The following is a 288,358-nucleotide window of genomic DNA, read 5'->3' on the forward strand; positions in this document are numbered from 1 at the left end:
CAAGGAGTAGTTGCCCTGATTGTAATAATCAAGTCAGAAGAGAGAAATTGTTTTATTTCTATTTATTAGATCTTGTACCCTGTCTTATCCTGGAACTTAACATATTAGCATAGTTAAATTAAAATGATTCCAGATATACTTTCAGCACCATCCCATGCATGCCTTCTCAGAAGTAAGTCCCATGGAGTTCAACAGGGCTTACTCCCAGGTCAGTGGATTCTTCATCTTTAAATAAACAGAACTATTTCCAGTTCTTACTATCCTATATTTGTCTGTCATATTAGTTGTGAAAAACACACATGACATAGAAAATTAAAGCATATCTCAGCAGAATAGTGCTGAGCTGATCATTTCCAAAATGCTATTCCCATATATTTTGCTGAGAAAAGTGGTGTCACATGTGAGCCATTCATAACTATTAGGCATGTGTTCTGCATGGATACCTGTACCAAAATACGAACAGTGTCATAAGCAGCAGCCCATAGAAAAAGGAGACTAGAGATCCTCTAAGGGAGAACCACCTGACTCCCTGACTGTATGCAAGTGAAGGCACTAAATTTGAGGGAGAAGTAAGTATAATATCCTTGGTCCCTCACAGCAATTAGCGGTGATGAATGCAGAAAGTCAGAACTCAATTTGAAGATGAATGTGCTTGTGGGGGGGGGGAAGGGAAAACAACATGGAACATGTATTGGAAAATGCAGACAAGTTCAATACCTACATTTACATACGATGTCGATATAATTTTAAAAATTTGTCCACAAGGTCATAATTTAGCAAAGGATAGTAATAAACATTTTCAGCACCAAACCACTAAACTGAACTTGACATTAATGAACATAACTATTTAATAAGAAACTATATAATGCAGTTCAACACTGTTTTGATGGGCATTTTAATTGGCTATACAGAAGAGAAAACCTGCTGACAACATCAGAAAGGCATGGCCTGCAGTGCAAGGCTTCCTAAGACGATAGTGCTGCACACTCTGCATGTATAGTTAATGAGTTGGGTCTCTCAGCGTGTCCCGCTTCCAGGCCGGTAATTTGCTTCAGCCCTTGGATAACCTCATGGGGATTCATTATCAAGCCTGTGGCCACCATTCTAACCAGTCTTTTCCCCTGTTGGGAAAACATGGTAGAATATAAATTACGTTAGCTGCAATTATTGTATATGAGGTCACTGGATTATACAGCCACAAGAGAGAGCCAGCATGGACTTTCACATTCCGCCATGTTAAATTGAAAATACCCCACATGCCATTGTGCTGCTTTCAAAACAAAATCTAAGCTAATTTCAAAACAAAATATTACAAAACGTATAGTCCAGAACAGGGGTGTAGTTGTCCAGGGTCTTGGGGGGTCTTAGTCCCTCTACTTTTTTGGGAGCAGGGTCTCAGCAGGGTCCCTATGACTCCAGCATTCTACAAACCAATCAGCATGAAAAGAGAGTGTGTTAGTCACTGAGAAGAGTCTTCTAACATGCTTCCTTGTCCTTGCCTGTTGATTGGAGCCGATCAGAGTGAAAGGAGGTGAATCAGCCACTGAGAAGACAATTTTCAGCAGCTAACACTGCCCCCCTTTCATGCTGATTGTCTCCTAGAGATGACTGTTGTTGTGGGAGAAGGCATTAGCAAGAATCTCATTCTCAACCCAGAAGCAAAAAAGGGTGTGTGTGGCTATGACTATCATGAAGGGACCCCACACTTCTGAATTTACCACTACACTACTGGTTGTGAACTCAGAAATGCTTGCTTAACAACGTTCTAACTTTTCATGGCGAAACACAAAACACATAGAATCCAGACTTTAAACTCTGAAACACAAGTAAAAATATCCAGACCCCTGTAGAAAATTTTCTGACAGTGGTCTCATAATTTGTTGAAATTAATTAAAAACAGCCATGTTCACAGAGTACATGTAATCCTATTACTGACCTTGCCCCATATTCTGTGCATAAGATAATAATAATATTAAATTTTATTTGTTGGTCGCCTATCTGTCCAGGTTAGTGGACACTCTAGGCGACTTACAATAATAGAGAGCAGTACATAATACAAAATAAAATACAAGCAAACACAATCATAATCAATTTAAAACCAATTTCTATTTAAAACCTTATAAAATTAATCCTCCCCAATCCCATAGGTCCGCCTGAATAGCCAGGTTTTTAAGGCTTGGCGAAAACCCATCAGGGAGGGAGCATGTCGGAGATCAAAAGGAAGGGAATTCCAGAGGGTGGGGGCCACAATCGAAAATGCCCTCTCTCTGGTCCGCACCAGCCTAGCTGTTTGAACCGGTGGGACCGAGAGAAGGTCTTGTGAGGCTGATCTTGTTTGGTGGCATAATTGGTGATTCTGTAGGCGCTCCTTCAGATAGACTGGGCTGAAACCGTATAGGGTTTTAAAGGTCAGCACCAACACCTTGAATTGGACCCGGTAAACAACTGGTAACCAGTGAAGATCTATTAACACTGGCGTGATATGGTCACGGCGACGGCTGTGCTTAATCAAGTGTGCCGCCGCATTCTGTACCAGCTGTAACTTCCGGACCGTGTTCAAGGGTAACCCCACGTAGAGCGCATTACAGTAGTCTAAGCGAGAGGAGACCAGGGCATGTATCACCTGTGGGAGCAGATGAACAGGAAGGTAGGGTCGCAGCCTCCGTATCAGATGTAACTGATACCAAGCTGCCCGACTCACCGCCGAGACCTGAGCCTCCATGGACAGCCTGGAGTCAAGAATGACCGAGGCTGCAGACCTGGTCCTTCAGGGGTAATCTCACCCCATTAAGCATCAGGTCCGTAATACCCAGCCTTCCTCTGTCTCCCACAAGCAACACCTCAGTCTTGTCGGGATTCAGCTTCAGCCTGTTCTCTCCCATCCATCCACTTACGGATTCCAGGCACTTGGACATGGTATCCACAGCCAACTCTGGTGAGGACTTAAATGAGAGATAGAGCTGAGTGTCATCCACAAATTGGTGACACTTCAGCCCTAAACTCCTGATGATGGCCCCCAGCGGTTTCACATAGATGTTAAACAGCATGGGAGAGAGGATAGAGCCCTGTGGCACCCCACAATTAAGAGGCCAAGGGTCTGATACCTCATCTCCCAAAGCTACCCGTTGGTGCCTATCTGAGAGATAGGAATGGAACCACTGTAAAACAGTGCCCCCTATTCCTAATCCCCCTAGGCGATCCAACAGGATACTGTGGTCAACGGTATCGAAAGCCGCTGAGAGATCTAGGAGGATGAGGAAGGTATATTCTCCCCTATCCAACGCCCTCCTCATATCATCCACCAGAGCAACCAAGGCTGTTTCAGTTCCATGTCCAGTCCTGAAACCCAATTGGAATGGATCTAAATAATCCGTTTCCTCCAAGTGTGTCTGTAACTGTCTGGCCACCACTCGCTCAATTACCTTGCCTAAGAATGGTAAATTAGAAACTGGGCGGAAGTTATTCAGCTCTTGGGGATCCAAGGAGGGTTTTTTTAAGATGGGCTTTATCACCGCCTCCTTGAGGGCTGATGGCATTGCACCCTCTTTCAAGGATGCATTTACCACTGCCTTGATCCCTTCCCTCAGACTCTCTTTGCAACTCGTGATGTATACCAGGTTGCTGTCTGAGTTCTATTCAGAGGGAGAGGACGTTTCGGAGCCACCCTATCCAAAGCCCCAGTGATCTCCCTGTTCCACTCCATCACCAGGGCTTCGGCCGGGCGTCCTTCAGTCAGCTCCAAATCACCCAGCGCATTCAGGAATCCCTGCGGTTCCATCAGGCGTCTGGGGCGGACCATCCTAATAGGTCCTTGTCCCCTGCGGAGGGTGTGCGGCATCGAGAGATCTATATTCATGATGAATATATTAGTGAAAATAACATTAAAATACATTATATTAGGATAGATTGCTTGCCAAAATGTATACATTAGTCAAAACTGTGTACAAAAATAAGTTTATTGGGAGAAATTCACACTAAAATGTTGAAGAATTTTCATGAGGATTTTTTTAAAAAAAGAATGCAAGGCAAAACTGTTTTAAAGCCTTCTGAGTACTTGCAACATTGCAAAGCTCTTTTGCTTGCCAGCAGCACTTCCTGGGATGTTCATGTGTATGGCACAATGTCATATAGCTTCATTGGCATCCCAGGAGCTAGAAGCTAGCATGAGAACTCTGCTCTGCAGGGAATGAGTGTTACAGTTTTACTAAAGTTCTTATGGAGGAAAAAGACCCCTCGGTCACCTGTGAAACTGCTGGAGTGTTTGGAAAGGGTTTGGCCTTTGCAGGGCCCTAGATCTACGCCCACCGATCTGGCCTTACTCGGTCCCTGTTTCTGAATAGAGTGACATTAACAGCATAAGGCTGCCGATGTGAGCTAAGCAGAAATGATGTAAGTAAATAATCTGAGTAAGGTCTTAATCTTTGTGCTCTATATAACAAAAACAACTCGCACACATGAGCCCAAAATATTTAGCTGTTTTCTTTGCCCAGTTCCACACCTGGTGCCTCTATTTCTGCTTTAATGCAATAAACACAAATAATGTTGCTAAAGGAGGATGTAACTGGATGAGATTAGTTTGATTATTTAATTTCACAGGTAAAGTTTTTGATCTAAAACAACTCACAGGGTGGCCCTGGGTTAGCCAGTGGATACCATAAAAATTAGAGAGATACGGTTTGCACAAGATCAAAGTGGCTGGTATAACTAATCAATATCAATCATCCAGGAACACTTGGGTAAACAGAAAGGTTTTTTTAGTATGCACTGAAAACTTTAAATAGATGGTGCATACCTTCCTAGAGGAAGTCTGTTCCACGTGACAGATGCTACCACACTAAAGACCCTTCTCCAGATGGCTGCAAGGTGGATATCAGGATATCACGTTATGAGTTTCCTACCCAGAGAGTTCCATGTGGGAAACCTGGCTGTATATCATCACATATGAAAGCTAAGTAGTTTAGCTTCAATCTATTTTTTTAATTATACGGAAGAGCAAATATTAATAATTTACTTATTTTACTTGCTTATATACATCTCTTTGTACAGACATGTAACAAAAACCAAGTCTCATTCTATTTCCACCATAGAACTACTTTCTAGGTAGGAAATGTGCAGTCATAGTTGTCATCATTTATTAGTCGGTTTGTATAATTAAAAAAGTTTCAGAGCATTTTCAAAGTTTCAAAGCAAACCATAGGCACAACTGAAAGCTGAGCAAAGTTCATGATGAACATGGACAGAACACTTCACCAGGGCCTGAATAAAAAATGAGCCATTTATAATATGCTAAAGGGTTTTGTAAAGGAGGTGATGAAGTCCTGCAGTTAAGGTGAGCTGCCCTGCCTTCAGAAAGAAAATGAGTTGGCATTCCTTAAATGAGGGATTGGAGACATGTGGACTACATAATCATTGACCATTGGCTGTATTGGCTGGAAATGATGGGAGTTGGTGTTCAACAACATCTAGAGTGTCACAGGTTCTCCATCCTGGCCTTAAGCTATCCTGCATATCTTGGCCTAACATTTTCAGTCCCCAGCACCTCCTTTCCTAGGCTAGGGCCATGCTTCTTCTATTCTTCCTTTCCTATGGCCTCTCTTTGGGATCAGGGCTGCAAAGCCAATAGCAGCTTGAGCTTTGTAGGAGGAGATTACCTGGAGTGATGCAGGAGTATGATGAGGTAAAGAGAGAATGAGCAAAGAGAAGAGAGAGACATGGCCAAGAGCTGTAGAAATGACAAATATGACATATTGACTTGAAATTAGGTAGACAACCCTTGGATTGCAAGCCTTTGGTTGTAATGATTTTGATACAAGTTGAAATGGAGAACAGAAGACTGTAGAGGTGGGGATGGTGTTATTGGGACCTGAATGCAAAGAATGAGAACAACATACTGTGAAGCACATTGCTGAGAATCTATGTCATCAGGACAGAATATCAGATGTGGCTTCAAATGCCAGTTGAATCACAGACCCAGTGTGTTGTCTTCTGCAGATACAATCTTATCAGGAGGTTCCGCACAACAAAGGAAGCAGACCTTTAGTGTTGTGGCACTGACACTTTGGAATTCTGTCCCCTTAAATGTTAGACAGGCATCATCTCTGTTATCTTTTTGGTACTTACTGAAGACCTTCCTCTTTCAACAAGCCTTTTAAGTAGAGACCTTATCCCAGTCTGCGTCTGGGCTTGAATTGTTTTTTAATATGTTTGTAATGTTGTTTTTTAAAAAATGTTTTAAGATGTTTTGTTTTAATACGTTTTAAAGTCTTTTGTCTTTTAATTTGTTTTAAAGTGCTTTTAGTGTTTTTGTTTGCCACCCTGGGCTGCTTCTGGGAGGAAGGCCAGGATATAAATTTAATAAATTAATAATAATAAATCTGATGAGCTACTGCACTACCATAGTGTCTCACTGGACAAAGCAGTGGAATCTCTGGAATGGCACAAGAGACCACTGACCTCGTATTTTTCTTTCCCTTGAGTACTCAAGGTTCTCTTGCCTTTGCAAAACCTTGCTGCTCCTGAACAAGTTTTCTGAAGAACAACTGGCACCCAAATGCAGAGGTGCAATCTAACTTGTACTCTGACAAGCCTGCACACCAAATTGTTGCAGTTCAACAGTGGGAATAACATTTACTCTGCTGAAGACATTTAACTTAATTGGGCTAACTAAGGATTTGCAATGAATTACGCAAAGTACTTGTCTATAGCAAAGTCTCATCTATTTGCATAACTAAGAACTATTGTCAGGAACTAAATACCTTTGGTGTAAGCCATGCAGAGCCTATATAATTTTGGCATATTTTAGTGAGGTTAGTTTGTCACTTTGACATAATGAGGGCAAGCTATTAAAAAAACCTATACGAAAAGGGTGTACTTGCTCTAAATCTCGCAAACACATGCAAAATATTAGTAAACCATAGGCTTTCTGGTAATTATAGTGCATTATGAATATTTCAAAAGTGGGAAGTGCAATGCAGGCTTAAAGTGCTGTCTTATAATTTGCACTAAACGGAGTCTTTTCAGTCTTTTCCTGGAATCAAATAATATATTCATTTGAATAACTGCAACACACAAGATGTTAATAGTATGAGTGGAAGAGCAAAACATGGGCATGCTATGGGTTATATCCAATGCAACCCACTGAATTATTAGACCTATGTCACACATGTCCAGTTATTACAATGGGTCTACTCTGTGTAGAACTTAGTTGGATAAAACCTTTTGTTTGTTTCTTGCATCTATACAATGGTTTATATGAATTCCCTTTCCTTAACCTTACAAAATCTGTTCTGTTGAGCTTTAAGAAGAGGACAAAATAGCCTGTGCAAGGGAGTGGCCTGGGCAGAGTCACAAGACCCAGACAGAGGGCGAGGGCCACGTTTGGACCCTGAACTCACTCCTGTTCTACAATTTGCTTACTCAGAGCAGTACTCTGTGCAATGCAGCCAGAACCTACTCTTTTTTCTATTCAATAGCTGCTAGCCCTTTTGCCATAAAGGTTACATTAACACACCAAGAATATGTGGGTCCAGATGCCTGAGGAGGCATCACAATTCCATGAATGAGGATACATTTCTCAGAAAATTTCCATTACAATGGCAGTAAATTGCCACTGGCTTATTGCTGTGCCACATTGTGTGGGAGCGTTGGTGTAGTGTGTTCATGTTTTATTATGGGACAAACACTACTGATAGTTCTTAGGTCACTTGGGAGAAGATTTTAATCTGAGTTGATAGAATAATAACTAAGCAGCAAATAATTCATAAGGTGAATTTTAGCCCTTTTCTTGTTCATGTATCATTAACCAGTATTTTCTGATTTTCCCCAAATATATTGAAAAATCCGCATATCTGTTATCATTTCAAGAGGTTTTCTCCCCAAGTAGCTGAGACATAAAAAATGCTGGATTCCATATAAAATAATGCATGACCACTCTAATATACAGTACAATCCATAGCTCATTCCTAAAAAAAAAAATAACTTAAAAAAAATCAAACCACCACCACCCAAAGAAATCAGATTTACCACATAGCACTGTGAGATCAACAAACCATCTCCTCCAGTCAATTAGCCAAATGCTTGCATAAAAAAAGTCTGAAACCCATCAGGTATGGCATCAACCAAACCTGTGAGTGGAGGGGTATTCCACAATCAGGGTGATACTACAGAGAACACCCTCTCTCATGTTGCCACCTATCACACTGTTGGCGAGTATGGCATGGTTAAAAGGGTGTCTCCACTTGACCTCAGAGATCAAGCTTGTGTATAGGAGTGTAGGCGATCCAGCAAATACCTACATCTTAAGCTGTTTAGGGTTTCATATGTATGTATCAAATAGGAATGGACAAATCTGTCGATTTTGGTATGTCTCATTTTCCCAGTCTAGTTCTCCACATCAGTTTGCAATTTTTTAAAAAAGTTGTCATGACATTTCAGTTGATTTTCTCCTCATACACATTTTTATGTAATTTTGCCTAATAAACATATTTTGCAAATCATTTTTTCTTAATATGATGCATTTTTGAATGTTATTTTCATCAATATATGCATTTTAATGCACATTTTACACGAACGTATGCATTTTTGTACACATTCCTAGGCTGGAGAATGGCAGTGCAAACTTCAGAGAAGTGCAAACTTCAAAGGATGGCTGTATTTCAGTTCACGTATTGTTTCAGAAAGTACAGCTTTGGTAGGTTTACCTTTAAGTACAAACTGGATCAAATTTCTCCACCATCTCTAATATCAGCACAAGCACCTTGAATTTGGCCCAGTAACTGGCAGATAGTACCACTTTAGAACTGGTGTTATATGTTCACAACTTGCCACCCCACTCACCAACCTTGCTGCCTCATTCTGCACCAGCTGCAGCTTCCGAGCTAACTTGCATTTATGGGAACATCTGTACTGTGCCTACACATGTGAATCCTCCATGTAGTTGGGAACCCTGCTTTTTCAGGGATCCCAGTCATTGCTTATACATGCACAAGTGTATACATAGCCATGCATGGCAGATCTGCCTATGAATGTGAGAGGGGCTGCTGCTGGATATGTGTTTGAAAGCAATGCAGTGATTACTAGGAGCCAACATGGATTTATGAAGAACAAATCCTGCCAAACTAATCTCATCTCATTTTTTGATCGGGTAACCTCCCTTGTAGACTGTGGGAATGTTGTGGACATAATATATCTCAACTTCAGCAAAGGAAGACCTCTTGGTTGCCAAGCCCAGCCTCCAAGAGGTCTTTTGTATCTTTAAAAGTTGTGCAGGGGGGAGGGAGAATTCCACCTTGTGGTTTTTCCCATTACAGGGTTGCAAGAACACCTGCATTTGGCTGACTTTCTCTTCTCCTAAAGATACGGGATCAGTCTCAGGCCCTGAACCTGGCAACCCTAATAATTATACAGTTGTAAAACATCTATAGTGGGGGACAACCTCCTGTCTCCCCTCTTGCCACCCCAGATGAAAGACAGAGAGCTAAGCTGTACGTCCAAATGAGAGTGAAAAAGGAAGAAAGGCAAGATGAGGGGAGGGAAGGCCTTCTTGCTATCCTAAAACAGGAGCATACACATTATGGGAGAGGGGAGGTAGAAAACACACCAGGGGCTCCTCAGCTTCCTTGCCTCACTTCACTGCCCCTCTACCCCTGACCTCTTCTTCCATCTTCTTCTATAGTTTTCCTTTCCCCAGTAGCTTAGTACTGTGGCTTTCTCCATGCAATCCACTGGAATAAATACCTACTGATTGGCATGTATGAACAAAGGAATATAATCCATAATCATGAAAACCAATGAGTGAGAGAGGCATACTTGTCTACTGCCCCAGGGTCCACACAAGTGTGGATTCTTACAGGCTGTGAAAAAAAATGTCTGGTGGCTGGTTTTTATTAAATATGATCCAGTAAAGGGGCAACCACTCTGATACACTCCAGATATTGCTAGGCTTTCATTCCTGGCCATTGCTATGCTGGCTAGAGCTGATGGGAGTTGGAGCCAAATGACATCAGGAGGGCACCACGTTGGCTATCCCTCATCTAGTAGGTGGGTGGTTCTGACCAGGAAAATACATTTCATTTGCATCTGTACATGTAAATCCAATGTATTTCATCAACAACCAAGATCTACCATAGAATAGTAATCACCGTGCCAGTGTTTTAAATACAAGTAATCTATTAATGCTCAGACACAATGTTCTCAAATATGCATTTGATAGCTGTAAGGCTAAGCCAATAAAAACTCCCAGTGTAGCTAATCATGAAAGAGATTAAATAGCATGGGGAGTTTTTAAAGAATATTTTGGTGTAAAGTCATGGGGAAAACTATCCTTGATGCAACAAAGTAATTATGAATCAAGTCATTTCCTAACAAGAATATATATATGTGAAGCAAATACCTGGTAGCCATCAACTCAAAACTATTTATAATCTTAGCTTGTACATAAATGGAACACATTACATTTTATATTATGTATTATTGAAAGGCTCAGATCAGTTTTGGTATTGCAAACATTTTTAGCCACAAGACATCCTTGTCAATTATTCATTTCTTCATTCACAATGCTTGAAATTACACCAGTGAGCCCTGTATTTCTCAATTTATTATTTTTTTAAAAGAATAAGGAAAATATACATATGTAGGTGTCCAAATATGCAGCTCTATCCTAATTAATGCTAACCCTCAGCAAGTCCCTTTAGCTGTGGCAATAACACTAATGCGTTTCATTAGCAAGTCTGCATCCATTCTCATTTGCAATACATTCCAGCCTCAAAAACACCACTAGAGTAAATAGATGTGAAATTGACTTCCTGTGTACACTTGGGAATGTTTTCAGGTCTAAACTGCATTCTATTCCTGTTCTATTGTAACCCACCCTGGGACCTCTGGGTGATGAGTGGGTAATACATTTTAATAGATAAATAAATATTTTGTTCTAAGGATTGCTGCCCTGGGGTCATTCTGGAAGGAAATGAAACAAATAAATAAATGAATAAAACTGCAAAATAATTTGGTTCCCACGCCCGTTTGGGCTTGTACACAAGGCTGGGTTCTGCTAATGGTTGTTCCCATGCAGCAGAAACCTTAATTTATGGAGACTGCAGCAGAATGAGGTTCATGACATTTCAGTGCAGGAAAAATCAAGTGGCAGGATCACAGATTAAGAAGCCAGTGTGCGATTTGGGGTTCTTGGCAACATATATTTTACTTGGTAGTTATAAATTGCCGTCAAATCATCCTGTGTTTTTCCAGCAATACCAGCAAGGGATTTTCTAATGTGCAATTCTACACAAAATTAAGAATCTGATTTGTACTGTGATAATGGGAAATGGGGCTTAGGTGACAGGAATGAAGCAGGAGAAAGACTTATTGAATTCTGTGAAGCCAATGATTTATTTCTTGCCAACACATTTTTTGAGCAACCAAAAAGACTGTACACGTGGACATCACCAGATCGTCAATATAGGAATCAAATTGATTGTATAATTGGAAACAGAAGATGGAGAAGTTCCATACTTTCTGCAAAAACAAGACCAGGAGCAGATTGCGGTACAGATCATGAACTGATCGTATCGAAAATCAAAGTAAAGCTAAAGAAGAAGAACAAAGCAATCATCATGCCAAAATACAATTTAAATAACATCCCAGAAGAATATAAAGATCAAATAAGGAACAGGTTTGAGGCTTTAAACTTAGTTGACAGAGAACCAGAAGAACTATGGACTGAAGTCAGAGACATTATCAGGGAAAAATGCAAAACAACAATACCTCTAGTTAAAAAGAGAGAAAGACCTCAATGGATGATTGAAGAAACTCTTAAAATGGTTAAAGAGAGAAGGAAAGCAAAAGCAAAAGGAGATAGAAACACAGTCAGAACCCTAAATGCAACTATACAACGACTAGTACATAGGGACAAAGAAAACTATTACAATAGTTATTGTATAGAAATAGAAAAGGACAACAAAATGGGAAGAACAAGAGCCCTATTCCAAAAGATTAGAGAAAATGAAAGGGAAATTTAAACCACAAGTAGGGATGTTGAATAATCAACAGGGGAACACACTGACTGACCGAGATGAAATAAAAGGAAGATGGAAGCAATACACTGAAGAACTCTATAAAAGAGATGCCAGGATGACAGATTCATTCACGGAAGAACCATATGATAAAGAACCAGAAATTTTAGAATGTGAGGTGAAAGCTGCTCTTAAAATTCTTGGAAGAAACAAATCACCAGGAATAGACGGCATACCAATAGAGTTGCTACAAGCTACTGAGACTGAATCTGTCCAAATTTTGATAAAAATTTGTCAAGAAATATGGAAAACTAAACAATGGCCCACAGACTGGAAGCGTTCAATATATATCCCACTTCAAAAGAAAGGGGATCCCAGAGAATGCAGTAATTACCGAACTATTGCCTTAATATCCCATGCAAGTAAAGTAATGCTCAAGATTCTACAACAAAGGCTCTTACCATATATGGAGTGAGAAATCCCAGACGTCCAAGCTGGATTTAGAAAGGGAAGAGGCACCAGAGATCATATGGCAAACATACGTTGGATAATGGAATGGAGCAAGGAATTTCAGAAGAAAGTCACCCTGTGCTTTATAGATTACAGCAAAGCCTTTGACTGTGTAGATCATGAAAAACTATGGAATGCTTTAAAAGAAATGGGGGTGCCACAGCATCTGATTGTCCTGATGCTCAACCTATACTCTGCACAAGAGGCTACTGTAAGGACAGAATATGGAGAAACCGATTAGTTCCCCATCGGAAATGGGTGAGACAGGGTTGTATTTTATCACCCTATTTGTTTAATCTGTATGCAGAAGATATCATACGGAAAGCGGGATTGGACCAAGATGAAGGAGGTGTGAAAATGGGAGGGAGAAACATCAATTATTTTAGATATGTAGACGATACCATACTCTTAGCAGAAACCAGTAATGATTTGAAACAAATGCTGATGAAAGTTAAAGAGGATAGCACAAAAGCAGGACTACAGCTGAACGTCAAGAAGACTAAAGTAATGACAACAGAAGATTTGTGTAACTTTACAGTTGACAATGAGGACATTGAACTTGTCAAGGATTATCAATACCTCGGCACAGTCATTAACCAAAATGGAGACAATAGTCAAGAAATCAGAAGAAGGCTAGGACTGGGTAGGGCAGCTGTGAGAGAACTAGAAAAGGTCCTCAAATGCAAAGATGTATCACTGAACACTAAAGTCAGGATCATTCAGACCATGGTATTCCCGATCTCTATGTATGGATGTGAAAGTTGGACAGTGAAAAAGGCGGATAAGAGAAAAATCAACTCATTTGAAATGTGGTGCTGGAGGAGAGCTTTGCGCATACCATGGACTGCAAAAAAGACCAATAATTGGGTGTTAGAACAAATTAAACCAGAACTGTCACTAGAAGCTAAAATGATGAAACTGAGGTTATCATACTTTGGACACGAGAAACATGATTCACTAGAAAAGACAATAATGCTGGGAAAAACAGAAGGGAGTAGAAAAAGAGGAAGGCCAAACCAGAGATGGATTGATTCCATAAAGGGAGCCACAGACCTCAACGTACAAGATCTGAACAGGGTGGTTCATGACAGATGCTCTTGGAGGTTGCTTATTCATAGGGTCGCCATAAGTCGTAATCGACTTGAAGGCACATAACAACAACAATGGAAAATTGTGATGTTATTTTATTTTATCCTATGCTGTACACCGCCCTGAGAGCCTTCGGGCTGTGGGCGGTATATAAATTGAACAAAATAAATAAATAAATAAAAATTGCAATACTGAGCCAGTAGTCAAAGAAAGAGAGGAGAAAGTAAGAAACATATTTCTTTATTCAACAAACATTTGTTGTTTGTTCTTGTGTGATTGACAAAATGAGCTCGAACTCTTTTTGAACTCTTTGCGTTTCTTGGTTTTTGCTGTCTGCTCTGGGCTGCAGAAACAGTGGCATTACCACACTAGTTCATAGAGGGAGGCTGGACCTGACTTGGGGGCTCACAAATTGTGCATAGCACAAGTACATCTTTGATGTTAAGGATAAATGTGTGTGTTGTTTGCACAATCAGTGGAAAACAAAGACAGGAGGGGGAAATGGGTAGTTACTTGTTTTTGCTTTTTATGCACAGGTATGATAGATAATGTAAGTGAAAATCATCTTTATGGATGAGGTGAGGATACTTCAGCTATTAGCTCCATCAATGCTGACAGCACTGGCCATCTGTTTTGGGATGTCTGTGAATTCGCCCTTCTGCTATATGCAAAAATCCATGGACCAGAGCCCTGATAACCCAGCCCTACTCAGTGTTTTAGAATGGCATTAAATTAATAGTGTCAGGATTCATGGGGGAAATATTGTATGTGCTTTTATGATAACAGTAGTATAATTATGGATGTTTATTTTTTAACATCTATGCAGCATACTTGGTAAACTATTCAGAAGACTGTTTTGGCATTAAGCAGTGTATTTATGTATGTATGAATAAATAAATAAAGCAAGTAAGCAAGCAAGCAAGCCAGGGCAGAGTAAGAGCCAAGCAATGTGTTCAGCAGATGCAATTGATGTTTCTGTGCTGGATTGTACCACTTCAGATTTCAAGATCAATTGTTTGACTTTTTTAAAAAAAAAATAACACAGAACTCATCGGCACATACAAAAAAATGCCAGGGAGAAAATATAGAAAGAGTAAGAACTGCAAAGAAAAAAAAATAGCATGCAACAAAAAATTGCAGATGAAGAAAGATGGAAATAATTAAAACCAGCAGGGAGGGAAAACACAAATTAATTATTAAACAGCAAAACAAAAAGCAACTGAGAATGACAAAATAAAGAGTAGAATGCAGATTGCAACATATCCCATCAGACTGGTGAAGAGAAAAAAGGCAAGGAAACTAAGCCATGATAAGAACAAAAGGATTAAAAACCAAGGATCCCGTAGATTCAGAAAGATGAGGAGTCTAACAACAGCAGAAAAGACCTGTTGGTACTGAGATGATTATATATTCTCAGGAGAGGAACACAGGTGGATATATAATGCAGACACACATAACCAGCTATTTTTAAACCTTTTGAAGAACTACAAAGTGAGTTCCATTTCATTAAGTAGAATTTATTTTTCAGAGATCTGACATTTCTGCTTACAAGTTTGACATTTTCTGACAACAGGTAGTGCCATGAATACAGTTAAGTCTGCTAGAAAAGAAATAACAGCAATGCACAATGCATTTCTTAACAAGTATGGTAGCAAGAAATGATGTGATGGAACAAAATTTAACCACAGGGGATTTATCTATGAGGCTTATTAAACTGGGGGGGGAGTGCACAAAAGTCTCATTACCATAGCTTGTGCTAATGATGTGATGTTATTATTTTGATACTAGAAAAATGCCAGTCACTGGAACAGGTGGTTGGCATGTGCAAAGGCCTGTGTATGTCAAGGACCTCTGAGGTGTACAATATACCTTTGTGCAGTCAAGACAGAAAGACATATGACACCCACTGTGGGATCCAAGTATTGAGAATGGAGGGCAGCTTTTCCCTGCTAGTGCAGCACTTGGCCCCAAAGGGCAGGACACCACTGGGGAGGTGGCTCATTTGCCTCCTGTTTCTAAAAGCAAGGTTCAGGTTCAGGAATTTTCCAGATAGCGATTTAACTTAAAAGGAGCCACTGCAAATTAAGCCTGTTCTTATCTTGCTATCTAGAGCAGAGATGTCGAACTTCAGACTCTTTTGCAGTTCTCAATATAGCGTGCAGTATCTCACCACACTTCACACAGATTACTGAACTGCCTTCAGGGATAAAAAGCCTGCAATATTCACCAGTAGGTGCTAGTGCATTCCACAGCAGCAGTCTCTTCTCTCCATTCCCTCTACCTTAATTGATCATGTTTCAATAAGCATGGTAAGAAAAGTGCTAGATGTGGTTTAAAAACTGTGGTTAGTGGAAAGTGGGATTGATGGTTTGGAATGGGATGTAAAGCACCATGCATGATATTCCACTTGTACAACAGAACTTTTCAGCTGTCTTTTCCCAGTCACTTCCCCAAAATTTCTCCCTTAAGATAAGGGAGAAACCTTCTGGAGTAACACAATATAATTCATTGGAGACTAGTAGAAGAAAAAGGTGGCCACCTCCATACACATGTGTAGAAGCATAATTAGCCACCAAACCAAATATATCCGCCAAACAAATATGTCGGGATTCCGAGTTTGGTGGTTAATTCAAACAGGAATAGATATTTTTGTGAAAACTACAGGCATGCTCCTGAGCACCTGCTGAGTGGGATATTTAATACCTCTGTCCTAGAATATGAAAGAATTCAGGAACATTTATATGTATGGGCCAAAACTGTTTAAAGCAAGATTTAGGCAATGAACAACACATAAGAACATAAAAAGAGCCCTGCTATGTCATCCAGTATCCTTTTCTCACAGTGGACAAACAGATCTCTATGGGAAGCCCACAAGCAGGACCTGAGCACAAGAGCACTCTCCTCTCCTGTAGTTGCCTGCGACTGGTATTCAGAAGCATACTGCATCCGACAGTAGTGGTAGAACATCACTAACCGGAGCTAGCAGCTAATGATAGGCTGAGAGATGAATCATTGGCAATAATCTCAGCAATGGCCCCAATCCAGAGAAAGCTATAGTCTGGAACATGCAAGTGACAAAGCCTTCCAGCACTGGTTTCATCACCAACACCACTAATCACCCACTTTCAGGTTTTGTCCTTGCAGACTTTTATTTTTCCCCTATTGGGCTTACTTTCCCCCACCCTAATTTCCTTGCCTTCTTTAATTTTTTCGTCTTTTCATTATAACAGAGCTGTGATCCCATTTGTAAAGCTCACCTTTCAAGACATGTTTTAACAGACCCCTGAAGTTCATTTCTTAGCCTGGCTCAAGAGACATTCACTGGGATCTCTAGATGTCAGTGGGCTGAAACCAACTTAAATCTGGACAATCCATATGAAGTAGTTGTGGACTGGGTTTTTTGTCTGGAAAAAGAATTATGTAGATATGAACTTAATAGTAGCTGTTGCAAATCAACCTGGCAGACCTGATTTGAATGGAATTATACCCATTTATAACCTCTAAAAAAAACCCTTTTAATCAGTGTGACCCAGTGCGGAAGACGGGGTCATTGTTTTGAAGAAGGTGATGCTTTTATTAGTTCCTTTGATGAAACCTTTAGCAGTTAATGCCTAGATGGGGAGATTATAAAGCTATTACCTGTACAGTGCTTCCCTGTACACATTTACATACTCAGTTTCTGTTGGGAAGATAATGCTACATGTAATCTTCCTAGAATAAAAGGAGAAGTTTTGAAACGCCTCCTGGGAGTATAGGTCATGATGCTATTGTGGATGTTAGGGAAATTAAAGTAATTACTTTTTTCTATAAAAAGGAGTACCACAAAGAGTTTTACACTGATCGCATTTAGATGTTTAACACAAAGCTATACTGAAGTTGGAAAACTATTTCAGGGAAAAACAGCATACAGCTACCTTGTTCCATTGGGACTCGAGGCTTATGGGAGAAATGGACGCAGTCCAGCTGGGTGTCTTCTAGGTAGTTCAAGTCAGATGGTGTCAGGCACCATCAGCAGGCTAACAGAGCAATCCTAATCCCAGATGGGCCACCTTGGGGTATGTTGGAGTGGTGCAGCCATTGCTGCATCTGCAGTTCCATGCCACTTGGGGCAGAAATCTGCTCATGCCACTTGGGGCAGAAATCCTGCTCTGTACTATGGAAGCTGGGGTTTGGTATGGTGATCAGATTGGCCCTGATGCTGCCAGGTGATCCTGGCCCTGATGCTCCCAGGTGATCCTGGGCCACTTCAACCCCTTCCCAACTCTGCTCCTGGAATTCCCCATTTCGGGGCTTTTTGTGAGCTACATTCTTTCACCTGCCTGCACTTTTGATGGGTGTGATGAGGGGCTTCATATTGAAGATGTGACACTGGCATCACTTGGCAGACCCTGGCAGAGCTCTTCTGGGTTGTGCAGAGGGAGACCTCCATCTCAGAAGTCCAACCCAAACCAGAAGTCAGGACCATGGACAGCTTCCAGTTGGCCCTGAAATCTGGAGCTCTTCCCCTGTTGCAGCTATAGAGAAGAGTTACCCGGTCAGACAGATGAAGCCTTATGTAAGCTGACAATTGTACTGCAATTGGACCCACCTCCCTAGAGAAGCTAGCTGTGGGTTTTTTAAACAGCTCTTGCCTGAATTTCAATCTATTGGTGTCTGCAGATTAGGCAGATAGAATCACTGTACACGGCTCATTTTCTGAGTTCAAGAATAATGGTTAGGCCATGTCCTCCAAAATAGAGGGCATGGGAGAAAGTAATTAAGGTTCTCTCCTGTGTGGAGAAGACTGCACTTTGTCATCCTTGGAGTCTTCCTCAGAGTATTGCAAGATCCTGGAACTGGGGGCCATGACTATAGTAAAGGGAACAGAGCTTATACTTAGTATGAAGTAGTATCAAATTCAGAATAGGGCAATGTTTATGGATCAAAGAACTTAGATACATTTCCCTGGGGTTGACATTTTTTCCTGATATAATGTTAGCACCCATATTGTAACCACCCTGGGAAAATAGTGTATCTCTAGAAGTCTCCAAAATGATTGTTGACCTGCAGTCCTGGATTCAAATAAGGACAACTCCATATGATCACTATTCAAATTAGCACATGAAAAGGAAAATAATGTATGTATCAGAAGTGTTGCTTCCATTTTCAGGGAACTGAAGTTTGGATAATGGTGCATTATATTCTAACCTAGGTAAGATATAAAAAATATGCCAGTCAAAGGTTTAATGTAAGGCATGGTTATAACCAAACTATTGAAGTACCAATGTTTAAATTCAGGGTAAAAAAAGTATTATCTTTATAACAGCAAAGCTACTAGTCATGATATATCATAATAGGCGGTGTCTCTTTGCTTGCATGATCAGAATTCAGTGCATCTCTCCCTCAGTGCTGTTTAATGGAAAATCTGTTTGGCTCCTATGTTTTGCTAAAAGATTCCCATCCGGTGTAAATAGTAGTCTCAATTATAACAGCTAATAATCATTCTATCATTGTCTCTTACAAGCTGCTGTTTTCAGTCCCTCAAAGCTCAGTGCTTGAGCACATGTTTTGCATACAGAAGGTCCCACATTCAGTCCCCGGAATCTCCTGTTACAAGCAGAGCTTGGAAAAGTTACTTTTTTGAACTACAACTCCCATCAGCCCCAGCCAGCATGGCCACTGGATTGGGCTGATGGGAGCTGTAGTTCAAAAAAGTAACTTTTCCAAGCTCTGAAGGCATAGCGAATGTGAAAGATCCCTGCCTGAGACCCTGGAGAATTACTGCCAATCAGAGTACATAGTACTGGGCTACATTGCTTAGCAGACTGACCTGTGACAAGGCCATTTCCTGGTCGTGTAAGCAAAATGAGTGGCATTGACTTTAATAGGTTTTCGGCTCCAGTTAAAGACCTACCTGTCTCAACAGGCCTTTAGGAGAACATAATGAGATGGCCTGTGTTTGATGCTGTTGGCCTGGTGGTTGTTTTATGTGTTCTTTTCTTGTGTTCTAAAAGAATGTTGTCATTGCCCTTCTACCACATTGTGATGAAACTTCTGCTTATTACTAAACTAGCTGGTTTTTAAATGAGCAGCAATGATAATTTATCCAACTGGTAAGCACAACTCCTTGGCTGTACAAGAGATTTGATATTTGACCTCACTTTATTTGAAAGGGGTTGCTTTCCCATTCTTAACTCATCAAATGATCACAACGCCATTATAGGGTAAGATTGGCTAAAACCACCCTAATTAGCTTTATTCTAAGGAGGACCTTCAACCAGGCTTTCCAACATCTAACACCATCCACTTACTATACTTGCCACTATAGATGTCTTCCTCAACATTTCTCTGTCTGTCTGTCTGTCTGTCTCTCTGTGTGTGTGTCCCCTACCTCGTATGGAGTAATGAATGGGGGGGGGTTAGAACATTATTCTAGTAATCATCACCATGGAAATAGGCCTTGAGATCTCAGTGTAAGAAGTATAATTGTGTATAATAGAATTGATGTGATAAAATGCTTTAAAATAATCCTAATAGGCAGCAATTATGGATTGTGGGACACTGCAAATGGCCCATGGTAAAATATTATATCAACATGAGCTGCTTAGTTGCCATTTTAACTATATACAATTGCCCACAATAATTCTTACAGGAACAATAGCTAGTTTAGGCAATTTAAGTGAGAAACTCATATAATGGAGCTTATAATGTATAGAACAAGTACGGAACATAAATTTGATTATTGGCTCTTTGGTGTCAGTGAAACAAGGACAGTAATATTTAGTAATTATTTTTGTTCTTTAAAAGAGCTTGTTAACTTTCTGTCATTTGGTAAGGTCTGTTACTTTGTACATGCTAACTTAATGTCTGGGGAAAGTGATATAAAATGAGGACAAAAAGGTCACTCTGCTTTATTTAATTTATTATAGATAGTATACTTGGTATTGAGGACAGTGAGCAGAGGAAGAAATGAAATGTCACAAAGTCAAACCAAAATAGTCCTAATAATTCATCATAGTGTGACATTTTTACAAAGGCCTTTGTAGACAAATCCAATAGGCTGTTTAATAAAGCAGGTGATGGTGAAAGAGAGCCACATGCAAAGTATTGCTGCGTGCCACCCCAATCTCCAAGTGGTGAGAGAGTGGCTTTTTAAAAAACCAATAGATGCCCTCCTCCCACTCAGGCTAGGCAGGCCCATGGTGTAGGAGAATGGGAGCTTAATCCTTTGCCCCTGCCATGATCCTGATTGAAATAGTGCCCCCCCCAAAAAAAACACTTGATATTCTCAATTGGAGGAAAACGTCCATTGCCACCAAGCTGTGCAGGACCAAACTACAGGACAAATGTTTATGTCTCATTTGCCCATTAAACCAAGTCAATATCTGAGCAGAAGAGAGGCTTCTCAACTCTTTTCGCCAATTAATTGTCTGACTAGTTTAAAAGCAGGTGGCTACTCAACGAAAATGTTATTTATGTGTTTCTTTTAACCACCTTTCATATGGCATCCCTAGGTGGCATACCAAATTAAACCATTTAAAACAGTTTGGTTCTCCATAGTTTGGAGCCAATGGTGCTGATTTGGTGGAACAAAGACCCATCAGTAGAGTGACACTATTAGATATAACCTGATATACTGATAATTATCCTTCATAAGAAAGAAAAGATAATTGAATTACCTAATGTTAATGACACCTAAAATGAGCTATTTGCTCCAACATTTGGAGTGATCAAATATGACTATGAAATGCTTAAAATGGGATGAACATTCCAGGTCTTCAAGGATGCATGAGTTTGTCCAGTACTTTTGGAAACTCTGCACTGAAATATTCAGCCCAACTGTTTTCTGCCATTCATTGCAGCTGGGTGGGATAAAGAAGCTCCCCAAAATGGGAGAAATTTCCTGGGTAGGGATGTGGGCATTTGGGCCATACAGTAGGGCCCTGCTCATACAGCGGGTTACATTCCGGACCCCCGCTGTAAAGCAAAAACCGCTGTAAAGCAGATCTCATTGACTTACATTGACCAAAATGGCACCCGGCGGCAAAAAAACGCCGTAAAAGCGGAACAAGTGCTGTCAAGTGGGGCCTTTCTACAATTCACAACTGCTGTATTAGTGGAACGCTGTAAAGCGAAGCACTGTAAAGCGAAGCACTGTAAAGCGGGGCCCTACTGTATGTAACTTTTCAAGGGTCTTCTACCTTGTTCTTGAAACTTTTTTAAAAAAAATTTAAATTTCAAAACCAAAAATTTCAGGGAAATTTCTCCCACCCCTGAAAGCAATTGAGACACTCCCGATATTTGGGGGGAGGGAGGCTACAAAGAGGGGAAGAGAATGTTAGCTCACCATTACTTTGAGCTGATTATCTTGCATTGTCCTTCTCCATTACTGTTAAACTAGAGATGTGCTCATAAAGATCTCATTATTCTCTGTCCTATGCTAAGTGAGCAATGAACTATGGGTCAGAAGAATTGGTCTCCTCAGCTGGGGATTTACTGGATGACAGGAGCACTAGAAGTAAGAACAGGAGACTGTGCTACATCTTAGCTTTTTTGCCTTCCCTGTTCTTTGACCTTTTATCTGAAGTTTGCATTTCCTATATTCCAAATTTGGTGTGTATGTGTGTGTGTGTGTGTGTGTGTGCACGTGCGTGCGTGCGTGCATGTGTGCATGTGTGTTCATGTGGCCATCTCTAAAGGAAGCTCTCAGTGGCGTCACCAGGGTTGGTGTCACCCGGTGCGGTAACTCATGGTGTCACCCCCATGGACCTCCTCCTGTACTAGACCATACAGAATCCTTAGTACTGTTTTTTGTACTAATGTTACTCGTAAATCGTAATTCCCGTATATCACTGAATGTAATGGCAATAGTAGTGACATAAACAACTAGCAAAATTAAAATTACACCTTTAAATTACAATATCATACGCACAGCTCAAATTCTTGCTCTTATTACTAATGGGAGTTAATTATCTTGCATATGCCCATAGTAAATTTTCAGATACTTTCAGACCCTCAGCAATTTTCAAGTGGTCTATGTAAAAGAAAGGTTTGGGAACCCCTGGAATAAGACATCTGCTTATGTCCCTATGCTGCTCCCACCCTCATTTAGGTGCCTAGGATGCATGTGTGTGGACACACCTCCTTACAGTTATGGAAAGTGATTCTTAATAAGTCTCCAGACACAAAGTTACATAGGTATTTATCAGTTGTTTAGTAGAAAATTCAGAGCTGCAGGGTCCCTTCATGATAGTTACAGCCACGTACACCCTTTTTTGCTCCTGGATTAAGAATGAGATCTTTGTTAATGCATTCTCTCACAACAACAAACATCTCTAGGAGCCAATCAGCATGAAAGTGGAGAGTGTTAGCAACTGAGAAGACTCTTCTCAGTGGCTGACTCACCTCCTTTCACTCTGATTGGCTCCAATCTGCAGAAAAGGCAAGGAAGCCTATTAGAAGACTCTTCTCAGTGACTAACACACTCCCTTTTCATGCTGACTGTAGGATGCTTGGAGACATAGGGACCCTGCTCCCAAAAAAGTAGAGGGACTAAGATCCCCTGGGCGACTACCCTCCTGGTGCTTATGGACATGACTGTAATATATTTTGTGACGTGCAAGTTCGATATTATTTATTAAGTGTGTTTAGGATTACACTGATGGCATTCCCAAATATGTACTTTCACACAGACTTTAGGTTTTCCATAACACAATGTTTGTCCAAGCCTCCACACTTGCGGGGGCACTACTTGCACACCCCTTCCATAAGTACATCAAAGTTGGATACACACCTGAACCAAGACCCAAACAAAAGGGCACTCAAAACAAAAAGGTAATTACAGTGGCTGAGTAGATCTTGTACAGTGGTCATACTGACTGGGCAGCCACTGTCCTTCATATTTTACAAAATACTTTTTCCTATACAAAGATTAAATTTCTGTGTATGAAAAAGTAATATATGAAGTGGTCTCAATAGTGAGAAAAGTAAACAAGTGAATGGTGATCCAAATGTTTTTCATTCTCACGTTATGAAGCTAGCTGACCGATGATGTATCACCTTCCCTACGCATGCAGCATAGACTGAAAAAACAGCACCCAAGCTACCATTCAATACATGCATGTGTTCTTTCCAACATGAATCTACAGGTCTCAAAAAGTAATGTGTGACAAAGTCCTCAAACACCTTATAACATGCCTCAAACATGGTCTCTTGTTCTACCAGCATGCCTTCACACCATCACTTTGCCAAAACATAAGGATAGGTAAATTGCTTTTAGGGAGGTTCACAACTATGATTTCCTATTTATTTAATCTAAAAATATTTAAAATACATAAAAACAGCCAGGGGAAGATATTGGAGAAATATAAAATAAATACAAATTAAAAAGGGGGGAGGTGAAGAGACCTTAAATGTGCTACTCACCATCTCTCAGCCTATCCTCCCCTCAGGATGAAAACAATGGAGAACCATGACCACCCCCAGGAAGAAGGGCACACTTAAAATGTAGAGGGAAAAATCATCTACAACCATAGTGTGAAATCAAATATTTATTGGGACACAGTATGAAGAAATATTTATATAAACATGACTATCAAATATGTTTATGAATTACTCAATCTGTAAATATATTTATAGTGCAATCCGATATTTGTTTACTCAGAAGCAAATCACAATGTATTCAATGGGGCTTACTGAAACTGGGAAGTGTGCAGAGAACTGCAGCCTCAAGTGATAAGGAACTTGTTCTTTCAACTTGTGCTTTTAAGTTGAGACCTTATCCAAGTCTGAGTCTGTGTTGGAATTGCTTTTTAATATGTTTTTAAGCCTTTTCTTTTTTTAAAAAAATGTTTTTTTAAAACTTTTAAAAAATATTTTCAAAGATGTTTAAATATATTTTAAAGTCTGTTTTTATGATGTTTTAAAGTGCTTTTAGTGCTTTTGTTTGCCGCCCTGGGCTCCTACTGGGAGGAAGGGCGGGATATAAATCAAATAATAAATAAATAAACTTCATTCACCCAACCCAAAATTCAGAATCATGCCTCTTTAGGCTGTTTTCCAACTGTTTATTCTTGCTTTATGGTTATTGGATTATAAATGGCTTTATTTCTTGTTGTGAGCTGCCTTGGTTTCCAGCCCTACCTCACAGGGTTGTTGGAAAGACTACACACACACACTGCAGATGTATAAATACATACAGCCCATATAATCATTTATTGTCAAACCAGTTGGTCATTGCAGAAAAATCAGTATTAGTTTTTAAAAAATCAGTATTAGTTTCCTACAGAATAAAAACTGTAATACCTAAGTAAGCCCTGCCTACTTGCTTTAAAATAGGACTGGAGGAGGGGGGAGAGAAAGACAACACAAACACAATTCTTTTTTACATTCACTCCGAAGTCCCATTGATTTTCAGCACATTCATAACCATGTCTACTCAAAAGTAAATCCTACTGAATTCAATGGGATTTACTCTGGAGATATGGGATTAGCAATGCTTTTACCCCCACAAAAGCAAGTATTGGGAAGGTTTTGAAAACACTGCCCAGGATCTGACTCCTACACACAAGAGGGGAAAAAACTGAAATGTATATACTTACCCAATTTATGAGATTTTCAGATAAACGGGGGGGGGGAAACCACCATTTTCTGGCCTTGCAATGAGGTTTACTAGACACTGCCACAGGTCAAACAAACACTTCACTGATTGGCTGCAATCCTGAACGGGCGGGGTTAAAGCTACAAAGTGCTATACAGTAGTTTAAAAAAAGTTTTAACGGGGCGGCTGATGTTTTTATGTATATCTCGAGAACCGGACCACCTAGAAACTTAATTTTTTTAAAATCAAAGCTGAGAATCACCCCCCTCTGATGGTGTCACCTGGTGTGGTTTGCACCCCCGCACCCCCCTAGTGAAGCAACTGGGGTGCAGCTGACGTTTTTATGCATATCTCGAGAACCGGACCACCTAGAAACTTATTTTTTTAAAAAAATTAAAGCTGAGAGTCACCCCCCTCTGATGGTGTCACCTGGTGTGGTCCGCACCTCCTACACACCCCTAGTGATGCCTCTGGAAGCTCTGTGTATGAACAAGCTGCTCATGTATAAGGGTTCCATTTGATTGGTACAGGAGTTCTGTTACAGAAGTCCATGCTCAATGCCCAGTTGCTGGGTGTGTGTGGAACCGGCAATGAGTGCCCTACACAAGTTGAAAGTATGAATAGGATTTCACAGTTGTGCCACAGTTGTGTAATTATGCATTTTTAATGTTTATAAAATCTTACTCAGTGCTGAGATAACGTGTGAATTTAAAGATAATGGAACGTACCAGTATTTAATATCTTAGTCTAATTAGGCATGTATAACATTTTAAAGAAAAAATGGCATAATGTATAATGATGGAACAACCTGCAAAGCATAGAATTTGCAGCACATTTCTGTTCATGTTTACTCAGACATGAGCCCCACTGTGTTGAAAAGGTCTTACTCCTAGGTAAGTGAAAGTGTGCAGGGACTGCAGCCTTAACCAAGGACTTTGTTATACTCTGTTATCAATCTTTCTACATATGCTCCATTGATTTCCTTGAACATTATTCCTTTTTAGTGTGCATCTTTGGTCCTGAACCTTAACTCTAATTGAATCCTGTTATATGAATCAGTCTTTATTGCATTTAATTTTAGATGGAGAATTGTGTTTTGCCTGATTACTTTGGGAATATGAGATTCAAACAGTATAGATCATTTTTTAAAAATCTATTTTTATGTTATGTATATTACCAAAGATTATAGGCCTGAACACCAGATAACAGCAAATTGAAATGGTTTCTATGCTTCGCAGAAGATGAGATGTTGAGACGGAGAGACAATTTGCCAAACCACAAGCAAGCTGGAGGAATGTTTCTTTTGTTGCTGACCAGAAGGAACAGTTTTTCATCAAGGCACAGAATGGAACTATTGATTGAATTATTTTTAGTCTAAATTATCAGCAAATCAGATGCAATCATTTGAAGGGTTACTATGGACTAATATTGGCACCAGTCTGGAAATTCTGGTGTTTCATTTCTAGCAAAAATGAAATTTAAATAAATTCAATTTTATAAATATATGCAGCTACCTTTTTAATCTTTAGATTATCCAACGCAATCATTGGGATGCTTCACACTGACAGACAGTAAAAGTAGGATAGAAGGAAAGGGAAGACTCAAGCTGTTTATAGACTCAGGAAGCAGAATGCCTAATGAAAAAGTCTGAGATTTTGCATGACTGTTAGGAAGATCTGTATTTAGTTCAGTCTTCTGTCACCTTTGCCTTCAGACCATTCAACAAGACAGTAGCAATTGGAACAATCTAACAACAAGGTTATTTTCTGTTTAAGGCAAATAGTATTAAAGATTAAAGCTTGGCATCTTCTTTGCCTATTTATTTATACCTCACCTTCTAGGGTAACTCCTTACATACAAGGCAGCTTACAAAACTGAAAAGCATTAACAATAAAAGCTGACATAACAAAATAATATAAAACAACAGGGTTGGACAATCTAAAAATCATGCTAGCACATCCAGATTACTGGTAATAATAAAAGGAGACTCCTTGGGTGTTTTCAAGGTGTGTTTAAACTTGTAGCAAGAGGGGGATTGCTGAATTTCCCCAGGGGGAGAGTTCCATAATCTACTGATTATCATCTGCTGCATAGCTTGGAAAAGTTACTTTTTTTGAACTACAATTCCCATCAGCCCAATCCAGTGGCCATGCTTGCTGGGGCTGATGGGAGTTGTAGTTCAAAAAAGTAACTTTTCCAAGCTCTCTGGGAAATTCATTTTGATTAGGGAGTATTCTCCCATGGGTGAACAGTTATTACAAGTTCTGCCCATGGCTTACTGCCATGAGTGGTCCTAGGATTTACATCAAAGTCTGGTGTGGCTGGGAGTCAGTAGCTGTTTGTTCTGTGGATGGGAGACAAAGACAAAGTCCAAGACACAGATGACCTGTGGAGGCATAGATTCAAAGAGTCTCCAGCCAATACATCTGTACAGGATGGGGAGCAGGGACACAAGCCAAAAATGTACCAAGGTGGATGGGGGAACTCCAAAGATGTAAATACAAGGTTCAGACAAGGAATCAAGAAAATTTGAGTCACAGCTTGAATAACCTGTTGCTCAGGAAAGGGGTTCCAGGCTTACCTGGAAATATGTATATCTAGCAAAGGTCAGCAAGAATCAATTGGTAGTCACATGGAGAAGCCATACAAAATAGTGATAATTACATCAGAACTCCCTGCTCTGTGGTCTTCAAAATAGGAGTTGAACAAAGGTAATGTCTGCTTTCAATTAGTCTGAATAGTTTATTCTATCTAAATGATAGTAAGGAAATGTTGAGTGACTGAAAAACTGTAGCAAAATGGGAACCAAGTGTGGGATGCTGTGTTAATGTGTATATTTTGTGGGGAAAGTTTTCTCCAGTGACTAAACAATTGAAAATTAATCAGATTGTTTTAACTCACATACAATGTATTGGCTAAGAACTGATCAATGAATATGAAACTGAATGAGCATATAGCTGCTGCTTGGCACTTAAATGGTACAAAAGCAAAGATGACAGGCAACAAATATTTTAGACAGTCTGATATAATTTTATCAACACAGAACTGAACTGGAGGTCAGGAAGCAAGACCAATGGAATGTATTTGTCAGAGTGAAAGAGATTTATCAGTCAATAGAGAAACAAGTTCTCCATTTTCTAGATCATACTGACAAAAATATTAGATTGTAGAATTATTGGGTGATGCTTTGTGCCCAACAATATGCAGAAGGCCAAAAATAATGTGATAAGAGCTACAGCTGTGTACTGGGGATTAGACTGAAGAGTCCTGCTCAAATACTGGTATAGACAAATTGAATAATATAACAAAGAAGTCTGAAAAGTCTTTTCTAGCATAGTAATTCCATGTTTCAAGATCTTTGTCCCACAATTCCCTATGCTGCAATAAAATGTTTAAGATGGATTCAAATAAGAATTTTATATGGTAATCATCCTGTGACAAGCATCTCAGTTGTGACATTTCCTGCACATTGACCAATATTGTTTATATGCAATAAAACTGTTCTGTCATAGCTACTACATTAAGGGCCTTCCAAATGACCAAGCTATTATGTGATAGCTGTAGTAAATGGAGATTTTTTAGGCTGCCATAACAAATCATTCCTTGTTCACTCTACACCTGGAAAAAATGATTAGATGCTATGTAGTTGAAAGCTTGTAGCTTTCTTTGTCAGTTGAAACAAGGGAAATTGTTGTAGAAGCACTACATGAAAGGAATGCAACTTCTTATATTGCTGTTGACCAGGTTAAAGCTGGGGGAGAAAGCATTTTGAAAGTGTATGATAAATTTTCAAAGTATTAATTTAATCAATGAGGGACAGAAGGCTGAGCCTGAAACTGATTTTATTCCCCCCCTTTAGTTTTACCTCTTTAGTCCCCTTTTAATACCACTCCCCTAGATTTCTTAACTGTATTTTATGTATGTTTATCTATTTTAATTTTTTGTGTTTTTTGTGAATAATAATAATAATAAATATTTTGCTTTCTCCAATGTGTGCTTGAGCATTTTAAGTTTGGACACTCTGTGAGCATAGAGGGAGAATGTGGTCATCGGATGTTGTAAGGGAGAGACTGAGTTTCCCAAAGGTTGATAAATCCATAGATAAAGAACTGGGCCAGTACTGTGCTAGATGGACCAATGGTGTGATTCAGGATAAGGCCATTTATGTTGAGATACAGACGATGCATTAAACTAGGGCCACAGATTAAGCAAAAAATAAATGTTTTTTTGCTGGCTAATTGGGGGAAAATGTTCAAAAATTCCTTCTCAGTCAAATAGCGATCAGCAGTCTTGCAGTTGTAGATAAGCTGCCACAGCTGATACAAACGTTGCCAATGATGAGGTGGGAGAGCTGTAAATAGGAAAACCCCAGTCCAAGGCCACTGTCAACACCCAGGATCATCAGGCAGCTGCTGGGGCTGCCGCTCTCCAAGGGAACCCATTGCTAACACCTGCTCTTTACAGCCTTTATCCCCCCCAGCCTGTTGCTCTAAGCTGCACCTTGTCGCTATGTCATTTAAATTTCCCACAATGCCCTCAGCATGGCACTGCTCCTGCTCAGTGCTTTTTTGGTAAAAAATGAGGTGCTGTTACTGATAACTTGATAAACGTGTGTGAGTGCCAATGGGGGCAGCAAAAAAAAAGAGGTGCCAATACTCCGTTCCAGTAAGTACCATCACAAAAAAGCCCTGCTCCCACAGCCATCATCAGAAAAGCCTGCCAGGGCCCACTAATGAGGGAGGGGGTCCTCCATAAGACCCTTTGCCCAACTTAAGTCCATTGATTTCACTTGGTCTACTCTGAGTGTGACTTAGCTGGATATCATCCGATGTAGCTATTTCTTGCGTGCTCACATGGCCTATAAAATTCAACAATACCAGAAGTATCAGTGAGGAAAATGTTACTCCAACACAAAATATCAATACATTTTGTATATGGGTATTGGTATTTTGTAGCACAGCTATTGGTATTGGAATGTGTATTTTTAGATGAGACCTGTGTTAGATTACATTTGGAAATATGTACTGCAAACCCATGAATTTTCAATACTTCCCATCTGTGCTCTTCCATGATATTTAGAGCTTATTTATATTGCTCCCTGTCTGCACTCCAGTGTGCAGGCTGTACATGTAGTGGGGTGCAGAAGCTCATGCCTTCCCTATATAGAAAATCAGATGTGATGTGGCATGTGTACATGCATGTACACATTTGTATCATGACAACTCATATATATATAGAGAGAACCAAGATTCACCAATGTCTATGGCATGTAGAAGAATCAGCCTCAACCCACAAAAGCCACACAAAGCTTTTATTGTGATAGTCATGTGTATCACCCAACATCAGCACAGGTCCTCATTACAACAGGGCAGCAGAAGTCAGATCCATTCATTTCTTTTCACCACAGCTACACCAGTTATTACTGTTTGTGTTTAAAAAGTCCTCTTTAATTTCTGTTACTAATATAATAAGTGGGTCACTTCTGCAAAAAGCTGATAGTTCTACCTCACTTGGAAGTTATCACTAATGAGAAACATCATCACCCCAGCACATCTCTCCACAAAGTCCATCCTACAGGCATCAACATTACAATCAACCTTTCTGCTCTCAATTTAAACTCCATGCCCTTGCGACTAACGTTGCGATCAAACAACTAAGTACTGATATGAGCCCCATTGCACTTCTGTCTAATCATGGCTGCCGTCATTTTATGTAAAAAACCTTTCTGGGTGCTGAGCTTCTATTGAACTATTGAAGTCTTAACATGAATAAGACTTAAAGTAACCAGGGCCGGTTCCAAAGGGCGGCCAGGTTGGGCACTGGCCCGAGGGCCCCACAGCTACAGGAGCCCCTGGGGACCCCTGAGGGGCCCTCCGCTCCCCTTCCATGATCCGTGGCAAGAGCCGCGCCGCGGATAGCAAGACAAGAGCTTCCGAGCCACCTGCCACCCGCCACCCGCCACCATCTCCCTGCTTCACCTACCTTTCTCTGCTGTTCTTTGCATCTGCATGCATTGCGCGCTCAGGGTTGCCGTCAATCAAGATGGCGGCCAAGGTTTCTGTAAGGGACTGAAGCCTCTGCCGCCATCTTGGTTGATGGCAGCAATGCATGCGCTGCGTGCCATCAATCAAGATGGTGGCAGAGGCTTCAGTCCCCTATGGAAACCTCCGCCGCCATCTTGATTGATGGCAACCCTGCGGGCGCAGTGCACGCAGCTGCAATGAACAGCAGAAAAAGGTAGGTGAAGCGGGGGATGGTGGCGGCAGCAGTCGGTGGCTCAGAAGCTCTTGTCTTGTGATCCACGGTGCAGCTCATGCCACGGATCGCAGAAGGAGAGCGGAGTGGCCCGGGGCAGGCTGATGCCCAAGGACCCCGGCATTCCTGGAGCCAGCCCTGAAAGTAACCATTCAGAAAGCTTGTGGGATAGCTTGGAGAAATAGTAGAATGATACTCTTTTCTTTTTTTGCATGTCCTTCTGAAGAAGACTGCTCTGGGCAAAGACCTTTGAACTAGACATATGTGAAGATTAATTGGACTTGGCGCCAATTTGAAAATGACCCCTTTCTACTGAAGTTGATTTCCATGTTCTAATGCTATTTTATTAGCTTTTCTATTGTGCTTTTGGGTACCGAACGTTTTTCATAGGGCTAAACTACACATAAAACAAAACAGAAAAACGATGAATCAGCTTTAAATCCCTACATGCCTTGAGACCAAGAGACTTAAAAGATCTCCTTATGCATTATTGAGCACAACCACTGAGGTCAGCAAGACAGGCCTGCTTGTGTATCCCACCCCCTTCTGGGGTTCAGTTGGTGAGAAAACAGAAAAGAGCCTGTTCAGTTGTGGCACCCAGAATGTGGAACTCCTTGCTTGCCCTGGAAGAACTATTTACCCTCTTTCTGTCATTCTTAAGGACATAAGAAGAGCCCTGCTGAATCAGACGAACGGCCTATATAGTCCAGTATCCTGTTCTCACAATGGCTAACCAGATGCCTGTGGAAAGCCCACAAGCAGAACATGAGCACAACAGCAATCTTCCTCTACAGCCCGAAGATCTTTCTGTTGTAGGTAGCCTTGAACGATCCCTCTAATCATTGGAGTCTAATGTATTGATCTGTTAAATGCCTCTCTTTTGTTTGTTTATTTATTTATTTATTTATTTATTAAATTTATATACCGCCCGACTAGCAATAGCTCTCTGGGCGGTGAACATAAAATAGCATAAAAATACAATGAATAACAAAATAATACTAAAATACAATCATCAATCCAATAAACATTTTAAAAAGTAAATCAGTGTAACTTAAAATGCTTCAGAGAATAGGAAGGTTTTGATCTGGCGCCGGAAGGAGAGCAGAGTCGGCGCCAGGCGTACTTCCTCGGGGAGACTGTTCCATAGTTCGGGGGCCACCACTGAGAAGGCCCTAGATCTTGTCATCACCCTCCGGGCCTCCCTGTGAGTTGGAACCCGGAGGAGGGCCTTCGTAGCAGAACGTAGTGCACGGGCCGGTTCATATCGGAAGAGGCGTTCCGCAAGGTATCGTGGTCCCGCACCGTATAAGGCTTTATAGGTTAATACCAACACTTTGAATCTAGCCCGGAAACATATTGGCAACCAGTGCAAGCTGGCCAGAACAGGTGTTATATGCTCGGACCGCTTGGTCCTTGTCAGCAATCTGGGCGCCACATTTTGCACTAGTTGTAGCTTCTGAACTGTCTTCAAAGGTAGCCCTACGTAAAGCGCATTACAGTAATCCAAACGTGAGGTTACCAGAGCATGTACCACTGATGTAAGGTCCTCTTTACTCAAATAGGGACGTAGCTGGGCTACCAACCGAAGTTGGTAAAACGCATTCCTAACCACCGAGCCTACTTGAGCCTCAAGTGAGAGGGAAGAGTCTAAAAAGACTCCCAGACTACGAACCCGTTGGTTCTGTGCTTGTTTGGTTTCTCTTATTATAGTGTGTATATTGCTGCTGTTAATGTTATTCATTGAAGTTAGCCACCTTGTGTGCTCTGTGTTCAGAGAGGAAAGACGGGACAAAAATTTCGTAAGTAAATATTTTTTTAAAAAATCAAAAGAACACCAAGACATTAAGTGTTTTAAAGATTTAGCGAAGAGGTGAAAGGGGATCCTAAACCATTACACTGAAAGTTTAGTGAGCAAAAGCATATTTAAAGTTGTGCTTTCGTGCCTTCTTGAACAGAAAAGAACATAAATGGTGTAAAATGTTTCATCTGTGCTTTCTTTCTCTCATATCTAATGCAATGCCATGAAACTCTGATTTGAGAAGTAGATTCCAATCCATGGCAAGAGGTCTGAACTGCAATAAGCCGTAATAACCTCTTGCACCTCATATAAAAATAATGAAAGGAGTGTGGTTTATGCTAATGAAGTATGTGGTTCTATAGAAAACATTGGCACTGGGCTGGCTTCAAACCCATACAACAGGCAGCTATAGCAAAGGAAGTAATTTAGGAGCCAGATAGCATCTATGGGAGGGAATTTATATTTGACTTCTGGGGGTAAGGGAAAGAATTTCAAAACAAAGTAGAAAAGTCATATGATGTCATTGCTGGATGTGATCTAAAGACTGTCTAGTTAAATTAAAAGCAGTGAAGGAGGTAACCAACGTGGTGCTCTCCAAATGCTGGTGAACTACAACCCCCATGAACATAGCTAATGGTCAGGGATTATGGGAGTTAGATCCCAGCAACTTCTGGAGGGCAGCACATTGGCTCCCTCTGCATAATATACTGTACCCCAACATATTTTTGAGCTGTACTTAGACTAAAGTTCGAGCTTGTTCCAATTTCACTAGTCTTATTTGGAGATGCATCTGGTTGCTTCTGGCTAGAGAAGGGCATCAACTTTTAAGAAATTTAATGTTGGCAGGATAGAGGTATCACCACAGTCTATATACCCACTCATTTCTTTTGTCCCACTGTTGTCTCTGGTCAAAAAAGTGATCTACTACTCAAACTTGCCAAAAACTGTGAACGTGAAAAGAAGTGGGCAACAAAGCCACCATTAACTATTCGCTCCCACAAGAGGCAGCAATGGCCACCACCTTGGATGGATTAGACAAATTCATGGAGGAAAAGGCTATCAATGGCTACTAGCCATGATGGTTATGTTCTGCCTACACAGGCAGAGGTGGTATGCTTCCAAATACCAGTTGCTGGAAACCGCAAGAGGCGAGAGTGCTCTTTGCACTCAGGTCCTGCTTGCAGGTTTCCCATGGGCAACTGGTTGACTACTGTGGGAACAGGATGCTGGACTAGATGGGCCATTGACCTGATCCAGCAGGCCCTTCTTATGTTCTTATCTGTAGTCCTGGTGGCCTAACTTCCCTTTACTTTCTGCATGCAATAAGATGATGCATTCAAGGCATAATCCTGTGAGGTGTTGAAGTCTAGGGAAACAATCATAATTCCAACTAAACTCCAGCACTTCATCAGACAGAAAGTAGGAGACAATTAGAGGTAGTTCCAACATATCAAAATTGTCCTCACAAAAGTAAGGCTTATTTCATGTTTTCCTCTTCCTATCTTTCCTCTCACTTCCTCTGCTATCTGCCTACTACATAGCAGGCAAAAACATATCAGAGGAACAGCATGAAATTTCAGAGCCTATGACATAAGAAACAGCCTTCCTCATGCTTGTGTGTCATTTTTACTTCCTATAGCACCTTTTCAGACATCTGAGTTACAGTTTGGGTTAACCTAACTCAAGTCATCACAGCCCGACATGAAAACCCCCAGGAAGCTACTTACACAGAAACACCAAGTTTATTATGTTTAATAGCAGTGGTTGACAACAAATGTAACTAATTCTTCTTTTAGAGAGCTTTCGTGGTACGTGCTAGCCAAGCTGCGTAGCACTCTTCAAATGTAGTTTTAGTGCATTGTGCGATAGCATTCAAAACATTTCCAGCTGCTGAGCCAGTGCATCCCAATACATAACTGGCAGAGTGCTATGTTGTCACCTCATTCCTCTAATACAAACATGATTTTGCTAGAGTGCTTTCAACAAAGGGGTTAGAACAGGCCCAGTTCCCTTGCCTTTTATGACTGCCCCTTTATGAAAGGCTATGAGCCAAAGGCTATGTTTTTGGAGCCATTATTTGGTTAAAAATTGATGATGTCAAAAATCGGGATTCTGCACATTTTGTTAAGAACTGCCTCTCTTTTCTGCCAAAATTCAAACACGGCTCAGATGGATTAGAGAACCTAGCAATGGCATTGGGCACTGGAGGACAATTGGGTGCCTGTCTTGATTGACAAACTGTGCTTTTGACAATAACCATGAAAGAGCTTAAGGGAGGGAAAGTGTTTGTTTTCTTTTCTTGATTTTTTATTTTGGTATCCAAATTCACAAGTGTTTATTTTCACAAGAAGTTAAGTCCTGTCAAAGAGGTAACCACACAGCCAAGCATATTTAGTTTCCTGTTTGGAACTGCCTGCCTTCATGTTTATTGTATGCTTGGCAGCAGTTTGTGCTCTACAGCTTCCCTACGCAGACTGCACCTCTACTAGTTCAGTAACAATCAGCAATCTGACTGCAAAACACCTGGGGACTCTCTCATTAAGATTTATTGGGAATCATTTTCAGTGCATTTTATTGCCAGGATTCATCCTTATTGCGCCTTTATGGTATTTCCAAATAGACCTCTTTCCCCTTGTTCCTTCCATTAGGTTTTTTGTTGTTTTTGTAGAGCAAGGCCCTTTTCTATTTCCCCCTGCTGGTTAAATAGGAGGTGACCGACACAGGAGAGAAAGGCACCTGTTCTCTCTGAGCAATAAAATAAGCGTGTATTTTTGGTGTGCTTTTTGGGGAACTGCATGGTATAACTGTAAGGCTGATAGAGGAAATTAAGGGATAGGAACAAAAGGATAACAAATGAATATTTTCTTTGGCAAACACCGAAAAATATTCAGTGACAAAGAAAAAGGGTTGACCATTTGTTTTCCAGAAGGGCTACTGTCCCTCTAAACCAGTAGAGAACCTGTAGCCCTTTAGATGTTGTTCTTCCAATTCCCATAAGCCTCAGCCACCAGAGCCAATGGTCAAGGATGATAGGAATTTCCCTCTGCTCTATCAGTTGTGTGTCAGACTCTAGGGGAAATGCAAAGGACTAAGCTTTTTCCAGCATGGTGGTGAAGTGTTGGAGGTGTGCTGAATGTTGGCCAGTGAGGTATCTGGTAAAGCCAGACAAAAATGCTGGGTGTGCAGGAAAAAGAATAAGATATTAGGATCACATCAAACACTGCTTGGTGAAGAAAAGAGTACAATTGAAAGAAAATAATAGATATTTTGGATGCTTAACTTTTTCAAAAGCAATTGGTTAGTCTTTGTCTCCATATTTTTCTGTAGGTGTATTTCCAGAGTTCTGCAAAGTTAGGTTTGCACTGGGGGTGCCTGGGAATGACTTTCCAGTAACTGTGTTTGTGGAGCATGATGAGAAAGACCCCTAAATTCTCCTCATCACTGAGGGACCACAGAGGAGGTGGAGGGTTCTCTTGCTGTCTTGCATGAAGTCAGGCAGGAGAGACAAAGCCCACCCTTTCTTGCCAGTCCCAAGTCTTCTCTGGCATGTGCAGAGCACTCAAGAGCAGGGAAGGGGTCAGCTTCTTACCAAATGCTAGTCTGAAAGATACTGAAAAGAAGCACAAATCTCTCTCTGTAAGTCCAACTATAAAAAAATGGTTCAGAAAAGCAGAGCTTGGAAGTAACTCGTTATTTTTAATGAGTTACTTGTAATTCGTTACAATTTTAAATAACGAGTGGGTAATTCCATTACATTTGGCAAGTAATGGAACGACTAGTAATTTCCCTACTTTTCAGCTGCAACTTTAACGTTTCCACGTTAGGTTGCACGTTACTTGGGGGCGGGAACAAGGGGAAGACAGCTCCTGGCTGTGATTGGTTAACACAAGACATGTGCCTCACACTGATTGGACCTCTGCGCAGACTCTCTCTTCCCTCGTGATCTGTGTTAGGATGCACGAGGGAAGAGGTGAATAGGCAAGGCCTGCTAGCGTCTGAGAGGACAAAATGGACGCTGGAGGAAAAAGCCAGGGCAAGGACAAAGGAGGAGAAGGCAACAGCAGAATGGCGAAGAGCTGTGGAGGTGAGTGATGATTATTTGTGTGTGTGTGTGTGTGTGTGTGTGTGTGTGTGTGGGTGGGTGTGGGTGTGGGTGTGTGTGCCCCCCCACTGCCTCTCCTTGCCTCTGCCGCCCCCTCCATCAATCACAAGGCACTTCCGAAACTTCGGCCTACTCAGAGCTTGGAAAAGTTACTTTTTTGAACTACAACTCCCATCAGCCCTAGGCAACATGGCCACTGGATTAGGCTGATGGGAGCTATAGTTCAAAAAAGTAACTTTTCCAAGCTCTGGCCTACTTCTCTTCCTTCCCCCCCTTTTTGAACTCTCCCCCTTGTTCCCCTGTATACCTGTGTGCTGTATTTATCCAGACAGAGCACTCCTGCCTTTTAAAATGCCAGCTAGCTTTTTATTGTATATTTATTTGAACTCCATCTTTCTTTTTATTTGTATTTTTGTCCTGTTTAATCACAAGACTGAATTGTATGTGGGACAAAAACTGTCTCAGTAATAATAATAATAATAAAAAAATAAAAAATCATTAGGCGTATAATAAATGGCTTAAGGCTGATTTTTTTGTTCTTGGCAGAGATGAGGTGAGAAGTAGGGTCCTTGCAGCTCCTCCTCTCAGTCCCCCAGCTCTCAAACTCATGTTCTGTGAGAAAGAGAGAGATTCCCAGTCCCAGAGAGAGATAGACTGTTGACAATCTCTGCTAATATCTATACAAATGTACATAACATGCATCACCTGAACTCACATGATCTAGAGTTATCTTAGATCTTGCAAGATTTGCAAATGAGAAGCAATAGGGTTTTATATTAGTTCTGATTGTCTATTGGGCTATCATAGGTTATATTTTTTTTCATTTTCTATGGCAAAAACTCCAACTTCAGTGGAATTTATGTGATGTGTTCTAATCATTTGAATTTGGCTAATGAATGCTTTATTCTTTCATCAGAACTTTAGCAGTAGTACTAAAATATTAATAAAAAAGAAAAGGGAAAGAAAAAATACTTTACATACATCATTCAGCTGTATTGCTAATTATAGATATAGATATAAAAGATAAACGGCATTTTGTCCAAAGTATTTTTGTCTACATTTTATACCTCCTCCTTGGTTTTCCAAGCTTGGCATGGAATGCTTCTCATACAGAATTAATTTGAAATGCTGCATATTTATTATCATAATCATCATATTCAAAATAAAAAATATGTGTACCGCCTTCAAGTTGATTCCAACTTATGGTGACCCTATGAATAGGGTTTTCATGAGGCTGAGAGGCAGTGACTGGCCCAAGGTCACCCAGTGAGCTTCATGGCTATGTGGGGATTTGAACCCTAGTCTCATTTTGTTCTCACAACAACCCTGTGAGATAGTAGGTTAGACTGGCCCAGGCAGGGTTATTCAGTGAGCAAAAATGATGCAAATAGGATCTCTTTTAATTGTGCTATCGACCTGCTTACTTCCACTCTGACTGGGGGATCTTGCAGCATGGGGAAGAGATGGGGGCACATCACAGCTGAAGTTCACCCATATAGGAGCATTATCTCTTGTTTATTACAGAGACGCCTGTTGCAGGTTTTGCTGCTGAGAGCAGCAGTCAGTTAGTGCGGCCACTTGAGTCACAGCTTGTTGATCCTGAGGAGGCAAAACTAGAAAGTGAGGTTCAGAAAGGAGGCCCTGTGCACGAGGAGGAGAAGGGCATGAAGCAGTGCCAGTTGCCCACAGCCACATCTGCAGAACAGCAAGTACCATGGTTTGGCTTTGAGAAAGCTTGTACATTTGTGAGCCAGAGTGGGAAAAATGTTGTTGTATGATGCAATTACTGCCTTCCAAGGATCAAAAATCTGAGATCAGCTGTTTCCTCCTCATCCAATGTGAAGAAACATTTTGAGGTAAGCCTTTGTCATGCTGGTCCTCAAAGAGTGTCCATTGTCTATGTTTAAATTGTGAAGTTCCTCTTCCATTTTTTCTTGGATTCATGCTTTGTTCTTCTTCCTCAGAGGGCACACCCTGAGAAGCTGAGAGCAATTGAAGAAGCAATAAAGGCAAGGAGACGTGGCCTTCCTGAACCAATGCATGACACCCCTCCTCCCAAAATGCTGAAGCAGCAGCAGACAACACTTGAGAGGTGGGGATCTGGCAGGGAGCCTGTCACCCAGAGCAATCTTGACAGGAGAATCATTTATTTCATTGTAGAGGAGACATTACCACTTCAGACTGTGGACAAACCATCATTCATTAATCTGGTTCGCATTGGACTCCCCAAAGATCTCACCATCATATGTGCCAAGACTCTGAGAGACAGAATTGAGAAGAGAGCATGCCACATGAGAGAAACTCTTGCAAACTGAATGGGTGCTGTGGCATATTCAGAAAATGGAAGTCTTGTCCGAATGAAGAAAATAAAAAAGAACACAAACTCTGGCAAAAGAAATGCAAGAAGACAATAAGGGATGCTAAAAAAGAATTTGAGGAGCACATTGCTAAGAACATAAAAACCAACAACAAAAAATTCTATAAATACATTCAAAGCAGGAGACCATCTAGGGAGACGATTGGACCCTTGGATGATAAGGGAGTCAAAGGTGTACTAAAGAACGATAAGGAGATTGCAGAGAAGCTAAATGAATTCTTTGCATCTGTCTTCACAGTGGAAGATATAGGGCAGATCCCTGAACCTGAACTAACATTTGCAGGAAGGGATTCTGAGGAACTAAGACAAATAGTGGTAACGAGAGAGGAAGTTCTAAGCTTAATGGACAATATAAAAACTGACAAATCACCGGGCCCGGATGGCATCCACCCGAGAGTTCTCAAAGAACTCAAAGGTGAAATTGCTGATCTGCTAACTAAAATATGTAACTTGTCCCTCGGGTCCTTCTCCGTGCCTGAGGACTGGAAAGTGGCAAATGTAACGCCAATCTTCAAAAAGGGATCCAGAGGGGATCCCGGAAATTACAGGCCAGTTAGCTTAACTTCTGTCCCTGGAAAACTGGTAGAAAGTATTATTAAAGCTAGATTAACTAAGCACATAGAAGAACAAGCCTTGCTGAAGCAGAGCCAGCATGGCTTCTGCAAGGGAAAGTCCTGTCTCAGTAACCTATTAGAATTCTTTGAGAGTGTCAACAAGCATATAGATAGAGGTGATCCAGTGGACATAGTGTACTTAGACTTTCAAAAAGCGTTTGACAAGGTACCTCACCAAAGGCTTCTGAGGAAGCTTAGCAGTCATGGAATAAGAGGAGAGGTCCTCTTGTGGATAAGGAATTGGTTAAGAAGCAGAAAGCAGAGAGTAGGAATAAACGGACAGTTCTTCCAATGGAGGGCTGCAGAAAGTGGAGTCCCTCAAGGATCGGTATTGGGACCTGTACTATTCAACTTGTTCATTAATGACCTAGAATTAGGAGTGAGCAGTGAGGTGGCCAAGTTTGCTGACGACACTAAATTGTTCAGGGTTGTTAAAACAAAAAGGGATTGCGAAGAGCTCCAAAAAGACCTCTCCAAACTGAGTGAATGGGCGGAAAAATGGCAAATGCAATTCAATATAAACAAGTGTAAAATTATGCATATTGGAGCAAAAAATCTGAATTTCACATATACGCTCATGGGGTCTGAACTGGCGGTGACCGACCAGAAGAGAGACCTCGGGGTTGTAGTGGACAGCACGATGAAAATGTCGACCCAGTGTGCGGCAGCTGTGAAAAAGGCTAATTCCATGCTAGCGATAATTAGGAAAGGTATTGAAAATAAAACAGCTGATATCATAATGCCGTTGTATAAATCTATGGTGCGGCCGCATTTGGAATACTGTGTACAGTTCTGGTCGCCTCATCTCAAAAAGGATATTCTAGAGTTGGAAAAGGTTCAGAAGAGGGCAACCAGAATGATCAAGGGGATGGAGCGACTCCCTTACGAGGAAAGGTTGCAGCATTTGGGGCTTTTTAGTTTAGAGAAAAGGCGGGTCAAAGGAGACATGATAGAAGTGTATAAAATTATGCATGGCATTGAGAAAGTGGATAGAGAAAAGTTCTTCTCCCTCTCTCATAATACTAGAACTCGTGGACATTCAAAGAAGCTGAATGTTGGAAGATTCAGGACAGACAAAAGGAAGTACTTCTTTACTCAGCGCATAGTTAAACTATGGAATTTGCTCCCACAAGATGCAGTAATGGCCACCAGCTTGGATGGCTTTAAAAGAAGATTAGACAAATTCATGGAGGACAGGGCTATCAATGGCTACTAGCCATGATGGCTGTGCTCTGCCACCCTAGTCAGAGGCAGCATGCTTCTGAAAACCAGTTGCTGGAAGCCTCAGGAGGGGAGAGTGTTCTTGCACTCGGGTCCTGCTTGCGGGCTTCCCCCAGGCACCTGGTTGGCCACTGTGAGAACAGGATGCTGGACTAGATGGACCACTGGCCTGATCCAGCAGGCTCTTCTTATGTTCTTATGTTCTTATATATAGCAACCACTGCAGATTGTTGGACCAATGGCAAGAAGAGTTACTTTGGGGTAACAGCCCACTGGATCAACCCAACTAACCTGAAACATGAGGTCGGGGCCTTGGCTTGTAAGCGTCTGAAGGGGCGCCATATATATGATGTCCTTTCAAAAGCACTGCATGATGTACATGTGCAGTACAGGATCCACAACAAAGTTATGTGCACTACTACAGACAATGGCTCCAACTTTGTGAAAGCGTTCAGAGTTTTCATGGCCAAAGAACCAGTGGAAGCTGCAGGCACCAGTGACGATGATGGTGATAACCAGGAGGAGGAGGAGGCTGAGGTGGAGTTTGTGCCTATCTGTGAGATCCTGGACACAGGACCTGAGGCAGAGGAAGAAGCTGCAGACTCAGGAGAGGATTTTGTTTTACCCCCACACCAGAGATGTGCTAGCCACACCCTCAACCTTGTGGCAACACAAGACATAGAGGCCATGCTTTCTGACTCCTCCAAAAGTAGTCTTCTTGGTCCTTTCAAGAAACAGTTTCGTTCCTTGATGGGAAAGTGCAGCAAGTTGTGGTCCAAGCAGAACCAGTCAGCACAGATTGCTGAGTATATCCATGCGCAATATGGTGTGTATCTGAAGGTACCGAATAAGACCAGGTGGAATTCCACCTTTGATGCGTTGAAGCAACTACATGAGCTCCTGTCAACTGTGCCACTAAAAATGCATGCCATAATGGACCGCTGCTCCTTGTCCAGGATCACAGCTGCTAAGATTGAAGTGGTACAGGAATACACAGAGATTATGGAGCCACTAGCCCAGTCCCTAGATATCCTGCAACGGGAGAATGGCATGTTCATGGGGTATTTGCTACCAACGCTCTGCAATCTGGACCGCAAGTTAGAAGGACTGGAAAACAAACTTGAGAGGTACACATACTGTTTTCAGCTGCTGAGAGGTGTGCGCGAAGCCCTAAGAAAGCGGTTTGCAGCTATCTGGGAGGACAAGAGGCTTCTTCTGGCAGCCTGCCTACACCCTCGCTTCAAACTAGATTGGCTGGAATCGTGTCAGGCCGCCACCCATACCAACAAGTAAGAACATTAGGGAAGCCCTTTGGGTGGATTACTCCAAGGGAAATGTTGTCTCAAGGGAGGCATCAGAGGGCTTAAGGTGGTAGGCAGTGGCTGGGCCTTTTCTTCCTGGGGCTCCTCATCACAACCTTGGGTTGCTGCAGGTAATCCTTAAGGGTCTGCTGTGCTGCCCCATGAGTGTGGTGACTTGGTCACCTTCCTACCTTCCATGTCATCATCCACAGGCTCAGGCTGGACCCTGAACCAGGGGACATGACAAGCATCAGGAAATGAAGAGCAGATGATGGTTTCCTAACATATATGTGTTAACATATCCTCTCTCTTTCTTAGATACACAATGGAAGCCTTGTTGAAAGCTGAAATAAAGATGGGTGTACTTAATGAGGACAGTGATCAGTCTTCAGATAAAGACCAGGAAGGAGATGACTTAGAAGATGACTTCTTTAACCTTCTGCCCCAGGGCAAGAAGTCAGCAGTGGACACTGCTGAGGAGGAACTGGTGAGGTACCTGAGGTCTCCCAGCAGGGAAGTGTCATCACTCCATGGCTTTCCACGTGTGCTGCGGTGTTTTTTGCAGCACAACACAGGCATGCCTTCAAGCGCCACAGTAGAACGCCTGTTCAGTACTGGTGGCAACGTAATGACTGTAAAAAGACATTCCTTGTCTGACATGCTCTTTGAGCATCTTGTTCTTTTGAGACATAACAGAAACATATTATAAAAGCATTTCAAGTGTAAAATTTGATTTCAAGAGTTGGGGTATCTTCATTGCTTGGGGGGATGTGAGATTCTATTATGCCATTATGTTAATCTTATGGATAAAATTTTTTATTCTACTACCCCCTGTGTGTGTGTGTTTATTTTTAATATTGTTTTGGGCTTCTTAGATGTGCAGCAGCCAAGGCCAGCACCTTGTAGGAGTTTTTAAAAAAAAGTAACTGAAATGTAATTGTAGTGATTACTTTTGAGAAAAAGTAAAGTAATCAGTTACTTTCAGAGCAATTGTAACGGTAACGGTAATTACTACTTTTTTGGGCCAAGTAATTGTAACTGTAATTTATTACTTTTTAAAAGTAATCTTCCAAGCTCTGCAGAAAAGTATAGGGACTTGTTCTTTTGAACACATTTACAAATTATATTCATGCAAAGGAAAGAAGGCTAAGGCTGCAATCCTGTATATTCTTACCAGGGAGAAAGTCTCTCTGGCTGAATTCAGACATACGGTTTATTGCATTTGTTTTACTGATTATAATGGCAGCACTTCTGTCCTGATTTCTAACATTCCTTTCATACTGCAGTACCTGTTGCATTCTGTCACTTTACTCCCCAAATCGTCTGGGTTAATAGGGTTGCAAACATATTTTTTCTGGAGGCAATTAACATGGAAACGAGCACTAAACTTCCACTAGAGTCTGCTAGATGTCCAGAAGTAGCTTTTACATCATATGAAAGATCAAATAAAATGCAAAAATTATCAAGTAAGGGAACATCTGGAAAACAGATTAAACTGCTGCCTGAATTTAGCCATTGAATTTCATAAGACTTCTAAATACACATGTATAGGATGAAACCGTGAGGCTGGAATCCTATGCCTACTTACCTATAGGTGACCCATTGAACACAGTCAACTTACTTCTGAGTAAACCTGCATAAGATTTCACTGAAAACTGGGATACGTTTATTGATAACTATATGTCTTTTATTAACTTCAGTGATTGGGATGTGGGGAATCAACTACTTGCAAATGAACAAACATGTTTTATGATGTTGCAGCTTTTACTAGTTGCATTGCATGCCTTGTCTTCATTTTTATTATTAGAACTTCCTCTGTTTATTTTTATTTTAGGTATTTTTTGTATTTGCATTTATGAGGATAACAACAATAGCAACAACAGCAGCAACCCTCTCTTTGCCATTTTGAGTGTCTCCAAAGCATGACTCAAGATGATTGAATAACATTGCCTTTTTGTGAGTTCCAAAAACTCAGGGTAACAAAAACTTGTGGACTCCTTCAGTTCACAGTGGGGTTTGTGGGCAGACAGAAGCAGTTGTCTCCCTTACACAAACGACCAAAGACCATGCCGACTGACACAACTAGGCTTCTTTTGAAGGTCTGTGACTTGAAGGATGGGTCCTTTGCCAGATATTGATATCATTGTTGATGCTGTCCTTAACAATACAGCTAAAAAAAGAGAGAGAGAGCTTCTTTTAATAAATGTATTTATTTATTCTATTTGTACGCTGCTTTTCCACACAAATGTGCCCAAAGTGGTTCAGAACACAAAAGAAAAAATGCATATCAATATAATATTACAATAACAGTCCAATGACTATTCAAACACAATATAACATTCCAAACAAAGAATTTATTTTGATAACATAAATATTATAACATTTAAAATACATTATAAAATACACTATCAGAACATATGAAGCAGAGTCAGACATGAAAAACATTTTGGGTACGGTGAAATATCAACACAAATATAAGCAGCAGTCAGTTCTCCAAAAATGCCAAATGCTGGACACTGCAAGCAGATTTCTTCAAGCCTGAAGTTAAATGTTTTCCCTCCTCCCTTGGTGTAAAAGCCGGTGTTATCAGGCAGAGGGGGGGGGTTTCCTGGAAACAGTTCACCTGCCCAGCTGAGTGGTTCCAGCTGCTGCTTCCTGTCCAACAAGCCTGACTTTTATAAAGAGAATGATGTTAACATGTTAAATGACCTGGAAAACCATTGATTATTTCATATGAAGTCTGAACAAAGGCTTCTTTCCCTATCAAATAAATGGCAACTGTGATATATTGGATCCTGTGCATTTGCCATAAATATTACTTAACTGAGTGCTGCTGCCCCTGCTTGCTTCACTTGCCAAACCTGCCTACCATCACCAAAGCTCCCCTGCCCCCCTGGAGTCACCAGAGCCCATCCCCTTCCCCCCATAGGGGTCACCAGAACCCTCCCCACCTTCCCACCACAGAGGTTGCCAGAGCCCTCCCCCTTCCTCACCACAGGGGCTCCGCCTGCCACCCCACAGGGGTTGGTGAAGCTCTCTCTTTTGTAAGTGTAATGCTTACAAACATATAATATAGGAAGATATGGTATAATTAGAGGTGGCATTCTGTAATTGAGGCCTAAATTGAGTCAAACCTAGAGCAGAGTGACTTTGGGCATTCTGATCCTAAACAAATCACTTTGAGTTGAGTTCCACTGATTTCAACAGAGCTTGTCTCCATGTAATAGAGAACACAAAAACGTCTTGTCTATTGCAATGTTAGGGACAGCCCTCCATGGACATCCTAGTCACGTATGTGCAGTTATCCTTAACATGTGGGTATGGGAGCATCTCATTGTCTTTGGAAGCCATTTAGAGTATGGCACTATTGAAGTAGGGAAGTGCATCAAGTGCTAAAACTAAACTATGTAGACATGCCATTTTGTCATATTGATAATATTTTTTTATTTAGCTAATATTAATCTGCGCCATGGAACTCAATGGATGCATTTGATAGAGATAAAGATACATATTCTAACAAGGTGCAACTGGAGTTGATTCAGGGCCAATATCTCTCTACCTCTATCTCTATACAATATAGGGCATCCTGATATATATAAGAGTAAAAAATGGCACATGGTATGATTTTCTTTCATTGCCTTTTTAGCTGTTCTAAATTATCTATTCACAGGTTGAATGTCCTAGATTCTGAAAATTAGGCATCCTTGGGGGCTGCCTGAGCCCTTTTATTCCAGCCAGATCACTGAGATCATCCGAAGGAATGCTGTTACTTGATCCCTTTATTACAGGGGCCCAAGTGGCCTCAACAGGAAATCAGGCATTTAGTGTTGCCAATCCTGTGATGTGGAACACTCCTCCAGCAGTGATTTGGCAGGTATCCTTGCTTTTGACTTTCAGGTGTCTTTTGAATATTTTTTGTGCTGATAGACCTATGCAGCTGTTTTTAAAAAAATATCCAGTCATTTGAATGATTGTTTTGTATTGATTCTAAGTGTTTTTATGTTGCTGTACACCACCTTGATGCTTTGTGAGATGGCAGTGATTTTTTAAATAAATAAATATTCACAGGTTCAAGATTTCATAGGAGAGAATACCCTTTATTTACAATTTGAGCTCTGATGTCCCTTTGTACTCAGCTCTTCAATTTCAAAGTTGGCATATCTTATTGTTTAACAGCATTCAACATCACCCTATCAGCTCATGGGCTTGAGCGACGGATCAGCCAATTTGGTGTTGGTGCTGGTGACTTTGAACAGGCCTTGGGAAGCAGATGTGCACTGTTCTCTGTAATTACTTTCAGCTCTCATCTTGCCCTTTGCTGTCTGTTTGAAATTTAACCTTAATAGAATCAGAATGGCATTTACCCAGGGATCATCTCCAGAATGTCTGGAAGTCACAGAAATAAAGGTTAGACACTCAACCAACTCTTCCAACCTAATGTTTTTATGGCTGAAATTGTTTAAACTTTTTTTAAAAATAGAAAGAATTAGGAGAGCTGTGTATCTGCTGCAAGTGAACGAGGAAGAAGGTTTTTAAAGTGGATAGAACAACACACTGCATTCTTTTCTTTTCTTTAGCATACTGCTGGTTTCATGCAGCAGGTTTCTCCTGAAGTTTTGGTGATTATGTTTGCAGTTGAAAAGGAAGATGATTGTAGAGGACTGTCCCTATTCTGCCTCCATGCACACATTTAAGAAAAAAATATTTGTGGACTGGCATGCATTAAACATGCCCATTTGTCATGCTCTTAGCAACAGATAATCTTATTATCACTAGATGAGCAGAGCAATCCTACTGGGTCAGTGGAGGGAGATCAAAATGGATGAGTCATCAAATCCAAAGCTCTCTTAGACTCATGGGCAGAATGTGTTGCAGGGCAAAATGTGTTGTGTGAGAGTACATTCCATTTCCAACCCATTCCATCAGTGCTTTTTTAAACATAAAAAATCCCCTCCCATTGGTCTCAATAGGATGGAAAATAGATACATGAGCCCCAGAGCCAGAATATTCCCTCCTCCAATTCTAAGGGTTGTCAGCAGAACAAGAGGGCTTTGGATTCACTAGATCCAAAGCCATTCTTGACCTGTCCCTGTAATGTCCCTCTCTCCACCATCTGAGTGGACCAATGGTGGCATTCTTTCCATGTAGTCCCTAAGGGCAAACTTCTTCAATCCATGGACAGGGAGAGCTGTAAAATCCTACAGTCCTGAAATGCCCTTCCATAGACCAGAAGACTGTGCCTCAAAGTATTTCTCAACAGTTGCTGGGCTAGACAGACCTATGCTCTGTTTCAGAAGAGTCCTTCTTATGCTCTTCTCAGAGTATTCTGGATTTTTTAATTTTATTTTTTTTCTTTTAATTTACAAACTTCTATAACTTCTGCCTACCTTGGGAGCTCCCCAAGTATATATATTTATTATTTGTTTGGACATTTTATACATTGCTTATATTTAAAGAAAAATCTTTAGGTAAAAATAAATTAAAACATCTTAAATAAACAGCAATACAAAAAAACTAGCAAATTTCTACATTCTATAAAACACAATTACCTGATTAGAGTATCTTCTTAGTATCAAAATAAACATTACACATAAAAATCAGCTATAAAAATACAAGGACATTTCATAATATAGGAAAAAAACTAAACAAAATATCATCTGGACACTGAAGTAAAATTACAAATAAAAACCAAGTAAAAAAATATAAATCCAATCTTTTAAAATAACATGATAGACAATCATGAAAAAAATCACTTGCAACCACCATACATCAATCAATCAATCATACAATTAACCAAACCAATACAGTTAAACTCCCAGCCCTTTACATAACAATAATCACACCTTAATATAACTGCAGCTGGAAATACCTATCAATCAAACACATCAATACTCTCTAAACCAATATACTCAAACTTACTATTCTAGCACACCCTCAAATCATACTCTACAAGTACTCATATACTGTAATTCAATTTTGTATCCTCAGTCAATGACCCACTCACATGTCCAAACTATGAGGACCAACTAAATTAAAACAAATGCCACATGTAAACAAGCAACAATACACAAACACCTCCTAAATAAAACATTCATACTGAGGACTCCTCATCTCTCACGGAGGACAGGGAGCATTATCTATTCCCAATAACAGATTCTCACACTAGAGGGTAATAGAATCCACTATATCCAACTTTCCAACTTACTGGGCAATGACACTTCCCTCATCTCTCACCCAAGGGACCAAAAACTATCCAAATATCAGGCTCTCACCCTAAGGTAGGAATCAGTACCTCAAAATGCATATACAACCTGGCATTAGATCCTCACATATTTATCTCTACAAAAGGAACAAAAGAAAGATAAAATGATAGTAAGACCCCCCAAAAATACAATATTAGGGGTAAAAACACCCTTACACTTGTGGTGGACCTGAACAACAGCAGCAACAGCAGCCTGTTGCCTAGCTGAAGATAATGAGCCAGATAACAAAGGCTCTCAGTCACACAGCGTGTTGGTTTGCCCACCTGTGTCTAGCACCTGTAAGGTGTAGTGAGAGTTCTCCTGAATGGGTTGGGCAAAATGTTCTTCAACATTCTTTTGGATCCAGGGAAGCATTCCTTCCTCCAGCAGACTTTGCATACACTCACCCAGTCTCGTCCAGAGTCTTTGAGGGGGACCACAGCAGGTCTGACTAAAGAGCCCCAATTCCAGAAGTGGCAGCAATGGTTTGGCCTGTTCACTAGCTGAAGATAAAGAGGAAGATAATGAGGCTGTCAATCACACAGCCTGTTGGTTTGCCCCCCTTTCTCCAGCATCTGCAAGGTGTAGTGATTTTTTCTAGAGAGGGATGGGCAAATAGTTCTTCAATGTGCCTTCTGTTCCAGGGAGATCTTCCAGCACACTATATAGACAGAAACTACTCTCTTATCTTTTGGTGGCCCAGTTTGGCTCCCAAACTGATGAGCATCGCCTGAATTTGTTATTAGACGGAATGATAAATAGATAGTAGTTGTTCTGATTGGCCTGGTAGACCTTGGGGATCAAGAATAGGCCATTTCTAGAGTAACAGGACACTAATTATTGCACAGCAAGATCTGATACATAATTATTGCACAGCAAGGGTTGATAGAATTTGAACACTAATTTTAAAAATCTATAGAACACATCTACTAATTTCCAAGCAGGCTAAAATACTAGAATGTCACTATTTTAAAACAATGAAATTTTTTTTAAATGGCCTTTTTTTTTTTACCCTGTACTAAACCTAGCAATAAACCCTCTCCATTTGCTTTATCAGAAAAGAATAATCTGAGCATTCCAAAGAGAAAAAGTACTGGTGTTAAAATTCATTTGAGATTATTTGTATTGCCTTGAGAGAAAACAAACTGCCCATGTGGTACATCCATTTTAGCATGAGACAGAAAATACTCATTTGTGGTCATCAGCATCTGGCAGGTTGGACAGCTTGTCTCATTAAAATTTTATGCACAGGTGGTGTTCCGGTGTGCACATTATGATATGCAAACACATCTCCTGGACTCGTACTGCTCATTTTTCAGGGCTTCCTCTAGTATAATAGTTTACCTTATAAACCAAGCAATGTATCACTAAAAAAAAGAGCTTCAGACAGTATGCTTTTGGCTTCACTCAGGGATATAATGAGTTAGAGAATGGTTTCTCAGATAAACATTCATAGAGAAATTCATTATTATTATTATTATTAATTATTGTTATTAATTTTATTCATGGATTGCTTCATGTGAAGCATCTTGAAGCGATTTTACAATAAAAACATATATAACCAATTGCAAATATAAAAAGCTAAAACAATTATATATATAAAATAAAATATAATAAATAATAAATCATATAACAAGTATAACAAAACCTGAAAACGGGAACATGGCGGCCGTGGAGGACTCAGCATTTCGAGCTTCCTCTTACAAAGCGAAGGTCAGCGCTGGCAGCAGCCTGGGCGACAAGAGCAGGAGACATTACTTACCTCGTTGCTGATATGTGTTTAAGATGAGCGGGATTGGTGAAAATTCCTCTGACCCAGCCCGGGCAGAGTCAAGGAAACGTAAGGAATGTCCTGATCAACTTGGACCCAGTCCTAAAAGAAGCACTGAAAAACGTAATCGTGAGCAAGAGAATAAATACATAGAAGAGCTTACAGAGCTGATCTTTGCTAATTTTAATGATATTGACAACTTTAACTTCAAACCTGACAAATGTGCAATCTTGAAAGAAACTGTGAAGCAGATTCGTCAAATCAAAGAACAAGAAAAAGCAGCGGCACCCAATGAAGATGAAGTGCAGAAAGCTGATGTATCATCTACAGGTCAGAGTGTCATTGACAAGGATGCACTTGGACCAATGCTGCTTGAGGCCCTCGATGGGTTCTTCTTCGTTGTGAACCTGGAAGGTAATGTGGTGTTTGTGTCAGAGAATGTGACACAGTACTTAAGGTACAACCAAGAAGAGCTGATGAACACAAGTGTGTACAGCATCCTACATGTAGGGGACCACAATGAATTTGTCAGAAATCTGCTGCCAAAATCTTTAGTGAATGGGGGACCTTGGTCTGGTGAAGCTCCTAGGTGCAACAGCCATACCTTTAACTGTCGGATGTTGGTAAAACCTTTAACTGATTCTGAAGAAGAAGGCAGTGATAACCAGGAAGCACATCAGAAATATGAAACTATGCAGTGCTTTGCTGTTTCTCAACCAAAGTCCATCAAAGAAGATGGTGACAATCTACAGTCTTGTTTGATTTGTGTGGCAAGAAGAGTTCCAATGAAGGAAAGACCACTTCTGCCCTCATCAGAGAAATTTAGCACTCGTCAAAATCTTCATGGCAAGATAACTTCACTGGACACTAGTACCATGCGAGCAGCTATGAAACCTGGCTGGGAAGACGTGGTGAGAAGATGCATCCAGAGATTCTATGCACAGCATGAGGGAGTTATGTCTTTTGCTAAGAGGCATCATCAGGAGGTGCTGAGGCAAGGACTAGCATTCACTTCTGTCTATCGATTTTCCTTGTCTGATGGCACGATAGTCACTGCCCAAACAAAGAGCAAACTTATCCATTCTCAGACTACTAGTGAACCTCAGCTTGTAATATATGCTTCACAGGGAACAGAATGTTTGTGGAATGAACCAGTATTTAACTGGACAAGCAATGGGAAAGCATTGAACCCAATTAGCTCTAGTAGTCCTGCCCATCAGGCCATGTGCAGCAGAAATCCAGGTCAGGATATGACTATCAGTATAACAAAACCAGATATATTTTCCCCTCAGAGATCTTTATTGCTCATTGTCAGTGGTTTGTCATTGCAAGTATGAAATTAGTGACAAAAATATTTCCCAGCAATCAGGTCTCTGTGGGGAAAAAATAAAACACCCTTTTTATTTTATGTTCATTCTTGTTGATTGTCAGGTAGACGGTAATTACTAAGATTTAGCCACAATGTTGAATGTTTTAGGGGTCCAGGTGGCATGCTTGTAGTCACCCCCATGTAGAAGGAAAAGATCCAAGAGAGATCAAATGTATCTCAAAAGTTAACAGATGGTAAAAACAGTGGCTTTGGCTCTGAGGGTCAAAGCATGATGTTTCAAGAAGTCAAACTATTGAAAAGGGAATAAACATCAAAAAGTTACTGCTTTGTGAAAGTACTTTGGGTTATTATTAATAGAGTAACAAAGTGAGGAAAGCTTTAAACAAGTTTATAGAGGAACAGAGAATGATAGCACTGATTGAGAAAAAAACAATCTTAGCAGTTCATCTGAGCATGAATAGAAGTGTCAGTCATAGGAGTAGGCTGCAAATGGGCACTGCCATCTTGGATTATTCCAAATATATACGTACAGGAACTGTTCTGTACATAATCAGAAAAAAATGCAAGATGGTTGCCCTCCCTTAAAACAAATAACCAGGGATGGAATTCTAACTCAACAAGAGTGAAACCTCCCACAGCTGATAATAGATAACCAAAATATTGAATCAAATTTTGACTCTTATCATTCAGTGTTAAGCACCCAGGCCAGGAGGACATAAGAAAACCCCTGGTGGATCAGACCAAAGGTCCATCTAGTGCAGAATTATGTTCCCTCATTGGTCAACCAGGTGCCAAAGGGAAGCTCCCAAGCAGGACATGTGTGCAGTAGCACTCATCCACTCATGTACTTCAGGAGCCCGCTGCCTCTGATACTGGAGGAAATAAATAGCTGTAATGACTAGTAGTTATTGATAGCTTTACCCTCCATAAAAAGGTGAGCCAAATCAGATGTGTGACACGCACATAAATGCAGCATAGTGATATGTGTGTGTGTATTATTTTGATTAAATTAAAATAAAAAATAAACTGAATTAAAATAAATAAACTGAAAGTTAAATTTCTAAATGCTTCTATTGCATTGTTTTAACCTACCACAAGTCAAAGGTTACATATTGAGACCCCAAGTTAATAATTACATGGGCTGGGCTAGGCCCAACTCCCTCCCCCAACCCATCAGTTGTGCTGCACATTCTTTGAAGAATCTAATACATGCTTATCTACCAACCTTCCAGCTGGAAAGCAGAATGTGAACATGGAGAAATCTGAGGCCCCCACATTACATTCAAACATTTCTCTGCTTGTGAGTATACTCACATATCTACTAACTTTATAGTGTACGAAGCCTCCAAGGTATCTTCAGAATCAATTTCATTCTACATCCACAACCTACAACAAGCAGAGGGGGAAATTGTGAGCAAGGAAAGAACATTTACAAATTCTGTTTTGGACGACAATGTACATTGACAGAATAAAATGGTTCACGTTGACCACATTCACACCACACTTATTCCACTACTATTCCACTTTAAACAGTCATGGCTTCTCCCAAAGAATCCTGGGAAGTGTAGTTTGTGAAGGTTGCTAAGAGTTGTTAGGAAACCTTTATTCCCCTCACAAAGCCATAATTTCCAGAATTCTCTGGGAAGAGAGAGTGACTGTTAAACCACTGTGAAAACTGTAGCTCTGTGAAATAGGAAATGTAGTTTGTGAAGGGTGCTGGGGGGGGGAATCCAACACCTGTTGGACTTTTTTCTGTCAGTGGTCTCATAATTTGTTGAAATTATTTAAAAATTACCCATGTTCACAGAGTACCTGTAATCCTATTACTGACCTTGCCCCATACTTTGACCTTCATCTTCTGTAGTTTAAAAAATGAATGGCTGATTTTTAATTAATTTAAGAAATTTAACGCTGGCCTGTATGATAGTGCAGGGCATCCTCAGTAAGAACCAACTGTCAGTGTTCTAAAAGCCAGACTCACCGCTGTTTGGCTTGGCTAATCAGGTGTCCACATCCAAGCCAGACATTTACTTTAAACAGTTATGGTTTCTCCCAAATAATTCTGTGAAATGTAGTTTGTGAAGGTTGCTGAGAGTTGTTAGGAGACTCGTATTCCCCTGACAGAGCTCCAGTGGCCAGAGTGGTTTAACAGTCAGCCCTTCTTCTAGGGATTATAGCTCTGGGAGGGGAATAGGGCATCTCCTAGCCACTCTCAGCACCCTTCACAAACCACACTTCCCAGGATTCTTTGGGTGATGCCATGACTGTTTAAAGTGGAGTAAAGGTTTGCTGTGGATGTGGCCAGTGACATCTTTCATTTAAATTTGGGTGGGAGACTAAATGTGCCTGCTGTAGAATAAAAAAGTGGGGGAAACCCTGAAAAACAATGATACTGTTTACAATATTTTCCTTTTGGAAAGGAAAGGAAAGGAGCCTTCCCTCTGCCCAGTGCCCATCTATCCAATCTCCTGCCTTCTCACCCGCTCCTCCTCCCCTCTTACTTCCTCTCTACCCCTACCCTTTCTCCCCTTCTCTCCCCTTCCTCCTCCTCCCAGCCCTTTCCTCAGGCCAGTTTCACCAGTTTCAGTTTCTGAACTCAAAAAGCATACAAATAATCAAACCTGCCCTCCCCTCCTCCTCCCTCCTATCCCCTCCCTTTTGCCCATTTCCTCCCTCCTATCCCCCCTCTTGCCTCTTCCCTTTCATTTGCCCCTCCCACCTCCTTCCCCTCCCCTTCCTCTGTCCCCTCTCTTCCTCCTTCCATTTCCTCTCCCCTCCCCCCTGGTTCTCCTTCCCCATGGTCAGTTTCACCTATCCTAAGCATGATTGCACAGGACTAAATCCCATTGAACTCAATTAGCATGTAAATGATCAATCCATTCTCAGAAAACTTGCGCAGGATCCCATTTTGTACCTCCTGAATTAAAAAGCAGAGAAATTACCAAATTGGCAAAAAAAAAACCCTTACTGTTTAAGAATGTACCTATAGCCAACAGACATTTCTATCAAACCTTAAAAAGCAGGGAAACTGGGTAACTATAGTGAATACACCAGGGAAGCATGAGACCTGACCTCCTCTCTGAGATATTGTACTGCCCTACAAATTTGTAAAAATGCAAACACAATTTGGGTTGCTCTTTCACAGTCCAATCTACTTCCTGTGTAGCTTGGAAGAATTTGGTAACATGCCTCTGAGCATATGGTGAGCTACAATCACCATAAGAGGTGCTGACTGTTAAACCACTCTGGCCACTGGAGCTCTGTCAGTGGAATCAATGTCTGGCATGGGTTTGGCCCCCTGATTAGCCAAGCCAAACAGCTGTTATTCTGACTTTTAGAACACTGACAGTTGGTTCTTACTGAGCATACCTGCGCAGTCCTGTACATGCTTTCCTGTCTGAGTAAGCCCCATTGAATACACTGGGACTTGCTTCTCAGTAAACATGCACAGGATTGCACTATAAATATATTTACAGGTTGTGCAAATAATAAACATCTTTGACATTCATGCTTATATAAATACTATGTCTTGATATGTAGCTGATCTCACACTATGGTTGTAAATTATTATTTACAAATGATTATTTCCTCTACATTCTAAGTATGCTAAGGGTGGTCATGGTTCCCCTCTGTTGTTTTCACCCTGGGGGCAAATTAGGTTGAGAGATGGTGCATAGTCCATGGTCACCCTGTACACTTTGCAGCTTATTTCCATTTTAAAATTCAATTAAAATGATTTATACGTAGGCAAAGTTTATGAAGAAATGCAAATCCACATGATACATTTAAAGCACATCCAACTCACATTTAAAGTGCATGACTTCCCCTGAAGAATCCTGGGAAGTGAAGTTTACCCCTCACAGTTACAATTCCCACCACCCTTAATAAACTACAGTTCCCAGGATTCTGTAGTGGGATTCCTGTGCTTCAAATGTATGTTGAATGTGCTTTAAATACATGATGTCGATCTGCCATAGTATACTGTGCATTCATTAGTGAATTAAAGAAAACAATTTTAAAAGATACATTTTTAAACAGGGCTGTAGCTCAGTGGTAGGGCACATGCTTTGCATGCAAAGGTCCAAAATTCAATCTCTGGAGGAGACTATTGCCTGGAATCCTGGAGGGCCAATGCTAGTCCATGTCATCAGTCCTGAGCTAGATGGTATCAAATGGCCTGACTCAGTACAAAAGAGGAAAGAGACTCAAGGGCCACAGTCACTGTGAAATTTATTTATTTACAACATTTATATACTGCTTTATTGTAAAAAACCTCAAAGCAGTTTATAGAACAAATTAAAACAATAAAATGATTGGCTAAAACAGTTAAAGACAGGTATATAAAAATATTCAAAATAATAAAACCAACAATGAGTTAAAAACAGATATAAAAAACAATAGCTTCTACATTCCTGGGTAGGCTTGCCTAAACAAAAATGTTCTTAGCAGGTGCCAAAATGAGTACGATGAAGTGCCTGCCTAATGTAAATAGGCAGGGAGTTCTAAAGCATAGGTACTAAAGGATTGATTTCTTTAAAAAGCAGAACAAGTACTATGTGGCAACCGTAACATGGAAAGCACACCTTGAACGTGACCTGGTAGCAAATGGGCAACCAGTGCAGATTTCAGAGCAGAAGTATTATGTGCTGATAGGGCCTTACTCATGTCAGCAATTGTGCCGCAGCATTCTGCACTAACTGCAGCCCCTGGGTGAGGTTGTGCTGCATGGGGATTTCTGTGACCTTGGCTGACTGGATGCCAGGATTTTTTTCAGTTTTTGTTATGAATCCTGACTGGTTGTGGGATGCTGAGTTTTCTGTCTTGCTCATACTTACTCATACTCTTACTTGTTGTGGTTGGTATGGTATTGCATTTGGGAAATCATCCCTGTCCTTTGTTTTTCTTTTTCTGTTTGCATTTCATATACCTCTGACTTCGTCCCTTACATCCATAGAAGCAACAACAGTGGTTCCATGTGGGCAGATCAAGCTACTTAAACCCACTGATGATGCACCTTGTTTGCATGATTGTTTCTTTCTTGCCCAATAGTGGTAAAAGAGAATCCGCATACTGGGTAGTGCGGCTTCCATTGCTGTTGTTCCCAATCTACTGACTGTGAAGGTAACCAAACCATGTTTTCTCTCTGTTAACTATTGCTCACTGGAATTGGGTTGGCTTGGCTGTCAAAGTCAGTTTATAGCAGCCCATAAAGTAAGCAGGAAAGAGTAGATAATCTTTTTAACTCTTATTCATTTCTCAAATGTCTCTTTGCAATGAAGGGTCAAGTCTGTAAAGACGTTTGGAGTAGCCATGTTAAAAGACAGACAGGGTGATCCGGGGAGGGGGTTGCCAACCCTGCTTTGATATGGATATCTTTGCAGAGGAACCCTAGTCAAGCCTTACCAACAGCACAATCCTAACCATATCTACTGAGAAGTAAGTCCTGTTGAGTTCTATAGGGCTTAGTTCCTTAGTACTTGTGTTTAGAATTATAGCCTTCAGGGGCATTCATCTTTACTCCTGGGTGCTCCCATCTAACATCTGCATGACATTAGGCTCCCTTCTTCCTACAATGGCTTTCTGGTGACTGTCCTGACCTGAAGGCACATAAACCGTTCTTGCCAGAAGCAAGTTGGCTAGATTAAATGTTCCTTACCCAGGGTCTCTAAGCAGGTGAGAAGGAATGATTCCGTCACTTCAGCTGGACCTAGAAACACCCTCATTTAGCAAAGATTTCTACCTTAATTTCCAATCATAGAAATTATTTTGTTTGAGTGGTATGCTCCAAGCAACTGTGGTTGATGCTTAATGTATCATGCTTAATGGCATCACTAGGGCCTGCCCCAATGACATCACTAGATCTCAGGGTTTGGAATGCTTCTGTCCTGGCTGTCAAATATTGCCCCCCTGGGGTCCCTTGACCTCAGCACCCCAAGGGGGTTCTTTGCTTCTGAGAACAGTCCCAACTCCCTTGGGTCTCTGCTTCCCAGGCAAACTCTCCCTCCCTCAGGATTAGTTTCATGGTAGAACTGCCACCACCCCTCTTTCTTAGCTCCTTTCTCTGAGAAAGGGGACCTCAGAGAACTAACTAAATTCTCAGAGCAGACCTATTATACTCTCTGCTCTAGGGCATTAACCCTCACTAATCAACAGTAATCAGTAGTGTTTAGCGATCAAATACTGGATTTAGAATCATTAGCTCTCAAGCAATACACACCAGTTATAAAAGGGTAGTTTATTTAAAAGAAAAGAAAGGTATATATAAAAAGAGAGCAACATTTGGTTCCTTAAAGTTAATCGCCCCCAGTCCGGCTACATGAGATACATTGGAATAACAAAGGTGAGAAATTCAATACAGACAAAGGAACATAACAAAAGCTTTCTAGCCTAAGATTTCCTACTCACAGTGCAGTAGCCTCGTTCCCAATGGCTTTCACTGGAATTCTTAGACAAGTCACAGTAGATGGTAATAGGGAACAACAACTGAAGGATCATCATTTTTATGGAGTTTAGTGGTCAACAGGGAGGGGGGGCAATTAGCCATCCTGGGCGCCCCTTCCGTGATCACCTCCTTTGAAGATAAGGGGGGCTAGACAGTCCCACCCAGGGGTCCTGATGTGCAATACCCCCTTTTCCTGACTTTTGATTTCAGGAAGCAAATAAGAGATAACAAATAAGGTTCAGTTGCATCTTCTTGACTTTTGCAATTGCCTGTCTGGCACTGAGCTGCGGATCTTTCTCAACAGGGTGTCCCAGGGACCCAAAAGGCTCCCAGAATTCTCTCTGGTTGAACCATTTTAGCTTGACCAAAGTTAGCTATTCTTGACACTGGCAACCTAATCTCCATGAAAACGTAGAGGGTTGTTAAGCAAGCGTTTCTGAGTACAGGACTATAGGTTTTGTAATATTTTGTTTATGGGAAGCACCAGAATGTCATGGGGAGTATTTTCAATTTAACATGGCGAAATGTGAAAAATCCATCCTGAATATAGGCACTCTCATAGTTGTATAATGTGGCTCAAGTCATTTAGTAAAGACATTTTTAAAGCTTTTTTTTAAAAAAGATGTTTTTAAAGTTGTTTTATTTTAATGTATTTTAAGGTCTGTTTTTATGTTTTGATGTGTTTTTAGTGCTTTTGTTTGCTGCCCTGGGCTCCTGCTGGGAGGAAGGACGGGAGGGAAAATAAAATAATAAATAAATAAATTATGATGGCGGTAAGCAGTCTGAGGACTTAACTACTGATTTTCTGTCTCTTTATTATTTTGATGAAGGCTGATGCACTGATGTATTTTTCCCCAGTTAGGAGGACAATGTAAATGATAATCGTTTTAATTAGACTTTTTCTGTTTTGTTTTCTTTAGTTCATAACCTGAAAGGACAACTGAGCAATAAAATGGCTGCAGTAATGCTGTGATGCCTCATATAAAGGACTGTGTGTACCAAAATAAAAAGCAAATTCTGCTCTAGAAAGAATCTCAGATCCTGTGAGAAGAAACCAAATGTCTGCAATCAGAGATAAATGTGCAATTTTACATTCATGTTTAATGTTTTGCAATGTAAAGAATTACATAATTAATGCTGTTTCCAAAAAAGTTTTCAACAACATTAAAAAACAAAACAACAAAGACTTGGGAAATGAAAAGAGAGTGAGTCACACAGGGAACACAAGCAGAAAGAAGCTTCCTCCCTCCTTAAGCACTTAAAAAGACCTATAAGTCCATATCATGAGACTTATTAACCTCTTTCTTTCTTTCTTTCTTTCTTTCTTTCTTTCTTTCTTTCTTTCTTTCTTTCTTTCTTTCTTTCTTGTTTTTAAAACCCCTGAAAGCTAAGTCTGTCAAATTCCATTTATGGCCAAGACAACCGGTGTACATAGAGTAAATGTAGAACTTTGGTGTCTGAGATGTTGTTCACATAATTAAAGAGTGCACATATTATATGACACCAGGCCCAGCAGAAGATGAAGCAAGCCATTTAACCAAACTTTGAATATAAGCATCTGCAAAAGGCCTGTTCTGTGGTGGCCCCACAGCTATGGATCACCAAATGAGTTCAAAGTGCTGGTTTTGATTTATAAACCTTTATGGGGCTCAGGAACCTAATATGTCTCCCAGTATTAACCTATTCAGATCCTTGGGTCATCATCATCAGAGAGAGAGGACGTTCTCTGTAGTGCTCCCCCAATTGTGGAATGCTTTTCCTAGCAAGTCCTGCCATGAGTGAACATTACCATGTGCTTGGCACCACATTAAAACTTTCTATTACTCCCAGGCTATTTGATTATTTATTTTATTTTTTATGGTCTGATAGCTTTTTAGTTTTTCAGTGGCTGTGTAACAGAGTTCATATTGTGGAGTTGCTATGTGTTTTGTTGATGGAAATTGTGTATGATCACTTTTAGCTTGCAGTCACATGTATTTTATATTTCTGTTTGATGTAAATCACCTTGAAACCTTCTGGTATAAGGAGATAAATAAAGTAGTAAACAAACAAACAATAATAATCAACCATCTGAAGGGTTCTACTCTCAATCCCTTGCTTTGAAGACCTGCTTGTTTCAGGTGGCATGACTGATGATACCTGGGAAGGCTGAAATGTGCTTCTTTTAATTTTTGTGCTGTGAAATTATATTTTATATCTTGGGCTGAGCATGTGTTTTTTAAGTACTGCTGGCTTCCATAACTTGGGGTGTTGCAGAATTATATTGTCTTTTTATATCTTGTAATGTAGATACAGTATTGATTTTTTATTATGTGAGCTGTCTTGGATTAATTGGACTCAGAAAGGTGGCCTAAAAATAGAGAAATAAAAATGAAAGCCAGAAAGAAAGCTCATTTAAGTCTTAATATGTGTGCACTTTTTCTAGTGAGCTGTAGCATAAACTGACGTGCAATCTGGGGGTGGGAAATGAAACAGGATTCTGTCTTTCCACCCCCGCTACTTCTCTGCTCTTAATTGCCCCTCCCAAAGCAGCTTGTAGGGCACTTTTTATTCTTTAATTTATTTAAAACATTTATGTATTACCTTTCATCATCATCAGACTTCAGGGTGGCATACAGAGCATTAAAAACAAAGCACAACAACCAAAGTAAAAGAAGTAACCAAGGGCACAATCCAACTTGCATTCCATGGGGAGGGATAGCTGGAGGCAGTGGATCTCCAACTGAGCTGACTGGGCCCCAGTTCAGCTGGGCTGCACCAGCTGAGTGGCTTAGCCCAGCCCAGCCAGGGCTCAGCCGAGACCAGAGCAAGTGGAGCTGGTGTAAGTGGGTGTAAGGTCTAAAAAAGGGGCATGTCAGAGGCATGTCAGAGGAGGGGCTAAGGTGAGGGGACTTAGGCCACATCCAACTTGTGTTTGGAGCACTCTACATACCAATCCAGGCAAAAGTTACACCCGGGAAACTTCAATAGAAGTCAGTGGAGAGGGCTTACTCCCCAGTAGGGATATCTGGGAGAGCAGGCTTTTACTTTCTGGTCCCTGTGCTCAGCCAACCCAGAGGCTCCTGAATGGCAATTGGATGAAGTGGAACTTTATGCCAGCTTTTCTTGTTCCAGCATAACTTACACCAGCTTCCCCTTAGCTGGATTGCTCTGTTAAACCTCAACATTAAACCACAACAGGCTTAAAATGCCTGGACAAATAAAAATGCTTTTGCCTGGTGCCTAAACAATAGCAGTGTTGGCACCAGGTGAAGGAATAGCTGGGGATACGACCAGGGCCGGCTTCAAGAATGCCGGGGCCCTTGGGCATTAGCTTGCCCTGGGCAAGGGCACGGATGCACGCAGCCCCCCCATGCCCCCCACCTGTCAACTGTCTTTTACCATTGCCCTTAACGAAGATGGCGGCTGCGGTTTCCCTAAAGGGATGACGCCTCTGCCGCCATCTTTGTTGATGGCATGCATGCGTGCTACGCATGTGCATCTCTGCCATCAAATAAGATGGCGGCAGGGGCTTCAGTACCTTAGGGAAACTGCGGCCGCCATCTTCATTAAGGGCAATGGTAAAAGACAGCAGACAGGTAGGTGGGGGGCGTGGGGGGCCGTGGATCACGGAAGGGGAGCAGAGGGGTGGCTGAGGGCCCCCCTGTAGCTCCAGGGGGCATCAGGCCAGTGGCCCACCTGGCCGCCCTTTATAACCGGCCCTGGATACGACTACTGCACAAGCCAGCGCCTTCTTTGTCTGCAACTGCCAGCTGGGGGGCAACTGGGCTTCTTGGGACTATGCAGCTTGCCCATGGCTGCACAGGTGGCAGGGCACATAACCCCTGAGCCACTCACTGTGGGGGTGATCTTTAGCTGGCCCTTGACACCCAGGAGACACGAGTGGGGATTTGGACTCACAGACTCTGGACTCCCAGCCAGGCACTCCTCCCCACTGTGCTATACCAACCTTACACTGCTTTTATTTTGTAGAAAACTAATACTGACATATCTTTTCTCCCAGGCATTGGATATATTGAGATGATGCTTTGTTTTTAATATGCTGCTAAACCTTCCTGTGGCTGTTTGGGGATGGTATTGCTATTGTATTGTTTATTGTTATGTTTTTATAGTCTATTAGTTTTGTTTTAACATTGTGTAAGTCACTTGGGGACTTTTAGGTATCAAACAACTAATAGATCTAAATAATAATAATAATAATAATAATAATAAAACTCCTGCCTACTCAAACTTGATTATCTGAATATTTTGGAATCCCCCAAGCCATTCAGATAAATGAAGTTGCAATAAATGCTGAATAAACTTCAATAAACAAAAGCAGCCAAGTCCTTGATTTATCATGACTATCTGAAAAAACAGATGATACTAATGGGCAAATGTTAAGAGCTGGCAATTATGTGTTGGCCTATTGTGCTATCTGTGTGTCTCACAGAAAGAGTTTCTTGTGAGGAAAAGGAAACCTGAAGAAAAAGGGTTAACCAGAGCAAGAGGGGATGCCAGGTCTGTCAAGGCCGGCAGCTGGTTGGCAAGGGCAACAGCTCAGATAAGAGCAGAACTCACGGCAGCTCTGGTGTGGGGGAATGTTGTATGGAAGTAGGACTGTGTTTGAGAAGCTTAATGTCAGTAAAAGACTCTTACAAAGTACTTTGCCTGGCCTGGATTATTTCTGATCGAACCTGCTTCAGTACCGGCCTTCTGGACCGTACCAACACGCACTGCAACACGGGTTATGGGCCCAGCATACGGTCCAAAGAAGGAGGTTCTGGAGCTGTTCTGATCCGTTGCTGAAGAGAAAGGAAGCAGCAAAGAGGCAAGTAAAAGAGTGAGCAACATGGCGATAAACCTGTCAACTGGGATGCCGATGGAAAGATTGAGTGCCGTTAATTATGCCAGTTGGAAGTGGAGAATGAAAGCAGTTCTGGTCAAAGAAGATTTATATGACGTGGTGGAAAATCCCCCTCCGGTCGCTCCATCAGCAGCGTGGACGAAGAGAGACGAGAAAGCGAAAGCATTTATTACTCTAGGACTGTCTGATTCTCAACTGCTACACGTAAGGAATGAGCCGACAGCACATCAAATGTGGGAAACGTTGAGGGCTGCTCATGTGCAGCAAACAGCAGGGAGCCGGCTTTGTTTAGCGCGGAAACTTTATCAGATGCGTTTTACAGATGAAGTGACTATGAGTGAGCATCTTGCTGAATTTCGTTGTTTGTTTGCTGATCTCCAGGATCGAGGAGTGAATCACAGCGACATTCAAATGGTTTATATCATTTTATCTTCATTTGATCAAAAATGGGACAATTTGGTGACTAGTATGGAAACTTTACCTGATGGGACTTTAAATTTGGACTTTGTAGAGCAAAAACTGCAACAAGAATGGAACAGAAGACAGGAGAGTAAAAGGACTGAGTCTAAAGAGGCTGAAGCAGCACAACAGAATTATTCAAGAAACAGGCAAGAAAATAAAACATGTTATTTTTGTGGGTCCCGGGGACATATTCAAATACATTGTTTGAGCAAGAAAAGAAGAAACAAGGACAATGGATGGCAGAAACCAAGTGTAAACTTTATTACTGAGGAGGGCAATAAAACACTTTGCTCTAAATGGCTCCTGGACAGCGGAGCGTCTAATTGCCTAATTACTGACGCAAGTCTGTTTTACACTTCAAAGCCTGTTCAAGCCTGCCATCTGCAGCGCACAATCTTCTGGTGGATTTTGGCTGACCGTCTGCCAAGCCTGCACGTATTGCCATGATTCTGCAGTATCAGGCAACATCCTTGCAAGCGTGGAGACTACTCTGAGTATGGTTACTTGGTGAAATGAGCCCTGAGGCGGCCACCCCACCGCCTAATTCCACCCAGTCAATCCTGCAAAACTTTCTCAATGTTTCTGGCTGAGGCTTTCCCCCCCCCAAGATGAAATTGCAATTTCAAAGTCCAGAAAACTATTCAATACACATTCTAACGGTGTCTGTGCCTTATTCCCCTTTCGTTTCCCTCTTCCTACGCACTGTTGCCCAGTCCCCCTGACTCCTTTCTGCTTCGATGCACCCTGCCCCATGTTGCGGTAAGCCTTTTTCCCTCCTTACCTGGGGGTGTCTGAGATGAACACAGAACAGTCAGTGACGTACGGCATGCGCTTCTCTGCTCTCCCGGCTCAGCCTCTCGCGAGGTGTGAGAAACGCAGTACTGGCAGGTCCACTTTCACCTCGGGACAATGTCCCGTCTCGTTCACTCTCTTTCACGCACTCTCACACCGTTGCTTCAGCCCCGAGGTGACTCACCTCTCCGTTCTCCGTTTCCCACACCCGAGCTCCAAGCTCCAGACTTGTTTCGATTTCAAAGGGAGATATCGTAGCGATGCCTCAAACGTTCCAAGTCGCTCTCACAGCCTCGGGCAGGCTCAAACAGCCTGGAGCGCTCTCCCAACCATCTGTGGACCACGCTTGGAGCGCAAAGGGGCGCAAAGATATCTCCTGGCTTGGCTCACCAATTTGTTAACAACAATAACAATAACGCCTCAATATTTGAATATTGATAGGCTAAGGCTCGCTCCCAGATCACAAGGTTCCAATAAACCCAGGAACAACGAAACAAGTAAGATAAAATATGCCAAGTTTATTAGTACTCTTGCAAGAGGAGAAACAGCCAGGCCAATTCTGCTTGGGCTGGGCGCAGCCAGCCTTTTTACTCACAGGAAGGTTACGTATAGAAAGTACAACATACGCCCATGCCCATTTCCCCGAAATCAGCCCATTTACAAGAAATTCCATACGTGTAGTTTCGTTCTCCCCTCATGGAAGACCCCTGTTAAGTTTCCATTTTCCTTATATGGTGTTGTTTTTCTCTTCTTCAGGTTAGGGCGTTGGTGGGGGTATAGGCGCCATTACTCTAACATAGGAATGCGATGCCTAAGTAAATCAACCAACCTTGACACACATCTTCCCTGATGCTACAGGCTTTTCTACAAGAGCTACTTCAAGGAATTTCTCTCAGGGTGATGTGGGCATCTATTTCTTTTTAACATCCTAACAAACAACTTATAACAAGATTAAAATCATTTTCCACACAGCTAATCTATAATATTTGAGGACAGATTGGAACACATCATTACAATGCCTAACTAGATGCTAAATGATTAAATGGACCAAGACAAGTACCAATTTCTAGTGCTTAAAAATTAGTGTGTAATAAATCCATAGAGACCCAAGGATATTATTAATTTTTTCCTGTGAACTTCAGAATTCCTTAATGGTAATATCATTGGTTTACATATACTGTGTATATTGAAAGAGACTCGTTTCTGTCATTCAATATCTTCAAAAAGGTAGCAGAGCCTAAAGTTCAATTCCAGCTGCCATGGCATGTACTACAACTAAGGTCAAGATTAAATATAAGTAGAGCATTTATGCCACTTTTATGAAAAGGGTCCCCAAAATGGCATACATGAAAATTAAAATACATACAGTAATATGATATTTGTCCCATGTTTTTAATAAATTAAAAGGGACAATATGAGGTGAGAAAGATGGTTCTTTTCCATTTTTATTGACCATAACATGTTTGCTATGTTCCAATGCATATAGATCCTTAAGTCCTTTTCAATCTATAGACAGCCATCACAATTGAACCTCTTTGCCCTTTATTAAAACCTTATTGTCCTTTATTGAAACTGGCAAATCTAGATAGGCCTCAAATCCCACATTTCTTGAAAATCTAAAGAGTCTTATTATATTTAAATGATTTGTCTCTGTCAACGCAAAGTGGTTGGTAAGGTAGATGGATGAGTTGGTAGACTGGTGTTCACTTTAGTCCCTTCATTATTAATATCATTATTTATATTTATTAGTCACTTCTTTTTTTAGAAAAAGAAAAAGAAACTCAAAGCAACTTACAAAATTAAAAACTGATGTAAAACCAAGAACATCCTAAACACAAAATTCATGTACGATTAAGAGAGGCACATGGGGAACAGTCAGCTGTATCTTACTTATTTTATTTAATTAACAAGATTTATATGTGGCTTGAGTGTAATAAAAACAGCATCGAGGCCCCACATGATTTTTCTTGGCCTTGAGAAGTCTTTCCATGCCAGATTTGGAGTGTGAAGTATAGCACCACTTCTTACCGAGCAAATACCCATGTAGTCTCTCAAGGGAGGTGCCTGCAATGTAAGAAGCAGCATCTGCAATGGCATAGAAGCCTCCAGGGAGATGTTTCATTTCCAAAAGAAAGTTGTTGCTAGGTTGAAAGAAACATGCAACTTGTCTTCATACTGGTTTAACCAAAGTTGAGCTTTGCGCATACCATGGACTGCGAAAAAGACAAATAATTGGGTGTTAGAACAAATTAAACCAGAATTATCACTAGAAGCTAAAATGATGAAACTGAGGTTATCATACTTTGGACACATAATGAGAAGACATGATTCACTAGAAAAGACCATAATGCTGGGATAAACAGAAGGTAGTAGGAAAAGAGGAAGGCCAAACAAGAGATGGATTGATTCCATAAAGGAAGCCACAGACCAGAACTTACAAGATCTGAACAGGGTGGTTCATGACAGATGCTGTTCGAGATCACTGATTCATAGGGTCGCCATAAGTTGTAATCGACTTGAAGGCACATAACAACAACAACAACAATGTAGGCCCATAAGTCTTCCCTTGGAGATCTGTTCCCGCTAAAGCAATACATGAGAGAGTCATACTTCCCCCCCCTATACGAGCTGGCATCTTGTATCTCAGAAATCAAAGGTCACCCTGGAGGTCTCCGTGATATTGGGGAACAATGGGTCAACCTCTAATTTCCTAATAGGGGAGTGGTGTGCAACTCTCACTATCCATACATCATGGCAGCAACGATGGAGATGCTGGCAGCCAGGTCATCAAGAAAGGGAGGTGAGCTTAAAACATCTCTTTCCCTGCCTTCAGAGCTTGGCTACTCTGTAAGACTGTTTAACTCTTTACACTAACTTATCAGCAATTTGGTGCATGGAACGGTATCAATTAGCTGCTGCTACGCAGAGGCAGACCAACTGGACTCTACCCACCCTGAGGTTGCATTTTGGGATGGGTAGAGAGAAGTTAGGCATGCTGCAGCAATGGGCTGGACTGAGGGTCGTCCCATGGGGAAAACATCAGTAAGAATGAGTCCTTTGGCATTTTCTTTCTGAAGGACCATTAAGGGACAATGACTCCACCCAAAAGTGGCAGTTAGATGGTGTAAGGACTCTGAATGAGAGGCAAGGAAGTGGAGACCTTCCAGGGTGAAAGACTGAGAGAGGAAAGGAAGGTTCCCAGTTGAAAGCTGGTCTGTCATTTCTGGGGCAGGGGTGGGTGGGGAGGATTAAGAGCTAGTTTTGTATAGAGAGAAATACGGATGGAAGGATCTGTCCATTTCAGTTCTCTTAGGTTCTCATTTTTCCAGTCTTAAATTCAGTTCTCCATATTTCTGCACTAATTTGCAAAAAAAATTCTTAATCCTCATGAAAATTCTTCAGCATTTTAGTGTGCATTTCTCCTAATAACAGATTTTTGAATGCAGTTTTGATGAAAGCAAACATTTTTTGCAAGCAATTCCTCCTAATATATGCATTTTTAAAAACATTGCTTGGTTGGAAAACTGCATTGCAAAATTTGGGTTAGTGTGCATTTCAAAGGATGGCTGCATTTTGGTTCTCATGTTGTTTTGGACATTGCGAACTTGATAGATTTGCCTTTAAAGATGAATTGATTGAATTTGTCCCAAATCCCTTCTAGAGAGAAGTATATGCACATTGTACTGTTTCTGTACTTTCGATACCCAGCTGCTGACACCCCCTTTATTTTTCAAAAGGCTGTTGTTACATATTTGTTATTTTTTTGTGGTTGAACCCCAAGTAAGTAGGTAATAACTTATAATATGAGACTCTGTATTGTGCAGGGGTTGAGTTTTGGAGTTTATTGCTGAGTTGACATGTGAGTAATTTGGCATTGCTGCTTAATATGTATTGCTCATTATGTATTATGTACCATTACATATTATCTACTACTACTACTGCTATTATTATTATTAACAGCAACAACAACAATAAGAGCAGCAGCATATTATTTGTATAATTATTATTGTTAATTGTATGTACATGACAGTTTTATATTTTGTATTGGATGGATATTATGTTGAATATTTCTATTAGACTGTTTATGCTCTATGCTGTAAACCTCCTTATAGTCTTTTGAGGAAGGTTGCATATAAATTGAAAAAATAAATAATAATAATAAAATATCTTGCTTCTTACCATGAACCCAGAGTAACTGACTGACTATCCCTGATGTACAAAAAAAGTAATGCTCAGATATAATCAGATCACACCAACCATGCAATAATAATTTCAAACATATGACTTATACTTCAGTCACAGTGAAATCATTGGATTTTCAATAATATTTGCAGGATCCTAATGAAAAGCCCAATGATTTCTGTTAAACATCCTTCCCAATGGTGGCTACAAACCAGTGAACCCTTTCTGTGTAGTTAAGGAATATTTATGCTGCAAATTTATATTTTTGTTTCAGATTCAATAGTTTCCACAAAGAATCTAGGAAACTGAAGTTTGTTGAAGCTGATGAAAATTTCTGTTAGCAGTTCCTACTTTCTCTTCCTCATAAAAGTACAATTCCTAGGACTCTTTAGTGTGAGGGAGTGACTTTGATTCATGTTGTAGTCTACATGGAGTTAGAATGAATTTGATCCGACTTCCGGGAAGGGTGACTTAGCCTGTGCCTGCTTTTGAGACGGGCTCCTGCCTCAAAAGAAGCTTATTCAGATATATCAGTCAGATTTTTTTTTTTTTGACTGATTAAACTTCTCCCGGGTAGGGAGAAACGAAGAGATTAACCTCAAAGCCTATTTTTGTTGGGACGACCAGATCTCATTAATTTATGGGACGAGGTCCAGCCGACGAAGGTGGGACGGATTTTCAACAACAAGCTCTATCTGATAAAGCGAACGTTCATCTTATCTTCTAAGAGAGAACGCACTAACAGGCAAGCACCCTTCTTTCTATATTTTTCTTTTACTTGACTTAAATTGTTGCTGTTTAAAAGAGATTTGCCAGATTGATCGGTTTTTGACATCTCACTGGGGAGCCATAACTTCTCTCTGCTACTCACTAATTAATAGCTTATCTCTGTTTTTGTTGCAAAAAGCTGTCCTGGATTTGCATTCTAAAGATATACACAGAAGAGGGATTTCTATTCCAGATTTTTATTTTGAAGAATATTATATTGTCTGAGACTACTCTCTTTTTGGTCTATTTTATTTTGACGAATCTGTTTCCTGACGACCGCCATTAATTGTTTCGATCCTGGGAACTGCATTTTGTTTACTTAAGCATGGAGAGATAAGGCTGTCTGCTCTGTTTATACTGTGATGTCACCAAGTTTGGAGTATTAACCCAATTGTTGCTGAAATAAGAAGTGGTTTTCCTATATTTTTCTTTTAAAATGGCAATTAAGAAAGTGGCTGAGAATCTGGAAATAACTATGTTTCAGAAAATAATGGATGAGATTGAGATAACGAAACAAAACCTGCGACAGGGTTGTAAGGAGCTGAAAATTGAATTGAGTAAAATGAAGCAGGAGATTAAAGATATAGGGGTCCCTGTGAGAGAGGTGACCCTGGAAGGGGTCCCTGTGAGAGAGGAGACCCCGGAGATTGGAACAAACGTGGAACAGGAAAAAGATTTGGAGTCTATGGACTTTAGAAACAAAATCTATTGTTTGGAGACACAGGAGATTAAAGACATAGGGGTCCTTGTGAGAGAGGAGACCCTGGAGACTGGAACAGGGGTCCCTGTGAGAGAGGAGACCCTGGAGACTGGAACAGGGGTCCCTGTGAGAGAGGAGATCCCGGAGATTGGAACAAACGTGGAACAGGAACAAGATTTGGAGTCTATGGACTTTAGAAATAAAATCTATTGTTTGGAACTCAATGTTATCTCTGAAGAAATTAATGAAGATTCTAGAGATAAAGTTATCAATGGCATGGATAATCTTCTGGACTGGAATGATGTGATGGAGCCCAATATAGAGAAAATCTATGGAATTAACTGCAGCCATGTGACAATGGAAAAACTTTCAAGAGATGACCCAGTGTATTTTGAAAAAAAGAACAGAGATATGATTTTACAGCAGTATTTCAGCAACCTATTTAGAATGGATGGCAAGAAAATATTTGGGATAGAGGTAATTCCCATCAGACTCTTACTATATGACTATGGCTCTGACAGCAAGATTATTATGGAATACTGATAATGGAAGATTGGATACTGAAATTACTGGACTTAACAAGACTACTGAAGATGGAAGATGGAAAATGGAACTAATAGGGATAATAGAACAATGGCTACTGAAATTACTGAACCTAACAGATTCTGATGTGATGGATTAATTGAAATGTTTATTTTGACTATGGTTATGACAATAAGATTATCATAATTAGTAATGAGATGGATTAATCGATATGCTTATCTGGAAAAAAAATTGATAGATATATTTCTTAAAGAATTGAAACCTCTCTTTGACTTTTTGTGGAAAGAATAAAGTAATGTTTATGAGATTTGATGATTAAGTAAGATAACTACTGGAGGAAAGTGATTTTATAATATGACTTAAGAGACAGGATTGTTATATATTATAGACTTATAACTGATTTGATCTTTGACAAATGGGAAGTCAATATTTTACTCTTTATTTTTTATTTTTGTTTTTTTTTTCTTTTTTTTTTTTGTTTAACTATTTTTGATTTTGTTTTTTGTCTTTGAATGTTTTATGATTTTGTCTTGTATGTTTTATGAAAATCTGAATAAAAATTATTGAAAAAAAAAAAAGAATGAATTTGATCCAAACATTTCTCCTCAACAATCTCCTTTGCAGGTTTTGATGTCAAATAATCTCCAAATATTCCTTTGCCAGCTTGAAAATGTCCAAATATTTGTTGGATATTTGATATCTGCATTTGATACCCAATGATATTGTATTTCAATATTTCTTACCTGACAGATGATATCAGGCAATTTTTGATATGCTAGCACATAATGAAGAGAGAGCCAGTGTGGTATAGTGGTTAAGGTGTTGGACTACGACCTGGGAGACCGCGGTTCAAATCCCCACACAGCCATAAAACTCACTGGGTAACCTTGGGCCAGTCACTGCCTCTCAGCCTCATGAAAACCCAGGGTTGCCATAAGTTGGAATCGACTTGAAGGCACTACATTTACATTTTTAGCACATAATGATATTGAGTATTTCACAAATGGCATGCAAATATTTATCACAGTGGGTTCCAATTTTTCCACTTCCAGGGTGTTGGAATAAGCAATGGCATTTAATTAAGACCCACTGCACTAAGAAAAAAAGAGCCACTGAATCTAGGCCCAGAAAGCTAAGTGGCTTTCCTGAATTGTGAGTTTAGTTTTATCTTTCCCTTTCTGCCTAGCTTTCTGCTGTAACAAGTAATGTTGTCAAGTAAAGGATCTAGTTCAAACCTTAAAGCTGTGTCTGACTTCCATTTAATGAGCTAAAAACCTACTCTTGTATTGATTAATCTGCTAAGAAACTGCTACGCATCTGCCACCAAAACTCTTAGGCATTGCAAAATAGTCTAGAGCACTTTCTTGAATTTGCACTCAGTTCATGCACATCACTATTGGATCTCACAATCACCAATTGTGCCCTAGAACACACTTAACTTGTGTCTCCTGCATTCCACAGGTCAATCAGTATGGGAAATCTATCTTTAATGGAAGTTTGCCCACCATTATTTCTTTATTTATTTTCTTACATTTCTATCCTGCCTTTCTTTCATCAAGAAACCCAAGGCAGGATACTTGTAGTTTCCAAGTAGTCTCCCATCCAGGCACTTACCAGACCTAGAACTGCTTATCTTCAGCAAGGTGGCAGCCGCATGTGCCTTCAAACCATACCATTATTGATTTTGGCAGAGGTGGGGAGAACCATGATAAGCTTTCAAAGGAACAAGAGCACTCCTTGAAAACTTCGGGTATATCTTGACAATATTTTATTGTTGGCATGTATTGGTATTTTTTATCTGACAGTATTTGTAGATAACATGCAGTTGTATTTAATATTTGAACAGTTGAAGCCTGCCAAAATCAAAACAATCAAAACATGCCAACATTTTGCAACATTCAATCATTGAAGCAACAACATCATATTTAAAATGTCATTTTTGGTTCAAAACAATTTCTCATTGAAAAAGTGGTTTCCTGGAACATTTTGGATGTTTTTAAATATTCATTTATGTTCTGATTTAAATATGCCCAGAACAGATTGATTAGATGCATTTTTACTTTCTAACTACCTATGGAAGTTCAACAAATCACTCAAGCTGCAATGCTGGGCTCTAAAATGTTTATTTATTTATTTATTTAGCTGAAGCTCTCTGGGCAGTTTACAGCAATTAAAAACATTAAAAACAAATATACAAATTTTAAAACACAAAAACAATTTAAAAACACAATTTAAATTTTTTAAAAAACAATTTAAAAACTAATGCCTGGGAGAAGAGGAAAGTCTTGACCTGGCGCCCAAAAGATAACAGTGTTGGTGCCAGGCACACCTCATCAGGAACATCATACCATAGTTTGGGGGCCACCACTGAGAAGGCCCTCTCCATTGTTGCCATCCTACGAGCTTCCCTACAAGTAGGCACCTGGAGGAAGGCCTTGGATGTTGAGCATAGTGTATGGGTGGGTTCATGTCGGGAGAGGCATTCCATCAGGTATTGTGGTCCTAAGCCATGTAAGGCTTTATAAGTTAAAACCAGCGCCTTGAGTCGAGCTCGGAAACATACAGGCAGCCAAAGCAAGGCAGCCAGAATCGGTTTTATATGTTCAAACTGTCTGGTCCCTATTACCAATCTGGCCGCTGCATTTTGCACAAGCTGCAGTTTCCGACCCACCTTCAAATTCAGCCCCACATAGAGTGCATTGCAGTAATCTAACTTGGAGGTTACCAGAGCATGGACAACTGAAGCCAGGTAATCCCTGTCCAGATAGGGGCATAGCTGGGCCACCAACTGAAGTTGGTAGAAGGCACTCCGTGCCACCGAGGCTACCTGAGCCTCAAGTGACAGAGATGGTTCTAGGAGAACCCCCAAGCTACGAACCTGCTCCTTCAAGGGGAGTACGACCCCATCCAGGACAGGTTGGACATCCACCACCTGGCCAGAAGAACCACCCACTAGCAGCATCTCAGTCTTGTCTGGATTGAGCCTCAGTTTATTAGTCCTCATCCAGTCCATTGACAGCCTCACCTGAAGAAGATGAAAAGGAGAAATAGAGCTGCGTGTCATCAGCATACTGATGGCAACGCACTACAAAGCTCCGGATGACCGCACCCAACGGTTTCATGTAGATGTTGAACAGCATGGGGGACAGAACTGACCCCTGCGGAACCCCATACTGGAAAGTCCAGGGTGCCAAGCAATGTTCCCCAAGCACCACCTTCTGGAGGCAACCTGCCAAGTAGGAGCGGAACCACCGCCATGCAGTCCCTCCCCACTCCCAACAGTCTTCTCAGAAGTTTACCATGGTCAATGGTATTGAAAGCCGCTGAGAGATCAAGGAGAATCAACAGAGTAAAATGTTGACTCTAAAATGGCCTAGGGCCAAAATAACACACAGACAACAGCTGTTGGGTTAAAACAATGGGCTACTTTATTAAAACAAATCCAATTATGCTGATGAACCTGCAGAGGGGAGCTTAAGTGCGGGAGCCTCCTGATGATACAAGCAAAGCCTGTGTGCAGCTATAGGGCAACCAACTCCTGTCAGGGCAAGGGGCCCCCAATGTGCCAAACCCCTGCCCTGGCCACACCCTGAAGGTGCGTAGAGGGGCCAGTCCGCATCACCGCCCCTCGGTGCCCTGAAACTCCAAGCGGATGAAACACATTGGCCCCAAAGGCAGCCTATATTCTGCCCCAGGGCCATATATCCCTGAGCTGCAGGCCTCCAGAGCCGCCTATCACCCTTCTCCTTTTACTTTTCCTGCACTTCCTTGCCCAAGTGACCGTTTAATACAGTGAAGCCAAACAGACCAAATCAACCTATTAAGGAAAGGCATACATGCTAACTCTTGACACCATCCCAGCTAACCACATTGTGGAGTAGGCGAACAAAGCCTGCCGGCAAAGCAAGGCAGGCCTGCCAAAAATTCCTAGTCAGCCCCGTAGCAACCAAATTAATCACACTGCAGCAGAGGGAGGGTAGGGCAGGCACCGAAGAATCAAAGAAGGGGGGGCAGAAAGTGGTGCGGCCCTAAATCGGCTCTGCTCGGCCGCCCCCTTGTGAAGTGCCACTTCAGCGCATCGCACCACGTGTGCACACACCCCCGACAAGATGGTGGTACGGGATTCGGCCACGGCTGCAAAGCTTGCCCCGCAGCCTGGTAAGTCCCAGGGTATGAAGTGGGATTGTATGCATGGGTCTCCCCAATTGATGCTTCCTGGTCCTTTATTGTGTTTCAGGTCATTAGGGTGAATTACACCTGATAGTAATTGTATCACTTGCAATCATGTCATTGTAGGGTGTTTTTTTATTTAATCACCAGGTGGGACATATTAATTGGATATCCAGCGCATAGGGAGGGGAGGTTTAACCCTTTCTGCCACTACAATCACAACTAAAAATTATACCCCATACTGCAGTTAGGCTTAGGAAATAAATAAATTGTTCCCAACAGGACCACTTGTTCTAAACGTAACTGCAGCACAGGGGTCTGGGTCATTTTCATTGTGATCAGTGAGTAGGTGGAGTTTAAACTTTCTTTCTCTGCACAGTGTGTTCCCAATCAACATTGCACCCCAATATGACTGTAATTCAATAAAGAAAAAAGGGTTTATGATTGTAAGCATTGCAATTAGCATCACATGTTGTTAGACCCTGATCAAGGTTTGCTTTGAGCAAAGTACTTTGAAGCTGAACTCTTTCAAACAAGTGTTCCTTATTTTTTATGGCTTGATGAGGTAGAACCCTTTGAACATGCAGCCAATGTTAAGCAGTGGACGATTGTTTCAGTGCCTAGTCCTAATCACACCACATTTCAAGAATATCATTTTTATGTTGCTCTGAAATCCTGGAATGACAAGCTTCCTTTGAGCTTGCCACTTTGGATTTCAAAGACAGTCCAGCTAATAGGCAGTGGCAACTGCATATCTAAATATGCAGAAATTAATGGCATGATGAGGACAATAAGAGTCCTCTGATGGAATGCTGCTTCACCTTGGGGAGTTCATACAGTTATAGTTTGTTGGTGTCTGGACTGTTAATGAGCTCTTCTCACTTGCTCTTTCTTTCTTTCAAATGGAGCACAATAACAATGACTGTTAGAGCAGCTCAGAGGGAAAGGGAGTGATCAAAGTCATGCCAGATCAGAATTTCTTTTGTTTTGACAACTTGGAAGGAGGAGTCTTTAGAATAAAAATTGAGGCAGAAGGTAAAAGTGAAAAATGTGAGTAAAAGAAATCAGTTTGCTTCATCATTCTTCTGTCTCCAGTTTTGGGGAAAACAAATGAATAAATAAATAAATGGTAAAGCCAGTGTGGTGTAGTGGTTAAGGTGTTGGACTACCACCTGGGAGACCAGGGTTTGAATCCCCACATAGCCATGAAGCTCACTGGGTAACCTTGGGCCAGTCACTGCCTCTCAGCCTCATGAAAACCCTATTCATAGGGTTGCCATAGGTCTGAATCGACTTGAAGGCAGTACACTTACATTTACAGTCTTCCAGGAAGTTGCTTAGATGTAAAAAGCATTGAACTCAGAGGTCAGCAAGAAGAGACATTCATTCCAATGGGCTATGTAGCAGAATTTCCTTACCGTTTATATCTCCTGTAGCCTTGCAGTTAAGTAGATAAAAGTAAACCAGTTAAGAATAGATGGTTTTGAAGTGACTGAAATTCTGCTACCAATTATATAATCAATTTGATTCCTATCTTGACCATTTGGTGATGTCCATGTGTACAGTCATATTTTCGGTTGCTCAAAAAATGTGTTTGCAAGAAACAAATCATTGGCTTCACAGAATTCAATAAGACTTTCTTCTGCTTCATTTCTGTCTCCTAGGCCCCATTTCCCCACAATTCCTAATTCTTCTCTGTTCCCTAATTTTGCATTCCAATCTGCCATGATTATCAGCACATCTTGTTTCTGTGTCCTGTACTTCTGCGTAGAATCCAATTCATCTTTTTCTGCGTTTGCCGTTGGAGCATAGACTTGGATGATGGTTATGTTGATAGGTTTCCCGTTTATATCTCATTGATATAACTCGCTCGGACCTTGCGTTGTAGCTCCTAATTACTCTTGCTACATCACATCTCAATATTACAGCAACTCCATTTCTTCTTAATTTCTCATTTCCTGCCTAAAATATTTTGTAGCTGCCTGATTGAAAATATCCCATTCCTGTCCATTTTAGTTCGCTCACACCAAGTATTGTAATGTTAATGTGTTCCATTTCTTGCTTGACTATTTCTAACTTTCCCTGGTTCATGCTTCTCACATTCCATGTTCCTATTGTGTGCGTCATACAACTCTGGACTCTCCTTTCGCATCTGTGCACATCAGCCTCTGGGCTTCCTTTTGGCTTTGACCCAGCTGCATCACTAGTCACAGCGCTACTCGTATTTGTCCTTTGTTCTTCCCCAGTAGCTCGGTGAGTGCCTTCTGACCTAGGGGTCTCATCTTCCAGCACTATCTCGTGTTGCATTTTGAATACTCTGTTCATAGGGTTTTCGTAGTAAGAGATATTCAGAGGTTGTGATAGCTGGCTATCAAAGTCCAATCTGATAAACTCCATAAAGAGACACTCCAGTCTTGCATATGGGAAACAGGTTTAATGAAAAGCTCAAAGCACACATTTAAATAAGGAATGCTAGACAAAGCACTTAGCTGAATGAATACTTCTCACCTGTGCTTAGCAAGCAATTCAGGTATCTTAAAAAGACATTACACCACATCTCCTTTTCATAACAAAACACAATAAAACAATAAAATGATATTTAACATATCAAAACACAAAAATAAAAGAATCAAGAAGATCATTATAATGGGGCCAGAGGTCACCAGTACTTAGCCCACCGCTGAGGATGGTCTTTACCATCCTTTCTCAAGGGACATAGTCTCTAAATCTTGCTGGTAAAATAACAGGTCTGCCTCGAGATGTTACATGTACAAGAAGCCCTTCTTGAACATGGGAAGCACTTGTCACCTGAGGTACGATGTTGTCCTCATTAGCGTCTTTGGTGTCACTTACAGAAGGAGTGGCATTGTCAAAAGGATTGTTCAGTTGAGTATTCTGTTCCATGGCAAGAAATTCATCCTGCCCTGAACACATATCATCACACTTTTCAGATGTCTGCTGTTGAAGCTTTAAATGGCGTCTATTGCACCGATACCTATGACCGTCTGGTGTCATTACTTGATATGAACGAGGCTGCTCACATTTCTCTGTAACAGTAGCAGGGAGCCAACCTTCATTAGACTCCATCAATACTGAATCTCCTGCTTCTAGGACCTTAAGATGCTTTGCTGTACGATCATAAAAGTGTTTTTGTCTATCCTGTATTATCTGAAGACCCCTGCATACACCAGTGGGTATCTTGGGATATAATAAATTAGTTGTTACTGGAAGTTTACTCCTAAGCATCCTGCCCATCAACATTTGAGCAGGTGAATATAACATTCCAGTGACTGGTGTATTGCGATATTCCAACAATGCTAAATGTGGGTCCACCTGAGCATCCTCTGCCTTTTTAATAAGCTGTTTAATAGACTGGATTGCTCTTTCAACCATTCCATTGGATTGTGGATACCCTGGGCTGCTAAAACATTGTTCAAACCCCCAGTCATAAGCAAACTGTTGAAACTCTTTACTAGCAAATGGCATATTATCACTCACAACTATCCTTAGAGTTCCATGACGAGCAAACACAGTTTTAAGCTTAACAATCACAGTTCTTGCTGTCTTGTCAGGCAAGCTCAATACTTCTGGATACTTTGAAAAATAATCAATCACAAGAAGAAAAGGAGAAGAACCATATTCAAAAATGTCCACACCCAACTTCTGCCATGGTAATTCAGGAATCTCATGTGGTTTAAGTGGCTCCTTTTGATTAAGTGGAGCATACTGAACACAAACAGAAAAATTTCCAACCACTTCTCAATATCATTAGACATACCAGGCCAGTACATCAATCCTCTTGGCCCTAGCTTTAGTTCTCTGAATACCTTGATGGGAATCATGAAGTTGCAAGAGGACACCTTGTCTTTCAGACACAGGAATAACTACCCTGTCCCCCAAATAAACAATATCATCTTGACAATGTAAAGAGTCTTTTATAGGCCAAAAAGGCTTTGCAACAGGAGTAACATCTCTCAGATACTGGGGCCATCCATTCTTTATGAGGGCTGCCACTACTGGAAGTTGAGGATCTTGTTTTGTGGCTTCCTGTGTAGTAGCCACCCCCCTTGGATGCATGGCCAGCGTATCCAATCCATGTATCACTCTCTCACCCACCATGGTATCCTCATCACTTACAGGAAGATCCACACTAACTCAAGACAATGTATCAGCAAGATGCATAAGCTTACCTGGGGTGTACACTACATTAAGTTGATACCTCTGAAGCTGTAAAAGCATACGCTGCAAACGAGCAGGAGCACTACCAATTGGCTTTTTAAAAATTGCTTCTAAGGGTTTATGATCAGTCTGAACTAAAATAACTTTACCAAACACATACAGATGGAATTTTCTCATTGCATACAAAACTGCAAGCAATTCTTTCTCTATCTGAGCATAATTTTGCTCTTATAAGCTAAGTGATCTCGAAGCATAAGACACTGGTCTATTCTCCTGAAACAAACATGCTCCAAGACCATCTTTTGACGCATCAGCTTGTACAGTAACTGGTTTGGTAATATCAAAGTATTGGAGTACAGGTGCCTGACACAGTTGCTGTTTAATCAGTTCAAAAGCTTTCTGATGTTCTGGCATCCATTGAAACAATATATTCTTTCTTAACAAGTTTTGCAAGGGTGCTGTCAATTCTGCTCCCGTGGAATATATTTTGACAGATATTGCACAGATCCCAAAAATCTGAGCACACATTGTCTATCTTGCAGTTGTATCATATCTCGGATAGCCTTGACTTTGTCATCATCTGGTCGAACTCCCTGAGCAGTCACTATAGGGCCTTCTCAGTGGTGGCCCCCGAACTGTGGAATAGTCTCCCTGAGGAGGTCCGCCTGGCGCTGACACTGTCATCCTTTCGGCGCCAGGTTAAAACCTTCCTTTATTCCCAGGCATTTTAATTTTAATTTTTGTTAGTGTACTGTAATGTCTGAAACTTGATTCTGAGCCTTTGCTGTTTTAGACTGTGATATTTGATTTTAGACTGTGATGTTTTTTGTTGTTGTTGTTGTTTTTGTACCATATTGTATTTTATTGTATCTATGTTCACCGCCCAGAGAGCTATTGCTAGTCGGGCGGTATATAAGTTTTAAAAATAATAAATAAAAATACTATTTGACCCATATATTTCACTGAGTCAACCTTAAACTGAATCTTATCCTTATTAAACTTGACATTCTTAGCACGCGCTGTCTCCATAACTTGATTAAGATTCTGATCATGCTGTTCCAATGTCTCCGCTGCAATGATCATATCATCAGCTATCATGTACACCCCTCTTATATGGCCGAAGGTTTCTGATTTTTCTGTTGGAACACCTCACTAGAAGATTTAAGTCCAAATGGCAAACAATGGAAACAATACCTTCCCCATGGTGTATTAAATGTACATAAGCATGATGAAGGTTCATCCAATTTCACCTGCCAATATCCATCTTTCTCATCTAAGATGGTAAAAAATTTCATTCCAGCTAAATGGTTCAAAACATCCTCTGTTGTAGGAATGGTATAATGCTGTCTACAAACTGCTTTATTCAAATCACGAGGGTCAAGACATATATGCAACTTCCCTTTCTTCTTTTCTGTAACAACCAAACTACTGACCCACTCTGTAGGACCCATAACTCTAGATATTACTCCAGCACTCTCCATCTGTCCCAAAGTCTCCTTTAACCTGTCCAATATTGCAAAAGGCACCTTCCGACATCCATGAATAACAGGAGCCACTGCTGGATCAATATGGATGTGGTGAGCACCCTCAAATTCGCCAAGACCTTCAAAAACATCAGAATATATGGCAAGTAACCACTCTTGTGTTAAAAGTTCAACTGTGTGCACACTATCAACCCGACGAACCAAATCCAGAGTCTCACAGGCAGCCCTGCCCAATAATGGAAGGGAAGAGCTATCTATTACTTAAAACAGTAATCTAGCTGTTCCTCTTGGGGTATGACAATCAAGGACAATAGTTTCCAAAGGCTTTATATGCACTCCACCATAAGCCACAAGCCTTACGTCACTTTTAGTTAGCACTTTCTTGCCTGGGAACTCATGAAATATGTGCAGTGGCAAAACATTCACCTCAGCTCCTGCATCCAGTTTGAATTTTACTGAAAGTCCTCGCGGAATTATGTCAACATACCATCCACCCACTTGACTTGCAGCTACGCCAGTAGTCTCATAAGCTAATTCTCCTATAAACAAACTGTTTAAATCAAGCTCATGGATTTGATGTCCCTGTTCTTTGTTGAAACTTGATGGTTTTACTTTACATACTCTGGCATAATGATTTTTTATGCCAGATTTATGACAAATCTTTCCAAATGCTGGACAATTTTGAGGCTTATGCACTGTACCACAACAAGAGCACTTATTATTTCTAGTTTGTTCATATCTGCATTTAGATTGTGCCCTCTGAGGTCCAAGGGCCTGTACTGGAATCTCCTCATAATCCTCATCAGTTACATGTACTACATGCAACTCCTTGCCATATATTGAGGAAGTTGACATAGTCTGTAGTTGAGCTCTCGTTATTTCTTCTAGACAACATATTTCAGTTGCTTTCTCCAGAGTAAGATTAGGGTCCCTCAGCAGTCTTTCCTTTAATTTCTCCTCCTTCACACTAAACACGATCTTATCCCTTACCATATCATTAAATGCCGAACCAAATTCACAGTTACTGGCTTTAAGTTTAAGTTCAGTAACAAACTGTTCAATGGTTTCTCCATGTGTCTGTGAATGATTCCAGAAAGAATATCGTTCAAATACCACATTCGTACGAGGAGTACAATATATTCTAAATTGTTCCAGAACTTCTGCTACATCTTGGAGAAAAAGACAGTCTGGCAAGTGTTAATCCTAGGTTTTCTATTAAATCAGAACTGAAACTGTATTCAAATTATTTTTTTAACTTTACCTTTTTTATGCTTACATTTTAATGTCATAACTATGTATATTTATGAAGGGGCTTAATGATAATGTTCTCTTTCATTCTCTCTTATTCTTTTTTTCCTAACTGAAGATGCAAAATAATTGTTCAGCAAAAAGTCAGAAAAAGAAAAAAACCCTTCCCACAATTCTTTGCTTTGTTTCTGCCAATTTGTAACTGCATGCAAAGGTTGATGTCTTAACAGTTTGAAAGAGGGTTTTCTGTCATTATATCTAATGACTATTCTGCTTAGCTTGTGATTATTCATTTACATCTGGTTGTTTGCTGCTCTTGGCGATACTTGAAAGGGTTGTATCCATTTGGTATTTGCCTCTCACAGAATCATTAATTTTCTATTCCAGAAAGGCATTAACATCGCCATACAATTTGTTTCTCTGATTAATGAGAACAACTAAATGGCTTTCTTTCTTTTCCTCTCCCTCTCTCCCATCCATTGGATTTTTACATAATGAGGATATATTCATGAAGACAAGTGGTCATTATCCAAAAATGTTCAGGTGCTCTGCTGTCCATGCTGACCCATACACAGAGACCGCCCCATGCTATTCAATGCTGGATGTGATGTGAGCATGCAACACCACTGTGTGCGTGAAGTATCCTTTGATGTTAAAGGACCATTAGGCAAAGTGAGGTAACCACCTCAGGCAACAGAGGCTGGGGTGCAGAGAGGCTGCAAGATATTAGCTGCCCTCAAGTGTGGTGCAGGAGACTGTCCCGTCACCTATATTGAAGAAATATTCCGTTGCCGTTCTGTCAGCTTTTGCAGATAGAATTGGGGGGCGTGCCATCATATCCTTCCGCTCAAGCAGGAAAATCTTGGGCTAGCCCTGTTAAAAATAACTAGTAGCCTGAAGCAAAAGAATTGCCTCATTAGCTCAGATTGGTATAAGGAATACAACTCCCTCTGTAATGCCATCAATTCCTGTCCCTTGCTTAGGGCTTCCAATTTACAGCTCTTCAAAAAGAAGCTACAACTAGCAGCACTCCTTCAGATGATCTTAGTGATTGAGCTGGAATATAAGGGCTCCTGTGGTCCTTAAGATATTCTGGACCCATGTTGTTCAGGACTTTGTATATCCACACAAACTTCTTGAATCTGGTCCAGTAGCTCTATGATTTCCAGTTCTCAGCATGTTGCACCTAGATCCTGGCAGCTTGTGTGATGTTTCAATCCTAGGTAAACTGAGTTTTCCCCTTCTTTTACTGAAGCTAGTCTGAGAGCATTTTTTGTGACAGCTGTTTTCCTTGAACTGGTTAAATATTTGTGATCATTCTGTGGCATCAAAACAGCTCAGAAGGTTCATCACCACATTTAAATAATACAGCAAATATGGAGCATCCTTCTTTCTTATGGAATTTTGCGATTTTTCATCATACCTGAATGTATGCCAAAGCTGCGAGATCAGAGTGTAAAGTCACATCAATTTAAAACAGGAAAAATGTAATTATCTCTTCCTGAATAGTTAACTAATAGGTACATCTTAACTAGACACTGTTCTTTAGGGACGGATAATCTTATAGAAATTTAACAGATACTCACTTTTACTTTCTGTTTGACAAAACTCATCACTTGTTCACTGACATCTAAAAAGGGGCTACTCTTTTTCTTAATCCTGCTTGTATATCTTCAGATGAAAAGGAGAGAATATTCCTAACAGGAATTTCCCACTTCTTATTGCTTAGATGGATTTCAGATGTACAATTTCTTACAGCAAGTACTCCTAGTATCACTTCTTTCCCCCACATTCTAATGCTACAGTCCTTATGTTGATTGCTAGGAATGATCTTTGCTAGGTTTTTTTCCTGTTTGATTTGCCTGAGGCTTTGTACCTTTACCCCTATATTTATGTCACATTGAAAGCAAGTATTTCAGTAACAATGTAATGCAGCAGTAAATAAATAAGGCAAATTCAGTATAAGGAATAAGTAAGAAAGAGGTTGAAAATAAATAAATATGATTCAGTGGTATACATTTATGGTGTGCTGTATTTAAGTCTGTTTCAAAGATAGAGCAGAATTAGGTGGGGATAAGGTGAAAAAATCCTGAGGTGGTATAATGGATTGTAAAATTTCATGTAAAAACAACAACCTAAAATCCATCCTGGAAATGAGCACAAAGGCAGCAAGATGAGCCAGAGTTTAGTTTTTTACTTGCAGGGAGATTGTCATATTTTGATGCTCCCCATTTTTTTTTAAAAAAAAAATCACCCCTGCAGTCTAAAGGAGTACACCTGACACTATCACTTCAGGATTCTACCAGCTCTTCCTGCTACATGTGTAAACATGGCCTTAGAACATTCTGTTCCAGTTGTGTCAATTCAAAAAGTCTCTCAAGACACTTGAACTCTAACTAAACCAAGACCCAATAAGTTCAGAATAAAAGGAAATATCATGTGAACAAGCATAAATTATGGAATTTGTTGCCAGAAGATGTGTTGATATTGATAGCCATAAGCAGAGTTGCTAGCCAACCAACCAAGTTATTTCAGGGAACCAATGTCTGTGGGTCAAAAAAGCCTCTACAGGTTCTAACAAACTCTCCCTTGTCCTGCCTGCGTCTGGCAGACTTCACCCTTAATTCATTCTTTTTTAGCCTGACCCCACCCCTTGACTCACCTGACCCAATCTTGACTCTACCCATCAGGTTCTGTTAACTCCGTGTCCTGGCCCACCTGAAGCCATTTGCAGTTGAGGGGTGAAATAAAACACAGAGACATCAGCTTGGGTTGAACAAGGGCCACTTTATTTAAATTACAGTAAACAAAAACCCAATTTAAAGCAACCTGCAAAGGGAAACCTAGGTGCGGGGACTGTCTATAAGCAAGTAGCTTGCCACAGCTCTCGGGCAACCAGCCCCTGCTGGGGCAAGGGCAAGCCCATCTGCTTACCCTTTACCTCGGCCACACCTAGCAGGTGAGTAGGGGGGCCTTCCCATGTCATCCCCACCCGGGACCGTATAACCCTTGGGTAGATGAGGATAATTTTGCCCCAGAAGCAGCCCATATCCTGCCCTCGAGCCGTAAAGCCCTGAGAGACAGGCCTCCGGAACTGCCAATCACCTCCAAAGGTGCCTAAGGGGGCCACCTAGTTGTCCTTACCTATTTCCCTTCCCGCACCTTCCTGCACCAGTGTTAACTACATTGCCCTGTGGGGCATGACCTATTGGATAATTCGATTAGCCAAATAAGCTGAATCTGCCTATTAAACACAACACCCCCTAACCCGATTCCCTCCCCGTCCCATAGCGTGGAGTAGGCAAAAAACCTGCCCGCCAACGAGGGTGGGCAGGATAAAAATTCCTACTCAGCCCCGAAGCGACCCCATAGGCACACCATGAAAGAGGGAGGGCGGGGCGGGTGTCGCGCAGCAAAAGAGGAAGGTAGGAGGGGCGGCTGGACTTAAATAGTCCTGCAGGCTCCGCCCCTCACGCTGCGCATCACGCTTACGTCACAAGCGCGACGTGCGACGCTGCCCCCTTTAAAGATGGAGGCAGCGTCTTCACCCCCACCTGCAACCTTGCCCCGCTTGTCAGCTGCGCGGCGAGCAGGGCGCCATTTCCATAGGCCAGTAATTGTTTATATCAAAAGTTGTTTTTGAATCACTGCTATATAGTCACTTATTTTAAAAGGGTTAGAGGAATTCATGGGAAACAGATAAATCAATCTGTTATTTGTGCCTTCAGCATTATGCACAGAACTCAAACCATCATCTGATCTGTTATATGAGGTGTCAGTAGCAGAGTACACATACACACCCATGTATTCTAGGTCATAGGCCTTCTCCATGCCTACATGAAATGTCTGAACAAAGATGAACACTTCAGCACCTTAACTGCCTCTCCCCAACTTACACACTAGCTGCTGTAAAACAGCTTGACAGGTTGCATGCTGAAAAGAATGACCAGGCTCAGCAAAAAAAAAAAAAGGAGTTGGGGCTTTCTTGAAAAACTGATGGTATCTGCCAGTGAGCTTTACTTGCATGAAACTGATTATCTGGATCCTTTCTCATCTAGGTCTGAATCCAATCTGGGGACTGAAACAGGCTTGGTCACTTTGGTAGACGACCTATGCTCAGAGTTGAGTAAGAGGAGTGTTGGTTCTCCTGGACCTCTCAACAGCTTTCACTGCCATTAGCCAGTGTGGTGTTGTGGTTAAAGAGTTGGACTACGACCTGGGAGACCAGGGTTCGAATCCTCACACAGCCATGAAGCGCACTGGGCCAGTCACTGCCTCTCAGCCTCATGAAAACCCTATTCATAGGGTTGCCATAAGTGGGAATCAACTTGAAGGCAGTGCATTTACATTTAAGTGTCGTATCCTTTTGAGTATTGTCCCCTCCTCTAAAGGCACTATTGCATTGGAAGGAAATCTTCCAAGGTTTTGACACTCTGATCCCATTAATTAGCACACACACACCCCAACTTGCAGAAAGGAGATATAGAGTTAGGCATCATCAGCACATTAACAGCACCCAATTTTGAAAAGTTTGTTATTGGAGCCAATGTGTTTGTTCATAAATGAGCATTTTGACAGGTGCTACACTTCTGATTTAGGCATGATTTCCGTTTGATACCTGTCTCAGTTTATTAGCACCCCTCTGTAACCCACTGAAGTAATGAAACTTACCTGCTGTGTTAAACATTTAAGTATCATTGAATTCAATGAGTCTGAGGCTGGAATTCTATCTCTTCACACCTATTAACCTTAATGGGGCTTACTTCTGAGTAGATATGTATAGGTTAGCTCTGTTGATCATGCTTAACTTACTTTGGGCTTTATCCACTACCTGCAAAAGCTTTGAAAAGCAAGAATCAAGCAAAATCAGGTAGTTTTTTTTTAAAAAAAAATTCTAATCCAATTTTACAATTTTTGGGTTCTGACCTAAGCAAATATGAGAATAACAACTCAGGAAAAATGTTTTAAAAAGAAAGAATCAATATATAGCAATTGTATTCACATCCCTAGTGTACATGCAAATTGTATGCAAATAATGTCAGTAATATGAATCTGAATATGCAAAATAGTCTTACCATTGGCACTTATTAAATTGCCCACTACAGCTTTAATGTGATGTTTTGAATAATTTAAATCATTACCTTTTCCCTAAAATGCTAGGCTTCTCTGTAAATGGATGAAAATTCTATGGTAACATGGACAAATGTCACTGTTCAACAGTATATTTGCATGCATTTAACATTAAATAGGAACCAAGCATGAACTGCACAACACCCATTGCTTTTCTGTAAAAAAACAAAAGTATATAATACAATGCACAGCATGAATTCTTATTTTAAAATCCCATCTGTGTAATTGGCCAGGATGCACTGTATTTGCCTAACAAACAGAACTTCATAATTTTAAAGTTATTTACTCAGTGTACAGTCTTCCAGATCCAATTAATTCAGAAGCTATTAACAAATTATGGCAATTAATAAAACCCTTATGTAATTGTGCCTGATAGGGATAATAATTATTACAAAATGGGTTATCATTTATGATGATTATGGGTTTTAGTTCAAATGGCAAAAACTAATTGTCAGGTATAAGTTTTGCTGAAATCTAATGAGATTAATGGTTGATGATCATTTAGCATTAGTCACTATGCCACTTGCTGTATCTTATTAAAAGTCCACCTGTTGTCATCATGGTAAATGTCCCTGTTTTGCTATATGTATGCTCTAGAGGCAAATCTGAAACACCTGGCTTCAGTTAGTGCTCCTGAGAGCTAGATAAGGCCTGCTGCTGTTAAACGATGGGCCACCGCTGCTGGATTGGCTCCAAAGGCGTGACACATAAAGTAGTCATGCCTTTTGATTGGTTCCTTCAGGGTTGGTCTGAGATCAAGGGTGCAACCCCTGTGTTTTTCTTTTTTTTCCTGGGATGTTTGCTGGGATGTCTGTGTCTTATAATGGAATGTGTTTTTGCCAGGGTGAGAGACTGGCTGTGTATAGAGGCTGGAGTGCAGGACAAAACCACCTGATTCACTCAGGGTAAGAGCCTCTCATGGGGAGTGAAAGAGAATCTCACTGGGCGAGAGACAGAGGAAAGTGTTTGCAATACCCCAGGTGAGAGGTGGGATGCTTTGTAGCTGGGATGGTTGGATCTCTCTCCCTCCTTTTTTTTTTGGCCTGTTTTATTACAGTGATTAGAGGTGGGTTAAGGGGTTTAAATATCTGGGCCATGGACAGGGAGGAGGTAAGTGGGCTGCCATCCCTGTGGTGGTAGCTAGGGTATACCGAAGGGAAGCGGAGGGCTAGTTACATCAAAGCCCTTGCCCCCACTGAAAATGTAGAGTCATCACTTCCATTTTTAGCCAACTCTGAACAATTGAGGTAATATTGGTTAACTATGGGCATACATAGCTGGCTTTAATTGACAGGAAGGGAGACACTTTCACTCGCCAGTCTTTGATATACAGAGTGCTTCACTTTACACCTGTGTCCTGGAACTTTCTGGAAAGCATGTCCCTCTAAAAGACCCTTTTAATCTCCTTTCCCTTGACCATTTGTTACTCTAGCACAGCAACACATAGCCCAGAACAAAAGTAAATCTATTATGACATCAGTACACTTTTCCTTACTAACCTATGGCTAGATTCCATACAGTGGCTGAGGACCAAACATGATGTGGGGGATCCATGGTTAGGATCTTCCATGTTTTTGTTTTTCTTAATTGGCTGTCTCACCTGGTTGCTTTGAAAATCAGGGAGGAAGCACAGAGGCGGGGGAATTCAACAATTTCCTCCTCTGCTGTTCTCCCAGTCCTTTGAAACTGTGATTAGCTTTGCAGGTTAACAATTATTAAAACACACATTTACAAAGATGTACAATCTCATGAAGTGGCTAAATAAAACAAACTAAATATGGGAGATCCAGGTCACAAATTGCTCTCATCACATCATATCTACTTTAACACTTAAGCTCATGTCAGGGGCTTAATTTGGTCATTTTTCTTCTTTGAACACCTGATATTCATGCCATATCATAGATTGCCCATTTACAAATCTTTATATACTGAAATAGTAATAGTAAATGTAACTAACACACACAAAAGCACAAAACTTAAAATAATTTCTCTGTAAACTTTTATTTTAGCTGCTCCAGGGCTTAGTATTGGAAGCTGCCTTGTACTATCAACATAATCCAAACCCAAGATCCACTGGGATGACCAAGTTTAGATTTGGCAGATCTTGAGCTTTCTGACCTATGCCAGTGTGAGTCCCTCACCCTGGCTCATCCGGGGCTCTGCTGGTAGAACTTAAGCTAACTTAAGTTACACCACTGTGCCTCCCAAAATAGGGGAGTTCCAGGGGTGTCATGGGGGAAGAGTGGACCAAGAAGAGACATATACCTATTCCTATTCAGTCATGTGACCTAGGGCCCAATCAACAAAACTCGGGCCCACACTCAGTTGCCGGCTCAGCTAGTAGACCTTCTTGGACGCTCCTGGGTGGAATTTGGAATAGAGGTAACTTACAGCAGCCTGTTATGCCTGCTTCCAATAGTTAGGAATGTTCTGTAAGTCATACTAGATCTGCTCAGCCCATTACTGTTCATAGTTCTTCAGGGTGTCAGGCAGAAATTATTCCCAGTCCTGCAGGTGGCCAGGTAAAAAAAGAGGACAGAGCTTCTGCAACTTGATTAATTGTGTAGAAGAGAGCATTTCAAGCAGGTGTAGCTTGCATGACATGCTAGACTTGCTGAAATCCCCTCTTCTACACCAGTCGTAGGCAGACTTCAGACTTGTCGGATGTGCCTTGTTTTTTACTAGAACCCTGGAGCTAGGTGCAAAAAATACATACACTTAGAATTAAAGAATTCTGACCCAGGAATTTGTTCTAAGTACCAGAACCAAAAAGAGTCCTTCTGTACAAAATCCACTCCACAACAAATCCACAGCAAATAAGAAATCTACAATAAAAATAATTTAAAATTCGCAATAAGAAATAAATAAGAAATAAGAAAAATACAGCGTTATATGCAACACGTGTTCCCCATTAGTGCCAATAGCACTTGTGAGAAATAGAATATAGCTATTACTCACAAATACAAGTGGCTTAAATATGGCTCCAACCCTTGTTACCTTACACTTTCTTCATTTCAGCATTGTAACAGCTTTGTTATTGCTATTACTGTTAGACAATTGGGAGTCAGAAATCTTTGCTGATGTGCTGCAGATCATCCAGAAATCTATCAGTAAATCCAGGTCTACCTTCTGCCCACCCCTATTTTATGCAACTATTAGGTGCAGGAGTCCTGCCCTCTTTTTTACCCAGCCAAGCTACGTAAGGCTGTTATAACTTGAGATGCCAGAGCAATACTCTACCACAGAACTTTGGCCCCTTCATTTGGTGCTAGTATGCACAATGCTATGTATTACATATGTCTCTTTACTGGAGGAGATTCACTGATGAACAAGAAGCATGCTGAAGAAAGTGTTTAATGTTTTCCCAGAACCAAGGCAGGGGACAGCTCAGGAGGGAGAAAGAGCAGAATGGATACAAATTAAAGCTACAGTTCTATACATACTGGCAGTAAGTCCCACTGAACTCAGTGAGGCTTATTTCAGAGTTGACAGGATTGCATTGCTAGTCAAATAAAGGGTCACAAGTGAAGACTGGGGTGGCCTGATACAAAAAGAGGACAGGTACCTGCACCTTTAATAGCTGTGTAGAAGAAAGGATTTCAGTAGGTGGAACGTGCCAGTCAGGTTTTGTGTCCCATGGAGAGAGCTCTAAATATATACATACACACGTAGGGAACTCTTAGACTGATAGCAATCGTACTTTGGCCAGAGATGTGGCCGATGTACACAACTGTATCTAGGGGATGGGGCTAGCCTGCTCTTGCATGACACAGCCCCTTTCACATGTACATATTAGACACCTGAAAAGGGCTTATCTGTCTTGTCTGAGTTTGGTATACTGGAACACTATGTCAGCCCGATCTGAATAAGGAATGTCACCTTCTTCTTACCAGCAGTAAAGATGAAAATGGGATGCCTTTTAGAGTTGCTTGGTTTTTGAAAGATTCTTCCAAGGCAGAACAAGGCATTCTTGAGATGCTGAATAGGAGAAATTTGCTTCAAACTGTCATTTGTGATCTTAAAAGGGGGAAACTGAAAAACCAAACTTTTGGTTTTCTCAACCTCACGCATTCATTCAAAGACTAATAAAAAAACTTTAGTGAGCCAAGAATTCAATAAAAGCCTAGCAAGAGAACACTTGACATGAGAAATATGTGAGATCAAGTACATTTGGAAGACAGTTTGAGAATGAAGTGTTGCAGGAATATGAATGTTTTCCTGTTATAGCTCTTTGGGAATGCCACATTTTGTATATTAGTAATGAAAGAAAGTATTGATGTGTAGATCAACATTTAAATCATTGAAGGATTTTTGGAGGTGTTGCCATATTCTATTTTGCTACATCTGCCTTTGTTATATTATGTCCATGTACATATTTTTCTTCTCCTACCTTCCCCAGGCTATACTGTGAGATGCTATCTCCTACTTGCTTCAAATTCCTCTTCATGGCCTACCTTTTCTGTAAGATATTTGGTTCCAAAGCCCTACTGCAAGTAAGACTGTAACTAAGCATAAGCCTGTGTAACTAGGGGAGTAGTTATCCAGGGTCCTGGGGGATCTTAGACAATTTACTTTTTGGGGAGCAGGGCCCCAGCAGCATCCCTATGTCTCCAGTGCCCTTTCCTGCTGAGTGGAGCCAATCAGAATGAAAGAAGTTGAGTCAGCTACTGAGAAGATTCTTCTCAGTAGCTAACATACTTCCCTTTCATGATGATTGACTCCTGAGGACGACTGTTGTAGTGGAAGAAGGCATTAACAAGGATCTCATTCTCAACCCAGCAGCCAAAAAAGGGGGATGGAGAAGATTTTGGTTTTGTTCCTGCCTAAAGCCAGTAGTAGGGGAGGGGGAGGAGAAAAAAAGAAAAAATACATTTAAGGCAGGGGGAGAAAGGGTGCATGTGTGATAGCACTTCAGCTTTTAATGATGTTCTACATATATGTGTTGTGTATGGTGAGATGAAATGAATATGTGTGTGTGGTGTAGCCAACACCAGAGTTTAGGACCAGGAATTTCCATACTTATGTTTCCTCCTAAAACTCAAAAGCTGTGCCCAAATGCAGTTACCCTGAGTCTTAGTATGACAACGAATAAAGGAAACTCAGCAAAGGAAGTTCCTTACCTTACAGCATCTTAGTACATTTGCCCATGTACATGCATAGAAAATATATAGATTTAGCTGAAGGGCAGGCAACTCATGGAGATCTGCATTGATCATTGCAATGCATCAGTAAGAGAAAGTACTCCAAACAAAGTAAGAGGCTGAAAGCTAATTTTATTGCATAATTTTAGAAGGGAATGTGACTATGTGGGGGCATGGCTGTGAGGGGGTATAGTGTGACTATCATGAAGGGGCCTTACACTTCAAAATTTGCCACTATACTACTTTGTGTAACTGAAACTGTTACATAACCTTTTACTGTTTACTCCTCCCTCCATATCCCTCTCTTTCATCTTTCCCCCCGTGTTAAATTTTAAATTGCAAGCTCTGCCAGATCCTAAATCCACTCATAGAAGGCCTGTCTTCACAGGCCAACAGATGGAAATGGAACAGTCCTGAGGTGTAGAATATACTATGCCACTGAAGAGTGAAGACCTCCGAAGTGTAATGGGAATGGAATGGATATGGACCTATCCCAGTCTGCATCTGTGTTAAAATTGCTTTTAATATGTCTTTTAATATCTTTAACCCTTTTTTAAAAGATGTTTTTAAAGTTTTTTTAAAATGTTTTTAATGTTGTTTTGTTTTAATGTATTTTAAGGTCTTTTTATGATGTTTTAAAGTGTTTTTAGTATTTCTGTTTGCCGCGCTGGGCTCCTGCTGGAAGGAAGGGTGGGGTATAAATAAAATAAAATAATAAATAAATAATATGCATTTTGTGCTCTGAAAACAAATGCCCTAGAATATTGCTCTCTTTCCATCCTTTTAACCAAGGGCAGAAAAAGGGAAAAGATAAAAATCTTTCCAAAGCAGCTTACAAATAAAACCAACAATAAAATTACAACTAAAACAACATTGTTAGATTCCCTGCCCAATTCTCCAAGCAGCGAAATGTTTCAGGGGAAACATTTTTGAAAGGAGGCCACTGGGCACTTATAGATACAATATTTGTGTTTATTTACAAATATACCATTTGAGCTTAGGTGGAGTGCAACACTCTAACAGATGACCCAAAGTCCACTGCTCTCACATCAGATCCCTAAGAGAATAGACAGCATCTCTAGAACTTTGTCCAGAACTCCAACTGAGCTCTGTCTGTTCTCAGTCTTCCTTTGTCAAAAACTGTACTTTATTCACACACACAACTTGATGCATTATCCTCAGCCAAAGGGGGGGAAAGAAAGACATGGCCCTTTCTCCTAAATGGCTCTCCCTCTCCAGAACAGTCTCTGGATATTTCCTTAGCCATTGTTAAAGCCAGCCACTGAAAGCCACCAACTAATTTCCCTAATCAAGAGAAAGTACTGAGCAGCTTCTCAAGAATCGTTAACAAGTCCAAGGCTATATAACCAGCGCCCTCGCTGGATCGTCACCTTGCAGTGGTGAGTGGGCTTGCGTGTTCCAGTGAACCCTGTGAGCGATGCCATTGGGAGTCCTGCACTTCAAGCAGGGTCACCCATGGTGGTAAGGTCAAGGGAGAGGAACCAGACAAAGAATGATCCAAGAAAGTCTTCAACGGCAGAACAGGCAGAGGATAACAATGTGTAAGTTACAACTGCTGTGAAGGCGGATGAAGGCTGCAGCAGATAAAAGACTTCCAATTGTCGTGGTATCCATGCCGTTAGATCAAAGCCTTTTTCTGTCAAGATTGTGTGTTGATCGTCGTGCGCTGATCTCCCGACATAAAACAAATTCACGCACAGGCGTCTTCCAACCAAATTATCTTGGAAGACAATCTTGCTCGGTCATGAGTGATCGCCAACCTATATATAACCAGTTATGCCTCATGTAGGAATGGATAAATATGACAGCTTTGGTTTCTCTCGTTTTCTCATTTTTTCCCAATGTTAAGTTGTTTTTCACATTTCCATATCAGTTTGTGAATTTTTCACAATGATGGAGTTTCCTGGGAGGAAATTCCACAACTGCAGAGCCACCACTAAGAAGGGTCTTTTCTTTGGTACCCAATAATCTATAGGTCATATTTATTAAAGTATTCAGATATTATGGCCATCTCATAAGTATTTTAGGAATGGCGTTCCCACCTTGCGCGGGGGCGTGTTTGCCACCACCCCACCACTTTTAGGGAAGACTTGGGAATATTCCTGAAGGTTATGAGAGGGGTCAGGTGGGTCTGATGACCAATATGATGAAGAGATGAGCGGGGTTTAAAAGCCCGCTCCTCCCTTGCTTACTTGCCTTTTACGCCTCGTGGCACCCGCCCTCCCTCCCTTTTCAGTATGGGCTTTGCTAGTCGCCAGTTGGGGCTGAGTAGGAATTTTTTGGGGGGTTCTGATTTCAGAGTCCCTTTCGTTTTGCCTACTCCATACTGCTTGGATTGATTCAATTGGCCTTGGGGGGGGGTTGAGGTTGTCTAGCTTTGGCTGACATGGAATTTGGGCAGGTGAGGAAGCAGGGGGTAAAAACAGGAGACTGAGGCATTTTGGTTAAAGGGCACTCGCTAGGGAACCATCAGTGCTGAACATCTGGTGGGGATCTGGCGGGTGCCTTGTGGGACCAACTTGCTCAGCATGGTGAACGCCTGTACGGAGGGGCCACGCTGCGGAGGTTGGACACGATCGCCCCTGCGCGCCCTCTCCTTTGTAGAGCTCATATAGCTCCTTGGTATACTCCAGAGCTAAGAGCTATGAAACAAGATAGGAGACGGCTTGAGCGGAGTTGGAGACGAACTCCCGACAAAGGCAATTATGCGCTGGTCCGTGCTTCTACCAAGCTGTATGTAGAAGTGGTGAGGGCGGCGAAGAAACAACATTTCGCCGCCACTATTAAGTCATCTCTCTCCCGCCCAGCAGAGCTTTTTAGAGTTGTCCGAGGGCTACTCTATTCAGGCCCACAGGACATGGCAGATACATCGGGGGCCCGCTGTAATGAGTTTGCTGAGCACTTCCAGCATAAGATCTTACGCATTCGCCGGGACTTAGATTCCCATTTTATGACAGTTAGTCCTAATGAGGTGTCTGGAGCACAGTCTAGTCATGTTTTGTTGGATGAGTTTCAGTCGGTTCAGTTCGAGGACGTGGACAAGGTGCTTGGACAGGTACGTGCAACCACTTCGGTACTGGATCCTTGCCCCTCTTGGCTTATAAAGACTAGCAACGATGGAACAGCTGGCTGGGCCAGGGAGGTGATAAATGCCTCTTTGCGAGAGGGAGTGGTCCCTGGCTGTCTGAAAGAAGCGGCAAAAAACCTTCCTTGGACCCAAAGGACTTTAACAGCTATAGACCAGTGGCGAGTGTTCCATTCTTGGGCAAGATCTTGGAACAAGTGGTTGCTGACCAGCTCCAGGCACTATTGGATGAAACCGATTATCTAGACCCATTTCAGTCGGGTTTCAGGCCTGGTTTTGGCACCGAGACGGCCTTGGTCGCCCTGTTTGATGACCTATGCCGGGAGAGAGACAGAGGGAGTGTAACTCTGTTGATCCTCCTTGATCTCTCAGCGGCTTTTGATACCATCGACCATGGTATCCTTCTGGAGAGGCTTGCGGAGTTGGGTGTTGGAGGCACTGCTTGGCAGTGGTTCCGCTCATACTTGGTGGGCCGTCTCCAGAAGATAATACTTGGGGAACATTGTTCGACACCGTGGGCTCTCCAATATGGGGTCCCGCAGGGTTCGGTTTTGTCTCCCATGCTTTTTAACATCTATATGAAGCCATTGGGTGTGGTCATCTGGAGTTTTGGAGTGCGTTGTCATCAGTATGCTGATGACACGCAGCTCTACTTCTCCTTTTCATCTTCTTCAGGTGAGGCGGTCGATGTGCTGAACCGTTGCCAGGACGCGACAATGGACTGGATGAGAACTAACAAGCTGAGACTCAATCCTGATAAGACTGAGATGCTGCTGGTGCATGGTTTCTCTGGTCAGACGGTGGATACATACCCTGTCCTGGATGGGGTTACACTCCCCCTAAAGGAGCGGGTTCGTAGTCTGGGAGTCGTTTTAGACTCTTCCCTCTCACTTGAGGCTCATGTAGCCTCGGTGGCACGGAATGCATTCTACCAACTTCGATTGGTAGCCCAGCTACGTCCCTATCTGAGTAAGGAGGACCTTACATCAGTGGTACATGCTCTGGTAACCTCACGTTTGGACTACTGTAACACGCTCTACGTAGGGCTACCTCTGAAGACGGTTCGGAAGCTACAGCTAGTGCAAAATGCGGCGGCCAGACTGCTAACAAGAACCAAGTGGTCTGAGCATATAACACCTGTTCTGGCCCACCTGCACTGGCTTCCAATATGCTTCCGGGCTAGATTCAAAGTGTTGGTACTAACCTATAAAGCCTTATACGGCGCAGGACCACAATATCTGCTGGAACACCTCTCCCGATACGAACCGGCTCGTACACTACGGTCTACTACGAAGGCCCTCCTCCAGGTCCTGACCCACAGGGAGGCCTGGAGGGTAGTAACAAGATGAAGGGCCTTCTCAGTGGTGGCCCCCGAACTGTGGAACAGTCTCCCCGAGGAGGTACGCTTGGTGCCAACACTACTATCCTTTCGGCGCCAAGTTAAGACCTTTCTCTTCTCTGAGGCATTTTAATTTAAGTTAATTTAAGTAAATGTTGTAATTTCATTTTAGATGGTTTTTATGTATTTGTTATATCAGATCCTGTAATGTTATTGTATATGTTTTTATGTTCACCGCCCAGAGAGCTGCTTGCTAGTCGGGCGGTATATAAGTTTAACAAATAATAATAATAATAATAACAACAACCACATATCTGGCTCCAATAGCAAGGAGGGACTGGTTCTCCCACATCCTTGACTGGTGGGTTACAGTCCGTGGGGCCTGACATACACTGAGGAATGGAGGGAATACTCCCTCACAGTTAGGTTTATCCTCACCTGCCTGAAGAGGATTGAATCTGGTTATTTGGTTTAGATTGGCTAAGATTTAATCATTTGTTATATTTTAATAAATATAACATTATTCCATCTCTGTGTCACGAGTCTTCCTTGGTGTGGTGGCAAATGCTTATTGTTATAACAAATCATTAACTGGACTACAAAGTAGAACAGAAAGTGGTGTCTTATAAACTCTAAATTATGGTCTAATTTCTCTGTGTCTTTGTCTGTTGTGTTATGTTATGTTATGTTTTATTTCTAGGCCACCTTTTAGCCAAAAAGGCCCCCAAGGCAGCTTACACACAAATACAAAACACAAATACAAAATACAAATAAAAACAATACAATTTACAAAAAATCAAACTAACAAAATTATAGCATTTCTAAAAAGCATCAACAGCTATCCAAAAGTATTCATCTTCCTGGTAAAGGACAGTCCCCAGAAAAATATCACTGAGAGCAGGGGTGAGGGGGCAAAGCAGGTGGGAAAACGTGCCCCATGATGGTCCCAGCACAGTCTCACCCCTACAGCAGTCTGTCTCCCTGTGCAGTATTGATTATTTGTATTGCATATGGGAGAACAGCAACACACCCCAGACATCTTCCAAAGACTCAACTATTTATTATTGTAACTCACTGGGAACTCCCAGGGTAGAATATTTTGCACTGGAGGAAAAGAAACCAATGCAACTTAACTGGGAACTGTGTGTATATATGTATATGTGCTTGTTGTGTGTACACACATACACATGTAATTGTGACTAACAAAACAGAGGTTCTTATTTTACTAGCAAATCATTTCGGCTTCCACCTTCATCAGCTGCTAACATACAAATGCTGCTACCAAGGTGGCAGTTACAGAGCTTTGAGGATGGAATGCTCAGAGGGGCTTCATTTGCAGGTTAAGGCCAAAATGTTTTGCTAGTAAAATAAAAACCTCTGTTTTGTTAATCACAATTACGTGGATATATTTTTAGGCGATTAACAGAATCCTTATAAGGATCCAGAGCAAGTTTGTTTTTGGTTCTGTTTGTTGCATTCAGAAATGGCTCTCTTTTTCTTATTTGATGCATATGATCCTCTTTCCCCAGATTCAGCTCTTCAAAACTTCTTTTTGAAGCTAAATATTTCTAACTCTGGCTCATAAAGATTATTTTTCTTTTGTACTGTGAGTAAGGTGGATTCAAACCATTGTTTTAAGTAAAAAAAAAAGAAAATACATTTTCCACATTAGATATTCCACATTCAATAATAGCTGGATAGCTCCAGAAAGATAACTCCAAGGTGACTCCACAGCAAATGGGGTCTTGCCTTGCGTGAAGAACGTAGTTCAAGATTTAACTCTTGGTATCTCCCTTTAAAGTTTGTGGGTGGCAAAGCTAGGAACGAGATTCTGAGCAGCAGCTGCTAATCAAGACAGATAGCACTATTTATTTATTTATTTATATCCCACCCTTCCTCCCAGCAGGAGCCCAAGGTGGCAAACAAAAGCACTAAATACACTTTAAAACATCATAAAAACAGACCTTAAAATACATTAAAACAAAACAGATAATGTATTGGTCTGGTTTATTATAGGAAAATTCCTTTAGTCAGTGTAAACGATACTGAGCTAGACAGACACTGATCTGACTCAGTATAAGGCAGCTTCCTATGTCCCTTGTTATCCTTACAGCACACTTTGTGCTACAATGAGACACTCAAAAATGATACTTTGGATGGCTATGGAAACCAGAACGATTGGCCTTCCCATATTCCAGCAATCAGACAAAGTGCCCTTGCACAACACTTTGAGTGGAAGGGATGGACACCTAACCCCTCCAAACTACATTGTCCAGCAATTTCATCCTGTGCTGGACTTTTCTAATTCCTTCATATCCAAACCTCAGATAGGCAAAAACTGGGGGACCTGTGATCCACACAACAGAGCTGACATTTCCAGCTGTGAGAAACATGCCAACTTTGTCAAGGTGCTTGCTTTATCCTCCTGCTTGCTCTTCTGGCCGAGACCAAATCCCTTAAGTGAGAGTGCTGGAAACTGCTGTATAGACACGACTTTAATTTAAAGTGTGAAGAAATCTATTCTGCTTCTCTCTCCTTTTCTTTCTTTTGCCCTAAATTGGTAGATCCACCTGCTTCTTGCAATTTCATGGTATTAAAGCTGGGGACATTCATTATTCTCAGCATACATTCAGTTACAGTGTTATTTATACAGCATGTGCCTCCTCATAATCCACCTTGGCTCTCCTTGAAGTGCAGGAGTCAAATGGAGGCCTGCAAAATAAACATCAAAAAATCAGTAGTGCATAACTCATTGGAAGGGAATATGAATAGAAAACTGCAAGCATCCTGACTACCCATGTCTGTTCAACTTTACTGGAACTCTTGCATGCCTTGCAGTAAGTTGTATGAACTTCCATTTCCAGTTAAAAAAGTAGAAATGGGAAAACAGGAATAAGCCACCTAAAAAAGAAAGCCAGCTGTGTCTCTTGTTCAACCTAGTGATGGTCTTCAACTCTGTTTCAGTATCATCATGACTTCCTGGACTTTATGCTTCTCCTGCATATAATTTTCAGGGCTACCAAGATGGTGGGGGGCAATATAGTAGGTGCTGAGGAGAAGGTGAAAGGGGACTTGTTTAATCAGATGTTAACCTATAAATAAACTCTACTGTTCTTTTCTCAGGGGAGGGTCAATACTCATGTTTGCTCTAAGTCTTCACAGTGGAACAATACAACAATTGGATGCTGGAGGAGGAAGATAAATGTAGTCCCCAAAAGATGTGAAGACTGGACTCCATTAATTTCACAGGATTTCACTCTAAATATGCTTTTCTTGTTTGATTGTTCTCCCTGGAAGGGTGTATGGGATGTCTTGATTAGATGTTATCTTCCCAGCCAAAATAATCTACTTTAACTCTTTGAGCAAAATGCCATCACAAGAGCGAATGATAATTCTGTGAAGTGTCATCATCTCCTTTAATTCTTTGCACCAATGGAAAGTTTAGAGAGCCCTTACTTTTATTTTGTAACTAAACAATTCTTTGTAATAAGTGCTACATAAGTTAAATAAATAAATGTCCACCAATTTACCCCTGACTAGGCCATAATCCAGCACACTGTTATCTTTACAGATAAGCCATTTATTCCAATGAAATTTTGTGACACATTTAAGTACACACTGGAATTTAGCCATATTTTGTCCTTTTCTCCTTATGCCTCTTCTTACTTTTTGCATTAAGTACCAGATCCACCAAGTGATGGACCCATGATCTCATCTGTATCTCAGTCCAACTCCTTGGAGGAACTCTTCAAATGATCACATCCACTGAAAACAATAGGATTGCAAGTGATCATGGAATTGCTCCAACATTAATATGAAAACAGTAGAGATATAACGTGCAGATACGTGGTGTCTGGAAATGTCTAGGTAATCTATGACTTGTTAAATCCTGACACATCTCTAATGCTGAAGACTGCTTTATCTTGTTAAGCAATTATGCTGGGTTAATTGATTTGCTTTGCTTAAGTGTTAATTGTGCATTAGAAGTGAAATGAACAGCAGAACTGATTTCAAGTCAAGCCTATGCACCTCATCAACTGTTCCACTCATTTGTCAGTAGTCTACTGAAGTTCTTCCCAGTATGCAGTGAGTTATACATTGATCTGCTGGCAACAGCTGGGGCCATCTACCTCATCTCAGACAACATGTAGTAGAAGTGGCAAAAGCCCCAAGAAAGGCCCTGAGATTATAAACTGTTTTTGCAAAGCTTCCATGTGATATATTTAGAAGCTAGAACACTTGATTCCTATGATACTAATAACAGGAGACTAGAACAGAATAATAGCAGAAGGATCAAAAGTTATGGTGCTGGACCAAGAGGACCAAAAGAGCCGCTCACCCTCCCCTACCCTCTCATAAGTCATGTATTTGAAAAAATGTTTGGAGTTCTAATTGAAATTATTCCATTTGGTGTTGCTACCCACTGAGCCTTCATTTTCTCCATTAAATCTTTGCATTCCCTGCACCTCCTTATCCAAGTCGTGAATAAAAATGGTGAAGAGCACTGGGCCCAGGACCAAGCCCTGAGGTATTGTGCTCATTACCTCCGCCCAGTTTGAGAAGGAACCATTGATAAACATTTGAGTTCAATTCTGTAGCCAACTGTGGATCCACTTGATAGTTGATTCATCCACCCCACATTTAGCTAGCTTGCTGATCAGAATATCATGGGGCAGTTTGTCAAAAGCTTTGCAGGAGGTGAGATATATTACATCCCCAGCATTCCCACAGTCTACCAGGTTCAATCAAAAAATGTTATAAGATTGATCTGGCAGGATTTGTTCTTGACAAATCCATGTTGGCTTCTAGCAATTACTGCATTGTTTTCAAGGTGCTTAGAGAATGACTGCTTTATCTGCTCCAGGATTTTCCCAGGAATTGATCTCAGACTGGCTGGTATGTAGTTCCCAGGTTCCTCCATTTCCCCCTTTTTGAAGATAGGGACAGCATTAGCCCTTCTCCAGTCATTCAGCACTTCACCCATCCTCCATGATTTCGCAAAGATAATAAACAGTGGTTCTGTGAGTTCTTCAGTGAGTTCCTTCATTTTTCTAAGATTCAGTTCATCAGGCCCTAGAGACTTGAACTCATTCAAAGTAATTAGGTATTCCTTGACCATTTGTCTATCCATCTCAAGCTGCAATCCTGTTCCTTCATCTTGTACTTCATGTTTGCCAGGAGGGTCATAGACCCTCTTTTGGGAGAAGACTGAGCCAAAGTAGGAACTGAGCACTCTGCCTTTTTTTTGTCATCTGTTATCTTTTTGCCATCCTGATTAAGGAGCTGAACCACCATTTCTTTTCTCTGTCACTTACATGCCTAGACCTGAAATCTTTTTTGTTGCTTTTAGCACCTGTCCCCCACTCATTTATACTGTGTTGTGTTTTTCTCATAGTTTTCAGATTGTTAATTTTCACCCATTCTGAAGTTTTATGGTACATTTCATTTTTGTAGTCTGTGTTTATAACATTTATACCTCAATACTTCAGCATTTTAAAATTACGTATCATGCAGTTTTGATTGCTCAATGACCGTTAAATTTTTTTGGAGTTCCAAACCTATTGCTGTCTCAATCAATTCTAATCCTAGCTAAAATGTTTTTGCTGCACTTCAGCAATCAGATTATATGTTGGCCTCCCACTTACCTTTAGTTCCATCCTGTTGACTTGGCATGTCCATCATTCTTCTGAATACATGTGCATGTACACCTCTTTATATAGGTCAGGTCTCTCTGCTGCCAGGTTGTGTTTCCATGGAGTATTTTTGTGAATGTGACTCTATGCCTCCATACATTTCAGTTACACAGAAATATGTCAATTTCTGTTCTGCTACGATTACAGAACTTAGACATTCAAATATGATCCACTCACATGGAAGCATCACTTTTAACATATCTCTTTGCAAACCAAGCTTGCCTGCCATCCCAGCATGCACTGATGTTTTCATTCATCTCAACCAGCCCTATAACTATTGAAGTCATATTGTCATTCCATTTCACACAACTGATGATGTAGGTATCAGATAAACCACTTAGCTCCAAACAGATTCTGTGTTGTAATTGTAAGAGGGTTATTGTATGGGGAAAATTGATCGTAACTGCTTCTCACTGCCATACCTAAGCATATCTAATAAGTTTTTTATTTATTCATCTTATGTTACTGATCATGAATTGCAAAGACAAGGTAATAAGAAAGTGGAATGGATAAATTTATGAAGGCTATTCCATGATTTAATCTGGCACATTAGTGTTCTTTCCTTTCCTTCATAAGTAAACTTCTGAAAATTTGATGAAGCAATTATTTTACAAGTCCTCATTTTTTCCCCTCAGCAAGTCAGATTCACAGTGGACGGCATATTTAGAAGTCTGTTGTTGGTTTTTTTACATATTGAATTTATGAGGAAATTATGCCTTTTTTCTCCTTTTTGTTACAGTCTGGAAAATGGGAGCTTCAGTCGTACGGATCATTGATTATATCACTAAGGCTGAGACTGTAAAGAAACATCTGAGTTCATAGCTTTGCAATTATTTCCTTATTTACTAGTTGTGTGAGCTATAAATAGGGATGTTGCTACAGTAGGGCCCCACTTATATGGCGGGTGAGGGCCCAGGCTCCCGCCGTAAAGTGGAAATCGCCGTAAAGCGGAACCCATTGACTTTAATGGGTCACGTCACGCAAAAATGCCGCAAAACGGCAAAATCGGTTTTAAAATGGGGAATTTCCCGATTGAAAGCCGCCGCATAAGTGGAACGCCGGAAAGAGGAACACCGGAAAGCGGGGCCCTACTGTATATATTTAAAAGATTTGGGGCATGGGCCCAAAGACACACATCTGCATAAAATTTGCATATGCTAATTTATATGTGTGTATATATGCACATTTAGGATTTAAATGTCACAGAAGGCAAGCCACCTAATTTCCCACCCAAATCTCCTCAGATAAATTATTCAGTTAATTTCCAGCCACTCCAGGGCATTCCAAATCAGCACTTCTTCATTTATCCCCAATTAATTTCCCAACAGAACAGGCACCAAATCAAATCCTGCTTCAGTTACCCCATTCTTTACCCCCCCAAATTATCTCTAGATGTAGTCACCTTAAATTATTTCCCCGAATCAATATCCTACTCAGTAACCCAGATCAACCCCTCCCCAAATTCAATTTCCCTCAAATTCATTGGGGCACTTAAAAATAGAATCAGAGTCTACCTCTAGCAACTCTCCTGGCCACAAGTTACCATAGTGACAAGCAGGTTCATGAAACCAGACCAGGATTCTGCCAGAATCAAATGACCAAGCAAAATGAAAGTATCAGTTAAAGATTTATAAGAAATACCAAATCCAGCAATGCTAGGTATTTTTTTTAAGTATACTGCATTTTAATCATGCTCACATTAATTTTGTTTGATAATCAAGAGAGTGCTTGTTCTGTTTTTCTCCCCTGGTAATCATCTAGGCAGATTCTGTTATATAATATAAATACGCATCCGTGTGAAGGTTTCTATTTTAATTCTTATCCATATGAATTTCTGTACTATTTTCATTTTTAGTGCATGTTTACTCTTTAAGCTATCATTGTATGGGGTTTATTCTTCCAAACACATATAAACAACTGAGTTAGTCTGAATTCTGCAGGCCACTATGGCCAGGAAGCAAAACATAATTTCCCATTTCTTAACTCAAGTATGAAGTGCTCTCCTGCCATTCACAACTCTGCATGGAATCTTGAAGCTGTCTGGCCTCGTTTTGCTCTTTCTGTTCGCCCTCCCTTTGCCTGTTCTTCTTTTCCTATGTCTCCTCTGTCCATGTGATCTTCCTTTGTTTGAAGGTGATTAATTCATTTGTTCTGCCTCGGTTAACTGGAGTAACTCCCTTCTGCTAGCCACGCTTCCCTTACAAGATTGCTTCCCCTGCCCTGCCCTGCCCTGCCCTGCCCTGCCCTGCCCTGCCCTCTACCTCTGTCTTTTACAGAATAATCCAATGGTCCTGCTCTGCAGCTGACATTGGTGGTGCATCAGCATAGTTTAGTTGGGACTCTACGAACTCCCAACAAACAAAATTAAAAAGAAAACCATGCAGAATGTGACAGCCATGATAGCCACTCCTCCAGCTTCCATGGCAATATCACTGACACACCCTAATCCCAGAACTACATGCTGGCAATGCCTTCATATTAGCCAGGCATAGATAATCCTGAGTTCCATTGTGATAATGAAGGGAGGCAGTGTTTATGGGATTTCCATTGATTTGCTGACATATTAAGCTAGTATAGCACCATTAGTCCATGGTATGCACAAAGCTCTCCTCCAACACCACATTTCAAACGAGTTGATTTTTCTCTTATCTGCTTTTTTCACTGCCTAACTTTCACATCCATATATAGAGATGTATGCCATCCCAGCATGCCCCTGATGTTTTCATTTATGTCAACCAGCCCTATAATTATTGAAGTCATATTGTTATTCCATTTCACACAGCTGATGATGTAGGCATCAGATAAACCACTTAGCTCTAAACAGATTTTGTGTTGCTGGTTATTTGTTTCTTCCAAGTATTTTAAGAGCAGCTTTCACCTCACATTCTAAAATTTCTGCTTCTTCATCCTTGCATCTCTTTTATAGAGTTTTTCAGTGTATTGCTTCCACCTTCCCTTTATTTCATCTCGGTCAGTCAGTGTGTTCCCCTGTTGATTATTCAACATCCCTACTCTCCGTTTAAATTTCCCTTAATTTCTCTAACCTTTTGGAATAGCTCTTGTTCTACCCTTTTTGTTGTCCTCTTCTATTTCTATATAATAACTATTGTAATAGTTCTTTGTCCCTACGTACTAGTCGCTGTATTGTTGCATTTAGGGTTCTAACCGTGTTTCTTTCTCCTTTTGCTTTCTTTCTGTCTTTAGCCATTTTAAGAGTTTCTGCAGTCATCCATTGAGGTCTTTCTCTCTTTTTAACTAATGTCTTTTTGCATTCTTCTCTGATAATGTCTCTGACCTCACTCCATAGTTCTTCTGGTTTTCTGTCAACTAAGTTTAAAGCCTCAAATCTGTTCCTTATTTTATCTTTATATTCTTCTGGGATGTTATTTAAATTGTATTTTGGCATTATGAGTGCTTTGTTGTTCTTCTTTAGCTTTACTTTGATTTTAAATAATACCAGATCTGTACCACAATTTGCTCCTGGTCTTGTTTTCGCAGAAAGTATGGAACTTCTCCATCTTCTGCTACCAATTATATAATCAGTTTGATCCCTATATTGACCATTTGGTGATGTCCATGTGTACAGTCATATTTTCGGTTGATCAAAAATGTGTTTGCAAGAAACATTCTCCTGCTTCATTTCTGTCTTCTAAGCCCCATTTCCTCACAATTTCTAGTTCTTCTCTGTTCCCCACTTTTGCATTCCAGTCCCCCATGATTATCATCACATCTTGTTTTGGTGTGTGATCAATTTCTTACTGTACTTCTGCGTAAAATCTCTCCAATTCCTCTTCTTTTGCATTTGCTGTTGGAGCGTAGACTTGGATGATGGTTGTGTTAATAGGTTTCCTGTTTAATCTCATTGATACAACTCACTCAGACCTTGCATTATAGCTCCTAATTGCTTTTGCTACATCACTTCTCACTATTAAAGCAACCCCATTTCTTCTTAATTTCTCATTTCCTGCATAAAATATTTTGTAGTTGCCTGATTGAAAATGTCCCATTCCTGTCCATTTTAATTCACTCACGCCAAGTATTGTAATGCTGATATGTTCCATTTCTTGCTTGACTATTTCTAACTTTCCCTGGTTCATGCTTCTCACATTCCATGTTCCTATTGTGTGTCATACAACTCCAGATTCTCCTTTCGCATCTGTGCGCATCAGCCTCTGGGCTTCCTTTTGGCTTTGACCCAGCTGCGTCATTAGTCACAGCGCTACTCGTACTTGTCCTTTGTTCTTTCCCAGTAGCTCGGTGAGTGCCATCTGACCTGGGGGTCTCATCTTCTGGCACTATCTTGTGTTGCATTTTGGATAGTCTGTTCATAGTGTTTTCGTGGTAAGAGGTATTCAGAGGTGGTTTACCATTGCCTTCCTCTGAGTTTGAATGTATCTGGTGTCTCAGATTTGACCATTCCACCTTGGGTGCCCCTGCTAGTCTAGCCTCTTGGTCTAGACTCCTGACGGCATTGCTCTCAGCTTCTTCAACACTCTGAAACCCCCTTACCACGTTAAGGTGTGCATCCTAGAGCGGGAGATCTGATAGGGATACTTTTTATTTAAAAGAAAGCAAAACCAAACCAAACAAAGCAAAGCAAATGAATGGCCATTTGGAGAGAGCTTCAGACAAGTGCTAGTCCAAAGCGGTCTCCATAGACAATTTTCTGCTCATTCTCATAGCAAAATTTCTAAGGCGTACAGAAACAGATTTCCATAATCACACTGACATCTTTCAAGTATTTGCAAAAGAAATGTCTGAGCTATGCACATGTGTTATCTACTTTGCAGTTTTCCAGAAGGTCAATCATCAATAGTTTTCTCGGAACATTCTGTAACACACTCTGTACATGTACTCTGCAGCATTTCACTGTCATCATACACATCACTCACTTTGTGTCTGCAAGGTTCAGACCAAGTTTTCAGGCCCATAGAATTTTAATTCCACACTTGACAGCACACCTAATCTGATGGGACCTCCCCTCCGGTCACCATGGTACCTGCAAAGAAACAACTGTTGATACAGCCTCAGCAGCATCTAATGTTGTTGTCTCCCAGACTCACAACCCTCCCTTAGACCAAGAGGCATTACAAGTGTTCAAGGACATATTCCAGCAGGAAAAAACACCCAGGGTGTGAATCGGGGCCAGTGACAAGTGTGGCTTTGGTACGGCCAAATAAAGAAGCCTGGAGGGTCACATTTGGCCCTCAGGCCTGAGATTCCTCACTTCCGTTTCAAAGTCTTTATTACCTTTTAAAAAAATCTCATGTGTATTATTAGCTTTCACTTATTGTCAGACATCTCAAGTGTGTGTATATCAGTAGAAAGAACCTAGAATCCTAAAACTATCCAGATGGCATAGTTGGTGCATAAGATTGTGGAGTTAATTTGAGATCTTTTTACACACATGAACCAAAAACAGCCCAACAACCTCCACCCCCTTTCCTGTATGAATGTAAATTAATTTTAATTCTCCATCAACAAACGTTTTTGACAGAGCTATCCAAAAAGGAGCAGACAGAAAACTATATGGGTTCCAACAGAGAGAGTCGTAGTTGTTCAGTAGCTGAACAACTGCCAGACTTTCAGCTGCTGTTTTTGTACATTATGTTTGTACAAAAGATTATCGAGGTCATGTTGCTGTGCATTTCTTTGTGCAATGTCTTTAGCAGTTTTGAAGAACTGCACAGTTCCTATGAGATTAAACAACAGCATTTTAAAAAATACTGTGATCTCTGAGAACGGCAACAATGCAACCACCCTGTCAACCAGGTGAAAGAAAGCACATTTGTCTCCGTCTAATTCAAGGAGCTATTTTCTCTCATTGGAATGTGCAGGGCAGTGTAAACTAGGGAGGTGTGGATCTGTCAGTTTTGATTTCTCTCCATTTCTCATTTTTTCCAGACTTGTTAAGTTCTCCACATTTCTGCATCAGGTTGAGGATTATATATTCCTCATAAAAAATCATTAGCATTTTAGTGCAAATTTCTCCTAATATACAAATTTTTGTATGGAATTTCACCTAATATACACTTTTCCATATGTCATTTTCACTTATTTGCATTTTATGCACACTTTACCTCAGTATATGCATTTTTAAACATGTTACTTGACTGGAGAACTCATTGCAGAATTAAGAGAAGTGTGAATTTTTAAGGTTGTCTGTGTTTCAGTTTTTCCATAGCTTTGGATAGTATGGAATTGCTAGGATCATCTTTAAAAGCAAACGAAATCAAATTCTCTCCTGTCCCTAGTGCAAACACAGACGGTACAACCCAATGTTAAGCACTTTTTAAAATCCTGTCGTTTTCAATCAGAGTGTAATTTGTTGGCATGTAAAAGTGCTCAACTTTGGTTGGATCCTATCTCGGGTTTCTACGTTATTCCGCAGCAGATGAAGACAGCATGAAATAAAAAGGCATTACAACGATGCTCAGTGCTACACTGGAATGCATATAAGCTGGTGCCAGTCTTAGAAAATATACATGGCAATTTTTACTACCTTTTTTCAGCAGGTCACCTAAATCACCATAGCTGGCTTTTAATGTCCCCTTCCCTTTCTAAGTTTGCAGTTGTAATCCATAATAAGGCTTCACAAATCAGACGCTTTGTCATATAATCCTTCTGTAGTAAATCCGTTCTTCAGTCTTAACATGCTAAACACCATGGGTTGCTTCTTCTCATATTTTTGAATATTAGCTATGCTCTCAAACGTCTTTCCCAAATTATAATGTCCAAAACATATTAGGACAAGGGTCATAGATTAATGGTAGTGTGCATGCTTTGCATGTAAAAAGTATCAAATTCACATGTGGGGCTGGAAAACTGGCTCCTCCTAAAACCCAAGAGAGCTGCTACAAGTCAGTGTAGACTTATTGACCTAGATAGACCAAGAGGCTGATTTAGCATAAGGCAGCTTTGAATATTCCTACGACAGGGAAAATGCAAGAGCTAAAATGCTTGGTCAATGCTGTGTCCACCTCATGAGGTTTTGGTAGCATACAAGACTACATGTAATATGCCCATATTGAGTGCAGTAAGTTCAAATCTGTTGTTAATCAGTTCCATCTTGAGTTAAGAGCAGTACTATTCCAGTCAGCAAGTTTCTTCTTCTTTAGTAAGGGGGGGGGGGAATAAAAGCCTTTTTTACTGTCCAACTCTCTTGGGTACATGTAAAATTTGATGTTTTTGAATGGATGACCTGTCTGTCTTCCTCAATGTTGGCCTTCCTCACTGTCACTGCAATTTTTTTCTCACTTTGAAATCAGGCTAATGGGTTAATTCTCATTTGGAAGTTTTTCCTTTCTCTTTCTCTCAAAAACACATTAACACCTTTGTGCTAGACTTCCAAGAGGAGCTATACAAAGGAGCTGCAAAAATGTACTCATCTTTTCACTCAGCGAAAACAGGTTTTGTGTGGTAATGGCTAATGATCCAATCAGTAGAACACACTTCAAATTAGGCTTTTTAATGGATAAGTAGTAGGTCTAGGCTTATTATGTAATTATGCTATTCGGGAAAGTTCAGTATTTTGAGAAAATCATTTTGGATTGTCTGTGGCCTCTATCATTTGCATTTCTAGTGCTAACTAAATTAATTTGATGGACAATCTTCCCCAATCCCACTGCTGACATACCAAAGAAATACATTTATGTGTGACTAGTGGTGCCAGAATGGGGATGGGAATCCAGCTGTGGTTAGGCACCTTTTATTGATTTCAGTGGCAGAAAGTTGTAAGAATATGCTTAAATCTCAGCTGTAATAAATGGGCTTTAAAACTGTTTCACTTTGGCTTGATCATTCCTATAGTTTGCATTCCTAATATAATGGGGCAAACTCATTTTTGACAGTATGAGAAGTAGATGAGGTAGGTAGGTAGGCTTGTAGCACTAGCAATCGCCATCTGTGCAAATGTTTGGAACAATATAAACTCCTGTCAGAAATAAATTTGACCATTATAAGAATATTGTTATATAATAATACTCAGAAATATACTTAACTTTGTTTTCTTGTGGTCACTCTGTACCTTATGAAAATAAATATGGGTTTACCATGTGCATACAACAGGGAGGGTACTTTCATCAGGATCACAGCATGATGGTAATGGGTTAAATCCCTTTCCTACATATCATGGTTCTTCATATCTTGCTGGACCAAAAGTGCATCTCTGCAGAACTCTGGATGTGAAGGTGGTCTATAATAAAACTGTGTTTTAAGACTAGATAAGAGCATTCTCAACAGTCAGACAATAAGATTATATATAAATATATTCTACAATATATCCGATGGTGAATATGGGCTCCACAAGAACAACAGAAGACGTTCCTGTGTATGTCTACTATCATCTGAGTTTACTACCTCTTTGGAAATATACAGAGCATGAATCAGTTCTAAGTTGGGCTCAAATAGACTAATTATGGTCATGTGAGACTACAAAAAGACTTCAAACATACTAAAAAGAATAGGCTGTATAGTACTTAATCATTAAAATCAAACTGTAATGAGAAGTAGAAATTAAGCTTGCATCAATCTAGACAGCATAGCATGCAAGAACTCCTATGTAAGCACCCTGATCTTTATTTACCAGTAATAATAGTGCAATTTCAAGTATTTAATGACACGTTAACACAAAAGTAAAATCAGAAATAAACATGTCCAAATAGTACACAAAATAACTTAAAATTATTTTCACTCCCTTCTTTACATGGAAGAGAATTTGAATGAAAAATGAAGCCTGTCAGAGCAACACGCTGAGCTACGGCCTCCAGTTTTGTTTTGGTTCTGAAGGTGAATACAATGCTTACATCCTACCAAGACTGGAAGAAGAGTGCTGAAGTTGAGACACGGCGGCTTACAGCAGTCCTGTAATGATGATGCAGTTTGGTACAGTAATGAAAGCACAAGTAATGTCAGTCCAGTGTTATTACCTCCATATTGCAGATAGGAGGTGCGCTGAGCATGAGAACATGGCCTACAACAGCAAGGTCTCTGCCGTTAAATAAATGGAGAACAAAGAGTACTGGGATCTTCACTAACAAGATGGGACTTTTCCATTAACTAATGTAAATGTTAGTGATGCATGCTGGAAAAAAACCCTAGTATTTTAATGTGTACTGTTCCTTGTGCACATGGCTTACTAAAATGGGGGTGGGTTCATACAAAAGAAAGGAGCAGAATGTTCCAACATGCCAGTTTTTGAAATTAATCGCAGAAATTCTATATGGAAATTCAGAATAACAGAATGTAGAAGAACAGAGTAGCAGAACAGAACACAGGGTATTGTCAAGCCATGGAGAATTTCACAGTGGAAAGTGGGAAATCCATCCACCCCTAGTCAAAACAGTATTGACACTGATAAGATATATGAAATAAAGAAAGATATTTTAGATTTAAAATAATGAAAATATCAGTTGTTGGAAACCACAAGAGGGGACAGTGCTGTTGTGCTCAGGTCCTCCTGGTGTGCTTCCCATAGGCAGCTGGTTGGCCACTGTGAGAACAGGATGATGGATTAGATGGGCTACTAGCCTGATCCAGCAGGCTGTTATGTTTGTATAGAAAATTGGATTTATCTAAATGGCTGGAGGTTATGAGCTCTTTTAATTCTTGGAAGTATTCTAAAGGAAGGACTCCCCAGTGTTGTTACATTCTAGAAGCCAAATAAGCATTATCTGTGAAAAAAGGATGCTACAACACATAGGCTGTATGGGTGGACTTTCTAGTATAAATGGAGTGAATATAGTGTCAGAATAAGATGGAAAAGTGCTCTATTGACCTTGGGGCAAGAAAGTGCTGCCCTATTAAAGAGCAACAAACTGAATAGTGTGTTCACACATAACAATTCACCAGTCAATAACATCAACATCAAGTGATGATTTACATGGGTGAAACAGAAATCAGGTAACAAATACCACATACAGAGGTTTGTATCACTTCACATCCCTTCAAATACAGTCATCCTAGTCCAGTGAGGGTGACTAGTAGATACAATTAGTTTTCTTTATATGAATTCCTGCTGGATCAGAAATGACACATTGCAAATGGTGCCGAGAATGTGATTTCCAAATGTGTTTTCTGTCATTGGATCTGAACTGCATGATCAGAACTGAACAAATGGTCGCAGTGCCCATCTTTGGCAGTGCCTATCACCTATTTGGATGAAATCTAGGATCAGTGCACCTCTTTGGATCAGAGCCAGAACTTTTCAATGCAGGCAAGTCACACACTCCACTGCAAATAATGGAACACTGAAGATCATATGGATAAGTCAGACTCAGTGAACCAGAACAAGAAAAATGTTGAGTCGAAATCTAAGGCAAGTTCTTTAGTTAGCACCACACAAAATCTTAAACCTAGTCACAGAGAATATCCTTGAGTCCAGAGAATTAAGGGTTAGCTTTCCCAAGCTTTCTTAAAACAAAAATATATAAAATTTAAACAAATGGCATTTTATGGAACACATTGTGATGGTGATATAAACTGAAGATTAGTTGAAACACACACACCAAAGATGCTATGAATGAGCAAGCCATATATCATTTTATATGGCATTTGATGGGGGTGTAAATGTGACTCACTACTGACAGATGCAACAGACAGTTTTAAAAGTATACAGAGGTCCACTTTCTTTTCTCTTTTCCTTTTCTGTCTTTCCCTATAATTTCCTTGTATTTTTTCCCTCAACCTCACACCTTTTATTTCTCTGTTTTACACTTTCCCATAACCACCAACTGCCTCAAACATAGAGAACGATGGCCACAATTGTTCTGATTCAGCTAATGCCATCACCCGAGTAGTAATTCCCAACTTCAGAGATCTTAAGATCCAGAATAATCTAATAAAAACGGTTCCTTTCGGTACATTAATCTGGGCATTTGGATTTACAGCATAATCCAAACCATGTCTTTTCAGAAGTAAGTTCTATTGAATTTAGTGGTAAATAAGGTTAAGATTGGAAGCTTATTCCTTTTCTTTCCTAAGCATTTGAAATATACAAAGTAGAATAGGAAGTTACTTTTTAAAGTTATATTTAAAATCTAAATACATTATACATATTGCAAGATAAAACTTTACCCATGCGTCATAAATAAATGTGCCGATGCAGACAGAGTAATACTCAAATTCCTTGTTTTTCTTTTTAATTCTGCTTCATTATACAGCCACAAGAGTGGCTGTATACTATAGCCAGCATGGATTTTTCGCACTTTGCAATGTTAAATTGAAAATACCCCCATGCCATTCTGATCCTTTCCATAAGCTCATTTCAAAACAAAACCTTACAAAATTTACAGTCCAGAACTCAGAAACACTTGCTTAACAACCCTCTACATTTTCATGGTGATACACAAAACAGTCAGAGAGAACCGAGAGTTCAAAGTCTAAAAAGAGAAAGAAAAAAACCAGAGCCCTTTTGGACTTTTTTCTGCCAGAGTTCTCATAATCTGTTGAAATTAATTAAAAATCAGAGTACCTGTAATCCTGTTACTGACCTTGCCCCATACTCTGACCTTCATCTTCTGCAGTTTAAAAGTTAAAAAAATGCCTGGCTGATTTTTAATTAATTTAAGAAATTTTGCATTGAAGTGAATGATAGTGGAGGGCATGCTCAGTAAGAACGGTCATTGTTCTAAAAGCAAGACTCCCAGCTGCTGGGCTTGCCTAATCAGGGGGCCACACCCACACCAGACTTTGATTTCACTTGAGAGTCGGGGCTTCCCCCAGAGAATCCTGGGAAGTTAAGTTTGTGAAGGGTGCTGAGAGGAGACTCCTATTCCCCTGACAGAGCTCCAGTGGCCAGACTGGTTTAACAGTCAGCCACTCTGTTTGAAGCTCTGTGAGGGGAACAGGGCATCTCCTAGCAACTCTCAGCACCCTTCACTAACTACACTTCCCAGGATTCTTTGGGAGAAGCCATGACTATGTAAAGTGAAATAACAGTGTGGTGTGGATATGGCAAATTTGGGTGGGAGGCTACATGTGCCTGCTGTAGAATAAAAAGGTGGTGGAAACCCTGAAAAAACATGATACTGTTCACAATATTTTCCTTTTTGAAAGGAAAGTGGCTCCTCCTGTGCCCAGTGCCCACCCACCCAATGTCCTCCTGTCCCCCTTCCCTCCCCTTCTTGCCCTCATCCTCCGCCACCCCTCCCTTAGGTCAGTTTCACCTATCCTAAGCATGATTGCACAGGAGTAAATCCCACTGAACTCAAAAAGCATGCAAATGATGAAACCTGCCCTCCCCTCCTCCTCCCTCCTATCCCTTTCCTTTTGCCCCTTCCCTCTCCCTTCCTTCACCCCTCCCTTCCCCACACCCCTCCCCTTCCAGTCCCCTCCTCCTTCTCCTTCCCTTCCCCTCCACCCTCCTCCATGGTCAGTTATGCATATCCTAGGACTACGATCTGGGAGACCAAGGTTCAAATCCCCATATAACCATGAAGCTCACTGGGTGACCTTGGTCCAGTCACTGCCTCTCAGCCTCAGAGGAAGGCAATGGTAAACCACCACTGAATACCGCTTACCATGAAAACTCTGTTCATAGGGTCACCATAAGTTGGAATTGACCTGAAGGCAGTCCATTTCATTTTCAAGGATGACAGCATGGAAGTAAATCCCATTGAACTCAATAAGTATGCAAATGATCAAACCTGCCCTGCCCTCCTCATCCCTCCCATCACCTCCCTTTTGCCCCTTCCATCCCCCTTCCAATCCCCTCCCCTCCCCTTCCAATCCCCTCCTTTTCCATCCCATTCCTTCTGCTCCCCTCTCCCCCTACTTCCTTCCTTCTACTCTCCCCTCCCCCATGGTCAGTTTTACCTATCCTAGCCATGATTGCACAGGAGTAAATCCCATTGAACTCAATAAGCATGCAAATAATCAGACCTGCCTTTCCCCTCCTTCCCCTCTCCTCTCCCTTCCTCCTCACTTATTCCTTTCCTCCCCTCCTCCTTCCTCCTCCCCTGCCCACTCCAGGCTTCCCTCCCCAAGGTCAGTTTTACCTATCTTAATCATGATTGCACGGTAGTAAATCACACTGAACTCAATAAACATGCAAATGATCAAACCTACCCTACTCCTCCCCCTCCTGTGCTGATCTTGTTTTAGTAGGGAGAAAGCAACCATATTAAAACAGTTGATATCGTTCAGATAGTCACTTTAAATATGTTTGATTTACTTTGCAATTTTAGTGAAGTTTTCTATAATAAATAATTCTCTTTTGCTTCTGTTGCTGTGAATATGTGAACTAGAGCAACACTTTGCAACACTAAAAGAAAGTTCCAAAAACAATTGTGGAATAATGGCACTGACTGTTCTGCAGAATAGTTTCCAAGTGTCTCAGTTTGCACAAGATAAAAGAGTAGGAAGTGAAATATATTTTAGCAAAATTCTAGGTGTGCTCTATGTTTTTAATTGACCATGTCCACCTTTCTTTAAGTGGAGTAGTTTAAGCATAGCAGGCTGAAAACATGCATCTTGGTTGTGGGTCATTCTTCTTCTTCTTTTTTTCTTTTGGGGGGGCTGTCTTAAGGTTGGGTGCCTGCCTGAGTGGTGGAAGCCTACATCGGGGCATGTGTAAATCACAGGGGAGTGATGGGGGAAGGGTGGGAGGCCAATGTATACCGAGGCTGGGCGGCAGATGCTGGTGGAAAGCTAGGGGCAGGTCATGTCAGGTAAGAGGAACTAGGGAGAGATGCATAATATCTGTCCCCTGTTCCGGGCCTGTCCAGAGCCAGCAGACAGCTGGGGGATGCTTGACTCCATACTCTGGCCTTCGACTGCTGCTGTGCAATGCCAGGTCTGTTGCCCAAAAAACATCCCTCATCCATGATATGATATTGGATGAGGGCACGGACCTGGCATGTATTATGGAAACCTGGCTGGATGAGGCTGCTGCTCCTATCCTTGCGGTCATGTGTTCAGCTGGGTTCTCGTATACACAGCAGCCGAGGGTCGGTAGTCGGGGAGGGGGAGTGGCAGTTATTTACCGAAGGTCCCTGGTTCTCACCAGACCTCCTCTCTGTGAGACCAAGGTGGCAGACTGCATGTACTGGAAGTTGGGCCCAAAGGGCAGTCTAGGGATTCTGCTCGTGTACCGTCCACCCCGCTGCACGACGGACTCCCTGGCCGAGGTGCTGGAGGTGGTCTCGGCTGTGCGTGTACAGTCCCCAAACCTGCTGGTATTGGGGGACTTCAATGTACATTCAGAGGCCATCCTTACTGGGGCGCCTCGGGACTTCATGGAAACCTTGGCTTCCTGGGAGCTGCACCTTATTACAATGGGGCCCACCCATGTAGCCGGTCATGCACTTGACCTTGTGTTTGTCTCCGGAGAGGAGGGGAGTGATCTGAAAATTGGGGGTACATCCATCACCCCCTTGTCATGGTCAGACCACTACTTGGTGAGGATGGACTTTTCGGTGCCACAAACCCTCCGTGGGGGTGGAGGACCTATTAAGATGGTCTGCCCCAGGCGTCTGATGGATCCTGATGGATTCCTGAATGCTCTTGGGGACTCTCTGGAGCATGCACACAGCCACTCGGCTGAGACCCTGGTGGAGGGGTGGAATGCCGCAATCGCCGGGGCATTAGACTGGGTGGCTCCAAAACGCCCTCTCCCCCTGAATAGAGCTCAGACGGCACCGTGGTTCACCCCACGGTTGCGAATTCTGAGGCGGGAGGTGAGACGGCTAGAGCGCCGGTGGCGGAAATCTTGCTCTGACGACGATCGGACACATGTTAGAGCGGCTGCGGCAGCCTATCATGTGGCAATAAGGGCAGCAAAAAAAGATTTTTATGCTGCCTCTATTGCATCTGCAGAGTGCTGTCCCAGAAGACTGTTCCAAGTGGTCTGGAGCCTGGTCGGTCCAGTTGCTCCGGAACCAATGGAACATGCTAAGGCCTCCTGTGGCAAGTTTGCTAAACACTTTGCGGAGAAAATCGATCGTATTAAGAGTGCTATTCCATGCGCTGTGGACACAGTGAGCGAGCCAGAGGTGACCAGTGGTGCTCTGGTGGTGTGGGATCGGTTCCAGCTTCTTCCATCTGATGAAGTGGACAAGGTGCTTTCAACCTTAAAGCCAACCACTTGCTTACTCGATCCTTGCCCATCGTGGCTCATTATGAGCTGCAAAGATAGACTGGGTGAGGGGATCAAGATGGTGGTAAATACATCTCTCAAAGAGGGAGTAATGCCATCAGCGCTCAAGGAGGCAGTAATAAAACCAATCTTAAAGAAGCCCTCCTTGGATCCCCAAGATCTGAACAACGTTCGCCCAGTCTCAAATTTGCCATTCTTAGGCAAGGCGGTTGAGTGGGTGGTGGCAAAGCAGTTGCAAGCGCACTTGGAGGAAGCGGATTATCTAGATCCATTTCAATCGGGCTTCAGGCCTGGACATGGGACTGAAACAGCCTTGGTCGCCTTGGTAGATGATATGAGGAGGGCGTGGGATAGGGGCGAATGCACCTTCCTTGATCTCTCAGCAGCTTTCGATACTGTTGACCACGTTATCCTCTTGGACCGCCTGAAGAGGTTAGGCATGGGGGGCACTGTATTGCAGTGGTTCCATTCCTTCCTCTCTGGTAGGTACCAAAGAGTGGCATTGGAGGATGAGGTCTCGGATCCTTGGCCTCTCACTTGTGGGGTGCCACAGGGTTCCATCCTCTCCCCGATGCTGTTCAACATCTATATAAAACCGCTGGGGGCAATCATCAGGAGATTTGGGCTGCAATGTCATCAGTATGCGGATGACACGCAGCTCTATCTCTCATTTAAATCTGCACCGAGGTTGGCTGTAGAAACCCTGTCCAAGTGCCTGGAGTCGGTGAGTGGCTGGATGGGAAGGAATAAGCTGAAGCTGAACCCTGACAAAACCGAGGTACTGTTTGTGGGAGACAAGGGAAGGCTGGGGGATGTGGACCTGGTGCTCAATGGGGTACGATTGCCCCTGAAAGACCAGGTCTGCAGCCTGGGGGTCATTCTTGACTCCTAGCTGCCCATGGAGGCTCAAGTCTCGGCTGTGAGCCGGGTGGTGCTGTATCAACTCCATCTGATATGGAGGCTGCGCCCCTACCTTCCCAACCATCTGCTCCCACCGGTGGTACATGCCCTGGTCACCTCTCACCTAGACTACTGTAATGCGCTCTACGTGGGGTTACCCTTGAAAACGGTCCGGAAACTGCAACTGGTACAGAATGCGGCGGCTCGTCTGATTAAAGGCAGCCGCCGGCAAGATCACATCACTCCAGTGCTGAAGGAGTTGCACTGGCTACCGGTTGTTTACCGGGCCCAATTCAAGGTGTTGGTTTTGACCTTTAAAACCCTACATGGTTTTAGCCCAGTCTATCTGAAGGAGCGCCTCCAGCATCGTCAGGGATGCCGCTCAACAAGATCAGCCTCAGAAGACCTTCTCTCGATCCCACCAGTTAAAACAGCTAGACTGGTGAGGACTAGAGAGAGGGCTTTTTCAATAGTGGCCCCCACCCTGTGGAACTCTCTCCCAAATGATCTTCGCCATGCCCCTTCTATGATGAGCTTCCGCCAGGCCTTGAAGACCTGGCTCTTCAGGCAGGCTTTTGGGGTGGGTTAGGTTTTTACTGTTATGGTTTTAAATTTTAACATTTTAATGTATTGGGTTTTTTTTATCTTGTACGTCGCCCAGAGTGGCTGGACAACCAGCCAGATGGGCGACTAATAAATTTAATAAATAATAAATAATAAATAAATAATAAATCTTGGGCAGGCCAAGTTTGTTTTTCCAACAGCAAGAGTCATTGCTTAAGTAGCAACAAATTGTAATCCATCTGATTTTACATCAAACTGCAGTTTCAGCTGCAACTGTTAATGCACCCCAAATAGAAATACAACATAACCTCCAGTTTGAAATAAAAAAGGCTATCTTCACTATCATATGACATCGACCAATAAAAAGGCTTTGAAATTAATAAATATAAATTTGACACAGATTTCTACAATGAATAATGAGAGAAATATAATTTTCTAGGTGAGATTCTCTATAGAAACAGTAGCAACACAGAAAAGAAGGAAAGTAAGAACACCAACAAACATACAAAAATGTAATTCTCCATTCCGCCACCACTCACAATATGATCAGAGGCACATGTTACCAAATTCTTCCAAGCTACACAGCAAGTGGATTGGACTGTGAAAGACCAACCCAAATTGTGTTTGCATTTTGACAAATTTGTAGGGCAGTCCAATATCTCAGAGAAGAGGTCAGGTCTCCTGCTACCCTGGTACATTCAGTATAGCTGTCCAATTTCCCTGCTTTTTAAAGTCTGATAGAAATATCTGTTGACTATAGGTACATTCTTAAACCACAAGGGTTTTTGTCTATTAGTGAATTATAACTTCTATTTGTCAAATATTCTGATAAAGGCTCCTTTCGAAATAACCAAATAATCCAGACTGCCCAGGTTTGGAAAAAAGAACTTATTGATTTGTAACAGCGTCTTTTCTGACTTCTTCCTGTCCAAGCATTTTTCCTTAACACTTCACATCATCCATCCCTGTTATTATATGAGAATCTTATATGCAGGAAGTTCATAAGAATTTAATTTTGATCCAACTAGGAGGGGAATATGCATACCTTTGGCTGGATGATGAACTAAGTGCACAAACAGATACTAAACTCGGCATTCCTTCCTTTGCCATTCCTCTTCCCAGCTGCTAGGGCTATATATGTGTAGTCGTATTAGAAAATCTATAATGGGTGTTTGTGAAGGAGAGGGGGAAAGATGGATTAAATTCTGCCTGCTTCCCAAACAGCTAATCAATGGGTAAAACAGCTAATCAATGTGATGACACCATTTCCAACACAGCTACACAATCATAGCCCTGACTGCTGCACACACATTTAGCGGAATCGAAGCCATTGTGTTTAAGTGTTTTAGGGGGGAAAATCAACATGTAAAAGACAGAAGACATCGTTGTTGTTATCATCAGCATCCCACCATTTCCTCAGGCAGCAATACTGTTTTTAGAGCCAGGTTCACAATTTCTCATATATTGGCATTTGGCAGTACTTCCAGCAGTTTCCTCTTTCTCCTGCTAAGGCTTGCAAGAGGAATGAAGAGGTCCAAATTTCTGAAAGAAATCCTCCTCAGCACGCACCAGAGCTTCTTCATCGATGTAGACAGCTGCTCTCCTGGAGGCCACAAAATACTGCACTTTTCTCAAGTTCCATCCCAGCACATATTTTAACCAGCCGCAGATTGTAGCTGTGGACCTGCCAACACCTGCATTGCAATGAACATAGACTGTGTGCCCGTTCTCCAGAAGGCCATGTAGAAGATAGACAGCCTGAGGCAACATCTGTACTCTGCCTATGATTAAAAACAGGACAAAAAACTGTCAAATGCATCCCCCCCACCCTCACATGAAGTTAGAAACACTGATAGCAGTTTATCTTTAAAATGCTTTATGCATTAGTCCTAAATATGGCTATATTTAGTTTGCAGGAATTTTCACTGGTGGACCAGAAATGCTCTTTTACTTTTGTGACAATTAATCAATACTGCTTTACAGTAACCCATCAAAAACAACAAAGAATTATGAGATCTTCAGTTTGTGGTTTCTCAGCCTACACCCCTATCAAGGGCTCTGACCACAGTCCACATAATGTGCTTAGCCCTGCTGACCTCAATGGGCCTTAAGGGAGCATTTCTGTTTGCTGAATTAATTGAAACCTCTTAGACAATTGTCAGGCTATTCTTTAAAATCATGCCATGTCTCATTAAACCCATGACCCATTCTTAAATATTTGTTGTTATGTTTCCATAATAGAACATCAGGCGACACCAATACGACATCACATTTTGCTATGTTCCACTGCAAAACTATTTGTATGCCTCATTTGTGCTGAATGAGTGGTGGTAACTGGACCACTGAGATAATCCATTATAAATGGATCCTCTATTAATACAATGCATAATGAATGATGATAATGAATAATCAAAATAATAATAACAATGATAATGAAAAGATTGAAGGGTTAAGAACAACCTTATTAATAGATTTTTGCCATTATTTCTCAAGTCTGTTGGCCATGAAAGAGATCTTGGAGTATTAGAATGGATAGCTCAGTGAAAATGCTGACTCAATGTGCAGCTGCTGTGAAACGGGAATTCTGTTGAGGATCATTAGGAAAATAATGAAAAAATTGACAACAGCCTGGTTCACATGTCATGGTAAGCCAAACTATGGTTTATCAGGACTACATGAGCATGTGGGCTCCTGGAGTGGAGCTCACAGCCGCTTTGCATCTCCCTGGTCCTTTTTACTCTGTGCTGAGCTAAGCTGAGGTTTGGTTTAGCATGCGGGACCACCACCTCCACCACCCTTCCCTGAGGGACTTCTGCCTGGCAGGACCAGGCCCCAGGTACCCAGCCAGCCAGGACTGATTCTTACCACCTGTCCCTCTCTGGAGGGATACATAAGCCGGCTGGCTGAGGTGGCCTGGGAGACCCAGTGCCTGCAGGAGGAAGAGACCATCGCCCCAAGGGAAGGAGAGGTTGCTGCTCTTGCTGCTTTCTTTCTGGGTGCTTATATGAATGCATGTTGTGAGAGTGTGTATTTTATGTATTTGAGTTTTTTGTATTTTTCTTTTTGTATTTATAGTTTATAATGTGCCTGGGGAAGAGATCTTTCCATCTAGTGGGGAGACATGAGGGGGCCCCAATTGCCGTAGTGACGGGCAGAGGGAGGTATGGTGTTATGAGTAGGACGTGCCAGGTAAGGGGAACGCGGCCCAGACATGTTGTGGCTGTGCCTTGTTCCGGTCCTTCTCATACCCGCAGGGTTGTTGGTTGTCCTCTCAGCCAACTCTCAGATCTCCAGCTGCTGCTTTTTAATGCCAGATCGGTTCATAATAAAAAACCCCTCGTCCATGATTTGATTATGGACGAGGCAGCCGATCTGGCATGCATAACCGAGACCTGGGTGGGCGAACAGGGAGGAGTTAGTCTCTCCCAGATCTGCCCACCGGGGTATTTGGTTCAGCATCATGGTAGATCTGAGGGTCGGGGAGGTGGGGTTGCTGTGGTCTATAAGAGTTCCATCTCATTCACCAAGCACCATGTCCATACAACTACTGGTCTGGAATGTTTGCACCTTGTGTTGGGCCAGAGGGACAGACTAGGAATCCTTTTGGTGTACCGCCCACCTTGCTGCCCAGTGGCTTCCTTAACTGAGTTGACGGAAGTGGTCTCGGAGGTATTGTTGAGATCCCCTAGACTATTAGTACTGGGGGATGTCAACATTCATGCCGAGGCTACTTTGTCTGGGGCGGCTCAGGACTTCATGGACTCCATGACAACCATGGGGCTGTCCCAATATGTTAGTGGCCCAACACATATATCGGGGCATACACTCGACCTTATTTTTGTTACTGGACATGAGGATAGTGATCTGGATGTGGGGAGTTTTACATCTCTCCCTTTGTCATGGACAGATCACTGCTTGCTGAAGTTTAGACTTTCAGCGACCTTTTCCCTCCGCAAGGGTGGGGGAATGCGGAGATGGCCCGGGCTGTCGACACGATTGCTCCTGCGCGCCCTCTCCTTTGCAGAGCTCATTCAGCTCCTTGGTATACTCCAGAGTTGAGGGCGATGAAGCAAGATAGGAGGCGGCTTGAGCGGAGATGGAGATGAACTCCTGATGAATGCAACTATACGCTGGTTTGTGCTTTCACCAAGCGGTATATAGGAGCGGTGAGGGCGGCGAAAAATCAATATTTCACCACCACTATTAAGGCATCTCTCTCCCGCCCAGCGGAGCTTTTTAGAGTTGTCTGAGGGCTACTCCATCTAGGCCTTCAGGACACTGTAGATACTTCGGTGGCCCGCTGCAATGAGTTTGCTGAGCACTTCCAGCATAAGATCTTACGCATTCGTCGGGACCTAGACTCTCATTTTATAGCAGTTAACCCTAGTGAGGTGTCTGGTGCACAGTCTTATCATGTTTTGTTGGATGAGTTTCAGTCGGTTCAGTTCGAGGACGTGGACAAGGTGCTTGGACAGGTACGTGCAACCACTTCGGTACTAGATCCTTGCCCCTCTTGGCTAATAAAAACTGGAAAGGAGGGAACAGTTGGCTGGGCCAGGGAAGTGATAAATGCCTCCTTGCGAGAGGGAGTGCTCCCTGGCTGTCTGAAGGAGGCAGCAGTGAGACCACTCCTGAAAAAGCCTTCCCTGGACCCAGAGGATTTCAGCAGCTACAGACCAGTGGCAAATGTTCCATATCTCGGCAAGATCTTGGAACGAGTGGTTGCTGACCAGCTCCAGGCGCTATTGGATGAAACCGATTATCTAGATCCATTTCAATCGGGTTTCAGGCCCGGTTTTGGCACTGAGATGGCCTTGGTCGCCCTGTTTGATGATCTATGTCGGGAGAGAGACAGAGGGAGTGTAACTCTGTTGATTCTCCTTGATCTCTCAGCGGCTTTTGATACCATCGACCATGGTATCCTTCTGGAGAGGCTTGCGGAGTTGGGAGTTGGAGGCACTGCTTGGCAGTGGTTCCACTCCTACTTGGCAGGCCGTCTCCAGAAGATAGTGCTTAGGGAACATTGCTCGACACCGTGGGTACTCCAATGTGGGGTCCCGCAGGGTTCGGTTTTGTCTCCCATGCTTTTTAACATCTATATGAAGCCGTTGGGTGCGGTCATCAGGAGTTTTGGAGTGCGTTGTCACCAGTACGCTGATGACACGCAGCTCTACTTCTCCTTTTCATCTTCCTCAGGTGAGGCGGTCAATGTGCTGAACCGTTGCCTGGACGCGACAATGGACTGGATGAGAACTAACAAACTGAGACTCAATCCTGATAAGACTGAGATGCTGTTGGTGGATGGTTTTTCCAATCAGATGGTGGATACATATCCTGTCCTGGATGGGGTTACACTCCCCCTAAAGGAACAGGTTCGTAGTCTGGGAGTCGTTCTAGACTCTTCCCTGTCACTTGAGGCTCATGTAGCCTCGGTGGCATGGAATGCGTTCTACCAACTTCGATTGGTAGCCCAGCTACGTCCCTACCTGAGTAAGGAGGATCTTACATCAGTAGTACATGCTCTGGTAACCTCACGTTTGGATTACTGTAATGCGCTCTACGTAGGGCTACCTCTGAAGACGGTTCGGAAGCTACAGCTGGTACAAAATGCGGCGGCCAGACTGCTAACAAGAACGAAGCGGTCTGACCATATAACACCTGTTTTGGCCCGCTTGCACTGGCTTCCAATATGCTTCCGGGCCAAATTCAAAGTGTTGGTATTAACCTATAAAGCCTTATACGGCGTGGGACCTCAATATCTGTCGGAACGCCTCTCCCGCTATGAACCGGCTCGTACACTACGGTCTGCTACGAAGGCCCTCCTCCGGGTCCCGACTCATAGGGAGGCCCGGAGGGCAGTGACAAGATCAAGGGCCTTCTCAGTGGTGGCCCCTGAACTATGGAATAGTCTCCCCGAGGAGGTTCGCCTGGCGCCGACACTATCATCCTTTCGGCGCCAGGTTAAAACCTTTCTCTACTCCGAGGCATTTTAATTTTTTGTTAATGATTGTAATGTTTGTAATTTGATTTTAGCCTTTGCTGTTTTTAGATTGTGAAATTTGATTTTAGACTGATGTTTTTGTATTATATTGTATTTTATTGTATCTATGTTCACCGCCCAGAGAGCTATTGCTAGTCGGGCGGTATATAAGTTTAAAAAAATAAAATAAATAAATAAATAAATGCTTGTGACAATGCGGCCAGCAACATATCCTCTCGACCCTTGCCCTTCTTGGCTTATTAAAGCTTGCTGAGGTGGCTTGACTGAGTGGATTCAGAGTGTGGTCAATGGGTCGTTCAGGCAGGGAGTGGTTCCAGCAGTTCCAGAAAGAGGCAGTGATCCGACAGCTCCTGAAAAAGCCTACTCTGGACTCATTGGTTTGTGACAACTACTGCCCAGCTGCAAATACCCCCTTTTTAGGGAAGGTGAGTGAAAGGGTTGTGCCACAGCAATTGCAAGTGCTCCTGGATGAAACAGATTATCTTGACCCATTCCAGTCTGGGTTCAGGCCTGGTTACGGGACTGAATCAGACTTGGCCGCCCTGATGGATGACCTTTATCAGGAGAAGGACAGGGGGAGTGCAACCTTGTTATTCTTACTTGATCTCTCGGCAGCTTTTGATACCAATAACCATGGTGTCCTTCTGGGCCGACTTGGTAAGATGGGTACTGGAGGCATTGTTTTACAGTGGTTCTGATCCTATCTCCAGGGTTGTTTTCAGAGAATAGCATTGGGTGATTGTCTTCTGGCCTCCTGGCAGTTGTGCTGTGTGGTGCCGCAGGGTACCATCTTGTCCCCAAAGCTGTTTAACATCTATATGAAGCCGTTGGCAGCAGTCATCAAGAGATTTGGAGTGAGGTATCAGCAGTACACTGACAATACCCAGCTCTATTTTTCTGTAACATCTGAATCAGGAGAGGTCGTGCAAGCCCTAGACTGGTGCCTGGACTCATGTGGTGGGCTGGATGAAGGCCAATAAACTGAGTCTGAATCCTAGCAAGACGGAGGTGCTGTGGGTTGTTGGTTCACGAGTTCAGATAATTGGTCAGTTGTCTGCTTTGGATGGGGTTGTACTCCCTCTGAAAGAGCAGATTCATAGTCTGGAGTGCTCCTGGACCCATGATTGTCGCTAGAGGCCCAGGTGACCTCAATGGCTAGGAGTGTCTTTCACCAGCGTCAGCTGGTAAGATAGCTGCAGCCATTTCTGGACTGGGATAGCCTGACCACTGATGTCCATTGCACTGGTAACCTCCAGGCTGGATTACTGTAATGTGCTCTTATCAGGTCTGTTCCACACAACACAGGACCTTTAGTGTGGTGGCACCTACCTTTTGGAATTCCCTCCCCTTAAATATTAGACTGGCACGATCTCTATTATCTGTTCGGTGCCTACTGAAGACCTTCCACTTTCAACAAGTCTTTTAAGTAGAGACCTTATCCCAGTCTACATCTGTGCTTGAACTGCTTTTCAATATGTTTTTAAAGCTTTTTTTTAAAAAAAAATGTTTTAAAAGATGTTTTAACATGCTTTTAAAGATGTTTTAATATATTTTAAAGTTTGTTTTATGATGTTTTAGAGTGTTTTTAGTGTTTTTGTTTGCTGCCCTTGGCTCCTACTGGGAGGAAGGGCAGGATATATATTTAATAAATAAATAAACAGATATAAATAAATAAATAAAATGTCATCTTAACCCAGGCTTGTTGTTAAGCTCTCTCCTCCCTAGCATCTGTAGCCAACCTTATTTTGATGCATAGTCTACCTTACTACAAATAGGAACTCTGCATACAAGAAAACACAGGGCACAAGGGCTCAAAATAAACAAAAAGTCAGACAAAAGATACAGGTGAAGAAGGGGAAAGACGTGTGTGTGTGAGAGAGAGAGGGGGGGTTGGCATGCAGACATACTGCTGTGGGGTGCGACAGGCTGCAGTGAACAGAAACACACATCCAGTAACTGTGCTTCCCTACTATGCCCCCATATTTGGCTCATTCACAGATTGGCTATTGCTGCTCCACAATCAAACACTTCAATGTTTTCCATACTGCCATCTGACAAACAATATAGTGCACTTCTAAAAATGCTGGAAGAGCAGAAAAATGCTGCCCTTTTGTCCTGTTCTCAAGGCTGGTCCTTTAGTAAAAGATTCAGTGTCGCTAATAAGGATGGAGAAATCTGATTCTCTCTGCCAGTGAGAGGATAGAAATGAAGAGTAAGGGCATAAAAATGTTACAGTGCTCCCTGCTTTAAATGGCTAGCATTAGTTTATAGCCCTTTGGCAACTGCCTGGAGGTTGATAATAATGATGTAGAAAACACCAAAATATTCCTTCAGAATTTTGAAAATAATGGGATTATGTTTCACATGAGATAATAATGAGCAACGTTTTGTTGCAGCTGCAACTAAAGAACATATTAAAACTGCACATACTACAAAATAAAAACTAAATAAATAGTGATCTCCAGACTTTATATACTGAAATCTCTTCATAAAGGCAAGCCACCCCTTTAGGTGTTTTGTACCTGAAATGCGGGGTGTGTGTGTAGAATCAACATCTCTTATCTACCCTTATTCTTGTTGCTTCTAGTACAGGAGTGGCTGTCCTATAGTTCTCCAGACAACTCCCATAAGCCCCAGTCAATATGGTCAATGGTCAGGGATCATGGGAATTATGATCCAGTAACATCTGGAGTGCCACAGGTTAGCCACCCCTAGTAGTTTCACTATATCATACCTAGGAACATGAATCCAAGCAGACAGTGTGGTAATATGACCCTTTATCCCACCTTGACACTGAATGTGTGGTTGAGGCCAAGATTTTGAAGGAAAAATGTGCCCTACTCTAGGTTATTTATTCTGGAAGTGCTCAGGAGACAAGCACATGCCAGGAATACTCAGTTATGAGTATGACAGATAAGCTTTGGTAGTTATAGCAATGATTCAGCAGGATGTGGAACCAATTGTGGCTCTCAGTGGGGAGGTACCTTCCCACCTGCATCAATAAATACCTTCAGCCAGTTTAATGGAGATTAGATGAGCACGGCAACAAACAAGCCTATCCAGATGCAAATCTACATCCATATTAGCTACATAAACAGAAGCCTACCTCTGCATATGGATCTCCCTTACTGGATTAGGGAATATATTTTTCAACATTTCAACATGTAAATTACTGTGAATGTAATACAAAATAGCTGTTGTTTACATTTGTAATTGGCAAGGTTTCACAATGTATATCTAGGAAAAAGGTGTTCTAGCTGAGTAAAGGTAAAGGTAAAGGTGTCCCCGCACTTAAAGTGTGAGTCGTTTCTGACTCTTAGGGTGACGTCTTGTGATGTTTACTAGGCAGACAATATATATGGGGTGGGATTGCCAGTTCCGTCCCTGGCCTTTCTTTACCCCCCAGCATATGCCGGGTACTCATTTTACCGACCACGGATGGATGGAAGGCTGAGTGGACCTCAACCCCTTTTACCGGAGATTCGACTTCCTCCTTCCGTTTTTTAACAGTTTTTTAACAGACTGCTTGCTCCCTCACAAACCTATGTGTATCTTAACACGTTGCTCGCAGGCTCTGCTCCTTTTGCCAGTTAAGATATGAAAGGGATTTCCAGGTTGGGACCTGTTCAACAGAGGCACTAAAGCGCAAGAGCTCCCTCCCTTCTGTGGACTTTTAACCTCCAGACAACAGCTGAGCATTGAGGGCACTTTGAATTTGAAGGGGTATCTTCCTTTGGCTGCCCTGCTGGGTTTCTTTTTTTCTTTTTCCTCTTGTTCTTTTGCTTACTGTTGGTTAATTTGATTTTACTGATTATTGCTTGTCTATTTTGTTGCAGTTGTTGTCTTCATTGTGTATTTTTCATCTTTCACTGCTAGGCACCTTGCAAGTCCTTTTTGTTAAAAAAGGCAGGAAACAAATATTGCAATAAGTACCAAATACATTAAAAAATTGTTCCAGTACTGTGACTTGAAACAACGCAAACATGAAGACCATTATGGAAACATATTGATTTTGCCTAGAAGCTACTCCTGTAACATTAAAAACAAAGGTGTAATTGTCTTCATCACAAAGCAATTTGAAATTCATGTGGAGTGGTCATATTAGTTTGTTGCATCAAAAAACCCACAATATTGTGGCATGAACTTTTGTGGGGAAGTGCATACTTCCCATGCATGAAGATCACGCTGAGTGACCTTTATTAATGAGATTCTTTGACTTTTTTGGCACACTTAGTTCCTGGGGTAAAGAGTAATATTTTATGGGGGTAGGGATGGGTGAATCTGTCAGTTTCTGTTTCTCTCTGTTTCTTGTTTTTCTAATTTTTAGTTCAGTTCTCCACATCAGTTTGCCAATTATTTTTTATCTTCATGAAAATTCCTCAGCATTTTAGCTTGAATTTCTTCTGAAAATACACATTTTGTATGCAATTCCCCTTAATATGTATATTTTTGCAAAACAATTTCACTAATATAATGCATTTTGTTATTTTCACTCATATAAGCATTTTAATGCATTTTACCCTAATATATGCATTTTAAAAGCTAACCATTCACAAAATACAACTACTGTCCTGAATGGGTTTTTCTTCTTCTTCAAGTGAATCTGCTGAAGGTAGAATGTAAACATTACCTTCAGTACTCATATCCGGTGTGGGCATCCAAACATAAGCAAGGCCTTCTTCTTTATACAGCTTCATGAGAACTTCTGGACTCATCGGTTCTGGGTAGCGGTTACATCCCCAGGAATTCTGAACAACATCCCATTCCGTCTGGAAGTTCATTACAGCTGTAATTCCCAACTCATGTTTTAGCTTCACAGTCACATGCTCCACTTGACGAGGGCAGCTTCCTAGCCATAGATTTGGCAAAATTCTGACAGAAATAAAAAAATACTGCATGTTAAAAGACAAAGACTTTGTATAAACCAGTACTATGATCTAAATACCTAGGACGGACAGCATGGGGTCATGGCTACAATAGTAGTGCACCCATGCTGTCCTTCCTATGTATTTATATTGCTATACAGCAGGGGTGGCTAACCTGTTTCAGCCCAAAGGCTACACTGATAGTCAGCCATGCCAGCAGTGGGTGTGGTCAAAGTATATATGGCCAATGAAGTTACTTGCACGACCACACTCACTATACATACAGGCAGGCAGGCACACACACACACATTCAGACAGCCCTCTTTGCTCTTCTGCGAACACCAAAAGAGCGTAGGGGATTTCCTCATCATCATAGCACTGTGCTGGGAGGAAAAGTTCTTTTCATCCTAGCCCAGTGCTGTGATAGGGAAGAAAACCACTCTGGCTGCTGCATTTTTCCTCCCATTTGCAGCACTGTGCTGGCAGGAGAGGTCACTCTCACCCTAGTCCACTGCTGCTCAAATGACAACTACTTTCTCTACTCTTCAGAAATTGATCTGATCTGTGGGCTGCAGGTTCACCACCCCTGACATGGGGGTCACTGAAAGGCATCCAGCTACAAATCAAAACAAAAGGGGTAAAGTGAATAATGTGCTTGTAACTTGCACAAACTAGATTCTCAAACCTTATTGTAGTGAGCCTCTTTGAGGCAAGAGAACAACTGTCCAGGTTCACCCAGAGGTAAATAAGTCAACTATATGTCAAGACCCATCCAGTCTGACAACTGGGCTCTTGCAGACAGGAAGGGCTCTAAAAGGCTTCCTGTTTGGGTTGAGTTTTTGTCTAAGTAAAAGGTCTTCCTGACTTTTGTGTGCTTTTGTTTGTTTTTTAGCTCTGACTCCTCTGGCTCAAATCCTGGCTCACCTTTGACAGCTGTCAATGGCTCAGCCCCAGACCCTAAGACAGAAAACTCCCTCTTGTCCTTCCTTACTCTGGTGTTAGCTAGCAGATTTAAGAAAATGGAGGGAACAGGACTACATGAAACTATAATTTTGCAGCTTCCTAGAGGAGCAAAAATGACACTCCAAACACAGAAATCACCAACCAATTTACATTTATATATGTAAATAGTTATTTTTCTACGCTTAGGAGCTTGCATTGTTTATTTGGCGTCACCAATATACTTTAGAGCTGTTTTACACATTACAAAGAATAAGGAGGTAGAATTCTGGATGGTACCACTTCAAACTACAGATGGGATGTCATATTTTTGAAATGCCCTGCATTTAGTAAATTAGCACATTATTGAGTCAACTATGCAAAAATGTTCTCCCAACATGCAAGGTTATGGCATGCAGGGATTTTTCTCCTATGTGAAAGAGCATTCAAACTTTTGACCCCACCCCCATCTGCAGCATGAAGTGGTACAGTCCAGAATTCTACCACTTCAGTCGAATGTCTCGTTCTATGTAATGAGTAGAAAAGGTTCTCATGAAGGTCAAAGAAAAATTCAGTCCTTCACTGGTACAGTTTACACATTCCTAGGGAATCTATTTCATACTTTGGCAATCTAGGTAGCAGAATGGGAACTACTGCACATGGGACACAAGTATATGCCACCACACATCAGAACTTTGATATGAAGCTCTGTGAATGGGAATCAAGTAATGGAGCAAGTATTTACTCACCTGGCAATTCCACTAGCATTTATCACTGGGATTATTTATTTAGATTTCTAAATTAATCTGCAATAGGATTAATCTGGATGTTATAAAGCAGGATACAGAGCCGTATTCAACTGCAGCATCTCATCAGCACAAAAAAATCCACTTGTGCAATGGGACGTCCCCTTTCCTCCTCCCGTGCCCTGCCCAAATCTGCTCCAGAGGGTTGGGGAAAACTCTAGAACAAATTTAAGGGGCATGCGGGGGGCGGGGAGAGGAGAGGGAGAGAAATCCTTGCACCAACGGAACAATAATCTTGCAAACATTTATTCAGAGGGAAGACAATGCCCTTAACATGAAGAGTTGACAGTTTAAGAAATTCTCAAAGAAAGTCTTTATGCAGTTACAGCAGAGAAGCCTTTTATATGGATAATTGATGTGAACACTACAATATGACATACTTGTTAAACAACCACACTGTCATGAGGATTGCCGGTGTAAGGTATAATAATAGCAAGTTCTACCATTCTGCTATACAAAATCTGCCTTAAAAAGTCATAAGTTCATCTGACTATGGTTTAATGAAGTAGTTTAATTCCTCAAAAAATGTCTTCAGTGTGAGGGCTCACAGTGGTAACTAATGTATTTAACACTGAATATTCAGACTGTATACTTTTAACCCTCTGTTGACAGAAAAATGGACTGTTCTCAGTTGAAATATTCAATTTCCAATCGAGTATTGGGCACAAATGAACCATAGGAAAGCCACATAAATAAAATACCTGGTGGAAGTTATGAAACATGACACCATTTGCAAGTTGTTGTTGTTGTTAAAAGAAGCCTTCACTGAGACCTTCCTTTCCCCAGCAAAGCAATAACACAAAAGTCATTGGGGGTCAACAATATATCACAAAATTATTTATTACATTTATATCCCGCCTTTCCTTGAGGGAGCCTAAGGTGGCATACATGCTTCTCCCCCCCCTTTTCTCTTCACATCAACCCTGTAAGGCAGATTAGGTAGAGAGATGGTGCCTGGCCCAAGGTCATCTAGTGAGCTCCGTGGCTGAATGAGGTTTGAGCCCTGGTCTTCCAGGTCCTAATCCAATATTCTAATCACTACACCATAGTGGCTCTCTACAAAGTACAAAAATCGACACAAATGGTATGTGGGGGGGGGTCTAATGGGCCCCCAGTTTTTTAACCATAAAAGTATTGTCAAAAGGCATTAAATCTGACCAGCTGTGAAAGTGAGGGTGCAGGCTTCTTTCAAACATTATGGGGTTCCACAGGGGTCAGTTCTGTCCCCCATGCTGTTCAACATCTACATGAAACCGTTGGGTTCAATCATCCAAAGCTTTGGAGTGCGTTGCCATCAGTATGCTGATGACACGCAGCTCTATTTCTCCTTTTCATCTTCTGTCAATGTGCTGAACCAGTGCCTGGCTGCGACAATGGACATGATGAGGGCTAATAAACTGAGGCTCAATCCAGACAAGACTGAGATGCTGCTAGTGGGTGGTTCTTCTGGCCAGATGGTGGATGTCCAACCTGTCCTGGATGGGGTTGCACTCCCCCTGAAGGAGCAGGTTCGTAGCTTGGGGGTTCTCCTAGAACCATCTCTGTCATTTGAGGCTCAGGTAGCCTAGGTGGCACAGAGTGCCTTCTACCAACTTCGGTTGCTGGCCCAGCTACACCCCTATCTGGACAGGGATAACCTGGCTTCAGTTGTCCATGCTCTGATAACCTCCAAGTTAGATTACTGCAATGCACTCTATGTGGGGCTGCATTTGAAGACAGTTCAAAAACTGCAGCTTGTGCAAAATGCAGCGGCCAGATTGGTAACAGGGACCAAACGGTTCGAACATATAAAACTGATTCTGGCCCACTTGCATTGGCTGCCTGTACGTTTCCGAGCTCGATTCAAGGTGCTGGTTTTAAAGCCTTACACGGCTTAGGACCACAATACATGATGGAACGCCTCTCCCAACACGAACCCACCCGTACACTATGCTCAACATCAAAGGCCCTCTTCCGGGTGCCTACTCCGAGGGAAGCTTGGAGTCTGGCAACAAGGGAGAGGGCCTTCTCAGTGGTGGCCCCCAAATTATGGAATGATCTCCTTGATGAGGTGCACCTGGAGCAAACACTATCTTTTCAGTGCCAGGTCAAGACTTTCCTCTTCTCCTAGGCATCTTAGCATGTGTTTTTAATTTGCTTTTTAAAAATGTGTTTTTAAATTTGTGTATTTGTTTTTAATGTTCAGAGAGCTTCAGCTATGGGGCAGTATACAAATGCAATAAATAAATAAATATTTGCAGATTTAATTGGTGTCTTAGTGTGGGTGCACAAGAAAGGTTCTAAGAGGAAAAACAATTCAAGTTTGAAAAGGGATTTTGTAAGCCTGTGGAGTATTACTGTCTATGACACTGTGGTAATGTTAAAGGAAGTGAGTGATTTGTCTATTATGAAAATAGACAAAATGTTTTTTCACCCTCTACACTACTTTCTCACATTAAATTGACAGAATAGCCCCTGGGCTAAATACCATCTTATCAGGAGGTCTATTCTGCACAACATAAGAAGTGGACCTTTAGTGTTCTGGCATGTAACCTTTGGAAATCCCTTCCTTTAAATATTAGACAAGCACCATATCTTTTCAGTGCCTACTAAAGACCATCTTCTTTCAACAAGACTTTTAAGTAGAGACCTTATCCCAGGGTGTGTCTGTGATGGAATTGCTTTTTAAGATGTTTTTAAAGTTGGTTTTTTTGTAAAAAAAAATGTTTTTAAAGACGTTTTATTTTAAATTTATTTTAAAGTATTTTGTTTTTAAGACGTTTTAAAGTGCTTTTGGTAGTCTTGTTTGCCACCCAGGGCTCCTTCTGGGAGGAAGGCTAGGATATAAATTTAACAAATAACAAAATAATAACAGTAGGGCCAGCCTTGAGCTAGATTGAATAAGCAATGCCCCCTTCCCTTCATCTGTACCCCACTTCTAGACAACAGATTGGCTGTTTGGAGAAACTGAGGATCTGCCCACCTCAGAAAGTAGACAATTTGGAGTGTGGTTAAAGCAGCTGTAGTTGGCCTGAGTTTACAGTAAGGATGACCAGCTTCCTAAGGCTTAGACACATAATATTTCTGGACGAGTTCCTGAGGGTCCAGTTCATCTCCAGCCAGATACAGCCTGACTTGGACTGGAGAGGATGACAACCTGAAGGCTAAGTTATCTTTGCTTCTCCCCTTTAGCCATTATGTGTTATCATGCTCCAAATGTATACAAGAGCTGTCAAGCACAAACAAGAAAGATGGAAAACTAAGAAGCACTTCTAGTTTCACTGAAATCTTGCCATTTTCTTTCCTCGTACCCCAAGCTTGGTAGCTCATATGTATTGCTGGAGTGGAGCTCAAGGCAGAAGAAGTGAAGGCATTTTCATCCTCATGGCATCAGTTCCTGTTCTCTGAGTCTCATGCAGAACCAAATAAATGATATGGAAACAAGTTACATGAGCCAGACATTTAAAATTAAGTTCTGATCCTAACCCTATCCATAGTCCATTTGGTCATCTAATCTGCAGTGTCACTATAGTTCCTGAGAACTTGGTCTTCTCTAATGCTTTCCTGAAAAGCTGTTTGAGTAGCAACTATCCAAATGGATTCTCTGAACAAAAGTAAGTTTTGTAGACTTGACCAAATGACAGGGCAATGTGAAACTTATCCTTTAGCCAGAATCAGAACATTAAAAAGTGGCATATCCTTTATAGAGATGTGGAAAAGCAAAGCACACTGTGAATGACTCACACTTGTAGTTTCCCTCCTTGCAGGAAAACACGACAAGTGGGACTTACGGATTTATCCTGTGATAAGATTCATCAGTCCCAAATAACTACTGGAGCTTATAGCTCTCACAGTGAGTAAGATCTGCAAGTCCCACTTTCCATATTGCAGGGGATGAGCAAGGGGGGGGGGAACACGGTGTTTTTTCACATTTCTATATAATATACCCAGTCCTAAGTTAGGGCCAAATGTGGACAGGACTAGACACCTACAAAAAGGTGTACACACCAGACCAAGTCAGGTAGACAGAGGGCAGTGGATGGTAAAAACTATTTGGACCTGACATCCAGCTGAAAATATTATTTATCCACTGTGACTAATGTCTCCTCTTGGATGAATTGAGAAGCCCACCAGAAAGCCTGTGATACTCCTAGGCAACAGGCCACTCTTAACAGGAGCCATTTGATCCTGGATGCCTGTGAAGACTATTTTATAAGGGATATGTAAGGTTTTGAAAGCAAATTTCTCCACACCAATCTAAACTAATTTTTATATTTCCTCTACCCATTACACCAGGGCTTTTTTGGGGGGGGGATTCGATTCAAAATCAGTAGAGAGGATGACATCCTTTCTTCTCAAGCATAAGGAATAGGGCAGGTTCTGGAAGTCTACAACAATTTGAAAACAGAACCAACATCAGCAGAGTAGACATGGGATTCTGGGAAGTCACTTTTACAGTTAGCATTTTGTTCATCACCAGACTTTAAATTATTTTAATGTTGCCAAAGCACAGAATGCTTGGATGACTCCCTTCCCAACTTTGCAGATTCTTAATTAAATTTGACAATTCACTCTGGATATAGCTGAAGTTACACATTCCTTTCATTTCATCAATACACACGTGAATCATCTCACCCACAGAGATATTGTGAGCCTGGAGCTGTAAAAGATCATTGCTGTTCTGACACTATTTTGCACTGCACATTGCTACTTGAAGCATTAAAAAATTATCAGCTTCATAAAACTCCTTCTAGTCTCATAAGCAACCCATCCCTAGCCAGAAACCTTATAAAAGGAGCCCTGTGTAAGCAGACTTTAAGTGGTGCTTTTAACTTGCTTATCTATAATGAGGCACTGTATGGCCATCACCTATGGTTAAAAGCTAAATACGTTCCCAAATTAAGCTACTTGGCAGAAGAAATTGGTAATAGAGTCACTCACCAGCCATTAAAGTTGTTTATACTGTTTTGTTTAGATGAAAGCCAATGCATTCTTTTTTAAAGCACAGCAGTGAATTTCTACTTTAGCATCTACTTAAACTGTGCTATTTTTCAGAGTTACAGTTTACTCTGCTTGGCCAATCATGTGCTGATTCAATCTCTTTGAAGGTCACTTCACACATTACATAGCAGAAGTTCTTCTAGTGGTTCTGCCACACATCTAAAGGGTGAATTTAATTAGTGATCATATTCAACATTAAGGCATGCCTGAACTCACTTATTTGAATGAACTGAGACATGTCTAATACTGCACAGGATTGATCTATGTAACATTTGAAGACCAAGTGCAAACTTATTAATGCACAAACAGGTATGCATTAGGGAGCAGTGGTTAACTTTAGATTCCTGATACATGTCCATGTGCTCTTCTATAGATGCTCATTTCCTCTTCAGACCTTATGGCGTTCACTGGGACAGTGATGCGCTGTAGGGGTACTGTGCCTCCCTGCAGTGTTGGGGCCTGAAGGGATAGAAAAAGGACCTGGCTGGGCTTTTTCCAGTGGGCCAACACATTTATCAAAAGACAAAACTGAAAGAGAAGTGAGGTGAGATCAGTTCCAAATTTCATTGGGGGGCAGAGACAAAAATTGGGGGGGGGCAGAAGGGTTGGGACAACGGTCACTACAAAAGAGATTTCTGAGGGGAAAATTGATCTTAGGTAATGACAAAAATAAACCTCAATTTATGTATTTTAATTAGGAAGTATGATTTGTGAAGTTTATAAAAAAGCAAATCAAAATATAGTATGTTCCACATACAAAATAGTTATGTAAACTAAATAAGAGTGACTAGGAAGTAAATGCATATTGTGCAAGTCATCCTACCATAATGATCTGAACGGTTAAAGTCTAATGCGCCATGATTTCTCTGCAAACTTGTGGAGGAACTGTTCACTTGAAATTCCTTCAAATATGTTACTTTCAAAAGCCATGATTACTAAGTTTGCTACCTGAAGACAGCAGAAGAAGCCAATGTGGCTTCACAAAAAAGCTTAGAGATGACGTGAAAACAAAAAAATAGAAGGAAGTTCAGGCCACAAAAGAAGAGTACAGACAAGAAGCATGGCATTGCAGGGATGGCATCAGGAAGGCTAAAGCTGAGAATGAGCTGAGGTTAGCAAGAGATGCCAAAAGCAACAAAAAAGCTTTCTTCAGGTACATGCATAGTAAAAGACAGAGTAAAGAAATGGTGGTACAGCTACTCAATGAGGATGGCAAAATGAAAACCGATGGCAAAGAAAAGGCAGAAGGGCTCAATTCCTACTTTGGCTCAGTCTTCTCCAAACACCCTCCTGGCAAATGTGAAGTCAAAGGGGTAGGATTGCAGCTTGAGATTGATAAACAAATGGTCAAGGAATACCTAACCACTTTGAACAAGTTCAAATCTGCAGGGCCTGATGAACTGCATCCTAGAGCAGTGGTTCCCAACCTTTATGAGGATGGAACCCCCTTTGTAACCTCAAAAGTTTTCACTACCCCCACATGCTAATTGTTGTAACTTTACTCTGTTAATTGAAAAAATACATAACAAAATGTTAAATAATATTTTTATTTGTCACAAAAACAAATATAATGATGATATTTATTGCCTGTCCTTCACCAGAAGTTCCCGGGGCAGGTTACAGCAATATAAACAATCTTTAACAAATGTTGAAGGAAATGAAAGGAAGGAGATAAAAGTAAACCACCCAGAGTGGAGAACAGAGCCTGGTTGATGCCAGGGTATTTGGACTCTGGTTTTAAGTATTTCATCTGTATACAACAATGTCTCATCTTCAGCATTCAGCTCAGGAAACTCCATATGACAGTAATATGTCTAACAGACAGAATGTCAACAGATGAAGCTTTTCCCATAATTGTATTAAATTTAATTTATATTTAATCTCTGCCTGCCACACAGCTGTTAAAGGCACAAGAGCCCTGCTCTCCTCTAATGTCAACCCTAAACTATACTAAGAACTCAAGTTAAGAGTAAAAAATTACAAAATTTGGGCAATTTAACATATTTTAAAATAAAAAATATTTAAAATGAAGATATACAACAGCATGGAAGCACACTCAAAACCTTGATAAACAGCAACAAAAATACTGAGCATGTACAATTTCACATTTTAAAACTTACTTTACCCATCATTTTTTTGCTCATTTACTGCCTCGGGCCAGCCACTAACTCTTGGCCTAACATACCTCATATGGCTGTTGTGAAAATATAGAATGCAGAATAAAAATGGCCACAAAAGGAAAATGGCTGCAGTCCTAACACAACTTACTTGGGAGTAAGCTCCACTGAATTCTATAGGACTTACTTCTGTGTAGACTTGGTTAGGTTTCTAGGCTAAATCCTTGTATTATTGTTGTTGCTATGTGCCTTCAAGTCGATTACAACTTATGGCGACCCTATGAATCAGCGACCTCCAATAGCATCTGTCATGAACCACCCAGTTCAGATCTGTTCAGGTCTGTGGCTTCCTTTATGTAATCAGTCCATCTTGTTTGCTCTTCTTCCTTTTCTACTCCCTTCTGTTTTTCCCAGCATTATTGTCTTTTCTAGTGAATCATGTCTTCTCAATATACAGCCACGAGAGTGGCTATACACAATAGCCAGCATGGATTTTTCACATTCTGCAATGTTAAATTGAAAATACCCCCTATGCCATTCTGATCCTTCCCATCAGCTCATTTCAAAACAAACCTTACAAAACGTAGTCCTGAACTCAGAAACGCTTGCTTAACAACCCTCTCAATTTTCATGGCGATACACAAAACAGTCAGAGAGAATCAAGAGTTCAAAGTCTAAAAAGAGAGGAAAAAACCCAGACCCCTTTAGACATTTTTTTGTCAGAGTTCTCATAATATGTTGAAATTCATTAAAAATCAGTCATGTTCACAGAGTACCTGTAATCCTGTTACTGACCTTGCACCACACTCTGACCTTCATCTTCTGCAGTTTAAATTTTTTTAAAAATGACTGGCTGATTTTTAATTAATTTAAGAAATGTTGCATTGAACTGAATGATAGTGTCGGGCATGCTCAGTAAGAACCAACTGTCAGTGTTCTAAAAACCAGACTCACCACTGCTTGGCTTGCCTAATCAGGGGGCCACACCCACATCAGACTTCGATTTCACTTGAGACAGTCATGGCTTCCCCCAAAGAATCCTGGGAAGTGTAGTTTGTGAAGGGTGCTGAGAGGAGACTCCTATTCCACTGACAGAGCTCCAGTGGCCAGAGTGGTTTAACAGTCAGTCACTCTGATTGAAGGTCTGTGAGGGGAACAGGGTGTCTCCTAGCAACTCTCAGCACCCTTCACTAACTACACTTCCCAGAATTCTTTGAGAGAAGCCATGACTGTCCAAAATGAGAATAACGGCCTGGTGTGGATGTGGCCAGGGACAGCTTTGGTTTAAATTTGTGTGGCAGGCTACATGTGCCTGCTGTAGAATAAAAAGGTGGGGGAAACCCTGAAAAGCAATGCTGTTCACAATGTCTTCCTTTTGGAAAGGGGCTTCCCCTCTGCCCAGTGCCCACCCACCCTATCTCATCCCCTCCCTGCCCGTTCCCCCGGTCAGTGTTGGACTACGACCTAGGAGACCAGGGTTCGAATTCCCACACAGCCATGAAGCTCACTGGGTGACCTTGGGCCAGTCACTGCCTTTCAGCCTCAAAGGAAGGCAATGGTAAAACCACATCTGAATACTGTTTACCATGAAAACCCTATTCATATGGTCGCCATAAGTCAGGATCGACTTGAAAGCAGTTCATTTCCATTTTCAAACATGATTGCACAGAAATAAACCCTATTCAACTCAAAAAGTATGCAAATGATCAAACCCACCCTCGCTTCTCCTCCCTCCTATCCTCTCCTTCTTGCCTCTTTCCTCCCCCTTCCTTTGCTCCTCCCTCCCCATCCCCTTCCAATCCCCTCCTTACCAAATTCTTCCAAGCTACGCAGAAAGTGGATTGGATTGTGAAAGACCAACCCAAATTGTGTTTGCATTTTGACAAATTTGTAGGGCAGTACAATATCTCAGAGAGGTCAGGTCTCCTGCTGGTGCATTTGCTATAGCTGTCCAATCTCCCTGCTTTTTAAAGTTTGATAGAAATATCTGTGCACTAGATACGTTCTTAAACCACAGGGTTTTTTTGCCTATTAGTGAATTATGTGTCCAAACTATGATAACCTCAGTTTCATTTTAGCATCTAGTGATAGTTCTGGTTAGTTTGTTCTAACACCCAATTATTTGTCTTTTTTGCAGTCCATGGTATTTGCAAAGCTCTCCTCCAACACATTTCAAATGAGTTGATTTTTCTCTTATCCACTTTTTTCACATCCATACACAGAGATCAGGAATACCATGGTCTGAATGATCATAGGATTTTCATGGTAAGAGATATTCAGAGGTGGTTTACCATTGCCTTCCTCTGAGTTTGATGCATCTTAGTCTGGTGTCTCAGCTTTGACCATTCCGCCTTGGGTGCCCCTGTTTGGAGTCTAGCCTCTTGGTCTAGACTCCTGACGGCATTGCTCTCAGCTTCTTCAACACTCTTGAACCCCCTCACCATGTTAAGGTGTGCATCCTAGAGGGGGCCTTGTATTATAGACATAAATTTTTACTTCCTTTAACCAGAATGATGCATCTTTGTACTATAAAGCCCCATGTCCCCCTCCAAAAAAAGTAGTACAGCTTCAAAATTCAATAGATATCTTAATCCTGCCTGATTACTGCAGTTTGATTTACCTGGGAATAAGCCACATTAAATATGAAGAAGCTTCTGAGTAGACACTGCACTGTAAGTTAACTATACACTGCATTTTTAATGAGCGCCCAGGTGTGTTTGTGGGAGGCTTTATAGTACAAAGATGCATCATTCTGGTTAAAGAAGTATTACTTTTTTGGCAGGCAGCCTGATCCAGGGTTCCATCTGTCTCTACAGCCACAGCCAATCAGCTAAATCTATCTTTCCTCACTGCTGCTGACAAAAAGGATGGGGTGGAGAGGCACTGGAGATTAAATAAACCCAGCCATCCCCTTCTCTTGATGCATTCACACCACACATGCCTTGCTTGCCTGCATGCTGTGCCGCTCAGCTATCTTTGTGGCAGGAACTGTGCTGGAGGGAAAGGGAGGCAGAAGTAGCTGCTCGCACACGCGGTGCAGGCTCACCAAGCCATTGATGCACAGCACAGCCATTAATTAATTTTCCTCTCTTGGCTCTTTGCAACCACCCTGGGATGACTTCCTAACCCCCAGGTGGGGAACCACTGTCCTAGAGTACTGAAGGAACTGGCTGAAGAACTCTCGGAACCGCTGTCTATTATATATGCAAAATCATGGAGGATGGGTGAAGTGCCAGATGACTGGTGGAGGACTAATGTTGTCTCTATCTTCAAAAAGGGCAAAAAAGGAGGAACCTGGGAACTACAGACCAGTCAGCCTGACATCAATCCCTGGGAAAATTCTGGAGCAGATTAGAAAGCGGTCAGTCTGTAAGCACCTTGAAAACAATGCAATGATTACTAAAAGCCAACATGGATTTATCAAGACAAATCCTGCCAGACTAAATTTATCTCATTTTTTCATCGGGTAACCTCCCTGGTAGACTGAAGGAATGTTGTGGACATGGGCTCCTGCTGGGAGGAAGGGTGGAATATAACTCAAATAATAAATAAATAAATAAAATAAAATAAACATACCTTGACTTCAGGAAAGCTTTTGACAAAGTGTCCCATGATACTCTGATTAGCATGCTAGTTAAAAGTGGGCTGGATGGAACAACTATCAGGTGGATCCATAGTTGGTTACAGAATCATACTCAAACAGTGCTTATCAATGGTTCCTTCTTAAACTGGGGGGCAGTAATGAGCAAGATACCACAGGGCCTTGTTCCTGGGCCCAGTGCTCTTCAACATTCTTATTCATGATTTGGATAAGGAGGTGCAAGGAATGCTTATCAAATTTGCAGATGATACAAAATTGGGAGGGATAGCTGATACCCTGGAGGACAGAAACAAAAACAAAATTCCAAATGATCTCGATAGACTGGAACATTGGACTGAAAACAACAGAATGAAATTTAACAGGGTTAAGTGCAAAGTTCTGCACCTAAGAAAAAGAAACCAAATACACAGTTGTAAGATGGGGGCTAATTGGTTGAGCAATACTACATGTGAGAAGGATCTTGGAATTGTTATTGATCACAAGCTGAATATGAGTCAACAGTACGATGTGGCTGCAAAAAAGGTGAGTGCTATTTTAGGCTGCATTAACAGAGGCATAGTTTCCAAATCGCGTGTAATACTAGTTCCCCTCTATTCAGTACTGGTTAGGCCTCATCTTGAGTACTTGGACACTGCACTTCAAGAAGGATGCAGACAAACGATCAGGTTCAGAGGATGCAATGAGGATGATCAGAGGACTGGAAACAAAGGGGAGATATGATAGCACTACAAGTACTTGAAAGGTTGTCACACAGAGGAGGTCCAGAATCTCTTCTTGATCATCCCAGAGTGTAGGACATGGAATACTAGGCTCAAGTTGCAGGAAGCCAGATTTCAACTGAACATCAGGAAAAACTTCCTGTTAGAGCAGTACAACAATTGAACCAATTACCTAGGGAGGTGGGGGGCTCTTCAACACCTGAAGCATTCAAGAGGCAGCTGAACAGCCATCTGTTGGATATGCTTTAATTTGGATTCCTGCATTGAGCAGGGGGTTGGACTCGATGGCCTTATAGGCCCTTTCCAACTCTACTATTCTATGATTCTACAATTCCATGAAGTTTATTTTTCTCTGATAAACAACTGAAGACCTGTTCGGTGTCAACACATGTCAAATTTGAGAATGCATTGTCACACAGAAATGTAGAAGCACTAAAGGTGCACATACAGCATACAAAGTGTACATGCGTGGAAAGGCTTCCTTGTACAGGTGCAATGTTTTAGTAAGCTCATGAACTGCGAGTTCAGGTCTCTTGAGGAAGCTGATTCCTGGAACTAATTACCCTGGTCTCCATCACCATGCCAGGAAAGCAATTAAGAGAAGTTTCACTTTAAAAATTAAATTAATACCTATAAACATCACTTTTCTTAATGCTTGACAGCATGTCTCATAGGGACTATGCATCTCTCTGAACTACAGATGCTAGAATCAACTGTGCAAGCACACAATCTCTGTTGTTCAGAAAGACCCTGGGCCAGCCAGCTAACATTGCTTTTGATGGCTCTACCAGCAAATCTCACACACCCTATTTTGGTAGTACATAATCTCAGGTCCTTTCCTGGACTTAGCTAGGCAGCTGCACAGTCTAGGTCCAAAAGCCTAGGCACACCCACCAGATGCACTAATAACACCCACCACCTTCAGAGGCTGCTTGAGCATTACAGGGGAAGGGGAGATGCTCTACAGACCGTATCTCCCCATGGAGAGGCCCTTTTCTCAGTCCCAACACCTTCGCAAGCGCAATTGGTGGGGACACGAAATAGGGCCTTCTCGGTGGCTGCCCCCAGGTTCTGGAACTCTCTTCCTAGGGAAGCACGAATGGCCCCTTCCTTGCTATCCTTCCGTCGGCAGGCAAAGACTTTTTTATTCCGACAGGCTTTTGGACTAGAAGATGTTTAAGATAGGGCCTCATAAGGTCTGTTTATTGTTCTATGGTCCTATTCTTAATGTTTTAAATTGTCTTAGTATCTTAAGTGTATGTTTCATGGTTTTAATGTCACGAATAGTTCAATTCTATTTTAATTGTATATTTTTGTATGTTTTTTACCTATGTGTAGTTTTTATTTGTAAGCCGCCCTGAATTCCAGTTTTGGAAAAAGGGCGGGGTAAAAATATTCATTCAAAATAAAGTTTCATTCATACAGTGCAGAACAATACTGTCTTTTCCACCATTTTTCCTTCTAATTGCAAACCTGTAGGTTTGCTAATTTCCTCCCACAATCGTCAAGACTTGTGTACACTTCATTCACACTTATACTCTTATATTTGCTGTGTTCGCATTCCCTTGGTAACTTTGCTCTGCCCCTCTCTTTGGATGCCTAAACTGCATTTCTAAAAGCTCAACTGACATTTGAAGTTACTGCAATGCTAGAAATTTAGGGACTGAAGGATAATTTCATTTGGGGGGGCGGATTATCATTTGGGGGCAATACCTTCATTTCCCCCCCCCCGTTGCTACACCCCTGGCATTAATGCTTGTCCTCACAGCAAAGTCTTCACTATGACACATACAGTAACATAGGCTCCTGGAGTCAGGCACATTCGCAGCTGCTCCCTCTGTTTTTGCTATATTGGCCAAAACAGGTTGCAGGTTAGAGGCTGCAATATGTCCATGCACCTTAAATAGAACGCTGTGCTGCCACAGCCTCACTCCAACTGCCACATTCATTCTCAGTCAAAGCCAAAGATGCTGACACTAAGGCATTAGCTGATGAAATTGGAATTACCTTCTATAGCAGCCATATCCTTGGAAATCCATATTGCTACATCTTTCATACCAGGTGTTGGTCCTACAACTCCTCGAACCACTTTATGGGCAATGCTTGGGGCATCTCCATATACTCTCCAGGAACAGGTGCTGGTGCTCCTGCATACAACTCTTGCCTGATAAGTAAATATTGTCTTCTCAGAACTTCATACTCTTGAGCCACATCATCTCTGTTTACAGCTGGCATTTCTTCAGGAGTTAATGGGGTATAATTTCACCCCCCCCCATCAACCCAGGGATGTTGCCCTTATGGCTACTGGCCCATACTTCATCACTCCAGGAGGGTGCTCTGGTGTTGCTCCCAGCCAGGCAGCTACCCTTGCTTCTCTGGCTCAAATATGTACATTTGCTCTGTCATAAGCATGATCATGCATATATATCCATCCTGGAACTTCTTCACCCAGATCAGCCACATAGACTATGGTGGTATACTGGTATCCTGTTAACCAATCTCCATGTGTCATTTCAAATTTCAAAGATCACTAAGTCATCATCCGCAGGCTCTCTTTCACCAATTCTACGAAAGGCAGCTAAAAAGCTTTCTCTGTCAGCAAACGGTTGTGCCATGATGGAAGTTTATGTCTTCCCAAGACTTTTCCTGTCTTGGGGTACAGGGATATGTATATACCCTGCCTCCCAGCTCTCTCAGACTGAGGAAACTTGAGGTTTTTTTATACTTGGTCTAATGGTTTTCTCAGCCTATTATAGGAAATATTTAGGATATCAGATTTCACTGCAGTTGATCTAACTCCCTCTTCAGGACACATCTCCTGCTAGCAACTCCTGGCTGGCTCGCCACCTGGAATAGTATGAACTACCTCTTACGTGCCCATGCACAGATTCAAGGGTTCTTCACTTTTCCATTAAGCCTAAAGCTGTTTAGAGTCCTTGTATGTAGCAACTGCCCTTTGCCTAGGCTTGTGTCATTGCCCCAACAGTAAATCAAACAGGCAACTAACTGCCTAACACCAGAAATTTATCTCAGGACTGGGGATAAACCAAGGTAAAAAAGAATGGAGTTCCACAGCAGAAGGGGGTTATGCTTTTTATTGACTACATGTTTCTATAGGAGTATACATGAGCTAACATAGTCTGGTCAAAGCCAGTAAATGAATAAATTAGAATTAATAATACAACACAAGACCCAAGGTTATTAAATAATATAACATTATTATACAGTCTAAATATCTCAACACTTAGATAGAAAAAAATGACAATAAGGTGTTCTTCCCAGTCTCTTCAATGTTTATGATTAAGCCCAGACTTTAAGAGCTACTCACTGGCTGTACACCCAGACTTCCTGGAGGAAGAAAATGGGGACAGGAATGCTTGTCTCTTAAAAGTACATTTTATGTCAACTCTGAGGGGGGCAAACTTCAAAACACTCTAACTATATAGGCTTATATGATACATTATTTTAAGAGGCCTGCCACAAAAACAAGCAATGAAAAGGAGCTGAGACAACCCTACTGTCAGGCAGAGTGAAGTGGCTACCTCAGGCAAGTGTGGGAAGCAGTGGCAAGGCAAATGCGCCATGTGGCCTGCCTTGCACCACATAATCTGGCTTGCTGGCTTCAGGAGGGGTGTTGCTATCTGGTTACCAGTGCTGAAATAAGATTCAGATGCCAGTCTGGTCAGCTTCTGTACATGGAATATGGGGAGGCACCACATTGTCCCTGCCCTCAAAGTTTCTTGGGATGGGGCTGATGAAGAACACCCTCTCTTACAGCTGAAAGTAAATGATACACCTGTAATATTTGCTAATGCGATTTTTGCTTTAGAGGAAAAGTTTGCTTTTCATCTAAACAGTAGAATTAGGAAGAACAGAATTTAGTATTTATAGTTTCTTATTTGCTACTGAAGCTGTACATTTTAAGTCAATTCTACTCCAGGGCTTTCAAATGAGGGGAATTAAATAGACTACAAAACATATTCTATGCTCATTTTCCTCTTCTTTCATATTTGTGGCATGCTGATGAAAAGTAATTAAGCACTGGCAAATTTTCTTCTTAGACGTAATTAAATCTACTTATCTCACACAGGAACAGTCTTGGCAACTAAAAAGGAAGCACCTGATTTTATCACTGTTTAACACCACTTTGTCGGTATAGCGATACACAACATGTTTGAGACCATGGAATACTAAGTGCCATGCCAGTGTTTATGAAACCATTTACGCTGCATGAAAGTCTGGTTTACTGGCCTACTAGGTGAATAATCTGTTAAGATTCCTTCTCAGTGTAAAATAAGGGGCTCAGAGATAAAAGATTATCACATATCATAGATTGAAACAATATAGAAATGGTAGAGGGCATTTTAAAAAATTAATCTCAAAGTGGCAGTATATTAAAAAATCCCAGAAGGAATGAGAGTGATAATGGGAAGGTAGTTAATTGATCTAGTCAGGGGTGTAGTTGTCCAGGGTCTCAGGAAGTCTTAGACCTTTTACTTTTTTCAGAGCAGGGTCCCAGTGGGGTCCCTATGTCCCCTGTATCCTGCAAGCCAACCAGCATGAAAGGGGAGTGTGTTAGCCACTGTGAAGAATCTTATAACATACTTGCCCTTTCCTGTGGATTGTAGCCAATCAGAGTGAAAGGTGAGTCAGCCACTGAGAAGATTCTTCTCAGTAGCTAACACTCTCCCCTTTCATGCTTATTAATTCCTAGGGATGTCTCTTGTTGTGGGAGAAGGCATTAACAAGGATCTTATTCTTAACTCAGCAGCAAAAAAGGGGGAGGGGTGGCTGTGACTAACACAAAGAGACCCTGCACTTCTGAACTTGCCACTATACTACTGCATTTGGTCATCCTAATAAGAGGGCAGACTGAAACCTGTCATATATAATACAAAGTTGAGCATTCAGGGATGGGGAACCTGTGGTCCACCATGTGTTGCTGGAATCCAACTCCCATCAGCCCCAGCCGGCATGGCAAATGGTCAGGGATGATGGGAATTGCTGTCAAAAAAACATCTGAAAGGACACAGGCTCCCCATCCCTTATATAAACTATATCCCTAATATACACTAAGGTGTAATCCTATACTCACATAGAAGTAAGGCTCACTGAACTCAACAAGACTTACTTCTAAATAGATTACATATCTACTTGTGCTGTATAAATCCATTTACTTCCTAAACTTCTGATCAGTTACAGAAAAAAGGGGGGAATCCCCTTACCGCTTAGAAGACAACACAGAAAACTGATTTACAAAATGGCTATATATATATTACACAGCAAGTTACTACTCAGTTCTCCCACTGTCATGAAAACTTGGACGCTAGTAGTTTCTGGAATACTTTCCCCCCAGTTCCATTATGCCTATTTCTCCACCTCTGAGCAAATAGCTTTTTCTTTTTGTGGGAAGGATTTAATTTCTTGAAATGATGAAACCATCATACTAACATGACCTCTTCGCTTGGGTTTAATTTTAATGCAAGAAAATGCATGTTCTGTCAAATTCCTTTACTCTTTTATCTATCAGATATTTATAATTTTGGTAAAAAGTTGGGGGAAGGGAATATGGAATGAGTCACATCCTGATTTTCAAATATTCAGTGTTGTTTAGCCAATAAAGGGGAAATGAAATCCGTATTTCAAGCAGGTTGGTGAACTGATAGAGCTCAATTTTTATCATGGTTTACAGAGATTTGAACATCATTTTTAACTGTTATAGGAGCTGTACATCTATCCTCCTGAGTATCACAATAAAATCTCCCGCTGCATAGCATTACAGTGGAGAAATGGGAGATTTTTCAAATGAGCCTCTTAAGTATGCTTTCTACAAGCACAGTCACAATTCAACTGTTTGGAGTTTTGTTTCATGCAGAAACAAAAGGCCTCTTGGGAAAAGACAGCAATAATTCAATAATGTGTGTTTACTTTTAAAAATAAGAAATGTTCCAGACGCTAAACTATAAGGCAAAGTTTTCTTCTGATAAATATACATGCTTCTCAGCTAAAATATGGAAACTGTAGATAAGTGGTATACAATATACAGCCCAAAGTCATAATGCAATTGCATATGTAGGATTTTAGAGTCCACAAGAATTTGAACTTGTGTTTTCTCATGATATATGAGGTGGTTGAGGAGAAGAGCCCATATATTCTCATTGAGCTTGTATGCTGCTATTGTATTGTCCAGAGCAGGGAGGAAGGAAGGAAGGACATTCAATTACTTATTTCAGAATGCATAAACCACTTTGCATTCAAAGAATACTCAGGTGGTGTACAGACACTACAAGAACATGCCTGTGGATTCACACATTGCTGCAACAATTTCAGTGCCAGCTAGGGATGGGGAGATTCATTTTGCATTTAAAAGCAAACCTACCTAACCTGCACTTAGTGGAACAGCCGTGATTCAAAATTCTCTGAATTTTGCAATGCAGTTCTCAGCCGAATAATGTGTACAAATATATATATATAAGTGAAATAGCATTTAAATAGGCATTACATTACAGAAAATTGCTCTAAAAATGTGTATTAGGCAAAATTGCATACAAAGATGTGCATAAGGATAAATTTGCTCTAAGTGCTGATGAATTTTCATGAGGACTTTTTTATTTCAAAAAAATTGCAAACTGATGTTGACATGTGGACAACTCCACTTAAGATTGAGAAACTGAGAGAATGCAAGACTGACAGATATACCCAACCTTGTGTCAGGTAAAGGAATGTATCTTAGGATACCTTATGAACACCTTACACGCAGGATGCTGCTGCACTAGGACAAAGCTCTGGGCTTGAATGATTCTTGCTAGAAGCAATGTATGAACCAAGAAGCGTGCCTCAGAGCCCTTTGTCGTAAAGGATACTGGGGGGCACTTCAGGTTGTGGCTCTGCTCTGCTCCTCAGGGAGGATTTCTTACAAAAAAAGGAAAGAAAAAGGCCCACCTCAAGTCTATCCATACAGACAAATTGACCATCCTTCCACAGTTAATACTGCATGTTTGGACGCTTTGATCACAAAGAATGAGTGACTGATGAGTATCAGAACCTCTAAGTTCCTTTTAATGGCTGTGGATGTTCTCTTGATTGGGCAATTTACCTGCAGGGGATGGGGTATGACCTGTGCTCTGTATATCTTACGTGAAGGTAAAACTATACATGATTTTTGACTGCAAGACTTCTTCCCTACAGAAATAGCCAGCCCAGGGGTGGGGGAAATATGCATTGGGACCTTGATGTGAGGTTTTTTTAGTGTTTCCCCCCCTGCTGCAATCTTGATCTAGATCGGGGCCCTACACCTTCAGGTGCATGCCACCCTCAATCCGGGGGGGGGGGCTAAAAAAAACCCTACTCCACATGTCAGTCTTAAGATCCCTTTCTCTCTCTCCTCTCTCTCTCTCTCTCACACACACCCATTGGCTGTTTCTGCAAGAGAAATCCCGCACTCAAGGCAGGCAAATGGTTTAACATGATGTGTACTCTGGCCCCGGGAAAGAGCAGTTTTGGCTTTTGAATAGACAGAGGAAGAAGGGGAGGGAAAGTTACTAGCTAGAAGCAGCTGAAACTAGGGGAGCAGGCTTAGGAGGGCTGCACAGGCACTGTTGGGGGATCTGCTTCCTAGTGAAGTGCCTGTTACCACTCCACTATAGTCTGTTTGCAATTATTATTTATTGTGATTATTATTAGCAGCAGCATTTATTGCCCGCCCTTCACCCAGAGCAGGTTACAAATGCATCTCCGTGGGGAAGAAGTTCCACACCTTAAGGGCTGCCACTAAGAGTGTCTGGCAACCAATGAACTGAACTGGCAACCAATGCAGCTGTTTTAAAACAGGGGTTATATGAAATCTAAAGGGAACCCTACCCAGTAATCTGGCTGCTGCATTTTGGACCAGTTGAAGGTTCTAAATCATCTTCAAGGGCAGCTTCACATAGAGTGCATTGCAATAATCCAATCTGGAAGTTACCAGAGCATGGAGTACTGTGGCCAAGTCATCTCTGTTCAAAAGAGGTTGGAGCTGGCGAACCAGCCAGAGCTGGAAAAAAAGCACTCCTAGCCACTGAGGTCACCTGAGCCTCCAGTGTCAATGTTGGATCCAGGAGTAACCCCAGGCTTCAGGCCTGCTCCTTCCAGAGGAGTGCAACTCTATCCAGAAAAGACCATCTTTCCATCAACCAGACATGAGAACTCTGGACACATCTGTCTTTTCAGGATTTGACCTCAATTTATTGGCCCATATCCAGCCCATCACCACCTCTAAGCACTCGTCCAGCACCTCAACTACCTCTCCCAATTCAGAATGAATGGAGAGACAGACTTGGGTGCCATCTGTATATGATGACACCTCACTCCAAACCTCCAGATGACAGCTCCCAGTGGCTTCATATAGATGTTAAATAGCATGGGGGACAAGTTGGAACATGACAATGGACTCACAGCGAGATGAATGAAGTATTACCAGTTTGCTCTGTGGCAAAGACCAGGTCGAGGGTATGCCCAGGATGTGGACAAAACACTTAAAGAAGTGCAGCCAACTACCTGCTCCCTTGCCCATCTTGGGACATTGATGGATTGAGATAGCCCCATGGTTGTCGTGGAGGCCATGAAGCTCAGAGCTCGCCCATTTGAGGCAGCCTCAGTGCAGTTACTGAAGTTCCCCAGCACCACTGTGAAAGGGTTCTCCAACACCACATCCAAGATTACCTCTGCCAGCTCTTTTAGGGAGGTTGTAGCAGAGTGGGATGGATGGTGCGCTAACAACATCCCCATTCTGTCTCTCTGGCCCACCACCACAATCCCTCAAACCCAGACACAATGCAGATTGGTCTCCTGGTGAGGGAGATGGAATTTTTGTGGATGATTGCAGCTCCTCTTTCTTGTACCTCTGACTTGGAATGGTGCTGCATTGAGTACCCAGCTGAATTAGCACTAGGCCACTGAGCTCATCCTCCCAGGTCTCAGTTATACATGTCATGTCTGCCCCCCCCATCCGCAATCAAATGTAGATGATAGATCTGGCATTTAACAACACTACCAGAAGGCAAGGGGGTTGGCTGACCGGCACCCCCAAATTCCAAATCCCAGGGGGCAAAGGTTTTGATATAACTAGCCCTCTCCCCCCCCCGGGCAAAGTCCCACCACCATATTTTCCCCCACCTACCATCACAGGGATGGTAATCCCACACCCATCCCCCCCATCCCTGGCCAAGACGCATACCTCTCTAACCCACCTTGAAAACAAAGGAACACAGCAGAGGTTTAGTGGCAGGGAACATCAAACTAGGAGACAGTCAATCAAATAAAATTATTGGATGAGACTCACACCCCAGCTCTCATCCGAGATAAAAACTCCCCCTGACTCCCACCCTGGAAGGGTACCTGCTATATTGGACTCTTACTCCAGGGGTATGAAACTACTTTCCACCAATGCACACCACTCTAGAGCACCTCCAGCCTCTCACCCTGGAAATCATCTAGAGAAAAACACAAATAATCTCCCCAGAGGAAAAAAACAATCAATGTCATGCACAAAACCCTGCCTATGAAGCTAACTAAAAGGGGGCAAGCCCTTACCCTCATCACACCCCAAAGAGACAACCCCCTTTAGGATCACCCCTGCCATCAGCAGTACCAACTGTTCTTCTGCTGCTGGAGTTTAACGGCGAATCAAGGCCAAGATAAGGCCCTATTATCACCACCTACTGTCATAAAACTTAGTGCAGCCTTTCCCAACTAGTGGGCCAGCAGGTGTTGCTGGACCACAACTCCCATCAGCCTCAGCCAGCATTGCCAATGGTCAGGAAAGATAGGAATTGTGGTCCAACAGCATCTGGTGGCCCACTAGTTGGGAAAGGCTGACTTAGTGTCTTTAACGAACTACCAAATAATCTCAAGCACTAAGCCCCAGAGGCTTTTGTCTCAAAGACCCAAACCCACATTCAGGCTTCTAATCCCCAAACCACTAATCTTTCGGAGGACAGACTATCTAGCTTCCACATACCTAATACAATCCCAAATAACATGAAGCATGGTTTCCACCACTCCACAGAGCTCACAGTTCTCAGAGTCCATATGTCCTACCCTGAACAAACCACTCCTAAGAGCACTATGGCCTATTAGGACTCTAAACATACTAACCGGTGTCTGTTGTCCTTTCAAATGAAAAATTCTAAAGTCATTCAAAGTTGGACAAAAGAAAAACACCCACCAACCCGTAGTTTCCATCTTCCACCACTCCTGCCACTCACTCAGCATCAACATTTCTGACTTCCAAAATGGACAGAGGCAACATAAAGTCAATGCTCCTCTGTTCCAATACCTTCTTAGCCACCTGATCAACTATCTCATTCATAATAATGCCCACATGACCTGGGATCCAACAGAATTGAACTAAGATACCCATATGCACCAGTTCAGCATTCAACCTCCAAATCTCATTCACTATACTACTTTTACATCCTATACCACCATTCTGAATAACCAACAAACCTGACAATGAGTCTGAAAACACAGCCACCTGATCAGGTCTCACATCCTGCACCCATTCCAAAGCCAACAAAATAGCAACCAATTCAGCAGCCATAATTGAAACCCAGTCTGACAACCAACAAGCCCTTTGAATGTGAACACCAGCTGTTTTTGGTAGGCTTGGCTTATATCCTCCCCTTCCCCAGCATGACTGCAAGATCTACTGGTTTGGGGGCATGCCCTGGACAGCTGCAACAACTCAGGCAGATAGAATACAGCCTCAGCAGGGCCTAACCCTGATGTTAACTAACTGCCCAAAACAAAAGCTTTTTGGAGGCAGCTACTTCGGCAAGGGGGGGGGGTGATATTAAGCTCTGAACTTCTCTCTATACCTGCTAGCTGCTTCTTTGTGACTCACCTCCTTCTTTGTGTGGCCTTTTGATAAATAGAGCTATATAAACATAATTAACTGTGTATTGCATATTGAAAGATGTCATTAGGAAGCAGAAAATACAAATTTGCCAGCTTCCCTAAGGGGAGCAACCGTGAGAAGGCAGAAAATTGAAACTGAGATGTAGTACAATGTGATTTTTGTAGTGATCTTGTTTTTCCAAACCTGCTATTAAAAAAAGTTCATGTTTATATCACCTCTCCCTACTCCTTACCTAACCCTATAGCCCTGATCCCGCTCTTCATGCATAAAAACTAATAGCATAGTTAAAACAAGACATACAGCCAGTTTAATGGGGTCTGGATGAGAACTGCAGTGTGCGCGCACACGCACGCACACACACACACTAGCTATGTGCCTGTTTCAGCATATGACTTTCCCTTGCTAGATCAGGCCTTTAGCTTTTTGTGCAAGGTAACAGCAATATTGTAAAACTGTAATAATTTAAAATAAACTGGTCAGTAGATTGTGGTTTACAGGTCAGATTCAACCTTTGCATAAATGTCGTCTGTTCTGCCAGATCCCCATCACACTACCAGCATAGTCCCAAGGACTGATGGCAACATTCCCAAAATGCATGTTGCCTTGTCAGCAACATAGCCCACCTGCAGGCCTGGCTGTCAACCATTCAGATGTGAATATGTACAGTGTGGTACTGCAGTGCCTCAAATATAACATCTAGGAATCGATAATGAGCTTAACTGGAAATGCCATCTTGAAGTTAAGTGTAAGTAGTTTTGAATATTACTTTATTACTTTTCCTCAAAGAAGAGTCTTATGCTCAAAAATGTATTGGGTTTTATCTCTCTGATAAGGAGTTTATATGAACTACGGCAACAATTTCTGTAGTAGTTCCTGTTTTAGCCTTTACATTGGCTCTTTGCCTTGCTTTAACAAAATTAGAAGTGCCATAGATTGCTTTGTAATGGCCACAAAATCTCCTGATCATAATTAATAATGTTAAAGTCAACAACAAATTATGCAACTAGAATATATTTGAAAAGAAAAATGCTTTGGCTGGTGTTTCATTTTGTTTGGCTTGAACAAAGTATGAAAAAGAAGAAAGAACTCTATTCAACTGTTTAAAGAAAAATAACCTGTGTGCTAAGGGTCACCCTGGAGTGATTTTTTATTGCTAAATTATAGCATGAACTGTGGTAGAGAAAGTGACACCTTTTAAATAGAATTCAGTGAGCTGTGCCATTTGGATAGAAAGCTGAAAAGATGCCCTGTGGTTAAATAAATAATTAAGAACAGGGCTATGATATCTATTGGGACTTCTAGCTTTGGAACTAAAGGCTGAAGCCAAATTCCTCTTCTCTTTCCCTAGAGTTCAATACCAACTGCATCACTAACAAGGCTCAAAAATAACGAGCTACAGAGCCAAAGTCATTGATTGTATTGTAAATTTTAAAGAGAGTCTAGATACAGACTCTCATTTAAAACAAGGAAACAAGACTTGAGCTGCTTTTAATGCACGCTAATAGGTTTAACTTGTCCCTTTTGAAGTCAGTGGGAATTTTGCCATTGATTTCAGACCAAACAGCATTGGACCTCAAATAGCTCAGAAAAGTTAAATATATTTAGTGCATCATTTATCATTCCAATATCCCAAGTTAGTAACTGAGCAGCAAAACAATACATAACAATGCCAAGTATAGTCAACCTAAGTTTTAAGTTGTAAACAGTTGTCTTAAAATTATTTCTAAGTAATTTACAGCCTGATCATTTGGAAACTTGGTTAGGTCCTACTGAACTAAGTGGGAAAACAAGTAAAGTGTGCATAGGACTGCAGCTTTAACATTTATAATGTTATAAACATTGTGTGAGAGGGCAGTATATAAATACTTTTATAAAATAAAATAATCTGTCTGCCTGTCTATCTACTGATAAAGGCAAATAGTGCTCCTAATATACTATATAAAATGAAAAGGTTCCTCCATCTCTTTGATCCCATCTGCCTCTCATCCTTCCAAGTTTTGAAAGCTTGGTTTGTTACAGTAACTTTTGTTTCATCCACATGACTAGCTGGGGACAATAAATTTAGACATGATTACAGTTAGTGAACTGCAACCGTTTCATAAATAGCAATTTTAATATATGCTATAGGTGGAGATGGGGTAGAGGACCTCCTGTGTGCGTAGAACTAGGCTGCTAGTTTGTACTCTGATTTCCTGGGATACAACAACTGGCTGTGTACACATCATACATTAAAGCACATGGCTTTCCCCCAAAGAATCCTGGGAACTGTAGTTTACCCCCACAGAGCTACAATTTCCAGCACCCTTAAACTACAGTTCCCAGCATTCTTTGGGAGAAGTCATATGCTTTAAATGTATGGTGCATACACAGTGGAGTGATGCTGTTATGTGCTGCTTCCTACTTCACCAAGCATTGAGAAGTTCCAGGGATAGTGTTACAAGGTTTAGTTTCCTATGGATGACAGTGTGCTGGAAATATGCAGAGCTATCCTATATAACGCTCCTGAATTGGTTACCAGGCTATTCAAATTCATACCTTGGTCTAAACAGTAGAGCTGAGGTTTTGATTGACTCTTTAGACAGGGTATATTCTGTTCAGCACTCAGAGCTGATCCACTCAAACCAGTTACTGATAATTTTCCTTTCCCACCATCATCCCTATTGCTTATACTGGGCAGGATCCCAGAAAGAGGCAGATATGTTTCCCAATCTACTTTGGTTCAATAATATACAGGCTTCTGGCTCACTCCCACTAGACAGGCCTGACTCTAGTGTACACCAGCAATAGGTGTGATCCCACTTATTAAAGATTTTCAGAACATTTATTTATTTATTTAACAAAATTTATATAGCACTTAATTGTAGAAAACCTCTAAGCAGTTTAGAAAAAAAATGCAGAGGGTAAGCATAACGTTTGTTCTATAAGGGGTTGTTTTCCCTCACCTATGGTTCCAGTTGGCAGGCAATCCTTCTCCAAGCCTCTCATTTCCAGCAGAGGAAATGTTCTCCTCCCACAATTCCTCTTCCCAACAGTCTTCCAGTTCTAGCAGCTATTCCTCCACATTTTCACTTTTTTTCTGCTAGATCACTACACGCTGGTTTAGTGCTCCCTCTGCTCTGCTACATAATTTGTTTAGCGGTTGATGGCAACTCTACCGATGGCAAATTTCACAAATAGGGAAGCATGCTTAAAGAGCAAACTTTGGCCTCTGGTACTCTCACATAGCTCCATCCAATTTGTTCCATGTTGTTCAGCCTTGCAAGAAGGGCCGTGAAGAAGCCAGCTGCACCTACAATATGATAGTTCTCTGGCTCCATTTAAAAGAACCAAACTTCCCTTATCTCCCAGTGTCAAACTCCTGGCACTGCACCTGTCTTCCTGATTTATACCGCCTGCTGCCCAGCTTTCTGACCCAGCTTCTGGCTTCTTTCTTAACTGCCAGCTTCTGATTTGGCTCATCTTAGCTTGACAGTGAATTCCTTATCTCATCTCTTTATTTTCCATGTTGGTTCTTTTCACAGTTCAGCACCTGGCAGCTGTTATTACCACTGTTAGTCAAGATGTTGAAACTGGAGATCAGCCACCTCTCTGCAGATGTTGTAGAAGGCTATTGAGAATCTTGTTTACCGCACAGTAACTATTTTAGTTCTAGAGGGCAAAAAGAACAATCCTTTGATACTTCAAATAAAGGAGACAGCACTCAATGTTAAAAATAAGCAATCTATGCCACAGTCAGATTGTCATTTGACAGAATGCCAGATGTTTCTAAAATTATGTAATTTAAGGTGACTGGCAGTTTTTCACATTGCCCACTTCCAATCAATGATCTTCCCCATGGGATCAGTAAAGTAGATCATTTATCTGAGTGTCCCCTACAAGCATTCAAAAGCTCCCTTCTGGTCATCCACAGCAACTAGAAATTTACCTTGGCAGAGAGGGAATAAATTTGTAAAATGTGAGTTTCTAATCATCAGTTGCAGGCAAAACTTTTGAAAAAGTGACTGCGACAGCTGATTACCTACATGTTTATATCTGTTCATAAGGAAGCTTTCTATACCATCAGCAAATCATACTGCAACTATTTATTTCCCCAGCCTAGAGATGTAAGCATCTAAGGCTGCAATCGTAAGCATACGTATTTGAATACAAATCCTACTGAACCCAGCAGGGCCTGCCTCTGAGTAGACATGCTTAGGATCATGCTGTAAGTTCCCATTTATGTACTCAACTTCCTTTTCTGTTTTCCATAACACTGAATGCCTTTCTGTGGTGGGTTTGGGGGTTTTTTTTTGGTTACCTGGAGTAGTGAATAGCTTGATGTCCAGCAATATTAAAATAAAAGTCAGTTGTATGTTTCATCTCATCGGTATGCCCAGAAACTTCAATCCAATGGCCTATTGGGAGACAGTAAACTCCATCAACCAGATTACTTGGATTATAGACACTACATCGATCATGGTGGGGCCCATTGCCTGAAAAGAGAATAACACACACAGATTGTGAATCAATATAGCTCAAAGATATAAAAACAAAGAGCTCTGCATTTATAGTGTTTTCATGCAGCAGGTAGAGTGAGTACATATTCTAAAACACATACACACACATTATAGGTTGATCTAGACTTAGGCTGCAGTCCAATACACACTTAACTGGAAGTCTCATCTGACCAAATGGAGCTTACTTCTGAGTAGGCATGTATTGGATTGCAGCCTTAGTTATGCTTAGAAAAGACCTACTGAAATCCAAGATACGTGACTTCAATAGGTCTGCTATATGTATGACTTAAGTCTGAAATTAAACCTATCTGTCTCCTGTTGAGAGGAAACCAATCATCCATTGGAGAAAAATCCATTTTGCTTCAGGAAATAAAAATGAAAAGTACACTGTAATTAAAACCTAATTTTAAAGGGGAAAATGAAACATTCGTTGTGAATCTAAAGAAATGAATTCTTTGTGGGCCAAATTTTCATGTTTCATCATAATGGCACCATCCTACACAGAGATAGGGATGCTTATGGCTGTGGTAATAATTCAATGCTACCTAAATCTGCCCCAATTTTGACCTGTGTAAGTACATAAAAAATCAACCTTTTAAAGAAGATTGGAAATAGAATCTTTTTTTCAAAACTGTTACCATAGTTCCTTTGTTTATAAGCTACTGGCCACATTTCAAGCACATCTATGCAAAATGTTGCTATACCACTGTATCTTAAAGATGCTTTGTCTCATCTACAAGGTTTTCTAAAATGTTCACCATTCTTGTTATAAATTTGTCATCCAAGGAAGCAGATAAGAACTCCTCAGCCGACAAGTGCCATGTTATGCTTCTAAGTGAAGTGACCTAGACACTGGCAACCACTTTATGCTAATTCTGCACCAGAGATTTCAACACTGTAGTATAGACATTGTTTATCTGTGGATTCCTTCACTATTTCAGGCGTTAACAGTGGCATCTGCTGTGTGAAAAATGACATGTACCATGGATTGGCACAATTTACTTTTGAAATCTACTGCCTGAATTTGTAAACCCAAAGTCCATATTTAGAAAGCTAAACAAAGCTTTTTACAGCTGCTAAACAGGCTATTTGAGAGCCAGTGTAGTGTAGTGGTTAAGGTGATGGACTACAACCTGGGAGACCAGGGTTCGAATACCCACACAGCCATGAAGCTCACTGGATGACCTTGAGCCAGTCACTGCCTCTCAGCCTCAGAGGAAGGCAATGGTAAAACCCCTCTGAATACCGCTTACAATGAAAACCCTATTCATAGGGTCGCCATAAGTTGGAATCAACTTGAAAGCGGTCCATTTCCATTTCCAAACAGGCTATTTATGAAACATCTGGTTCATTCTAGTTTTTCGAGTCGGGAAAAGTAAGGCAAGGTAGATAAAAGGGATAGGAAGTAATATCAAAGATGAATTAAAGGTTCTGTGGCACACCATTAGGTCAAACCCTGTGAACTCACCATTAGCCGAAACTCCTGAGAATGCAGACTCCTCCCAGAATCACAACAAGGCCCACACAGTAATGTAGTACTGGTGGCACATTAATGTCCCCCTAACCAGGATGATCTTGAGATAGAGGTCACATCCACACCATACAGTTAAATTATGTTGCTTCTTCTAAAGAATTGTGGGAACTGTCATATACTCCTCACAGAGCTACAATTCCCATCACCCTTAAAAAACTCCAATTCCTTTGGGGGACGCAATGAGCTTTAAATGTTATGGTGTAGATGTAACTGGGGAATGAAATCAGGAAGGCATCCAAAGGAGAAAGTGTGATAATAAGTATTTTCAAATGCCCTTGCATTATATTTATTTTATTTCTTTAACAAATGCCACTTCATATAACCCTTTCTGACCCATCACCAGGTACAAACCTTCTAAGCCTATCCTAAGATCAAGAGGTTTCCTGGTGAAGGAGATGGTGCTTCTTTGGACAATAGCAACACCCCCCAACCCCTTTGTCTAGCTTGGTGCTGTACTGAACATAAGAACATAAGAAGAGCCTGCTGGATCAGCCCAGTGGCCCATCTAGTCCAGCATCACAGTGGCCAACCAGGTGCCTGGGGGAAGCCCGCAAGCAGGACCCGAGTGCAAGAACACTCTCCCCTCCTGAGGCTTCCGGCAATTGGTTTTCAGAAGCATGCTGCCTCTGACTAGGGTGGCAGAGCACAGCCATCACGGCTAGTAGCCATTGATAGCCCTGTCCTCCATGAATTTGTCTAATCTTCTTTTAAAGCCATCCAAGCTGGTGGCCATTACTGCATCTTGTGGGAGCAAATTCCATAGTTTAACTATGCGCTGAGTAAAGAAGTACTTCCTTTTGTCTGTCCTGAATCTCCAACATTCAGCTTCTTTGAATGTCCACGAGTTCTAGTATTATGAAAGAGGGAAAAGAACTTTTCTCTATCCACTTTCTCAATGCCATGCATAATTTTATACACTTCTATCATGTCTCCTCTGACCCGCCTTTTCTCTAAACTAAAAAGCCCCAAATGCTGCAACCTTTCCTCGTAAGGGAGTCGCTCCATCCCCTTGATCATTCTGGTTGCCCTCTTCTGAACCTTTTCCAACTCTAGAATATCCTTTTTGAGATGAGGCGACCAGAACTGTACACAGTATTCCAAATGCAGCCGCACCATAGATTTATACAACGGCATTATGATATCGGCTGTTTTATTTTCAATACCTTTCCTAATTATCGCTAGCATGGAATTTGCCTTTTTCACAGCTGCCGCACACTGGGTCGACATTTTCATCGTGCTGTCCACTACAACCCCGAGGTCTCTCTCCTGGTCGGTCACCGCCAGTTCAGACCCCATGAGCGTATGTGTGAAATTCAGATTTTTTGCTCCAATATGCATAATTTTACACTTGTTTATATTGAATTGCATTTGCCATTTTTCCGCCCATTCACTCAGTTTGGAGAGGTCTTTTTGGAGTACTCAGATGGGCAAAGCTGAGTTAGGTAAGGCCCACTCAGCGCACAGTGCCTGGCCTACAAATCTGTATCCAGATTGACAGAGGGGGGCATCCCTGCCTTGGTTCCTCCCTGAAGTGGCAGCCCCCTTTGGTGTTGGTTGTGCTGCCCATGGCAGAGCCTGCTCTTACAGCAAGGCAGGCTCTGGACCACACTCACACCCCTGCCATATACACTTAGCCAGCAATCAAACTATCTCCCACCCTGCAAAAAACCCAAACACACTCTTGCCTTCAGGCACCTACCTAAGAGGAAACAAACAGATACAGACAAAAACCACATACATACTTGCTGGCTAGGAGAGCAGACCAGGCAGGGGCAAGGATGGTACCAAGTAGCCCCTCCCTGCTTGGTCCTCTTTTGGGTCTGCTCGACATAGACTGACTAAATGTGTGTTTTAGTCATGAAAAAGAGGTAACATTTCAAGATACCGTACTTTAAATAACTGTCCTAGGGAAGGTGACCCAGGCACAATCTTCAGTGGTGCCCAGGATCTTGTGCAAGATTTAAGTGTTCCATGAAAGTATCAGATTAATTTATTTGTAGGTGGACAACTGCCAACTACGTCCAGCACAGTCAAAAGAGGAAACTTCTAAAGAACAAGGGGATTAGCGAGAAGGAAGTTTAAAGAGGAAGTCAAAAGAGCAAAATCTCTCTAGAGTGCTGAAGGGTTACTCAAAATCAGAATAAGAGAAACTCAGCCAGAATTTATACTGCATGTCAGGAAAGGTACCATCAAATCAAAGAGTTCACCAGCATGGTTCATGAGCAGAATAAAGGTAGCTATTGGTACGGGGAAGGCTTTCTTGAGAAAAAGTGATGCCCAAACAGTAACAAAAAGGAACACACACTGGTATAAGAAAAAACACTAGCAGACAATAACAGAGGAAAAAACATTAAGATCAACAATAAAAAGTATCTTCACATTCATTGGAGCAGAAAACCAGCTAGGGAAGCCATTGGGCTATTGGGATGACAACAGAGTGAAAGGTATGCTAAAGGAGGTTAAGGAAATTGCAGAGAAACTACGGTAAATGAATTATTTGCATCTGTCTTTACTACAGAAGATATTGCAGAGCAAGATAGCTGTGCCTGATAAAAAACATTATGAAGAAGGAAATATGTGGGCTCATCCACACTGGAGTTTAATGTGATTTTGAAGCAGCTTCTCTCTCTTTTTGCCAGGTCTATGTGACAATCTCCCCATCCAAGTGGCAGCACCCCCTCCCCCCACCCCCGAATGAATTCAGAATTCCTAAAACATGAATAATCCAATATGGGGGGAAATCCAATATAAAATTGCATAGTACTCAACTGTGGATGCAATGAAGTATATTGTGTTGGTAGTTTTTTTTACATTTGTGTTGATGTTTCACTGGATGCCGTCTATCACCACAGCCCCTACTTCCATTTTGCTTCCATCAGCCCAAAGAAAAGGATGCAGCCTGCCTTTTTCTACTGGTTATTGCAAAGGCACTTTTGTGGTTTGTTTTTAAACTGCTCTTTTGCAAGAACTGCTCTTGCACAAAGCAAGTGTATTAAAAAATAAAATAAAATGTGCCCTTGCAGGTACAGGAGGCAGGAATGGAAAGGAAGGAAAGGAACTGGCAGCCTTTCTTCCGAGTGGCTCCAAATCCTTGCCTCGCTTGGCGTGCCTCCCCCTTTTATTGCTCTTTTTCACAAATTTGTGTTTTCTTTTAAAGTGCACACAAGTAAACAAATACCTGCCTGCATGCCCACAATGGATGTCATATTTCCTGGCTTAGAGCGATATACACTTTTAAATAAAACCTACTCTTTTGTGCAAATCTGGTAGATCAAACAACTTGTATTACAAAAATTAAGTGCATGTGCACAGGTAAATGAACACCTGCACACTTCCCCACAACGGATCTTAGGCTTCCAAAACTTATGGTGGATGGGGAAATACTAATTGTAGGGAAAGGACAACAATACATCCCAACAAATACATCCTATCAAGCACCACCCATTAGTGTGGACAGGAAACATTAAGATAGATTTCGGACGCACAGAACTGTAAGTGCTCATGTGTGGATGAAGGTGCACAAATGCACACACAGAAACTGCAGCCCACATATGCATTAACACCCTGGTGCGGACATAAATTGAGGCAAATAGTGGTGACAAGAAATGAAGTCCTAGACCTTACTGAGAAACTGTAAATGGACAAATGTCCCCCTGCTAGCCATCTTCCATGGCCCCATCTGAATGTCCACACCATTCTGGAGAGGGGGCAAGGGAGACTGCTAGGAGTTGCCACTGAACTCAGCTAATGCTTCTGCTGCTGCCAGACACAGATAATCTCCCTAATCCTTGAACGAACACTAAAAGTTTTATCCATTCATAATCTGTTCATTTGTTTCAGAATGAATGAAAATTAAACCACTTTTTTCATTGGTTCTGAAATAAATGCAAATCCATACTTGGAGGTACTTTCTTTGTGTTCCTCTTGATTAACTGATTGAGTTGATCCCAATTCACATCCAGACACAGAATGGCAAAAAGCTTTTGGGCAAACTTTGAAAACTGAATTACATGTAGGATCAAGAAGAATTAGAAATAATTGGACATACAAATGCTCCTGTACTTGAAAGAATAATAAAATAATAATAATAAAATTTAATTTTTGTGTCGCCTATCTGGCCGAAGCCACTCTAGGCGACGTACAAACTAAAATTCAGTAAAATACAATACAGATAAAATACAATGAAGTCATTAATCACAGCAGCATGAGATCAGTTAGGGCAATCAATAGATAATAAGTATCCCAAAAAAGTTAGCCCTCCCTGGAAATCCTAAAGGCCTGTCCAAAGAGCCAAGTTTTTAAGGCCCGGCGGAATGTATCCAGGGAAGGGGCATGGCGAAGATCGAATGGGAGGGAGTTCCAGAGAGTGGGGGCCACCACTGAAAATGCCCTCTCTCTAGTCCCTACCAACCTAGCTGTTTTCGTTGGTGGGACTGAGAGAAGGCCCTGTGTGGCTGATCTGGTTGGGCGGCTTAATTTGTGGTACTGGAGGCACTCCTTCAGGTAAACTGGGCTGAGACCGTATAGGGATTTAAAGGTTAATACCAACACCTTGAATTGGGCCCAGAAAACAACTGGAAGCCAATGTAGGTGAAATAATACTGGCGTGATGTGATCACGGCGGCGCCTGTTTGTAAGCAACCGCGCCGCCGCATTCTGCACCAGTTGTAGTTTCCGGACCGTTTTCAAGGGTAACCCCACGTAGAGCGCATTGCAGTAGTCTAATCGAGAGGTGACCAGGGCATGTACCACCAGTGGGAGCTGATGAATAGGGAGATAGGGTTGCAGCCTCCATATGAGATGTAATTGGTACCAAGCTGCCCGGCTCACTGCCGAAATCTGAGCCTCCATGGACAGCCTGGAATCAAGAACCACCCCGAGGCTGCGGACCTGATCTTTCAGGGGTAAACTTACCCCATTAAACTGTAGGTCAACAGCACCCAACCTCCCCCTGTCACCCACAAGTAGCACCTCGGTCTTATCAGGATTGAGCTTCAGTCTGTTCCTTCCCATCCACCCACTCACAGATTCCAGGCACTTGGACAAGGTCTCCACAGCCATCTCTGGTGAAGATTTAAAGGAGAGATAGAGCTGCGTGTCATCAGCATATTGGTGACATCGCAGCCCAAAACTCCTGATGATAGCTCCCAGCGGTTTTACATAGATGTTAAATAGCATGGGAGAGGGGATAGAGCCCTGTGGCACTCCACATGTGAGGGGCCAAGGGTCTGAAACCTCATCCCCCAATGCTACCTGTTGATGCCTGTCAGAGAGAAAGGAACGGAACCACTGCAAAACAGTGCCTCCTATTCCCAATCCTTCCAGGCGATCTAACAAGATACCGTGGTCGACGGTATCAAAAGCCGCCGAGAGATCCAGGAGGACAAGAAAGGTGGATTCTCCCCTATCTAATGCCCTCCTCATATCATCCACCAGAGCGACCAAGGCTGTTTCAGTACCATGTCCAGTCCTGAAACCCGATTGGTATGGATCCAAATAATCCATTTCATCCAAGTGTGCTGACAACTGGCCAGCCACCACTTGCTCAATGATCTTCCCCAAAAATGGCAAATTTGAAACGGGGCGAAAGTTGTTCAAGACTTGGGGATCCAAGGAGGCCTTTTTTAAAATAGGTTTTATAATTGCCTCCTTGAGGGCTGGTGGCAATGCACCCTCCTTCAAGGATGCATTTACCACCGCCCTGATCCCTTCGCCTAATTTCTCCCTACATTTCATAAGACCATGATGGGCAAGGATCAATCAGACAGGTGGTAGGCTTTACCGTTGAAAGCACCTTGTCCAAATCCTCAGAAGGAAGAGGCTGGAACCGATCCCACTGAACCGGACTGCAATTGGTCAACTCTGGATCCTCCACTGCATACACAGCGTACAGAATCGAGTTCTTCAGGTGCTCGACTTTATCAGCAAAGTGCTTTGCCAATTTGTCACAGGAAGCCTTAGAGTGTTCCAAGGGTTCCTGAGCAGCTGGACCGACCAGGCTTCAGACCACTTGGAACAGCTTCCTGGGACAGCACTCTGCAGATGCAATAGAGGCAGCAAAGAAATCCTTCTTTGTTGCCCTTATTGCCACCTGGTAGGCGGCTATTGCTGCTCTAACCTGTGTCCGAGCATCTTCAGAACGGGATTTCCGCCACCGGCACTCTAGCCGTCTCACCTCCTGCCTCAGACTACGCAACCGGGGTGTATGCAGGTGACATCTGGAAAAACCAGAGCACGGCATCAAATGTATAAGAGAATGCCACATGCAAAGGCATACTGGATCTATCTATTTCATAATTTTGCTCAAGCAGGGCTTAAGATGGAATAAATAAGCTTCTTGATGTGTCCAGGGAAGCACTATGATTAGTTATTCGGTTTGTATCTTCAAACAGTTTGAACATACACATTTAAAAATGTCTGTAATACAGTTTCAGAAATTGTGGCTGTTTAAATCATTAGCATTTTTCAATTTCCACATTTCCTCCTTCCCCCTACAGAGTTTAAAGAACAAAATTAATCAGTTTCAACCTACCCACTCTTGTGTTTGCTGAATAATAAACAAAATCAGCATAAAAATCACTTTGGAATAGGGCTGTGGCCAAAGAACACAGTTGTACAGCCCAGATCACTTCGACAAATATATTTTTTTCTTCTTGTGATAGCTTTAGCTTCTTGAACAAATGTAGGTTTAAGGGCATTCAAAACAAAACAAAACATTCTCTTACCCTGAAATGAAATATAACTTTGTACAGCACCATTGCAATATCTAATCAATTTCACTTCCAAATAACACAATGTCTTGGGAGCTCTGATAAGTTAGCTCAAGGGAGTTCATGGAAGGAAAGTGTCCCTGTCCTTGCTGCAACCATCTCTGCCTGATTTTCAGCAGTTCCCTTCTTCACCATCAGACACCCCCTACCCAATACATCATTCAGGAAGGTCTTGTTCAGGAGAGGCTTTTCAGGGGATGGAAGATCAATCCCTGGCATTTCCAATTACAATAATTAGACAGCAGGGAATGGGAAAGCTCTCTACTAGAGACCTTAGAGAGCCACTGCCAGACTGTTGAACAAATACAGCAGCTTCCTATGCTCATTTAATATATGGCCTGGATCTCCTACATGCATGGAGGGACTTTTTCATGTCTAAAGCTTATCGTAGATAAAAACAATGGAAGCCATCACTGATAGACATTAAAATGCCAAGTAATGGTTATTCTTGAAAGGATGAACTTCTGAACTAAGGATTCGGAACTCAGTCCTTTTTTATTCCACTGTTGTTCAAAAACTCTTCCAATTCGCTTGCACACCAACATGGTCATGAACAAAGCAATCAGTAAAGTCTGCCTTACAAATCAATCTTTGTGAACGGTATTCTTTTCAAAGCCTGCAGGGCTGCCCATATGGCTCTTGGCACGAAGAGTAAGAAAGATGATCAAACTGGCATATCAAAAAGCCACTAGCATTATTGCAAAGCAGATTTTAAAAAAGATCTCTGAGCAATCCACAGCTCATATGGGAGAGAAAACAAGAATATAAAAAGTGAGTAAGACATGATCAAAAGAGAAAAGCAAGGCAAAGATCAGTGATGGGAGGGAAAACATAAGCTTCATCAGGGTGTGGGGAGAGAGGGAGAAGGTGGAAAAATCAAAAGAGATTGACTCAAGCACACAGCATGCTGGGTAGAATCCTATGCACAGAAATCTATAACACAAGCTGGCTAAGGGTCCTTGGGCAATTCCAAGTGGTCCAGAAGTTCTCGTAAGACTCTTGATATCAACTTTCTTTTTAAACAAATATTAACTTCTAGACCTCAAGGCTGCAAAGAAAAATGGGCATGGATGGCAATGTTTCTGAAAGAAACATCCAACTAGCCAACTAAGAAAAATATTGAATATATTATATTTCACATGCTCTCCAAGAGGAATGTGTGTACAGAAACAGGCTTCCTTACAGTGATGTGTTCCCTGGATCCGAAATCACATTCAAATTGGTGCCTTGGCTGCCATTCCAGAGATTGGAACACTGCACCTGGCACGGGCAAGGCTGTATGTAAATTCAATTTTCTAGATTGTGACTGCATCTGCTATTCCAATGGATGTTTGTCAGCACTATTAGCTACATGTTGCTTGTGTGCGTGTCATTCCCATGTGAACCTGCTGGCACTGACTGTAGCATGCATCTCATCTCCTGAAGCCTAAGGAGATACCTTTGCCACCAGACTCCAATGATGGGACCACAGACTCCTTGGAGTATCAGGCAAACTCTGAGGAGCTTCCCCAAGGTGGTCCCCAAACTCCACACCCTACTGCCTAGAAAAATCTAATAGCTGCAGAAAAAGGTACTGATCCTTTAAATGGCCAGAAACAGCACTCAGGGGATGGGGCTTCCATCTTGTGCATCTAGCCCAGACTAAAAGCTGTGTCAGTTGCTCCAAGACACCATGGAAACAACTTGTATTTTCTCTTTCTGCTACAGGACTGCTAACTGTGGTCCAGAAACAGCATCTTGGTCCCTATCCAAGGTCTTGGCCTTGCATTGCCTTACTTGCCATCTGTTTCAAAATCTTGGGCCTACTGATCTCTACCTTGCTTGGGCCACCACCTGGATCAGGACATTTCATGAAGCCACCCACTATGCCCTCAAGATCTGTTTTGTTGTTGGTCACCACCAGCTCAGACACCATTAGGGTATATATGAAGTTAGGATGTTTTGCCCCAATGTTCTTCACTTTACACTTGCTCGCATTGAACCACATTTGCCATTTTAATGCCCTTCCACTCAGTTTGGAGGCATCTTTTAGAGCACTTCACAATCCTTTAGCACCTTCAATAATTTGGTGTCAGAACTTGGCTCTCTCACTGCCCGCTCCAGATATGGAGGAAAATGACAGAATTATGTACAAAAAAGAAAAAAATGATTAATAAGAATGGCAAAGGAAATGATAAAGATCTTTAAGCTTTGTGGTGGTGTGTAACTCAAAGGCTGAAAGCTAACGGGTCATATTAAGGAAGGTGGATTGCTGTTCAAATCCAGGTAACAGTGTATGAAACTAGCAATGCTGTTCAGCACCTAAATGTATCTGAATAAACTCTGGGAAAAGTGTAACTATTTATATTTTTATTTTATATTTATATTTAATAAAATTTATATACCACTTGATTGTAGAAAACTTTTAAGCAGGTTACAAAAAAATTAACATTACCAATAAAACAGTAAGAAACCAGTAATTCAAACATTTTAAAAAGAATTAAAACAACAACAGACTAAAAGGTTTTAAACACATCAACATCTATGTGTGTGGTTAGGCTTGCCTAAACAAAACAGTTTAAGCAGGCAGCAAAAAGAATACAGCGAAGGTACCTGCCTGGTGCTAATAGTCAAGGAGTTCCAAAGAGGAGGTCCTGCCACACAAAGTATTTACAATATTTTAGATTCTGGATCTAAAAGATTCTGGAAGAAAGGCAGACAGACAGATTTACAAAGAGACTCATGAAAGTGTGACATTACTTGGGGAGCTAAAAATACAACTTAGCTGTCTTGATGTTTTCTAAAACAAGGCCTTTTTTTAGAGAGATTCAGATAAATCACTTCCTACTTTCTGTGGTCTTGCATTACAATGAAAAAGAAAAGTCATGGAATACTGATTGAGGTCCACTTATTGCACTTCAAGGTATAATTTCTTTGAAGATTTTTATCTAGGCCTTTTTATAAAGTGTTTGGTTCTCTTATTGTGACACATTTAAATGTTTTTTCTTTTCTTTTAATAATGTTATTTGTTATTTAATTTTGAGAATTGCATTATTGTATTTATGCTTTATGATGTGTTATATTCATGTTTTTGTAAGCCGCCTTGAGGGCCTTTTGGCCATAAGGCGGGATATAAATTTAATAAATAAATAAATAAATAAATAAAATAAAATTTCTAGCTGATTTATTTATTTATTTATTTATTTATTAGATATATATCCCACCTTTCCCCCCAGTAGGAGCCTGGGGCGGCAAACAAAAACTGTAAAAACACTCTAAAACATCATAAAAACAGACTTTAAAATACATTAAAACAAAACATCTTTAAAAACATCTTTTTTAAAAAAGCTTTGAAAACATCTTAAAAAGCAATTCCAACACAGACATAGTCTGGGATAAGGTCTCTACTTAAAAGGCTCGTTGAAAGAAAAAGGTCTTTAGTAGGCACCAAAAAGATAATAGAGATGGCACCTGTCTAATATTTAAGGGGAGGGAATTCCAAAGGGTAGGTGCCACTACACTAAAGGTCCACTTCCTACATTGTGGGGAACGTACCTCCTGATAAGATGGTATCTGCAGGAGGTCCTCACCTGCAGAGTGCAGTGATCAACTGGGTATATAAGGGGTAAGACAGTATTTCCAGTATCCTGGTCCCAATCTGTGCAGGGCTTTGTACACCAAAACTAGAACCTTGAACTTAGCCTGGTAGCTAGTCAATGGGCAGCCAGTACAATTTTTTCAGCAGCGGAGTGACATGTTGGCGATACTCTGCCCCAGTGAGCAGTCGCGGTACTCCAGTTTGCACCAGCTGCAGCTTCCGGACCAACCTCAAGGGCAGCCCCACATAGAGCGCATTACAGTAATCCAAGCAAGACTGAATTGGCATTGATTGTTACAGTATAGAGCTATGGACATGGTGAGCCTTCCTCATCTAAACAGAGATGGCTCAGACCTCTTGGCAGCTAGCCTACTTGGTTTTTCATGTCCATTTTCCCTGACATTTCTACAGCCCTAGCATATCAAATTGCTAAAGATGCAAATGCACATTACAAAACTGTATGATATCTGCTTCCTGCCTTTCAATGGCTAATCATGTCTTAATCTCTTTTAGTTGCTTCATCAGTAAACATGGGGAAATGATATCCACTTGCTATCCTGAATGTGCTTATTTTTTCTCATCAGATCAGTTAAAAACTTGTTGCTTCTTCCACGGATCTTGCACAATATTACTGGAAGCATTTCTATATTAAGTATAAGTTTTATTCACACAAACACAGAGGAATCCAGAATTTTAATTTGGAGAATGTGAACCAGGAACAGAACAAAGATAATTGCAGATGTCAGGGTGGCGAGGAAGGGGGAAGTGGGGGTAGAGATAAGGCTACAATTCTATATACACTTAATGTGGAAACACAGTGAAATGCCTAGATTTGTGCTGTGCAAGTCTTTCCCACTGTTCTGATTTACAACTGGTCTATTGGGGATTGGAAAGGTAAAATCAAAGGCTTGAGGGACTTTTGCTCAGTGGCAGAGCACACGTTTTACATGGAAATGATCCAAGGATCAATCCCAGCATCTCCAGATAATGCTAGGAAAGACTTTTTCTGAGACCCTGCCAGACAGTGCAGACGGTACTGAACTGGATAGACCAGGGGTCTGAACTGCCTTAAGAGGACTAACTCAGTGTTGTTTAAGAAGAAAGAATTGTCCAGGCCAAGGTCTGTCTAGCCCAGCAAGATGCCTCCCAGAAGCTCCTAAGTATTATTGCAGGACGGCCACTCCTTACTGTTTTCCTCAGCAAATATCATTTGTCACAGCAAACTCCTTTGTTTGTCATGGCTAATGCCATTCATATTAATGCCATTCATGGATCCCTCCCCTGTGAATTTACCTAATTCTGTCTTGAAAGTTAACGGCTATCACCATGTCTTGTGAATTAGCTGCTGTGTGAAGCAGCACTTTCTTTTGCCTGCCCGGAATACACCACTAAGGGTTTCCTAATACAGGCTTGTATCCGGTGGTTGCTTTGCACTAATGGAAAGCACCTATGCTTGCATAATCCTGCCCCCTGCTGCCCAGACCTTTTTGGGGGGAAAGTTGGTTTTTTGGGGGGGAGAACTACAGTGGGTAGCGGCAGTGTGAGGGGAGCCCTGCCCCACATGTATTCCTTCTCTACTGTTCCTAGTTTCTGCCGGGCCGAATCTTGCCATGCTGTTCCGTTTCGGAGTGATCGTGCCCGCCCGGCTAGCTGAAGGCGGCACAGCGCTGTGCGTGTCGGGCTCTCGGCCTGAGCTAGGTCAGTGGAACCCCAAGCAGGAGCTGGCTATGAAACCAACACGACCATTGGCTCCTTTGCCCGCTCAAGAACCGGTCCTCTGGCTCACAGAGGTGGCACTCCCCGAAGACGAGACTGCGGGCACGTTCCGGTACAAGTTCCTCAGACAGCATGAGGCAGGAGACGCAGTCTGGGAAGGTAACGGGGACTCAGGTCTCCTGCTCCCCCTCCCATGCATCACTTTCATGCCCGCCGATTAGTGAAAATGTGCAATCCTGCCTTGTGCTAGTAGAAGTACTTTCTGTTAGTGCAAAACCACCAGTGGAGATAACCCAGCGAGTCTGAGAAACACTTTGTAGTTTCAAAAATGTATATTGTGTCTCCCTGTAGAGCCAACTGGTATGTTACCTAATTGATTATTCATTTAAAACATTTTGTATACCTCCTTTCATCCAACAGATGCAAGAGTGGTGAACAAAAAGTAAAAATAAGTGATTTATATATAAACAATGTAGTAAATAATTAATTTATAGCAGAAACACTAACATATACAGCAACTAAAAATGTTCGTTCATAAATACCCCTGCCTCACCTTTTAAGTCTTTTTTTGAAGCTGCAAAGCACCACTGTCTATCTGTCTTCCTAGAGAAGATGTCATTTCATTTTAGTTGCAACTGTGATAGCTTTTCTAGCTCTATATCCTTTCTGAGAAGAGATGGCCAAACTTGGACACAATATTTTTCATGCAGCTGCCCGACATTATGATATTTATATACTTATGACATTCACAGGCCACCCCACAGCATAAAGATGTCTGGGTAGCTTACAATAAATTAAGTAAAAGTTAAGTAAAATATACAACCATTAAAAATGGGGGAGGCTACATAGAAAACTGATAGCCTTGTCCCAAAATGTTTAGTGTAAGGTTAAAACCAGCTCTTTAAATTTGGCCCAGAAATGGACTGGGAGCCAGTGCAGCTGACAAAGCACAGGCGTAATATGGTCAAACTGTCCAATCTCACCAAATAATCTTGAAGCCCTATTCTGGATCAACTGCAATTTCTGGACTATTTTAAAAGGCAACCCCACATATGGCTCATCACAATAGTCTAAACAGAAAGTTACCAGAACATGTATAATTATGCCCAAGGTATCTCCATCCAGGTAAGGTTGCAGCTGGCATATCAGCTGAAGTTTGAAACCACAGAGATCACTTCAGCTTCTAAAGACCATGTTGGATCAATAAGCATCCCCAGACTACAAACCTGATCCTTTAGGGGAGTGCAACCCCATCTAGAACAGATTCTTGCTGTTTGATTTGTTGTCATTTTTCTAATCATGTAAGCAAGACTCCTGCAATGCAGTGATGAGTCCAGAACCAACACTAGGGAATCTCTAGACAATGTCTATATTGGCACATACAAATATGCTTACATAAAATGGAATGCATTCCTGACAATTTTCGGGAGTTGTGTGTAGGGCAAAATTCAGGGCTAGAGGGCAAAATGCTCCACTGCTGCTGGAGCTCTTATTACCAACAGCCATCCCACCCGTCCCCGGCATGAAGTTATGTGATCCAGACACATAACATCCTATGAAGCCTATCCTGACATGTAGATGTTGACGTGTTTTAATCTCTTTTTAGCTTGCTGCTAATTACCTGTTTTTAACTGTTTATTGATGATTTTAAAATTTCTTGTAAACCACTTAGAGGTTTTGCTACAGTCGGGGGAGGTTAGTCCATTGTGACAAATGGGGTGCTGCCCTCAGCCTGTACTCATTTGCCTGCCTTATTACTTGCTTCCAGTCCAGAGTGTGGCGGGACTGGGTGTTAGCTTCCTTTTCCTTAGTTCCAGTGTTGCCCTTGTACAACTCAGCAAGGAGGAGGAGAAGGACAAAACTAGAATTAGTTGGCTTTTCCTTCTGCCCCACCACTTCCAGTGAGCACCAGCCATCACTGGCTGCAATTGAATCAAGCAGTATATACATTTTGTTAAATACAAGAAAACCATAATATGGCAGTTTTGGACTGTGGTAGTGAGTTTCACTTCCTCAATTTTGCCTGCATCCCTGAAAATCTCCAGTATGCCTCTACTGCCTTCACAGCCTATGAATGGAGCACAAAATGGAGAGGGAGGGGGTTCGGACCATACCAGTAAACTACCCCATAGAAGACTGATCAATCTATGTAGTATTTTGATTTCACAACATTCAAATATTATACATCAGGGGTGGGCAGAAGGTAGATTGGGATCTACTGGTAGATCCCTTGGTGATTTGCAGTAGATCTGCAAGGATTTATGACTCCCAATTTTTTAGCAACAGCAACAATGAAACAACACTTTCTACCTAAATTAGACTGCTGAAATGAAGAAAACTAACCAGAAGTCAACCTTTATATTAAGAAACTATGAGCTTAGTTCAGTACTGGAACTGGGGAAAAAATCCCAGGTTTAAAATATAGCCAGAGCCACCCTATTCTTAATTATAGTTGTGTATCTTTTAGTACCTGCCTCCAATTTGTAAATCTTGAAGTCCTAGAAAAACAGAGTAAGTTTGACAAGGCTGGTGCCTGCCCACTCATGTATCATAGTACAAATTAGAATCATGTGTTTAATGCAGTTTCATAAAAACAAAACTATCATTCTATGTTCATGTTTATTTCTGGTCACTCATATCCAAAAAGAATCCATACACCTGAAAGCATTACATTCCGCTCAGCAAAAAGAATGAAATTAAATCTTTGTTATTTTTCAAAAAAAATACTAAGCAGTCAATATCTAGTTAATGTTCCTTCCCTTCCATGACTTCTTAGACAAGACTGAAATGTGCAAATTTTATTTCGCCTTTTTCCATCAGCAACATAAACAATGGATAGATTTTCATAGACTTTCAAAGTCATTAAGCTCTCATGACGCTGTCCTGTAGAACCGAGAATTTTCAATTCTCAGGTCAAATACTGACATCTAGTGGGAGTAGAATATAAATGTTTTAGTTATTTTATCTTGAGATCGAAAAAAAACTGGAGAGAAGTAAAAAAGGGACGAGAGGACAGGGAGCAAGACATTACACTTGCCCTTCTCTAGAAATATATGAATCTCAGTAAAACCTTCTTTAGAGGTCACAAGTTTGGAGAGATGCGCTCTACAGGTCTAGAGACCCAAATTAAATATGCTACTCAGAATCAATATTTAAAGTTTATTGATTTGGATTCCAAAAACACTGTACTGCTGGCATGTTCTATCATTATAATATAAGGAATCTTCATTAAAATCATCTCCAGAAACTCTGATTCATATGACAAGCAATGAATATGTCCCATTACAAGCTGTTCTGCAACTCAAAATGTCATTCAAACTGGATGTTGATAAAGGGAATGGCTTGTGTTCAGTTGTCCTACTCAGAGTAGACCTACTAAAATTAGTGAGCCTAAGTTAGCCATGTCTGTTCAATGGGTCTTCTCTGAGTAGGTCTAGTATTAAATACTACCCTGTGTCTGTAATCTCTGAGTAAAACAGCAGGTTCTTGACATAATGTTTGTTGTGTGAATGGTATAAAATAAAATAACTATAGAATTCCTAACTGTCATAATTTCATTTTACTGCCACTACACGGAAATAATCTGCTACAAAGTTAAACATGCATACTTTCTGAAATTACTGACATTTTGTGATGTAACAGGAAGACCCTCAGCTACTCCCATAGATCCCTTATGAACCAAGAGCAACAGCAATCCATAGCTAATTTTAATACAACTTCAATACTCTGGTACATTTTGCCTTCCAAGTATGTCATCCGTTTTAGCCACACCAAGTCTTCTCCCTACTCATTTCCAAAACTGTCAAGCTTTTCTATACAATTATAAGCTGAAAATATTAATTTTTATTATCATTATACATTACTATTTATATACACACACTATCCATAATGAGCATCTTCAAGTGTTTTATGGGGTTTAAAATAACACCTGGTTTTGAAATGTTATGGCAATACAGGCCAATTCCAAAGAAATACCAGATAGTGTAGCTGTATACTATATGCCTTTGCTAAATATTAACTGTATATGATGCAACTTTCAGTCACATACTTTGCTACTCTCAAGGTGCAAGTAAAAATACTGAACTGTAAAAGAGAATGTCTTTTATGTCCATTAGGCTAATGCAACATTAAAACAACGTGACTGTTAAGTTTCTGCTCTGGTGCTGTAAGTCACTGCTACTTCCTTAACTACAGTAATCCATTGACATTTTTGTCTGGAGGCTGCAGTATGTAAACTATATCCTCAACTCCATTATTACTATTAAGCCCTGGACTGTAATGTGATACGGTATCATGAACTGTGAGGAGGGCAATATAAACCCAGTAAGCCATTTGCAGGTATACCTTTCTCATCGTCTCATTGTGGATTAATTGCACAAGCAACAGCCCTTTTTTTCCTCCTTTCAGAAATACTGATGCAAACTCCAAGATTTCCCGTTTTGCACAAACCACATACAAGCACACCTGAGTAGATCAGAAGTCCCATCCCTGGCTGCCCATTAGCTACCAGGACAAGTTCAAGATTCTGGTTTTGATGTACAAAGCCCTAAGCAGGTTGGGACCAGGACACCTGAAAGATCAACTTACCTCTTATATACCCAGTCGATCACTACATTTTGCAGGTGAGGGCCTCCCACAGATACTATCTTATCAGGAGGTCCGTTTTGCACTACATAGGAAGCAGACCTTTAGTGTAGTGGCACCTACCGTTTGGAATTTCCTCCCCTTAAATATTAGACAGACTTCATCTCTGTTATCTTTTTGGTTCCTAACTGAAGACCTTCCTCTTTCAACAAGCCTTTTAAGTAGAGACCTTATTCCAGTTTGTGTCTGTGTTGGAATTGTTTTTTAAGATATTTTAAAAGATATTTTATTTTAATATATTTTAAAGTCTTTTGATTTTAAGATGTTTTAGGTGTGTTTTTGCTTGCCGCCCTGGGCTCCTACTGGGAAGGGTGAGATATAAATTTAATTAATTAATTAATATTAAATAATAATAATCTCTGTCCCACCATACATTTCTACCCATGCTGGACAGGAGGAAGACTTGAGGAGATGCCAACACTGCGCTGGATTTTCATGTATAGGGTTGCACTGTAACCCTTGAGAAAGAGTTTCCAGTGCAGCTACTTCTGCACCTTTCCAGCAGTATCTTAAGGTTTTCATAGTACAGCCTACTGGGTCTTTTGCTCTTCCCCAAAGACACATAGCCACAGGCTGTTTTAGTGACTGTTTTCTTCCCTAAATCTTGGTTAATGTTATCCGACTTCAAAGGAGCTGCCTTCTTTCCATTTTGCCTTTAGCAAATTTGCACCAGTACATCTGTGTACCCGTCATCGATACCCCTTGTTAATATCCCCTGGTAATTATAAGCTAAACCCAGATACCTCAGGACCACTGAACTCAATCACCCTGCCACCAATCTCAGCAATCATTCCCTCCGTTTGTTAACAATGATCTCAATTTTCCGTGTGCCGGCCTGTTTGTATGCAAAAAGCACCATCCACACACAAGAGGGAAGGCTCAGCAGGCTTGGGTGCAACCTCACGGTTTAGGAAAAAAGACTTGCGGCATTTATGAGTTATCCCGAGTTAAAACGTTGTATAAAACATACAGATTTTATTATATAATAATGAGTCAGCTTCGCTGCTGTGCTGCTGCAAGAACGCTACGTCGCCATGCGCGCATGCGCTACCCACAACACATACAACAGCAATTGCCGGCATTCATCGAGAGTGGCAGCCATGGCCACACACCCCGTCGCACGCACGCACGAAAGAGACGCGTGGGAGGGGAAGCAGGAGACCTTTGGGCCCGTTACCTTCCCAGACCGCGTCTCCTGCTTCGTGCCGTCTGAGGAACTTGTACCAGAATGTGTCCGCAGCCTCGTCTTCGGGCAGCGCCACCTCCGCCAGCCACAGGACCGGTTCTTGAGCGGGCAAAGGAGCCAATGGTCGTGCCGGTTTCATAGCCAGCGCCTGCTTGGGGTTCCACTGACCTAGCTCAGGCCGAGAGCCCGACACGCACAGCGCTGTGCCGCCTTCGGCTAGCCGGGCGGGCACGATCACTCCGAAACGGAACAGCATGGCAAGATTCGGCCCGGCAGAAACTAGGAACAGTAGAGAAGGAATACGTGTGGGGCAGGGCTCTCCTTACACCACCGCTAGGGGAGCGAATCGTGCCTTCGCTGCCGAGCGACTGCGATGTCACTGGTGCCGGCGTGAGGTCCTGCCCAGCAGTACTCTACCCGAAAAGGGAATCGAGGGCGAGTTTGAAGGGAGGAGGCGGAGGAGTGGACGAAGTAAATCATATGACATGGGGTGGCCAGTCCAAACGAGAAATCTTTTTCGAACTGGAGAGGGCGAGCAACGTCTTGAGGCGGAACATTTCAGGGAGCCGTTAAAGGGCGCTCGTGTGCTCAATCCGCGCTCCTCTGCTGTTGGCAGCTCCCAGAGTATGAGTGCCTCTCGAAAAGAGGTCAGGTGCCTGGTTCTGGGTAGGGGGGAGGCGCCGTAAGGTTCGGTAGGCCGCCCACGAAAGGAAGGCGGGCGAGCGGAGGAACAACCATCGCGTCACACGCTTGTTTCCTCCGCAGAAAGTAGGAGCCGTCGTTGACAGGCTCGCTTCGGCGGTGGTGATGGGGCACAGTGAAGGGAAGGGGCGAGAGAAGGTAGCTAGTCCTTGTCGCTCGTACGTAGGAAGCTGCGATTGGCCAGGGTTTCAGACCAGCAGTCCGTCTCAACCGTAGCTGAAAATGCCGGGGATTGACCTGGGGTCTCGTAAATGCGAAGCAGATACCCTGCCACTCATGGAGTTAGGGCCTTCTCTGGACAGCGGCTGGGCTTGTAACTCATTTTCACCTACATGTATTTGGTCACACAGAACAAAGGCAGGAGCGCCCTGTTGGCCAGGGGAGTACGTAAGTGATGCAGACATCATTGAACCCACACAGCGCAGGCATCCACTACCACACCTTAAGCGAGGGATGGGGATAAAGAAAGCATGGACAGGTACCCCACTACAAAAAAGCTGCCTGGCAGGCTGAGTCGCTGTGCCTCCTCATCTGTAGTACACACCAGAACGCCGCTCATCCACACCACTCAATAGACTACCTTGAGGCTCATGTGTAGCATTTCTTGCCCCAAATGTCAGGCTTTTTTTAGGAGATAAAAACAATTATACTGTCTTTAAACAACTTTTTTAAAACAGTCTGAACTGAGGATAAAGTGTAAAGTTGTACATCTGTACAGATATTCATCAGCTGCTCTGGCCAAAGTAGCACTCTGGTCATTTGAACAGATCAGTAACCTTGGTATTCATTAGAAAATACTGAAACTTTGTCCTTGGAATATGGCAAACACATTGTATAAGAATGGGAAGGGAGACAGAAATGCATCAGACTGCTGGAGGTTGGACCTGCTACTTAGATCTCAACAAAAATGATGGCTTAATGGCCTATTACTTTATACACCTCTCATGTCCAGAAAGCTCATGGTTTGCTTTCTAAGAACATGATTGCAATTAGCATCTTTGTAAAAACTGTCCCAACTTCATTTAATAGGAACCTAGGAAGCTGCTGTGTACTGAGTCAGACTATTGATCCATTGAGACAGTTTTTATCTACAGTGACTGACAACAGAGTTCCAGGGTCTTAGACAGGGAACTCCCAGCCCTTGGGTTCTGCTGTCGGTCAGTATAGATTTAAAAAATCAGCTGATGCTGGGGACTGGACCTTGAATCTTGAGCTCAGGAAGCAAATGCTCTACCATTGAGTTACTTGTCAGGTACTCTTCACCACCAAGCTATGGCCTTTAATACAACATCAGCACAAAGCTCATTAACACAAAACAGATCATCCTAGATCAACAGGAAAAAGCATGCACTCAAGAGAAATGGCAAATACATTTTATTAAGATTATGACAGACATTGCAAAAAACAACATTAACTGAAAACATTTAAAGTGGTAGTGTTGAGTTGGTAAGAGAAAGGAATTGCTGAGAATATGAAGTAAAGACAACCAACTGAAACAAAGTACTAGGGTAGAGCTGATGTACATTTAAAATGCAAGGTAAAGTACAGGAGAAAAAGTCAAGTACTGACAAAGTACATACCACTGTTTTGTTTAAAAACTGCATAGCAGTATGGAATACTGATATCCTAGATTTGCATTGTATTCTAAACCCAGAAGAGTGTACCAAACAATTCTTTACAGCATTGATGTGTTAATAGCTCTGGATTAAACTTTTTAAAAAACCCACAGTATCTAGAATTGAAAGTAAAAATGCACATAGTATTGAAAATGAAGTGATCAAAATGCTAAATGTGAAAAGATGAACCAATTTTCACCACAGGTACAACTGTACCTTTGGAGCTAGAAAGTCTTCTTTCAGAAGGCCTCTATGGTTACAGTGGTTATAGTATTCCCCTTAAAGAGGCCAAGACATATTTCTGTCCACCTCTATATTTAAAATATCCCTACCCATACCAAATTTATACTACAGTATACACTGGTAAGATGGTTAAAGATTAGTGTATACAGAAGCAGCTTCTAAAACCTGTGGAATGGTCATTCTCGGTTATTTCCAGCTGACATCCTTTTTTTTTTTTTAGAATAGGAACTTCCCACAAACTGAAGAAAATATATCCTACATCTGAGGATTAGTGATGTCCTGATTGTAGGGTAACATACATGCATTTACAAATAACAAAACTAGTATAACGATGACCTCTATTATTCAAATAACTACAATTCAAAATATTCTTCTATTAATTGAAGAAAAATTATGCAGGATTAAAGGAAAATTCTCCTCCAGACCCTTCAAAGGAAAAGGCAGCTTTGTGAGAATAGTTAACTGATCCCAAGATCCAGGCATTACAGAAAGCAGCTATGCTGAGCAAGCATTCACATTATATTCACTATATGGCATGAGAGAATGAGGCTGAGTTTGTTTTGTTTTTGTTTTAAATGGGGCAACTTGTTATGAAAAAGGCAATTATTTTCCAGCCTGGATTCATATATGCTGAACATACGGACACTTGGATCAAGTATTTAAATGACTTCATTATAAACTTTCTAAATAAAGCTATTTCTATAACAATCTTTTCAAAATGGAAATTCCCTATTTCATTAATACAATATTGGTCTGTTACTCTATGGCACCAAGTTCAAACTAGCAGTATGAAGTATGAAAACTGAGTTATGGTAGTATAGTTAAAGGCATTCTCAATTTCAGTAAACATTCAACACAACGTCCTCATTATGGAAGACTATGGAAAAATATTATATAGATGAACATACATTTAAGATATGCTCTGTGCAATGAATGGGTTCTCATCTTATAAAGATGGCATGACACCTCTATCCTAAAAGCATTTGCTTAGAAGCAAATTCCAAATTTCAGGGGAACTAACTTCAGAGTGTGCTCAGAATCAGAGTCCTATATGATTTAAAATAGCCTAGAAGCATGTAGTACACTGTAGACATATTGACAATAAGATGTGTTACGTCAATACCAAAAACAAGCCCTTCATTGAATATATGAATCTAAAATTAGACGTATGAATCTAATCTAAAATAGCTAATTTGCAACAGGAATTTTTTTTTCAAGTTCATCTTTTATCAGTCTAAACCAATAAAAGGAGAAAATTTATTAACCCAAAATGGTAGTCCAGGTGTACAATAAAGATTAAAATAAAATTACATTTTGTTCCATTAGACTAGGGCTAGGAAACCTTTGCTGGACTACAATTCCGATCATCCCTGATCATCAGCCATAGGTCTGATGGGAACTGGAGTCCAACATCATCTGGAGGGCCAATGGCTACCCAGCCGTGCATCAGACTGTTAGCAGCAGCAGCCTATGCTGACCATCAAAGCGTGTAATTGAAGCAAATCTGCAAGTCAGAATTCAGTTATGCAATTCTGCTCCATTAAAATCAGGAGTTTTGTTACCAACTTCAAAGAGTTGTAGACTGTGCCCCCTATTCATTTGCATCAACACTAAAAGCACCCATCCTATATAAATCGCAACTAGAAACTGAGTCAGCTTAAATGAGCACAGCAATCTTTAAAGAATGAAAAGATTCTTCAAGTTACGCACTGCAAAATGCTAAGTAGCATTCAGCTTTTAACTGGTATTTTAATTTGCCAAGAGACCAAATACCTATGTTGTTTGGTCAGATTCCTGTCTATCACAGTCTGAGTTCCTGTCTGAATGTACAGACCTCTAGAAGTCAATAAAAAGAAACGGACACTGTAAGTCAGAGAAATCCGTAACGAAAAGTTTACAGATGATACAAGTTTTATATAAACTACCCTGTCCAGCAAGTTCCATAGTTTCAAACATTAAGGCAGCTTTTATTAATTCTAACCAGACAGTATTATAAAAAATAAATGCCACTTCAAAACATTATGTACATAATGACAGAGTAGATTTACCAAGAAATTGTATTTAGTAAATTAATAAAGTGTCACAAAGTATTACACAGAGGTTACATCAGGTGCTTGAGTGTATGTGCAATTAGAGTAAATTCTTCATGTTTAAAGTACGTGTTTCAAAACAGAGCGCAATGACCGTCCTTCTTTTGTAAGTTCTTGTGTGACACACATACATGGCAGTGGCACAGCCTCTTCTCGTCTTTCTACAGCATTAAAACTGCATTTCTTCATATGGTCAGCCATGCTTACAATGTCAGCAAATTTCCATTCGTTTACAGTACAAAAAGCTGTGCTGAATCGCCACACCTAGAAAATATTTTTTTCTTAACAAAGTGCATATAGTTCTGCTTTCTAAGGTTCAAAGACTGCAATAAAAGGGTGTTTAGTAGCACAATTGTACCCAACTATTAAGTGCATGATAGAACAGCAATAAGCACAAAATCCCACGTACATAAGACAGTACAATGGCTTGTTGCAGACCAAAGGCTTCCTGATCACCAAGCTACAGTTTGATGATCAGGACTGCTGCTCACCCTCCTTTTCAGTGTTGGAGGTAACTACAGCTAACATTGCACCTGCAACTGACATTCTCACTAACCAGCTAGTGCCCAACCAAGTTTAAAAATACAGTCAGATGAAGGTATGCAAGTTCTGGTTTAAAAAGTGTTGGTAACACCAATGTTACCTTGAAAAGTGAAAATGGGAGGGGATGTTCCCTTGTTGGCATTTAAGCCTGTGAGATGTTCCCAACCAAACCACCATGGTTTGGCAATCGGGAAGCATTTTTATCTGCATCAAACCAATAAGCTTAGCAGCAAAAGCTATGACATGAGCAACTCAACGTGCAAGAAAAAGTCAATGCTAGAATAGTGAGCAGAAAACATCTACCCTGGACTTCTCTTGCAGTTTTAATTGTATTGGATTTTAATTGTAGGTTGCACTGAAAACCAATCTTGACTGAAAAGCATAATCAAAAAAGTGTATTATTAAAAATTCTTAATTACAAAATTTGTAAGAGCACTCTCTTAAACTAGTTTTTTTTAAGTCTACAATTGTTTTATACCAACAGTGCTAGCCTTACAGAGATAGCCCATCTAAAAATATTTATTAGGGCCACATTTACATTTTGTTGCTGGAGAGAGCTGTTGGGCTTAAGAAGTTTGTAGCCTGCGCTGACTGACATAACCATTAGCTCACTATAAATTCTGCTCCTGCTTCAGGCAGGACCATACATTGTGTCCAGCACTAGAAAACAGGCAATAAGAGGGACAGCCACTTGGCTTATCCAGCATCACTCTCACTGCCCTGGCCATATGTCAGCCTCGGTCTTGCCTCTGACCAGTTAGCATGCTAATTCCTATGTTTTCATCATTTACCCTCCCTATTATCTGCTTGTTTTATGTGCTGTAGGTGTTCACTAGAAAAGAATTTGACCTGGGTTCCAAAGTACCCATTGCCTTCCTCACCGCAAACATTTTTGTTACTCCTCTTTGCTTTCATACTCATGTTATTTATCTTTGTCACAACTAGTGTTTGGGCATTGGGCAGGCACCACAGCTTGGGGGTTAATGGATCACTGGAGGCCTCCTGTTCAAAAAGTATAGTTCTTACTTTTCTTTACTACTGTTTTATCTTCATAGGTGGTGGTGGAGATCCACCAGTCTTAGGAGACCTCAACCCCTCCAGTGGCTCTTAACCTTTTCCACTGCCAGCACCCCTTGGATTTCCAAAATATGCTCTCGCACCCCCTGAAAAAATACCATGCATTTTTTAATTTTAAGTTTTCCAAAATCTTTGATTGTATAGTTAATTTTCTACTTCTATTTAAATGAATTTTTAAAATCTCTTGAACAATGCCTCGCACCCCTAGAAAAAGTATCTCGCACCCCAGGTTAAGAACCACTGCCCTAAACAAAAGAACATGCCAATTCCAAAACAGAGATGAAAGTTTCATGGAGAGTTATTCATACAAACCTTTTCTTTTATTTGCCATGAAGAACTTCCATCTGGATACATCCTCTTTTCCCACAGCAGTATGACCATTCCACGTGCCTGTAGTAAGCTTCCACATATATCCCTCATTAACCGTGACACTCGTGAAAGCTGACATAAACTAAAGCCATCTAGAAAACCTGCAATATGTTGTAGAACTTCAAAAGGAAGATTACTCAGATGGTCACTACGAAGTCCTAAACAGCATCTCTTAGGCTCTGTCAGCACAGTAGATATACAAGGCTGAACTCCAAACGACCTAAGATGCCGATCATGAATAATCTTTGCCCCTTGTGTTGAAGGACAGAATCTGCGCTGAGAGTATGTACATCCATAATAAGCCAGAGGACATCTCTGTTCCATCCAGCCATTTAGGCCAGCATGAATATCACCATGTACATTCTTAAAATGTGAAGAGAATTCATTTCGTCTAAACAATTGTCCACAAACGAATGTAAACAGTGAACGCTTTGTTTGGTATCTAGCCACACATTCTAGTACCAAGCCTAGGCCAAGAGTCTGGAAAGGGCTTGGATTTAAGAGCTGTGGATTTGCATGATCGCAGGCAGAGGCTGAAGCAATTTCCCCTACCATTGTATTTGTGGCCAGGATTGCAGAAGGAAGAGAAAATGTCTGAGTCCCAAAATCAACACAATCTCCATCAATAACACGACTATCGGATATTCCCCTACCACCAGGAGAATCTCCAAGACAAAACAGCAATGCTGCTGTGATTAAATCTATTCCCTGAAGACCCATAGGATCTTCTGTTATTTCTAAATCTGATGTATCTACTGCTTTGTCTTCCTTTGTTGCAGCTAAGAAGTGATTTGCAAGGAAATTGTAGGTACGATGAGGAATTAAAGAAAAAACATCTATGTTTCTAAGTCTGTCTTGTTCTATTTGCTTCTGTATCAGTTCTTCATTGCAGTCATGTGGCAGATATACATGATTAACAGTGCCATTAGACAAACTATGCAGAGGTATTTCATCCTTAAGTTGTATCATTACAGGAATAGGGTTGCGAGAACTCAATGCTTCAACATGAGAAGCATTACATACACCATTTGCTACATTGGAATGGTCAGAATTACACATACCTAGTTCTTTACTCTGTTGCAGTGTATCTGTCCCTGTATTATCTACATGAAAGCCATTGCATAAAGAGGTATCAAGTCCCATATTCAAACTGTACTGTTGCATGGCATCATAACAAATGTCACTTGAGCCATTTTGTTCTAACTGTACATTTTGACTCAAGACATCCAAGTGAATGCCACCCACTGCCCCTATGTTATCTTCATCTAGATGGCCGTGCTCTACTTTATGCAGGTCTCTACTACAATTTTGCTCTTTTGTCTGAAAATCTTCACTTGTTTCACATGGTGAAATGCCAAGCTTCGAACTTAACATACCTATGTCTCTAGTAGCAATGTTCAGGATATCTAGAGCTGTAGCTAAACTTTTTGTTGTTTCCAAAGTAGCTTGATAAAGTGCGCTATATGACTCTTCATCTACAGGCATCAAGCCATTTGAAAGTGCAGCGTCTGGGGCACTTGCAACAGAAGTCTGTTCTCTGGATTTTGACACCTGATCAGCTGTTTTTGATGTCATACTTGCTACTTTAAGAGATTCCAGGAGCATTCGCTGATCTTGAAGGGCAAGAGCCATGTCTAACTGTTCAACTTCATCAACATCTTTACTAAGATTTTCGTAAGATTTTCTGTCGGTGTAACTGACAGGCCATCTATTCCATTCCATAGTGCAGCATACCACACTTGCAGGGCAAATTTGTAGATGTTCAGCATTTTTGTTTCTGGCTACAGTAAATGGACAGCCAAAGCCACTGTTGAGACAAGGCACTCTTTCAAGTGGACATAAAAGACGATGCTCTGCAGCTTTGCATGAATGAAATACTGCTCCACAAACCAAAGGGCAACCAATCAAGTCACAGGAAATGCCAGCCTCTGGTCTAGTCATACAACGCCGACTAACACAGTTGACACAATGCAGATGTTGATGTTGATGTTCTTCCACCGTGGCAAGTTCAGCTCTAGAAAGAGAGGAAGATAAGCCAGAAAAAAAATGTAAATATAAGCAAATGTAGCAAAGTACTCTCTTGGTCATATAAAAAAAAACATCCCAGTCCATCATGTATGCACTTAGGAAATTTGGATATCATATATAAAGTCCATAACTTCACAGATTCAGCCAGCCAGATGTAAGCCAGATTTGACTGTACCAGGAACAGCGGCATGTATCCAAGCAGAATCCTGATTCAAATTTGCCAGCAAGGGAGATCTTACTTGCCACAGCATCTCTGCCCTGGTTACAACTATACATGATCCAGCATCCATAGCTCATTTGGACCAGAAGGATCCATAGAATGTCATGAAGAGATCCACAGCAACCCAATTTCTTCTCACTAGAGCTGTATGTATATTTACTAGAGATGTACAATTTCCACAATTAAGCCATGGGGAAAACATATTGTTCTCTGACTTCTGGGGGGGGGAGGGTTATCAGACAGAAAAATAAGTTTAGGCTTAACATAAAATGTATTATTTAAACCCTGGTCTATAAAATTTGGCATTTTTATGAATTTACAGAGCAATCTGTAAGAATTTACAGAGCAATCTCTACGCAGGTATTATTGTAAGCTAAAGCTGTAGACATTATTACACAATGAGTAAGATTTTGTCTTGAAAAGCATTCAATTAATTCCAAAAGAGAAAGTATTTCCTAGTTCCCCAAATTTTCCAATTTTTGAATTTTTCCTTGTTCTCCCCCACAGACCTGCACATTTCCAGTCCTTATAAAGTAAATGGATACCAAGGACAACAAAAACAACAAACAGTAGTACAAGTTAACAGTATTCTGCTAGTAGTGAAGGCTAGAGTTGCACCCCAGAGTTAGTGTAGAATACCAGTGGTGCACTCAGGTTAACACTGGAACTCTGATGAGTTACTGAATGAGAACTACAACTCAGATCATGATGGATGGATGAGCTCCTCTGGATGCATCATTGGCCTAGCGTGTGCTCAGAATCACTTTGTATTGGAACTAATCATGCTGCATCACAAGTTCTTACTGAAACTCCATGTGCCAGAAGTTGTTTGCCATGCAAATGGCTGTCTCAAGTGGAATATGGATACCAGCCAAGAAGTCACAAACTCATAGTTCTCTGGCTTATAGCAGCTAAAATGGGACTTACTGTTCAGTTTATGGATATGTTGAAGAATTTGCTGCCCCTTTGTTTATACACAACTCAACTGCAGTGGATGCCAAGCCATCCGAATATTTACAACTGGGGATTCATTTTGTATGATCAGTGTTAATCTTAGAATATCGAGTAGCCACAAACAACCTTTTTACTTCACTGAGTTTAGAACTCTGATGTTCAAAACTAGACAAAGAAATCAATTCTAGTCTTTATCCTGTCACAGTGCAGCAACCTTTTGGAGGGGGTAGTCAGACAATATCCGGAGAGCCACAGGTTCCTCATCCCTGCTCTAAGGAATGCCCCCCACCCTCAATATAAGAAAGCTCCGAGACTGATTTTCTCAGTATCTTGGTATGAAGTAGTAACTAGTTCAAAGGCATTTTCAATATAAAATAAAAAGGTGAGTCAAAATAGTATTTATTATTTATTGTTTGATTTATATCCCATTCTTCCTCCCAGCAGGAGCCCAGGGCAGCAAACAAAAGCACTAAAACACTTTAAAACATCATAAAAACAGACATTAAAATACATTAAAACAAAACAACTATAAAAACATTTTTTTAAAGCTTTGAAGACATTTTTTTTTTAAAAAAAGATTTAAAAACTTTAAAAAAAAGGTTTAAAAGCATATTAAAAAGCAATTCCAACACAGAAGCAGACTGGGATAAGGTCTTAACTTAAAAGGCTTGTTGAAAGTGGAAGGTCTTCAATTGGTGCCGAAAAGATAACAGAGATGATGCCTCTCTAATATTTAAGGGGAGGGAGTTCAACAGGGTAGGTGCCGTCACACTAAAGGTCCGTTTCCTATGTTGTGCAGAACGGACCATCTGATAATATGGTATCTGCGAGTCCCTCACCTGCAGAGCACAGTGATCGACTGGGTATATAAGGGATAAGACTGTCTTTAGGGTATCCTGGTCCCAAGCTGTATAGGGCTTTGTACACCAAAACAGGAACCTTTAACTAAGCCCAGTAGCAAATGGGCAGCCCATGCAATTGTTTCAGCAGCGGGGTGAGATGTTGGAGATACCCTGCCGCAGTGAGCAGTCTCACCACCACATTTTACACCAGCTGCAACTTCCGGACCAACCTCAAGGGCAGCCCCACACAGAGAGCATTACAGTAATCCAGCCTGGAGTAGTGTAAATGGTGTTTATTATAATGTGGAAAACTGCACTTCCTGTGCTAACTTTATCATAAGTGAAGGCCTACCAGACTGCATTCAGGTCAATTTAAACAGAATTCAATTTACTTATTAAATATATTAAACATTTTAGTGCCAATAGTATGATAAACCATTAACTATAACACAGCACAGCAACAGCCAACTGGCAGCCTGCATGTATGATCTGACCTTCAACTTCATTCTCTCTCTCCCCCCCCCCCCCCCGCACCTATACCATTATTATTGGCAATTATGGGTCACACGGGAGGAATTGCTGACTGTCAGAACCCTGATAGTAATGAATTATTTGAAAGAGGCTTTGAAGAAGTTATGTTTTTATTATGAAACAGTCTGAAGTATATTTTATAAAGAGAGATTATGGATAACAATGTATTGTTGATGTTTTGTCATGCTTTGTTGTAAACTGTTTTAAGTGTAATATAGACAGAAAAGTGATATACAAATAAAGTGACTAACTAATGACTTTCCAAGATAGGTTGCAGCTGAAATGGATCTACCTGATTGGCCAAGTCAGGTGAAGTCTTATTCTTTAGCTGCTAGGAAGCACAGCTTTAAATGACATACACTCGTCTTGCTGCTTCTAGAGCTGTGGAGCCTAGTAGTTTCATTCAAGGTTTTTGTTCACGGAAGTAGGAAGTAAAAGGAAACAATTATCTTCAAGTACAACCGCGCTTAAAGTGTATTCCCAGTTTGGAGAACAGAATTCACTTGTCTTTGTTTTTATCAGAACTAAAGATGACATTTGGCACAAGATCAGTTCACTCACTGACTGCATCCTATCCACAAGTGACAAGAACCATTTGTGGAAGGATGCAGCAATGACCTCCACTGTCTCCAGTGCTGGTCTGAACAGTAATGAGCTTGTCTAGCCTGTGTCTCTGATAGGATGAGGTAGGGCAGGGCACAGACTATTTACAGCCCAAGCAAGCTGCTAGGAAAGTGCAGGGGGCAGGGAAAGTAACATGGTAGATGCTTTCTCAATCCCCCTGTACTGTCATCTAAGATAAGATAAAATAGTACCAATATTTGTGAACATAAGATCTCCCTCCTCTCAGTTGCAGTAAACTTTCCACTCCCCATTATTGTGTACTACAGATATAAATGCAAAGGAACAAAAGATGCCAAGAAAACTGAAATTGTACAATATGTCTAACATTATGTTAGACATGTTAATAGGACAATACAATTCACAGTGAATACTCTAAATCAATAGGACCTACCTATGCACAACTACAGACACATCTACATTTTGCTTCTTGCATAATTTTGTTCCCAATCCATTTTTCCCAAAGAATTTTTTTTCTGGGGGCATGGGGGCTTGTGGGAAAAATAGGGTGGCAGAAGGAAATAAAAAGAGAACAAGATAAGATTAGGTGATCAGTGGTGTTAAAAACCAATATACACATCTTTTTTTATGAACCATACTTCTTTTACACACCATGTAGGGATTCACAGACTCCACGTACCCCTTTACAATGGTTGCATTTGGACAATCATATCCTGGTTTAATAAGCCAAGACATGAAGCAGTCTTCTGGCTGCACGTGCACACTGTTTGCTCCTCATTTTGCACAAGACAGCAAACCTGGAAGTCTTCCATTAACAATAGTTTGCTTCTTCTGAATCAGGAAACAATCATGGTTAACAACTTTGATCCAAAGTTGGTAACCATAATTTCTTGGTTCAGATTAAATGGAAAACTATTGTTAGTTGAAAAGATACTGGTTTGTTCGTTCCATCACAAAGAGAAGAGTGAAGGGGCCATGTTTTTAACATCCTTTTAGCACCAGCTTATCATTTTATTGATCATCCTTACATTTCAAGATTGATAATCATACAATAAAAACTAAAGATAGGTCTCTGCTTTGGGTGCTTGTATTTTTTTTTTTAATAATTTTTATTCAAATTTTTCCAAAAACAAACAAAACAAAGTCAAAAAAACATAACAATAACAACAAAAAATGAAAATAAAATAGTTGACTTCCGATTTGTCGCAGATCAGCTATAAGTATATAATATACATCAAACCTGTCCCTTAATGTATACATACAGAGTCCCTTTTCTCCGTAGGCTGTCTTAATTAATCGTCAAATCCCAGTATCATCATTTTATTTTGATCTTTCAACAAAAAGTCTAAGAGAGGCTTCCATTCCTTAAGAAATGTATCTGTCGATTTTTCTCTAAGTAAACATGTCAATTTGTCCATTTCTACTAAATCCATTAATTTCAATAGCCATTCTTCCATTGTTGGTATTGATTCCATTTTCCACTTTTTTGCATATAATAATCTTGCTGCCGTAATCATATATAATATTATTCTTCCATATTTCTTTTCTATTTGTTTATCCATAAAACCCAATAAAAAAAATTCTGGTTTTGACTGAATATTTATCTTTAGAATTTTTTGCATCTTCCTACCTATCTGTGCCCAAAATGATTTTGCCTTTTTACATAACCACCACATATGATAAAATGATCCTTCTTGTTGTTTACATTTCCAACAAACATTAGAAACATTACTATACATTTTTGACAACTTTTCTGGAGTCATGTACCAACGGTACATCATTTTATAAAAATTTTCTTTAAGATTATAGCATAGTGTAAATTTCAAACCTTTTTTCCACATATTTTCCCATTGATCCATTTGTATGTTATGACCAAAATTTTTTGCCCACTTTACCATACACTCTTTTACTTGTTCTTCCTCCATATCCATTTTCAATAAGAGTTTATACATTTTCGCAATTATATTTTCATCATTTGTACACAATCCTATTTCAAAATCAGATTTACTTATTTCAAACCCATACATTTTCTTGTCCATTTTATATCTTTCTAACAATTGTAAATAGGCAAACCATTGAAAACTATATCCTTCCTTTGTCAGTTGTTCTCTCTCTTTCATTGTAAATTCTCCATGTACATTTTCTAATAGTTCTTGATAAGTTAACCATTTCTCTTTTCCAGCCATTTCTCTTCTATAAAACGCTTCTTGACTTGAGACACATAATGGTATTTTCGAATAAAACCTTGGTTTGTATCTATTCCATATTTTCAACAGAGGACGTCTTATAAAATGATTGTTAAAGTCTACATTTACTTTTACTTTGTCATACCATAGATATCCACGCCATCCCCACTTCAAATTATGGCCCTCCAAATCCAATAGTCTTTTATTCCTCAATAAAATCCATTCCTTTATCCAGACTAAACAGCAGGCAGCAAAATAAAGTCTCAGATTTGGTAATCCCAGTCCTCCTCTTTCTTTGGCATCTTGTAGTAGTTTAAATTTAACTCTTGGTTTTTTTCCTTGCCATACAAATTTAGAGATATCTTTTTGCCATTGTTTAAAAGGTAAATCAGAGGATATTACAGGTATTGTTTGAAACAAAAACATCATTCTCGGTAATACATTCATTTTTATCACAGATATTCTACCCATTAATGACAGTTGTAGTTTATCCCATCTTAGCAAGTCTTTCTTAATCTCTGTCCATAATTTTTCATAATTATTATGAAACAACTTTGAATTTTTATTTGTCATAATGATACCTAAATATTTCAACTTTTTCTCTATTGTAAAATCTGTCTTGTCCATTAACTCTTTCTGTTCCCTTAAAGTTAAATTTTTCACCAACATCTTTGTTTTTTGATTGTTGATCTTAAATCCTGCTAACGGTCCAAATTCTTTTAATTTGTCCATCAATACATTAATTCCTTCCAAAGGATTTTCTAGTACAATTATCAAATCATCAGCAAATGCTCTCAATTTATATTCTTCTTTTTTTATCTTTAATCCCGAAATTCTTTTATCTTGCCTTATATCTCTAAGCAACACTTCTAAGACCAGAATAAATAAAAGCGGAGATAAAGGACATCCCTGTCTTGTACCCTTTTGTATTTCACATGAATCCGTTAAATCTCCATTAACAATTATCTGAGCCTTCTGAGATGTATAAATCGATCTAATCCATTTTATAAAATTGTCTCCAAAATCCATTTGCTCCAAAACCTGGAACATAAATTTCCAATTCAAATTATCAAATGCTTTTTCAGCATCTAAAAAAATCAAAGCTGCTTGTTTATCATTTCGTTGTTCTAAATATTCCAAGACATTCAAGACATTCCTGACGTTGTCACGTAATTGTCTTTTATTTCTATCTCAATACGCTTGTATTGTTTTTTAAACCTATCATTTTTTGTTTCATCCAGCTGGAAAAGACTGTTGAAACAAATATGTCTTCAATTGATTCCAGAACAGTGGGTGCCTGCCATATCTCAGCGGGGATGCTACTCCACAAAACACAGCAGCCACACTGAAAATCCTGCTCTGAGTTGCTGAAGAGTGGGCTTCTAATATTTCAGGAGCTTCAGGAAGAGACTCTTCAGAATGCACTGACCAGAGTGTGTAAGTGATAAGACAATCTCTCAAGTACCTGAGCTGTGTAGGGTCCAAAACATTGAACTGAAGGGGCAAGGGGTATTGTTAATCTTGATGTTTTGTATTAAGGGACAAATAAAAAATACTGAGCTATGATTGTACAAACTAACCTGTAAGTTACTGCTGAGGGTCAAACTCCCCATATGACAAACACTCAATGTGCAGAGCAATACTGAGACTCTGGAAAGGGGCAAAGCAAGCACTGGTACTTCCTCTCAATGACCTCTCATCTAAAATGTATAGCCAGCTCTTTCTCAAGAGATTGTGGAGTACATATCTTTCAAGCAATTGCATGCAATTTCAAAACATCCACCTTTCCAAACCCCCACTCTTAACAATTACTTCAATTCCTACATTTATGAAACAGAGAGCCTCTTCCTTAGCAGTGAAATATCTTAGCCCTCCTACACATTCAAGATAATAACTGAACCTAAGGGACTAATAACATTTTCCTCTAGCTCGTCACTTAATTGTTCACAGATTCTACAATAAAATGGTTAGCTGTTAAATTTGAAGGTTACATTAAGAGGTATTAGGATTGTGAATGTGGCAAAAATAGGATGCACCATACATCTAAGGTGTTGAGAAGTCTGACTCTGATGAGAACATATTTTACACAACAGGTACCTTTGCTGCAGCATTTAAGATGAGGCTTTGGGCTAAAAGTAAAATTAAGTATGAGTAAGGTTATGCCAGACTCCCTTAAAGTGAACAATAGGAGTGCAGACCTCAAATCCATCCCTGAATAGTTTTACCCAATCAGGGGTTGCTGATCTAGTGGCCTTTCCCCCATTGATGGGGTTGCTGATGGGAGGGAAATCCTTGTATCATCATGGCCCTGCCTTTTCCTGCTCTTTTCAATTGTTGCAGCCATTTGTGTTATGCCATGCATCCCCTTCCCAATGGCCATTTTGTGATAAGTACCCACAGCAGTTTCTCAGAATTCCAGATGAGATCGCTGGTCCAGAAAAGATGGTTATCCCTGATAAAAACAATTCTAAACACAATTTTATGAGTTTTTTTTTAAAAAAAACGTTAAAATTAGAATCATATATCTAAAGATTACCAAAGTGTAGAGATGTAAAATTTCCAGAAAGTTTGAAGACATGGAAAAAATGGGTTCTTTTTAGAAAAAACAAGTTTTCAGAAAAATTGAAAAAATGCAATATTAGCACTTTTCATAGATTGAAACTCATTTTGTTACTTCAGGAACATCAAATGTAATTATGTACAAGTTGGTTTGGCAAAAATTATCACATTTGGTATATTAAAAGTACATTTTATTCAAACAATTATTACAAATTGAATTTACTTTTTTAAATTTGTACTTTTTTTGTAACAAATGGATCTACAGGATCTTGAGCTGTAAGGCACATCTGAACTATAAGGAACCTCTTTCGTTTTGCCAGTTTATGAGGAGCAGGCAAAAAACAATTAAAAAAACACAAACACATTAAAACCATCAACATTAATAACAAAGAAAATCATTTATGTCTCCGCTAGTCCTCCACAGTGTTAAGCAGACATAAAGCATCCATTCCCATAAAAAGAACTGAGAAAAAGGAGGGGGACCAAGATTCAATGTAATATTTTATTCATCATGCTAAAATAAGACATTCCATAATCCATTTTTTCTTCATTTTTTTCAATTTTTCCAATTTTCCAGGAAAAAATAAAAAAGGCTTTGGAAAAAAAAGTGTTTGTTTTTTTAAAAAAATCAGATTTTTTTCCAGGCCTTCACATCTCTACCAAAGTGAGGCCAATTTGACCTCAGTTTTAGATTAGTAAAGTGTTTTTTACAAGTACTGGAGTATTGAAACTTACTTTCCTTCAGGCAAACGCAAAGCTGGCACAGCAGAAAGTCCTCCCCCTGCTGATAGTGTAAACATGGTGACAAAAATCACTTCACTTTTGCAAAGAGTCCTGTGGCACCTGTTTCAAAGACAGATTTTGATAAATCCATAGATAACTTCAAACAAATTGGCTAAAGTATTTTTTATTGTTCAGCTCTATTCAACAACTTATTTAAATGTCTTATATTTCTAGCGATATTAGAATTACAGCAAACAAGGTTTTCAGGCTAAAAGGTGATTTGAGATCATCACCACTCACTGTGATTGACGTATGAAACAAACCCTACAGAAATAATTTTCTTGAAGAAGCAGAAGGCCACAAAATGGAATCTTCGCTAAGCAGTTAGAATAACCCCTTCTCTCAGTACTGTCAGACTTCAACCAATCTGGCATGATTATTGTGTGTTTACAAGTCCCAACTGTATTCAAGTGAGCTTACTCCCAGGCAGGTGTGCACAAGCAGCCCTCTCTCTATGAACCTTGTCTGCCCCTTCTTCACACAAAAGCCTACGTTATAATCCTGTATCCACTTACCTGGGAGTAAGCCCCATTAAACACAGAGACTTACTTCTGAGTAGACATGTATACCATGGGTTTTTGAACATCCTCCCACACTTACTATGAAGTAGAATCTTCAGAAAATAACTTATAAGGAGTACCTGATCTCAAATGGAGATTACAAGGAACAGAAGCTACTAGCCAAGTGCAGGGGAGAAAGGAACAACAGCTGTTTAGCACCCCAGATATTCTTGGTGTCCAAACAACTCACTTATCAATGAGAGACTGAAAGCTTATATTTACTGTATAGGTTGTATAATCTTAGAAGGGGGTGTGGCATGACTATCATGAAGGGGCCCTGCACTTCTAAATTTGCCACTACACTACTGCCTACAAAACAGTGCCATTCCTAATGACATTGTTGCAGACTCTTTAAATTGTAGAATGCAGGAGTTTACCGTGCTAGATCAGGATCTACACTTGCTTACTAATGGCATAGAAGAGGGTACATTTTAAGAATCTATCTTTCACATTAAAATCATAAGTGCCATTATCTATTTTGCCTGTGAATTATTAGAATACACATATATTAAAAGGTAAGATTGTCTTGGTAAGATGAGGCGAAGGCAAACAGTGATCCTTCTGTATCTATGATGTGCTTTTCCTACCATGTCTACCAAAACCTAATGACGTGATCGAAGGTTTTGAATAGCCAATTTAGTCTGACCTGGTTGTATTATGGGATGAGGGAGAAATGGCAGAGTACGTGCTTGAAGTTCTACCATTTTGCTCCTCTGCAAGTGTTGCAGTTACCTAAATAGAAACATGGACCATGAAACTACTTTTGGACTACATAATTGTTAGGCATTTGAGGTTCAGGGTGTATGTATGTATCTGAATAGTTTTTATTTTGTTAGATTACTTCTCTTTTTTACTTCAACCAACTGATAAAATTAGGCTGATTCTTGATTTACACAAATAAGATGGATCTGTGTTTATTATGTTAAACTTCAAAATGGGTTTTTGGCTCCCTCTAGTGACCAGTTAATGAATAATCAGCTGATAACAATTTTCAAGGGACTTGAATACCTTGTTTAAAAGGAAGAAATGCTTTCAAGCTGATCACCGGTACACACCTGATACTGTGTGTCTGCGGGAGACCCTATCAAAAAGGCACTACAGAAAAATGGCTTAAGAATCTAGGGTTAAGAATGTACCTTTCCAACATACAAACTACTAAAGAGGGGAATGAGTTCATGTTTGTCTAATACTACATATAAGTGAATGCATACATGCCAAGATGCTCCGATAGAAAGAAAGTATATATTGTCAAGAATAGCTAACTTTGGTCAAGCTGAAATGGGCCACCAGAGAGGATTCTGGGAGCCCATGATTACCTAGGACTACACAGGGAGATCCGCAGCTCAGGGTTAGACAAGCAATTTACAACCTGGGCAGGGGGATGTAACTGATCCCTAGCTATTATTCCTTATCAGCTTCCTGGGATTAGAAGTCAGGAAGAAGGGGGTGTAGATCAGAACACCTGGGTGAGACCGGATGGTTTTCCTTATCTCCAAAGGCTTCAAAGGAGTAGACTCTGCAGAGGTGGGAGATGACTGTTTGCTTTTCCCCCTCTTTGGTGACTGTTAAACTCCATAAAAAAGGAAGGATAGACTTCCAAAAAGAGTTCCTTGTTTTCCATCTACTGAACGTCAGAGTTCCATCCACTGAACGTCAGCAGTTTCAGCGGGGCGAGGTAGGCGCGGTGGCGTTCCCAGGCCTTCTCTGGCTGGGTGCCCCTCCGGTGCGCACCCTCCCAGGGGCATGGATGGGGTGGCTGGCCTCAAGTGTGCGCACACGCACACAAGCCCAGCCACCTCGTCCATGCCCCTGGGAGGGCGCGCACCGGAGGTCCGCACCCCCCCCCGCACTCCCACTAATGACACCGCTGACTGAACTGAGGATTCTAAATCTAGTCCTTTGACTGCTGAACACTACTGTTACTGTTAGTTAACGAGGGTTAATCCCTTGGAATTCACATTGGGCTCTGAGGTCCCTTCCCTCAGAGAAGGAAACCTAGCCAGAAGGGTGGTGGCAGTTACTACAGAAGTAATTACTCCTGACAGAGGGAGAGTTTGCCTGGGAAGCAGCAACCCAAAGGAGTGGGACTGTTCTCAGAAGGAAAGACACACACCCCTTGGAGAAGTAAGGACAAGGAACCCTAGGGGGGCAAGTCTTTGACATATATCTGTTAAAGACACTTTACACTGCTGAACAATAGCAATAGAATCTACATGCAGCCCAACCCAAATTCTGGATAATACCTTTTTTTCTGTGCAGGAGAATCTGGTGTATTGGGGAAAAATTAATAAGGAATAAGCTATTAATTTACCCTACTATAAATGATACCCAGCAGGCTAGGAACCAATCTTTAGAAGCCTACTCACTACCCTGAATATCACATGGTTCTGAGACTATATACACCCTTTAAACACATAAAACTAACTTGAAGGTTGATGCTTCTGCAATATGAACCCAGGTACACATCGAGGTCTGTTGAATACATGTCTATAGAGTGTCTGATTACAGCTGGGTTATATGATAAGCAGGAACAGTCTAATCACATTGGTATCCATCGTTTCCCAAATAAGTTCAGGGCTGCATATATGGGCTACCCAACTTTAACTTCACAGCTATACTGCAAAATACATTACAAGAAATGCAACTGTGGCTGTGCAGAGATTTCAGTGCATCTTTCATTCAAACTGAACATGCTACCCTCTGCACTGCCCTCTTAATTAAAAACTTACTGGCCCCTAAATAAGCTAATAAAAATCTAGAAAGATAAGAAAACAAAATATATTTTAAGACTACCATCAGCCCAAATGTTTCAACATTGCCACATTTAAGAATTGTATTCTTCAAATAAATCAAATCTTGTCAATATATGTACGTACTTGCAATTGTTCTTTCAAGATTCTGAGAGTCTCTGAAACAGAAAAAATTATTATTATTATTATTATTAAATTTTATTTATACCCCGCCTTTCGGCCAAAGGCCCTCAAGGCGGCTTACAAGAAAAATAAACACAGATATAAAAATACAATAATACACAATATAAACAATACAATATACAAAAATTAAATTAAATAGAAGCAACATTATCATGGAAAGAAGGAGTTTTGGAGAGGACTATTTGGAGTGGAAAAATGGGGTCACCTCCACGGCATACACTTAAAGCATACGACTTCTCCCAAAAAAGTTTGACATCCATCACTTTCAGAATACCAAGGAAAGAGGATGTCATTAAAGAGTCCTATACATCATTAAAAGAATGCTATCCCCTCATTAATCAAGTGCTTACTCGTGTCACACAAGGATGAAATTCTTAGGTCCAGTGAAGAATCAGTCTTACTCCAAAACCATGCAGGCACCACACACAAAAAAGAGAACCATGTTGGCTAACTGCCCCTTTAAAATTAATATTTAAAAGATTCAGGCATAAAGATTAAAATTGTGACACACATGCACAAATGTAAACTTAACTTCTTCAGTAACAGCCAACTTTCAGATAAGGAGGGTACTGACTGTCACTATCATACTAAGAAAACTAGAGGAACAGTTCTTTCCCCTAGATGTGCAAAGTAGCACTTGACAGTTTTAAACATTTATCAAAGTATTGTTGAAAAAAGCTTAGGCCCATCATCTTGGCGCTAGCATTCAAGACTTTGCATTAAGATTCAGTAGCAGCAACCTATACAACTTTTTTTCTGCAATGACAAGTTACTATATTTCAGCTGATCAAGGTCATCATAAGATTCTCTCTCCAAAGCACTGCTACTTCTTGGTACTCACAGTTTATTTTAACTATTTCAAGTGTTCAAAGTGCTTCACGTGCACCATTTCAGTAATCATTACACCACGTTAAGGCAGAAGCAACTCACCCAGTGGAACAGATCTACAATGCCAATATCTTAATGCCCCATCAGTCCCTGAAAGCCGCAGCAAAGCTGCTGCTAGAAAGTTAGCATTGCAGCTCCACCCCACATGGTGAGCCGCTTCTGCTGTGAGGTAGGCCACAATAATCATTCTCATACTGCAGACGGGGAACCAAGAAAGATTCCATCAGCTATAGGCAGAGCTTGGAAAAGTTACTTTTTTGAACTACAACTCCCATCAGCCCAATCCAGTGGCCATGCTGGCTGGGGCTGATGGGAGTTATAGTTTTAAAAAGTAACTTTTCCGAGCTCTGGCTATAGGAGAAGAAAAGAGACGGGAGTGCATGCTCTCCCCATCTCTGCTGAACAACCAGCAACTTTTGGCTCCTCCTGTTCTTGAAATGTTTCCATTTCAGCTGGTGATTACAAGAACTCAAGAAACAGTAGCAGTTTTCTTTCTTTTTTCCTCCAAATCCCTTTTCCTTTTGTGGCATTTCTTTTTAGATAAGGGATGGGGAACTTCAGGCCTCTCTATCTGGCCATCAAGACTCTCTCCAAGTCATACCTCCTATCCAGCCACACCAATTCTCCCAGGCCACATCCTTCACAGGACCTGCTCTGCACCCTCTGTGAGTGTTTTAGGCTGGCTGAAATATATCTTTGAACACTGATAATAATTCTTGCTTGCCTACATGAAGAATAGGGAGGTGTGTGAGAGTGCAGAAACTACCCTACTGTTCAAAAGTGAAGTGCACATTCAGTACTCTGCCCGCTTTTGCCTCAGCCCCACCCACCACTGGCATGCAGTCCCCAGAAGTGAATGTGGTCTTTGGGATGAAAAGGTTCCCCATCTCTGCTTTAGATTGTAGGCCTGAGGGCAGGGACTGTCTTACATTTGTAAGCCACTCTAGGCGTAGTGGTTAAGGTGTTGGACTATGACCTGGGAGACCAGGGTTCGAATCCCCACACAGCCATGAAGCTCACTGGGTGACCTTGGGCCAGTCACTGCCTCTCAGCCTCAGAGGAAGGCAATGGTAAACCACCTCTGAATACCGCTTACCATGAAAACTCTATTCATAGGGTCGCCCATAAGTCAGAATCGACTTGAAGGCAGTCCATTTCCATTTTCAGGATCCCTTTAGAATAAAAAGTGGGGTAAAGATGCTTTAAAAAATTAACATCAGCTTGGCTAAGGCCACCTAGTGAACTTGTGACCAATATAAGATTTGAACCACGAATTCCTCAGCTCACAATCAGCCATTCAGATACACCAGGCCACATAGAACACATTATGTTGCTTCTAAATGTAGCTAAACTAGCAATACATATTTCTTCATGTTTGAGTTGTATCTTCTCTTTCTGAAGAAGTGGTTCAGTACTGGGTTTGGACATCAGTATAAACAGGAAAATTGACTCACCGGATCAAGACCTTCCAAGGTATAACATTTGTTGTGTAGTCTCCATTCCTATTATATGTAGATGGGGACAATCCCACAGCCAAAAAAAAAAACTAGTAAGATACAGAATCACATAAGTATTGAACAAAAAACTCAGAAAGCAGAGATCTCAGATATTAGACGCTACAAATTATCATAACCCCCTTTCACTTTATTTCATGACTAAGTTGATAAGGTGACAGAATTCCTTGACAGATACTGTTAATTACATTTATTGCAAGAACTGCAAAACTGATAAACTCTTGAAGGTAAAAAAGTTCAGTTAAGGTAGCAGCATATGCAATGAATTTTTCCAACCATTAATGTTCTCATTAAATGTATTTCCCATCCTTTCTTCTCCCCCATCACTCCAGTCCCCTAGTAATAAGTGCTTACTTACCTCTATGTTATTGCTGAAATGGAGTTAGGGTAGATTTTTTCCTGTAACAAAACAGTTTCAATAAAGTTAATAAGACATGACCTTCACTTTTTGTGTAATTTCAGTCTCTGGAATATATTGCCAAGATTAGAAAATCTCCCCTCCCCCTCCCCTCTCTCACTCTCTCTCTCTCTCACACACACACACACTCTTCTTAACACTGATGTAAACTTTAAAAATCACAAAAAAAAATTCACAAGACAACTTTGTTGACAGGCTAATGAAGTAAATGTCCACATCTGAACATCATAGTAAGTTATGGGGGAAACCTATTATACACAAATGTATGTAACAAACCCCAATGGTGTTTTGCGATGGTCCTTCAGAAGAGGGTAGTTAAGAGCAGAAAAGCCAGGGCGGTATGAGGAAGAGGAAGAGAAGAGTGTTTATCCATATCCCTGTGTGACGTCCTTCCCCGGTTCTCCCTGTCAGGTTCCCACCTGCTTGTGGCTACTGCCTTTCATTAGACACCACCAGGGATACCACCAGTCTGGACCGTCCTTTATATGGTTTCTCACTCCGCTCTAGCACAGATCTCACTAGATCCCCCTGCTAGGCAGCACCACCAGTCACGTCCTATAACCAATACTCCCAGAGACTTTGCCTGAGTCTCTCTCTAGCTGGTTACTTTTGTGACTGCGTGCTTATGCTGTTCCCAACCCCCTTGTATCTTTATAGATAACGCATACAACTCTGGGTTGCTCTGGATACTTAAATTGTTATTATTCCTCCCTTCACCGCTGCCACCATTAGATACTGTTTCTGTTCAGCCTTGGTAATTACCTTGCCCTCCCTTCTGGTATGTATATCCCCCAGCCAAGGATCAGGCCTTTGGTAAACCAAATAAGTATTTATTAAATATCAGAAATAACAAGATTAGTTTTAGAATGTTTCACAAGCGTATGGTTTCATCTATTCCTGTTTTGTACTTGACTTATTATTAATCAGAACTCCAGCTCCCTCTTTCTCCACACTCCTGACCTCCACCCTCAAACACCTCTTTCTCCACACTCCCAACATCCACCCTCAAACACCTCTTTCTCCACACTCCCAACATCCACCCAGATTCAACTGTCATTCTTCCATTTATACTCCCAGCCATTCAAACGCTCAGCCAATCATCCAGCATTCTACTGCTCATGTACTCCCCCCTCCTCTTTAACTCCACTTACCATATGTCTTCTATATAAACAGCACTTACCATATTTACACTATAAGCAGGAACATCACACCCTGCTCTAAGAATCTGCCTCTCCCTGCCAAGTAGCTTTTTCCCACCACAGGGTTCCAAACACATATTTGCAAAAGGAAAGCACACACCTGGAACCTCAATCAAAGGAAAAGCAACAAAGCACAGAACGCCCCCACCTTAATTTTTCTGTTCTAAATGCCTTCCTTTCTTAAAAAATACATCATTTGGATTTTGTAACACACATTGGCATAAATAAACTATGGTTAGAGTATAATACTGCAATTCAAAGCATACTTCCATGGAAGTAAATTCTATTCAAATAATGAAAGTTATCTCAAAGTAAATGTGTTTAGTAGCAAGGTAATGTAAATTTATAGAACACCAGACATTGACAAGAGTGCAGTGCTTTGTCGGTATTTCACAATTCAGCACCATGCAGTTCTTTTCAAGGTTGTAATATTTTAATTCCTGGTAATCCAAGCAGTACACCAGTTTCCAGTCAGATGCGATGACCTCATGTTTCAGTTCAGGGCATGTGACTGCAAATCCCATAAATGTTATTCAAACATCATATTTGCACCTGTCCATAAATTGTGATCTGTAAAAAATTTCTTTTCTACATCGATAATTCATGATTTATCAACAGCCATCTATTTCTGTCAAAATGAATTATATGCATAATTAACATTTTGTTTTGAAAGCTTCACCTCTGAAAAGTGTACTTTTTCTATTATTTACCAGGCTGTACAACTCTTTTTCCAATTCCTAGCAATCAGAAAGTGCTTTTTCAAATAACAGCAAGAAGTGGCTATTACGGACCACTGCCATAATAATGAGACAGCAAATGGTATATGGAGAGAGGGACAGCAGTGCAGAAAGAGTGCAAGAAGGAAGAACGCATGAAGACAGTACATTGTGACAGAAAGGAAATAGCATACTGGTGTAGAACAAAGAAAGAGATGTGCTGAAAGCAGAGCTTGGAAAAGTTACTTTTTTGAACTACAACTCCCATCAGCCCAATCCAGTGGCCATGCTGGCTGGGGCTGATGGGAGTTGTAGTTCAAAAAAGTAACTTTGCCTCAGTTACACCAATAAAACTGGTTCTGTGTAGTGCTTTGGGGGCAGAGAATTGCATGTATAAAGGACCCTCCTTTGTAGAACACCAATATCTCAACCCAAAATACCACCATCTTTCTATGCCTAAAAGTTGCTCATGCTCTTTTTCCATCTCAAGATCTGAAATGCCCATATATCCTACTCTTTCTCCTTGGAGTAGCCCTGGGGAGGACAGCATCCTTGTGCCAACTATGAAGATCTTTTAAAATAGCAGTATGCCATAGAACCAGTATGAAAAATAAGTATATTCTAGAATAAATTTGCCAAAGTACACCACCACTGCTGGGAGCCAAGAGACTATTGAAACTAAAGCAAGAATAATCAGAAAGCACAATTCAAAAGATCAAATCCCCTTAGTCCTATAAGCTTTTGTAAGTTACTACATTCTAGAATTTTTTGCATGTACTCTTTTGTAGTGTACTTTTCAATCATTTTTGGATTTCTTACAATATCTTTAAATACCACTGTAATATTGTTATCCTTTGACAGTGTCACATATAACATACATTTTTCATACTTTAAAGTATATGGTTACTGGATTATTATTCAGGGGAACCCTTCACTGCCTTTATGGATGTTTTTGTTCTGATTATGGTCAAAGTGTTACCAGATTTTCTATTATTTTAAGCAAGCAAGCACACAATGTCAGTACATGATTTTTCAAAAATCCCCCCCCCCGCTGGTTTCCAGCATTGGTATTTTAGACAAGGGGCCTGCAAAAACTGCAAGCACCAACACTGTACCTTTTAAAATTTTATTTATTTATTTACTACATTTCTACCCCGCCTTTCTTTTCATGATTGATTTACATATGGTTCCCAGGCAGTCTCCCATCCAGGCACTGACCAGACCTGACCCTGCTTGCAGGGTGCTGGCCTCACATACCTTCAGACCATAGCCTGAATATTTGAAGTATTTTTTTCATATAAATAAGTAGTAATAGGATTTGAGGTGCAAAATATTTACATCCACTTGGTTGCAGAACAAGATAGTAAAGCCACAATCCTATGAAGCAAACACAGGAAACATACAGGACTGGGATATTTTCATAAGTGAACGACCTAATATTCTACATGACTTTTTTTATTTCACACTGCTCCTAGACACACTCACTAGAATCAACTGCAGTGAAACTTGATTTCCGGTCAGTATGCTAAGATAACAGCCTCTGATATACTGTCTCTTACTAATGAACAAACCTAAAAAGAACAGCTGCTCATTTCTGATTTGGCAATGTCAGCAACTAGGTTCAGTTCATCTGAGATGTTGAAGTATGTGTGCTTGCCTGTTACCAACCAAGAAACCTAAAAATGCACACAGTTCTGGTGAGATGTACACTGCTCTCAGAAGGTACAGGTCACCTGATGTTATTGTACATACTACAGTCAGCTGACTAAAGCTGTCAAAGTGTGTTTGGAATGTCTGCTACCAGAACTAAAATTCCAGCTATAGCAAACAACTCTCTGACTAATGTTTGTATGAACAACTAAGATCATAATAATGACTCGAAATAGAAAGCTCTCAGAATTCCAAGTGAAATCCAACTCCTCTGCCTCTTGCGTATCCAATTACTATAGCTACACTTTAAACACTGGAATTATGACTACTCAGAGTGTACTTTTTAAAACCATTTTATACATTTAATAAAGCACACTGGGATAGAGGTTTAAAGATCAGTAGTAATATCCTACTAATTGCTTCAGTTGAGATATCAAACCCCATGGTTTGTGCTAGCTGTAGTTGAGAACCTATCCTATACCATGGTTTGCGCTTCCAGACATATGACAGGCAAACCATGGTTTAGATCTGTTTGTCTGCTTTTATTTTTCATCTGCTCAGTCGTTAACTTCACAAATTCAGAAATTCATTCCCACCTCCATGGGACAGTAGCCTCTTAAGGTAGAACAGTGGCCCCAAGTGTGGATGTTGTGATGTAAGATGCAACAGGAGTTTAGAGTAAGCACAAATTGTGGTTTGAAAACCAGTATCCCTTCAAAGCATAGTTTGATATGACACTTTGGCAGCCCATCAACAAACAATGGTTCATAAACAGGGGTTAAGTTCAGTTATGCAAAACTATTATGTTAGAAACTCTTAACAGCATTGTTTCTGTATTGGTTTATAAAATAAATTCTTCAAAATTCTTACAAGTCCTTCCTGTCTTCATACTAAAAATGAAATCACATTGAGAGTGATCTTTCACTGTTCCTTCATTCTTCTTTTCCTCTTCCTGACCTTCAGTTTTAAAGTCAGAGCTGGGCTCATTGCTGCTGCCATCACAACCCCTTACCACAATGTAGACTCTTTGCTTCCCACATAACTCAAACCTTTAGTTGCGTAGTGTGGAATGGAAAAAGAGTGCAGTATTGAACCATTGCACTGTATTTACTTGAACTGTCACTTGTTTCAAAACAGTTTTGATTCTTAGCAATGCAAGTGAAAACCATTTTCAAATGCATTTCAGCTGTAATGCTAAAGTGGAGGGTGGGGGAGGAGGGACATCCAAGGAAACCTGTCAGGTACATTTTAAAGCTTTAAAAGCAACAAAGTAAGAAACAATACAAGGGAAACTAGGGGAAGAGATTTAGACCAGCTTCTGAGCTAGTCTAAATCTCTGCCCAGTTTGGAGGCATTTTGGGAGTCAGAAAGCTTTGGATCCAAAGGTTCCAAGCTGATTCCCAGTCCTCCCCTGGCATGTGTCCTTTTGAGTCCTACTGATCTCAGAGCTCCAGTATATCCTATGGCCCCTGGTATGCCCTCACAGGAGCTCTAGGACTGCAGCCTTAATGAAGACTCTGCAAGAAAGATTGTTGTTCTGTAGTAATGACAGATTTTTTAAAAAAATAATTACTCAGATACATCCTTGACAGCTAAACTAACATTTTTAATCAGAGTTGTTAACTTGAATCATAGCTCTATTTTCCACTTTACCATTTCAAATATCTTTTTAAAACTGCTGGCCTTCTAAGCTTAAATACCTGAAGACACTTGCACAGGTGATACTGTAAAACCTTGATTAGCAGGAAGATGCATTAGTATGCTGAAGATCAGAGCATATTGTTGGATGATGTCATTAAATATATACACAAGGGAAAATTACTGTGGTAGCAAAAATAGTACATTTATAACTATACAACCCTTAGCACATTCAAAAGTAGGCAATAAAACTGCATGGATGACCTATTATTACATATACTTCATGTAATGGTTAGAGTGTTGGTCTATGACCTGGGAGACCAGGGTTTGAATCCCCACTCAGCCATGAATCTCACTGGGTAATCTCACTGTCTCTCATCCTAAGCTACCTCACAAGGTTGTTGTGAGGATAAAATGGAGAGAAGAGAACCATGTACCACTTGGAGCTCCTTGGAGGAACAGTGATATATAAATGTAATAAAATAAATTCGTCAAGCAAAGAATGAGATGAAAAATCTCATTTTATTTTTCTTGGTCTTATGTTTTAAGGTGACTTAGATTTATGGTTGTTTCACTATTTCCAAACACTATTTTAAATTCATGACTAGATTACAAATAATTTCATTACAAATATTTGGCCTTCAGATTACTGTTCAGAAGGACAGATTTTCTTAATGTCTTTTGGGACACATCTAGTATTATCCCATCATCAAACACACAATTTTCTTAATGTCTTTTGGGCCATAAACTAATATCTTCCTATCACCAAACACACAATTTTCTAATCTCTTGGTGTAACAGTGAATAATATGTTTCTTCAGTGTACCTTTCTGACAGATTTGCCTTCATCATCACCTGCTGTATTTTCCTCAACACTCTGCAAGTCACTAGGTACAGTAAGCTATTACACAACAACCACTGCAAAAACAGCAAACTTCAAAGCATGGATCAGATACTTGATGAAACTAGCACAGAGAACCAAAGCAGAGAGCCAGATTTCACATGTAACACACTTCTGCACTTGAACTCAATGTCTCCTCACTTGCAGCAGCCTCTGCAGGGGGGGGGGGATGAAACATTTAAGGAGAGGGCTCTCTTTGTGTGTGTACTGCCTCCAAGTCGATTCCGACTTATGGTTTTCATGAGGCTGAGAGGCAGTGACTGGCCCAAGGTCACCCAGTGCGCTTCATGGCTGTGTGGGGATTCAAACCCTGGTCTCCCAGGTCATAGTCCAACACCTTAACCACTACACCACACTGGCTCTCAGAGCTCTCTTTAGGAGCCCATTAATTGTTCCAGGGTTGGGAAAAAGCAATTGACTAGTCAAATATAACAAGCCTAGGAAGTCTAGACAACGCATATGTAAGTTCTAGCTTTAACTGCATCCATGGAATCATATGACAGCAAACTGAGGGCCCCTTACTCTCCAACCTTGCAGGAATTAGGGTTGCATACCCCATCCCTCATTTAGTTTCAAGCACTTCAGGCCCTGCAGTTTGCTCCAGAAATTTTCTGCCTTCTCATCTTCCAATTAAGCCATCTGCCGTATGTTATACTGATCACGTGCCATGATTATACGCATCTCTGAACAGGAACTGGAATACAGTGGTCGCAATAAAGCTTGAAGCAAAATCAAGCAAACATTACAGCAGCACAGACTGCAAATGTCTAGGACTATCATCAAGTTCATTGCTCTGGGAAAGAAGACTTCCTTATGAACTGGCATGACATTCTGTGAAATTCTGGACTCTTAAAGATAGTTGCTCCTGTAGTTCACATAAATTGCCTTTGTTCCTTGTTATTATTCTAATACATTAAATACTAGAACTACAGTTGATTTTTTTAAAAATCTTTTAAAATGCCACATTTAAACTGACCTTGCATCCTGAAATAGTGCACTATTTATTCTTAAGGATTATAGCTTTGCACAATACTATGTTTATTCAAAGATAATTTTAGAAAGAAACATTCAGTCTTGACGTAAGTCTGGGATGGGAAGTCTATTACACTACAGTTTGACAATTGCAAATTCCTATCATTATCAAAAAGTTTCCATAGTTTCCTAAGAAGCAATTTCTTTAGCTTCACAGTCTCAGGGGCAAAGAAGACAGACTAAATGTAAGAGACATATTCTTTTATATCCAATTTTTCAAGCATTACTTTTCGAAGTTAACATAAACTTAGAAAGAGAAAGATGCAGAGAAGAGTGCATACAGATTTCTTTCAAAATAACATTTTTCAGAAAAGTTTGCCCAGAGTTTAGCAAGATCAGGAAAACCAAATAAATGTACAAATAAAACCCAAGACGGTTAAATGCTTGTTTACACGGCAAGAAAATCTGCATCTGGTCCAAAATGGAGATCCTTTAAATTTGGACCGTTTACTCGACATTTGAACAAAAGCGCATGCATTGTGCTGCTTTTGCTTTTAACACGGAGGTTTAATCGATGCGGTTAAAAACAGGATTTACCTTGAAAAACCGCATCCACTTCAGTGCGTGTAAACGTTTCTCTTCTTTCTTTTTTTTTGATCCTCCCTTACACCGCCCCCTTGCGCTGTCCTTTTCGTCATTTCGTTTCCGGCTGCTTAATAGAAAACTTCCTCAACCGCTCTTGCTGCTTCCCGCACAATATATTCTATCTCAGAGCACCAGGGGGCAACCTCAATCCAGGTTTTCCTGGGAAAGGAGGGGGTGGCGGGTGGAACTGTAGACCCCAGGGAGGCTGATTTGGAGAATAATGCTTGTGTTGGTATGGAGCAGGCAGAGGGGTGCTTGAAGAAAAGCGGCACCAGCGCGACTGCAAATACTTCAATCTGATCAGTCGCGTGTTTCATTTTGAAGTGGCTGGCTGCTTATGCCTCGTGAAACTCTTCATTAACCCCCTTAGCTCCAATTACAGCATCTCTCTTCATGCTCACAAAACCCACTCATCTGCTTACTGAAAAGTAAGATTTCCAGGGACTGCAGGCAGAGATCATGATCCATGCACGTTTACTTGGAAGCCAATCGCACACTGATTAGTGTGCTGTGCAGACCAATCTTACACCGGTTTAGTGGGAATTAAGCCCAACAGTTCCAATGGACTTCGAAGTAAACTTGCAGAGTATTGCAGCCATGTAGGAGAATACACTCACAGAGGGAACTCACTCATCTACAAGCCCCGAAAGATGGAAGCATCTTTCTGAGAAGGAAAGCTCTGTTAAAAGACATGGGGCTGGAAAGAACTGAGGCTTTCACGAGAGAATGTGATGTAACATTTCTCTAATAAATGTAGAGCTTTGACTGAACAAATGTGAGTTGGTGCCTTTATTTTGACCTTCTCACACTTTCCTGGTGTTTGTGAAACAGGAAAGCTCTTCTCTGTACTTTGTATGGATGTCCACTTAACATGTGTGTAGCTCTGTATCCAAAAATTGGAACCATGGAACAACAACCCTGCATGGCGGGCCAGTGCTCATACAAATGATTTTACTGGTGTTGGTGTTGGGGTGGAGTTAGTTCACTGAACTGATCCAATTCTGGCACTGGACTGGACTGGATTGGGTGGCACAGCTAGCGCAACAGCTGGCATCCCTGGGAGACACCCCCCATGAAAGGGGAGCGTGTTTACCACTGGGAAGAGTCTTCTTGGTGGCCGACTGACCTCACAACAGTCTAAATATGAATGGGGGAAAACTTACCTATCTATTGTGCTTCTCAGGATGAGGCTCCCACTGTAACATACTCTGTCAGCCAAAAAAACCTTTCAGGGTGGTTGTGAAACAGGAAAGCTCTGCTCTTTACTTTGTATGGATGTCCACTTAAAATGTGTGTCACTCTGTATCCAAAAATTGGAACCATGGAACAACAACCCTGCAAGGTGGGCTGGTGCCCATACAAATGCTTTAGCTGGTGTTGGTGTGGAATTAGTTCACTGAACTGATCCAATTCTGGCACTGGACTGGATTGGATTGGGTGGCACGGCTAGCACGACAGCTGGCATCCCTGGGAGACACCCCCCATGAAAGGGGAGTGTGTTTACCACTGAGAAGAGTCTTCTCGATGGCCGACTGACCTCACGACAGTCTAAATATGAATGGGGGGAAACTTACCTATCGATTGTGCTTCCCAGGATGGGGCTCCCACTGTAACATACCCTAAGACATTGACAAAAACTAAAGGCACAGTTGCACTGCGTATCGAGATTGATTTGGTAAAAAAGGGGGATTTCTCATCTCTGTGCAGCTCACACCTCCCGTTTTAAGTGTCCTGCATCCTATTAGACACAATGGATGTTCAAACGCATGATAATGGCTCCCTTCAAAATAAACTGCTACCCGAAGGAGCTGCCCACCCCCCTGGAGTGCCCTGCCACTGTTTCAAACAACGGATAATGTTCCCATGGGGATAATTCTTCCCAGTAGCTCATAGGGTTAATTCCATCCCACCGTTTGAAATGCTGGAAGGCATTGATAGTGGTGAACCAGATCAATACAACCAGAGATAAAACCATTCTCCTTTCAGTGCTAGGTTACAAGAAATTGAGGGGGGGCAAGTTCCCTATCAAAGGTGAAGGGGAAATAAATAATTCTAGGGTTCCTACTGAAAGCAAGTTCTGAAGGGAACATCTCCGCGATTTGTTGTCACTGCAATTGTTCCCTTATTAGGTTAGGGATAGAATGTTAATTCTGGCTCGGAATTTTTTTAAAATTGGAAGTGAAATTGACAAACACAAGCTCAGCATAAGGAGCTCTGCATAAAGCAAACCAGCAGGGAAAGGTAACGGTACTTCGTTCGACTTCACTAGGGGACAAATCATAGAAAAGGGAAGAAGGGGCTACCTATGGGGGCAAGTAAAAAAATTCCTATCCTCATGCTGATACATACATGTGTGGAAAAGATGCAGGTAAGGGGCTAATCTTTTCCTTTAATCAGCATAGGGAATATAACGTAAAGGATTCATAGTAAAGAGTTTCTGCAGAGCTGCTTGTTTTTCTATGAGCCACCTTCAATCAGTTCCTACACATATAATATTTAAAGTCTATGCACATTTCATTTACAGTGGCTACCATTTCAAAATGATCTAGGAAATGTTTTCATTTGAAGACATCACTATATTTTCTCTCATCTGTGTCATATCTGTGTATACAACTTTTTATCTCTTTAACTGTTGAAACATTTACTGAGGTCATTATCTTTATCACAAAATCAGAACAAGAAACTTGTTTCTCATCATGTGTCAATTGCTTTATACATATTGTATTACAGTGACAGCAGTGAGCATTAACAAAATCCATGAAGTCAAGACCAGAATTCTGTGTGTGTGTGTGCTTTCATCGACACACTCTGTGGACCAATAATACTTACTCTCCTTGGAGAAGCAGCAACATGAACGTCACTGGGAGGGGGGATGCAAGGTCCCTTTCAAATCTGAAGGGGAAATAAATAATCCTAGGGTTGCTACCGAAAGCAAACTTTGCAGTGGAAATCTCCACCATTTGCTCTAACTGCAAATGTTGCCTTCTGAGCTTAGGGATGGATTCTTAGATCTGAGCCGGAAACAATTACAAATGGGAAGTGAAAGTGAAAAGCACGCTCAGCAGGAGCTCCGCTGCAAGCAAACCAGCAAGCTAACAGAAATTTGCAAGCTCTAGTTCTGCAGAAAGCAAAGAAGCAGGCGTGTCCAGAGACACTTGTTAACATGATATACCCAACCACTTTCCCTTTTAGTTTGCACAGTCCGTTCCTGCTGCTAATGAAAACACCCGTAATCAAAATTGTCACAAACCAAAACGATCGAATGCTTTGCAAAGATCATCTCTTCCACAGTTGGCTTTGAGGTGCCAGCAATGTTTACTGCACTGGAAACAACAAATGGCCCATCCTTAAAAAGTTTTGTAGTGGGAACCTTGCAGGCCACAGAGTGGAACGCTTACCATTGTATGATTTCTCATTTATTTATCAATATAACACAATATAACACCTTTAACAGCAATCACATTACAGTGGAACATCAGAAATTGACTTTTTTTTTCCAAAGAGGAAATTGGCAATTGCAGAGCGCGCCACTTCCCGTGCAGCAACATAGCTGATGTATGTATTTCAGTTTCATAGGTCAATACAGTGTTATAGCATCATTTTTAAGGAAACGTGGTTGCGTCCTGTACACTGTCTGATTTGCTTCTGGATGTACTGAACTGTTTTCAATGTGAAAACCACCTTATAGTACCAGTACAAAACGGTTCTGATGTACCATGCAGGGGCATCTTGTACTACACATAGAACTGTGCTATTTTGGAAGCAGAAAACACATTGTTACTCAAACAAAAGGAATGTTGTGCACATATAAGTCTGCCTGAAAATTACCTTTCAAGTTCTGCCGTAGAAAGTACCTTATAACCTCAAGACGTTTCTTCAGGAGATATGACCTTTATCTTTTCATAACTCAATGGAACAGTCAATGGAAAGTACAGCAAAAAAGAGAAAGCACTTGGCGTTTTACACACAGTAAAGTATGGTTACTTCTGGAGAATTAGAAAAGGTAATTTACTCAAAATGTTGATTAGGCATGTTCAGCGCCCTGCCTAGGGGCTGTATGGAACTCTTTTGCATATGTTCCTACATGGCCTGGCCATGGCCTGTGTTGAAGTGAGCGGCTGCCTTTCTCGGCCTGTAATTTTTTCAGAGCTCTGGCTCTGAGTTATGTTTTGCCCACGCTGGGATGATGGCCCAATAGGGCTGTGCATTCCCAGGCACTCCTCATTCAAACCAGACCTGTTAAAGGTATTACCCGGGGGGATTTCTGAAAGCAGGCTCTGTGATGATTGCATTATGGCTTTGTCATCATCATCAGAACTTGTTAAATACTGATAGGACATAGGGACCACTCTGTAACCTGTGTTTGGTTTTTGTGTGTTCCTGTGGCTTGTGGTGTTGGAGGGGGTGTTACCAATTTCTACATTGCTCGTTCCCTGTGTTGTATTTCTGCTTACATTATCTTTGCACAAATGATCGGACAGTTGCTGAAGGTTGTCAAGGATGGTGCTTACTCTAGCCTCGAGAGAAATGCGCTGTTCATAGTGTTCTCTGTCCTGCCTTGACTCCTGCATTTCCTCCTCCACTAGACGTGTCATTTTAGCACTGTGCCTTTCTTCGGCACGCATGACATCGATGCACTCCTCACGCTGTCTGCGTGCGATCCCCGCTTCTTCTTTGGAATGTTCCAAAATAGAATGAAGCATGGCCTCTATGCAGCCTCCCTTGGTTTTCCGCGTTCTTAACATCCCAAGGCATTCAGTGGGTGACAGAGTCGAGACTAGATTTGGAATGGCGCAATCTGCACAAACAGCAATATTCAGTAAGGTGTGGAACAATCATGGGGCCCGCTCAATACCTCATCACATTATAATCACTACTGTTACCAGAGCTTGGAAGTAACTCGTTATTTTTAACGAGTTACTTTTAATTCGTTACAATTTTAAATAACGAGTGGGTATTTCCATTACATTTGGCAAGTAACGGAACGAATAGTAATTTCCCTACTTTTCAGCTTCAACTTTAACGTTTCCACGTTAGGTTGGACGTTACTTGGGGGCGGGAACAAGGGGAAGTCAGCTCCTGGCTGTGATTGGTTAACACAAGACATGTGCCTCACACTGATTGGACCTCTGCGCAGACTGTCTCTTCCCTCGTGATCTGTGTTAGGAGGCACGATAGAAGAGATGAATAGGCAGGGGGAGCCTGCTAGTGTCTGACTCTGAGAAGAAAAAATGGACGCCGGAGGAAAAAGCCAGGGCAAGGAAGGCAGAATGGCGAAGAGCTGTGGAGGTGAGTGACAATGATTTGTGTGTGTGTGTGCCCCGGTGTGTGTATTTTCGGCTGGAGTCTCTGGTTTTGGGGGGGGGCTCCGGCTCTCTGGCTACCACCCCTTACTCTCTGGACTCTCCACTTCAATTTAAAAAATAAAGTTTCTAGGTGGTCTAATTCCCGAGATATACACCAAAACGTAACCCCCCCCTGCACAACTTTTTTTTAAACAGATCATGCTCTAGCTACAACTCCCATCAGCCCAATCCAGTGGCCATGCTGGCTGGGGCTGATGGGAGTTGTAGTTTAAAGTAACTTTTCAAAGCTCTGGCTGCAACCCCGCCCTTTCATGATTGTGAGTAAAGTGCAGACTTGTGTTTGTGTTGTAAATCTCTCTCCCTCCAACCCTATTTTTAAAGAAATTAGGCAGGGTTTATCACAGTTTTTATTATGTAGGAAACTAATACTCATTTTTTTAAAAAATGAATGAAGTTTATTTATTTATTTTTATTATTTTATTTATATCCCACCCTTCCTCCCAGTAGGAGCCCAGGGCAGCAAACAAAAGCACTAAAAACACTTTAAAAATCATAACAGACTTTAAAATATATTAAAACAAAACATCTTTAAAAACATTTTTAAAAGCTTTAAAAACATTTTTTTTAAGAAAAAGTTTAAAAACATATTAAAAAGCAATTTCAACACAGACGCAGACTGGGATAAGCTCTCAACTTAAAGGACTTGTTAAAAGAACAAGTTCCTTATCATTTGAGGCTGCAGTTTTCCCTGGTTGAGTAAGCCCCATTGAATACATTGGGACTTGCTTCTGAGTAAACAAACATAGGATTGCACTATAAATATCTTTACAGGTTATATAAATAAACATATTTGATAGTCATGCTTATATAAATATTTTCATAGAATCATAGAATAGTAGAGTTGGAAGGGGCCTATAAGGCCATCAAGTCCAACCCCCTGCTCAATGCAGGAATCCAAATCAAAGCATTCCCAACAGATGGCTGTCCAGCTGCCTCTTGAATGCCTCCAGTGTCAGAGAGCCCACTACCTCTCTAGTAATTAGTTCCATTGTTGTATGGCTCTAACAGTTAGGAAGCTTTTCCTGATGTCCAGTCGAAATCTGGCTTCTTGCAACTTGAGCCCATTATTCTGTGTCCTGCACTCTGGGATCATCGAGAAGAGATCCCGGCCCTCCTCTGTGTGGCAACCTTTCAAATACTTGAAGAGTGTTATCATATCTCCCCTCAGTCTTCTCTTCTCCAGATTAAATATGCCCAGTTCCTTCAGTCTCTCCTCATAGGGCATTGTTTCCAGTCCCCTGATCATCCTTGTTGCCCTCTTTTGAACCTGTTCCAGTTTGTCTGCATCCTTCTTGAAGTGCAGAGACCAGAACTGGACACAGCACTCAAGATGAGGGCTAACCAGTGCTGAATAGAGGGGAACTAATACTTCACATGATTTGGAACCTATACTTCTGTTAATGCAGCCTGATATAGCATTTGCCTTTTTTGCAGCCACATTGGCTCATATTCAGCTTGTGATCAACAACAATTCCAAGATCCTTCTTGCATGTCGTACTGCTGAGCCAAGTATCCTCCATCTTATAACTGTGCATTTGGTTTCTTTTTCCTAAGTGTAGAACTTTTACTTCCACCCAGTTTTGTCATGCTGTGTCCCTATAAGTATCCAATTGCATACTATGGTTGTACAATACTTCCTTTACATTTTAAGTATGCCTTGGGGTAGTCATGGTTCTCCATTGTTTTCATCCTGAGGGGCAGATAGGCTGAGAAATGGTGAGTAGCTGTCAGGCCCAGGATGCGACTCAGGAACCAGACCAGAGGTTGTAGTTAATTCGTGTTTTATTAGAGTAATGTCCAAACAAAGACTGCGCTTTCTCATGAAGCAATACAGGGATACAGGTCCTGCGACATTGGGAGAAAGTTGACAGAGCAAGGGGCTGCTTCCCGCCTGTTCTTTAAGAAGGGGCTAAACGGGCGCGCAACCTTTCGCTCCTCCTTAACTCCCCCTCAGGTACTGCCTGCCTTCCCCCCCTTCTCTCCTGTCTTTTCAACCGTCTGCGTGTGCGTGGTGAGGGGGGAGGCATCACCTCCTCCTCTTCTGAAGTGTCCGATTCCACTATGGGTGAGAAAGAAGGAGCTGAGGGTAAACCATCTCTCCGCCTTTCTGCTGTGATCAGCCCTCCCTCTTGCTCTGAGCTGCGGAGAAGGGAGGGCCTGGGAATGTCTGGGGGGGATTCTAAAACTTCAAGGCTCTCAGGCTCCCCATTGCTAGGCGACCCTATCTCTGGCATGTCCTCTGTTTCGGCTTCGCTCCACAGAGGGTAAGTTCCTCCCTCCTCCCTCTGCCAGCCATTTGAATCCTCTTCTGACAACCCCCCAGGAGCCCAGCTCATCCTCCCGACACCATCCCCCTTCTCAAGCTGTGCCCCCCTCCCCCTGTCTGGCTTGGGGCGGTGAGGAAAACGTTGATGGAAAAGTTTTACTAACTCTGGAGCATGCACATCATCTGCATTTTCCCATGATCTGTCAGCCACTCCATAGCCCTTCCAGTGAATCAAATACTGCAGCTTGTGGCGTCTGATCCTGGAATCCAAGATTTCCTCAACTTCAAACTCAAGCTGCTCATTTATCAGGAGTGGGGACCCAGGAGGCTCCTCCGGCCGCAGCTCACTGGGAGGGGCAGCTTTCGTCAAGAGGGATCGATGAAACACAGGATGTATTTTAAACGTGTCAGGTAGCTTCAGCCGGTACGCCACGGGATTAATTTGAGTTTCTATTTCAAAAGGACCCACCCTTTTGTCTTGTAATTTTCTACATTTGCCCGGCATCTGGAGGAAACGGGTGGACAGCCATACCTGGTCTCCTGGTTGAAGGGGGGGGCCCTCCTTCCTGTGCAGGTCAGCAACTCGCTTGTACTCTGTTTTGGCTTCGTTTAACTGCTGTTTCAGTGTTTGTTGCGCCGCTTGCAATTCTTTTAGGAAGTCCTCAGCTGCCGGTACCAGCATTCCTTCTGAGCTGCTTGGAAAGACTTTAGGATGGAATCCATAATTCGCGAAGAATGGGGTTTGTTGAGTGCTGGAGTGTAGAGAATTGTTGTAGGCGAACTCTGCAAAATGCAAATATGATACCCAGTCAGTCTGTTGATAGGACACATAACTTCTTAAATATCTTTCCAAAACGGCGTTCAAGCGTTCCGTTTGCCCATCTGTCTGGGGGTGATGGGCGGAAGAGAGTTTTAATTCTGTCTGCAACTGTTTCCACATTGCTCTCCAAAATGTGGCTGTGAACTGAGTTCCTCGGTCTGAGACTACACTGTTTGGCAACCCATGCAGTCAGTAGACTTCTTTGATGAATAACTTGGCCGTTTCCTTAGCCTCTAAGGCCCCTGCACAAGGGAGGAAATGCGCCATTTTGGTGAGTAGATCTACCACGACTAAAACGGCTGTCATTCCTTGGGATTTGGGTAGATCAGTTATAAAATCCATGGAGAGATCCTTCCAGGGTTCATGTGGGACAGGTAGCGGTTGTAACAGTCCTGCTGGTTTTCCTGTTTGTGTTTTTGTCCGCAGACAGACAGAACAGGACTTTACATAGCTTTCAATATCCCTACGCATTTTAGGCCACCAGAAGTCCTTGGCCATGTTCTGAATGGTCTTGTAAATCCCAAAGTGTCCCGCTGTGATGGAATCATGGCACTGGCATAGGATTCTGAGCCTTAATTCTCCTTCTGGCACATATCTGGCTGTTTTGAACCATAATAGTCCATTCCTCCAGTGAAAGGTTACTTCTGAGTCTTGACTTTGTCCCGTCTCCTGCCCATATTTTAGTACGTCTGCATCTTCTTGTTGTGCCTTTTTGAGTTCCTCTTCCCACGAAGACTGGCATGATCCCAACATTAATTTCTCTGGCGGGATCATGTACTGAGGCTGGTCCTCGGATTCACTTTCTTTGTACTGTGGCTGTCTGGATAAGGCATCAGCTCTCTGGTTTTTGGCTTGGGCTTGGTAAGTGATCTTGAAGTTAAACCTGGTGAAGAACTGGGACCATCTTATTTGTCTCTGGTTCAGCTTTCTGGCAGTTTGGAGGCTTTCCAGGTTCTTGTGGTCGGAGCGCACTTCGATCTGATGAGGGGCCCCCTCTAGGTATTGTCTCCAGTTTTCAAAAGAGTCCTTGATGGCCAGCAGCTCCTTCTCCCAAACTGTGTAATTCTTCTCTGCAGGCTTTAACTTCCAAGAGAAGTACGCACAGGGGTGCAGCTCCTTTCCTTCTTGGTCTAATTGCAGAAGGAGCCCCCCCGATAGCAAAATCTGAAGCATCTGCTTCCATGATGAAAGGGCGGGTCGGGTCAGCAAAGTGCAGAATGGGCTCGGAAGCGAACCTTCTCTTCAGCTCCTCAAAGGCCTGGGTGGCATTCTCTGTCCATTGAAACTTCTTCTTTCCCCTTAAACAGTCAGTCAGAGGAGCTGTCAATTTGGAAAACCCTGGAATGAACTTTCTGTAATAATTGGCAAACCCCAAAAACCGTTGTACATCCTTCTTGGTGACAGGTTGGCCCCAGTCCAATATACAGCTTACTTTCCCTGGGTCCATCTCCACGCCTTCCGCTGAGATTCGATATCCAAGGAAGTCTAGACACTTGAGGTCAAATCCACATTTCTCTAATTTAGCATACAGGTGATTTTCTCTCAGTCTCTGCAACACCATCTTCACATGCTGGTCGTGGTCTTCCTGGTTCTTTGAGAACACCAGGATATCATCTAAGTAACAGATTACATATGTGTCCAACAAGTCTCTAAACACGTCGTTCATGAATTTTTGAAAAATTCCTGGACTTCCACAAAGTCCGAACGGCATGACCAGGTATTCATACTGTCCGTAAGTGGTCAAGAAACCTGTTTTCCATTCATCTCCCTGCTTCATCCTGATCAGATTGTACGCTCCTCTCAAATCCAACTTCGTGAAGATTTTTGCAGAGCGCAGTCGGTCCAACAACTCTGAGATCAGGGGCAGCGGGTAGCTGTTGGGGATGGTGATCTGGTTCAATGCGCAATAGTCATTACAGGGTCTGAGTCCCCCCCCTTCTTTTTCACAAACAATAGTGGCGCTCCAGCAGGGGATTGTGAGGGGCGTATGAATCCTCGTCTCAGGTTTTTATCCAGGAATTCCTTCAGGGCCTCCCTCTCAATCTCTGTGAGAGAGTAGATTCTCCCTGATGGAATGCTGGCTCCTGGCACTAGATCAATCGCACAGTCATAAGGGCGGTGGGGGGGTAAAGTCTCTGCCTCCTTTTCATCAAACACATCTTTGAATTCTTCATACTTTGGCGGCAGGGTCACTTGCTCGATCTCTTGCACTGCCCCCGCTAAGGTGTTCTTGATTCCTTCAGGTTGACAGTTCTCCTGGCAATACTGTGAGGTGAACCACACCACCGCCTCCTTCCAACTTATTGTGGGTTCATGCTTTGCTAGCCAGGGCATTCCCAGAATCACCTTAAAGTTCGAGAGATCTGACATGTATAGCGAAATGAACTCTTCGTGCCCGGGGATTTGAAGTTTCACTTCCTCCGTGGCTTGTGTCACCCCTCCTGACTTCAGGGGTCTCCCATCGATAGTCTCCACAGCTAGGGGAGCGTTCAGTTTCCACCGGGAAATTCCATGACGCTTGACTAACTTTGCATCAATAAAATTTGTGGAGGCTCCACTGTCAATTAAGGCAGTGGAATTAAACACCACTCCTCTGGAAGTTGTAACCCGAATAGGCAAGACCAACACCCCCTTTGAGGGAGGTTGGATCGTTGGGGGGCCTTTATACAACGCTGCCCCCAGTCCACCGGCCTGCACGTGGACTGGGTGTTCTAGTTTCCCGACGGCTCAGCTTTCCCCCCTTTTAGTCCACAGTCTCTGGCCATGTGGCCCGGCTTTGAACAATAAAAGCATAAACGTTCTCAGCGGCGTCTTTCCTTTTCTTCTTCCGACAGTCTTGGCCTAGCCCCTCCCTGTCCCTCAGCTGCATTACCTGCCATTCCTGCAGAGGGAAGGGTCTTGCTGCGAGATGCTGAGGCTGAGTATCTCGGGACCTCCTGCTTCCTTTCCAGGCGCCTTCCTTCCATCTGGTGATCTATCTGTAGGCATAGCCGGATGAGCCCTGGTAGGTCAGCGGGGGGGGAGGTCCTGGCCAACTCATCCAGGATTTCAGCATTTAATCCACTCCGGTACATAAACATCAGGGCGGCGTCATTGTAACCAGTTTCCTGGGACTGAATTTTAAAAGCGTTAGTGTACTCGGAAACAGTCCCTTTAGCTTGCTTCAGAGCGCCTAGTTGCCGCGCTACTGTTTCAGCTCTTTGTGGGTCTTGGAACATCTCGGTCATCTCCTGTATAAATCCTCTGTACCTTCTTAAGACAGTATCTTTTCTCACGAGATACGGAGTCGCCATTTTGCAGCTTCTCCCTCCAGGAGGCTAATCACGAAGGCCACTTTAGCCCCATCGTCTGGAAACTCCATGTGCCTGACATCCAGATATAACTCACATTGAGCCACGAAAGTTGCCAACTGATCACTTTGTCCCGCATATTTTGGGGGCAATCCAATGGGAACCTTTACTGCGGCAGCTGGAGGGGCTGTTTGCATCTGGTCTATCGTGGCCTTCAAGGTTTGATTATCCGTCTTCAGCGCCTTGACTGCTGCTAGCAGGGCTTGGACATCCGTCTGCAATTCAGCTACCATAGTCCTCAAGAGTTTCACTTCTTCCGTCTCAGAAGTGGGGTTCATCCCCCCCGCTGCTCCCTTTGACATCTTGTCCCAGTCAAGTGAAGAGAGCGTTGAGGGTGATTTAGGTGGCTCTGTCAAGCTGTCAGGCCCAGGATGCGACTCAGGAAACAGACCAGAGGTTGTAGTTAATTCGTGTTTTATTAGAGTAATGTCCAAACAAAGACTGCGCTTTCTCATGAAGCAATACAGGGATACAGGTCCTGCGACATTGGGAGAAAGTTGACAGAGCAAGGGGCTGCTTCCCGCCTGTTCTTTAAGAAGGGGCTAAACGGGCGCGCAACCTTTCGCTCCTCCTTAACTCCCCCTCAGGTACTTCCCGCCTTCCCCCCCTTCTCTCCTGTCTTTTCAACCGTCTGCGTGTGTGTGGTGAGGGGGGAGGCATCACCTCCTCCTCTTCTGAAGTGTCCGATTCCACTATGGGTGATAAAGAAGGAGCTGAGGGTAAACCATCTCTCCGCCTTTCTGCTGTGATCAGCCCTCCCTCTTGCTCTGAGCTGCGGAGAAGGGAGGGCCTGGGAATGTCTGGGGGGGATTCTAAAACTTCAAGGCTCTCAAGCTCCCCGTTGCTAGGCGACCCTATCTCTGGCATGTCCTCTGTTTCGGCTTCGCTCCACAGAGGGTAAGTTCCTCCCTCCTCCCTCTGCCAGCCATCTGAATCCTCTTCTGATAACCCCCCAGGAGCCCAGCTCATCCTCCCGACAGTAGCCCATGGTCACCCACTACACTTTATAGCTTATTTTCATTTTGAAAAATTAATTAGAACAATTTACATGCAGGCAAAATTTATTAAGCGGATTCACACAATATGTGTAAAGCACATCCAACTCGCATTTAAAGCGCATGACTTCCCCTAGAGAATTCTGGGAAGTGTCATTTCCCCCTCACAGTTATAGTTCTCACCACTCTTAACAAACTGCAGTTCCCATGATTCTGTAGTGGGATTCATGTGCTTCAAATGGGTGTTGAATGTGCTTTAAAGGAATGGTGTGGATCTGCCCTAGGTATGATGTTCATTCAAGAGTGAATTGAAAAGAACAATTTTAAAAGATACTTCTTACTCTTACTCATTTTTCAGACCTCTTTCTGAAGTAAAGGGTCAAATCTGTAAAAACATCTGGAGCAGCCACATTAAAAGATAAGGGCAGGGTATTCCAGGCAGGGGGTTGCCAACCCTGCTTGGATATGGATGTCTTTGCAGAAGAACCCTAGTCAAGGTTTACCAACAGCACAGTCCAAACTATATCTACTTAGAAGTCAGTCCTGTTGAGTTCTATGGGGCTTAATCCCTTAGTAAGTGTGTTTAGAACTGCAGCCTTCAGGAGCCTCCATCTTTACTCCCCAAAGCTCCCATCTAACATCTCCACAACACTAGGCTCCTTTGTCTCTGCTGTGGCCTTCTGGTGACTGCCCTAGCCTGAAGGCACTTAACCCTTCTTGCTGAAAGCAAGTAGGCTAGATTAAATGTTCCCTACCCAGGCTCATATATATAAAATATAAAAGATAAATGGCATTTTGTCCAAAGTATTTTTGTCTACATTTTATACCTCATCCTTGGTTTTCCAAGCTTGGCATGGAATGCTTCTCATACAGAATTAATTTGAAATGCTGCATATTTATTATCATAATCATCATATTCAAAATAAAAAATATATGTACCGCCTTCAAGTTGATTCCAACTTATGGTGACCCTATGAATAGGGTTTTCATGAGGCTGAGAGGCAGTGACTGGCCCAAGGTCACCCGGTGAGCTTCATGGCTATGTGGGGATTTGAACCCTAGTCTCATTTTGTTCTCACAACAACCCTGTGAGATAGTAGGTTAGACTGGCCCAGGCAGGGTTATTCAGTGAGCAAATAGGATCTCTTTTAATTGTGCTATCGACCTGCTTACTTCCACTCTGACTGGGGGATCTTGCAGCATGGGGAAGAGATGGGGGCACATCACAGCTGAAGTTCACCCATATAGGAGCATTATCTCTTGTTTATTACAGAGACGCCTGTTGCAGGTTTTGCTGCTGAGAGCAGCAGTCAGTTAGTGCGGCCACTTGAGTCACAGCTTGTTGATCCTGAGGAGGCAAAACTAGAAAGTGAGGTTCAGAAAGGAGGCCCTGTGCATGAGGAGGAGGAGGGCATGAAGCAGTGCCAGTTGCCCACAGCCACATCTGCAGAACAGCAAGTACCATGGTTTGGCTTTGAGAAAGCTTGTACATTTGTGAGCCAGAGTGGGAAAAATGTTGTTGTACGATGCAATTACTGCCTTCCAAGGATCAAAAATCTGAGATCAGCTGTTTCCCCCTCATCCAATGTGAAGAAACCTTTTGAGGTAAGCCTTTGTCATGCTGGTCCTCAAAGAGTGTCCATTGTCTATTTATGTTTAAATTGTGAAGTTCCTCTTCCATTTTTTCTTGGATTCATGCTTTGTTCTTCTTCCTCAGAGGGCACACCCTGAGAAGCTGAGAGCAATTGAAGAAGCAATAAAGGCAAGGAGACGTGGCCTTCCTGAACCAATGCATGACACCCCTCCTCCCAAAATGCTGAAGCAGCAGCAGACAACCCTTGAGAGGTGGGGATCTGGCAGGGATCTGCTTCTTCTGGCAGCCTACGTACACCCTCGCTTCAAACTAGATCGGCTGGAATCGTGTCAGGCCACCACCCATACCAACAAGTAAGAACATTAGAGAAGCCCTTTGGGTGGATTACTCCAAGGGAAATGTTGTCTCAAGGGAGGCATCAGAGGGCTTAAGGTGGTAGGCAGGGACTGGGCCTTTTCTTCCTGGGGCTCCTCATCACAACCTTGGGTTGCTGCAGGTAATCCTTAAGGGTCTGCTGTGCTGCCCCATGAGTGTGGTGACTTGGTCACCTTCCTACCTTCCATGTCATCATCCACAGGCTCAGGCTGGACCCTGAACCAGGGGACATGACAAGCATCAGGAAATGAAGAGCAGATGATGGTTTCCTAACATATATGTGTTAACATATCCTCTCTCTTTCTTAGATACACAATGGAAGCCTTGTTGAAAGCTGAAATAAAGATGGGTGTACTTAATGAGGACAGTGATCAGTCTTCAGATAAAGACCAGGAAGGAGATGACTTAGAAGATGACTTCTTTAACTTTCTGCCCCAGGGCAAGAAGTCAGCAGTGGACACTGCTGAGGAGGAACTGGTGAGGTACCTGAGGTCTCCCAGCAGGGAAGTGTCATCACTGCATGGCTTTCCACGTGTGCTGCGGTGTTTTTTGCAGCACAACACAGGCATGCCTTCAAGCGCCGCAGTAGAACGCCTGTTCAGTACTGGTGGCAACGTAATGACTGTAAAAAGACATTCCTTGTCTGACATGCTCTTTGAGCATCTTGTTCTTTTGAGACATAACAGAAACATATTATAAAAGCATTTCAAGTGTAAAATTTGATTTCAAGAGTTGGGGTATCTTCATTGCTTGGGGGGATGTGAGATTCTGTTATGCCATTATGTTAATCTTATGGATAATTTTTTTATTCTACTACCCCCTGTGTGTGTGTGTTTATTTTTAATATTGTTTTAGGCTTCTTAGATGTGCAGCAGCCAAGGCCAGCACCTTGTAGGAGTTTTTTTTAAAAAAAGTAACGGAAATGTAATTGTAGTGATTACTTTTGAGAAAAAGTAAAGTAATCAGTTACTTTCAGAGCAATTGTAATTGTAACGGTGATTACTACTTTTCTGGGCCAAGTAATTGTAACTGTAATTTATTACTTTTTAAAAGTAATCTTCCAAGCTCTGACTGTTACTGTAATTAATTGAGGGTCACCTACAGCATAGTTGCTTGGCATGGAACAAACCCCCACCAACCCTTGTTCCATAATCAAACCTATAGACAGATTTTAGTGACAGATATCCTCTATATCTCTATAAAGTACTAAATTTTGTTCCTTTTTTGAACTACAACTCACATCATGAACATCCAGTGGCCATGCTGGCTGGGGCTGATGGGAAATAACCATGGGACACTCCTGGTGGTTGTTTGTGGTTGCATGCGTGTTGGGGCTCTGTGCCATTTTGGGCTGGTTGGAGAGCTGTTTATGCAAATTTATCTACTGATGGAGTGTAAGGGAACACTTACCAAAAACTCCATCCTGGTCTTCGGTCATGATGTATTCCACCAACGTGCTGTTGAGCTCTGTCTGTTCCCCTGTTGGATGTGCACCTGCGTATTTCAATATAAATCTTGTTATTATTCATCACTTCTGAAAGACCAAGTCATCTCCTTTCTTTGGCTTGCAAAGAGTGGATCTGCCAACATCACTGGAAACATAATAATAAATAAATAAACTTTAATTTATAGGCCGCCTATCTGGCCAATGGCCACTCTAGGCGGCATACAATAAAGCACGATAAAATACATGGTAAAATATGATACAATAAAAACAATATAACCAGTACAGCACAATGCAAAATTACATTATCCCTTCCACACTATTTGGCGGCAGTTCCATTGCAATCTTAAAATTGCCAAACTTTTAAGAAGTGATACGGCTGTTTGTATGCAATCATTACTTTTAGATGAAAAACAAACAATTTGATTTAGGGGAACAACTTAACACCATGGGTTCAATACCTCTTGGAAACTCACCGTTCTGAATTCCATGGACTAATGCTGAGAAGCTTGCTTCCTCGTTCTCAGAAATAGTGGTGTTTGTGACCATGTTATTATCTGCTGCGACACATGGGATTTCTTTGACTGCATGTAAAAAAGAAAATCATGAAGTAGCAACATATTGTAATTAGTCTGATTTTACATCAAACTGCAGTATTGGATTAAACTGTTAATGAACCCAAAATATAATTAGAATATAACCTCCAATGTGAAACACAAAAGGCTGTCTTCACCATCATTTGACAGTGGCCAATGAAATGGCTTTGAAATAAATATAAACAAATTTGACACAGATTTCAAGGATGAATAATGATGGAAATAAACTTTGCAAGTTTCGATCATCTGTGGAAACATTAGTAACACAGGAAAGAAACAGATTAAGAAGAACCCCAACAAACAAACCAAAAATATACTTCTCTGTCTTTGGAGATGGCAATTACATTCCCACAGCACATCGCTTCAAAGGGAGCTTTCTTTAACAGCTTATTAAATGTTGGTATGGAGCAGTGCTGTGCCATGCTGGCATTTGCTTACTCGCGGGCTTGGACCTCCATTGCTCCCCAGGGGAAAATGGCGGAATTGAGACTGATCAGACGCAATGTGAAAATCTAGACTGGATCTTTGCCTGAGCACATGCTGCTTTTCCGAGTCATAACCCTTTCTATGCCGGCATACTATCAATGTTGCTCTCAAAACACCACCCTGCCAAGGTAAGGATTTGTCTGTTGGCCATACATTGCCCGCTGATCGTGGGTTCGCAAAAGAAATAATTGAAAGGCAGAAGGCGGTTCAGTGCCCAAAGGAAGGGGAAAGAACCTTTACACCCTTCCCGCACCGATATTAACCGCTTTCATCGCCACATACTAAAGAGAAATGAGCTCTGCATCATTTTGCAAGTAAATGGTCACCTTCCCCAGAGCCGCCCCTAGGCACCGGGAAGCGGGGCAGTTGCCCCGGCCCTGCGATTTGGGGGGGGCGCGCTTGGCGATGAGAAGCTGGGCTGTGGCGGGGTTTTTTCTCTTCAGCCCTGCAGTCTCGCCAGCCGCTTCCCGCTCTTGGGGAATCACCCGCTGTTCAGCTGCTTGCCTGAGAGGTTTTTCCCCTCTCCGCTCATCAGCTGTGAAGCGGGTGTGCATGCAGCACTTAGCTAATTTTAGGCGGGAGGTTTGAATCACCTGCCTGAGTGGCTTCCTAGTGCTGCCTGCTGCCCCCTCATCAGCTGTGCAGCACGTTTACAGGCAGTGCTTGCCAGCTTATTCTGGGCGGGAGGTTTGAAAGAGACAAAGAATGTGGTGGGCCCCCACCTATGCTTTTGCCCTGGGCCCCACACATGCTAAGGACAGGCCTGACCTTGGAAGAGAAAATTATACAGTAACAGTGCCATCTTTTCCGACCTACCTTGCACATCTGCTTCTCCAATGTACTGTTCTACATCCACCGTGACCAAGCCAGCATGATTTAAATTAGCGCTCTGTGAAGCCGCAAGCAGGGGTCTACGTTCTGTTGCCGCAGATCTGTTTTCCTCTTGCTGTGAAGCCATACTGCGTGCGATTCTTTTGGGTGTTATGCTAGCATCCCCACGCAGGATGCTTTGAAGCTCCTTGTGGAAGGGGCAGGTTACTCTGTTGTTCCCTGACTTTCGGTTGTGTGCGATGACCTTCTGGTACTCGCCCTGAAGAGACTTTGTCCACTCTCAAAAGTAATGTGACTTTACCATCCTTGCTAGAAAAACTGTTCTGTTAAAAGTCCTACATGAATCTACCTTTGCCCTCTATGTTGGCATTGTAATGCAAATGTGTTCTAAAATCACATTTGTTGGTAAATTGTTAAGCACCGTTTTTGGAATCGTGGAGGCTACCAGAATGAATTGATAATAATTTGCATTGCATCCCTTGGGACGCCCTTTCCAGCTTTGAAATTAGATTCCCGTGTAGATGTTGTGGGGATAGTTTTTTAAAAAATATAAGAGGAAAAAGGAAACATTGAGGAAAAAGCATCAGGGAAGGATTTACATTTGTCACTGCCCCTCCATGCTGCTGGTGTGCATTGTTTCGGCTGGCTAGCCCACAGGCAGACGTTCGCAAACATGCACTTACACTTAACAACAATTGTGGTCGCAATGGTGGATGCATGGGCAATTAACCAAAGCTTCCATCTTTTTGTTTCTATATCACAAGCACAGTTGCATTACGATGATTGCTAAGTGGTCAATATCGTCCTCATTTACAACTTCTCAGGATATCCTCCTCTGTGAAAGCCTGCAATTTAAAAGATCATCTGCTGTGCATGCCATGTTCAATCTCTAACATCTCCAGGCAAGGCTTGGAGAGGATCGTGCCTGAAAGCCTGGAGAGCTGCTGCCAGTCAGTGTAGCCAACACTGAGCTAGATGGGCCAATGGCCTGCCCGGACAAGAAAGTTTCCTATGTTCCTATGACTTAGGGATAGCTGAGAAAAATATAGTCTATGCATTCAGGTGTACTGCAGTTACCATTGCTTGATGTTCAAGTCCTTCCCCTTGAATGGGGTAGCGCTACCCAGATAGTAAATATGATGGTGTCTCAATTGCTGCTATTAAGTAAGTACAACCAGATCTATCCTTTTTTTGGTGTAATTTTATTGGAAGGGGGTGGGGAGGAAAAAATTAGGTCAGGTTGACATCAGAAGGTCCTGCAATGGCTCTGTTCTACTTCCAGGATCATTGGCAGCATGCCTGTGAATACCAGTTGCTGTATCTGTACTTGTAACGTGCAGTCATCTCAATGTAAATGTACCACCTTCAAGTCAGGAATCCATGCAAACACACCAAACCCAAAGGCTGCTTACAGTCCTTTCCCTGTGTCCTACCAGGATTTCGAAAGCTCTGATGATGATGCGGGAGCCATCATGCCAGAGCATTCTTTCTGCCATTCCAAAGGGAACTGACTTCAACCTGTCTGGGATGAATGCAGATTTCCTTGGAAGGCAAAGCCCTCTTGTGCTGCCTGGCCATTGGGATCACAACACAACACTGAGCCAGTCCTATCAAAATATTGTGGTCCCAGAAAGGCAGCCACTGACTTCCACACAGGTCATGTCTAGGCAGTGTCTGAATATATGGAAAAAAACTGCCATACAGTCCCTAGTGTATATAAAGTAATTTTATTTAGCAGGAAAGGAAACACACATACTTTCAATTTAGCTAAATAGTTGTGCTTCAAGCAAACATTAGTAGAGCTATCGTGCGGAATTCTCAATATAATGAGATTCAATAATCAACAACGGTTCTGGAAGCATGCAAGAAGAATACTCTTCTCAGTGGCTAGGACATTTTCCTTCCATTTTTTAATTGTTTCTTGTGCTGTAGCAGCTTCACACGTGTCGTTCCGTCCGCCTTCCACCTTTCTGGTTACCTAGCAATGAAAGGAGACTTGTTTCAGCTATGGTTGTAAAGTTCCGGTTTACCACTATAAATGCCAACAAGCATTGGAAATGGTGGGGTGGAATCCAAACCTCATTCACCCAAAGAGGTACTGAGCAGAACTATCCCCATGCGGAAATTTTCCTTTTTAAACAACAGTGGCCGGGCACTCCAGGGGGGTGGCAGGGAATGAATGATTGGTGGCGACTTCATGAAAGGGGTTTGTTTTGCACACTGAGCAGACTCATTGTGGCAAATGGAGGTCAGTCAGCCAATGAGGAGACTATTCTCAATGGTAAACACAGTCCACTGGCATGAAAAATGTCTCCCAGGGATCTGGGGCCTAGACAGCTCCTTCAACTGCTACAGAAACCAGAGAGTGAGTGATAGCTTGGAATTCTCACATGGTCTGGTCTTCTGGCCTCCTCCACAGTCAGTGCCATGGGCAAAAGGCTCAGTATCCACTTGGCCACTGCTACTACTGACTTAGATTGTTTGGTCCAGCCCATGAATTGTTGATGTTGTGTTTTCTTAACCAAATCCCTTTTGAGTTATGCCATTTGTCCTGCTAGCAGGGGTGAGTATCTTGATCTGGCCAATGAGCCCAGTCTTTATCTCAACACAACACCAAGTTGTAGTCCCAGGTGGTAGTCCAACACCTTAACCACTACACCACAATGGCTCAAGATGTTTTTAAACTTGCTTTTTGAGAAAAGATGTTTTAGAGATGCTTTGTTTGTAAGATCTTTAAAGTGCTTTTAGTGTTTTTGTTTGCAGCCCTGGACTCCTTCAAGGAGGAAGGGTGGGATATAAATGTAATGACTAAGAAATAAGATATGTTGTAACAGCAGGGTGGATTTTAAATGTTGGTGACCACAAGTCTCCCTTTTGAATTTTAACAATATGGCAATGAGTCACATAGACCCCTCTGTTGGAGGCACTATTTCTCTGAATACAGTGGCTAGGAATCAGGAATGGGGCGAGCGCTCAGATTCTGCTTGTGGGCTTCTCATAGGCATCAGGGTGGCCACTGTGAGAAGAGGACGCTGGACTAGATGGGCCATTGTCCTGACCCACAACAATAGTGCCAATTACCTAGGGAGGTGGTGGGCTCTTCAACACAGGAGGCATTCAAGAGGCAGCTAGACAGCCTGTGGGGTATGCTTTAATTGGGATTCCTGCATTGAGCAGGGTGTGGTGGTTAGTGTTGGACTACAAGCAGGGAGACCAGGGTTCAAATCCCCACATAGTCATAAAGCTCACTGGGTGACCTTGGGCCAGTCACTGCCTCTCAGCCTCAGAGGAAGGTGGTGGTAAATCACCTCTGAATACCACTTACCATGAAATCAGGAGGCCTTATTTGTCTGCAACATGGTTTTCAACATCTGCTGTTCTCTATATAGGTATTTTTATTGGTATTGTTACATTTTAGAGTTTTATTGATGGGATCTAAAGGCTTCCTGCCATAAGTACAATCATGTGCCAAACACAACATGGTGAATTTGAAGCACAACAAAACAGCCACTGTCAGGATTAAAACGCAAAGCACCAAACCAGTCAGTGCTGCAAGGTGCAATTCTGTGTCCATGGGGTCAACAGTTCTTATCTTTGTCAATTTTACATGCAGACCAACAAAGCCTGTCTGTCACTGCAGAAAATGACATGGACACCAAAACATCAATTTTGGAGAACGATGAACCATCCTTTGCCGGAGTCAACCATGGGTACTCAACATGGACAGCAAATGACCGTTTCTTTCTCTTTCCTCAAAAAACCTCATAAGTTTGTTGTAAAAAAAGGCATGTTCTGCCTCTGTTTAGTTGTTTTTCCCATCGAAATTTTTAGTGTTGTTAAACAATGAAGGTCATTGTTAGGGAAGCAACAACCATGAGGTTATCATCTCCTTCCCCCCCCCAAAAAAATGGAAAGCTCACATAAGATCACAATTTGATCCGGCAAACATACTGGCCCTGTTCACATGTTACAGTCAACGACTGTAGTCTGTGTAAGTGGGTACAGAAGTAGTTTGGCTGTTCCCTTGTACAGTTATTCACATGCAACATTGCAAGAATGTACATTCTCTGTGATATACACATTTGCCACCGGCAAAAGAAAATGGCTTCAATGAAACTTATGAAATGTGCCATTTCAGCAATTCCCTTTCACTGGAAACAAGGCAAGGCATGCTGGGTCTGTTATACTTCCTGAAACTGTTTCCTGTCAATGGGTACATTAGAAAGAGTTTGTGCAGAATTTGGAATGTGGTTTTACTCTTTTCATTTTTCCTTATTCTTAGGTTTGTATAATCCAAACACCAATTGTTAAAGGAAAATACCAACCTGTAATTATCATAATTTGAGTTATTAACATTTTTCATTTATCACTGCCTGTAATTACAGTATGTATGGTTTTTGATGTAGGCTTACATTGAACAATCAAATACATTCCTATAGAGATCAATAGGACGTACTCATCATTAAATCTGCGAAAGTGCAGACCTAAATATATCTAATGTTTATATCTAATATTTCTAGGAGGAGAGGGCTGCATCAAAAACAAGGTGCATAGAAGAGTATGAAATGAAACAATTCTTCCCACATGGTAGACCTGATTCTTTCTTGGGAACATCATGCGTTTCAATACTCAGAACCACACTCAAAATATAAATGTGGGGAAAATTATGTGTCGATTGGGCCTTCCAGGATGATGCTCCCACCGTAACATACTCTGTCCCCCAGAAAACCTTTCCTGTTGTTTGGGAAACAGGAAAGCTCTTGTCTGTAGTTTTTTTGGTTGTTCAATGGAAATGTGTGTAGCTCAGTATCAAAAAGTTGAATTTCGGCACTCATAAAAATATTCCTTGCCTAAAACTTTTTAACTGTAAGTGCATATTTTTGGTAGCTTGCTCTGGTTGGCAGATCTTGGGTATTGTTAGTAATAATAGAAATAAAATTAAATACCAAAACCCTGAAGTCTAACCATCCTGATACACAGTATTAGATGGTGCTGTAGTCTAACCAGGAAGTCCAGCCAACCTGATCTAGATTATTTGGCACCCTGTGCTCCTGCTGGGAGGAAGGACAGGATATAAATCAAATAATAAATACATAAATAACTTATTACAGCCCTACAAGGAAGCCTTGTGTTACCATAAAACCATGTCATGCAGCTCCTTCGGACAGCTGTTTATAATGAAGGGAGCCATTTGCATGCGTTTGAACATGCGTTGGGTCTAATTTTGATGCATGAAAGTGGACACAGAAGGTAAGAGCTGCACAGCGAAGAGCAAATCCCCTTTTTTCTCATCACAATCTCTGGATACACAGTGACAAAAAAGAAAAAAAAAGGTTGTAGGGGTAGCCGTCCCGCCTCTGATTTTGATTCCTGCAAGTGTGAGAAAGAAACCCACTATGTTGACATTATTCCTCCTTTTGTTAATCTAACAGAGTGGCCCTGTGAGTTAATGGGCCTCTGCATTGCCCATTAGCTGGTGAATGGGTGTGGGAGATTGTATTGTTATTGAAACAATTCCGTAGCCCACCCCCCTAGATATCATCTTTAAAGGTTATAGTGAGGTGGGTCTGTTAGCTATGACCAGAATGGCCATGCCTGGGAGACCTTTGTCATGACCAGAGGAACGGTCTATGAAGTCTGTGAGAAGAGTCTTCACAGTGGCTAAGACACATTAGTTTCATGGCTCCATTTTTACTGCCAATTATGTTTGCGGTCCCCCGCCCACTGCAAGAGTGCCCAACAGCAGAAGGGTGTTGGTCCTGTGAAAGCCTAATGCCTCCTGGTTTCCCTGGGCGCACCCTTGTCCCGCTGGTGGTAGTGACCGTTTTGGAGACATTTCTTGTTTTTCCCCTTTTTTCGCTTGATGCTGTTTTTATTGGCTATTATGTTTGCGGCCCCCCACCCACTGCAAGAGTGCCCAACAGCATATGGTTGTGGGTTCTGTGAAAGCTTAATGCAGGGGGAGCCCCCAAGCATGCCCAGGGGTGCAGCAAAATGCAATGGCATCACTAGGGGGGTGCGGGGGTATGGACCGCACCAGGTGACACCATCAGAGGGGGGTGACTCTCAGCTTTAATTTAAAAAAATTAAGTTTCTAGGTGGTCCGGTTCTCGAGATATACATAAAAACGTCAGCTGCCCCGTTAAATCTTTTTTTCAACTACTGTATAGCACTTTGTAGCTTTAACCCCGCCCGTTCAGGATTGCAGCCAATCAGTGAAGTGTTTGGTTGACCTGTGGCAGTGTCTAGTAAACCTCATTGCAAGGCCAGAAAATGGTGGTGTCCCCCCCGTTTATCTGAAAATCTCATAAATCGGGTAAGTATATACATTTCAGTTTTTTCCCCTCTTGTGTGTAGGAGTCAGATCCTGGGCAGTATTTTCAAAACCTTCCCAATACTTGCTTTTGTGGGGGTAAAAGCATTGCTAATCCCATATGTCCAGAGTAAATCCCATTGAATTCAATAGGATTTACTTTTGAGTAGACATGGTTATGAATGTGCTGAAAATCAATGGGACTTTGTGTTCTCTTTCTGTCCCCTCCCCCCTTCCAGTCCTATTTTAAAGCAAGTAAGCAGGGCTTATTTAGATATTACAGTTTTTATTCTGTAGGAAACGAATACTGATTTTTTTAAAACTAATACTGATTTTTCTGCAATGACCAACTGGTTTGACAATAAACGATTATATGGGCTGTATGTATTTATACATCTGCAGTGTGTGTGTGTGTAGTCTTTCCAACAACCCTGTGAGGTAGGGTTGGAAACCAAGGCAGCTCACAACAAGAAATAAAGCCATTTAAAATCCAATAACCATAAAGCAAGAATAAACAGTTGGAAAACAGCCTAAAGAGGCATGATTCTGAATTTTGGGTTGGGTGAATGAAGTTTATTTATTTATTATTTGATTTATATCCCGCCCTTCCTCCCAGTAGGAGCCCAGGGCGGCAAACAAAAGCACTAAAAGCACTTTAAAACATCATAAAAGCAGACTTTAAAATATATTAAAACATCTTTGAAAATATTTTTTAAAAGCTTTAAAAAAACATTTTTTTAAAAAAATAAGAAACGGCTTAAAAACATATTAAAAAGCAATTCCAACACAGACTCAGACTTGGATAAGGTCTCACTTAAAAGCACAAGTTGAAAGAACAAGTTCCTTATCACTTGAGGCTGTAGTTTACTGCACACTTCCCAGTTTCAGTAAGCCCCATTGAATACATTGGGACTTGCTTCTGAGTAAACAAACATTGGATTGCACTATAAATATATTTACAGATTGTGTAATTCATAAACATAGTCATGTCTATATATTTCTTCATACTGTGTCCCAATAAGTATTTGATTTCACACTATGGTTGTAGATGATTTTTTCCTCTACATTTTAACTGTGCCCTTCTTCCTGGGGGTGGTCATGGTTCTCCGTTGTTTTCATCCTGAGGGGAGGATAGGCTGAGAGATGGTGAGTAGCACATTTAAGGTCTCCTCACTTCCCCACCCTTTTTTTCATTTGTATTTATTTTATATTTCTCCAATATCTTCCCCTGGCTGTTTTTATGTATTTTAAATATTTTTAGATCAAATAAATAGGAAATCATAGTTGTGAACCTCCCTAAAAGCAATTTACCTATCCTTATGTTTTGGCAAAGTGATGGTGTGAAGGCATGCTGGTAGAACAAGAGACCATGTTTGAGGCATGTTATAAGGTGTTTGAGGACTTTGTCACACATTACTTTTTGAGACCTGTAGATTCATGTTGGAAAGAACACGTGCACGTATTGAATGGTGGCTCGGGTGCTGTTTTTTCAGTCTACACTGCATGCGTAGCTAAGGTGATACATCATCTGGCAGCTAGCTTCATAACGTGAGAATGAAAAACATTTGGATCACCATTCACTTGTTTACTTTTCTCACTATTGAGACCACTTCATATATTACTTTTTCATACACAGAAATTTAATCTTTGTATAGGAAAAAGTATTTTGTAAAATGTGGACAGTGGCTGCCCAGTCAGTATGACCACTGTACAAGATCTACTCAGCCACTGTAATTACCTTTTTGTTTTGAGTGCCCTTTTGTCTGGGTCTTGGTTCAGGTGTGTATCCAACTTTGATGTGCTTATGGAAGGGGTGTGCAAGTAGGGCCCCCCCAAGTGTGGAGGCTTGGACAAACATTGTGTTATGGAAAACCAAAGTCTGTGTGAAAGTACATATTTGGGAATGCCATCAGTGTAATCCTAAACACACTTAATAAATAAAATATTGAACTTGCATGTCACAAAATATATTACGGTCATGTCCATAAGCACCAGGAGGGTAGTCGCCCAGGGGATCTTAGTCCCTCTGCTTTTTTGGGAGCAGGGTCCCTAAGTCTCCAAGCATCCTACAGTCAGCATGAAAAGGGAGTGTGTTAGTCACTGAGAAGAGTCTTCTAATAGGCTTCCTTGCCTTTTCTGCAGATTGGAGCCAATCAGAGTGAAAGGAGGGGAGTCAGCCACTGAGAAGACTCTTCTTAGTTGCTAACGCTCTCCACTTTCATGCTGATTGGCTCCTAGACATGTTTGTTGTTATGAGAGAATGCATTAACAAAGATCTCATTCTAAATCCAGGAGCAAAAAAGGGTGTACGTGGCTGTAACCATCATGAAGGGACCCTGCAGCTCTGAATTTTCTACTAAACAACTGATAAATACCTATGTAACTTTGTGTCTGGAGACTTAATAAGAATCACTTTCCATAATTGTAAGGAGGCATGCAACCCAGGCACCTAAATGAGGGGAGAGAGCAGCATAGGGACATAAGCAGGTGTCTTATTCCAGGGGTTCCCAAACCTTTCTTCTACATAGACCACTTGCAAATTGCTGAGGGTCTGAAAGTATCTGAAAATTTACTATAGGCATATGCAAGATAATTAACTCCCATTAGTAATAAGAGCAAGAATTTGAGCTGTGCGTATGATATTGTAATTTAAAGGTGTAATTTTAATTTTGCTAGTTGTTTATGTCACTACTATTGCCATTACATTCAGTGATATATGGGAATTACGATTTATGAGTAACATTAGTACAAAAAACATTACTAAGGATTCTGTATGGTCTGATACGGGAGGAGGTCCATGGGGGTGACACCATGAGTTACCGCACCAGGTGACACCAACCCTAGTGATGCCACTGCCGAAACGGTACTGTTTCATGGACGGATGGTGGCTTTCAGCAAGCATGGGGCGGGGAATGTTTGCCTGTAACGCAGGGACATGGGTTTTGCCTGGATGAAGCTAACAGCAGAAAATAGGAGAATAGCACCCCCCAGTGTCTGCAGACTTTACCTGCAGGAGACAAGGAAACACCGCCCCTTCAGTTAACATTTTAATATGGGGGCGCAGGAAGAAAAAAACCCAAATGCAGTTAACGTGAGCGCATGTGAACACAAAGGAAAAAAAACACAGCGAGGACAGACGTATATGAACCATCCAAATCAATCCCGCTGCAAAAAGCAGCATTTATAATGTGGATCGAGGGACACATGTAAACAGGCCCTATTGGGCAAGCTGCAGTCCATGTGGCCCTTGCCCTATACAGCCCACTGGTTGCAGCCCTTCTACCATCACTGCTGAATTTACTCTGCCACCAAATTTGCAGTCTCTGCATTATTATTTTTTTACTGTTTGCATTATAGCACTGACCTCAATGCTGGTCTGCTCTCCTTTGCTATTGTCTTTTCTTCTGACCATAGATACACCCTGTGGAGATTCTACTCAGCACTCTATCTTGCACATGTTATGGTCGCCTGCGGCTCCTCTCAAATTGTGTGGAGCAGCCACCAATTTGTTAATGCCTCGTTTTTAAGTAATATACAGCTTATGTTAAAAGTATTTTGATTTTGCATTCACTTGATATAAATATTTTCAGGTATTTTATGCATAACAATGGCAATAAGGAGGTATGCCTCAAGAAGAGACAGCCAGTGAAAGGAAGCCTCCTGAAAGATGCTCCTGCTCGTTTCTTAACATTTCAACTTAGTGAACTAAATCTTGTTGAGAAAGCAGCAGCAGACACACCAACACCAAAGCTGCAACCCTTACTGTGCCTACTCAGAAATAAGACCTATTGGAGTCAATGGGATAGAGTCCCAGGTTAAGTGGGGTTAGGATTGCAGCTCAAGCACTAGGATTGCCAGGCTCAGCCTCCAAGAGGTCTTCTGTATCTTTAAAAGTTGTGCAGGGGGGAGGGAGAATTTCACCTTGTGGTTTTTCCCATTACAGTGTTACAAGAAAACCTGCACTTGGCTGAATTTTCTCTTCTCTTAAAGATACAGAATCATTCTCAGGCCCTGAGCCTGGCAACCCTATCAAGCACTGAATGAGATATTTGTGTTTACAATGGATCATGTTGCATATCAAAACCCTGATCCTACCTGAATTCAGGACAGTTATTTAAACCAAGCCACATTGGATCATTGTCTCTTGCACTATTGTATATATGCATTTATCCATTCCTATTAATGATTAAAAATTAGTTCTGTTATCCCGTGAGCTTATAAAAAAAATGCTCCTGTATTTAGACATGATATCAAGAATGTACACCAATAAATACTGCATCCTATTTGTACCAGATAAAGCCTGAGGGAAAAATCCTAGAAACTTCCAGGGTAAGATGATCAAAAATAAGGGGGTGGGAAAGACAGAGAGTAACTTGAAGTGAAATAACTGTGCCTATGAAATTACTTTCATTTAGAATAAAAAGCTATAAAAGTGGCCAGTCTTTCAAAATGCTACTACTCGAAGCATCTATCTATCTATCTATCTATCTATCTATCTATCTATCTATCTATCTATCTATCTATCTATCTATCTATCTATCTATCTATCTATCTATCTTTGTTGATACATGCCCTGTTCTAACACCTGCACCCAAAGGCAGATTTCTAAATTGGGGCCTTGGGCACAAAAGATGCTGCATTGAGATAAAAAACTGCATCAAGCTTTAATGGCTGCAACATTTGGTGCTATTTGCTGGATTGGGGCAGCACATGCAGCTTTGAACAGATGGTCAGTGTGGCTAGGTCTGAGGGAAATGGATTCCAGACACCAACAGACCTCACTTTCGCAGCAACAGCTAGAGCTGTGAGCACCAACACTCTGCTCAGCAGAAAGGTCCTTGCACACAGCAGCGGGTTTCCAGCCTGCCACTGTATGTGAATGTATCTGGATTGAGACTATAATCTGATGTATGACAAAATGTGGATAACCCCCTCCTCAAAGTGTTAAATCCCATGCGTTACTATTGAGAAGGAAATTCCTTTAAAATCATGAGACTTGCTCTCAAAAATGTGGTTGGGATTGAAGTGTTTCAGAAACATCTTCACAGGCTTAATGATTTAATGTAATACAGCTGAGTATAGTTTCTGCATATGGTATCCATACCATGTAACTTCTGAAAACTGTGAAGTACTTCAAAACATCTCTAAGGGACATTAAAGTAGCATGCAAAAACTTAGCAGCCTTTTCAAAGCTTGCTTAGCACAGATGTTCATAACACATATTATGTTATCCACCCAGTCACCACATCTGCCACCCCTTGATTACACCTAAGATAAAGAAAGATTGGGAAAAGTCAAAGGAAAAATTAAAGATGTTGAATACATAAATTTAGTTGGCCTCAGATATTACTGGTAATTGTGAGTGATTCCAGGACTCATAGCTGTTGACAACTGTGATTCAGTTAAAGCAAGTATTTTCACTGTATGACACAAATCATGCCATTTAAAAAGGCTTTCCTATTTGATAATGGATTGTTGTTCTCGATTATCTCCCCCCTCTCATTTTGTAAGTTCAGGCTTAAGCCACCTACTTTTAAAAAAAAACTTAATTCCCATCTATATTTTTTAACTAACAAAAACTTTTGATTATATAGTTTTAGCACCAAAACGTTAAACTGTACTGTTAGAGAAGATCCCAACTAAATATGATAGTGAATTTACTTCAGAGAATTTGACTGGTGTTCATATTCACCACTTTAAAATGGTACCTATGATGATCATGCTTTGCTATCTTTTTAAAATTTGACAAGATTCTCTGATTTCACAGTTACAATTTCTCATTTCCAAAACTGTAGTTTTCATTGGATTCTACGTTCAGCTTACAAGTGTTCCAAAGCATTAGAAGTGTCACAAACTATTCTCCATTCACTTTCAACAAGATGTTAGTCTAAGAATCAGTATTTCTTTCCATTGTGTTCCATTCTTCTTCATAATAAATGGCAGGCAGAGCAATACTCTTTCCTTCCCACATTGTTTAACACAGGGAGCAATGCCGTCTCCTTTTAAGGCGCAGGCTTCCCTCCACAGGACAACCCTCACTGGAGCCAAGTCATCTAGGGCAAAATTCAATTTCCATTTAACTACTTATTTTTAACACACGCACACATAAAGGAACGCAAGAAATCCCCAGTAGTGAGTCTAGCATATTTCTCTTTATCAATTTATTTAACACTTTGCTTTGAGGCAAGTGGGGCAGAAGAGAACCACCCGATGACTTGCAACAATTGCCGCTCCCCTTCCCGCCCCCCGCAACACCACTCACAATAGGGCTTTTTTGACCGCTGGGAGTTGGGCGTGTGGGTGCTTGAACAGCTCCTCATATTACTCCGGTAGCAATGCTAATTAATCGGCTCAAGGGAGAGGCGGTCCACTCCCCTCTGTCCATTGTTCCCACCTACATCGAAGGGAAAGAGAGAAGGGGAGGGGCTGGCCACGAAAAGGAAAGAAGCCGGCGCGACAGACATACCTTCCTTTTCCTCGACCCCCATTTTCAACACAACGAAAGGGAGAGGGTGGGAAGGCCACAAGCAACGCCGGTGTCCCAAGCAAAGCAGCCGCTGCACCTCCCCAGCCACCTCATAAAGAATCGCACCACCTGTCAGTCAGTCATCGCCGCCCGACCACCCCGCATCCCGCGAGGAGGAGGAGAAGACGGACTAACCACCCACCCCAGGCAAAGCCAAGCCAGGCCAGGCCCGTCCTGCTTGGGCACACAACCCAAAGGAGGACTCCCCAGCCACATATAACAGTAGCAACAGCAACAGCCGCCATTTGTTTACTTGTCGGCTGACAAGGAGAAGCAACAGCCACAGTTCGAACCCGCCAAGGCAGCAGAGCTCACGAGAGAGAGAGGAGCCCTCAAACCCCCAGTCCCGCGTTCTCTGACACAAGACTCACCGCTCGGCCGCTCTCTCGTATCTTGGGCGTAAAATAGTTCGCAAGTAGAGAAAGAGAGGAGTAGACCTGAGAAGCAGCCCCACCTAGACGCTCTAAGATTCGATCCGGTTCCAGTGAGCAGTGAAGCTGGCTCACAGCGGCGCTTTCCAGCTATACCAATCACACGCACTCTTCCCTAGTTCCACGCAGTGGGGTGGTTGGGAAACGGGTGTCGTAAAGGAGAGAGGAGAGGAGGAGCGACAGGGTGGCCGCGTCAATGATGCAAGGAAAGGAAAACAAACTTCCCACCGGGGAGCATGACGGAGACTGACCGGTATGACTGCATCGCTCTCCTGTAGAGAGAAGGGTTTTTCAACGAAAAGTCTCCCTGTACACTACTGTCATCTTCTGGAATGATACAAAATTACAACATATTAGTAGTACGATTCTAGAACCGTTTACTATTCCAGAAGATAAATACCTCGAAGAACACAAGGACCCTCATTATTAATATTAATATTAAATATCTAATTACGGAATTAAGGCTGCTGCAATGATAGGTACGCATACTGGGGAGCAAGCCTCACTGAACTTAGTGGGATTTTCTTCTGAGGAAACGTATACGATCAGGCTGTATTTGAGTGCTTTCCTTTTTTAAACTTTTCCCTCAAAGATGGGCCACATGCTGTGTTTCAGTTCTAATGAGAGAGAGAGTACTAGGGAACTCTGAAGACTACCTGTAAGCCGTATCATTTGTTCTGGAAGCCTTGATGTTCAGTGCTATATCCTTATATGTGTGTGATATGCTATATGGCAATGCATTGGAGAAGTCCTTTCCTCCTCTACCAGAGAAGGCTCATGACATGGTGGTGCCTGTGGCAAAAAAAATCCATCCAGCTGCAAGTTTCTTTATTGTTATTTCAAGAGTTTGACAGATCTACCTACCTGATGGGCATATAGCAAAAATATAACAATAAATGAAATGAATGGCAATGTTCATAGTGCCCCTTAATGGTCCTCCTTAAGTGAGGCTGCATCACCCTGCTCAGTGGTTGGCTTTGCATTCTGTAGGTACTTAAACTGAGGCACCTTTCTCCATTATCATATTTTCCACCACTGTTCTGATACTGGAAAGATTCGGGGGCCATGGTTGGGGAAACAGATCTCTGTTAGCAGGAGTCACAATTTCCCTGCGAATTTTTTTCCTACTGCAGCTGTATAGCTTTGCAGGCACCGGTACCTCAAGACTAGATATATTTGCTGCTGCAAACTTTGTAAAATGATGCCACAGAAGTTTGGAACAAACAACATTTGCTAAAACAAACAAAAATTCCATGCTGGTATTTCTCCAAACCCCTTCACTCTACTTTCGCAAGGACATTTTGATTTCTGCCTGCTATCGTTACACCCTGTTTATTAAGGGTCTCATGTATCCAAAATTGGCAAATATACATTCTTGGATATGAGAGCTTTTGGCCTGTCTGGCCTTGTATATCCGTGGCAGTCTTGCAAAAGAGATGCACAAATTCCTCCACATGCTACACAGAAGCTTAACTAATTTGTATCTCTGTGTTGGTTTTTTGGTTTTTTTGCTGATTGTCATAATGTCTGAAGCTATTTCTTATGGTTTGGGTACACATGCCTCTAATAACTAATTATTTTCTGTTGCTACTCTACTATCTACACTTGTATTCCTACGATAGGAGTAGTCCTTCTATTATATTATTAATTAATTACACTTATAAGTTGCCCTTCCTGCCAGAAGGACTCCAGGTGGCAAACAAAAACAGTAAAAATATCTTTTTAAAACATCTTTAAAAATAAAACTTTATGATTTTTTTAAAGAATCTAAAAACAATTCCAACACAGATGTGGACTAGGGTAAGGTCCCCTCTTAAAAGATTTCTTGAAAGAGGAAGGTCTTCAATGCATGCCAAAAAAATAACAGAGATGACGCCTGTCTGATATTTAAGGGGAAGGAACTCCAGAGAGTAAGTGGCACTACACTAAAGGTCCGCTTCCTGTGTTGTGCAGAACAGACCTCCTGATCAGATGGTATCTGCAGGAGGCCCTCACCTGCAGAGCACAGTGATCAGCTGGATATATAAGGGGTTAGAGAATCTTTCAGGTGTACTGGTCCCAAGCTGTATAGGGCATTATACACAAAAAACAAGACCTTGAACTTAGTCAAGCTAACGAGCAGCCAGTGCACTTCTTTCAGCATCGGGGTAACATGTTGGTGATACCCTGCCCCAGTAAGCAGTCGCGCCACTGCACTTTGCACCAGCTGCAGCTTCTGGACCAATCTCAAGGGCAGCCCCACACAGAGCACATTACAGTAACTCAGCCTGGAGGTTACCAGAGCATGGACAACAGTGGTCAGGGTATCCTGGTCCAAAAATGGCCACAGCTGTCTTACCATCTGAAGCTTGTAAAAGGCACTCCTAGCCACTGAGGTCACCTGGGCCTCCAGTGACAAAGATGGATCCAGGAGCACTCCAGACCATGAACCTGCTCTTTCAGAAAGAGTATGACCCCGTCCAAAGCAGGCAACTGACCAATTATCTGAATTCGGAAACCACCAACCCACATCGCCTACATCTTCCTAGGATCCAGACTCAGTTTATTGGCCCTCATCCAGCCCACCCCTGAGTCCAGGAACCAGTCCAGGGCTTGCAAGCCTCTCCCAATTCAGATGTTACAGAGAAATAGAGCTGGGTATCATCAGCATATTGCTGACACCTCACCCAAAATCTCCTGATGACCCCTCCCAGCATTGGGGACAAGATGGTACCCTGCAACACCCCACAGCACAACTGCCAGGGGGCCAAAAGACAATCATCCAGTGCTATTCTCTGAAACCAACCCCAGAGATAGGATCGGAACCACTGTAAAACAGTGCCTCCAATACCCATCCCACCAAGCCAGCTCAAAAGGATACCATAATCAATGGTATCAAAAGCTCATGAGAGATCAGGTAAGAATAACAGGGTTGTACTCCCTCTGTCCTCCTGATAAAGGTAATCCATCAGGGTGACCAAGGCCGAATTAGTCCCGTAACCAGGCCTGAATCCAGATTGGAATGGATCAAGATAATCTATTCCATCCAAGAATCATTGCAATTGCTGCACCACAACCCTCTTGATCACCTTTCCTAAAAAGGGGGTATTTGCAACCGGGCAGTAGTTGCCACAAACCAATGGATCCATGGTGGGCTTTCATCTACTTACTATTTACAGTTAAATAAATGTTCCTCAAATAAATTGATTTTTTCTTCATTCCCAGAAGATGCCAAATTTCATCTGCAGATAAGTGCAGCAGGGGTTTTCGGCTACTGTATAAAGTATTCTTTTAGGATTTTGATATTTATTATCTAAAAATACCAGTGGTCTCTTATGTTATAGTCTGTCTCACCCATTTGCCTGCACTTTGTGAGACTATATATATGTGAGAATCCTATTGACCATAGTGGCTGGGGGCTGGGGCTGATGGGAACGAGTCCAACAATCTGTGGAGGACCACAGGTTATTTATTCATTTAAAGAATTTTTATCCCATTTATCAGCCCAAGAAGGTCCCTAGGGCAGCTTACAAATATCATTGATAAGACAGTCCCTGTCCTCTGGCTAGCAGTCTAAAAGGCATGACACAAAAGGAAAAGGGTTTGGGAGGGAGGTGGAAAAAAGAAAACTCAGCACTGTTTCTTAAACTGCAGGGTTCTTGTAATGACCAACTGAAATAGAAGAATTTCAAGGACAGGAACCCAAAGTTGCTGGTTTTTCAGCAGAACTGACAAGATTCCCTGGGGTCCTCTCTTTCTCACCCTTCTATAGTCTGATGGAATGGCTGCTGTAGATTACTGTTGAGGGAGAGCTTGTTGAGCTCTAAAAAGTGTACTATTCATTTATTTATTTATTTATTTATTTATTTATTTTTATTAGATTTTTATACCTCCCGACTAGCATAGCTCTCTGGGCGGTGTACAACAAAGTGCAAAAATATACAAAAATTCCATAGTAAAATACAACAACAATGTAAAAGAATAAGAAAACTAATAGCAATTACAACACATATTAAAACTAAATTAAGTTAGATTAAAATGCCTTAGAAAAGAGGAAGGTTTTGACTTGGCACTGGAAAGACAGTAACGTCGGCGCCAAGCACACCTCATCAGGGAGACTGTTCCAGAGTTCGGGGGCCACCACTGAGAAGGCCCTAGTTCTAGTTATCACCCTCTGAGCTTCTCTATGAGTCGGAACTCGGAGGAGGGCCTTCGATGTAGAACGTAGTGTACGGGCAGGTTCATATCGGGAGAGGCGTTCCAGCAGGTATTATGGTCCCGCGCCGTATAAGGCTTTATAGGTTAAAACCAGCACTTTGAATCTGGCCCGGAAGCATATTGGAAGCCAGTGCAAGCAGGCCAGAACAGGTGTTATGTGTTCGGACCGCTTGGTCCACGTTATCAGTCTGGCCGCCGCGTTTTGCACAAGCTGTAGCTTCCGGACTGTCTTCAGAGGCAGCCCTACGTAGAGCGCATTGCAGTAATCCAATCGCGAGGTTACCAGAGCATATACCACTGATGTGAGGTCCTCCCTGCTCAGGTAGGGACGTAGTTGGGCTACCAACTGAAGTTGGTAGAACGCATTCCGTGCCACCGAGGCTACTTGAGCCTCAAGTGACAGGGAAGGATCTAAAAAGACTTCCAGACTACGAACCCGCTCCTTTAGGGGGAGTGTAACCCCATCCAGGACAGGGTGTATATCCACCACCTGATCAGAGAAACCACGCACCAACAGCATCTCAGTCTTGTCTTGATTGAGCCTCAGTTTGTTAGCTCTCATCCAGTCCATTATCGTGGCTAGGCAACAGTTCAGCACATTGACAGCCTCACCTGAAGAAGATGAAAAGCGTACTGATGACAACGCACTCCAAAACTCCTGATGACCGCACCCAACAGCTTCATGTAGATGTTGAAAAGCATGGGAGACAGAACTGACCCCTGTGGGACTCCACATTGGAGAACCCACGGTGTCGAGCAGTGTTCCCCAAGCACTACCTTCTGGAGATGACCCGCCTATTTTGTTTATTTAACAAAATTTGTATACCACTTGATTGTGAAAAAAAACTATAAGCAGTTCACAAGAAACATTAAAATTATCAATAAAAACTGTTAAAAACATGTTTCTGCCGTTTCTGGGTCAAGCAAAAGGGAAGTTCCACATAGCGTGCATTGCAATAATCCAGTCTTGAAGTCACCAGTGCCTGAACTACTGTGGTTGAGCTGTCCCAGTCCAGGAACTGCCATAGCTGTCTTACCAGGAGCAGCTGGTACAAGGTGCTTCTAGCCACTAAGGTTACCTAGACCTCCAGTGACAAAGCTGGATCCAGAAGCATCTCCAGACTGCATACCTTCTCCTTCAGGGGGAGCACAACCCCAGCCAGGGCAGGCAATTGACCCATTTCTCAGCATGGGAACCACTCACCCACAGGCCCCTCTTGTTTTGCCAGGATTGAAGCCCAGCTTGTTTTCTGTTATCCATCCCACCGCTGCTTCCAGGCATTGGTCCAGGGCCCACACAGCCTCTCCTGATTGAGATATTATGGAGAAATAGAACTGAGTGTTGTCTGGGTATTGATGGGACCTTGCCTCCAAATTCCTAATGACTTCTCCCAGCAGCATCATACAGGTATTAAATAGCATTGGAAATTAAGCTCCGCATAGCATAACTGTCAGGGGTCTCTAGACTTGGTCCTATAGATAGGATCAGAACCACTGTAACATGGTGCCCCCAATGCCCATTTCATGGAGCTGGTCCGGGAGGACCATGGTTAATGGCATTGAAAGCCACAGAGAGACTGGGAAGGTTGCACTCCCCAGTCCCGTTGTCAGGGCAACCAAGGGCAACTCAATCCGATAGCCAGGCCTGAACACAGATTGGAACAGATCTAAGTAATCTGTGACATCCAAGAATGCCTGCAGCTGCCCTACCACTACTTTGTCCACCATCTTCCCCAAGAAGACAGTATTTGCGACTGGTCAATAGTTATTGCAATCCAAGGGGTCCAGGGCTGGTTTCTTTGGGATCATGTGCTGATGAAGCCCGGTCCCCTTCCCCTTGGCATCCTGAAGATGCATGGTGAAGATGGGCTGAGCTCATTGCCATCAGAAGGACTGTGGGACAGAACGGGGATCAGAACATGCATCTTTTCCCACCCTCACCTCTTTTCAAGGCATGGCCCTTTGCTGCTGAACTTGTGGACAGAAGAATCTAGAATCATTTTGTCTGATGGCTCCTTGTGTGGTGTGCTTTCATCCTGCTCAACTGAATTCTTGATAATAGTATTCTTAATGAAAGACAATAATGTTCAGCAGAAGTGTACATATACAACCTACTACTGGGGCTGGGTTTGGTGGTATCTCAGAATAACCCCTGTACTTTAGGGGGAGGGGAATGGTACAGAAGACCTAGCATTTGTAGAGTCCCTGTCTTTCCCTGTTTAGGCCTCTACTACATGTGCACACAAGCGTTGACTTGGGCATGAGAAAATAATGGGTCTATGTGAGTGAGTGGACTAAGCATGCTGCTGCACTTATCACAGTAAGATGTTGACAGATAATCAATTTTAATCTCTTGTTCTTTAAGGTGCCACAAGCTGTTTTGTTGTTTTTGCTGTTGCAGATGGGACATGGCTACCTCTCTGGAAGTTGTTATAAATACTGTAGGTCAGGGAAATAAAATCTCATTGATCATTTCACTTGAGTATTACAAACTTTCTAGCAGTATCTCAGTGTTTATTTTATTCAGAAACATTTTTATTGTTTTGCTTTTAAGCAGGTGAGAAAAATCTTCATACACTTCACAAAATGGCATGCTGAATTTTGTAAATTAACAAATGCTAATCCTGCACAATTGTACCATACTCTTTGATGCAGCACATCGAAAAAATGGTGTAAAGGGAAGGATTGTGACAGGATTGTACAATAAATGACTCCTAGCACTCAGTAGCATAGTTTTGAGATTGTGAAGTATCTATGTCAGAGATGAGGAACCTGCGGTCCTCCAGATGTTGTCAGGCTCCAGCTCCCATCAGCCCCAGCCAGCATGGCCAATGGTTAGGGATGAGAGTTGTAGTCTAATAACATCTGGTGGGTCACACCACTTTGCCACCCCTGATCTGAGTTTTATTTTCTGCTAGCAAACAATGCTTTGCCTATTGAAGACAATTAACAGCAACATAAGGCATTCCATAGCCAACAATGGGAAAGCCCTGGTTTTCATCTGAGTACCTACACTGTGGATCATACCTATAATGTTTAGGATTAAGGTATCATGCATTAAAAATGACATGACATGTCACTTGTTGACTGTTTAATTGGAAATAAACTGAGAAAAACAATCTTTTTCCTGGGAGACATGTATATAATGTATGTAGCTAAGAAAAGATTACTCACTCATCATGATTAATTTCTTATGTGGATAGCACTTTTCTGAAGGAAAAAATATGCAATCAGCATGCAGCTCATAAAGTGTAATGATCATGCTGAGACGCATGCCTTCGTACTATACATACACTCAGCAAAATGTACATATGTACAATCTTCAGGGAGTTGATAGACTTTTTTGTACACAAAAACACAATTCACATGTGAAGTGGCCCTACACATCCTCGGATTATAGGTTCACTTACATTTATTACTAAATGTTTTTTCCTATTTTCGGTAAATTTTACTTGCAGCTGGACAGAAATATCAGTACTAACCCAGGTCCTTGAGATGTATATAAAATATGTAAATGTTAATATGCTACAACACAGTGCAGTTGCTGCAGTGTAGGAACAATTGTTCATGATGGCACTTCAGAACTGTGAAAACGGGACATTGTCAGTTGTGCTTGCATAGCAGGGTATGTCCTCCTTGACTGAAACAAAAGGTTTCCAAAAACTACAATAGTCACCAGAACAGCCATTAGAATTCCACTAAGGATCAAAATTTCTACCGGTGGAAGTTTTCCTTTATCTGTAAGAAAATAGAAATATTTTCAGAGAAGTTAACACTTTGTCACCAAACCTAAATTGTGTAAAAAGAAATACCATCATAAAACTTGCATTATATTTACATGCTGTTTTAAACAGAATACCAACATGGACTTCACCCGCACCAAAGACAGTGAGAGGGGAATATGCTGGGTTTAGATATTTGCTACAAACGCATGAAGCTGCATTATACTGACCATTGGTCCATCCAGCCCAGTGTATTGCCTACTCTGGCTAGAAAGGGCTCTTCAGATCATAGGTAGAGGCCTTTCCCAACTCTCCTAGCTCACTGAGATCCCCCTTCACTAAAGACGCTGAATATGGAACATGTGACACATATGCATCTCTGCTTATTTATTGGCCAGTCCCTGGAGTGGTTTCTCTTTGCTTTGAAAGGCATTCTGCTAAGAATGGAGGGTGAACCACATACTGTAAAATGAAAAAAAGGGCACACTAAAAACAGCATTTAATAGTGGTGAGTACTGTGTCCAGTTCTGGATGTCGCACGCTAAGAAGGTTGTAAACAAATTGGAACCATTTCCAAATGAGGAGGGCAATGAAAGTAGTCAGGGTAATGGAAAACAAGTCCTATGAGTAAAGGTTGAAGGAACTGGGTATGTTTAGTCTGTACAATCAAAGACTCGACGGGCAGGAGGGATGACATGATATAGCCCTCTTCAAATACCGGAAGGGCTGGCATCCAGAAGAGGACAAAGATTTGTTTTCTGCTGCTCCAGAGGCAGGACCGGATCTAATGGGCTTAAAATTACAGGAGGATATATTTTGGTTGAGCATTAAGAGAATCTTCCTTACAGTAAAACTAGTTTGACAATGGAACACATTATCTAGGTGGGTGATGGGCTTTCCTTTACTGGAGATCATAAAGCAGAGATTAGACAGCCATCTGCTGGGGGTTGCTCTAGTTGTGGATTTCCTGCATGAAGCAGATGGCCTGTAACGCCCCTTTTAGGGGATGGAAATCCAGTTGAAGTTTCAAAGAACTTGCTACATACCGTTTGGCAACTATATAACTCTTCATCAACAGAAATTAACTATTTTGTCAACCGGATATGCATAATAATTCAACAAATAAAGGGTCAATGTGTGAAATCCAGATAGCCATACTCAGATTAGACCCATTGAAATGAATGGATGTTTGTCTGCTCTGACTTGGTTCAATGTCATCCACTGACTTTTGACAAAGATTGCCAGGGTCACATCCACACCATATATTTAAAGCATTCTTATACCACGTTAGTAATCATGGTGTCCCACAAAGTTTCTTGGGAACTGTAGTTTAATAAGGGTGCTGGGAACTGTAGCTCTGTAAGGGCTCTCCTAACAACTCTCAGAATACATAAACTATACAGTTCCAAGGATTCTTTGAGGGAAGGCATGACTGTGAAAATGGTATAAGAGGGCTTTAAATATATGGTGTGGATGTGACCTTAGAGCAGTTGTGGGAAGCCTTTGGTCTCCAGATATTGTTGAACTATAACTCCCATCATCCCTGGCCATTGGCCATGCTGGCTGGGGTTGATAGGAGTTATAGTTCAGCAACATCTGGAGGGCCAAAGGTTCCCCACACATGTTTTAAGACTCACTGTTGCAACTTGCAAGATCACATTTCTATATCTAAAAATCACAACATAAACTAGGATGGCAATGGAGCAGACTTGTTTGTTGTTCGTGGAATTTAAAACTGAATCTCTTTAATCCATTCTTCATAAGACTAAAGATTTTATCTGTCTTTATATGGTGGTAATATTTGTATACTATAAAATAGAACTGCTACTATTCTCCATAACTTAATGGAAGAATTATATTTTAAAGTTTGCAGTTTTTAGCCATTTACTTACCAACATTAGCCTCTTCATTATCTACCAACTTACGTTTTATAGGGCCATAAGATACCACGTGACTAAAAAAAGGTGTGACTTCTCTTTTAGTTCTGATCAGAGTATCCTTGTCTGTGCAGTTCTAGGAAAAATGCAAACTAGTAAATATGTGTGGGCCCAAGCGTGTCTCAAAGTGCAGTAGCTCACAATAAGATATCCTAGGATTACAAGTAAACTGCCTCTTGATTTGGTAAAAGAGTACATAGTAGAATATAACTCACCAGTTAGAATGAAATATATATTGACACAGTTTTCCAATTCAAGTAGTGAAGAGCGACACATAGGCACATAAATCAATGTTTAATCATAAAGTTGCTTAACCCACCTTTCAGGACTATTAGAATTGTATATCTGTAACCCACGATTCTGTTGCAATCTACCCATCACAGGAATATAGGAAGCTGCCTTACAGCTAGACAGATCATTGGCCTGTCTAGCTCTGCACTCTCTACAGTGACTGGCAGTGGCTCTCTGGGGTTTCAGGCAGGAGTCTTTCCCAGTCCTACCTGGAGATGCCAAGGATTGAACCTGGGACCTTACATATGCAGAGCATATGTTCTACCACTGAGATATGCCAAAGAAAAGTGAAAAGAGAATGATAGGGGACACTGGAGGAGGGTTAAGCATGTATGTGTGAGAGAGGGGGAACAGTTGATGGACATAATGCTTACTGCAGGAGATACTACTCAACATGGAAACTAAATGAAATAGCACAAATAATATTCCTTCCTTTTGTGTGACATAGGAATTTGAGATGTCATGTCTCTTAATTCTTATGCATCTCTACTCTGACCAAGTGAGTAATGAGTCCCATGATGAACTAGCCCCAAAACTCCCTATGATCCTTGTGGATCATGACTCACCTTTGGAACCCTACTACTCAGTAGTATAGTACTGTATCATTGGCCTGAACTATTTTATAAACCATATAGAGCTAGCCTCTGATGTTAAGTCTCCTTCCAAAATGCCACACTGACTTCTGATTTCATTCTCTCCTTGCTTAATATTTCAGACTGGTGACATTTTCATTATAACGTTAGGAAAATAAATCCTTCTATGAAAACTTTTTTAGAACAATTGCAACCACTGCTAAGGTAGAAGTATCTATTTTCTAAAACAATCCACAAGGATACTGAAGTGAATGCTCTATTGAGTCACCTACTAGCCAGTGATTCAAGACCAAAAGTTTTAAGGAACAGTGTTGTTCTGAAACAGGATATTATACTGCATCTGTTAGAAAGCCCTGCTTTAATTGCCAAGCTCATTTGCTAGTTGACTGCCAGTAAAGGTCACCTGGTTACACTGCCATTCGGATTAAGTACTCTTTCTGATACATTCCTATGACACTACATTATTTGTTTGAAAGGGTATGATTCAAGAATCTGTAAAAGAAGCACATACTCACGCTCTAGCTGTTAGCCAGAGCTACCCCTTTGCTCCACTGTAACCTTCCAAGTCAGGAAGGGGAGGAAGCCGCAATAATTCTTGTGTGCCAGACTCTTGTATGCCAGATTGTAGCTCAAATCTTGCTCTGGCAAGGCAGGAGTTCCTCCACCCTCCCTCCTCTGCCTTCTGTCCCAAGCAAAATCAACCAGGAGAGGTCAGCCCCAAGGAGCATTCCCATCTCCCTGGCCTTGACCTTTTACAGACTCAGGTAGAATGTATTGGTCCAGACAAAGGCAGAAGGCTTCCAGCTCTGACTAGCAAATGGTCTGGTGGATATTGGCTGGGTCATTCCACCTCTAGTGGAAAATGAAGGGCTGGTCTACACACCCATGTACCCATAAATTGTTAACTTGTAATTACAACAGCTTGGAACTACAATCTGGTATATGAACTCACTCCAATTAAAGCCATTGTATTAATGATTATGCAATGTTTGATTTCCAATGGGTCAACCACATCTTCGAGTTGCCACATGATGATGAATATTAATGTGTGACCCACTGAAGAGACACATTGAATTAAGTGGAACAGAACAACAGAAAATATTTGTATCTGAAGAACCAATGAGGGAACTTTAAAGGATGTGTAGACAAAGGCTGCTGCCAAATATTATTGTCACAACTCAGGCTCACTTCCACTATTAGAGTCCAGCTGGGGGAGAAGGTTGGAAATAAAGAGAGAGAGAGGGAAAGAGTTCAGCACCACTTGTGCACATATCTACTTTAGGACGCAATCCTATACCCATTTACCTGGGAGTAAGTCCCGTTGAATTATAGGATTGCACTGTAAATTGCCTCTCACTCCACTTTATACATGATTGGGGCCAGCCTGTGTGTTTAGTATTCAGCTAAATCCTATTCAGAGTAGACCAATTAAAATTAATGAACCTAAGTTAGTCATGTTCATTAACTTCAGTGGGACTGCTCTGAGTAGGACTAGCATTGAATACCACCCATTGTCAGAGGTTATTCCACATTGAGAAGTGTTAAAATAGTGTGCAATTTAACCAGCAAAACTAAAACCTAGAGCCTAGAAAAACAGGCCATCTTTCATATTTTCTTTTCATTCCTTTCTTATAGTAACACACCAGAACCATAATAACATCTAAAACCCCAAACTAGTAGGTCTTTCAGTCATAACCTAACCACTTAAAAATTGGACCCTGCTGATCAGATGAAACTTTAATTTATTAATTTACCAATTAAAATTTCCAGCTTTCACTTTAACCCATAGAACATTGTCATTAATTCTTGATCAGTCAGGTTGAGCCTATTTATATAAAAATATAAAGTAAGTGGAATGATGATATTTAGCCAATTTCCACTTGTTTAAGTGATGTGATGTCGAGTCAGGATGTCCCGATTGTTCAAATCCTAACATCATACAATTCTGCTAATAAAAGATTAACAACATATTCAGACTACAAAATAAAAGGGATTATCTAATTTGAACCAACAGTAAAATGACTTATTCCATGCATTAAAACAGAAATAATATTCATCACAGATCAACAGCTGCTAAATTCAACAGTTTAATTTAAATTTTGAATGGAAAATCAGCAAAAGCTAAGACTAACTGCTTAGAAAAAAATGGCATTTGCCATATCTCCTTTTCATTCCTTATTACAGTAATACACTGGAACCAATATATCCTCAGCTTTGAATGCAAGTTTGAATTCAAATTTTGAATGTGAAATTTTCCTGTAAAAATCAAAATTTGAGTGGCTTTGCTGCACTTACTGGTTTGCAAACAGCTGCTGTGCTATGACAAATCTGAACTGTGCAGTGTACGAAAACATGGTTGTACAAGATGCCAACAAATTTGAACATTTGGATCCTAAACATTGCTTCTTCACCTTCTCCATTTGCTATTACTGTCAAGGTTTCATCTTTTACGATTTGTGGACAGCTGTGCAGGAAAAACAATAGTTAATTACATCAAAATCTGGTATCTCTGCAAAAGAATGAATACACACATACATACATGGATAGACCACTTAGCAGAAACCCAGTCTTGGGGCATTGTAATCTACTCAAAAAAATATTGCAATTGGAATACTTTATCATGCGGGCATTGCTAATTGCATCAAATAGCTAGAATATTGGGCCCTTTTTCAGTTTTGTCAGCCTTTTATGATCAATAGCTCTCTGTTTCTTGCAAGTACAAGTTCACAACTTTCTCAGCCAACAGTTTATCAAGCTGAGAAGAGACACATTGGTGACAGATAAAGGAAGAAAGTCTATCCACCCCTCCCTCGTGAATAAAAAAGCCATATGCCAAGGTACTTGAGGATGTCCATTGAAATGATAGATTCTGCCATTGTTCAAGGCTGCTTTACTGGTTTACTGTTTACATATATAAGTAAAGCTTCACATATACTGTACACACAGAAATATAATAGATGCATATGGCAAATGTGTTTGTAAATGTGAATGATATACAAGTATGTGTGCTGGAATTAGTTGTGTACAAGCAAACGTGTATTTACTGTTACATAAAGAGAGATGGCACTAGTCAAGATGCAAGTGCATCTGCTGTTCCTAAGAAATAAGCCTCTGGCTCATTCAGGTTAGAAGCGAGGAAACAGTAAAGTTGAGAGTTGAAATTCGACATCCTTCACCAAAGCAACCCTTTGCTAATATTCTCATTGCAACTTACCTTAGTGTGTGTCTTTGTATTCTCAAAAACAATAAAGTATAGGAGTCTGATATTACTAGCAAAACAGCAGATTGTTTAAACTGGTTTCAGAATTCATTTTTAGAATCCCACAGTGCTGAACGATAAAAGATAGGGTTTCAGTGAGCTCACAGTGAGCTCTTGAAGCATGGCTTTGTTTTCATCTGACAGCATCTCCTTCACAGCAGCTTTATAGTTTTGTTTTGTTTTTGTGTCTTTTTTTAAAAAAAGGAAAAGAAAGGAGGGAAGGGGAAAAATACTGCATATGTAAATCTAAATTAAATGGGCACAATTATCATATACAGTACCTGTAGTTTATATGTTAATTTATATGCCAGGAACTCAGCTAATATATTTTCAGAATGATTTGTCAGTTCTACAGTGATGGGCTACCAACCTCTCTTTAATAAAAAAATATTGAACAGCATGAACAGGATCCTTCGTTGGGGTAGACCAGCAGTTTTCAAGCCTCATTATTAAATTACCTGGAACCTGCCAGACACAGAGACAGAACATAAACAGGGAATGTGTAAAAAGTCAGTATTTAATGCATAATATCTGAACATGAGGTAAATCTAACCAAAATCAGAGAAATGAAACCAGCATCTAAACAATGACTGCTACTCACTACCACAAATGAAACCTTCCCACAAATTACTGTTTTAAAAAATCCCATTACTTTCAGCATTAACTGATATTTACAGCTCAGCTATGAAATCCTACAGCTGGAAGGAGGGGGAAAGCGCATGCTGATGGCAGTTCTCAACACACCTGAGCTGAAATGTCTTAGAAGGCATTTTCTGAGAGTTTCCTTTTTCTCAATCAACCTCCCAGAAAGCCATTTGGCAGAATTTTCCTCAAATAATCTCCACCATGTTTTGTACCAGCCACAATTTCCCCCCACAATGTGCCAGAACGCTAGGTCCAGGACATTGTGGAGGATGCAAAATGGTGACCAGGCTGCCAACACAGTTGCTGCTGTAGGCCCTTGCAGTGGCAGCATAAAACACACACACATACACACATATACAATGGGGGTGGGGGAAAGAAGAGGTAGTTCTATTGCCACTGCTAACGGTGAGCCTTTTCTCTGAGAAACTGGAACAATTCCTCCATCACCACCACCACCACCCTCATGTTGAAATTATCCCCCTAACTTAGCCCACAAATGGGGTGGAGAATTTGAGAAGGCACTGCTCAAGTTCTTAATGCCCTCTTACTGGGCTCTGTTAATACAATTCTGAGCTGAATCCCAAAAGGCCAGATTTGTATTGTTATTCTGAATGTGGGGGGAGGGGCAGAGAAAACTTGCTTATTTGGTGTTAAATTTATAAAATTATGAGCCATGTAGGATGAAAAAGACAGACATTTTTTCACATGTCAGACTAAAATTTACAGGGGAGGTGTGGCTGGCCACTAGTGAAAATAACATCTCATGCTTTCTCCTCTAACCACTTGTAAGCAAGGGATGCGCTGTTATCATGCTCCAGACTCCCCCCCCCCATCAATTTTGTTGGCTGCTGCCTCCCAAGGCAGGAGAATGCAGAGCACAATGACATCACTCCACTCATTTTATGTCACTAGAGTTTGCCAGGAAAGGGGGAGATGTGGGGCTACAGGATGGTATTCAACTAAATAATGGGATTTTCTCCCTTCTCTTCCCCCCACGTGCACTCTGCATCATTCTCAGATTTGCTCTGGTGGGTTGAGGGAAAACCCAGGACAGATTTAGGGGGTGAATGGGGGGAGGAAAAAGGGGAAAGTTCTGTTGCGCAAGGAGAAATTCTTGCACTGGTGGAACCAGAGACTTAGCGATATGTTGTGCTATGTTGAATACGCCCCACTGTTTTCAGTGGCAGCCGTGCCTCCTCCTTATCATACTCACATGCAGAGTCACCCAGTGGAGTTGATTGGCAGTAGGTTCAGGGTGGCAAAAGGAAGTCCTTCTACGCAGAATGCAATTTACTACCATAAGGTGTGGTAATGGTCACTCACTAGCTTAAAAGCCTATTCTGTCAAAAGAATTATACAGATACATGGAAGACAGGCCTATTAAATGGCTTTCAGCCATGATAGCTAACCAGAAACATTGATTGCTAGATGCTGGGGTCAAACAGAAGGTATCTGTTAGTAGGGATGGACAGATCAGTCAGCTCCAGTTTCACTCAGTTTCTAATTTTGCCAGTCTTAAATTAAGCTCAGCACATTTCTGCATCAGTTTGCAAATCTTTTTTTAAACCACCAGCATTTTAGTATGCACTTCTCCTACATATATACGCTGTTGTAAGCAATTTTTTTCTAATATAATGCATTCCCCCATCCACCCACCCACCACACACAACTGCACATTTTTGCGCTTATTTTTGGTTAGAGAGCTGCATTGTAAAATGTGGAGAAGTGTGAATTCCAAAGGACAGCTGAATTTTAGTTCTTGTATTGCTTCAGTAAATGCAAATTAGGTAGGTTCATATTAAAATGTGATCCAAACCAAATTCCTCCTTCATCCCTAGCTGTCACCTTCCTACTCTGCTCATGATGAGTTTCCCTGGGGCATCTGTTAGACACTCTTGAAATGTTGGGTTTCACTTGAACAGAATTTTTGTCCAGCTAATTGCCTTGGTGACCTTTCCACAATCTATCTCCCAGCATACATTGTAATGTGTGGTATAGGTCTTTTGCTTGAGATCTAGAGTTATTTTGCTCTGCAGATATATACTTTCTTTAGTCCTGCTCTTGGCTCCCTATTTTATGTACTCATGAGTGTTCAAATTCAGGTAGTCTGAGTGACTTATTGTTTCCTTCAATCCTTTCTAATCTGTTCATATATCTGTATTTAAAGGAAACATCAGCTGATTTTAGCATAACCACCAATAAACCTGCATAAACAAACTTGCATTTGTTAAGTGTGTATGCCTTCTTCCATTTTGTTTTAAATAATTTTCATACTGCAGTTGTTTTTGATCTAACACACACTGTGGGAAGGTAATGGTGAAAAACAGTCTGCAAAAGGAAGCAACGATTTGCAGGGACAGATGTCTCATGAAGACTGTGGAGGGAAAAAGCCACAGAAACCAATAGTGACCTTCCTTAATGAACCTCCTTCTATCTACTTTACTAGATTTTAGGGCATCTCAGAGAGTTAATCATCCAGCATTTCTTCTGGCTTGCCTCTATCCCTCAAAAGCCAATGGATTATGAAAGGGAAAGGAAGAGAATAACAGTTTTCAAAGGAAGAAATTTATAGGAAAATTTGGGGAACATTGAACAGGTAAACTGGAAAAAGGTAGCTAGAAGATACGGAGGCATGATATGAGAATTCCACTTTGTTCTAGCATTCCAATTAAACAATCTACCAAAGTCAATGCAACCGTTCCGCAAATGGCAACCATGATATTCAAACCAAACAATTGCAAGGGGAAGGAAGGTGTTGTAAATGAAAAGCAGCAGTAGGAACAGGATTATGTAATCTAGGTTTATTGCTCCTGAGGGAGATTTTCCTCTAGCATCTTATCGGCCAAGCCTCAGCAGGCCTGACCTGAGAACATTTTTCAGAAAAAGTCATGCTTCCTAGCTTCTGAAAGAAAGTACCATGGAGAAAATAGAACAAAGGATTATTATAAAAATGGAGCAGCATATATTTGTGGAGAATTAATGGTGAAGACGAAAGCATAGCACAGACATTGGAAAACAGACTGAGTGGCCCAATGCTATACCACCACCCCATGTTGATGGGTGAACAGAGTTAGGATGGTGCATAGGTTTATCCCTGCCAGTTTACACTGATGGAGAGAGGTCTGCTGGGCAACAGCCCCCCCCCACACACAGTGATTGGCAGATCAACACATTGTCCCTCCAGGTGTGGCCAATGGGAACGCTTTGCTGTAGGCAACTAGTGCGCCCACAGCCCAACTCTTGGCATAGCAAAAAGTGGGGAGGAGAAGCTTCCTGCCTTCCAACCTGACTGATGCTAGACAGTAGGGCCTTGGATGCAGTAGTGAATCCACTGCTCCATTCCTCCCCAGACCCCTGGTAAGGATTTCTCTGTGAACAGTACAGCTGGGGCTTACAGCTGATTTGGACATTGGTGGCTCTCAGCCTTAAATCTCTTGAAAGGCAAGCCCCTCCCTAAGCCCACTGGGACTTTCTATCTGAAACTATTTCTGATAGGAAATTCATTTTCAGTTTTAAACTATATATATATTATGATCCTTCAAAAAACGGATGAGCATAAAGTAAATCAGAAGTAAATTGTAAAGATCTAAGGTGTTCCCGGATTCATTTTTCTTTTGCTTTTTTCCTAACAAATCTTTCTTGTACTAGATGGGATGAAGCTGTCTTGCCTTTGCTATCTATGTACCAACTTGACTCATCAGAGACTCAATAACCCCAGATACCATTTTCACTTTGACAAATATGTTGTCCTCTAGAGTTAGAAAAGGAATGGTAGTCCACATATCTTCAAAATGCTGGTCCTTGTAGAGCAACATGGACACGGAGAAGTTACCATCTTCTGTATTTAGTATAATGGACCTGTCAAGCAAAGACACATAGATATAATGACCCTGCTGAAATGCCACAATTTCCCTGATAATTTTATGGCAGTGTCGGAATGGTCCCTTTAATAAAAGTGTATGTGATTTACTAGGGAAATTTTAGCATGCTTAGGCATGAACTAGCTATAGAAATTGCAACACTGACATCGCAGTGTCAGTGGTACTGCAATGCAATACATAAATGTTTAGGATCAGGTTGCAAGGAATGCAGTAGCTCTAGTGACCAGATGATCTGTTTAAGTAAGGTTGCAACTTTTTTTCTGGCAATCTCCTGTGACTTTGACCAGCTGCGTGACAGGCAGAAGTTCAGCTGGTGAAAGTTTCCCAAATATAGTGATACAATGACAACTGTTTCCTAACCAAATGAATTTCTGCCTCTTGTGCCAAGTGCCAATTACCAATTACCTAGGGAGGTGGTGGGCTCTCCAACACTGGAGGCATTCAAGAGGCAGCTGGCCAGCCACCTGTCAGGTATGCTGTAATTTAGATTCTTACATTGAACAGGGGATTGGACTCGATGGCCTTATAGGCTCTTTCCAACTCTACTATTCTGTGATTCTCCGCACAGAAGAAATACTATGGAAAACAAGGTGAGACCTCTAAACAAGACAGTCCTACTCTTCTCAAGGAAGCAGTCTCAGATTGTTACACTTCAGTAGGGCCCAGGGTTTATGCAGCTTACTTTTGTTATGACTTATGGTGACCCTATGATTTTTTTTTATGTATTCATAGGGCTTTCATGGTAAGAGGTATTCAGAGGTGGTTTACCATTGCCTTCCTCTAAGCCTACAGCACCCAGTATTCCCAAGCAGTCTCCCATCCAAGTACTAACCAGGCCTGACCCTGCTTAGCTTCCGAGATCAGACAAGATCGGGCATGTTCAGGGTAGTATGGCTGTAGACGCAGCTTACTTAGTGCAATGATTAACCCAATTTTGCCCAGATGCCTCTCAAGTACTTTAATCCAGAATTGGGATGGGGAAGAAATTTGTTCAGTTTTCATTTTAATGCAAACTGATGTAATTTGTACTTCCTGAATCAATATGCAAACCAAAATGCAGCTATCATTAGAAAAACACACTTCTCCAGACTTTGCAGTGCAATTCTCCAACAAAAAATGAATATAAAACAGAAAATTTCACACAAAAATGCTTGTATTTGTGGAAATGTTAAAATGCATTATGCCATAATGCATATATTGAGAGAAATTGCATGCAAAAATCTACAAAGTTTCATGCAGATTTTTTTTAAAAAATCACATACTGATGTGGAAATTATGAGAGCTGAATTTAAGATTAGAAAAATGAGAAATTGAGAGAAACCAAAACTGACAGATTGACACACTGTTGGTATAAAGTAAATAACAAGGGTAAAAGGCTTACCTGATATCAACAATGATTTTGTTTTCTCCATTAGGTTGCTGTACCATGTAATTAATAGGGTATCGGCAGGCAAATGTGATATTGATAAAAGTTCTTGTGATTATATCAGAGAAGTTGTTCTGTATGGTGTTGATAAAAATAATATGTGCACCATCTGAATCCTGCAAGTTAGTAAAACACAGCAACATTCTAATAAGTCCCAAGATTTAGAATGATAGCAAAATAACAACATGATGGCAATAGCATCTGAAGGTTGCTCTGAAGCTGTGCGTTCTGACTTGAACGCTTTGCTCCTTAGGGAGCTAGAGCATCCAGTAAGATAAGGAAGATCCCCATGGATGTCTTATCAAGGGTCCATTCAGCAGAGTACCAGAGCCAGTAGAGTTCCTAGTCATTCTGCTCTTCCAGTTGAAAGAAACAGAGCTGGATTAAGGAACACACATGGAGTGGCATATTCTTCCTAGGGAGAGGCAGATTCCATGGGTTGGGGAGGCACTATAGGTAGACAGACTGTCCTTAAACCCTAGTATATGACAGAATGCTGTGATAACTCACAAATGCACTTGGGGGGAGGAGATTTTGAGACAATGACAAGGGTATAGTTTCTGCCTGCCACCCAATAATGTTTAAACAATTATTTTTGCTTCATAATCATAGAATCACATGATGTAGTGGAACTTGTTTTAAAGTGTTTTAATACTGTATTTTTAAATGGCTGTAACCCACCCTGGGACCTTCAAGTGAAGGATGGGTAAAAAAATTGAATAAATAATAAAATCACCACCGTAACATACATACTACACACACACACATCTGCAAACACAAAAATAAGCTGCACATAAAGCCTAAGTTGCACATGTTAATCCTAGTGTTACTGCCATTCTCAGTGTATTTCTAAAAGGTGAGAAGGATGCTTTTATGGATTGCATTAAGAGACAGTGTACATGATTATTCAGTTCCACATTGAATTTAATGTCTGTGAGATTCTATCACTCTTCAAAGGCAGTTTGTTTATATACTAAATAAGCAGCATGCAAAAGAACAAATGTGGTGTACAAAGAAATCATGTAGAAAGTCATTAAAACCACAGCAACATCATTTGCATATTACCATTCTTGTTCCACAGTCTGTGAAGTTGGTCTTAATGCTGAATATGTACAGGTTTCCTACTTCAGTGCCGTGGCATTCCGGGTCATTAAGGTGCAAATCAGAGACCTGCAAAGGAAGAATCTGCATGGGATTTCTGTGACCTTGGCTGACTGGTTGCCAGAAGTTTTTTAGTTTTGGTTTTTGGTTAGGAATCCTGACTGGTTGTGGGATGCTGAGTTTTCTGCCTTACTCAAAGGAATTTTGTTGTAGTTGGTATGGTATTGCATTTAGGAAATCATTACTGTCTTTTATTTTTGTTTTACTGTTTGCATTTCATTTACCTTTAACCTCACTCCCTTACATCCATGGAAACAACAGCAGTGGTTCCATGTGCTCAGCTCAACCCCCTTAAACCCACTGATGATGGACCTTGTTGGTTGCATGATGGTTTGTTTCTTGCCCAATAGTCATTCACTGGCGATCACTTGTGGCCGAGTAAGATTGTCTTCCAAGATAATTTCGTTGGAAGACATCCGTGAGTGAATTTGTTTTATGTGGGGAGATCGGCGCACAATGATCAACACAAAATCTTGACAGAAAAAGGCTTTGATGCAATGTCATGGATACCACTACGATTGGAAGTCTTTTATCCGCTGCAGCCTTCATCCGCCTTCACAGCTGTTGTAACATACACATTGTTATCCTTCGCCTGTTCTGCCATTTTATTTATTATATTTATTTATTATTTCATTTATATCCCGCCCTTCCTCCCAGCAGGAGACCAGGGCTGTTGAGGACATTCTTGGATCATTCTTTGTCTGGTTCCTCTCCCTTGACCTTACCGCCATGGGTGATCCTGCTGGGAGTACATGACTCCCGATGGCATCGCTCACGGGGTTCAGTGGAACACGCAAGCCCACTCACCACTACAAGGTGACGATCCAGCAATTGGCAATAGTAAACCCCCTCTGCACACTGCACACCGCGAAATCCCCGCCCATGAGGTCGCCACAAGTCAGGATCGATCCGAAGGCAGTCCATCTCCATTTTCATGTGGGACAGTGGACAACTAGATGCCCCTGGGAAGGCCAGAAGCAAGACCTGATGGGGCTATGGGTCAGCGGTTGAGTGCTTGCTTTGGATGCAGAAGGTCCCAGGTTAAATCCCCACCATCTCCAAGTACAAGCTAGATGGGCCAAGGGCCTGACTCGGTTAGAAAGTAGCATCCTATGTCCCTAAGGTCACATCCCTGACCAGCCTCTGCTTGAGTACCTCCTGCTTACTATTGTCAGGGAAAGGACTGTAGCTCAGTGGTAGAGCATCTGCTTTCCACGCAGAAGGTCCCAGGTTCAATCCCCAAAGGCATCTCCAGGCAGGGCTGGGAGGGAACCTCGGAGAGCCGCTGCCAGTCTTTGCAGGCAATACTGCGCTAGATGGACCAATGATCTGATTCACTGCATGCAGCATCCTGTGTTGATTTTTGGCAAGTAGTGGGCATTTTGTTCCTGAAACAAGCCGTAGGGACAGAGGTCACCTGATCTGAAATGTTGCCCTTGAACTTTGCTAATTCCTCTTGCTTGGATGGATGGAGAATGGAATCTAAAGCATGGCATTCTTTTCTTTTTTGTTTTGCTTGGTTTTAAAAAAATGCTAAAATGATGGCTGCAGTTGCAAGGAACTAACTCCCACAGCACAGGAGTAGCCCAAGGCATTTTGATGCCTGAGGTGATGTTTTATTTATTTCCATTATTAAAAGCCTGCTTCGAGTGGTCAGGGGTCTTTTAAACTCTGGCCCCCGGGAGGGTAATATAGACCACTCAACAGCCCGCTGTCAAGAATTTGCACAGCACTTTGTAGATAAAGTCGCTCAGAGTCGCTCTGACTTGGACTCTAAAATTGATACAATCTCAGGGGATGTAACTTTGGCTCCTGCTTGTCCAATAATAATGGATTCTTTTCAATCTGTACAGCCTGAGGATGTGACGAGATCCTTGGAGAGGCGAGAGCCACCACATGTCTGCTAGATCCTTGCCCTTCCTGGCTCATTAAAAGTGCCAGAGAGGGACTAGCCGAGTGGGTGAGGGGAATGGTTTATGCCTCTTTACAACAAGGCAGAATCCCAATGTGTATAAAGAGGCAGTTGTAAGGCCTTTGTTGAAAAAGCCCTCCCTGGATCCCTCTATAATGGGAAATTATCAGCCAGTCTCCAACATTCCATTTTTGGGCAAGGTAACAGAGCGTGTGGTGGCCGCCCAGCTCCAGAGATTCTTGGATGAAACAGATTATCTGGATCCATTTCAGTCTGGTTTCAGGCCCGGCTACGGGACAGAGATAGCTTTGGTCACCTTGGTGGATGACCTACGCAGAGAGCTGGACAGGGGGAGTGTGTCCCTGTTGGTTCTACTGGACCTCTCAGCGGCTTTCGATACCATCGACCATGGTATCCTTCTAGACCGCCTTGCTGGGATGGGACTTGGGGGCACTGTGTTACGATGGCTCCATTCCTTTCTGGAGGGATGAACCCAGAAGGTGGTGCTGGGGGATTCCTGTTCGACTCCTTGGCCATTGACCTATGGGGTCGCTCAGGGTTCAGTCTTGTCCCCCATGTTATTTAACATCTACATGAAACGGCTGGGAGAGGTTGTCCAGGGGTTTGGGGTTCAGTGCCATCAGTATGCGGATGACACCTAACTCTATTTCTCCTTTCCACCTAAACCCAAGGAAGCTGTCCTAGTCCTGAACCAGTGCCTGGCATCAGTGATGGACTGGATGAGGGTGAACAAATTGAAACTAAATCTAGACAAGACAGAGGTGCTCCTGGTCAGTCGAAGGGCAGATCAGGGAATAGGGATTCGGCCTGTGCTGAATGGGGTTACACTCCCCCTGAAGACACAGGTTCGCAGTTTGGGTGTGCTCCTGGACTCAGCTCTGAACTTGGAGGCCCAGGTCTCGGCGGTGGCCAGGAGTGCTTTTGCCCAGTTAAGACTGGTGCACCAGCTGTGCCCATTCCTGGAAATGCCTGATTTGACTGTGGTGATGCATGCCTTAGTTACATCCTGTTTAGATTACTGTAATGTGCTCTATGTGGGGCTGCCTTTGAAGACTGTTTGGAAACTTAAACTGGTACAAAGAGCTGCAGCCAGAGTGTTAACTGGGGCTGGTTACAGGGACCATACAACTTCCTTGTTACAACAGCTCCACTGGCTGCCAGTTTGTTTCCAGTCACAATTCAAAGTGCTGGTTTTGACCTATAAAGCCCTATACAGCCTAGGTCCAGGCTATTTGTCAAACCATATCTCCCTATATGAGCCTGCCCGGGCCCTGAGATCTTCAGGAGAGGCCCTTCTCTCAGTCCCAACACCTTCGCAAGCGGGATTGGTGGGGATGCGAGATAGGGTCTTCTCGGTGGCTGCTTCTAGGTTCTGGAACTCACTTCCTAGGGAGGCACGAATGGCCCCCTCCTTGCCATCCTTCTGTCGGCAAGACTTTTTTATTCCAACAGGCCTTTGGGATAGAAGGTGTTTAGGATGGGCTCTACAAGGTTTGTTTTATTGTTTTATGCTGTTATTTGTATTATTTTAAATTGTTTTTTAGTATTTTAAGTGCCTGTTTCATGGTTTTAAGGTTGCGTATAGTTTAATTGTATCTTAATTGTATGTTTTTGTATGTTTTTAACTACATGTAGTTTTATCTGTAAGCCGCCCTGAATTCCAGTTTTTGGAAAAAGGGCAGGGTAAAAATAAAGTTTCATTCATTCATCCATTCAAAAACCATCATACAAGATTTGAATGCAAGGAATGCATTAAGAATATTTTATTACCATACATGATGGTTTTTAATAATGCTTTCTGATTGCTAGCTATTATATATTAAAATTGTATTTAATACTTTAGATGTTCTAATAGATACATTAACATTTGAGTTTTTCAGAGGTTGTTTAGGTTGGGTTTCTATGCTTTTGGGCTGCAGTCTTATTTATTTTATACAGTACCGTCTATATTAAGAAAAAATATTATGGCAGAAGGGATGATTGAATCTGTCAATTTGGTTTCTCGGTTTTCCAGTCTTAAATTCAGTTCCCCATATTTCCACAGCAATTTGCTTTTTTAAAATACATCCTCATGAACATTCATCAGCATTTTAGTGTGAATTTCTCCCAAATTACACATTTTTGCATGCAGCTTTGACACTTTTCCAAGCAATTTTCCCCAGTATAATACATTTTTGTATGTTATTTGCACCAATACATGCATGTTTATGCACACACTCTCCTAATATATGCATTTGTGTCACACATTGTTCAGCCAGAGAACTGCCTTGCAAAATATGAATAACTGCACATTTCAAAGGATAACGGTGTTTCAGTTCACTTGTTGGCTCGAGAAGTAGAAATTTGATAACAGAACCCCTGCCAATAATCTGGCTGCTGCACTGTGGAGCAGCTGAAGCTTCCAAGTCGTCTTCAAGGGCAGCTCCACGTAGAGTACATTGCAATAACCCAGTCTGGAAGTTACCAGAGCATGGAGTACAATAGCCAAAAGGGGCTGTAGCTGTAACCAGCCAGCATTCAAAAAACCACTCCCAGCCACTGAGGCCACCAGAGCTTCCAGTGACAATGTACAACTATGCATTTTGCTGTTCAGCATAGATGTTTGACATTCCTGGAAATTGAAATGGGCTGCCCCCAAGTCGATCCTGAGCCACGGTGACCCCATGAACAGGGCCTTCATAGCAAGCAGCATCCAGAGGGGATTTCCCATTGCCTCCCTCTGAGGCTAGTCCTCCCCATCTGGCTAGGGCCTGCTCAGCTTGCCACAGCTGCACAAGCCAGCCCCTTCCTTGTCCACCACTGCCAGCTGGGGGGCAACTGGGCTCCTTGGGACTCTGCAGCTTGCCCACGGCTGCACAGGTGGCAGGGCACATAACCTCTGAGCCACTCCCTGTGGGGGTGATCTTTAGCTGGCCCTTGACACCCGGGAGACACGAGCAGATATTTGAACTCACAGACTCTGGACTCCCAGCCAGGCTCTCCTCCCCATTGCTGTCATATTGTTGCTAGGCCCTTTGGAGTACTTTCAGATATGAAAATGGGATCTAAATTATTCAAATATTTTTTTAAAAAAATTTAAATGGATTTATTTTGCAGATGCTGGAGAAGAAGTCATTTCCTGTTCTTCTTTAACCTCCAGATTTATTTATTTTTAATTTCTGTCGCCTTCCTCTCGCAAATTTGATTGCCTCTCCCCTGGATTTCTATGGATCAGGCCCCACAACGCATTCTGTTGAAATTGATGCAATTTTTCTGCCATTACAACAGAATAAACAGCCTCTTCCATGGTGTTGTTTTTAAGGAAGCATCGGCCCTGAATGTCTATTTGGTGCTTCTTTTTTTAAGAGAAAGAAAGTGAATTCACATGAGTGCAAATGGGACGTTAACATTTGCAAGAGAGATACTGCCGTGCATTCTATAGTATTTTCTGTCAGGGGGGCAACAATGGATATATAAATCTACCGTGGCCCCAAACAAGGAGACACAAAAGCCTGCTGCATCCAAAGACCTGCTCTTTGCTGACTGAACACAACATTGCCTGACGTAGACCAGAATCTTATCCACACACAGGTGAAATGACATACAGTTTGCAATAGATTGGGTGTGCCTGTGCTGGAGGATTCCTTGTCAGAGGAGGATCTGGCGCTCCCCGAAGGAACCAGTGCAGTCAGGAAGCTTTGAGGGGAAGCCAGGGGTTAGGGTACATCTGCCGCCACTTCATACAGACAGCTTGGGCTCAGAGGCAGAGGTGGAAGCTGAGGCACCTCCAGGCTGTCGTGTGAAGGCGCAGGACCAGGCAACGATCGGGCACTGGACTGTCCAACCGGAAGCGAAGACTTCTGCAGAGTAGCAGGCCACTTGAGAGGAGCTAGTCCTTAGAGAACTCAAGTGACCAGCTGCTGTGCCAGGGTGTGGCTCAGAAGTCTCCTTCACCCTCTCAAGGACCCTTTTCTTGCATCATCTTGCACGGGGTGAGGGGGGCGAGCCTCCGCTGGCCCCTCTGACAGTGGGACTTCGATAGGCGATGGCTCAACCTCAGAAAGTGGGAAGCTGGTTGACTGGGAAGCATTTGAAGTGCCAGGTGGGGATTCCTGTGGGGGTGTGGATGGCACGTAAGAGGGGCTGCTTCCCAACAGCTCAGGCGGGGGGCTCGCAGGCAGAGCGGGAACTGCCTTGATGGGGAGCCTGGCCGATGGAGTCTGTGGGCTGACTGCGCTCTCCCTTCCTTCAACACTCCCAGGGACCTCATCTTCATCTGACTCTTCCCCCTGGGCTAACTCCTGGTGTGCCTGGGGTGCAACACTTGGGCCTGCCCCATGATATCACTAGGGCCCATCCCCATGACATCACTAGGGCCCACCCCTGAAATCTCAGGCTTGGGATGCTTCTGACCTAGCAACCCTATCAGAATTTCAGCAGGCCAAGTCTCCACTCCCCTTTTTTAATCTGCACTTTTTCAGAGCATAACCAGAGTATTTCATGCTTGAAGCCAGTAAGATAGATCTGGGATTTTCTTAATTTTTGATGTGGCATAGTCTGCAATGTATCAGGTCACATTTTATAAACAACTGGCTGGCAACCGCCAGAATAAAAAGCACATGAAGATGAAGATAGAGGCATATCACAATAAAGAATATTTGGATAAATAATACTCTTTTATGCTACAAATCTATAATCTAGAGATAGTGATAAGGACTATTATAAACAACGTTGGTTTATTGAATTGTAACAGAAAACTGGGAAGTATCCAGAATTTAAAATAAATAAATAAATGGGACCTACAACAAAATGTTGCAAATTGTTGAGGCTGCCAGCCATGCCCTTCCATTTCCCCTCCCCCTCCTGCAGTTTTCATTTCTTCCCACAAGAGTCAGTCAGCATTCCATGGCCACTGAGCATGCTCAGTTTTCATTAGGCCATTTTTGGGTCCCACCACCATCGTAAGATATTTCTTTGGTAGTTCTGCAAACCTCAGGGCTCCCCAAGCCAATACCTCCTGTATGTGTATGTGGCTGCTACATACACATTGGCAGTCACATGTAAATATCAGAAATAGAGGGGATTATCTCGTGTTGAAAGGACTGTAGAGGTTTCTTATTTAAAATTATGAAATCAGAGTACTTACTAATATTGGAGGGTTCTTTGACAGGAAGAATGTACTTGGGATTTCTACTTCAATCAGGTCCTTGGTACATATGATGGTCTCATTGATTTCTGTATGTATATTAAAATTGCTGCTTGTTAAAGGAAGAGGAACTCAATTAACAGTGCCAGAATTCTTTTGCATATAGATAAACATACATACAAAGTTTTAACCCTGATCACTGATGGACAAAGATGGAATTCCAAAGGAAATGTTTTTTCTTATGATACATCTTAGAACACTGGTTGACTGCACTTATGAAAATGTTAGCAAATTCTGTGGGTTGCCAGAACACCTGGTGTTATTCTCGAAATGAAAACCCAAATGAAGAATACTGGCTGCATTTCAGAACTTGCACATGCTTCATGACACTCCCTATAGCAGGTGTGCATGTGCTCAGTGTTTCTCTACCAATTTCCCTAGCAGTGTACATGTTTCCTTGCAATTTCCAAAAATTGTCCTATTTGTATATGTGGGATCTTATTACCCAGGTGCACCCATCATCAGTTATGCACAGTTCTTATAATAAATCATCTACATTCTAGGAAAAAGAATACTTATGTATAGCCCAGTTTTATGACCCACTGCAATTGAGATGGCATTTCTTTTGTCTTTGGTTTCTGTGTATTCTTCAGTGCAACTGATATGCTAAACTAGCTTAATGGGTGTGGTATGCAGCATCTAGAATTAGGCCAGATTGCCCTAGGGATATGCAATACAGAGTTGAACACCCATTCAGTAACTAGTGCCAATTTTCTCACTTGAGGGTGCCAGTTGCTGCTGCTTATCTAAGCTGGCCTATTTGGCAGGTGTAGTATCAGAGTTCTTGCCTTGCTGCATGATATAGGAATATGGTAGGTGACAGCTGTACCATTTGCAAGGATAGCCCAAGAGTTTTTGGTGCCTAGGACAGAAAATCCAATTCCTGCAAGTGATGGAGGCAAACTGGAGACCATCCCAGTACAAGATAAGCCAGGCTCAGATCCTTCTGAATTTGAGCCTGACTTATACTGCAGTACACTTTACCACTGCTGCCGGACAATCTTCCTCCCCTTCTTACTGTTCCTTTCCTTCCCCCAAACTTACACGACAGCAGTTGGACATTGGCAAGACCTCTAGAGGGATCTGTTCAAGGCTTGCTTCCCTCCCTGGCACTGACAATGCTCCAACAGCAGAGTAAAAACCACTTGGAAGACACAGGGATATTCGAGGCCACAGTATGGACTCAAGACACTTTGCAGCATTACATTTCCCAGGATCCCTGATGCCTAGAACTCAGTAACAGTGTCTGAGGACAAAGGGATCCAGGTTTACCAAGTCCCCCTGGTAGGCAGGCTGCCACTGTTGAAGGATTCTAGGCTTCAGGAAGGCCTCACACAGAAGGGAGACCTTGATGCTATATTACCATTGCACTGAATTGCTGCTATTGCAGCATCTAGATTGCGGGTTCCCAGGGCCCACTTGAGATGGTTGAAAATTACAACCAGTCACAGAATGGTGGTGCAGAGGCAGAACCAGTCACAAAATGGTGGCAAATGGAGATGAAGTCTGACATAATCAGCCGGCAATTACTGACGTCGTTGTCAATTGATATCTAATCTCTTTTTGGAAATTGCTAAATTCTTTGCTGCACTGTTTTCCTTTTGGCAAGGAGTTCCATAGCTCAGCTTTCCTCAAGCTAAGTACAGACATTTTATCTGGATGTATTGTGGCTCGTGCTCCCCATTTTAGGCAGAATTTGTTGATCCAGAGGCTTTCAATGAAGAAGGCCTTTTCTTTTCTTTTCCTCCTTCCCACCCCAACATGCCTCCTACAGTATTGTCATCCATCTCCTGTAATTTCTTCTCCCATTTTCCTTTCACTCAACTTGTACCTAAACCCCACATCAAACTGCCAGTTTCTTTCCACCCTCCTCCCCAGTCCTTTCATGTTCACTTCTTCCTCCTAAAATAATTAATCTATGAAGCTTTTGTATCACCCTCTAATTTCCTTCAACGTCTCCTCTGGCCCTTTCCCCTCAGAGAAGGGCGGCTTTCCTTTCCTCCTTCCCCAGCCCCTGAATTTGTCTGTCTCCCAGCCACCTTTACACAGCATTCTAGGAGTTACTAGTGCTGACATTGTTCCATAACCATAACCAAAAGGCATGGCTGGGGGGCAGGGCAGACAAGTGAGAAGGCATGCAGTGGCACTGGTGGGTCCTGGCCCACGATTTGAGAAACAGTTGGCATTGGTGGAAGGTCTCCCTGAGAGACTTGCAGAGAGAGAGCTCTTGCAGATGCCCTGCTGCCATCACTGGGGCAGACAGTGTCTAAAGGTTCACAGGAGGATTGGCACGTTGGGAGAGTGGTTTGAAAGGGTGTGTTTTGATGCATTTCTGATTGTGAAGGTCATGACAGGATTTCCAAATCTGAAATTTGATGGATAGAACTGTTTTCAGTTCTGTTTTTGAAAATAACTGGCTTTGCTGAGTCCAATTCTAAATAGGACACAAATTCTGTTGACTTTTTGGTTGGTCTCTTTCTAGAAGTTCAAGACAACCATTTTACAGACATATGAGTCAAGATGGTGTCAGATTCTCTACATCTCTATCAAATGGCAATATCATAGTAATTAAACTAATGTAATGGGAGACCACTGCATTCTCAGCCGTTTCTTTTATAAGTCACTGCTCTGTCAAATTTGATGTCACCTATAGGGTTGACCAGAGCTTGGAAAATTACTTTTTTAAACTACAACTCCCATCAGCCCCAGCCAGCATGGCCACTGGATTGGGCTGATAGGAGTTATAGTTCAAAAAAGTAACATTTCCAAGCTCTGGGGTTGACAGGCTACCTCTGTTAGGTTGGCTTGATGGTAAATCCTGATTCTGTATTCCAGGCCAAATGTATTATGCCTAAATCAAGTGCAGTGATTTTCATTAAGTTTTTAGAATGGAATGTACATTGAGAATATCAATTAGTTTTGGCCTTTCAAAAATTGTACATTTATCAGGACCAAATAATGTTAACAGACTTATTGGTTGATTGATGCTTGCTCTTCCTTGAAGCATCACAGAGTTGGGTTCCACTGAAGGCCCTTACATGCTAATTGTCTCTCCAAATGTCACTGAGGTTACTGACTTGAAAGAAATATAATTTACATTCAGGGCAGAATCATTAGCCTTTGGGTGGCTAAAAAGGAAGATGAGTTAGCGTGTTGCTTTCAATAGTTGATCAGTAATGTATTGAAAGCCTAACCTTAACACAGACTTATTTTCAGAGATGAATGACTAATCTAGATTGTCATATTTCTATCAGCTGCAAGATGAGGTTAACAAGTGAGGCCTAAAGGGTGGAGGGATAAGAAATAACCCCCCCAGAAGTCCCCATTATTATTATTACTGCAAGAGGGTTTTTTAAAAAATCCTGAAAATAAATTGGAGCTGCAATCTATAACTGATGATGCAATGGAAGAAAACTGGTCTCTCTCTGAATTAGAAAAATAGTTTACAGTGCAATTTGAGAGTTGCAGACCCAAATCTTGTTGCAACACATTTACTTTAAAAACACTCCCTAGTAAAATGAGAATGGTCCTTTTGGACATGCTAGGCACTTCAGTGGGTTGAGGGATAGGACAGGAGTGGACCTCTACAGATTGGAGGAATGTCTTAATCATGCAGGAAAATCCTAGTTTATGAAAACAATGCCCTCCCTCTCAAAACCTGAAAAATCTACAGGCTGTGCATGAAATACTTGAGAATTTTTATGTATGTTACATATTTGTACTCACAGGCAGGAGTGGCTGGCAATGGCTGGGATTGTCAAGGGCACATTCCCTAAATAATTACTGTGGACCAATTCTCTATCTAGCCTGCCCAGGCTGAGTATAGCTCACTCTCACTGCCAATCTTTGAAAGGCTAGGGGAGAAGGAAGCCAGCCCATGCCTAGAGATGTAAAATTTCCAGAAATTTTGAAGGCATGGGGAAAAAAAGTTTCAGAAAAAAATGGAAATTTTCAGAAAAATTGAAAAAATGCAATATTAGCACTTTTTACAGATTGTGTGGTGTGGTGGTTAAGGTGTTGGACTACAACCTGGGAGACCAGGGTTCGAATCCCCACACAGCCATGAAGCGCACTGGGTGACCTTGGGCCAGTCACTGCCTCTCAGCCTCATGAAAACCCTATTCATAGGGTCGCCATAAGTCAGAATCGACTTGAAGGCAGTACACACATTCATTCACAGATTGAAAGTACTTCAGGAACATAAAATGTAATTATGTACAAATTGGTTTGGCATAAAATTATCACATTTGGTATATTAAAGGTACATTTTATTCGAACAATTATTACAAATAATTTTTTATTCCGACAGGCGTTTGGACTAGAAGATGTTTAAGATAGGGCCTCATAAGGTCTGTTGTATTGTTCTATGGTCCTAGTCTTAATATTTTAAATTGTCTTAGTATCTTAACTGTATGTTTCATGGTTTTAATGTCATGAATAGTTTAATTCCATTTTAATTGTATATTTTTGTATGTTTTTTTTACCTATGTGTAGTTTTTATTTGTAAGCCGCCCTGAGTTCCAGTTTTGGAAAAAGGGCAGGGTAAAAATAAAGATTCATTCATTCATTCAAATTGAATTTACTTTTTTACTTTTTTTTGGTAACAAATGGATCTACAAGATCCTGAACTGTAAGAAACACCTGAAATGTAAGGAACTTCATTTGTTTTGCCAGTTTATGAGGAGCAGACAAAAAACAGTTTAAAAAACCAGAAGAAACCATTAACATTAATAACAAAGAAAATTATTTATGTCTCCACTAGTCCTGCACAATGTCAAACAGACATAAAGCATCCATTCCCATAAAAAGAACTGAGAAAAAAAGGGGGGGGCAAGATTCAATGAAACATTTTATTCATCATGCTAAAATAAAACATTCCACATCCATATTTTCTTCATGTTTTTCAATTCTTCCAATTTTTCAGAAAAAAACCAAAAACGGCTTCGGGGAAAAATGGAAAAACCCTGTTTTTCCCCTGAATTTTTCCGGGTTTTTTCCGGGCCTTCACATCTCTACCCATGACCCATGCTGCAGAAGGAGAAATACAGCTGCAGACAACAAGTGGGGACCCTGGGATGTTTTCAGAAACTTTTATAAAATGGAAAAATAATTTGAATAGGGTATTACAGAAAGAAAAAGGTATCTGGTTTTGTTCTTTATTTAAACAAAAGAACTAAGTATAGGAAGATACACTGTGTTCACCGAATTTCTGTATAGGATTTCAGCCTTAGGTATATAATGCAATATTTAAAAAAAGGAATAAATGTTAAAAAAAACCTCTAATAAAGAACAACTATTAAAGAGGCCTTATTTTTAAAAAGGGGTGTGATTTTTCTAAAGCAGAAAATATTTAATAAAAATTTATTTTAAAACATTTACAATAAACATAGCCTCATTCCACAATTTTAAAAGGTAAAATGTAAAATGAGTGGATTTTTAAAACGAGTTCACCATGAACACTGTAGATTTTTATGGGATGCCATTTGTGTTATTCTAAAAATCAATCATAAATAAGTCCTATCATTTTAACAAGGATATGGTGTTGCTGTTATTTATCCAAGGATACAGACAAGTTTTATTGTGCTTGTGTGTTTACTATCAAATTTTATTTACATTGAAGATTTATACCCAAAGGCTGGTGGGTCAGCTTTCAGGAATTTACCTTGCTTGCCCACATTCAAAATTATGAGAACAGAATTGCTCCTGTTTTCACGTTCCCGGAGCTTTGTTGAAAGAAGCCAGAGCTTTGTGATTGTCAGTCTGTCTGTAAAGCTGCCAAGAAGTAGCCGTTGATTTACAGGAAGAGAGGAGAGTGCCAGCAAAGATCCTGAACAACAGCACGCACAAAATAATTCTGGGCATGACTGTGCTGAACTGATGGAAAGTGACCAGACACAACACAGCTCAGGACTCCTGTACCTTTAACAAGTGTGATAGTAGCAGGTGCAGCCTATCTCAGACCTGCAGCACTGGGCCATGAGGTGCCCACAGGAATTTGCTGGGCCAAGTCCACTATATGTGGATTGGGTCCTCTGACCCACTCACAAAAGAGGACACATATTTGAATAAAATTTGCACGTACTTTGTGCTATATACAAATTTGTATCCTCTTTTGCAGGTGGAGTGGAGGGCCCCAAAATAAATCAGTGGCCACACATGTAATAAAATGCCTGACAGAATGTGAACAGGTGGAGCTTTCCCCTTATCTATCTATTTATTACATTTATATCCTACTTTTCCTCCATGGACCTCCAAGTAGTGTACATGGTTCTTCCCTTCCCCATTTTATTTTCACAACAACTCTGTGAGGCAGGTTAGGCTGAGACACAATGACTGGTCCAAAGTCATCCTGCCTGTAACCCAGCTGTTAAAGGCACAAGAACCCTGCTTTCTCCCACTGCCAACCCTGATCCCAAGCCTAGGCTGCAGTGCTATACACACTTACCTGGGAATAAGCCCCAGGGAACACAAAGAGACACTTCTCAGTATACATATATACAGTTGGACTGTAAGTTAACTATAAAGTGAATCCTTAATGAAGGCCCAGTCTTTAAGAGCTGCTGCACATCAGGAGATATACCTAAGCCTCTTTGCAACATTTTCACATTTTGCGTTTGCCATGAGAGAGGAGCAATCTTTAACATCTAGCTGCACTTATTGTGTACTAGGATTTGCAGAAAATAACTTCTAGGGAGTACCTGAGCTCAGACAAACCCACCACAGGAAATGCTTCCTAGTTGCTAGGACAAAAGGGCAAACTACAGAGATTCCAAGGACTAGAAAATGAGTCAGAAGCAGGAAAAGTGCACTGAAGGGGACTGGTAAGCAGCAGCTCTTTAGGATTCCTACTGCCTGGTGCTCAAACTCCTCACTCATTAATCACAGCTGACTTCACACATTGGCTGAAAACACTGAAAGGCAGGAACAGCCGGGGTGGCTCATCTCACGGAAATTGTTTAGAAGGGTACCTGTACATTTTCCTTCATAACTTTCTTTACAGGAAGGCTGGAGGCTTGCTTCTTCTTCTTAAAGGAAAGCTCAGAGTCTTGGGGCCCTGCTGGCTGTGGGCCTCGAATACCAGTACCCCCTCTCAGAGCTTGGAAGTAACTTGTAATTTTTAATGAGTTACTTGTAATTAGTTACAATTTTAAATAACGAGTGGGTAATTCCATTACATTTGGCAAGTAAAGGAACGACTAGTAATTTCCCTACTTTTCAGCTTCAACTTTAACGTTTCCACGTTAGGTTGGACGTTACTTGGGGGCGGGAACAAGGGGAAGTCAGCTCCTGGCTGTGATTGGTTAACACAAGACATGTGCCTCACACTGATTGGACCTCTGCGCAGACTCTCTCTTCCCTCCTGATCTGTGTTAGGAGGCACGAGGGAAGAGGTGAATAGGCAGGGCCTGCTAGCGTCTGACTCTGAGAGGAAAAAATGGACGCCGGAGGAAAAAGCCAGGGCAAGGAAGGCAGCAGCAGAATGGCGAAGAGCTGTGGAGGTGAGTGACAATGATTTGTGTGTGTGTGTGTGCCCCGGTGTGTGTGTTTTCGGCTGGAGTCTCTGGTTTTGGGGGGGGCCTCTGGCTCTCTGGCTACCACCCCTTACTCTCTGGACTCTCAGCTTCAATTAAAAAAAAAGTAAGTTTCTAGGTGGTCTAATTCCCGAGATATACACCAAAACGTCAACCCCCCCGCACAACTTTTTTTAAAACAGATCCATGCTCTAGCTACAACTCCCATCAGCCCAATCCAGTGGCCATGCTGGCTGGGGCTGATGGGAGTTGTAGTTTAAAAAAGTAACTTTTCAAAGCTCTGGCTGTAACCCCGCCCATTCATGATTGTAGCCAATGACGCCAGAGTTGTGACTTGTTGATCCAGGCATGCCTAGGCTGAACGTCAGAATATGGTGGCTTTGAGTTTTTTGCAGTTTGCGTAAGTAATATGGCTTAATGTTTTTTTCCCTCTTCTGTCCAAGAGTCAGACCCTGGGCTATGAAATATGAAAGTATTTAATCCAATATCTGCTTTTCTGGGAGTAAAGCCATTTCTGGGAGTAAAGCATGTACCTGGAGTAAACCCCATTGAACTCCATTAGGACTTGCTTTTGAGTAGACATGGTTAGGATTGTGCTGTAAATTAATGGGACTTGTGAGTAAACATAGCGCAGACTTGTGTTTTTTTAAAAAAATGAATGAAGTTTATTTATTTATTTTTATTTATTTATTATTTGATTTATATCCTACCCTTTCTCCCAGTAGGACCCCAGGGCAGCAAACAAAAGCACTAAAAACACTTTAAAAATCATAACAGACTTTAAAATATATTAAAACAAAACATCTTTAAAAACATTTTTAAAAGCTTTAAAAACATTTTTTTTAAGAAAAAGTTTAAAAACATATTAAAAAGCAATTTCAACACAGACGCAGACTGGGATAAGGTCTCAACTTAAAGGACTTGTTAAAAGAACAAGTTCCTTATCACTTGAGGCTGCAGTTTTCCCTGGTTGAGTAAGCCCCATTGAATACATTGGGACTTGCTTCTGAGTAAACAAACATAGGATTGCACTATAAATATCTTTACAGGTTATATAAATAAACATATTTGATAGTCATGCTTATATAAATATTTTCATAGAATCATAGAATAGTAGAGTTGGAAGGGGCCTATAAGGCCATCAAGTCCAACTCCCTGCTCAATGCAGGAATCCAAATCAAAGCATTCCCGACAGATGGCTGTCCAGCTGCCTCTTGAATGCCTCCAGTGTCGGAGAGCCCACTACCTCTCTAGTAATTAGTTCCATTGTTGTATGGCTCTAACAGTTAGGAAGCTTTTCCTGATGTCCAGTCGAAATCTGGCTTCTTGCAACTTGAGCCCATTATTCCGTGTCCACTCTGGGATCATCGAGAAGAGATCCCGGCCCTCCTCTGTGTGGCAACCTTTCAAGTACTTGAAGAGTGCTATCATATCTCCCCTCAGTCTTCTCTTCTCCAGGTTAAATATGCCCAGTTCCTTCAGTCTCTCCTCATAGGGCGTTGTTTCCAGTCCCCTGATCATCCTTGTTGCCCTCTTTTGAACCTGTTCCAGTTTGTCTGCATCCTTCTTGAAGTGCAGAGACCAGAACTGGACACAGCACTCAAGATGAGGCCTAACCAGTGCTGAATAGAGGGGAACTAATACTTCACATGATTTGGAAACTATACTTCTGTTAATGCAGCCTGATATAGCATTTGCCTTTTTTGCAGCCACATCACACTGTCGGCTCATATTCAGCTTGTGATCAACAACAATTCCAAGATCCTTCTTGCATGTCATACTGCTGAACCAAGTATCCCCCATCTTATAACTATGCATTTGGTTTCTTTTTCCTAAGTGTAGAACTTTGCATTTATCCCTGTTGAATTTCATTCTGTTGTTTTCAGCCCAATGCTCCAGCCTATCAAGGTCCCTTTGAATTTTCTTTCTGTCTTCCACGGTATTAGCTATGCCCCCCAATTTTGTATCATCTGCAAATTTGATAAGCATGCTCTGTACCTCCTCATCCAAGTAGTTAATAAAAATGTTGAAGAGCACTGGGCCCAGGACCGAGCCCTGTGGTACCCCACTCATTACTTCCACCCAGTTTTGTCATGCTGTGTCCCTATAAGTATCCAATTGCATACTATGGTTGTACAATACTTCCTTTACATTTTAAGTATGCCTTGGGGTAGTCATGGTTCTCCATTGTTTTCATCCTGAGGGTCAGATAGGCTGAGAAATGGTGAGTAGCCCATGGTCACCCACTACACTTTATAGCTTATTTTCATTTTGAAAAATTAATTAAAACAATTTACATGCAGGCAAAATTTATTAAGCGGATTCACACAATATGTGTAAAGCACATCCAACTCGCATTTAAAGCACGACTTCCCCTAAAGAATTCTGGGAAGTGTCATTTCCCCCTCACAGTTATAGTTCTCACCACTCTTAACAAACTGCAGTTCCCATGATTCTGTGGTGGGATTCATGTGCTTCAAAGGAATGGTGTGGATCTGCCCTAGGTATGATGTTCATTCAAGAGTGAATTGAAAAGAACAATTTTAAAAGATACTTCTTACTCTTACTCATTTTTCAGACCTCTTTCTGAAGTAAAGGGTCAAATCTGTAAAAACATCTGGAGCAGCCACATTAAAAGATAAGGGCAGGGTATTCCAGGCAGGGGGTTGCCAACCCTGCTTGGATATGGATGTCTTTGCAGAAGAACCCTAGTCAAGGTTTACCAACAGCACAGTCCAAACTATATCTACTTAGAAGTCAGTCCTGTTGAGTTCTATGGGGCTTAATCCCTTAGTAAGTGTGTTTAGAATTGCAGCCTTCAGGAGCCTCCATCTTTACTCCCCAAAGCTCCCATCTAACATCTCCACAACACTAGGCTCCTTTGTCTCTGCTGTGGCCTTCTGGTGACTGCCCTAGCCTGAAGGCACTTAACCCTTCTTGCTGAAAGCAAGTAGGCTAGATTAAATGTTCCCTACCCAGGCTCATATATATAAAATATAAAAGATAAAAGATAAACGGCATTTTGTCCAAAGTATTTTTGTCTACATTTTATACCTCATCCTTGGTTTTCCAAGCTTGGCATGGAATGCTTCTCATACAGAATTAATTTGAAATGCTGCATATTTATTATCATAATCATCATATTCAAAATAAAAAATATATGTACCGCCTTCAAGTTGATTCCAACTTATGGTGACCCTATGAATAGGGTTTTCATGAGGCTGAGAGGCAGTGACTGGCCCAAGGTCACCCAGACCTTCATGGCTATGTGGGGATTTGAACCCTAGTCTCATTTTGTTCTCACAACAACCCTGTGAGATAGTAGGTTAGACTGGCCCAGGCAGGGTTATTCAGTGAGCAAATAGGATCTCTTTTAATTGTGCTATCGACCTGCTTACTTCCACTCTGACTAGGGGATCTTGCAGCATGGGGAAGAGATGGGGGCACATCACAGCTGAAGTTCACCCATATAGGAGCATTATCTCTTGTTTATTACAGAGACGCCTGTTGCAGGTATTGCTGCTGAGAGCAGCAGTCAGTTAGTGTGGCCACTTGAGTCACAGCTTGTTGATCCTGAGGAGGCAAAACTAGAAAGTGAGGTTCAGAAAGGAGGCCCTGTGCATGAGGAGGAGGAGGGCATGAAGCAGTGCCAGTTGCCCACAGCCACATCTGCAGAACAGCAAGTACCATGGTTTGGCTTTGAGAAAGCTTGTACATTTGTGAGCCAGAGTGGGAAAAATGTTGTTGTACGATGCAATTACTGCCTTCCAAGGATCAAAAATCTGAGATCAGCTGTTTCCCCCTCATCCAATGTGAAGAAACCTTTTGAGGTAAGCCTTTGTCATGCTGGTCCTCAAAGAGTGTCCATTGTCTATTTATGTTTAAATTGTGAAGTTCCTCTTCCATTTTTTCTTGGATTCATGCTTTGTTCTTCTTCCTCAGAGGGCACACCCTGAGCAGCTGAGAGCAATTGAAGAAGCAATAAAGGCAAGGAGACGTGGCCTTCCTGAACCAATGCATGACACCCCTCCTCCCAAAATGCTGAAGCAGCAGCAGACAACCCTTGAGAGGTGGGGATCTGGCAGGGATCTGCTTCTTCTGGCAGCCTGCGTACACCCTCGCTTCAAACTAGATCGGCTGGAATCGTGTCAGGCCACCACCCATACCAACAAGTAAGAACATTAGGGAAGCCCTTTGGGTGGATTACTCCAAGGGAAATGTTGTCTCAAGGGAGGCATCAGAGGGCTTAAGGTGGTAGGCAGGGACTGGGCCTTTTCTTCCTGGGGCTCCTCATCACAACCTTGGGTTGCTGCAGGTAATCCTTAAGGGTCTGCTGTGCTGCCCCATGAGTGTGGTGACTTGGTCACCTTCCTACCTTCCATGTCATCATCCACAGGCTCAGGCTGGACCCTGAACCAGGGGACATGACAAGCATCAGGAAATGAAGAGCAGATGATGGTTTCCTAACATATATGTGTTAACATATCGTCTCTGTTTCTTAGATACACAATGGAAGCCTTGTTGAAAGCTGAACTAAAGATGGGTGTACTTAATGAGGACAGTGATCAGTCTTCAGATAAAGACCAGGAAGGAGATGACTTAGAAGATGACTTCTTTAACTTTCTGCCCCAGGGCAAGAAGTCAGCAGTGGACACTGCTGAGGAGGAACTGGTGAGGTACCTGAGGTCTCCCAGCAGGGAAGTGTCATCACTCCATGGCTTTCCACGTGTGCTGCGGTGTTTTTTGCAGCACAACACAGGCATGCCTTCAAGCGCCGCAGTAGAATGCCTGTTCAGTACTGGTGGCAACGTAATGACTGTAAAAAGACATTCCTTGTCTGACATGCTCTTTGAGCATCTTGTTCTTTTGAGACATAACAGAAACATATTATAAAAGCATTTCAAGTGTAAAATTTGATTTCAAGAGTTGGGGTATCTTCATTGCTTGGGGGGATGTGAGATTCTGTTATGCCATTATGTTAATCTTATGGATAATTTTTTTTATTCTACTACCCCCTGTGTGTGTGTTTATTTTTAATATTGTTTTAGGCTTCTTAGATGTGCAGCAGCCAAGGCCAGCACCTTGTAGGAGTTTTTTTTAAAGTAACTGAAATGTAATTGTAGTGATTACTTTTGAGAAAAAGTAAAGTAATCAGTTACTTTCAGAGCAATTGTAATTGTAACGGTAATTACTACTTTTTTGGGCCAAGTAATTGTAACTGTAATTTATTACTTTTTAAAAGTAATCTTCCAAGCTCTGCCCCCTCTACCTATCTTTTGGCAGCCCTGCTGGCCATGACAACATTTAACAACTTGAGTTATCTCTTCTATAACTTCACAAATGTTAATGGCATAGGGGTCCTGTCATTGAACACAGGAATAGATAATCTTTTTTTTTCTTCTATCATGGCCGCATTCCCATAGGGGAACAGGGTAATCTTTCTGCTGGTGGGCAGCATCAGAAGCAGTGGTGGGCCACGTTTGCACCATTACATAGTGATGTGTGGGTTTTTTTCCTACCCATCTCCTCCATCTCATTTTTCCCCCTGCCAAAGGACTGAAATGATCAGTTATACAGGACTTTCCCTCCTCCTTTCCTCTGTCCATTTTTGTGTCTCCCCACCCCAGTCTATCTGCCCTCTTTCTCTCCCTGTGAACTCCCCCATGTAAATGAAATTGGGCTGAAGTGGCCTTTGGGCTGCAGGTTCCCCACCCTATCTCTAATGCATTTGATCGCCCTATGCTAGCTTATAGCATAGCACCCAAAACTGGAAACAGCTCTGCAGATTAGTTCAGACTACTAAAGAATAAGTGGAATTATTAATCCTCGTTACCTGGAAACTATGGTAATTCAGCCTAGAACTGCATCACACTGGTGATTCATATTCAGCTAGTAATTGACTACAATACTGAGATCCTAGTTTAATTTAATTTTGTTAGTTTTAGCCCAGTTTCCATTCTGTCAAAAATTGTGTTGAATTGTATCCCTGGATTTTAGCTGTCGTTCCCATGTCTGTGACTTCTGCAAATCCTTTCACCGCTTCATTTACGTTATTGGTAAGACTAACCCCATTCAAAATCTTCTGTTTACAGTTTTCCTTTTCATTTCCTGCTTTTGTCCGTTCTATAATTTTTATTCATTTTCTTACATTATGTCCCACCTTTCATGTGGCTCCCAGGCAATCACCCATCCAGGCACTGAGCAGACCCATGCAATTAACAATTGTGAAAATGGCTTTTTAAAAGTAAATTGCAGATGGAGGTGGGGGTGGGATGGACTGATCTGGGATAGGATCCTGGTGTGTGTGTGAGTGTGTGGAGGCTTTGACACTTTGTTCCCCACTATGGTTCTGATTCAGACCCCTCCCTCCAAACACTGCCTGCTATTTTCATTGGGGGCAAGTTCCCATTGATCCCAATGAGAGCTTTTATACCACTTTAAAATCTGTCAAAATACTTAAGTGTGTGAGATTGCTACCCTGTACACAACTGCTACAATATTAAAGCAAGGAGTGATGGAAATAAGTAAATAGTTAATGGCATTTTATTAGGGTGCAATGTGAAATACAGGTTGCAATCCTACATTTGCTTACCGGAGAGTAAATACCACTGAACAGGATTTAGTAATGAGTAGGCATGCTAAGGCTGCTCTGTAAAGCTCTCACTTTCCCTACTGGATTTTCTAACGGTAATACTAATATGCATAGAATACACAATAAAGGAGCTGTAAAACAAATGAACAAAAAACCCCAATATAACCTCCTCATAGTATCTCTCCCCTATCCTCCCCCCCCAATATGAAGATTGATAAGAGTGATAATTGGAGAAGAGATTTGAATTTAACACATGGCCGTTTCTTAGGATTTCTCCTTGTTCCTCAAGGAAGTTTGTATTCCCTTAGATCAGGAAAATTTGACTAAAAAGTCACCCAGATCTTTGCCTCTCAATTTGGAATGTTGTTATTAAAACTGAGGACATCAGTATCTAAAGTCACAACACTTACATTGTACATTATAGCCAGCAAATTTATATTCTCATTTTTTAAAAAAAAAGCTAGCTAGACAAGTGATACTACCCATTGATGTCAACAGTGTCAGGATTTTCAGACAAGATACTTTAACAATGTTTTATTTATTCTAGAATCTAGAACTGTAGCAAAGATGGTGAACAGTTCCAAACAAATTCTTATCACAATAAAGCAGCACAGGGATTTAAATATCTTTGTTACAAAAACCACCAGGCATGTATTACAGATCAGCATAGCTTAGCCTCCAACATTTAAAATATGGTTCTCCTGAACAGCAGATTTGTAGCAGGATTTTGAGTCTTGCAAATCCTTGCGAACCCTAATTTTTGAGTGCTTTACATAAAAAACCCAAGTCTCTTTCAAGGAAGATGTATAACTTTTGATACCAATATTGCTTCTATAAGGTATTTATACTGAACTTTTGCCACAACATATAGAACCATTAGTGTGCCATAAACCATGTTTTCAAGGCTACATTATGATAAAAACACTCACACTTCTCAACAAGTGTCTCAACAGGACAAGTACGAATTTAGAATCAGACTAATAATATTGTAGAATATCTAGACATTCTTTCAAAGAAGATTCCTGCCAAGAGAACTCACCCTGCCCAGGGTTGGTCCCAACTGAAGACATCAGCAGTGAAGCCGCCAGGAGGGCAAAGAAGAGCATTTTGTAAGGTGACATCAGAACAGGAGTTTCCTCAAAAAGCACCAGCCAGGAAACTCCTCTTGAACAGAGACGTCCTACCCTTTCAACTTGGCTGAGCGTTTGAATCAGTATGTGGTGCAAAGGGTTCCTCACAGCTTTTACCCTGTGGGTCTTCTTTCTTTCTCTTTCTTTCTAAACTTGTTTGCAGCAACGAATGCCTCCTGCCTGAAGACACAAGGGAGTTCTGGGTCCAACAATAGGATTCCACAGAGCTAGCCAGTGGAGACCATTGATTACTCATGCTAAACTTGCTACCTATTTTAGAGCTGAATCCCCCCACCCCTCCCGAGAAGAAAACCCCTTTCCTTCCCTCACACATTTTTGTCTTTTACTATAGCAGCCATTCAGCATGCCCTTTATCTGGGAGGAGTACCTCCCTCACCTCCCTCTGTCCCTTTGGATTCTCCCCCTTGGTGTTTTATATCCTTTCATTCTGCTCTACAGAGGGCCAGTCAATGATTAACACAGCTCCTTTTTTGTTGCTCCTTGGGAATGAAGGAGCAAAATAATAAAATTAAGTCACCAATATGATCCCTACTGAAGACATAATATGAATTGCAAATAATGCCATCATATTCTCTTAAGGCAACTACACACACACACACACTCTCTCTCTCTCTCTCTCTCTCTCTCTCTCTCTCTTTTAAAAAGAGGCAAGGATTTTCTCAAAGGAAAAACCCAGCAACACTTTCAGAATTTACAACAATGTGTACTTCTCTCAAGTCATGGCCTTCCATTTTTTTTTCAGGGAACGATCTCACCAATTTATATGGAAAGAATTTCACTGAGAAACTAAATGGCTAGAGCTGTATGTAGAACATGAGGGAAGCAACCCTAAAGATTGAATGGGCCCAATATACTAAGGGAGTGTCCAGAGTTTCTGTGTTGCTTTTTCAATTGTCCATTGCAACAATGGAATTGTATTTGATCTAACAACTTTTGGGGTCTTGTGTTAATGGGCTTTAGAGGGCAGGCTTTCAACCATAGTAGGATGATAAAATATGAGCACTTGGGAGGCTTAATCAATAGAGGATGATGTCAACGTATCTTTCAGGGTCCAAATGACAGTGAAACTAGTCTGTGAGCCCCCAGATGTTCATACCCAATTCTGTAAGATAAACTGTTTTTGAATCTGGATTTTTGGAAGACATTTGCAATTTGGCATTTGGAAAGGGGGTAGTCAGCTGTTCAAAGAGAAAAGCCTACAATTAGTGCAAGGAACAAAGAGGGGGGAAAGCACCAAGTGGTGATCAAAAAAGAATTGACTGGCTCTGGTGCTATGTAATGATAAAAATCCTTTGCCAAAGCCTCACACTGAACACCAAATGATTTTTATTGCCTGGATAGTGCAAGGGAAATATACAGCTCCACAGCTCCTGAGGAAGGAGAGATATTCTCCGAAATGCATAGAGCACTACAATCAATCCTTACATAGCACCAGAGCCTGTCTCTTCTTTTGTAATCATTACAGTTGGTGCAAGCCAGAATACTAAAGACACAATGTCAATTGGAGCCCTCATGGGCAAGTAGTCCAATAATAATTCCCTTTAGCATATGGTTATGGGTGAATCTTGTTTTCTAATTATTGGTTACACTATGGTTTTAAAGTATGGTCTTAATGGCAGTTTTATTTTATATGTTGTTTTAATTAGTTGTATTGATCCTATATGTACCCTGCCCTGGGACCATATAGTGAAGGGCAGGTTATAAGTATTGAAAATAAATACAATAAAATGTTCAACATTGTGTCAAAAAGCTAAGTGCAAACACACAATAACTTTTCTTATTCCTAAATGTACTGAAATAATAGCAACAGCCACTGCCAGAATTGTTATTTACTATTCAGGTCACTAAGGCTTAAAAACCTGTTGGGGAAAGTCTCTCTCTTGAAGTTTAAGAGCCAGAATATACTTTATAACAGGGGTGGGAAACCTTAAAATTAGAACATAACAAGAGCCAAAGACCCATCTAGTCCAGCATCCTGTTCTCACAGTGACCAACCAGATGCCTACTGGAAGCTCAAAAGCAGGACCTTGGCCTCCCCAGGGACTGGTAGTCAGAGGCATACTTCCTCCAGCAGTGGAGGTAGGACAGAGCCATCATAGCTAGCAGCCATCAGTAGGCTTATCCTCCATGAATACATCTAAACTCCTTTTAAAGCCACGTTGGCAACCATTGCTACATCTTTTGTAGTGATTTTGAGTTTAAATATGCACAGTGTGAAGAAGTACTTTCTTTTGTCTGTCATGAATCTTGCAACATTTAGCTTCATTGGATATCCATGAGTTCTACTGTTATGAGGGAGAAAAACCTCTCTTTCTCTACAACATATATATAATTTTATACACCTCTATAATGTCTCCCTTTACTGATCTTTAAAAAAAGAAAACTAAGAAGCTCCAAATGTTGTAACCTTTCCTCCTAAGGGCTTTGTTCCAGCACCATTTTGGTTGCCCATTTTGAATCTTTCATCATTACAGTATTTTTTCTGAGATATGGTGACCAAACATGCCTACTTTCTTCTAAGTATGTTTAATTTGCTCAATGGGGCTTACTCCCAGGCAGGACTTTGTACACAAAGGACTGCAGCCTTAACAATGTAAACTCAAACATCTCGTTCACAGCTTAAGCTGCAATCCTTATCCCACTTTGCTGGGAGCAAGACCCATTGAATTGAATAGGACCTACTTCCGAGTAGACATGGTGTAATGGCACCCTGGCATACCTGGGTCCTGTGCCATGGGGAGAAGTGAAGGGAGTTGCAAGCCGAGTGTACCCCCTCTGCTTTAATTCTCACCCTTCCCATTAAACCTCTTTCTGTCATCAGGTGAAATAATTTATTTTTCTACTATGCTGCCGTCCACCACACAGCCTAAAATTCTGTTTGTGTCTCCTTGAAAACTCTCAAGGTAGTGCAGAACATGGCACATGACATGGGGCAGTAAATTAATGGAGACTACCTACTTCTATGAAACAGGGTGAAAAGTTTACTAAAAAGATAAAAATTGTAGTTCTTAGGAAAAAGATTTAAACACAAGAAAAGTTACATGCACACAAAAGCATTCCTCCCATCGGTGGAGCAAAATAGTTCAGTCAAAATAAATGTAGGTTAAAACGTCATCTAATTTCCCTCCAGTGGAACATTCCCTGGAGTTAAAAACTTATGGTTGTCCTGCCTTAAAAGCTTATGGTTGTCCTGCCTTTCAGGCTGTATCTTAAGGATATCCCCTTGATCTGTTCCCTAAAGCAAGACACTGGCAGATATAATCTGGGGCTACATGACTCACATGCTCCACGACCAACAGATTCAGGGAAGTAGTGACTGGAGCCACAGACAGGTCAGGTTTAATAAATTAATCCCATAAGCCCCAAACTGATTTATATTTTATTTAATACAGAATAGTCCAATTCCTTCACACAAGGTTAGGATTGTGCTTAAGTCTGGATCCAACCCATTGTCTTTTCACATTAAGAATTTGCATTGGGTACAAGAATATTATTTTCACTATGAATGCTGTAGTGATAAACATGTTTTTGTAGAATTGTACATGTGTTTATCCTCAAATTAAACGCTTATTAAAATGATGTAGGAATATCAATATAAAGGCTACAGTCTTATTCAGGAGTAAGCTCCATTGACCTCAGTGGGGTTTACTTCTGAATAAGTGTGAAGATCAGGCTGTAAAGCTTGCTGACTAGGGACCAGAATTTGGCAGTAGTTGGGACTACTCTTAATTAGGCAAGTGTATATTATATAGAGAAGGTATACATGTAAATAAAGAAAATTTAGGAAGAAAATCCCCTACAGCTAGGTAATCAAATTTTGCAATAAGCTTTAATTCAATGGGAGCTTTTCTCCCAATGCAAATTATTATTTATTATTTATTAAACTTATATCCTGCCCATCCTCCTAGAATGAGCCCAGGGCAGCAAATAAGTGATAAAACACTAAAAACATATTTAAAACATCTTAAAAACAAAATATCTTAAAAACATTTTTAAAAAACCACTTAAAAATGTCTTAAAATAGTTCCAACACAGATGCAGACTGGAATAAGGTCTCTATTAAAAGGCTTCTTGAAAGGTCTTCAGTAGGTATAGGATAACAGAGATGGTGCCTGTCTAATATTTAAGGGGAGGGGATTCAAAAGGGTAGGTGCCACAGCACTAAAGGTCCACTTGCTATGTTGTGAAAAATTGACTTCCTGATAAGATAGTATCTGCAGGAGGCCCACACCCGCAGAGTATAGTGATTGATGGGATATATAAAGGGTAAGATG

The 288,358-nt window shown here is 41.5% G+C and overlaps 3 protein-coding genes, 1 long non-coding RNA gene, 1 other non-coding gene and 1 pseudogene across 8 annotated transcripts; 1 reads left to right on the forward strand and 5 right to left on the reverse strand.

Annotated features, from left to right (window-relative positions):
• Positions 1-50,774: 50,774 nt before the first annotated feature.
• Positions 50,775-52,203, forward strand: LOC133384174 (nuclear receptor coactivator 2-like; annotated as a pseudogene).
• A 63,177-nt stretch (positions 52,204-115,380) lies between these two features.
• On the reverse strand, positions 115,381-178,478 carry EPM2A (EPM2A glucan phosphatase, laforin). Of its 2 annotated transcripts, none has more exons than XM_061624050.1 (4): positions 177,819-178,478; positions 158,202-158,376; positions 129,611-129,852; positions 115,381-120,673 (listed from the first exon to the last, which is right to left on the reverse strand). In XM_061624050.1, exons 1-4 carry the CDS (start codon positions 178,081-178,083, stop codon positions 120,486-120,488), a joined length of 870 nt encoding a protein of 289 aa, XP_061480034.1. In that variant the 5' UTR covers positions 178,084-178,478; the 3' UTR covers positions 115,381-120,485. The 2 variants fall into 2 exon arrangements, with proteins under 2 accessions (XP_061480034.1, XP_061480033.1); XM_061624049.1 differs by having other exon boundaries at positions 115,381-120,760; positions 177,819-178,477.
• A 1,439-nt stretch (positions 178,479-179,917) lies between these two features.
• Positions 179,918-209,282, reverse strand: FBXO30 (F-box protein 30). Of its 3 annotated transcripts, none has more exons than XM_061624047.1 (7): positions 209,139-209,282; positions 201,406-201,446; positions 200,988-201,035; positions 198,589-198,620; positions 195,105-195,212; positions 184,411-186,481; positions 179,919-182,742 (listed from the first exon to the last, which is right to left on the reverse strand). In XM_061624047.1, exons 5-7 carry the CDS (start codon positions 195,167-195,169, stop codon positions 182,539-182,541), a joined length of 2,340 nt encoding a protein of 779 aa, XP_061480031.1. In that variant the 5' UTR covers positions 195,170-195,212; positions 198,589-198,620; positions 200,988-201,035; positions 201,406-201,446; positions 209,139-209,282; the 3' UTR covers positions 179,919-182,538. The 3 variants fall into 3 exon arrangements, with proteins under 3 accessions (XP_061480030.1, XP_061480031.1, XP_061480032.1); XM_061624048.1 differs by having other exon boundaries at positions 200,988-201,079; XM_061624046.1 differs by lacking the exons at positions 198,589-198,620; positions 200,988-201,035; positions 201,406-201,446; positions 209,139-209,282 and adding an exon at positions 190,058-190,154 and having other exon boundaries at positions 179,918-182,742; positions 195,105-195,192.
• Positions 209,283-229,020: 19,738 nt separating this feature from the next.
• Positions 229,021-240,847, reverse strand: LOC133383406 (uncharacterized). Its single transcript, XR_009762278.1, has 2 exons — positions 240,520-240,847; positions 229,021-229,287 (listed from the first exon to the last, which is right to left on the reverse strand). It is a non-coding gene; the product is annotated as an uncharacterized LOC133383406 (long non-coding RNA).
• Positions 240,848-248,156: 7,309 nt separating this feature from the next.
• LOC133384175 (pancreatic secretory granule membrane major glycoprotein GP2-like) lies at positions 248,157-269,723 on the reverse strand. The gene is made up of 9 exons (XM_061626099.1): positions 269,639-269,723; positions 268,750-268,838; positions 261,596-261,700; positions 260,486-260,646; positions 258,946-259,081; positions 254,949-255,043; positions 253,615-253,783; positions 250,391-250,511; positions 248,157-248,514 (listed from the first exon to the last, which is right to left on the reverse strand). Exons 1-9 carry the CDS (start codon positions 269,721-269,723, stop codon positions 248,342-248,344), a joined length of 1,134 nt encoding a protein of 377 aa, XP_061482083.1. The 3' UTR covers positions 248,157-248,341.
• On the reverse strand, positions 259,888-260,006 carry LOC133384754 (5S ribosomal RNA). The gene has a single exon (XR_009762684.1). It is a non-coding gene; the product is annotated as a 5S ribosomal RNA (ribosomal RNA).
• Positions 269,724-288,358: the final 18,635 nt, after the last annotated feature.

This window comes from Rhineura floridana, chromosome 4, assembly GCF_030035675.1.
Source record: "Rhineura floridana isolate rRhiFlo1 chromosome 4, rRhiFlo1.hap2, whole genome shotgun sequence".
Lineage (NCBI taxonomy): Eukaryota > Metazoa > Chordata > Lepidosauria > Squamata > Rhineuridae > Rhineura > Rhineura floridana.

Excerpts from the sequence above, each read along its gene's own strand:
- LOC133384175 (XM_061626099.1), bottom strand. The coding sequence starts at position 269,723 with ATGGTCTCCAGTTTGCCTCCATCACTTGCAGGAATTGGATTTTCTGTC. Across the intron at positions 253,784-254,948 it reads TATTTTTTTATTAAAGAGAG|CTGTCCACAAATCGTAAAAG; the intron begins GTTGGTAGCCCA and ends TTTCCTGCACAG. Across the intron at positions 250,512-253,614 it reads CAGCAGCTGTTTGCAAACCA|AACTGCACAGACAAGGATAC; the intron begins GTAAGTGCAGCA and ends CATTTTTCCTAG.
- FBXO30 (XM_061624046.1), bottom strand. The coding sequence starts at position 190,149 with ATGCCCCCAGAAAAAAAATTCTTTGGGAAAAATGGATTGGGAACAAAA. Across the intron at positions 186,482-190,057 it reads GTGTCTGTAGTTGTGCATAG|AGCTGAACTTGCCACGGTGG; the intron begins GTAGGTCCTATT and ends CTCTCTTTCTAG. Across the intron at positions 182,743-184,410 it reads CATGGCAAATAAAAGAAAAG|GTGTGGCGATTCAGCACAGC; the intron begins GTTTGTATGAAT and ends AATATTTTCTAG.
- EPM2A (XM_061624049.1), bottom strand. The coding sequence starts at position 178,083 with ATGCTGTTCCGTTTCGGAGTGATCGTGCCCGCCCGGCTAGCCGAAGGC. Across the intron at positions 158,377-177,818 it reads AGGAGACGCGGTCTGGGAAG|GCAATGGGCCCCACCATGAT; the intron begins GTAACGGGCCCA and ends TTCTCTTTTCAG. Across the intron at positions 120,761-129,610 it reads ACCGGATATGAGTACTGAAG|GCAGAGTACAGATGTTGCCT; the intron begins GTAATGTTTACA and ends TTTTAATCATAG.